We start from the raw sequence: 288,358 nt of genomic DNA, 5'->3' as shown, positions 1-288,358 counted from the left end.
ACTTTCAAAAATTTTTACTCATGTAAATAACACTTTATCTTACGTGTAACTATTTGCATGATGAAGGATTGATAAAGGAGTGTAAATCCTAGGCTACCCTGTGGCAAAGCATGCATCCCTCTTTCTCCATAGTGAAAGCAATTTAACAAATCACCTTGGATGGAGTTAAAATAAAACATGTCTAAACCATGGTTTAGATACCATATCCAAAACTACCAGTCCCCAGCTGTGCTTCTGCTTGCCTTAAAACTTCACTGTGTTAACTTTCCTCATTCTGCACATTGCTTGCTGAGGATGGTTTGTCACCTGACAGGAAATGTCCTCTCTTTTTCACATGGGACAGCAGATGGTGGACCAATGAGGCCCTGGACCAAGAATAGAACCAGAATACATTTGTCACAAACCCACAAATACATGTAGGTCTCTCACTAAATGTGGAACAACTCCTTTAACATTGCTGGAAAAAAAATACCATAGTGGCTACAGCACTTGCCAAAGGGCTTATTCTCACCTAAGTCTGAGTGGGTTTGAGCTCACACTTCTCCAAAATGTTGCCTGTGGTTCCTGAGAGGTCTGAATAGTCTGCCTGCTTCATAATTGTAGGTGCTCTGCTACTGAGGAAGGCCTTTCAGGATTCATGGTGTCAGACAGAATAAGAAAGGTCATGAGAGCCTGTGTCTGTAATGTAATTATGAGGCAACTTGCTTTTGCAATTTGCATTAAGTAATTACTGAATAAAAATGAAAGTAAATTAGGGGAATGCTCCTGAGATCCATGAGATACCTGCTTTGAAGCCCGTCTGGTGCAGAAGGGAGTGTTCTGACAGTGGTATGAAGGATAGGCAGAGGCAATCAGGCCTTCTCTGTGTGCTCTTACAGAAAAAAATATTAGTACAGTTCAGTTACATTTTCCAGGTGAGGAGCTGTAATACTTTTGTGGTTTAAATTCCACTGTGTTATTTAAATCAGTGTGTAATTTAAAAATTAGATGTTGCAAGTTTAGCAAGAACTTGGAAGTTCTTTGCAAATGGTGCTATGTTTATATCAAATATTAACACACAGCTCTGTATCTTAAGCATAAATGATCTTATTATGGAAAATTATTATTATGGTACAAAACCTCATTGCCACTGAACATATGTGTATATATGAATTATATAAACGTGTATGTGTATGATATATATACATATATATATATGTTATTACATCACTGTGAAACAATGGTTTAGAGGAGTGGTAAATCAGGCCACTAGAAAACTAAACATTTATTCAGATTGTTCACTCTTGCTGTACTCCAGATTTTAATATTAATCCTCATTAACACATGCAAAAATATTTGACTTTAACAGCCATATTCTAAATTAGCTGTAAATGTATAATACCATGGAGCAAATGCAATATAGTTAGCACTAGAGTGTGGGCCTTCATGGTTCTTAGTTGCAGAAGTCCCAGCGATTAAGCTTGAGAGTTCATCAAAAAAAGAGAAGTCAGAAACTAGGAGGGCTTATCTTCCTTCATTTCCTCCAGTTCTCCAATTCTCCTCTCTTGTGCTTGATATTTTTATGCTACTATCTCCTCCCATTGCAGGCACTGGGAAAGCCTTCCTTCACTCCCATACATTGTATCTTGTTCTCTTTGTCTTGCCAGTCATTCTTGTCTATGTGGAAGGACGACCTGCCCATTTACAGTCCCATGTGCTTATCTTGCTCTTTGTCTGGCAGCTTTAGTTATCTGGATGCCTTTTATATGCAAATAAACCTATCTTTTTTCTGCCTCTTTGGTGATTTTGTGATTCACACACTTAAGAAAAATTGTGTCTGACTATGCCATCTCAGTGTTATAAATGCATGCTGCTGTTAATTATAGTATTTAATAGCTTAATAATTATAGTAAAGCTTATGCTAATTATACCCTGATTAGTCCATTTATAATTTATTGGTGTCATAGGCCTCTGCATTGGCTAAAATCTCCTTATTTGTCTTGAATTAATTATTTCCCCTATTTATTTTTTTCCCGTTGACTGCAAAAAACTGTGGCATAAATCTTTCATAATGGAGTGAACTTGTGGAAGGAGACTTCTTTTTTCTGGCTATCTGCAGAGATGACTCAGCCCCTTTCACCCAGTGAGCTGTCCATGACAAAGTTGCTTTGCTTTAGACCAGAGTCAAAAGAGAAAAGTGTCATTTCCCATCAGCTAAGTGATTGTATCACTGTCTGTATGGAAGGAAGTATTAAGTTTCCACCAGAAACAGCATACATACATGTATTATTAATGATTCTAATGCTGAAATGGCTTACTGATTTCTTTAATCAAATAGTAAAGAGAAAATACAATTATGTAGTACAAGCTTGAATGACAAATTAATCAGACATCTTTAAAGTTCTTATTTTGGATCTGGAATGTTGTCTGCTCTGTTTTATGAGCATTTTGCCAAGTACTTAAGGTGCTCAAAATGTACAAACTGAGAAGCATGTGTGTTTTCCTGGCAAATGTCCTCTGGATCTACTTCAGCTATGTATATCTTAGCTGTTATTCCAAAGTAACACTACTTTCATAGTTCTCAAAGTACATTTTTGCTACCAGGGAAGAGGAAATTCAGTCAGTTATTTCTGGGTCCAGATGTATTTCCTACTTACGTATTTGGGTTGTTAAATCACAATGAAATTTACCTTAAGCAAAGTCTCTGTAAAAACTGAAAAGTAAATCAAATTTTGCTTGAGTTTTATATATGGTTACTTAGTGGGAATCAGGAAAGAAATCAATTTCATAAATATTACCTTCAAGTGTAGCTTTCAGATAGCCTCCTGTGGTCAGGGCACACAGACTGCGTAAAGAACAAACCATTGTGGAGCAGAAGATCATATGCAATTTTTGATAACATCAAGGCATTTATTTATACATTACCTAGCTCACTTAAATTGTACCATGTGAAAGAATGACTCAGAAGAGGCACTTTTAATCACCAGCCCTGTGTGCCATTTTTAACCAAAGCATACCAAGTGAATGTCAGCAAATTCAATCTGGGAATCACCAACTATTCACTTCTTCCCTAAGCCATCTGCTGTGTTACAATGGGAAAAAGAGTGTCTGCTTCAGAGTGGAGAATTAGCCACCATGGAGGTTGTTGTGGCTACAGTTTTAAGTTCTCAATGGTTAAAACCTAGCTTGGACACCTACCCATTGCTGCCTGCTGAGTGAAACATCAGGTGTCTACTTTGTTCTTCTCTCCCTCTGCTCCTCATTACATTCAATGTTGAGGTTGAAAGAGAGACACTGTTGACTGCAGATCTTTTCATATGCCTTACTACAGTCAGCTTCATCTTCATTTTAGAAGTGCTCCTTTTCTTGGCTTGTCTGTCTGTATCCAGGGACAAACAGAAGTTAATAGCACATTAAACTTAAACTAGCATTAATCCAAATAAAATAAGTGTTCTCGGTATACTGTGACAAAATATCTCAAATCAAGGTTTGAAATCCATCATGTACTTTGTGTAGTCAGTCATTAAACAGCTATCTCAGATATATATATACATATATTTTAATTTATTTTTTCTGTGTATTTGGCTGTCTGTGCAGGAAAAAAAAAAAAAAAGATAGCATCAATAGGAAACAGAGAAAGAATACACTAGCCATTTTATTCAGTTATAAAAATATATCATTTAGCAGGGGCCACCAACTTGCATAGGCTAACACTGAAAAATCAGACACATTAGGAGGTTAATACTATTAAAATAAACATTTGGATGCAAAATATCCTTTACATCTGTAAAACAAGATTTGGACAAAATAACTCATTAGACTGAAGCAAAAAGTTTCTTGAAATTAATATTTCAGGTAAATGAGTTTCATACAAATCCATGAGATCATATTGGACTCAACAGGTACCTTATTGCATTACAGGTCTCATGTTGGGTTGGCAGAAAAATATAGGAGTTTGTTTCATGGACAACATACATCATTAACTTTTTCCAGTAAAACAGAGCCTTGACCAGCTACTTCAAGAAAGAAAGAAAGAAAAAAGTAATCAAAGAGAAACGCCCATAAGATTCCCAAATAACAGGACTTCCATAGAATCTGAAGGTTTGGGAAAATATATGGAAATTCTATGTGCACTTACATATTCTCAACTATTTTGAGCCAAAGTATTTACCTAGTTTTGGCAATATAAAACAAAGAAGTAACAACAATAAAAACTAGCAGTACACCCTTCCTTGCCCTCAATCAAACCACATCCGTACTATCCAGTTTAAATTCTTATCAGTTCTGCATAAAAGCAATGATAACAGAAATGGTGTTATACTTCCAGTAATACATGCGCAGGCGCACCAATATCTGTGATTGCTGTATCTTTTATAACTAAACCTAGGATATGAGTTTTCCACAGCTCAGCCAGTTACACACAATGAGGGATTTCTTGAATTGAGGTAGATACAAAACGCAAATACCACAGAACCTCCATGTGGCAGTAAAAACATTTTTGTCATTTGTGTTGGTGGTGAGAATCTAATGAGCAGCAGATCTGGAAACTCACAGAAACCTAGCAATTATGGAAAGAATTTGAAGAATATGGCATTTTAGAAAGGATCAGAAATTCAAACAAAGAGATAAATGTTTGTCCATTTCTTAAAGCCTAGGTAATTTTGGAGTGCTCCTGGAACAAAACATTATAACACAGGTAATTCTGAAGTGCTCTTGGAATTAAACATTATTTATAAATAATTTTATGTTCTGTGTAGCTAGTGACAGGGAGAAAAGACAGTTATGTTCTACCAGGGATGAGAAAGGGTCATCTTGCCCCCTTAGAGCATTGTAAAATATGAAGAATAGAAAGAAATCAGTTGCCCAGTGAGACTGTCCTCATTAACTGCAGCTATGTGAACTACAGAGACTACCTTCAACAGAGCTCAGGGAGCCTATGTCTCTCTTATCATGGATAAAAAACAGCATTAAAAAATGTAAGACTTGGCAAAAATTCTGGATCTTTTTTTTTAGATGGGTTGTGCTGTATCCTACTGTCAGTACTGTGTAGTAAAATACAAGATCAAGATAAGAGAAGAGTACTGTAAAGAAAACTTAGATGTCTTATCCTTTCTTCATTTTGAGATCCCCTTTTGGGATATTTCAGTGGAAAAAAAAGCAATATGGACCCAGTATGTTCTCTCTGCTAGCCTGCTTATTTGTGCAGTCATTTCAATGAGACTGTTATGCTTCAGATGCTTCAGAGACTTGCTGTAGTTATATAACAAAGAAAATAAATCACGTTAAAGTTTACTCTTTAGCCTCCTGTTTTGTTTGTTTATGTTTTCCTTCTCAACTGTAATGTATAGTGCTTAGCAAAAATAATTTTGCCTAGAGTGAAAACCGATGGAACAGGACAACAAACCTTTTGTGTACTTCTTGTAAAACTGGCACAATGCCTGGCTTTGCTTTCTGCACTACATTTGTCACTGCAAAGGTATCTTTTGCTACTGAGGTGAAACAAAACTAGATTTCCATATCACCTTTTGCAGTCTCATTGAAATATGCCTTCTTATTCAATGCCTTCTTAAAAATAAATAAATAAATCAATAAATAAACATTAATGTAAAGAAAACTACCTTAGTCTACTCATCAAAAATATACCAATGGCAGGGAAATCATTTTTTCATTATTTACATAACACCAAAAAAGATTTGCATCTTCCATTACCTATTATACTCTACTAATGAATAGATGACTAAATTGAATATCTAATTTAAAAATTGAAGTAAAAAAACAAACAAACAAACAAAACAAAACAAAAACACAAAGGAAGCCTTTACTCAGGGATTCTACAAGTGTTAACCTTCTGTGGTTATTTAGAATACATGCAGTACAAGTAATCTTACTTGAAGAAGCTGGGCACCTCAGAAACATTAATTTTGTTTACCAGAAAAGCTGTAGAGTTTCAAATATACATATTTGAATATGTACATTCAAATGTACATATTTCTCTCAGGTTCTGCTGCATATAAGTTGGGAACTTGCAGGCCTCTGTAATGTAGGCCATTGTATGTAGGCCATTTATTTTCTATTTCTTTAGTCATCAACAAAGTGTAATAAATACATTCACATCACAAAAGATATTAAAAATATTTGGCTTTAACCTAAATAGAAAATAAACTTATTTTTAAATTTAAGAAAAATCTATTGGGGCTGAAGTATTATTAAAATAACAGAAGAAGGAATCTTTTCTTTCCTTCTTTCTCTCTTTCTCTCTTTCTCTCTTTCTCTCTTTCTCTCTTCTTTTTCTTTCTTTCTTTCTTTCTTTCTTTCTTTCTTTCTTTCTTTCTTTCTTTCTTTCTTTCTTTCTTTCTTTCTTTCTTTCTTTCTTTCTTTCTTTCTTTCTTTCTTTCTCTCAATACACAACATGTTTCAGATTTTATTCCACACCATTAACCATGTTTTTAGCTGAACTTATGGTAAAGTAAAGGTCCTGTCTCATGGTTTGGGTTTATATTCAAAACAAAAGCTCTAATGGCTCAAATTGTGAATAAAATAAGAGACTGCTACTAACAAATTGATTCATTAAGAGAATTTTCTTAAGTCAAAGTAAGATTGTGTTCTTACTTTGCCAGGTCTCTGGCAAACATGAGTTAAACCACTCACTGGATCCAGTACATCAGGTGCCTGGGAAGAGGGAGCAAAGCTCAGGCTCTCCCCCTGTGTGAGTGCTTTAATAGGAAAGGTATGTAGCATTCATGAGCAAATCTTCTCACCTCTTGCTGGCCAGGTGAATGAGATTCTTTGCTGCAGTATAGCAAAGCTTTAGCAGAAGTGGAGAAATTCCCTGATGCAAGTTGCTGGCTGAAAAACAGTTTCACCAGCAAAAGAGAGGAAGAAAGCATGCAGCTGAAAAGAAATGAAGGAGTAGGGAGGGGGGATGAGAGTGAGACCACTTTTAGTTCAGCACTGCCATACGTTGATTCAAAGTTGTCACAGAACTGTTGTATAGCATGTCAAAACTTTTAAATTCTAAAGATTTTAAAAATTTTAAAGAGCTTGAATTTTTGTCTTCTGTTCAGCTAAGGTTTTGACACGCCTACCTAAGTAAGCTTTTCATCATACACTTTCCTAAATAACACATATTTGCAAGTCTTATGAGGAGTGGCTGAGGGAGCTGGGGTTGTTTAGTCTGGAGAAGAGGAGGCTCAGGGGAGACCTTATTGCTCTCTACAACTACCTGAAAGGAAGGTGTGGGGAGCAGATTACTAGAGGGAATGGCCTCAGGTTGGACATTAGGTTGGACATAGTGCTTAGGGACATGTTTTAGTGGGTGATATTGGTGGTAATGAGATGGTTGGACCAGATGATCTTGGAGGACTTTTCCAATGCATTTGAAACTGATGGAGCATCCTAAATCAAGAAAACTTCTTAAAATTTCATTCTTTACCCATTATCAAGTATGTTGAATTCTGTGATGTTTAGTATATACAATAACCTCCACATTGCATACATTGAATTCACCTTCAGGGCATCTTTGAAGTCAGATTTTGGGCTACCATTAAGTTAGTATAAACAACTAAATCATTCAGTGGGCTCAGCATTTCCCCAAGAGAATGCAAAGATCAGTGATGATGTACAGCAACCTAATATTTACCCTCACATCTTATTGGTTAGATATTTATTCTGACAAAAATGTAAACATAAGTTCCACTGATGTCTAGATGAATAAGTTTTCTATGTCTCAGTAAAGCTTTTGTTTTCATTCAAGATAATAACCAAGTATATTTAAATCTGACATCTGTTTCTGGAGTTTATGGGCTGTAGACTTTGTAAGAACAATTTGAAACAAGTTGCATAACACACCTTTAGTACACTTTAATACTTTCCTCACAGCTAGTGAGGAAAATATTCATGATTCACCAAAAGTAGAAAACAAACCGGCACTTAATGATGACAGCAAGAGGTTTAATCTTTCCATTTTGTGTTTCTTTATCACCTGCTGTTTGTTTAAGCACAAAATTATATAAATGACTTATACAGCACTAACATGAATAAGTGACATAAGTAATTTGAAAGAAAAAAATGCATTGATAATCTGAGTTTTAGCATTTTAATACTAGATTATTTAAAATATATAGTTAAACCTACTTTTCACCAGTGGGTTTCACATGATATTTCAACAAACATTCCTATTCTGATGTTAAAATCAAATCTAAGTAGTATCTCTAGTCTGAAAAGAGTGCATTCTTTATCAATAAAATATAATCTTTACAAAGACTTGTATCTTATATGCAACATACAATTTTAAGAATATAGGCTATTTGATAACAGAACAATTCCTTTCAAACAATGTTTTCTCACTCTTAGTCACCAAGGACCTGTGTTTATTATTTGGAAAATACTTAGCTGTCTTTCATTTTTGAGCACCTCTGACTATACCATGATCTTTAAAAATTACAATTTAAACAGGGAATGTGAAATACATCTACAAATTTGAAGGAGCAGATGGAATGAAGATTGTGTTGCACCAAACAGTTAACTAAATTTGCTGTATGGTCAAAGTGACGTATTTCAGACCCAGTTCTGATTTTCAGCCCACTTTTGTGTTGTGACATAAGCTGTATTTTTGAATGAGAACATTCCTTTGTTTTGAGTAGTGGGTACTTTTATGAACAAAGAAGAATGAAACCCTCAAACCATCAAACCCTGAAATTACTCTTTCTAAGCTACAGCCGTGTATTTAGTTCCTCTAGATTGACACTAACCGTGTCTCTTCTCATAGAAGCAGCCTAATGGGAACCTCATAACTGCTTCAGAACTCAAACGTTATTGACTGAGAAATTCCTTTCCAAGCAAGCTTGCTTGCTTACTTTGTAGACAGTTTGTTCTTTGAGAATCTAAGTATGTAGGGAACCTTAGGGAAGGGGTAATGGTGACAGAGAAGGGAGAAAAATGTACTTCTTAATAACCAGAGGATCAAAAAAGCAACAGAATTAGTGCAGCTGTCTGTCATATTTTATGTCCCATGGACCAAAAAAGGTACTGGAATATTGGATTGCATTGATGGATCTGAAGTATAGTGATGTCCATTCTTAACAGAGAAAGACTGGAGTCTAAGAGGAATCAGCAGCAAGGGCCATACACATAGATACATGTCCCAACGAGGTACAAAGGCAGACTGTAAAAAGCTTTTAGTTGCACTTTTCAGTGTTTTTAGGAACTCAGAACAAAAAGAGATAAGCTGTGTAATTCCGGTGTCATTTTGTGAGAGCGGGAACTTCTACAGCATCCTTTGATAGACTGCAAAATCACCTGAATTGTATGCACACTCTCCTAAGCAGAAACCTGACATGGAGACCTTTCAAACTCTATTACAATTGTTCGAAACTAAGCCTTCCAGCATGCTATTACGGTATGTTTAAAATAAGTCCTTTGGTTCAGAAATATCCCTAATATCCTCCCCATTCAGAGGAGTTTAATAGAGCTTGCTGAGGCTTAAAAAAACTCTAAAAGTAAAGGTGCCTTCAAAGATATTCAGTTTTTCTGTCTGCCCACATGCATTGTCCAATAAATAATACAAAGGGTCACACATAATCGATATAACTTGGAAGTGACTCTTACGCAACTGTTGTCAAAGCTGGTTGCATTTTATTTTGGAATTCAGTAACATAATATTGTCTCTAAAATTAAATTTCTTACAGTGCGTACATAAAATAGTGATTTAAATTTAATATGAATTTCTCCATGACTATCGGATGTATTTTAAATAGACCCTTAAGGAATATATGGTTTGTTGTCAGAACATTTTATTTTCCTGAATGGTAAGAAAATGATAGAGACATGTCAAACCTTATGCAGAGCACTGTAATTAAATAATTTCAGAAAAAGTTCAATGAAAAGAGGAAAGAAGAGAAAAACTTTATTGTGATATAAATTCCATAATTTTTAAACATGGATTTGTTCTTGTAAGAAAGAATTCTGAAAATGGTATTTTTTTTCACTTGTTTTAACTTATAATACTGTAACTGTATAATAACTGAAAAATTATTTAAGTTAATATGTTCAATAATTTATATTTACTTAATATTTAATTTAAGTTAATATATATAACATACATTAACACGTAGTACATGGTTAAGTTAGTAGGTAACTATTCTGAATAATTTAGAAAACTAAGACTTAAGTTTTGAAAGTGGCATAATAAGCTACTTGGGATGAAAATGTTAAATTTCAATACATTCCCAAAAGGCTTTTACCCTTTTTATTGCACTTTCTGGCCATATCAGTTCATAAAGAACATGTGAAATGGTTGATCGACTTCAATCTGTAACATCCAGTGTCAATTTTTTTACTCAAAGTAAAGTTTTCATTTCCTATCCATACAGATTTCATCCAATTCTTATGTGCTTCTAGTTACCTCTGGCTTTATTTATTTATCTATTTTTTTTTCTCTGTCCAACTAGTATGTCTAATAACTACTGTTTTGTCTGATAACATATAATAAGGTAGTTCTGTGTTTTGTTGTTGTTGTTGTGGTGGTGTTTTTTTTTTTTTTTTTTCAGTAAGATCATGAGCTAATAAGATCATGAGCTAATACTTTGCTCTACAAATTTGGTTGTATTCAACTGTAATGACAAAAATATGCAGCTGCAGGGGAAGAGAGAGACACGTTTTAACACGTTATATATAACATTCTTCTGATTGCTGTAGTTAAAATAAACTCTTCTGTATAGTAAAAGTTACATAATTTAAATGCCCAGATGATTCTGTATTGTAACAACAACCATCTGAGGTCTGTGATATTATGGAAATCTAAGCAATTAATGTTTTTAAGGGAGCACTGGATTTAAAATCATCTTCATTAATATCCCAGAGCTTCTACTGAAAACTGTTTCATTCCAACAGACTTTCAGGTTTTGCAAGTATGATAAATATTTCTGCCACTGGAAAGAATTCTCATAACCATTCATTGCAATAAATTTGAAATGCAAAAATTCAGTTATACAGGAAGGCGGGATGAAGAGTTTCACCATTCCAGTAAATACTCTCAGATCATGGATTTTGAATATTGAAGTGGAATATATATCAGTTTGGGTAATGGAGCACATTATGTTTTTTTCAAGTAGAACTGGCTATTCACTTGCAGTGGTTCCTGCTTCTTGCAGCCAAAATACATTGACAAATGTATCAATGGTAGTAGTGCATAAAGTCATCTACTACAACATCAACTGCTAAAAGGAGAAAAATGAAGGCTGTCCAGACAATGCATGTAGTGTTTCAAACAGCTTTATTGGATTTCAAAGATTTGAAAAATACTAAGGAAAATTCATTCAACAGAGGATCTCGTGGCTGTCCTTCAGATAAAGTCACATTCATTCATGAGAAGTGAGCTTGAGTAAAAGCAAATAAGGCCTGTAGAAAATCATGTGTATCTGGCACTTAAGAAACTTTACTTTCCTGCTTCAAAGTTTAAAATAATGATGATGATGACAATGATGATGATGATGATGATGATGATGATGATGATGATAATAAAAATTATGAGGAACTTTCATTCGCCTTTTACAGAGGTGTATATACTAGGATTCCTCTCAATTTTGTCCATTTAGCTTTTCTGTGGTCTGGAGGAAATACAGAGTGTAGAGGAATTTGTCTCAATTATTGTCACTTAAGTGTTAAGGTATTTCTAATTTCATAGCAATTTTACTATTATTTATGTTAGATGAGTTTCCCAGAGTCTACAGTTATCCTTCCCTCCAAAATGTCCACTATGTCACTAAAATTGGAAATTGCAATCCTCTTAATTTTAGCTGCAGGTATTATGAGATAAGACGGCAACTTGCCAACTGTTGTCAGACTAAGTCTCTATTCTTGCAGAAACTTCAAAGAAGGTATTTGCTACTGGCAAAATATGGGGTTTGTTTCATAACAGATATTCATGGCCTTACACCAAGTACAGTGAAGTGCTGTATAAGGTAATTCTGTTGCTGTGTTTTACTGATAACCCAGCTGCCATGGTTTCTGGATGAGCATCAGAACTCTTCAAAATTCTGTATTGTTTCGTCATTGTTTTGGTTTGACAGCTGGGATAGTGTCTACACCAGGTTGAAAGAGTCCGCTTTCCAAAATTCCAGTTATATTCTACAGTCTTATCTGAAAGAAAGCTGCTTCTCCGCTGTATGGATATGAAACAGCTCAGTTGGGAATGCTTAGGGAATGTGGGGGACTCAAGGGAGTCATGGTTCCTTAAAGAGGGTACTTCTCACACATTTATGCAGACATTAAGCATGCAGAAGGCTGAACATCATCAAAACAGGTAGTGCCAAATCGGCTTGAAGCCACTGCCAGAGCTTCTTGCCAGCATTAGCATTTACAGTGTATCTCTGTACGCTGGCATATTTAACAAGGTTGGAAAACAACTACAATATTTCCTTACTCTAAGCAAATATGAAACACTTTGGATTAGAAGGCATGATAGCTTCAAATAGTTTTTTTTTATTTTTATTTTTTATTTTTATTTTATTTTTTTTCCTTTTTAAAGTCATTCCAGTACTATCACTCTTATATTATATATAATATAAGCAGCCCCCCAAAACATGCTCTGCTCTCAACTTTTGCAAGGGTCATTGTTTTATCTTACCTGTCTCACTAGATACTTGCTGAGTGTTTGATTTCATGGAGACCTTGTATTGTAGAATCATAGAATATCCCAAGTTGGAAGTGACCCACAAGGAACATCGAGTCCCACTCCCGGCTCTACACAGCACCCCCCAAAAGTCATACCATATTTCTGAGAGTTTTGTCCAAATGCTTCCTGAACTCTGACAGGCTTGGTGCCATGACCACTTCCCTAGGGAGCTTGTTCCAGTGCCTGATCACCCTCTTGGTGAAGAGCCTTTTCCTAATATATAATGTGAACCTTCCCTGATGAAGTTTCATGCCATTACCTCAGGTCGTTTTGCTGGTCACCTCGTAGATCACCTAGTTAAAACCACCTCCAGCCACACATCACTGTGTTGTTCTGTTACTTTTGTCATTGAAGAGTTGTAGTGACCTTTCTTTTCCAGGAGAAAGATTACCCCCCATATGCTGTCTCCACAGACTACTATGATTCATTCATTCTTTGAAATTGACCGCCAGATATCAGTGATTATGCCTACCTTTATGTGTAAAGCTCAATGAATGATGTTCTGCATTAAATACAATTTTGTTTAGACAATCCATTTAGCCAGTCATACTTTCTCATTTTACTATTTTATAAAAATCCTAATAATGTTTTAACTGTATCTTGTAGTATGGGAAATCCATTTACCACAGACTACAGCACCAATTAACTCATTTGGCATTTGTGTACTTTCGAGGAGGGTTACAAATATGGTGAAGTATCTAGAGGGGGACACAGATGAGGAATGGCTGAAGTCCCTTGGTTTGTTCAGCCCTGAGCAGAGCAGGCTGAGGGGAAGCCTCATAGCGGCCTGCAGCTCCCTCACGAGGGGAGAGGAGGGGCAAGCGCTGAGCTCTGCTGTTTGGTGACCAGCAATAGGACCTAAGTGAATGGCATGGAGCTGGGACAGGGGAGGGTCAGGCTGTGTATTAGGGAAAGGTCCTTCACTGAGAGGGTGGTCAGGCACTGGAACAGACTCCCCAGGCACCAATCCCGCTGGAGTTCAAGAAGCATTTGAACAAAACTATCAGACATATGGTTTGATTTTTGGGTGGTGCCGTGTGGAGACAGGAGTTGGACTCAGTGACCTTTGTGTGTCCCTTCCAACTTGGAATATTCTATGATTCTAAGTTTTACTGAAATAGTAATATATACTTTTTGAGAAATCCCAGTGGTTCTCTGAAATATCTGTACCTTTGTTGCTGAAAAATGTAGCATAACTTATTAAAACCATGTGCTGTGTAGTATGCCCTCTTTTCCTGTTGATAATTCTGTTTCACTTCTTTGATCTTCCTGTATCTCTTCTGTGATTTTACAACAATATTGGTTAGCTGGTTAAGCATTTTCCAATGTCAGCTGGGCCATTGGAAAGTGTACTGAGGAATGGTACCTGAGTTACTGAGTATGTTATTACCTGATGACCCATATTGTGTGCACCACATGATAGGAAAGGAAATCACACAACCTCCCACTTTCCTAGCACATTAAAAATATAATAATATAATCATGTATGAGAGGATACACTGGTTTCTACACTACTATCCACAGAATATAAACGACAAACAGCCTGCATACTCCAACATTCCTTTGCTACCTGAGCCATGCAATGCTTTCTTCCAAAATTTCTTGTAACTTAGTGAGCCCAAGGCTTTAGACAGCTATAAAAACTCAAGTCTTGCATGCTGGGAAACAACCTTCCCGGTATTTAGTCCTGCAGTGCATTTTATTACTCCTTACAGCTGCTACTCAAGAAAAAAATGATGTTGTAATCCCAGTCCTAGGAGCACAGAAGGATAACCTGGGGACTGGAATAAATGAATTTCTGGTCTGATTGTGCTGGAAGAAGAGTTGTTGCCTGGAGAATTTCCCAGTAGGAACACATGGAGAAACATGGTTGAGTAACTTCTGACAGACACATAGGATAGTGCCATTTAAAGGAAATTAAAGCTAGTAGAATGAAGGTCAAAGATAACAACCAATGGCCAGGAAAAGTTTGTCTGATGTAGGGATACTGTAATGAGCTGACCCAAAACTTGATCTGAAAAAATGTCAGTTTACAACACATGGTCCACAATGGTACTGTGAGGAATATTATGACAGTCTGCACTTTGGGTTAACATTGAAACCAGGTGTCTAAGAAAATAAATTGAACAAGACACCACATTCCAGGGTTGGTGTGTTGATTTTTCTTACCTTCCTTCCCTGGCTATTTGACAGCACTTATCACAGCAACGTAGTGCATCACAACTCTTTCATTACTTGGAACAAACTTGGCCCCAAAAAAGTCTGTTATTGCATCTGAAGAAAACAGACAGACAAAAAAAAAAATCCTTAGAAGAAATCTGTGTTTAACCATGTATGCAGAAACCCAGAATTTTACTGTCACTGGTATCTCGTGGACTTCATGGTGCTACACCCAAAATAGGCCAGGTGGAATACAAGATGCTGACAGGGGGAGTGACATGCCAGAATGGCAGGTCACACCTATCCTCCACAGTACAGAGAGCAATGCAATAGCCAAAATTAATTGCTCTGGTGTAAAAAGCTCTATTTCAATATAGAGATTCATTTCAGCCACAAGCCACACAATAGTCCTGGTACTGAGCAGGGAGTACCAACTGCCAACCTTGTTAGTATTCCTGTTGGCTGGTAAACATCTGACCTTCAGTCATAATCAGTCATAAAAGCAGCTAGATGTTAATATCCCAGTCTTGTCTTGTGCTCTTTCAGAGTAGACTCATAGTTCACACAGCAAGAACAGAATCAATGAAATAAGAAGCAATGGACAAAATGATTTCCCCATGTTACCCACTGTAAGATAGTTTCCAGAATATCCATTTTCCATAGCAACTCCTGGTGCAAAGACATAGCAAGGTATATGACCGCACAGAGGTTGAACAACATAACGAGAATTCCATTTGATTGTAACATCATTGACTTGAGTGGAAATGTACACCATTTACCAGTGACCAGGTCAGCCCACTGGCTTGCTTTAAAACAAAAAAAGAGAACTGAAGTGTAAACACATCTCACAGCATAAAGAGTCTATTCCTCAACCTAATTTCCAATGGCTTTTAACAACATCAGAAGATGTTGTAAGCAACTTTGTCCCCAAGCCAAAGCTCAGGAACCACTAGTCTATATTTTCAGTTCTAAATTTCCGTAAGTTTGGTCATTTCTTGAAATACTCCCCATAGAACACATTTCACACATTTAGCACGGTATATTTCTCTTTCACACTCAATCTAAAAATAAATGAATAAACAAATAAATCATCTAGGACAAGACCCATTTCTCAAATATATTCCCAGCTAGAATACCAAGAAGTACTTTGCTGTTGGTTATATTGGAGTATATAGCTATTATATCTACCACTGAAAATCCAGAAAACTTCATAAGTATTCAGGGTGGGGTGGAAAGAGATAACGTGTTTTCAAGGGAATTTTCAGTCAAGACAAACTATTTCTCATTCTAACATTGCATTGTGAAAGGAATATTTTCTGTTAATCACTGCTGCATCACAGACTGAAATCATGTTTCTCTCCAGGTCTCCATACCTGCTTTTGTTGTGTTAACCTCTCTACATCTCTGACTTTTCATGGGTCTAAATATATATCTGGAATGGAAGCAGGGAGTCCCTGAGGAGTGAGAATATTATAGAATGGGAAAGGTTTAGAGGCATACAGCTGTTCCCTGTGACTTACTGACAAGCCTTAAAAAGGTAAAACAGCTTTAAAGATTATAAACTTTACCATCCACTGTCGCACTGATGGATTTTTCAGGATTGTAATTGATAGGAGAAAATAACCTTGTATTTTTGAAACAGCATAAATCATGTTTTAGTGTTAAAAAAAAGTTGTCCTCAAGTAAATAGTCAGTCTTCCAGTTAATTTCTGAATCTTTATTTCCCTCTAGTACATCCAGAATATTACTGTTTAGTAATGGAATAGCATAAGGAAGATCCTAACTGCTAATTGCTATGATCTCTGGAATCAGGAGGAAAAAAAGCAAAAAAATGAAAAGCTCAGTATCAAACATCTACCTCATTTACTTATAATTGCATGAACAGATGTTTACTCCAAGAATTGTTTACTCAACATAAGATGAAGTTTACCCTGTAACTTGTACTAATTATCACTGTAGGGAAATGAAATTTTCTGGTAATGTACAAAACATTAAAAACAGTGTTTGGATCTGTTTCCTTGCATACCACTTAAATACATAGATATATTAGAAAGTAAAGCAGCAAAGAAATAAATTTAATTTCATCCATTTTGATGGCTATAGTTCATGCATCGCCTCTGCTCAAGCAGCATCATAGCAGAGTGTCATAACTGCTTCTAGAGAACTCAAACATGGAAATTCTGCTTTCTGCCAGATAGGTTAGCAGAACACTGAAATTACTAATACTGATTTTTATTGTCTGAGACGAGACACAACTTACAAAGTCAATCAAACTTGCTTGGGCTTGCCCTAGACTAAGAGTATTTTTAAGAATTCTAAAAACAGTTGCAAATTATGCTAGATGGAACTTTTAAATACCTGTTCAAAGCTTTTAAAGTCTTCAGTTATTGCTGTCATATTTTGTTGATAATAAGCAATTAAAAATCTAAAAGTTAAAGGATAATAAACAGAACACAAAAACTACCTTCCATATAAATATTGCAGGTGCCATTCAGAATTGCACTCATTCAATCCAAATTTCAGGGTTTGTATTAGATGACATGCTCATATGGATGGCACAGACCTGAAACAAAAAGGATTACAAGGTGCCATTGAGCCATGCAGCAAGATGCATTAGAAATGACACTCCTAATGTAGAAAGCCTTGGACAGGTTTCAGGTAACAAAAGGAGTCTCTATATTCTGACTTGATTATCTGCATCTATTACTTCCTAGAATTGCTATTGAATGCCAAGAAAAATATTGGAATTAAAGGAATGTAATCAAGAAAACAGTCACAGAATCAAAGGATCACGGATTGGCCAAGGCAGGAGAGACCTTAGGAGATATGTGGTCAAACCTCCATGCCACCCAGAGCAGGAAACTTTTCAATAACTCCAAGGAGGGAGACTCCAAAGCCTCTCTAGATAAGCTGTGCCTTTTTTTCAGTCACCCTTACGTAAAAGTGTTTCCTGATATTCAGGCTTAACTTCCTGTGTTTCAGTTTGCACCCATTGGCTCTTGTCCTGTCACTGTGCACCAATGAAAAGAACCTTATTCCCTCTTCTTTACACCCTATACATTGATAAGATCTCCCCTGAGCCTTCTCTTGTCCAGGCTGAACAGTCCCATCTCTCTCAGCCTTTCCTCATGAGAGAGGTTCTCCAGTCTCTTCATCATCTTTATGTCTCTTTACTGAACTCTTTCCAGCAGCATTATAAACTTCTTGTGACAGGGAGCCTAGAACAAGATACAACTCTCCAGGTATGGCCTCAGCAATGATGAGTAGAGGGAAAGGATCACTTCCCTTGACCTGATGGCAGCCCAGGATACCATCAACCCTCTTTGCTGCAAGTGATCATTGCTGGCTCAGGGTAAACTTAGTGTCTGTCAGAAACCCCAGGTCCTTTTCTGCCAAGCCACTTTCCAGCTGCAAGGCCCATAGCATGTAGTTGTTTCTCTCCAGGTGCAGGACTGCCCTTTGCCTTGTTGAACTTCACAAGGTTCCTGCAAACCCATCTCTCCAGTCTGTTAAGGCCCCTCTGAATGTCAACACTGGTATAGTGTTGACTGGTATATCAGCCATTCCTGCAGACTTGCTGAGGGTACAGTCTGTCCTTCATCCAGATTATTAATAAAGATATTAAACAGGATCAGGCCCCTAGGATACACCACTAATTAATGGTCTCCAACTAAACTTCATGCCACTGATCACCACCCACTCGACCTGGCCAAGCAGCCAGTTCTCACCCTACCTCTGCTGATCCAGCCCATATTTCATCAGCTTCTCTATGAGGATCTTATGGGAGACTGTTGAAAGCCTTACTGTCTAGATAGATGATATCCACTGCTCATCTACCAAGTCAGTAATGTCATCATAGAAGGTTATCAAGTTAGTCATGCATTGCTTTCCCTTGATGAATAAATTCTCACTCCTCCTAATGACTTTGTAGTCCTTCGTGTGCTTGAAAAATAGTTTCTGGGATTAGCTGCTCCATCACATTGCCAGAGATCGAGGTGAAGCTGACTGGCCTCTACTTCCCTGGGTCCTCCTTCTTACCCTTCCTGAAAACAGGAGTGACATTTGCTTTCCTCCAGTCCTCAGGCTCTTCTCTCAGTAGCAATGATCATTCAAGATTACCAGTAGTGGCCTCTCAAAGACTTCAGACAGCTCCCTTAACATTTGTGAGTGCATTAGAACAGGGCTTATGTATTTATATATGCCAGGTTTGCTTATGTAGTCCCTTATCTGATCCTCTTCCACCAAAGTTTCATTTTCTTACCTTCAGCCGTTTCCTCAGTTCCTAAGGGAAACTCCTATCTTTTTCTTATTACAAAACAACAACAACAACAAAACAAACACACAAAAAGACTTCCATACTTTTTGAACTCAGAGCTGTTATTATGTAGCTAAAGTTTTATGCATTTCAGCTAGAGATTTTCGTCGAGTTCTAAATCCACAGCAAGGAAATTTTGTGTGAAACAATGATTTGAAAGTTTTATTCAAAAATTTGCATTTTTTTTTTCACGCAATACCTGAACAACCTATTAGTTGTTTGTAGAAGTGACCCAAATTTATGGTAACTCAGGATGCAAATGCCAATAAAAATGCTACAGTCATTATGGTAAAACAGACTGAAATAATTTCTTATTTTAATAAATAAGAAGTGACTGCATGAATCAGATTATTTTGTATGTTTGTGTATATGATTCCTTCTGAATTTATATTTATGTTAGGAAAAGGCATTCTGTACTGGGTTGGCAATGTACATATAAGTCAGGAAAAGTAAAAAAGCAACATGTGAGTTACTTTTTAGATGCCATTTGCTGAAGGGTCTGCAAAGTGAGACAGCACTTATAGAAGGGTCTGACAATGAAGAACAAAGTGGAAATAGCAGTGGATGATTACTGACTTGGTTTGCAAAATATGTCTGCAACTGCTTCTTACTATCCAAGAGAAGAATAGCAGTGCAAAGCTGTACTGTCTTGCTTCATCACTGTTATGTCAGTACATCACTGAGCTCTGAGACAAACTGTGCTGCTGCCAGACATCTTCACTGGAAAATAATATGTTTTGTGGGGAGCTTCAGTGTCTATTAGCTCACATGGAGCACAGTGATGTACAAGGTCACTGTCTGGTGCACTAATATTCTCATAGCTCAGGGCTCCTTTTCCATAATCCTTCTCTACCCATCCTGTAATTTAATATTAAAAAAATAAAAAAAAAATAATCCCACAGCCCATCAGACTCCATTTTTTTTTCTTACTGTCATTTTGCCATCAAAACCCTATGGATTCTACATATATCAATCAAATGTTTATCTCAGTCATTACAGAGATGCTCCATGGTGATAATAATAGTAGAGGTAAAGAAATAGGTTAGCCTGAGATTTTAAATTATCTTCTCTTCTCCTATGCTTTTAATCCCTCCTTTAGATAAATTTTTGCTCACACTGTGTCCTTCTGGAAGCTTGCCTGTATTTAACTTGGGAATGTAACTTGCCCTTTCTCACCAGACCTGAGTTTGAGGAAATCTTTGACATCTTTTATGGCCTAGGCATTATTATGAAGCTCATATTTTATTTATTTATTCATTTATTTAATTATTTATTTAGTTTTTCCCCAGAAGATCTTTGGGAGTAGATACAGAAAGGAAAAAAAAACAAACAACAAAAACAACAAAAACAACAACAATAAGGTTCTTAATAGCTCCAGGTTTGTCTTAGGTTAGAACTGAAAGAAGCAAACCTGAAAAAGGAAGTTGAACAAACTCTATAAGTAACTCAGTAGCTGTTGCTCCCCTGTTTGAAGGATAACCAATATATTAACAAAGGAGAAGCTGTGCAGTATGACTGATTATGAAAAGAGTATATGAAAACAAATATTAATGTTAGTTGCACAACGTTACTTCCATACATCTAAATTAATTTTGTATTTTTTTTAGGCTCTCAGCAGTGGCTGTCCTTTAGTAAGGTATATATGCGGATCTCTGTACTGCAAAGTTCCCTTAATATTATTTATTTTTAAAGTAGGCAATGTCAATGTCTTTTTTTTTTTTTTTTTAGAAAACATGTTTCATATTATTTGTAAGAATTAAAAACATTTAAAAGTTTGAAATAAGATCTTCCAAGGAAAATATAAATGAATTTTAAAAAATGAACAGCTACTAGAATCATCAAATATTGGAGAACACTGGGCACAAAAATGAAAGTGTACAATAACATTCTAATTTTCTATCTAGTGAATAAACATCAGATTTCATCGAGCATGACCATAGATATATGAGAAACTTCCCAAAAGACTGGAATTTTTTAACATCCTTTTTTCAGCAAGAAATATCCAGCTGATTTTACACTTTTAAAAGTTAACATTATATATGACACATGGAAGATCACATGGAAGAAAACCAGACCGCATGGAAGAAAAGAATCATAGAATGGTATAGGTTGGAAGGTATCTAGTTCCAAACCCCCTGCCATGGGCAGGGATGCCACCTACTTTATCGGGTTGCCCAGGGCTTTGTCCATTCTGGCCTTGAACACCTCCAGGGATGGGGTATCCACAACTTCTCTGGGCAACCTGTTCCAGTGCCTCACTACTCACGGTAGATAATTGCTTCATAATATCTAATCTAAAATTAGATATTAGAAAGTAAGTAACTTTAAATTGTGAGTTTTCCTGAAATTTCATGTGGAACTCTTGAAATGTCAAGAAAAATAGTGAAACCCCAGCACAGAATTTTGTTCAAATAGTCCTTAGTTTTGGAATATATGACCTCCTGACGTCCCTTACATCATGCATTATTCTGTGTTTTCAGACTTTACCTTCAAGAAGATGCTGATTGATAAAAGCATGGTTGCCTCTGATACGGTCAGAGACCCTATACACTAAGGAGTAATCACATGTCTATAATTTCCCTGAATCAACAAATGACTTTAGCTTTTAATTTAATACTATCTGAATTCTATATCAGTTCAGAGAAGTCCCTGAATGTTTGATTTTTTTTTTCTTTTCTTTCTAAGGAGGATTGGTGCTCGCAGTGACATACATGTAGTTCATAGCCCCATCTTAGTTAAAATAATTTTTGTGACAGTATCAGAAAACTGTAGAAATTCCACAGATGTTCTTCAGTAGAACACCTGAGTTTGAATGTGGTACAGGAATCTCAAAACAACTCTGTCCTAAATGAGAGCCACATAAGTTATAGCAGTGAAAAGGAGCAAACTATTAATTTTTTATTACCTTTCCAAGGAAAAGTTGGAGAAAATCAAGCCTGATCACAGACAAAAATGTCTTTATTTGCTGTATGACAAACATTGCAATCTGTGTGTTGGAAAAACAATAGCTCTGGATAAAAGTATTCAGTTTGCAGGATGTTCAAAATATTTCAGAGAAAAATGCATTTAAGTAAACTTAGAACATTATGAAAACAGTTCTTATTCTTGCCTGTGATGGTTTTACTCAGGTGGGTGGCCGAGCTCTACCACAATCGCTCTCTCACTCCCCCTCCTCAAAGAGGAACGGGGAGAAAATACGATGAAAAGGGCTCAAGGGTTGAGATAAGGACAGGGAGATTGTACAGTAATTATTGCGACAGGCAAAACAGACTTAGCATAGGGAGATAGTAAGATTTATTGCTTATTACTAACAAGTTAGAGAAGTGAGAAACAATGGAAAGAAACCAAAAGCACCTTCCCCCCATCCACCCTCTTTCACCTCCTCCCCCTGAGCGGTGCAGAGGAATGGGGGAACAGGGGTTATGGTCAGTCTATAGCGTTTTTTCTCCGCTGCTTTTTCTTGGTCACTTTCATCCCCTGTGTTGTGGGGTCGCTCCCATGGGATGCAGATCCGACGTGGGTTTCCCACATGCAGAAGCTCTTCAAGAACTGTTCCAGATATGGGTCCGTACCATGGGGTCCATCTCTCAGGAGCAAACTGCTCCAACCTGGGCCCCCCACGGGCAGCAGCTCCTGCCAGGTCACCTGCTCCTGTGTGGTCTCCTCTCCATGGGCTACAGCTCTGGCCTGGAATCTGCTCTGGTGGGGGTCCTCCACAGGCCGCAGCCTCCGTCAGTGCAGGTCCACCTGCTCCACGATGGTCTCTTCCACGGGCTGCAGGGGGACATCCTGCTTCACCATGGTCCTCACCACAGGCTGCAGGGGACTTCTGCTCTGGCTCTTGTAGCACCTCTCCCCCTCATTCTTCACTGACCTTGGTGCCTGCAAGGTTGTCTCACTCTCCCAGCTGCTGTTTGGTGCAGCGTTTTTTTTTTTTTTTTTTTTTTTTTTTTATTTCCCCGCTGTCTTAAATATACTCTCACAGAGGCGCAAACAACATCATATATTGGCTTGGCTCTGGTGAGCAGTGGGGCCCTTACCAAACATGGGGCAGCTTCTAGACCCTTCTCACAGAAGCCACCCCTATAACCCCCTGCTACCAAAACCTTGCCACATAAACCCACTACATTTCCTCTTGTCTTAGCATATCTTCTATTTACTTACCAGAGTTGTTGTTTTTTTATTGTTTTTAAATACTATTATTATTATTATTTTATTTTACAGGAAACTAAAAGTAACAAAGGTGGCATATATGTAAAACAAGAAATCATATCCTGTATTTTTCAAGTTACTCTTTCCTGGGGTATAGTCTGTGAAATATGCTAATTTAATATGGGAGACAGTACTAAATACTATGCAAGATCAACTCTGCACTGAGCTGTTCCTGATCTTCCTGAAGCCAGCCACTTAAGACTCTCAGAAATAAAACAAAAAAATTACAATATGAAAAACTATGATTGAACACCAGTACTGGAGTCCAAGTTTGCATTCAGTTAGAATGTGTCTTTAACTCAGTGTTGCATAACATAAAGAAGTTGTTGAATTTCCATCAAACAGCTCTTGATACAGTCATTTACTATGGTAATTTACCAGCCCTAGCCCTTCTGGAAAGCTTATGTAGCTGATGGTGGTATTTGATCTAAAAAAATACTGTTGTACAAAAACTGATCTTTAAAAAAGGTCTTTGGTGAGAGCCAGAAAGGTCTTCAAATGCAGTAATGCTTTCTAGTTTTTCTTCTCATACATTATTCTGTGTGAGAAGGAAATCTAAGTATATTAATTGGCTTATTACTTGAAATAAGCAGAGACTTTATATAGAAATATAGGCTGCTGAAATCTTTATATCATTGATATTTATAATTACTGGAAGGATTTAGTTTATATTCTGACTTGGGGTTGGTCCTTGAGTATTTAGACAGCATTTCAGCACTTTTGGTCTGAAAGAATAAATGAAACTTCGGAGGGAGGAAGTTATAAGTTCTAGTGAAGCCTTCTGCATTAATATGCATTTTCAGATTTTTTACCAAGTTCTAAAAAAAATTAGTGCTACTTGTCATCAAAAAATAATAACAAGAGTTGGTTACATTTTTGAAGAACATATATAGAATAAAATTGTGGTTTAAGAGAAATCTATAGAAATTTCGTCATGACTTCAGCAGAAGCTAGGACTCAGGAGTTTTTAAATTTAAATAATTCTAAAGATTAATTGCATTTTACCATGCCAACACAAGAACATAATGTGATCAATAATGAGAAGAAAGGCTGTAAAAGCAACCTGGTCTAGTGGAAGGTGTGGGAAGGCTGGAACAAGAAGATCTTTAAGGTCCCTTCCAAAACAAGACATTCTGTGAATAACCTATAGAGAGCAATAAACTGTGGTATTATTGTTTAATTGATGTAATTGCTCAATAAAACATGAGATTAGAACACATCATAAAGATGGGAGGCAATATTTTAAGGTAACGATCACTGTTGCCAAAAAGCTAAAAAATTTTGGGTTGACAAATTAGCAAAGAAGACAGAGAAAGCAAAAAGGGGAGAACTTTTAAAGCAATATGAAATATTTTTTAGTCTAATGTCTTAAAAAAATAGAAAATTTCTACATTGGGTTAAAAACAAAACAAAACAAAACAAACAACATAGCTTTAAAGTTTTAAGAGAACTGTCCATCTTAAACATATGTTATGTTGCCTGATCCAAAGCAAAGAATGTAAGGAATGTTTTTAAACAATTTTGACCTTAGGTACTTTGAAAATAAATAATCGTATGGTGTGGGGGTTCCCAGGATCTTCAGGCAGATATAACCTGAAGAAAGCTGTGTTCAGGATCCAAATGGAGTGGATCATGAAGTCATGAAGTCATCAGCTGAAGTCATGACTGTAGAGTGGATCCAACTCAGGAGCAAGTTTATCTCAAAGGATTACAGCCAATGGAAAGGACCAGGCTGGAGAAGACAAAAAGTGTGAGGGGGAAAGAGCAGCAAAGATGAGCTGTTAGACTGGCCCCAACCCTCATTCCCAATCCCCTTGCAACACTCGGGGGGATGAGGTAGAGGAGTTGGGGATGAAGGGATGAAGTTGAGCAAGGATGAAGGAACAGGAAGGGGTGGGGGAATGTGTTGCTTTATTATTATCATCGTTATTATTTTTATTGTTATTATTATTTTTATTGTTATTATTGTTATCATCATCATCATTGTTATTATTATAAAACAACAATAATAATTATTAATAATCAATCGTAATTAACAATTTTCATCCCCAAATCTATTCTAATTTGCAATAAATTAAATATTTTTTCCCCAAGTCAAATCTGCTTCGCTTATGATTATAATTGGTGATCTCCCTGTCCTTATTGCCATCCATAATATTTTTCACCTTATTTCTCCCCCTGTTCTGTTGAGGAGGAGATGTGAAGGAATGTCTGGGTTGATTGGGCAGCCAGCCAAGGTTAACCTACCACAATAATGAAGCAGTCAACTTAGTATAATTTTTCTTTGATAACCTGACACAGTCTAGTGATTCTGTCTATCTAGTGATTCCATCTAGTGATGGGCTGAAACCAACCATATGAATTTCAACAAGGCCAGGTGCCGAGTCCTGCACCTGGGGCACAACAACCCTAAGCAGAGCTAGAGGCTGGGAGATGAGTGGTTGGAAAACTGTCTGGCAGAGAAGGACCAGGGGGTATTGGTTGATAGTCGGCTGAATATGAGCCAGCAGTGTGCTCAGGTGGCCAAGAAGGCCAATGGCATCCTGGCTTGTATAAGAAGCAGTATGGCCAACAGGGCTAGGGAGGTGATCGTCCCCCTGTACTCGGCTCTGGTGAGGCTGCACCTCGAGTACTTTGTTCAGTTTTGGGCCCTTCACCACAAGAAGGACATGGAGGTGCCCGAGCGAGTCCACAGAAGAGCAACAGAGCTGGTGAGGGGCCTGGAGAACAAGTCTTATGGGGAGCGGCTGAGGGAGCTGAGCTTGTTCAGCCTGGAGAAGAGGAGGCTCAGCAGCAACCTTATCGCTCTCTATAGGTACATTAAAGGAGGCTGTAGCGAGGTGGGGATTGGTCTGTTCTCCCATGTGCCTTGTGACAGAATGAGGGGGAATGGGCTAAAATTGCACCAGGGGAGGTTTAGGTTGGATACTAGGGAAAACTTCTTTACTGATAGGGTTGTTAGGCATTGGAAGTGGTGGAGTCACCATCCCTGGAGGTCTTTAAAAGATGTTTAGATGTAGAGCTTAGTGATATGGTTTAGTGGAGGACTTGTTAGTGTTATGTTAGAGGTTGGACTCGATGATCTTGAGGTCTCTTCCAACCTAGATTATTCTGTAATTTGTGATTCTGCGATTAAGTGAGATAACAGTATTTTCAACACAGAGTTAAAGTTATCTTAGAGGAAACCCAAATACAATTACCATCAGAATATGAATGTCAATTAATAGAATTAAAATGCAGAACTTAAACACATATGGAAATTAATTAAATGCTCTCCTGGTACCAACTGGGTACCTCACTACAGTTTTAATATCTAAAGTAAAAACATTCAAATACTGACATACTGATCTACTTAACTGTGATCTATGCAGGGAAAGGATTTGAGTTAACAGCTCCCATCCTTACAAGACTGCCACTGTTCAAACTCTGCACTCTGAAATTTGCTGAATACCAGCTCTGCAGACTCCAGAAATTCTCCTTCAAAGAAAACCTAAGGGCTTTCTTTAAATCCCAAGAAAGCCCCAGGAGATTGCTACATTTCTTTCCTAGGTAGAACCAAAGAATTGCAAGAATAATCTGTTCATACTGCAGAATCTCTTTATACAGCAGAAAAAGCTCCAGATTTATTTGGAATAATAAATATTAATAGTCCTGTATTCTAAGTTATTTAATAAGCTTATTACTTTATCATGTTGTTACAAGAGATGTTGTGCTGTATGCCTCTGTTCAGCTGAGTAGCATTCAGTGGAGGACTCAAAAAAATGTATCGCTCCTCTTTTTCCCGCCTCTCCTAATCTCAGAGATATAACCACAAAATGCGTTTTGTCCTTTGGCAGAATTACTTTGAAGAAAATAAGGGTTTCCACATATTCACAAACCTTTCACATCCAGGACAATTCTGGATCAAAACATTTCTCTGACACATATTTTACATTAGTATTTTAGCAAGGAAATGTTTTCCATTCCCTTTGTCAATTTCCAAAGCCATATACGCTTTTTATGTTTCCTGGTATGCCCTTTGTCTGAATTCCATAGCAAAATTACCATATTAATAATTTATATAGAATAACTTAGTAACTACAAAAATTGATAGGTTTTTAAAAACATGGAGGGAAGATTAAATAAGCAAGAAAGATGAATACAAAAGATCTTATGAAATACATTAACCTGAAGTTGAAATATTTCAAATTTGGCATAGAATAATTTAGACCCCATAGGAATGGCACATACTTTGGTGATTCATGCTACAAGAAGATAATACCATTATAGTAATTTGTCTCATGGTGAGAATCTATGTTTTCAAGCTGCTAATAGTACACTTCAGTAGTCTTAGAGAATAACTACTGACAAGTGGATTTCTAAAGACAAGCTACCAAATTAACTGGAGAATTGGAACTGTCTGAGTATGTGAAAAAAATCTGGTCACTTACTATATCTTTATATTATGTCCAGTTATTTAAGGAGTAAAATACACATAAAGGAACATAGTGATATTTTACAGCAGATAATTAATCTCAGGGGCTTTTATCTGTGTCAGACCAATAATACCAACTGTAAGCTCAGCAGTCTAATTTTAAAATATTTTTCCTCATTGTTGTTTTAGGAAATAGCTCTCAGAGTTGATTCTGTTTTCCAAAATAAATTCTATAATATCTTTCTAGCTTTAAAGATGCTCTTGTTATCAAAATATATTTGTTCATACCTAGCAAAAAACTGACAGTAACACACATAACTGAAGACGTATATAATTTAGTAAAATCAGTTTAGAAATACTTCTAGAGCTTTAGTGAATCATAGTCTGAAAAGTCCAAACTGTTGAATTGGTTGGAGAAGAAAAAGTCTTGTGTTAGCAGTAGTGTGATAAACAAAACAAAACAAAACAAACAAACAAACAAAAAACCACAACTGTATACCCTGCCCTTGGGACATGGTGATGTGAAAGATAAAATTAAGCTTCTGAATTTTTCATCAAAATTCATCCAAATTCAAGTACTTATGTTATGTTGGTTAAAAAAAAAAAAAAAAAAAAAAAAAAAGTAACTTACAGTACACAATGTCTTTGAATCTGAAGGAATGTTGAAACACCATTCCACTTGTCATTCACCTTGGTTAATCACCTTCAAAATGTCAATGAAGGGAGTTAAAATGCATTTTGGGTATCTGCATTCTGAATAGGTTGCTACTCATATAATCTCAGGTGATGTAGCACTGTCATGTGACATGAAAATGAGATTTTACCAAGAAGAAAACAAACCCATTGAGCAAGTCACCTTTTTGGCATTTCAGTTCTAACTGTCAACCATAATGAGTAATGACATTACAGATATCTTCATATATATACTTAGAGAATAAGGAGGAAAAGTTTAGACTTGAACATTGAAGCAGACTTTTTTATTGTTTAGTTTGTTGTTGTTGTTTTTATTTATGGAAAATGAGCACTCTTTTTTAATTAAATTTTATTTTATTTTATTTAACCAGAACTGAAAGTATTGCATAAAGACCTTGTGTTAGTTGTATCTCAGCTAAAGTTAGAACCACTGAAATTTTCAGAGAAAAAGCTAAAGTGTCCAAAAGGAATCAAATCTGGGTAGATTCTGATTTTCTCCTCACTCTGCAATAATTCCTGACTACACATTTAATCTTCTTGTTTTCTGAAGCCTAACATGCTACAGGAAGAAATGTTCTTTTCCTTCCTGGAAACAGGGCATCTGATTCCTGAATGGATCACAATCACCTCAGAAACACCAGTACTTTGAATTAATCACATCCAAAAGCTGGCTGGAGTCAACAGTAATTTCAGTGGAGTAAAATGATATTCAACAAAATTTGTACATGGGCTTCTGAAGACAACAATTGAAAACTGTTGTTGATAAAATATAGCCTTCAGTTCATCAAATTGCATTCTTTGTCACTCTCTTAAACAGAACATTTGGGGCATAGTGCCCATGACAGTGTTTAAATGGGATGATCCCTCTAGTTTTGGGGATAATATTTATACTAGGAATGCTTTCAGTAAATTTAGACATTCATTCTTAAGCAGTTTGGTTTGCTTGAGACAAGGCTCTTGTTAAATGCTTGGTAAATTATTTCAGTCTGCATAAGGAATTCATGGTGTTTCCAGTACAGCAATTCACAGCTCTGATTTCAAATGGAGTAGATACTTCAGGACAACTTTTGTCAACAAAACGCTCTCCTGCTTGTACTGCTGAGCGGAGTACCACATTTTAAAAATTTCATGTTTCAATGTCTTTAAAGGTTAACTATTTCCTGCTAGTTTCCTGCTATTTCCATTACTAGTTTTCACTGGAATGACAATAGGCTATTTTTTTTTTTTTTTCACAGACATTCAATGTCCATCCAAACAAACACTCCAAACACAATCATTATCCTTTCACGCTTTTACTTATTCCAGGAAATGATAGTGTAATTGTATTTGGCATTTAAATTAGCAACTTAAATAAGTAGGTCACAAAAAATTTTACTTAAGGAAACAAACACATAACATTTTATTTTTCCTCTTGCTCATAAAACCTCAAACTGGAAATAACAATAAAATATCTTAATAGAGGGGAAATGTTAACATAAATCCTAAAAAAAAAAACAACAACAACAAAAACAAACAAACAAACAAACAAAACACTAAGAAACAAGTAACGCCGAACATGTAAGTTTACCAGACTAATGTTTGCTACATGTTGTGAACATGGCCAGAAAAATCAATTATAGCCGCTTGTGTCAGCATGATTATTGATCACTGAATCATAATCCTGGCAAAAAAATTACTTCACCCAAACCTGGCTTGTCAAAACTAAAAACAAACAAACAAACAAATTTTAAAAATTAAATAATTATGGTGTTTGATTTTTTCCATTTGGCTCCAAAATAAATGAAACACAACCTTTCATAAACCACTTTCATTCATTTTCATGTCACTGAAACCTGAGTAACTGCTCCGACAATTAGCACTGAATGAACTTACAACAGAAATTACTTGTTCAAAAGCTAGAAAATGACTGCTAAATTTCACTCTTTAATGTTTACAGCAATCACTTGTAACTCCTGTTCACCACCTTAAGTCCCAAATCAGTGCACATGTAAGCAGAGGTTAATAGTTATCTCATAGGAGCTAAACTTGATGGATTTATTTTTGGTTGATATGATTGAGTCGGAAAATCTTGTTGATTAAATCCTGAAATAACACAAAATAATTCTGAGTCTTATTTGAGGTGACTTCTCTGTCTTTTAAACTATTTCTAATTGTTTTAAAGAACTTCATTTTGAACACATGTTGGTGGGCTCAAGAAACTGAAAATTGTCAGTAAAAGCTTAAAATTTTTGCAAAGCCTTGATAGTTTCTTAACATAAATTAAGGAACTTGCAGTTCCTAATTTAAGCTGACCAGAAGCTTTGGAACTGACAAGTATTTAGATGTTACATTGGTAACATTGATGCTATGTGTAAAAGCCACTTGTAGGCCTCTTAGAAAGTATTTATGAGCACTGAGCATTACTTTATAACCACTCTTACTGTCAACAGCAGAAACTTCTAGAGAAGGGCTCCACAGGATGGTCAGAAGCGTCAGCTAAAAGATAGTAAAGGGATGAAGAAAACAACAACATGGATGAGTATTACACCTCTATGACCATCTACCAAAACCAAACCACCAAACCACCAATTTTACATTCAGGGGCTAGAAGATCATCATTTGTTCCTATGTACAGTGTGTGTTTGTGTGGGTGGGTGGGGGAAGGGGGGGTAGAGGGATGTGGGAGGAGAATAAAGGAAATCTCAGAAAAGTTTCACAGTTACAAGTGCAGTAGGTTTCACCTATGTAAAAACGAAACAGAAGGGTGAGTAGAAGGTGTGGGCATGATGTGTTTGAGCAACAGGTTTAGTCTGTGCATGGTACTCAGATGTCTGGCATTGAAATGTCAAACTACTGCATAGCTAGCTCAATTCATATTTTTATTTTTTATTTTTTTTTTAATCTTTTTTTATTTTTTTTTCCCCATCTGCAAAGCAAAATACTTCCTTCTTTACAAGATAATCCATTTGTTTCACACACATTCATAGCCTTTCTCAAAGATTCATAATCAAGAAGCAAATCATAAATTAAGTAAAGCAAAACATCAACTTACTGGCATACAAAATTGGAAAACAGGTAACTTATGTTCTGCTTTATCCTTAAGGAACAGAAGTCACGGTGATTTACATACTTAATTTTTTTTTGACCAATACACATTAAAGAGCTTTCTATTCTACTGATTCTCACCTGCTGCAGTCATATTCTCTGTGCAAAGTGATGAAGTGATGCTAATGGTGAAAAATATGTCTGAAATGGTAAAAATAGAGATGGTAGATCATATTAATGGCTCAGTAAAATTGCCTGCATCCTAAAAAAATTGTCTGCATCCTTGTAGTTTGTGTTCTCCCTGGCAATGGTCTTGCACTCCTGGATGGGTTAAAATTCCATTAACTGCCTTAATTTCTTGCAGATCACCTAGCCTTTCTCTGATTTTCTTATGAAGGGCAGAGATTTAACTGCTGTAATATGGTTTTCATGGATTCTAAATTGTGGAGTCCAAATAAGAAACTGTCGTGGTTTAACCCGGCTGGCAGCTAAACACCACGCAGCCGTTCGCTCACTCTCCCCCCTCCCTCTCTGGGACGGGGGAGAGAAATGGAAAGTGAAGCCCGTGAGTTGAGATAAAGACAGTTTAATAAGACAGGAAAATAATAATAATAATAATAATACAATGATGATAATAGTACTACTAATAATAATATGTACAAACAAGTGATGCACAATGCAATTGCTCACCACCCGCTGACCGATGCCCAGCTTAACCCCGAGCAGTCCGGCCCCCTCCCTCCGGCTAGCCACCCCTATATATTGTTTAGCATGACGTCAGATGGTATGGAATACCCCTTTGGCTAGTTCGGGTCACCTGTCCTGGCTCTGTCCCCTCCCAGCTCTTACTGCACCCCCAGCCTGCCTGTTGGCAGGACAGAGCAAAAGTCTGAGGTGTCCTTGGCTTGGTATAAGCACTGCTCTGCAACAATTAAAACATCGGGGTGTTATCAGCACTCTTCTCATCCTAAGCCAAAACACAGCATTCCACCAGCTACTAGGAAGAAAATTAATTCTGTTCTAACTGAAACCAGGACATCTATCCACCCCTTATTCCATACCATTTGTGTCATGCTCAGGTTACACTCTTTTCCATACATTCTAATTAGTCACCTATAGTAGTCATGGTAGTGGTAACATACAGTATTATATAGCAATTAACATGGTACAATTCAGTTCATGGGCTATTCTCACCCAGTATTAAATCTCCTTGAGGTACACACCGGACCTCTCCGTTCTTTTGCATCACCCACCAAGTGTATCCAGGTCCCTGAGCGAAAACAATTCCACGAATGGGTTTGCCTTTTCCTGAGGCAGGAGTAGCCCAGACTGTTTTACCCAGCATATTTTTTACATGCACTACAGGAACTTTATCCCCATCTACAGTACGTAACAGGTTTGATTGGGCAGGTCCAGCTCGGTTGGCAGATCCCCTAGTATTGACTAGCCAGGTGGCCTTTGCCAAATGCGTATCCCAGTTTTTGAATGTCCCAGCTCCCATTGCTTTCAATGTAGTCTTTAACAGTCCGTTGTATCGTTCAACTTTCCCGGAGGCTGGTGCATGATAGGGGATGTGATACACCCACTCAATACCATGTTCTTTGGCCCAAGTGTCTATAAGGTTGTTTCGGAAATGAGTTCCATTGTCTGACTCTATTCTTTCTGGGGTACCATGTCGCCATAGGACTTGCTTTTCAAGGCCCAGGATAGTGTTCCGGGCGGTGGCATGAGGCACAGGATATGTTTCCAGCCATCCGGTGGTTGCTTCCACCATTGTAAGTACGTGGCGCTTGCCATTGCGAGTTTGAGGGAGTGTGATGTAATCAATCTGCCAGGCCTCTCCATATTTATATTTCAGCCATCGTCCTCCATACCAAAGAGGCTTTGACCGTTTGGCTTGCTTGATTGCAGCACATGTTTCACAGTCATGAATAACCTGTGCTATAGCGTCCATGGTCAGGTCCACCCCTCGATCACGAGCCCATCTGTATGTTGCATCTCTGCCTTGATGGCCTGAGGTGTCATGGGCCCATCGGGCTATAAATAATTCACCTTTATGCTGCCAATCCAGATCCACCTGAGCTACTTCAATCTTAGCAGCCTGATCCACCTGCTGGTTGTTCTGATGTTCTTCAGTAGCCCGATTCTTGGGCACATGAGCATCTACGTGACGTACTTTCACAGTCAGGTTCTCTACCCGAGCAGCAATATCTTGCCACAATGCAGCAGCCCAAATGGATTTGCCCCTACGCTGCCAGTTGTTTTGCTTCCATTGCTGTAACCATCCCCACAGGGCATTTGCTACCATCCATGAATCGGTGTAGAGATAGAGAACTGGCCATTTTTCTCGTTCAGCAATGTCTAAAGCCAGCTGAATGGCCTTCACTTCTGCAAACTGGCTCGATTCACCTTCTCCCTCAGCAGCTTCTGCAACTCGTCGTGTAGGACTCCATACAGCAGCCTTCCATCTTCGATGCTTCCCCACAATACGACAGGACCCATCAGTGAACAGGGCATATTTCTTTTCATTCTCTGGTAACTGGTTGTACAGTGGGGCTTCTTCAGCACGACCCACCTCCTCCTCGGGTGATATCCCAAAGTATTTGCCTTCTGGCCAGTCCATAATCACTTCCAATATTCCTGGGCGACTGGGGTTTCCTATTCGAGCCCGCTGAGTAATCAGTGCAACCCACTTGCTCCACGTAGCATCAGTTGCATGATGCGTAGAAGAGACCCTTCCCTTGAACATCCAGCCTAGTACCGGCAATCGGGGTGCTAGGAGGAGCTGCGCTTCAGTACCGACCACCTCTGAAGCAGATCGAACTCCTTCATATGCTGCCAATATCTCCTTTTCAGTTGGAGTATAGCGGGCCTCAGATCCTCTGTATCCCCGACTCCAAAACCCCAGGGGCCGACCTCGAGTTTCCCCAGGTTCTTTCTGCCAGAGGCTCCAGGTGGGGCCGTTCTCCCCGGCTGCAGTGTAGAGCACATTCTTTACATCTGGTCCTGTTCGAACTGGCCCAAGGGCTACTGCATGGACTATTTCCTGCTTAATTTGTTCAAAGGCTTGTCGTTGTTCAGGGCCCCATTCAAACTCATTCTTCTTACGGGTTACTTGGTAGAGCGGGTTTACAATCAGACTGTAATTTGGGATGTGCATTCTCCAAAACCCCACAACACCTAGGAAAGTCTGTGTTTCTTTTTTGTTAGTTGGTGGAGACATAGCTGTTATTTTGTTGATCACATCCATTGGGATTTGACGACGTCCATCTTGCCACTTTATTCCTAAAAACTGGATCTCTCGTGCAGGTCCTTTGACTTTATTTTGTTTTATGGCAAAACCGGCTTTCAGAAGGATTTGGACTATTTCCTTCCCTTTCTTGAAAACTTCCTCTGCTGTGTCACCCCACACAATAATGTCATCGATGTACTGCAGGTGTTCAGGAGCTTCCCCCTGCTCCAGTGCAGACTGGATCAGTCCATGGCAAATGGTAGGGCTGTGTTTCCACCCCTGGGGCAGTCGATTCCAAGTATATTGGACTCCCCTCCAAGTGAAAGCAAACTGTGGCCTGCACTCTGCTGCTAGAGGGATGGAGAAAAATGCATTAGCGATATCAATTGTGGCGTACCACTTGGCTGCCTTCGATTCAAGTTCGTACTGAAGTTCCAGCATGTCCGGCACTGCAGCACTCAGTGGTGGCGTCACTTCGTTCAGGCCACGATAGTCCACTGTTAGTCTCCACTCGCCATTAGACTTTCGCACTGGCCATATGGGACTATTGAAAGGTGAATGAGTCTTGCTGATCACTCCTTGGCTCTCCAATTGACGAATTAGCTTATGGATGGGAATCAGGGAGTCCCGGTTAGTGCGATATTGCCGCCGGTGCACAGTTGTGGTAGCGATTGGCACTTGCTGTTCTTCGACCCTCAGCAACCCCACAACAGAGGGGTCCTCTGAGAGACCAGGCAAGGTAGATAATTGTTTAATGCCCTCTGTCTCTAAAGCAGCTATACCAAAAGCCCACCGGAACCCTTTTGGGTCCTTGCAATATCCTCTTCTGAGATAGTCTATGCCAAGGATACATGGAGCATCCGGGCCAGTCACAATACGGTGCTTTTCCCACTCATTCCCAGTCAGACTCACTTCAGCCTCCAATACAGTCAACTGCTGAGATCCCCCTGTCACTCCACAAATATAGATGGGCTCTGGTCCTTTATAGCTCGATGGCATTATAGTGCATTGTGCACCAGTGTCTACTAAAGCCTTATACTTCTGTGCGTCTGATGTGCCAGGCCATCGAATCCACACAGTCCAATAAACTCGATTATCCCTTTCCTCCCCCTGGCTGGAGGCAGGGCCTCCCTAATCCTGGTCGGAATCTTCTTCGTTTCTGTGTTTGAAGGACTGTCTGCTGGAAGTTGGAGCAGCAAACTTTTCAGAGAATCCCTTCTTCCTGATTGTTTTCTTTTGCAACTCACGTACCCGTGCCTCTAGGGTCGCGGTAGATTTTCCATCCCATTTTCTCATGTCCTCTCCATGGTCTCGTAAGTAAAACCACAGGGTAGCACGGGGTGAGTACCCACCATATCGTCTTCCTTGTGTGGATGAACGACTACCCCTGATAGCTGAGACACTGCTCTGTACAGGTACGGAGGAGAATAATCTCTCTTCAAGTTGGTGAACCTTTTCAGAAAGTTTCTCCACAGTGTTCTCTTTTGGTCGGTGGACACTGGTTGGTTCAGGTGGGGATGAAGATAGATTCTCTTTAAGTTGGTGGAACTCTTCAGAAAGTTTCTCCACAGCTGAGACGCAGGCCTGTAAGGAAGAGGGGAGACTTTCTTCGTACTGCCGGAGTTGTTTAGCCGCTTCACCCACTGTGGGTTCCTCATCCTCTTTCCAGGCCATTATTGCCAATGAGCTGGCATATGATGATGGTGCACTCCGTACAAACTTCCGCCACATGGGTCGCGTACACCTGACTTCATCTGGATCTTTGGATGTTTGTCTGAGGTCTGGATCCTCATAAATCACTTCCCGTACGGCTAATTCCCTCAGATACTGGATTCCCTTCTCCATAGTGGTCCACTTGCCTGGTAGACATAAAAGTTCTTCCTTGAAGGGATACCTTTCCCTCACAGCTGAGAGGAGACGCCTCCAGAGGCTGTGAGATTGTGCTCCATCTGCAATTGCTTTTGTCAATGCCTGCATCTCTAGCAAGGGATCCCAGTCGCTTGGCTTCCCTGCCATCTAATTCCACACAATTGGCTCCAGTGTCCCAGCATCGGAGCAGCCAGGTGACAAGCTGCTCACCTATACAGCGACCGAAATCTTTTCGCACATCTCGTAACTCACGCTCGTTTAGGCTTCGGGTAGTTACTGTTGATTTTTCGGCATCCTCATCTTCCTCCTCCTGAACCCTTGATGGCCCAGCGTCGTCGTCGTCTCCGTCGTCTCTATACCTAGATTTGGCAGAAGACTCTCTGCGTTCTAAACGACCTGAATCTCTATACCATTTTTTCACCTTCTCTACAGGGGCAGCTTGCACTGCTACTGCTCGTTTCTCTGACCTTGTTACAGGGTCTGCCACAGAGGTTGGAATACCCTCTGCAGGGTCAACTTGCACTGCTACAGCTCGTTTCTCTGACCCAGCTGCAGGAGCTGAAGCAGCTGCAGGAACCGGAGCTGGAGCAGCTGCAGGAGCTGGAACTGGTGCGGCTGCAGGAGTTTGAACTGGAGCAGCTGCAGGAAGCGGAGCTGGAGCAGCTGCAGGAGCTGGAACTGGAGCGGCTGCAGGAACTGGAACTGGAGCGGCTGCAGGAACCGGAGCTGGAGCGGCTGCAGGAGCTGGAACTGGAGCAGCTGCAGAGTCCACCGTAGGGGTCACAGTGGCCGTTGGATCTGTCACGGGACTTGAAGTGGCCGCAGGGTCTGTCACTAAGTTGATAGCAGTATCCATAGCAGCTCGATAGGCATAAGCCAGGCCCCAGCATGTTACAATGATTTGTGTTACTTTGGAACTTCCCGAATCGCGACACCTTTTATTCAAGCATTCTGCCAGTTTTTGAGGATTTTGCACTTGTTCAGGGGTGAATTTCCAAAACACTGGGGGTGCCAACTGGTCTAGATGCCTGCCCATATCCTCCCATACTCCCTGCCACCCACAACTATACTGCCTCCGGGCAGATCTCCGGATGAGCTTCCTAAGTAGTTGTTTAACTTTAAGCAGAACCTGAAGTGCATTCAGGAGGCAGAACAACAGGACTATGCTGGTCTGAGTATCCCAAGGATATTCAATATCTTGGAGAGCTATTGTAATAAACTCGGAGGATAAGAGGGTGGTGAAGGAGGAAGGGAGAGTGATCAAGGAGGGTACAGGGGTGGTGAAGGAGAAAGGGAGAGTGATCAAGTAAGAAAAATTATCTTCCCCTTTCCCCTCCACAGATTGACTCCCTAATGAAAAAAGGCAACAGATACAATTGCTAATAATTTCCAAAATACAGTTTCCAAAGTATAGAATCGAAGATGTTACTGAGTACAAATACCAGGTTAGAGTCATGGCCAGATATTTTATCATCTCATAAGCCACTGATACAACACACAGTACCATAATGGTCTGAAACCAGGGCCCGGAGAGGATAAACAACATGACAGAGAGCACATACGGAAAATAACGTGCTATAATACTCAATTTGGAAAACAGACGCAGCACAGTTGAGATTAAAGCAATCAGCATTATGACAAGTGACTATTAAGCAGGTCTAATACTTATACCAATTTTAGTTTAACACACTCTGGTCAGATCTGCCGTTATCTCAACCTTTCGAGCCCCACGTTGGGCGCCAAAAAGACTGTCGTGGTTTAACCCGGCTGGCAGCTAAACACCACGCAGCCGTTCGCTCACTCTCCCCCCTCCCTCTCTGGGACGGGGGAGAGAAATGGAAAGTGAAGCCCGTGAGTTGAGATAAAGACAGTTTAATAAGACAGGAAAATAATAATAATAATAATAATACAATGATGATAATAGTACTACTAATAATAATATGTACAAACAAGTGATGCACAATGCAATTGCTCACCACCCGCTGACCGATGCCCAGCTTAACCCCGAGCAGTCCGGCCCCCTCCCTCCGGCTAGCCACCCCTATATATTGTTTAGCATGACGTCAGATGGTATGGAATACCCCTTTGGCTAGTTCGGGTCACCTGTCCTGGCTCTGTCCCCTCCCAGCTCTTACTGCACCCCCAGCCTGCCTGTTGGCAGGACAGAGCAAAAGTCTGAGGTGTCCTTGGCTTGGTATAAGCACTGCTCTGCAACAATTAAAACATCGGGGTGTTATCAGCACTCTTCTCATCCTAAGCCAAAACACAGCATTCCACCAGCTACTAGGAAGAAAATTAATTCTGTTCTAACTGAAACCAGGACAGAAACGAAGTTTAAGTAACTAACACTGTCAAGTTTAGCTAGGTTTGTGTTGCAGGGATCCTGATCCTGAAGTTCTGTTCAGTCTAACAGTTTCTGCAGCCACTTTCTGAAATGCTATATTCTTAACAAAATAAATAAAAATAATCTCATCAGGTTTTCTCTATTAGTTATTTCTTTTAATTGCTCGATCTGAATGGAAAATTTGAAAAGGTTCGTCTACATGCCCTAAAGTGTTTGGACACAAATACCATTATCAGAGTGTGCAACATAAAAGCCCAGATTATGACTTTAAAAATGTATATGTATTTGCTATTCAAGACAATAAATGTCTCCCATCCTTTCTGCATATAAAATCACTTCAGAAATTTTTCTGATAATAAATGTTTGATGAGACCATGAAGACACTTTCATTTCAATCCAAAGTGCCACAGGTAAAACTGATTTACAAGAAATAAACCTGATTTTAAGTGGGTAGCAACAAAAGTACATGATAATGAGTTGCGTTTTTCTAACTACATTATTATTTCTAAAACAATGACAGTTAAAAATGTATACTCTTCAGGACTGTGATATTTAAACATACACAGGGGATGTATATGTATATATGTACATATATATTATGTCATACTTGACATACATAGCATATATGTAAGATATACACTACATATATATTATATATCACGTATACCTATCATATTGAACACATATTCTACATAATACACATTACATGTACAAAATAATTACTACCCATAAATATTTTTTTGATTCAGATTTTTTTTTTTCAATCCAGAGTTAGAATTTCTTGATAAAGTGAAAAAATAAGTAACTTGTAAAAAGATATTTTATTTTCATATTCTGTTTTCCCCAATTATTCGACATGAGATTTGTGTATACCTTATTTTCCTTTCTAATATCTATGTACAGTCATATAAAGTTATTTTTGACTATAACTTGAGCTTTTAGCCAGTAGCTAATTTGGCAAGCAGAATAAAAGAAGTTTTAATAAATTTAAATGTTATCTGAAAGTTAATATTGCAATTGATGTCCTCATTGCTTTGATAACTGATAGCTCATTTTCTCATTAGTTTTTCTAATTGACCATTTATAATAGCTATTGTAAAAGAATTTTGATAAAAATACAGTTTAATTTTTTAATACAAATACAAGAGAAATTCAAAATACTATTTCATGCCAATAAATACAGTCAATTTTTTTCTTTAAATGAAATTAATTTGGCATTATTTTCTCTTCACATATGCAGAGTACCTGAGATATTGTTTAAAGGGACATAGGAAACTCCATGTCATTCAGACTTTCAGCATAGGATAATTTAAAAAATACTATTAAAAAAATAATGAACAAAAGCCCCCCGTCAGTGAGAGTGAATACCAAGTTTTGGACTCTCCAGTGAGTGCTAGATTAGGTGGGACAAGGCCGCTGAACACCCTTGGGAACCTCATCGTTGTTGTGCTCTGAGTGCTGAGTGGGACCAGATGATGTTCCTGCCACCCCAGACTTATCAATAACATTATTTTGTGACTCTAAGGTGAAGCAGTTGGACTCATTGCTGAGCTTGAGACTGAGCAAAGCATAGTGAGTACATAAAATCTTCATGGCTAATCACATAAGCTAGTCAGGATGATGAGAGGCAAGTCTGCATAAAGGAATCATCTTCATCAGCATTACTCTGACAAAATTAAAGCAGCTGGTCTTCAGCATAAAGATGTACTCAAAAGAAGTGACTTTGCTATTTAGTGATAACACAATGAACTCTTGCTTTCATATTAGGAATTGATGTGTCAGGCTTTCATATCACTATTTTTCTCAACATGAAGTCATCACAAATTCACTCTATATATTAGGAATAAATAGTGAATATTCAATGCAGCACAAAATTTCAAGGGAAGGAGTGTAATCTAAATCAGTTCATATGCTTGTGAACTTTGGTTTTGCAATGTGAACAGCTGAGGTAAAGGTGGATGATGGAATGGATTCACTCTTCTACATTTCCAGATATTAATTAAGAAAAGCAAGCCTTTTTTATGCCTGTTCTCAAAAGCATCCAGTGAAAAGTCATCAGTATCAGCCACATACAGACTAAGTATCCCACCCTGTTTAACAGCTTTTGTGCTGGAGAGAAAAGGAAGCAAGGGGAGAACTTTTTACAGTAGAGTAGTGTTCATCTACTTGGTCCAAGACTGTTACCAAAAACATACACAGGAAGAACACTAATCTAGAAAATAGGATTTTTTAGTGTTGTAGTTTCAGATGTAAGCAAGATTTTGGGATTGACATGTCCCGTGGCAGGTGTTTGCCCCAATACCCCTTTATAAGAAAAAGTTGTTTTGGTGTCTCTGCTCTCTGCTCTCTCTCTCTCTCTCCCCTAATGTGAAATTGATGTGTATTCCATCAAGCCCAGCGTATAGTTCCAGTGTTAATATTTTTATTGAGAAGGCAGGTGGGGCTGGATCCAAACTCCAAAAGGCATTCTGAATGAAAAGTGGTATCAACAGTAAATTTTATTCTTCCTTTTAGGCTAGGAATTCATGGTTTGTTCCAGGCTCCTGGACTCTGTATAGTGTGTACCCTAAGATAAAGACACAAATTCAGGAAACAACATGACACTGGGAAGAGTGCTTTTGAAAGGGTAAGCTAGGTATGAAAAAGGCATGTTCTGTGCCAGAAGACTGAATGGAAGATAGAAAGAAGCAAGTAGTGGTACTCTATCCAAGCAAGGAGAGAAAAGTAGAGAGAAAATGAGGTTGTTTGTTTGTTTACTTGTTCTTTCGTTATTTGCTTTTATTTATTTTATTTTATTTTATTTTATTTTATTTTATTTTATTTTATTTCATTTCATTTCATTTCATTTCATTTCATTTCATTTCATTCATTTATTTATTTATTTTGTCCAGACAACTTAGATACTACAGTGATTGAGAGGACTACATAGAGCTTTGTGTATGGTATTGTGATGCATGGGCAGATGTGAGAGCGGTTGTGCTTAGCCTTGCCAGAGACACAATCCTGCAGAGAAAGCTGCAGCATCTATGCACAGTTCATACAGTCTTGAAGGGTGAGATGTTTTTCCAGTGCACTGGCATGTGGCAAGACCTGCAGGATTCCTGATCTTGCAGCCAGCTGGCCCAGTACAGTTATGACTCTGCAAGGGTTCAGTGTAAAAGTAAAGGGAGTTGCCAGTCATTAGAGCATAAGTGCCATCTCCAGCAGTATTGAGTTTCACTTGGTGACTTTCTTCGGGGAAGTGGAAAGAGTGTGCCATGAAACCTCAGTAGAACAAGCTAGTTATATACAGTGAAGCACTCATCAATTTCTTCTTCATCCTCATGTCTATATATGATGGACATTTCCAATAGAATGAGAAAATTTCCACACAGCGGAAAAAATAACTTGGACTCATTACAGAGCCTGAGGCAATCCCAGAAACACATCTCAGATGGTGAGAACACTTCTCAGTGGGAAAAGCAGTAGAAACAACAGCAGCTTATTATACCAACAAGAGCTAAACAAGATTTGCAGCCAAAAAATGACAGGCCAGAAAGTATTTCTTTTGTTCTCTAAGATCATGTTAAACATATTTCATGGACTTAGGTTCATCTAATTCTTTAAGTTCTCTCTATATTGATTCAAACAATAAGTGTAAAGCAGGGATTGGATGGATTAATCTTTTATTTCAAGAATGGTGAGCTTCAGTCCTTCGAGTCCTTTGGTTTCATTATAAATAAATGTCAGTTTGATGCTCTCATCACTATCCCTTCCATGCCTTTTCACTTCTTAAGGACAAATTTATTTGCATTTTAAAATTAAGACTACTGTAATGGTGAACTGAAATGTAAATGAGTGCCACAGAGGTACATCTGTCATCATACCTACCTCTTGCAGTATGAGGCTTCTGCCAGCTCACTTTGTGCATCAGTTGGAATAACAAATACATAGCAGCTGAATTCAACTTGAAATTTTTAATGTCTGCATGGATTCTTACAATGTGGCTGACAGGTCAGTAATGATTTTTTTAAGTATAGACCATTGCTTGTCTTGATCATAACAAGCCTTCATGACTATGTAGAAATGAATATCCAGGTCCCAAAGGGAACAGAAGATTTCATTTATCTAGCAGACAGTGTAGGTAGTTAACTTTACACTGGCAGCAATGAAAAAATTGTAAAAATCAGAGGAATCAGTATCTATCCCTATAGTTGAACCAGTTTTATAGTGATAGGATTTGATTCTCTTGGGAATATCCAGAGAAAACAATTTCAAACTATATGGCTAGAAAAAGAAAAAAATAATAACCTTAGAGTAGTATTAATTATGTGGAAATAGCATTTGCAATTTTTTTTTTTTTTTTTTCCTTCCTGTACATTTTAGAAGGCTTATTAGCATTTTCAGTGCTATACATTCTGGCTTGAATAAACTGTTTTCTCTATACTGAAAAATTGACAACTTTTTTCTCTAATTGTCCAACTGGCTCTTCTCAATGTTTTCAGTAAATACCATGCTGTAGTGCTGTTTTCATGTAGCAAGATTATGATGAAGTAAGTATTGGAAAGCTTTATAAAATATTTTCATTAACTTACAGCCAAAAAAGAATTTTCCTTTCTATTATAGTAAAGAAATGGTGTAAGTGTGCTATTGTAGCAGGGTTTTATTTTCAATTTTGTATGATATCTGTAAATAGTCCAGTCTATTTATTTTTAGACTGCAGTAATATACAATTTCTTAGAGATAAGCTGAAAAACTAGAAAACTAGGCAGAAAAAAACAGTTATTACCTGTTAAGGTGAGAACAAATGGTACAGCTAATTTTCAGGATTATAAATTCTTCATATTTTTATTAGTATTTGTATCAGAAAAAATATATTAATATTGAATTAAATTAAGGTGTTTGAGATCTTAAAGATATACTAAGAGTGTTCTGCTTCATACATTAAAAGTATACAATTAGACTCCAACCACATTTCAGAGCAAAACAAAGACAAGACAGTCAGGGAAAAATCAAATTGTCAGGTAAATGAGCTCTCATCTAGGAAGTAGGGAATAGATTTGCTCTAGATTTCCTCTAACACATGAACCATAATTAGCAGATATTCATAAAAAAGCAACAAATAAATTTGTAATGCTGACCTCCCTAAAGTAAACAAATTTTTGTCATTGACCATTGTACATGCTATTTCTTCTCTAAGAATTAATCACAGAAATTATTGTGGAGCCTCATTTAAAGATCGATTAAGGAAAAAAATAAACAGGAGTATAATTTGCTTTTAACGATTTCAAAAAAAAAAATCTAGAAAAGTTTATTAAACAAAACAATTATCGCATATCACTTGCCTTTCAAATTTAGGCTGCCTTTTAAAAATTTCACCTTTGTTAGTTAAAATTTTCTCACGTCTCCTCCTAAGCTGCCTGTCATCAAGGTATTTGCCACTTAATTCAGTTTTCAAGAATCTCACAGATACAAAACATTTATTTATTTATTTGTTTGTTTGTTTATTTATTTATTTTTATTTTAGACCTGGATCTCATTTCCACATTTCATTGCATTTCTCCAGCATGTGGAGAGGAGGGAAGTGACATTTTCATGTAGCTTAAAGGAAAACTGCTCTCATTTCAGGAAGTCCAGCTTTCCAAAAGTTCACACATTTGAATAGATGTTCAAAAATATTTGGTGGAACATTCCAAACATTTCTGTTGCTAAATAACTGAGAAAGCATAAAGTTAATTTTCATTTAATTCACTGGTAATTCTTTTTGCCCTCTTCTCAAACAGTTCATGACTATCTGTCGACATTTTTATGAAAGGCTGCACTATGCAAAAGTTACTGCTTTGAAAACTAGACTGCTTTACCAGCCATGGTCAGCATTTTCAGAAATTAATGTCTCCAGAAAGTAACCTAAATTGATACTTTGTCTGAAACTTTTTTCAAAAAATACCTTATCCCTACAATTGCATACAGTGACAACCTCCATGCAAAGCAAAAACAGTGGCATGATTTTTAAAGTTATAAGATCCATTTAGATATCGGGAACTTTCTTTTTTGTTTTTGTTTTATGTTGAATTGCTGCCTGAAAATAGCAACATTTTATACATATATACAGAGACACACATATGTATATAACCACATTATCAAGTTTACAGTTTGATAATTGCTATAATGGTATAAGTCCTATTTGCATACTTAAACCTCAGCTGTGAGCTATGAGAAACAGACACTACCTTTCCGATTACCTGATTTCTCGTTGTAAGAAATAATACTTAAAGAGAACTTTGATATATATATATATTTCACCCATGCTTTGGACATCTCCATTCATCACAAGTATTAGCATATCCATGTGATATGTATATATAGAATTAATGAATTAATTTCAAGCAATGGTGCCTTATAGACATGAATAGGAAATGTTTAAGTAGGTCAGACAAAAATTATTCCATTTTGACAGACAAACTACCTGGCAGAAGCATGCTGATACTGAGGTAATCCCAAGGGGCCAGTCTGCAGATGAGTCAGTCAATACTGTTGAAAGACACAACACTATTGATGGATCATAAATGCACAGTGGCTCAAAGATAGCCATTAATATTTTATATATAGCATTTTGAATTAAGATATAATCTAATGACATTTAAGATGTATGGGAAAGATATAATGGTAGGCTGTGAAGCTGTGACCAACAGATTTCTGTTGAGTGGCATAGGCTCACTGTTTTCTTTTCACTCAGAAATGAGTGACCAGTATCAGACAAAATCCAATTGTGTGGAAGTATTTATATTGCATCCTTTATTTTAGGGAACTTTAAATGGACTTTTACCTATTGTGTGCCTTTGCACTTCTCAGAAACTATTAATGGTATTGTATTTCAGTCAGTAGCCTCTCTGCTGAGGTTTCAGAACATGCCTCAACTATTTTTCAAAAGTGAGATTATGTGTAATGAAGCATTCCTACAGTATTTGACTGAACTTGAACACTGAGCTTCATGAAAGAGCTGAAAATGTATCTGACAGAGCTTCCTTACCTGATACCTACATCAACAGTATGTTTGGCTTCTTGAAGCTCTCTATCCTTGACATTTTGCAACATGCTGAACAGCAAGAAAGAGACAATAGAATGCTGACCTCCCACTACTCCTGTTCTGGTGGTGTGCATGTGAAAGTCTACTATACTGCATTTAAACCAGGCACATTCAGTCTATTTGATAATACAAGTCTAAATTTCTAAAGATCACCACTGCATGGATTATGATATTCATTTTAAAACTGAGTGAATTCATCTATGTGTCTCTTTGAAAAGTGGCTTATACTAGTCAATGAACAGTGTGCCCTGGCAATTCTTCAAAATCGAAATCTTAACACTATTTGTCACATATGGATCATTGCCAATTTACTATTAAATTGATTATGTAATGGAAAACTGTTGGCAATAGAGGAAACCTTGCAAGTACATCTCAAACCTCACATGGCTTGTCTTTCAGTATATAGATTGAAACAGCAGCTACTCAGTGCAAAATGACAGTATATGAAAAATAATCCTGACTTCAGTGTAAGATGATGGATACTTAACAATATTGAAAATGTAATAATTTGTTCAGTAACTTGTCCTTCGGCTGCTGCTTAGTGATAAGGTATGTACCTTCTGGATTTTAATATGCAATAAATTTGAGATTTAGAGTGAGCATAGCATAGTTTTCCAGAAATGCTGATCTGTTTCTCCCCTTTAATTTAGCATATGGTTTGGCATTGGTGAAAGGGAATAAAAAAATGGAGCATCAAGTACTGGTAAACTGACACATCTTACACAGCTAGAACAAGTTTTCAAAGAATAATGTTTACCATAGCATAAAAAATAAAGCTGGTGTAGTACATCAATATATAGAGAAAAAAAAAAAAAAAAAAAGGAAATGAAAGAAAGTGAAAAGCATTCTTAGATTTGTTCAGTCAAAACCAGCATGAAGTACATCAGTTGTAAGTAAAAGAGAATCATTCAAAATCAGTGTAGCTAAAAGGACCATGGGTGACCAGATCTAGTGGGTGCAGGGGGGTTGAAACTAGTTGATCGTTAAGGTCACTTCCAACCCAAGCCATTCTATGATGATAATACAGATTAAACACCCTCTTAAAATAGATTTTTGCCTCCCTCCCTCTGATCTGAGAGATTTTTCAGAAATACTTTCTTTTGATGGTCAGATGTCCTGTAATATCTGGGCTAAATTTAATTATAACCAGTCTATTCACATTTGTGCTTTTGCCAACCATGATATTTAGCTCTATCAGCTCCTCTAATAGCTTCTCTTATGATGTATTAAAAGAGAGTAATCTTTTCAACATTTCAAAATTTGAAAATATTCAGAGAGTAACCCTTTTCAACATTTATGTTGCTCATAAAATCCAGCTGTGCTCTTCTACCAGAATCCTCTTCAAGGATTCTGCATTCCCCTGAAGCTCCTTGTTGCCCTTCTGTTGCCCGGTTTGGGACTACATTCCTATGTGCCATATCCATTTTGGTTATTTTTTCTTGAATGTTATTGACTAGAACTTTACAGTTTTCCAGATGAGTTCTGACTGGAGCCTTATAAAATGGCACTAATACATCTCTACTTTTCTTGGAAATGTTTTGCCTGAGGCATCCTAGGATTGGATTTGCCTTTTTCACAGATGCATCACGTTATTTTAGGAATTTCATTTCACTGAAAGGAACAATTAAATTAAAATAACTTTGAAATAAGCTCATTTTCACACTGTTGCTATGTGGACTCAGCAAACAGAGTACATTTCTTGCAGACATCTTTCCTTTGTTATGTATCAGATTCCATCTTTTTGTCATAAAAATAGACTTTTAAGTTTAACAGTTTTATTTTGACCAATAGATTTAACATGGTGATCCTCCATACGTGAAATTCAAATGTAGTTTAAAGGAAAACATTTAGGAAGCACAGAATAAATTTTATGTAGCCAATTCAGAGTCTCTCTCAAACCATTATACAGGATACACCACTTCTCAAGAAAGTACAGTTTTCAGAAACATATTGCAAATTACTTTAGGTAGATAAAAACATATTAAAAACTAAGTGATTTTTCAATTTATCAACATTATTATAAGAAATAATAATGGAAGGTGAATACAGCTTATGTGTAAGCACATAAATAAGCAAATATCAAATACACATTTGTAAGTTATATTAAAAATGTGGACATGTTATCATTTTATATTAATATTTAATATAATAGATATATATAATATAGATGTATAAATACATCTATATTATAAATACATCTATATTAACATTTCAAAGCACATACTTACCTATCAAAATTGAGGAAAACTCCACTAACTGTGAAAGAGAAACTGTACTGAAATTACTCTTTAACATAAAACTGAAGGAAAAAACAAAACAAACAAAAGTACTCTTAAAAAACGTTGGTGAAGTATTAGTGAAACCAATGTGCAAATCCAAAGAAATGTTAGTCAGATTTCCTTTACCTAAATGCTTGTTAGTCTCTTCAAAGAACTCCAGTAGATTTATGACATCTCATATTTATCCATATGTCACTTAATTCCAGTCTTTACTCATCCATAGTTCCCCTGGAGCTACATGTATTTCTATAAATAAATAAATAAATAAAATGGTGTCGTTTTAACCACTTTCCAGTTCTTTGACACTGAGTCAGTTTTCTACACACCACAGTTTGCAGTTTGTCTATTTTACACTCGAATTCCCTCAGAAGTCTGGGGCAGAAGCCATCTGGTCCCGGTGATTTGTTATTGCTCATATCATCTTGATCCATAACCTTTTCTGCCAATAATTTAATTTCAGACAAAGCCTCTGACATATGTTGAAAAGAAAGATCCCTGCTTCTACAATTCAAACTGTCCCACAGTTAACATGGATGCAAAATAAATAAATAAATAAAAATTTAAAAAATGCAACAACAAAAACAACCAACCAACCAACCACAACCCTCCCCCATGTTATAACCTTTATCTACTTAAAACATTATTTCTTTACTTTACTTTTTTTCTTTACTTTTTGCAGTTTATCTGCAAAGCTTCCTGTTTCTGTTCTATATGAAATAAATACATGTATGTGGTATCAGTTTTTTCACCTTTCCAAGTTGTTCTTCAGACATTTTTTGTGATCCACTGATCCACCTTACTGTCTTTTTATACTGTGCCTGCTGAAGTTTATGATTTCTTGGACACAAATTCTTTTTTTTTTTCAAGGACCCCTTCTTAATTTATTAGTTTCCATTGCATTGCTATTTAGCTATTTGCATTTGCCATTTCTCAAGTCTTTATTGACAGGTGGGATGCTTTTGCTTTAAAATTCTACTTGTTTCCATGGTGCTTTCAAACATTTTTTTCCTTTTACCGTCCTCTTCTGCTAGCCTTTTTACTTTCTTGTGGCTCCCCTTTTGAAAACTGTGCATGGATATGGTGAATTTCTTTTTGTTGCTCCTTGAGAGAGGTTGAATTTGAGCAATTTGCAGTCACTGTTTCAGAATGTCTCTTTACGATTTTGGAGCAAGTCCCACGTGATGGTGTAGACCAAATTGGAAGTCACTTCCTTCATGAAAGAGTCATGATGGGTAACTAAAACAAGCCTTAGTGTCACGCTTCAGTGTTACCTTTCTCCAAACTGTAAAAAACAAATATTCATTTCTCACTGCCTCTTTTACTTCCTGAGCATGTTAACATCACTGTTACCATAGTAGAAAGAAATGATATATTCCTTGCCTATAGATTTTTGGATATGTCTGAGGCAGCTAAAGATAGTACTGAAATTTGGGAAACAGGAGTCTTCAGTCTATTCAGTTCAGTTGGTTTCTTTTCTATTCTTCATGTTGTTTCTTAATAACACATTTTCACATGCAGACTTTTACTAAAGAAAGTATAGTCCAAATTCACATCTCTCCTTATACAGTAAATACAAGCTCTTCCTTTCTCCTTATGCAGTCATATGCCTCTGCATCAGTATCCAATGCTTTCCCTGTACACACCCTTCCACATATGGTTCCTATTCCTCTGCCTCATAGTCTAATTTTCTTTTCAGATTTATTGCAGGAGTTGTGCAACTATAAATTCAACATAAAAGAGTAGTTAGATGATATGGTTGTAATTTGCTGTTATTCAAACCAGCCAGCATACATATACATGATTAAATAAGTGTGAAGCCCTTGTGCTGAAATGAGTTGGAACACTTTAAAATTCTGAGTCAATGAGTTAATATTAGATGCAATATTATAGTGATAGGTCCTACTGCACATTTGCCTTCCATTTTTAATGTTATTCTTCCATGTTCACACACTCATATAATCTCTTTATTAGTGAAAAGCTAAGTAACTATTCATATACACTCCTGTATAAATGAAAGATATAGTATGTAAAACAATTTATTACACATATATTCCTCCCACATTTTTCTAAAACAAATACACAGTACAAATTAAAGCATTCTGAATCTTTTCCTTTCCTCATTTGCTTATTTTTACTCCATACTCAACAGATTTCACAAACCCTATTTTCAAATAGCTACTTTCAGACTGATAGTATTGTACACAATATAAAGCTATGCAAATACTAAGGAAATACTCAACTATCAGCAAAAATTATACACTTCACTTCAGCCCCAAACCATTTGCTAGAGTAAATGACAGCTGTTGCCCATCTTTCCTGCTAGGACTTCCACTTACAAACCTCAGTTATGGTCATACATGTTATTTTTCATTCTATAAGAAATGGAATTAAACTTCTGGATCATCAAATCCACTCTCAATTATACAACGGTGTAGAAGTATCATTCATGGGAACACATGCAAAGGTAGCTGTATACGACAGCTTCTTATATTAAAACACATTTAAGAATTACAACAGTAGGTAAAAATCCCCCCCCCCAAAATAATAATAATAATAAAAAAAAATCAGATGGGTCTGACAGTTCTAAGAATAGGAAGTAAATTAACAGCAAATTTAGGAACAAGGGGTTAAGTTGGAGGACAATATTAGTAAGTACTATTAGACAATGCTAGAAAGCATACTAGCTACACTGATGAAAAAATCCTTTCTGCTCATCTTCTGCCTCATAAAAGGGCACCTACATCATAAAATCACAGCATCAAGATTGTCGGGAATACAGTTTCCCACAGTACAGCAAAGGTTGAAGATTACCTTAGCAAATACCCCCACCCCAGAACTACTCTCTTTTAAAGGAGATACATTTGCTGTGTCCAGTCTTAACCACCAAGAGCCAGTAAAAATCAGAGGTGGTATCATGTGTGTTTGTATAACTGGCTGGAGAAGATTATGGTTATGAAGATGTGTGCTACTGATATAAAACTGTAGTCCCCATCAGCAAAGGAAGATGGTGAAGGATTTTATTGCTTGTTGGAGTAAATTTTGATGGCTAAATGCCAAATTTGAGTAGAACCTCTTGATGACCCTGAGAAGAAGCCAAGAAACAGTCTGTAAAACCAGCATGCTTCAGCAATGAATGCTTTGCTGTGGGGTGCACAGCCCACTGCACCAAGCACTGATGAAATGAAAATCCCTGTGAGTCAGTAAAGAGACATTCTAAACACAACATTGGTTTAATATGAATAAAGAGTTTTATTATTGTTATTATTATTAAAAGACCCTCACTTTTGACTTATTATATTGTTGTGGTTTTACCCAGCTGGGCAGCTGAGTTCCAGCACAACTGCTCTCACCCCCCTTCCTCAAAGGGAAAAAATATAATGGAAAAGGGCTCAAGGGCTGTGATAAAGACAGGGAGATCACTCAATCACTCAATAATTAGTGTCACGGACAAAACAGACTCAGCACAGGGAGATTAATATAATTTATTAATTATCACTAACAACGTAGGGCAGTGAGAAACTAAAACAACAACAACTAAATCCACCTCCCCCCATCCACTCTCTTCCACATCCTCTCCCAGGTGGTGCAGGGGAACAGTGAATGGGGGCTGTGGTCAGTCCCTAACGCTTCATCTCTGCCTGCCACTGCTTCAAGGGCAGTCTCTGCTCCTGCTCCACGTGGGGTTCCTCCCACGGGATGCCGTCCTTCCCCAGCTGATCCCACACAGGCTGCCCACAGCCAGCAAGCAGCTCTTCAAAAACTGCTCCCACACGGCTCCGTCCCACGGGGTCCATCCATCCATCCCCCAGGAGCAAACTGCTCCAGCATGGGTCCCCCACGGCTGGGCAGCAGCTCCCACCAGACCCCCTGCTCCTGCGGGGGCTTCTCTCCACGGGCTGCAGCTCCGGCCCGGGGCCTGCTCCTGCGGGGGCTCTCCATGGGCCGCAGCCTCCTCCAGGCCACATCCACCTGCTCCACCGGGGCCTCCTCCACCCACGGGGGGGCTGCAGCGTCGAGATCTGCTCCATGGGGGACCCATGGGCTGCAGGGGGACAGCCTGCTCCACCAGGGGCCTCTCCCTGCACAGCCCGCAGGGGAACTGCTGCTGCCTGCCTGGAGCGACCCTGCCCTCCTGCTGCACTCACCTGGGGGGGGTTGCAGGGCTGCTTCTCCTCTCTTTCTCCCTGTGAAGCAGCTTTTCTTTGTTATTTTTTTTCTCCTTTCTTAAATATGCTCTCACAGAGGAACAAACGACCTAGTTTCTTGGCTTGGCTCTGGCCAGCAGTGGAGCCCTTATCTAACATGGGGCAGCTTCTAGATTCTTTTCACAGAAGCCACCCCTATAGCCCCCTGCTACCAAAACCTTGCCACGTAAACCCACCAGAGCAAGTCTTTTGGTGAAGAAATTTTTCGTAATAACCAACTGAAACCTCCCCTGGTACAACTTAAGGGTTTTTGTTCTTGTCTTGTCACTTGGGGCTTGGGAGAAGAGAATGATCCCCACCTCTCTGGAGCCTCCTTTAAGCTTACTGTAGAGCACAGGAAGGTCTCCCCTGAGCCTCCTTTTCTCCAGGCTGAACGACCCCAGCTCCCTCAGCCACTCCTCACCAGACTTGTTCTCTAAACCCTTAACAAGCTTCAGAGCCCTTCTCCGGACACGCTCCATCACCTCGAGGTCTTCGCTGAACACAGTGCTCGAGGTGCGGCCTCACCAGAGCCGAGCACAGAGGGACAACCGCTTCCCTAGTCCTGATGGCCACTCTATGTCTGATACAAGCCAGGTGTATAGATATTTATATACATATATATGCAGCACTAGTACATGTTCCTTGGAAAACCGGTCAAACTCTCTTCAAACCCCGTACATTGATGGTTTCCTCTAACTTGCACTGACGCTTCAGCTGGATCCTCTAAATCCCATTTTACTGCTTCTGCTTCCTAAGCAGGTGACAGAAACTCCTAACCAGAGAGCAGAGGAGTTGTAGTTCTGTAGACAGGAAATATTCGGAAGTTTTGAAAATGCTTCCCTTGCTCAGCTGCCATCCCTATGTTAATCAATCACCCGATCTTTTGCCTTCCAGCAAAAGTCTTGATGCAGTTCTTAAGGAAAGTTATTTCTGAAAATCCTCAGCCACCTCTGTGCACGCCAAACCTTTCATGGCACTGTGCAATGCGTGGATGACAGCGATAAATCAGGTTGTGGAATGAATGGCAACGCGTGGGGAGGGAATTTTCAGGTGGCTTTGCGCTGTTTCGCAGGTCCCTGAATTAGAGGTAATGAGGAAACAAGCGGTAGAAACAAAACCTTGAGCAAGGCTGAGATCAAGAATTGGCTACAGTGTTAAAGAGGACCTTTGGGCAGTGGGCAATTGCTGGCTGGCTCCAGGCGCATGTCTAAGGGTCTCTGACCAACTGTGATTTGGGCGCGTGGACAGCACGTGGGGCTACGGGGAGAGGACATGTAGTAGTGAAAAAGGGCAATAAACACCTCCTGTTCAAGAGCCATCAGGAGTCTGTGTCTTGCGTCCCTTCAGCAACACAAATATTTGGCTCCAGATCCAAAATGTCATGTATTTGGCAATTTTATTTATGGTAGCACTCCCCACCCCTCCCATCCCCTCTTTTCCCTTCCCTCCACTCCCCTCCCCTATGCTCCCTGTCCCTACACTCTGTTACACTCCCCTCCCCTATACTACCCTACACACCCCTACACTCCCCTCCCCTATACTACCCTACACTCCCCTTCGCTACACTACCCTACATTACCCTATGCTCCCCTCCCCTATGCTCCCGTACGCTCCCCTCCCCTATCCTACCCTACACTCCCCTAAATTCTGCTCCCCTACACTACCCTATACTCTCCTACGCTCCCCTCCCCTCTACTACGCTACACTACGCTATGCTACACTACCCTACACTACCCTATCCTACCCTCCCCTACCCTCCCCTACACTATCTCCCCCTCCCCTCCCCTCCCCTCCCCTCCCTCCAATCCCCTCCCCTCCCCTCCCCTCCCCTCCCCTCCCCTCCCCTCCCCTCCCCTCCCCTCCCCTCCCCTCCCCTCCCCTCCCCTCCCCTCCCCTCCCCTCCCCTCCCCTCCCTCCAATCCCCTCCCCTCCCCTCCAATCCCCTCCCCTCCCTCCAATCCCCTCCCCTCCCCTCCAATCCCCTCCCCTCCCTCCAATCCCCTCCCCTCTCTCCAATCCCCTCCCCTCCCTCCAATCCCCTCCCCTCCCTCCAATCCCCTCCAATCCCCTCCCTTCCTTTTATTCCCTCCCCTTCCCTCCCCTCTTGTCTTCTTCTCTCCTCTCTTCTTTCTTTTAGGTAACTTCAGATTGCTTCAGCCGTTCTCGTAGCTCATATCCCTGGCTGATTCACGGGAACCCATCAGCAGCAACCAGAAGTGCTCCAGCTGCTGTGTCACTAGGCGAGCAACAGTCTCCAACTGGGAATTGCTGACTTCGTTCTGTGGCTCAGACAGGTGCCTTTCAGTTCCACCGTGGCCTGGACGTGTCCTCTTTGCTGTGTCCCCACCTACAGCGCAGTTCTGCTTAGAAGCAGCAGCAGCGTTTTGAAGTAGTCCCACTCCTTCCCTTTTCAATGGTTTAGCTTGGCTAGCCGGGTGGTGTCTGTCAATAGAAGACAACAAAGAGATTTGGGTTAGAAAGAGCTAACTGAGTAGTTCCTTTCCACAAGGGCAAGGAATATTTAGCCGTTCCTAATGGAGGCTGCAGTGTCAGAGATAATGACAGGTCCTTCAGAGAGCTTTGAAATATCCCTTGGGGATGCTGAGTCCAGAGGACCAGAGCAAACCTGTCTAAAGTACACCGTGGAATCACTCGGAATTACTTCCTAGCAGAAGCATGTGTCCAATACGGCTTCAGCTGGTTTCAGTGTTCTTCTTCACCTAATACCTAAATTCAGATAAGAGGTCTCAATGCAGACGGAAAGATTGAGAAATAGAGAAATCCCTGATGTGCTTTGAGAACTTCTAAGGACTGAGAACTAAATAAATCCAATGTTGTAACATTAAGGATTGGTTAGAAAAGTAAACGTTAAAAGCAAGTAAAGGAGAAGAACAAGTAAGCTTTCTTAAAGTATCTACTGTATTTAAAGGATCTTTAAACAAGTAAATAAGTAATGAAATATATACGCAGAGAGAGAGATAGATAGATATACAGAAACCTAAGAAACTGCTGCGCAGGTTAGCTTCTTGCTCTCTTTTCTAAAAGTCCTAGTGAATACAGCATCTGTGTGCGTTACAAGCATTACCCTCAGTCCACCAGAGGTACACACGAGAGGACAGCCTGCAGGTTGCGGAGGCAAAGGAACTGCTCTGGCTGGATGTGAAGAGCCAAGACAGAAGTTGCTGTCAGGGAAAAGATACACAGAGGGGATGAAAAAGACGGAGTGTGCTTCCGACCTTCACAACTTCTAAGCAAGTGGAGATGAGGTTGTGGAAGAACCAAGTAAGCTGTTGATCTAGAAGCAGCCTGAAGATTGTCCTTAACCAGAGCCTTGCATTCTTCATTTTTATAGCATTGCTTGCCTTCAAGTGCACGATCATGATTTTACTAACTTTCTACCACTACAGAAATGCACCGGATTCTTTCACAAAACTTACGGGTGGTAATTGGAAATACTGGTCAGCATTCTCTATTTCCTTCATCATCTCAATTCTCTTTTGGCCTGTGAAGCTTTTCAGATCAGAGGAGAAGATCCGCTGTAATACGGAGTTTTGGATACTGCAAAGGAAACGAAGAATTGTACTGACAACTCTTTTCAACCTCACCTGCAACCATCACAGAAGAGAATACCGAAAGAGCACCGCTTTATCATGGGAAGCATAAATTCGAGCATAGGTGTCCTATAGCTGAAGCGAGGTTAAGCAGGTTCCAAACAAGGTGAAGGAGCACACCCATGAGCATTTCCATTAAGCTGTGTTTTCAAACAAACGGTTTAAAGACTTAGATTTTCTTACAAGTGAAGAATGAAAAAATGAAAAGAAAGAAAATTACCAGGACTTACAGTTTTCCTCTAGCTTGCTTTGCTTCTTTCAGCATCTGAGTCTTGAGTGACAATCAGGGAGCAGCATTGTGCAGAAATGCCAAAGCCTCCCCAGCTTGTTGTACCTTCATCAACAAGGGCTTTGATACTGCTGCCTCCTCAGCAACATCAGCAATTTCCTAGGAAAGCTGGTGTCCACCAGGTCAAATAGGACTGGGAAATCCCTCTTGCCACAACTTCACACTCACACCAGAGTTGGCAGGACAGGCCGATGGACAGAGAAGTGTCTGTAAGAGTGTTAGAAAACAGACTTTAGATTTCCGTCAACCCAGGAAAAATTACTTGCTCATCCCTTCAAACTGAACTCTAAGTAGGAGGAGGTGATCCCAAGCTGCATTCCTGACATCTATGCTGCAAAGTCATGAAATGTTACTGTACCAGCCTGTTACGAACAGAAACAGGAGTTTGAGGTTATGCTGTTGGAGTAGAATTAAGCTCAAAGAGTTAGTCCTTTGGTATGTTTTTTGTCTGCAAGTGTTTTCACTGTTTCCCAGACAATGTCTCCAGCAAGCGAGCTGCTTGCTTCATTTGTTCTGTTCCGTTCTGTTTTGTTTTGTTTTCTCAGCAAGGGTTCTTAGAGAAATGAGATTAAAGTGATCATATTGTATGTCCATCCATCCCTCCCTCCCTTTTGCTTGTCCAGCGCTTTTACCTTGTCCACCAGCTTGAATGAACTCGGTCATAGGCGCAGTTGTGTCCAAGCCATTCTGTTCCTAGACATGTTGTGAAACCAGACAGCTAAGTAGTGGGGAGAGGACGTGCTGCTGTCTGCAGTGTGACCTCAGCGCTTACCAAACAGTAGGGAATACACAGAGAAGGGCGTTAGGAAAACCTCAAGCTCCAGATACATTTATGTGGAAACCATATTTCCCAAGATAACGCTGGACACAACTGCATAATCAAAATGTATTCATTTCTTGGTTCACCCAACTGCTAGGTTTTAGTTTTAAAAAGTTTCTGTCTTGGCTTAAAGCACTCTTCCAATCTCTATTTCCAGTTACTATGATTTCCTGAAATAGCTAATCCCATTTTTTTCTTTGTACAATCTCCCGGTCTCTTTGTTTTCCTCTCCCCAAGAAACTTAGCACTGCTCTCTTCATACTTGACAACTAGATATGGAGCTGTATCAGAAGGAAGTTTCCTTCACACCTTCCGCTTCTTATGGTATCTGGACTCTTACCTTTACTCTTACTCGCCCTTCCTACATTAGCACAAAGAAAGCTGTTTTGGAGATCTGATGTCTTGTTTTCCAGAAGCTACCCTGAATCACCTTTACGAGAGCTGTCCCATGCTGCGAGCACAGGTCTTGCAGTCTGGCCAGATATTTGCCTTCTAAGTCGATAATCAAATCTGTCAAGTTAAGAACACGTAACTAATGGAAAGGAAATCCTTTTATTTTGATCTGAATTAACTTTTTTTTTTTTTTTTTTTTTTCCTAGACCAAGAATGAATCGTGGGAAACCAGCAAAACTCTGGTGAAAAATGAAATGGAAAATGTTAATGTCAGGCAGCTTGCCCACTGCGATTGCTACCCTGAAAGCAGATGGAGTGCATCTTCATACACCACAGCCTGAGACACTAGTCATCAGGCCAGCCCCTGTGATGAAGTCCATTGCTGTCCTGAATTTTAACGTGACAGGGGTACTCTTAAGCCTCTTGTTTATGCTTTAGTACTTGCGGTCTATGGGAGGACCACAGCACACTCTTCTCTGTCTACCCTTATTTGTTGATCATCTGTAGGAAGAAGAGAACGTGCAGAGGCCCTCACCCGTACATTGGGTCTGTTCTCGCTCTGTGCAGCTCCATCATTGAGCAAAGTACCAAACCTGATGCTTCTGTAAGGACTTGACACAAACTACAGAATACTAAAATGAAGCATTCACAACAAAACTGCATTGTTTTCCTCAGGCAAGCATCAAAACACTTACAGAAGGGCATGGGCTGTCTCTGTGCACCTCAAGGGGAGATCCACAAATCCTCACATGGTTTCATCACATCCAGCACCCTTCTCTTCCCTCCCAGCTAAACGTGCACAGAGGCAGCTGCTCCCAAAGTGCTGTGGTGACATAATTCAGTTCTGTTTCTGAAGTCATCACCACAGGCGCCTCACAATGACGGCACAACACTCTCTGTTGCTAATGCGTATGTCTCAGAAACAGCTAGAGAAGTACCACTATGCCCAAACTGACTTTAATTAGAGTAGTTCAAACATTATTCCCTGCTCCCCTACATCTGTGGAAGGTGTGTGATCAATCTTTTCCTTGAGAAGGGATTACAGACAAAAAGAGCTTGATTCTGATACGTTGCCCGTACTTGTAGAGCAGTTCGCCTTTTATTTCCATGTAAGAAAAAAGAAGGTGAAATCAACAATTCTCTTCCTCCGAGCTGGGAATATGAAATAACCCCAATTATCCAGGAAGCCTTAATAAGGAAACTATGCACTTCCTTGTTAAACATCTTGTTTCTTCGGAACACTTTTCCAGTCCTTTGCAACTGCGGTGGTCTGAATCGGGTGGGCAGCCGAGTTCCACCACGGCCACTCTCTCACTCCCCCTCCTCAAAGGGAAAGGGGGAGAAAATATGATGCAAAGGGCTCAAGGGCTGAGATAAGGATGGGGAGATCGCTCAACAATTATCGTGATGGGCAAAGCAGACTCAGCATAGGGAGATAGTAAGAGTTATTGCCTACTACCAACAAACTAGACACGTGAGAAACAAAGGAAAGAAACCCAAAACGTCTTCTCCCCATCTGCCCTCTTCCACCTCCTCCTCCTGAGCAGCGCAGGGAAACAGGGGACTGAGGGCTGCGGTCAGTCCCTGAAGCTTTGTCTCTGCTGCTCCTTCTCGGTCCCTCCCTGCCCCTGCTCCCCGTGGGGTCCCTCCCACGGGATGCCGTCCTTCCCCAGCTGATCCCACACGGGCTGCCCACAGGCAGCAGCTCCTCAAGCACTGCTCCCACACGGCTCCGTCCCACGGGGTCCATCCATCCATCCCCCAGGAGCAAACTGCTCCAGCACGGGTCCCCCACGGCTGGGCAGCAGCTCCCACCAGACCCCCTGCTCCTGCATGGGCTCCTCTCCACGGGCTGCAGCTCCAGCTTGGGACCTGCTCTTGTTGGGGCTCTCCATGGGCTGCAGCCTCCTCCAGGCCACATCCACCTGCTCCACCGGGGGCTCCTCCACCCACGGGGGGGCTGCAGCGTGGAGATCTGCTCCATGAGGGACCCATGGGCTGCAGGGGGACAGCCACCGGGGGTCTCTCCCTTCACAGCCCGCAGGGGAACTGCTGCTGCCTCCTGCCATCCTGCTGCACTCACCTGGGGGGCTGCAGGGCTGCTTCTCACTGCCTCCTGCCATCCTGCTGCACTCACCTGGGGGGCTGCAGGGCTGCTTCTCACTTCTCACTCTCCCAGCTACTGTGTCTCAGCCGTTTTTTCCCTGCTCTCACAGAGGCTCTCTTGTTCAGCTCTAGCCATCAGTGGGTCCCTTTGGAGCCAGTTGAAAATGGCCTTTATCTAACATGGGGCAGCTTCTGGACTCTTCTCCACGAGGTTACCCCTACAGCTGCCCCACTATCAAAACTGAAAACAAAAACAAAAACAAAAACAAAAACAAAAACAAAAACAAAAACAAACAACAACAACAAAACAACAACAACAACAACAAAAAAACACAAAAAAAAACACAATACATATATATTTCTGAATTTGCTGATTATTTTTGATGTGTTAAATTAATGCTATCACTTACATTTTACCTTAGTTTGCACATAACTTAGAGTTAATATTCAGTCTTACTGACTAATATCAAACCATTTGACATTCAGTGATATGGTAAGTAAACCTAGGGCATTTGAGCACCATTACAAGTGCTTCACTCCTCAACACACTCTTCCATGTATCTGAAGAAACTCTATGTTATATTTGCTATATTTCACTCTACAGAGAACTGATATCATAGGAATCAGAGGAAGTATTTTCTAGCCTGGTATGTGGGAAGGTAACAAGCAGTAGAGTTGATGGGACCCCAAACATTTTCTCAAGAGACAGTAAAAAATACGTGATAGATTTTAATTTTTCTAGGGTCCTAGGTCATCGCCTCACTTTCCAATTTTATATCACATTTCTAATCCTTCAGAATCAACAGGAAAAAATACAAAAATCAAGTTATGCATCAAGGGAGATAAATAAAGCCTGTCTGGTCTCAAAAGAGAAGTCATTGGCTGTAGTTGTAGCATTTATTAATTTCTAATTAATTTTATAACTTCTGTGCTTTTTTTTTTTTTTTCTTTTTTTTTTTGTGACAGAAATCCTCAATAAGCTTTCTTGTCTGAATCCTTAAAGTCCTGTGAGTTTGAGTTTTCTCAGAATAACTGAAATCATAAGAAGTAGTGCAACATTAACATAAAATAGAAAAATGAAACATTGCCTTTTGGTTTTGCTTTTATTTTTATTTGTGAGGTTTTTATTTTTTAATTATTTATTTTAACAAGAAGGAAGTGTTACTCTGTCTTCTGACTGATGGCTAATTATTAGCGTGTTCTGGATATGTCTCCAGGATGGCCACTTTGACTGCCTCTCCTAGTGGGACAAGCCACAAGTTCACTTATTTTTCACCCTTTCAGTGAAAGGATTAAGTTCCTGCTGAACTTCCTGAATTGCTGAAATTGCTGAAATTCCTGCTGAATTTTATACAATTTCTATATTTTTATTTTAAAAAATGGCTCCTCAAATTTCTGTTATGAAAGCATTTTATTACTTGGCTTTCTGAATTCACTTGCCCTTTATTAATGCTTTTCAAGCATACCAAAGTTCTTTTTCAGTATTTCAATCATATGGTTGCTATTAAATTTCAAATAAATTTCCAGATCTGCCTTCAGCTCATGCATCTATGGTTTTTAGCTTTGAATAGCAAAAGGCAGAAGTTAAGCAGGAATAAAAACTGCTGTAACAGAGCTAGCCTACACCCAACCTCTTTTACAATCTCAATTATTGTGGTGGCCATCAGTTAAGAGTGAACAATATATAGAAAACAGTTCATTATTTTACTACAAGACAAATTTTATTTCTCTGACTTAGTGATCACTTCATATAATATGACTGTTTAAATGTAGATTGAGAATAGTGATACAATCAGCATCGAATATTAAAAACTAAGTTCTGTCTGATTGTTGTATTCTTGTGTCTTAATAGGCAACTGCTATTTGTTTTAAACACCACTCTCTTGGAACAGAACATCACCCAAAGGATGTATCACCTAGAAAAACTATGCACTGTTTTCTCATGTGTAATGAAAGTTATCTTCTGTTCATATGAATAAACCTTGAAAATGGAATCTGCATGTTTGGTGGAACTGTGATCAAACCATTAATAATTATTAGGAAGGCGTAAGGCAACTCCTTATGTTAAATTCCAGCCCCAGTTTACTGCCTCTCAGGGTAGAGGCAACTGAACAGAGCTATTTAGCAAGAAGAATGAACTCTGTCTTTTAGCAGCCTAATATTGCTCTCACAAACTAAGAGGGGTCTGTAATGAGCCCAGCAGCTCTCCTGCTCTCTCCACTCACACTCCATGGAGATGCTTCTCCTGCTCTCCCTGCACTGCACAGAGGGATAGGGACACTGTTGAACTTCTCTTCTGCTCCCACCAGAAGTGAGTCAAGAACAGTAGGAAAGGAACAAAGTCAGGAGACTCCAGAGGGGGGCCACAAAAATGATTAAGGGACTAGAGCACCTCTCCTATGAGGACAAGCTGAGGCAGTTTGAGTTGTTCAGTCTGGAGAAAAGGCTCTGGGGAGATCTTATAGGCCTTCCAGTACCTAAAGGGGGCCTACAGGAAAGCTGGGGAGGGACACTTTGTCTGGGAGTGTAGTGATAGGACAAGGGGAAATGGCTTTAAATGAAAAGAGGGTAGATTTAGATTAGACATAAGGAGGAAATTCTTTAGGCACTGGAACAGGTTGCCCAGAGAAGCTATGGATGCCCCATCCCTGGAAGTGTTTAAAGCCAAGGTGGAAACTGGCTTTAATTACAAGGTGGAAACTTTCAGCAAACTGGTCTATTGGAAGGTGTCTCTGCCCATGGAAGGGGGGTTGGAACTACATGATCTTTAAGATCCCTTCCAACCCAAAGCATTCTATGATTCTATGACTTCTTTTTAAAGGGAATGTTCATTAGCAGTTATGATTTACCTGATATATGAGAGAAAGACAGGTTTTGTAAATAGAAAAAAAAATGTAAAAAAGAAGTAGATATGAAATATAAACCAAAAAAAAAAAAGCAAAATATTTTGGTTAAAAAGGTGAACTTGACATATTAAATATCAAAAAAAGCAGTAAAATATACAAATGTGCTGAAAAGTGCCCTTTGTTCTTCAGGAGAAAATTTCAGTACTTTAGTCAAAAAGTTAACATCACCTAAGGCACCCAGTTATAACATACTGGTCTCTAAGGAAATCCCAAGTGTTCTGTATGATAGTATCTTTCATGCAGACAGTCATTTGCATTAAACATTTTTCCTCATTTGAAAGAGATAAAGCATCATTGTTAGAGGAACTGATGATACATTTCAAGTCTTTTTCTCCTGTGGTTTCAGCTACCTTTAACATGGAAAGAAATACCTTTCAAACTATCAGCACAATATCACCACCTCTCAACAGCAACGGTTTGATATAGTAACAACACATAGAAACTTCAATATTGCTATGATATAGGCCAGCAAATTTTAAGTGGAATTTAGGAGGGCCTAAGAGCACTGTGGTATTTACCTAATGAGTTTCTCCATAACAGGAGAGACCCATATTATTTCTTAATCAGAACCCAAACAGCAAAACTGTCTTGCCACAGCTATAACTGAGGAAGGTGCCATCTCAACAAAAGATATATATGTGTGTGTTCATTTAACCTCTTTGATAAAATGCCCATTAAAATAAATAAATATTTTGCTTGTGCATTAATTATGCTAGTAGACTATACTAATTTGCACCTGAATCAGAACTCCAGCTAATTGCAACCAAGACACACAAGGAAAATTTCCTAGATGCTCTTTTTCCAGTGGATAATCAGGTGAAATGATATCAAGAGAATGAAGAAAAAGAGCACAGCCTAAATACCTTCTCTGTGCTCTTGTGAGCTCTTGTGTCACTACAGGTGCACAATAGCCATCAAGTATTTACCAGATCCTCACATCACTAAAGAAACTACTAGCTTGGAAACTAACACTTGCTACTAGTTCAACTTAACAGCAGCCTGCACTCAGAGGGAAGTATTTTGGTTCTTTAGGGGCAAGGGGCTATTTGGAAAATAATGGGAATGCAATGTAGCCAGGTCAGAGCAGAAGTGGTTCATTCCTGCAGCTGCAGAAGGTAACAGAGCAGTGGAATGACAGGAACTCTGCTCAGATGGGGCAGTTACAGGTTCATGCACCTTTATTTACGGTATGCAACCCCTTCTTCACCAAAAGTGGGTCAGGTAGGCAGGCATATAGACAACAGTATTGATTGAAATCTTTCAGATAAGGCTCTAGGCAGTAAATACTTATTTATTTATTTATTTTCTTTTAAATCCACTTCTTTGTTAGTTAAATCTTGCTGTGACTTGCAAGATTGTAAATATTTTTTAACTAGTGAGGCCTGCAAAGGTCTGTAAGACATTAACTGTTTTACGTCCACAGCGTATGTGCTAGAAATTACAACCAGAGCCACAAATCAAAAAAGTGTATTCAGTGGAAAGAACTAGGCTAATTTACTTAAACTTAAAGTTACTGGATTTTGGTATAGTTCCACTTAATTGATTAAATGCCAATCATTTAGACAGGGAAATAATCAGTGATGGTTCTATGATTTCATTCCATTGTATAATTAATTAATGTGTTAGGGCATCAACATTCTTTGATATTTAACTAGTTACAATTTTATGTCAAAATCCCAAATGAATTCATAACTAACACTCATGCACACATACTATTGTTCTCTCTCTAAATGTAAGCGCAAGATTTATATACTGTTGACACTCTGAAAGAACAGAAATTCAGAAAAAAGAGGACACTACTATAGAATACAAAAGGATGTTCTTTTGTCTTTCTTTTATATTTCTAGAATTAGGAAAACAAAAACCAAAAAAAACCCAACGGATAAGTAATATGGAAATAAATGAAAGAAAATAGCCTTCAGCTGCATTCCAGGGCCAGACAGCATTTGTCCATGCCCAGGAGCACAGAGAATTAGTGGAAATAAACAACCTTAGTTCACCTTCATTATCCAAAATAAATAAATAAATAATATAAAATAAGATAAAATAAAATACCAAAATACCAGTGCTTGCAAAGTTCATGCCTTTTGCATACATTATTAAAAAAAAAAAAAAAAGTTATTTTTAAATTGATCCCTGCTCCCTCATGGGGAGGCTGTTCTGTTATCAAGTAAAAGAAGACGGGGGAAGAGAATGAGAGAAAGTGGTGAAATCAAGAATAATTTATATTTATATACATACTTATATACTTTAAAATGTCCTGGGATCTCAAAGCAAACTGGTTTTACAGAGAAATAAAGTATGTAATCTAAATGCAGGGGAAAAACATATGATGAAGCATGGTTTAGTGTTATCCAAAGACTGTAGTACAGAAGGTGTACCAAATATCAGAATACTTCTTCCCATTCATCTTGTTTCACATCCCTGCAGGTTTTGTTTCATAGTTTTCATGTGGATTTGGGGGGGGGGGGGGGGGGGGGTATTGGGGGTAGGCAGGGAAATTCAGTTCTGCACTTGGAGGCCAAGAAATAGACATATTTTTTCCCAACTTTCCAAAAAATAGTACATACAATAGCGCCATAAAGTTTAGTTTTAAGTAAGTACTTGACAAGCAGAATATATATATATATATATATGTATGTATGTATGTATGTATATATATATATTAGTGTGCTTGGCGAGCATTTGGGAGCAATTTGACAAAAGAATTTGCTAACCCAATGCAAAACTGTAGATAAATGCTAGCTGAGCTTATGTCATATTAATAAATTGTGCATGAGAGCTCAGAGCTATATCTTAGTATGAGACATCAATGACCCCAAAATTAAGCAGAATGAGTTTTTCTGTCCAACCTGCCTCCAACTGCAGACTGTAGCTAAATAAGCTTAGAAAAAAATGTTTGCTACACATCATGTGAGAAAGGCTGAGCCAGTGCTGTGTGGTCTTAGCAACTGAATCAGAGTTCTTCCACAGGCAGAGATACTGTCAGTAAATTCTCAGAACATGGACATGTTCTTCCTAGAACATGGACATGGGTTGTAAATTGCAGCACAACCTTTGTTCTTAAAAAGAAAATGAAGGGAAAAATAAAAGGACTGTGACAGTGTGGTAAGGGAAAGCCCCTGGCAGGGGCCCAGCGCTCTCCCTTTTACCTAATCTCTGCTCACAACTTTCCCCATTCTTCCTGCTTGGGCCTGTTTGCCTGTAGAGCTAGGAAGAAGAATTGCTTTAAGTGCCATTTCACATCAGAAATCAAGCCTTCTGTATGCCCTTCTCCACACATGTAATTTACGCCTCTCAAAGGCGTAAATGCTAGCTGGAGTACTGTGTCTGCATGTGCACAAAGGGTATATCGGAAGCCCTTTGGGGAATATATTTTCTACAGCAAGAGGCACTCTTATGGGCACAAATTGGTTAAGCATGTTAATAACACAACTTGGAATATACTGTGAAACAAAAGATATCTCTGTGAACTGACTGGAAAAAAACAGTCGAGCGGTGCAGACCTGTAATCATAGCAGCTCACGCTATACACGGCTGATCACTGCCATAGCAACAGACTGTGTTTAGTTACATCACTGCAATCAAGGGGGGATAAGCTACAAGGGCGAACAGATACCAAACAGTTTCTGTAAAGAAGAAATTTGTTTGAATATATACATTGAGCAATTCACAACATTAAACAAACCAAAGGGCAGAGGAAGCAGGAAAAAGAGCTCAAAACATACGTACAGAAATTTCAAGTGACACAATGAGCTTCATTGTTAGCCTCCAATTTTTCCATATAAAGTGCATTTGTGTTGAACATCTTTAGTTTTCTCTGATATTTCTCAGAGACGCAATATGGGACAATCTGCAAAACAAGCTATCCAAGATAGATGAAGAAAGAGTAAGGCCTTTTATGATTTTGCTCCAGGATTATACTTTTTACTTATTTGTTTAACACTAGAAATGCCTACAGCATTACCAAAGGGAAGGAAAAAAAAAAAAAGTTACTCTTTTAGAGTGGGAGACAAATCTTATGTGTAGAGAACAAGAAAAAAAAACAACTGTGCAGAAGCTGAGATGAAATACTGATAAAAAGACTGAGAGTCAGCTGGCATGACAGCTCACTACAATTCAAGTGATGCACCCAATGCTCTTAGCTTCATTGAAGTCTAAGTCTTTTAATTGATTTCCAATGGTTTTGTGCCTTCCTAAAAAAGTGAGTATTTGACCTCCAACTTATGCATGAAACTAAACTTTATAACTGATCCAAGACTCAGATCTTTTTGCTGTGCTGCAGGTCTAAAATATGTGAGTAAGCCTAGAAACCTAATTTAAGGAGTTTCTTATTTTCAAGTTCATTTCACAGATCAACTTCTTCACTGCAGATTGTGTTGTGGTAGATTTTTTTCCATTTACTGATTATTTTTTTATATTTTTTTTACTTCACTGTTTGCTGTCATAGTCTTATATGTTCTCACACAAATTTTATAAAAGGAGAGATCAATTTTCAATAAAAAGAAGAGACAAAAAAAAAGAAAACCACATCACAAGTCTACATATAAAAAATATATAACACTGTATGATGCTGACTATGCAAGAATAACTTTCAGACACAGGTATTCCTCCAGAGAATGTAGTAGTGGTATTCAGACATAAAGGTGATACCAAACAGTTTCCCTTATAAAGATTTTTGGATTAGGTCATGTAGTAGTTTCCTTATCAGGATTGCTTCTACACCTTCTCCAATAATTCAAAAGCTGGGTGCAGTTAAGCCATAGCAAAAATTAATTAAATAAAAAGGAATGTAAAAGAAAATGTGATGAAGAGAATTAAAAATGTGCTTGGGTATGAATAAGCCCAAACAATGTCAGTAGCTATGAGCACAGAAAAGTTTCAAAATGTATCAGGGTACTTACTAAAGGAAAAAGGTAAACACCTTACAACAAGCACTCAGGTACAAGAAGAGTGCTAACTGTATGTAGAAAAATCAGACAATATAGGATTTTCCAAAGTGTAAGAAAAGAATACAGAAATAATGATCAGTTTTAAATTAACTTAAGGTTTCATAGGGAAGCAGGATTGGCATTACAGAGGATTTGAATCAGACTGATAATGTGTATTGTCATTACATATTACCATGTAATGATAATATTCTTCTTTTCATAGCTAGTTGAAGTGATTATTTTTCCTTGAAGTAATACAGTGATTAAATAACAAGTACTAATCCAAGGTATTACTGCCTCATATTTGTAAAATAAATTAAGCTAGCATTTTATACAAAGTTATTCATTCTTCTCTTTGAAAGAAAAGAAAAAAAAATCTGCTTATGCTTAAAATACTTACTATATCATAAATTTGCTCATCACTGAGTCAAGTTTGAAAAGGTTTACTTATTACTTATAAATATTCACAAACTGTATAATAGAGAGATAGAGAGAACATATATTTTAATAATATGATTTAATAATACAATTTAAAACTGATATTGGGCTCTCACTTCAGAGCACTAAAAATTAACTAATTAAATACAATTTAGTTCATGAATTTTTGTGTGAAACTGACAAAGCCTTTTTAATTCAATTGACATGTGCAAATCCTTTCCTCCACCCATTCCAACTTCAGTTCCAGAGACCAGGTCTTTATATACAGAAGAAGCTATAAAGTTGAAAATATAAAAATACGTTGCAGATGATATTCCAAAGTCATCTTAAAAACTGTCATCACAACAGACACCTAAGGAACCTTATTTACTTCATTTTAAGAGAGAAAAACAAACCAAACCAACCAATCAACCACATGTGCCATTTCATTGTCAAGTCTGCTCAAGAATAATTATTTTCCTTCAGTTTGTTCTGAATATTCCAGTAGGAAGTGTTTTTTTACTGCTCCTTTATAGCACTGTGTTGACTCTACACATACATCACCTAGATATATTTATTTAAAAGAATCACTGAAAAGTAAACCAAATTTGCTTTTTAATATATACCTAGTTATGTACAAATACCTCCACAAAAGTGAAAATCATAGGTTTTGGTATTTGCCAGCTGCTCACCTGGAATAAGTTGTTGGTATTACAGAAGAGAGGGAATGAAACAGTTACTGTTTTACTGATATATTGGTAGATTCTAGAAAAGTGTAAAAGTCTTGAAAAGTGCTATGCAAATAGTAATCTTGCATCAAGTAGTCCTACAGACTACAGTGTCACAGTTCACATGCTTAACACTTAGTCAGAAGGAATCTATTTCAATTCAAAAGAGCTTGTAGGGGCAGCTCCTGAGCTTTCAGTCTGTATCTCCATAGTGCTCACAATGATGCCTACAGTTTGCTGAACTTCACTGAAGCAGATGTAAACAAAGCTGGTTAGTAGCTTGGAGTAGAGAACCATTAATTTTACAGTAGTTTTTATATGCTTTGACTTCTAAAGAAAATAAAATTAGATTGAAAAATGCATCAAGGTTATGCATTTGGACCCCATATGAATCCCATATGAATGAGTCTCTTAAAGTGTCATGAAATTCCATTTTATTTGCTCTACTTTTCCAAAACTTTGTGTTACCATAAAGAGAAAAGCTGGATTTAAGGAGCTAAAAATTCCTTTTCTTAGAAAAAAAATACAATGAAATTACCTGTAAAGAACTGCAGTTCTTATTTTTACCAGTATTTTAATGTATCTTGAGTTCCAAATAAATAAATCAAGATGTTGCATAATATTTCTTTCTTTCTTTCTTTCTTTCTTTCTTTCTTTCTTTCTTTCTTTCTTTCTTTCTTTCTTTCTTTCTTTCTTTCTTTCTTTCTTTCTTTCTTTCTTTCTTTCTTTCTTTCTTTCTTTCTTTCTTTCTTTCTTTCTTTCTTTCTTTCTTTCTTTCCTCTCTAATGATTTAAAAGATATTCTGAGCTACTTGGTCAGTGCCCCTAAATTGTGAATGTAATTATTTTCTAAAATTGAAAAATAGGAAGAACAGAAAAAATTCAGCAATGTAACTCAAGTATTCATTTTTTTCCTTTAAGATTCCTTACGCAACAGTTTTCCCAAAAAGACAACAAGTAGTCTCCATAAAGCCAGTTGATTCTCTTTGTTTAGCATGAAAATATTATTTACTATAATGTATACATAGCTGCATTCCAACAGCTCTTATGTTGAGCAGTTCTGGTGGGTTGACTTGGCTTGCTGCCAGATCTCCACACAGCCACTTTCTCACTCCCCCTCCTTAATGGATCAGGGATTGAAAATAAGATGGAAAAACTTATGGACAGTGACACCACTCACCAGTAACTGTCATCGGCAAAACAAACATGGCTTAGGGAAGATTAACTTACTTTATTACCACTGAATAACAAAATAACAATAGCAGTGAAAACTAAAAGCAAACTAAAACCACCATACCCCCACCCACATGCATCTACCTCCTTCCCCGAAGCCCTTCAGTGGAATAGGGAACGAGGGCTGCAATCAGTCCATAACGCTTCATCATCTGCCTCTCCTTCATCCTCACTCTCTCCCCCTGGTCCCTCCTATGGGATGCCATCCTTCCCAAACTGATCCTGCATGGGCTTCCCACAGGCTGCAGCTCTTCAGAGAACTGCTCCGACATGGTTCTGTACCACAGGGTCCATCTGTGAGGAGCAAGCTGTACCAACATCCTCTTGCGTGGACTCCTCTTACAGAATCATAGAATCATGAAGGTTGGAAAAGACCTCAAAGATCATCTGGTCCATCCATCACCCTACTACCAACATCACGCACTAAACCATGTCCCTGAGTACCATGTTCAACCTTTCCTTAAACATTCCTAGGGACAAAGACTCCACCACTTCCCTGGACAACCTGTTCCAATGCCTGACTACTCTTTCTGAGAAGCAATGTCTCCTAATGTACAGCCTACATCTCCCCTGGTGCAACTTGAGGCCATTCCCTCTGGTCCTATCACTAGTTACCTGTGAGAAGAGGCCGACCCCCAGCTCCCCACACCTTCCTTTCAGGTGGTTGTAGAGAGCAATAAGGTCTTCCCTGAACTTCCTCTTCTCCAGACTAAACAACCCCAGTTCCCTCAGCCACTCCCCATAGGACCTTCAGGGCCTTCACCAGCTTTGCAGCCCTTCTGTGGCTACACTGTCCAGAGCCTCGATGACCTTCTTGTAGTGAGGGGTCCAAAGCTGAACACAGCATTCGAGGTGCAGGCTCACCAGAGCAGAGTACAGGGGGACGATCACCTCCCTGGTCCTGCTGGCTATGCTATTCCTGATACAAGCCAGGATGCTGTTGGCCTTCTTGGCCACCTGTGTACGCTGCTGGCTCATGTTCAGGTGAGCATCGATTAACACACCCAGATCCTTTTCCTCTGCACAGCTTTCCAGCCACTCTGCCCTAAGCCTTGGTGTCATTTGCAAACTTACTGCGGGTGCATTCAATTCCCTCATCCAAATCATCAATAAAGAATTAAAGAGGACGGGCCCCAACAATGAACAGGCTGTAGCTCCGGCCTGGGGCCTGCTCCTGCGGGGGCTCTCCATGGGCCACAGCCTCCTCCAGCCCACATCCACCTGCTCCACCGGGGGCTCCTCCACCCACGGGGAGGCGGTAGCGTGGAGATCTGCTCCGTGTGGGACCCATGGGCTGCAGGGGGACAGCCTGCTCCACCGGGGGCCTCTCCCTGCACAGCCCGCAGGGAAACTGCTGCTGCCTGCCTGCAGCACCTCCTGCCCTCCTGCTGCACTCACCTGGGGGGCTGTAGGATTGTTTCTTGCACATTTGCTTACTCACCTCTCTCAATGGCTCTTGTACTGGATTTTTTTCTGTTCCTTGCCTATGCTCTCACAGAGGCACAATCACATTGCTTGTTAGCTTAGCTCTGGCCAGCAGAGGGTCCCATTTTGGAGCTGGCTGGAACTGGCTCTTATTTAACATGGAGCAATTTCTGGACTCTTTTCTGAGAGGTTACCCCTGCAGCCACCTGGCTACCAAAATTTTGCCACATAAACCCAATAGAGCAGTTTCATTCTCTTGCGTAAGTATGGTATATTAGCAGTGACAAAAAAAAAAAAAAAAAAAAAAAAAAAAGCAACTGGATGCTTCAGTTGTAAAATGCTACGATCTTGTATCATATTTTACATTTTCCATCTTTCCTGAGAATCTGTAGTAGAATCTTTTAGGATCCAAACTGAGATACAGAATCCAAACTTATGCTCATATTTTAATATGAAAATATGTGAGGCTTAGCACATTTGGGTAACACAAACAATGAGAAAGCTCCTAAAAGATTTGAGGCTTTTCCAGAAAGGGAAAAGATGAAGCACCTTTTATTTATTTATTTATTTATTTAATCTGTTTTAAGATTCATCTGGTTAAACAAATAGTAAGAGTGTTTCTATGCAAAAAGAATTTTTATAAACAAAATATTTTGTAAGCTGGCACTTGATGGTGTTTTCAGCTGAAATGTTTTCATGAGATTTTTCATAAATGTTTCATAGGGTACAGGGGAGATCTAAGGTATCAAAACACTCAGAAGGATTAAGTTCTTTCTGAAAATGTCAAAGCTTTACTTCTCTAATGCAGTTACTTGGAGGGGTGACAACATTGTTGATTTTTCATGTGAAAAGGTTAAATTTCATTGATAATGGACTGAGATCACAAGCATTAACTTGTGGTCACCACCCACAAAAGAGACTAAGAACTGGTCCTATCTGGGTTTGCCTAAATAACACTTAGTCTGAAGATCTGTAACTTGTTATCAATATAGTGCATTTTTAATCTGTGAACAGGAAACTACACTTCAAAGAAGAAAAGCTGCTTGTAAGGAGCTCTTTGGGGGAAATATACAGTAGTTTGGCCATAAGAGGAGATCTTAGAAGTGGTTTTTGAAAGTAGACTGATTGCTTTTGAAGAATACGCACAAGTCTAGCATCTGTTGCCTCTGACAGGGCTTCCCTAGTGGTATAGATGTTTTTATTTTTTAGATTAATTTAGAAAAGTTTAAACACTTTAAAGAGAAAAGTCTGAATCTAATGTAAACTGGAATTCTCACTACTTCAAGTCACAAGAAAAAAACAAAAAACTCCAGCACCACCACCACCACCAAAAAACAACCCACTCTCCCCCCCCCACCAAAAAAAAAAAAACCTGCAAAAAATAAATGTATTGTTCTTTTTGTTCTTATGCTAAAACAGTTCTAATTCTGAAAAGGGATGCAAAACCTGGCGTGTATGCCAGTTATGAATGGGAGTGATATTTGCACTTGCAAGCTGCTGTGTGTAGTAGAATACAGAAAGCACACAGCATGCTTCAGAATGACAATATTGAAGCAGAGTAAGCTGAGACTTCAGTAATGGCATGTAATTCACTTGCTTTTACTGATAACTCCTTCTTGCCAACCCATACTGTGTTTTTATATTTTACATACACGCAGGCAACAGATTGTCTCTTATGGTATGTCTGTACAGTGTCCAATAAAATAGGATTCTGACAGGCATCTCTGGATACAATCCCTATGCAAATTATAAAGAATCATGGCCCCTAATCTGAAGAAAAGTGCTTGTTTGAAAAATACAGTAAAAACTTTTCTATATGGGAATTTCCATATTGGAAGTGTTAGGCAAGAGACATACAACAGCTGTACTAAGTCTTTCTGTATGGCATAAGGTTTTGCTGGTTCTGTACATGTAAGGTGATGCCACAAAAACAGGTTGTCTTGTGAATACAGAGCTGCAGAGAGCACTTCCAGGATGATCACAGTTTCATAAGATACATTCAGAATTGTACCTCTGACTGCAAGTACCCTGGAGAGTTTTGGTTCCTGGGTAGGTCCATATCAAAGTGAGTCCCCTCTTCCCTTGCCCTCCTTAGAATGAAACAGAGGAGAGGAGGACCACATTTAAGCAAGATTTGTAATTGAATGGATGAATAACCACAACCCTGATACCCACTGTAGTGCTTACTCACAGACAAAGTTAAACACAGTCTGCAGGGTTAGGTACATCTAATAAAAAATTGCAAAGGTTCTGTACAATAACAGATAGGAACTATGCCTTTAGTGCTAAAAGGCTTACATTTTAAAGAGAAAAAAGCTAACTAATAGAAATTAGTTCTGTATGTAAGATGTATTGTGTTTGAACCTTCTCTGTATCTCATACTGGCTCATGACTAATTTATTATGTTGGAAGCATATTATAATTATATTAAAATGTGCTTGGCATATGGGATCATTAGTGTGCCAAATGAAGTGTCCACATTCACATCTGCAGGTGTAAGCTACCTTCATTTTTGTTGCAGAGTAAGAATAGGCAAGCTTAACAATATCTAGAAGATTAATGTTTCAATAGGCAAAGAATGGCCTTACAGGATTATGAAATCTTTCAAAAGCTGATTTAGAATCAGAAGAAATAACTGTCTAATCAGAATCAGTAGTGTTTAGTTGTTGACTCCAGAATGCTGTGTTTGATGAAATATCAGAAAGCTGAATCAATTTTTACCTTTGTCTGTGTATTAATGGCTTCCTTGATGATTTTTAACTTAATATTCCCTCATCTGTCTGTCTAAACATGAATTCTTTGAAATGCACATTGATTTCTTTGTAAAAACAAATAGATGTATGAGCTGTTAATCCATCTTTAAGAGCCATATGTTCCATGGAACTCAATACAAAACAAGCATAAAAATACCTACCCTTTTCCAGAAGTGTGAGTTGTTTTATGTGCAGTGATAACAACTTACTTTTGAAGGAGTGTTTCACTAGAAGCCATAACTATGTCTATATATAGCTGTTAGTAACATACTACACAGAGATGTACTTAGTGCATAGATACTTAGTATAGCTATGTAAGTGTCAGATAACTCTGTTTAAATAAGTTTAGTATTCCCATTTCCCACCAAATAGGTTCACTTTGCTTTACACGAATCTTTATGAAATCATGAGATTTTTGTATTCTCTATTTCTGTCTAGAAACCCCAGAAGATCACAGCAGGTAGTTGAAGTGAAAGAGCTAGGAATGGACCCCAAAATTCCCATTTGGCTGTCATGTATTGTAGTAATAAACAGGCATAAACACAATCAAATCTTTCAACAGTTCAGTATTTAGGTTTTTGTGAGAATATATATTTAAGCATTCTTTACATTATCTTAGTGTATGTACGTCTGACTCTATTTACTTAGCTTACAAGGAGATGTCCTTTTATTGCATGGGTAGAATAGTCCTTTGCTTTGATTAGAGAACATATATACAATATTCCAAAGCATTATGTTATAGCAAGAAAATAGCTTGGGACAAAATATCTGGTTTTATTGGTCTCAAGTGTGGAAGGTTGGGGAAAAAAATCATACACGAATACATAATGAAAGCAGCAAGAACAGTTGCATGAGAATTTACTTAAGTGCTAACAATGTTATTGGCCATAAGATAGTCTGTTAGCTTTTTCTAGTTTGGGAAAGATAGTTTATTATTTTTACTATTATTGTATTTGAAACTGGAATTTTAATGAATTTTAATGTAATGGTTATGTGAAAACTAAAGTCAAGGCATGAAATTTATTTAGGAACCTGAAGACAAAGAATACTTTTTTTTTTTTTTTTTTTTTTTTTTAAAGCTAAATGTGATTTTTAGAAACCTAATAGTTAGGCACCGGGATTTGAAACATGTCAATGGAAAAAAATAAATTAGATAGAATGTAGTTTTCTGAACAGTTGACATTTAAGTATCGTTCAGCACTCTCACTTAGTTTAAACAAAGGAAGTAGGAAAGCATTGACAAAATTGGTGGCAAATGTGCAGATCCTCTTAGGAGATTGCACCTTCTCTTGCAATTGGGCATGTTCAGACAAAAGACAAAAAAAAACTTCCTTGAGTGCAGGGTGGGACATGCCAAGGATGAGTGCTCAGCAAGCTGTGTGTCTGAAACACAAGTGAGACTGGTGAGAGAAGAAAGCAGAAGACACACAGACAGATCACAGATGTGATTATAAAAAAAATAAGAAAAGAATACAAAAAATTGCAGATGTTCTCAACTAAGAGCAATCCTGAAAGAAAATAATTGGTCTGTTATGAACTTGGAATTTATTCCTGTTCCTACTCATTCTATTTTCAGAACTTTTGCTGTTGTTGTTATTTCTGTTCTTTGTTATTACGTTCAAATACAGTACAAATTTTTTACAGCTTTTGGTCTAAAGATAAGAGTCTACTCAGATCCATCTAAAACATTGGCCAAATCAGGGTCTTTTCACAAGGAGACAGCAGTGAAGTCTCCTTCATGAAGCAGAGCCAAGTTCAATTAATCTGTCTGGGTGGCTGCAAATAAACAAAATCAAACAAGTGACCTCTTCCCTTTCTGCCTTCCAAAACAAATGTCAAAACGCAAAATCAGTATTCCCACTAAAATCTGTTTTGGCATCTAGTAAGCATGACAAATGATATCCTATGACCTATAAATGTAAATTGCCAGACATTCTTGGAGATGTAACAGTCTTCTCACTCCTTCTAATTACTTAGCATGACTATACCTGCAAAATTAAAAATGAATTATTTAATTGACAGCCTTTAACAGCTGAAGCACTCATTGTGATCCATTAATCTAGTCTCTACCTGCAGCCTGCATGAAACAGAATTTCGTCTGCTAATTTCATTACCAAACCCTTAACTTCTGATCTAGTTCCTGCAAATATTTCAGAGAAATACTTTGACTGAAAACAATGAAACAACTACTATGTTGCTTGGTCTTTTGTTTCCATGTTTAATCTCTCTCACTGTTACACTTTGCAGTTTAGAATTAGGTAAGGCAAGAATTAGTGTCCTAGCAGGAGGAAAATTCACATAGCTTTGTTCACCTTTCATTACAAACAAATATACCACTCCACCATGTGCAGTCTATAGCTTTCATAAGTTCATACAGAAAATATCACAATCATAGCACAGTGACATTAGCTGGAGACCATCCTAATTATTAGTCACCTCATCGATGGGAAGTTTTGCAGAGAAACACCCACAAGTAATTGCTGTCTATATGCTGATGGGGGCCCTAGTAATGCTTATGTTCAAAGATGAAGAGATTTAAATACTAATAAATTTATACTGAAAGGAGATAAAATTATGGGCAAATAATGGGAAGTTATTATGTAATTCTTGATTCTTGTTCTTGATTGTTTGGACTCTCCCAAGAGCTTACAACAACTCTTTCTCTTAAACAACCAACTTTATGAGCCTCTTCCTTTACAGAGCAAAATGGAGACTGGTAAGGACAGAGAATCTGGTTTTGCAGAAAGCTTTGCCCAATGTTTCCTTTCATCACAGTGCTCATGTGTGAGAGAGAAGAAAGGACAGAATTGATTAGAAGAACTTTTCCAGTATAATGTCTTGATCTCAGAAGAGCAAGTTCACCTTTCTTTAGATGAATTTGTGGGAGGAAGAAAAGCATTTGTTGGAGAGACAGGTGGCAGAAGGGAGAATCCAATTCTGGTTAGAAAAGACTGACCTTCCTTCACAGCATTCCTGTTCTTTCACTAAGTTGGAAACTCTTCAGCCTGGAGACCACGACTGGTGTGGAACTCCTGGATCATACTGTCACATTTCAGAGTTAACAGGCCTTCTTGATGCTGTGTTATTGTCTTGCCACAGCTGAAAAGAAGAATAATAAAAAATGGCAGTTTCATTGCCAATATACAAGCAAACTAGCAGCCTTGGCTGTTGCTTCACCTTCCTAAATATGTCTTTTTTTCCTCACATCTTTCTCCAAATGTGAAATTGTCATTTTTGATTTTTTTTTTAACCATCTCTTTTTTCCTTTCCTCCCTCACCCATTTCTAATAACAAACAAAAAAAAACAAACAAACAAAAACTCAAACACATAGAAAATAATTACTTCAATCCTTGCTAAGTGCAGCTCACTCCTGAGCTGTAGAAAAACACTTGCTACCTCATGGCCATTCTTGTATTCTCATAGCAACACCTATTGCTGGCCAGGCAACAGCTGTTACAAGGCTCACTGTTGCATTTAGTCAGCTGAATTGCAGGAGGCCTTGAAAATATACAACCTTCACAGGAGCATGGTCCAGATCTTTTCATAGTAACAACTGCACAATAATGTTGTAACTATAACAAAATATTAATTTAGTAATATTAGTAGTTAATTAACTTTATTAATTGTACAGACTCAGATCCTCAAAGTAGGGAACACAGACATTTGGTGCTTGCCCATTACACAAAAAATACACAGCCTTCAAACTTCTTCATTGACACATGATGAGCAAGAAACTTGATTTTTTTTTTTTTTTTTGTGTGTGTATGTTGGTAGACAATGCTGTACTTGAACAAAAGCAGAATGCATCTCTTCAGAATTAACGGTGTTTTAATTCCTTTGCCAGAATGCAGACCTCTCATTTATTTGGAAACTAAATTCTGAAAGATATCCTGCCCTTTCTTTACAAAGACTTTAATGGGAGTTAAAATTCAGTGGGAGTTATAATTCACCCATGGGAGAGAAGGGAATCTGCAAGCCAAGGTACACAAACCTTCTCCTAATCATGAGTACAATATTTCTGTAGCTCTTTTTTATGTCATACAAATACAGGATTAGGGATGAAACAAGAACAAACTGCTAAAATGGTGCAGGAAATACATTTACTATCACTGGCACAGACTCTTTTTATGTGTAAATCAGGTTAGTGCTAAACAGTCAAAGAAGCTGTATCAATTTGCAACAAATGTACATCTCACTTTATTCTAGGTTAGGAGCAAGGTCATTAATATCTTTTCAGGTTTATATCTGAAATCAGACAGATATGTAAAAAAGCTTATTATCTGTGAAAACCCTGGTGACATCTTTCTGTATATGCTGTACTATTAATGCACAATTCCAACAGGTTATCTGTGCATTGAGATGAGTGATAATCAAAGATAGATGTCAGTAAGGGACAACTCACCGTTTCCAAGCACAAAAGACAGAATATAAAATCAAAATGTTCTTTTGTTTCCTCAAAATGTACAATTCTTGTATGATCACAAATCTTGCCCAACCATTAAATAACCAAAGCAAATCAAACTTTTACTTCTGCATTTCTGAAAGCAAGAGCAGGAAAACCGATAGGTTCCTTTTGATCTTGAGTGTCATAAGAGATAAAGAACTTGTGCATCTTCAGTTAGCACAGTTTGATTCTTTGAACTGTTGTATTTAAATGTATCTGCCAACCTGACCTAGACTGCTCACCTCTTTTCCAAAGAAGTCAGTGCTGAAAAATCCTGATCTGAAAAAGTCTGTATTTAGTATCCATTATAATGGTATTTCAAAGATCTTCCACAGCAATTATGCAACTAGCTACCCTTAAACATTGGTGGATGGAAAGCTTGAAAAAAACATAACCCTGAAGTAATCAGATAACAGCAGAAACAAAATACAGTCTGAAGGTATTGTCATATTCATGAATATGAATAAATCACTCCAGTACAACCCAGTGAAGAGAAGATAATGGAACTCTCATAGCTGAAAGCTTGGCAAGAAATAAACAGTTTCACTAATTTATGTCCTTCAGACACCTCCTCTGTATTTCAATATACTAGATTTTCTTGAAATACATAATTAAAGTACACAAAAGTCACATTCAACTAGTTGTAGACTAGCTATTAATTAGTAAAATGTTCAATATACTCAATCTTTTGTGCAGGTTGTCTGTGGTTCCTTGGCAGGTCTAAACTGCTCTTTAAACAGATAACTACAATATGTAAACAGTGGGTGCCATACCATTCAGGTTTTAGATAATACTCTTGGTCTGTGCAGTTGGAATACTGTGATCATCAACTCTGTAACATCACCTAAACAATGTTTTCAGGACTTCTCTTCAGCCATATAACACAATAGAAAGTATTTGATGGTAATCTGGACATTTCATGCCTCACTTCTCCTGCAACTCCTTCTCCTTCACTTATAGCTCACTTTCAATGTTTACGAACAGAATTTACTCTCTTTTCCATATCTATCTACTGTTTTTGGTCTTTTCTATGTATTAATGATGCATTTCTTTGTTCCAGTGAGCTCTCGTTCTGCTTTTCAGGGCAATCTGTTAAACTCTGGAAGTCCCTGTTTTTCCATATCTCTCTCCTCCTGCTTTCCTGCTTGTCCTCTCTGCCTCCCCCTGCCCACTTTCCCGCTTTTTTTTTTTTTTTTTTTTTAATGGAAACCATTCTTTCTGTTTTCACTTAATCTATTAGTCTATCCTTTTATTCTAAGGATAAAAATTTGTCTTAAAGTTTAGTTACATTAGTTAATTTGTTTTCTTTAACATTGTTTTAGTCTGACCAACAAAATTTGGAGCACATAGACTATTACAAAAGCTCAGATTACTGCTAAAACAAAAAAAAAAAAAAACAAACAAAAAGAACCATGTAGAAGTCACCAGGACAATTGTGTGCATGCAATTCTAAGTAACATTTTTTGGGGGGCATCAAAATTAAAAAGAGAACGAATAGAAATATAGCATTTTTATTTCCTGATGACAGAACAAATATGTGGTAAATCTTTCCTTTGAATCTAACTTCTCAATTGAGAAGAAATGTAGACTAATATGCCTGAATTTCAAAAATCAGCAAATTTCTCTCCTCATGCAAGACAGCAATCTTGTTTTAGTGAAGGAAACTAACCAACTGTAATTTCCAATTCAAGTTTCAGCAAGTTGCATCAAAATTCTCAATGCACTCTGTTTAGAGCACATTTCTAAGTATGCACCATATATGGCTCATATCTCTATTGCCAAAAAGCAGATGGGTAGTAAATGGAAGCACAAAGCATCTGTGCTATGTGCAGCTTATTCAGCGCTAAATAAAGTTTTCATTTTATCATAATGTTAGAGAATAAATATGAAAAAATAACCTGTATGGTACTGTTATCATTACTAGCTTGTGTCTTATAACTGTTAATAAAAAGACAAAGCTCAAACCAACATGTCTAATGTAATTAACATTTGAATGCTTATGACAATTATATGGTTGAGACAGAAAAGATGTCATTTTTAGTGAAACAGTACTGAGGCAAATATTTTTACGTTGAGTATGCTGATGTCAGTGAAGTAAACGCACTGCCTCTTAACATGAGAGAAAAAGATAGTAATTCATGATGCATGTATAAAAGAGTAAATTTTAGAAAATGTTTTTGTTTTGGACATGTGCACTATTTTTTAGGTTGTGAGAAAGTAATTTAATAGAGGAGAGAACAGAGGTAACTTTATATTTCTATGTTAAATCATATTAGGAGTTATTTACAATAAAATAAATCGCAGAGTACCATGCCAAGAGATTTGCAACCTGCCTATTAGACACAATAAAAACCATAATTTGTCCTACAAGTTAGAAAATAAATCTGGTAACAAGGGAAATTTCAGACTGAATAGTAGTCACCTGCTTTTGTCATCAAATTCCTTTTCTGAATAAATAAATATTAAACACATTAAAAAAGTAATAAAAAAAGATTATTACTTATGTTAGTTCCCTGCCTGAATCATTCAGAAATCATCTGAATAACAGAAGTAATAACATCTGATTTAAGGTAAGATATCTTCATGTCTTTCACTTGACTTAAAAAGATAGAGATCTTATTTGGGTTGGGGTAGAGAAGATGCCATCCTCTCCTAAATTTCCTGGAGAACATAAAAGTGAAAGTATCAAAATTCTGTAAATAAAGGGAGATTAGGTGTGTATAAAATGATTAAATTGGACAGAGAAATGATGCAACCTTTAAATGTTAACAGATGTTTAGGGAATCTAGTATGTTTCCAGACAGAAAAGTGCCTGGTAGTTAATGATTAGTGGTTTTAATACTGCAGCAGGGCAATACATAGGATTTTGTTGTTATTGACTCATGATCATAGAATAAAAACTAAGTTTCTGGTTATGGTAATTAAAATTATCTTTATACTGTAATTAAGCATGCAGATAAGAGCAGGTACTTTTCCTGATGGATTAGATGAAACATTCAAGCACTAAACACTGCAAGTAGCAATTATTTTACCTCTTCCATAGTCTCAAATGTTAAATGTTAAATTTTGGCATCAAGGGGAAACAAAGCATCAAATAAACAAACCAGCTTTAGGTAGAACTGTAATCTGCAGTGTCATAATAGCAAAGAACAGATGGACATAATTTTCAGGGCTGCAGCAGGAGAAAGATGGAGATGGAAAGAAGATACAGATTGAGGATGTAAATTGAGGTTACTGGAACTAATATTCTGAGTCTGGATAATTCAGATGAAAGTGACTTCAAATATTTCTGTATCAGCACCGTTAACTGGACAGATATTGATTAGGTCAAGCAACACAATGTTGCAAACTTACTAGAAGGAAGTTCCACTTAGATGGTCAACAAAGCCATCTGAAACAGGACATGACATAAAGGTGAAAGTTTGAGCTAATTTACAATGAAGACATCAATGTCCTAGATGGTTATGGAGAAATAAAAATACATTAAACAAATCTGGCTTGACAACCAATTGTGTGGGAGCTGAATGCATCATTCTAACTTATGTGGAGCTTCAGAAAATTGTGAAGATTGAGTAAAATCCATTCCTGTGTGCTGAGGACTATATGTTGCTTAAGCCAGATCTTAAGTGCTTAAGCTTCTTCAGAACTGTTGCCTTGCCTCACAAGAAGAGCTCAAGTGAAATTCCATGAGACTGGACCTCAAAGCACAACCCAATGTACAAAGTGCTTGGCAGCAGTAAATGACATTGTATTTGGTGCCATTTAGGGCACGTAGCATCATCTAAAGAAACTTTTTCTGATGACATTTCAAGTACATTTCTCCAGTGCCGTGCAGTATCAAAAAGCAGATTCTCACTTATTTACACAGTGTAGGGCTGCATAGAGAAAGGAGCTCAGGCCCCATAGTAGTGTTCTTAAATCAATTCAATCCAAGCTGATGAAGCCATACTGCTTCCAACGCCAGAGATAGCTGATTGATGTTTGCTTGTTCTCTGATCTGCACAATATAAACATACTTTTGTCTGACTAGAAGGTTATATGTCAGGGAGGAAGAGAGTTTGAGGAGCTATATATTCAACTTGGTACTCATCTCTTTATATGGATCTGGTCCAGTGAATGGATTTTTGCCTGACAAAAACACTGTCCCATAGCGCTCACAGTTTCCAAATAAATAAATAAATACATACATAAAAATAATCACTCAATATTTTGTGTACTGTTTCCACTTCTTCAGGTGATAGAAAATGCAAAGGCTGATTGCTACCCTTGTTTTGACAGTGCTCTCACTGCAATGATAAAAATGTTTTCTTTTCTGCAATATAGTATTTCATCAGTCAGACACAAAGAGAACAAGACCCAGTATCCTTCTCATACTGCTTCTCTCACATCCACCTGTCTAAGCTATTTTCCACTGCTGTCATAATTACAGAGAAAGGCTTGTTCAAAAGAAACCAACCAACCAACCAACTTAAAAAAAATAAAAATAAATAAAAATCACACCATTACTGCATGAATGTGACTGAGTTAAAGCAGTGTATATACCTGCTTCTGGGATTCTGACAAAATTAGGGAAATAGTAATTTACCCAGAAAATCAAATAATTAATTACTTTAGAAGAAGTAATGACCTAACTTGAAATTGTAAGAGTTCTCATTTCTATGTGACCTGATCTGGAAGCTAAATACATAGAAGTTAATGTGTTTAAATACCCTGAACAAAACTCTGAAGTTAATGTCCTGTTTACACAACATATTTTACATGTATTTATTCACACTTTGGTTCATAACATATCTCAAGGGGTTCAAGGTAAAATAAAATCCTTGGAACAATCAGAAATAGCAAACATACAGTTAATTAATATAGCTAGTTTTAGTGTAACCAAAATCTTTTATATATATGATTAGTTGTCTTATTCCTGTGCTCCTTAACATATTCTTAATCTCAATGGGATTATTTCAAAGATCATTTTTTAAAGGTCATTCTGTAAAGGTAAACATACATGCATAATTTTACAAGCTCTAAAAATGAAAGAGTTAACCTACCTCTGTTATCTAGAGGTAGCTCTAGATAACTTAATCTTATGCTTACTAATAAGCATAAGCTTACTATATCTAACTAATGCTTACTAAGCTCAACATAAATCCATAATGATTAAATGCCTTCACATTTTTTAAGTATATAAAATGTAAGAAATTTAGAATTATGTAGAAAACAGTTCACAATCTGTATAATATCATACCGATATATATACATATATTTGAGTATCTATCAAATTAATTATAAAGTTTATTTCATAAATTAGCCAACCAACTTGTCTTAACTGAGCCAGAGAACACTTAACACACCTAGAACCAAGTATGGCAACAATTATTTACAATGACAGTTTACTGTGTAAAGGCTTAAGACTTCTAAATCTATTAAAACAAATAGAACTGTCCTGCTGACTCTGCATTTTGTAAATAAACAACAGTCTTTCTACAGATTGATCTTGAAGAAATTTTGAATAATGTACCTTAGTTTTATAAATGTAATATTTGCCTTCTAAACTTGAAATGAGTATTTTTGTTTTGTAACAATTTCATTTCTTGCTATGTCCAGTGAATTATTGCTTAATTTGAATACAAAGAGAACATTTGCTGAATTAAAACTTACAAAACTCTTCTAAATGCTTCAGACATTTTCCTGATCAAAAAAAAACAACAACCAACAAACCAACCAAAAAACCCAATGTTGAAAAAAAACTTTCCAAAAATATAAAGTGGTGTTTGTTTGTTGGTTGGTTTGTTTGTTTTTTAAATCTTTACTTTTTCAGATATTTTTACTTATTTTTTATTTTATTTTTTTTTTTTTTTACTGATAGCTGGGGTGACAAAAAGAATCTCTGTGTCAGTCAGGCTAATACAAACAAGTTTTAGTACATCTAATATGGAAACAAAACAATGTCTAGTGACAAAAGCAATAGTACAGTGAAAAAAAAATAATATGAAAAATGTTAACAATTCTTAAACTAGGTATAGACTCTACTAAATACTAGGACATCCTCACAGTCTTCAAGAATGTCTTTAAGTGACAGTCCATACAGTCCTCCAAGTTAATTCAAATCTTCTGAATAGGATATCAATTCAATATGATCAGTTACATGCTCAAGTTTATACATATTGTTGGGAAGATTTTATTTTGTAAACAGTGATGCAACAATTCAATAGATGTGATTGATTGTCAGAGTTGTCACTATTTTCAAAGCCATAACTACCAAAATAATAACATTTTGAGAAAAGAAAAGAAAAGAAAAACATTTCTGAAATAGGTCAGAGGTTGGACTCGATGATCTTGAGGTCTCTTCCAACCTAGAAATTCTGTGATTCTGTGAAATTTCACAGCAGTGATTTTTTAAACTATTATATCTTTTTTTAATGAAATGTATGCAGAAAAATGATGGAAGTATCCAAATAATAATCAACATGTTATGATGGAAGCACAAGGTACTGCAAGCAGATTGTTTTACACTTTGCGGAATCAAGAAGTACAGCTTTAAACTAAAAAAATGGTAGGTTTAGATTAGATATAAGGAAGAAATTCTTTACTATGTGGGTGGTGAGGCACTGGAACAGGTTCCTCAGAGAAGTGGTGGATGCCCCCTCCATGGAAGAGTTCAAGGACAAGTTGGGTGGGGCTTTGTGCAACCTGGCCTGGTGGGAGGTGTCTCTGCCCATGGCAGGGGGTTGGAATGAGGTGATCTTTAAGGCACCTTCCAACCCAAACCATTCTATGCTTCTATGAATTGGAGCTTGGGCCAGGCTCTTCACAGAAAGCATATTTAATGATTCTCCACTAAAGAAACAAAACTGAGAAGAGTGGATTGGGCTCATTTATGCCTTTCGTTAAGGTAGGCATGGGGGAGTACAGGGGGATAAGATGTTTTGTTAGTATCATGAGACATAACAGTGTAATTTTTTTACTACATGTTAAAAACAAAATTATACTGTGTCAGTCACATGAGCATTGCAGAGAATACATGTCAGAAAGTACAGCCAGTTTAGAGAAAATTTACGAGACAGCAATAACCAACAGCAAAGCTATACTTTTATGAATGTGGTTGAACGATTCTGCTTTAAATAGGCCTTTAAGTAAGGCTGATTAGCGTAAATAAACAAAAATGATTGTGTTCAATCTATACAACTAATTCATGACATAACAGAACATATGAGAGAGCACAGGAGCATATCTACAGCAGCCCTGAACATTGCTAAAACTGACAGAATGGTGTGCTGGAAGCTGAGTTTCCTCAACTGTATCATCCTGTGATAAGGATGTATACAATAGCAGCACTTATTTTATGACAGCTTTGTGACTGTACTTTTTTTTTTTTTTTTTTGGATGCAAAAGGAAATATGAGGCTGTGGAATGTTCTGATATGTTCTGGTCTTTTGATGGGTGTAATCAAGCTGACTACTACAGGTTCAGGGTTCAGTTTCCTGCTAAAAATGGTTCTGTGCAAACTGCAAATCATCTGTGCTGCATGACGGAAAAAAAAGCTAGAGTGGATAATGACATCTTTATCTTCATTTGGTAACTGTTTTCCACATCTAACCAACATCACCTTGACTTGTCAGGCATTAGTTTTGCTTCCTTGCCTCCTATCTAAACCTCAGATGCACAGTAAAATGAGGGTGGCTATTTTGGTGGATTGCTAAAACAGAGATTGTTGAAGGACTATATTACTAGCCTTTCAGAAACTTTTAAGCCCACGTTTGGTTCTAAGCTCATATGTAAATATTCGTAATGGAATGGAATAATGCTGAACCCCAAGGAAGAGCAGATGAGAAAGAATTCCAATGCTATCAAATTTACAACATTTGTCCACTGGCAACTCTGCAGAGTAACACATGAGGAGTGCTAGAAGACTGTTCTGTTTCCATATCTCCAGATCGTCCAGATTGGGGCTGCAATCTTTGTACTCAGATTACCTATCAGTAGTCAGCAAGGCAAAATTACTTCAGGAGGTTTACCCAGATTTAACTCACAATTAACCAGACTTAACTTAAAATGTTAGACTTCAGAAAACATATTTAGGTATTCTTCCTTAGTTACCCAACTGTTTTGAAAGACAGGGATAAGGTTATTGCTCAGCTCCTCCATCCCCAGAAAAGGTTGATGGAGGAAACATTCTGATCTGACTGTGGCCATACTCTGACTGAGAGCCCACAAATCAAGGGGAGCATTTGGCTTCGCTAATTCATGTATGATAACGAAAGGCCTGAGAGCTGATTGAGAGTATTTTTCATTAAAGGACACAATGATGGTAGAGTTTTCACAAAAGTGTTTGTGTCATTAAACACTTTTGTCTCTTTTCGATCTTTTGTTAACAGAGGGGTCTGGGTCTCTTACAAGATTTGGTCACTCAAAACACATTAGCTTTAATCCAGTAGAGTAGTGACTAGAAGACGGGATTATACAGTATTAAAATATTTTCACAGTTTTCAGAATTTTGCAATTTTTGAAAAAAAAAAAAAAAAAGATTTTGAAGATTTTCCAGCTTACTTGAATTTGACATGTAAAAAAAAAAAAAAAAAAAAAGCAGCATCTGATAAATATCAAGGTCCTCACTATAGCCTACATTTTTGCAGTGTAAGGAATGTCAGGTGATATGTCCTGCACCATTTTAATACTGTCCCTTAGAAAACCCTCAGTTCTCCCAGGAAGAACATACATTTTATACATAGTAAGACAAAAGAGGTACAAACCCAAACAGTTAGTGAATGGTAACATTTGCCATGATAATTCCTATGATATATTCTTCAATGGACAAGCATTTGTTGGCATTTGTTTTAAATTCAGATCACAACATGGCACTGAAGAGTTTACCAAGGTTTTATAAGTGCATTGAGACAGTTTTTATCAGAAGAGTATGGAGACAGAAGAGTAAAAAGACAGTTGACTAATAAAAAAAAATAAATAAAGATGCTTCAGAATATACAAGAAAAAAAAACAACCACATATTCCTTGGGAATTTTGCTGAGGCACAAGTGGGAAATAGCTTGCTAGTAATTAATATGACTTTTTTATTAAAAATATATATACAAATGAAAGATATGGATGCAGATAAAGAGATGGATAGTATTTGTGGGTAAAATTAAAAACAAACAAACTAACAAGAACCAACAAAGTCCTGCATCTAAGGAAAAAAAAAAGAAAAACCTAAAGACAACTTCATATATGTCTCAAATTGAAGGCTGGAAGAAAAAGAGCAACAGCTATCCTCTGAAATTGCTGCCAAAAGTACTATTTTTATTCCCTTTTGAGAAATAAGATTATACAAGATTATCAGATTCATAATCCCAAATCAAACTTTTAAAGAGAGTATATATGACTATGGTCATTATGTCCAGACACAAATACATTATCTGTTCCCTGTGTTTCCATTTTAGTCAGAGGAGTAATGGTACCTGTATGGAAATAAACTGGATTGTGTTTCATACATACAGTCTGATGTCAAAATCAGCTGTGGTCAACAGAGGTCTTTCATTCAACCTAAACAAGCTGTATTTTTACAAAAACGGTCTTTTAGAAGAGAATCAAAGTCACTGCTCTTGTACTTAAAAAGACACAAAAAGTGTCAGTGGAGTAAATCTATTGATTACTCACTGTTTTTCTAGTTTCTGTCAGCCAGGAATAACAATAATAGCTTTTTGCACAAAAGCAAGGATAAGTATCAATTGACTTGATAATGCTTTGAAAGAAAACTATGAAGGAAAGACATAATTTTAGTACATTTCCCAGTAAAATACTACTTCCCCTAAAAAAAAAAAAATAAAACAAAACAAAACAAAAACTAAGACCAATAGTGATCCCTTTCACTAGGCTTTCAGTACTTGATTCCACAAATATTCTTTTCTTTTTCAGTGTGGCTGATGGCAGCGCTATTTTACATGGTAAAAATTATTATTCTTTCCTGGAGCCAAGTTCTATATTGTTCAGAATGCAGTCAAGGTTGATATTACAGACTGAAAAAGTAGTAAGAAATTTCTTAGGGTCAATAAACTGAAAGTTATGAAGAAATACAATGTGTAGGGTAGATTTTACACAAGAATGGATTTGAAAGAAATGATCAGATGCATAATTTTTAAGAGAAAAAAAAAAAAAGTGTTCTGAACCAGATCAAAAAAATCAAGGTCAGTGAAAATTTGCAGTGAAATCATGCCCACGAAGAATGAGATTTCTGATAGAAAGTTTTCTTTCCTTAAAATGTATCTAAAATTCAGTCTTGATTCTTCTTTTCAACAATCAGTTTTGTTGAGACTATTTTCATCTGTTCTTGTCTTCTGCACTGCCATTGTCCTTTTCCAATTTCAAGAAATTACTTTTTATATAAAATGAAAATTATCCTGGTCAAGCAGAAATTATATGGACTAATATTGTTAAATGTGTCAAACAAACTTTCTGCATTCCTTTCCACAGCATGTTCTACCTAGCTTTTCTTGCACACTACTAGGATACTGACATTTCAGCAATGCAGAAGCTTTACTGCCAATTTGACTTATTTTTTGAAGGACTACCTTTGCTTTTGATGACATACTGTTCCAGTGTTTATGGCAAGCTTTTTGTAAACTCATAAATAAATGGACAGCCAATTTGGCTGCCAATTCTTAAGATACATTTATTCTACAAAAAGACTCCAAAGAGGCACACAACTGGTGTTTCATGATTGCTCATTCTTAGAGTATTCATGAATGTCTTTGTTACTTTATGTTATCTACTTTTATTTTAAATGATGTATGGTTTAAAGAATTATTATTTTTTATTTTTTATTTTTTATGCTAAAGCATAGCTGAAAAGAAAAAAAAAAAAAAAAGAAGGTGATGATGACTCCTATAGGAAAAAAAAAAAAAAAAGTACTAAATAATTTCCTTGATTCCAAAAATTAATATAAAAATAGAGTTTATTTATTTCATAAATGTAAGGTTGATATTTTCAGATCTAGGGACATTGCATGTTGGAAAATTCTGAAATAATAATATTGAAAAAAAAATTATATGTTGAGCAACACAAGGTTTCACTTGTATATGGGTACTTTTGCTGTCCTTGCCACAGGTCAAACTGAAAAGGAACTCTAGTCCAATCATATAGCGAACGTGCAAGTGCTTTGAGATAAAAGGTGCTATATGAATTCAAAAACATTATGAAGGCTTAATGCCACAGTACTTTTTAAAAGCTAAATGCTGTTACCTCCTGTCACTTGGCACAAGTCATTCGAATTAACACAGCTTTTAGCTTTTCATATAGCTTCTAGTGTGCTGTTGAAAAATCTCCTGAGAGCTGACTGCTTGCTGAATCACAGTGTAAATGAGGTTTTGTAGTTCATTCCCTTACCCTAAAGCAGGGTCAAATATGCCTACAAAATTCCTGACATATACTGATATATAACCTCTTCCCAAAGGTCTCAGATGATGGAGAATTCAGTCTCTCCAGACATGACTATTTTCTATTCCATTCTATTTCCTATTCTATACCTTATTATGTCAAGTGAACTGTGCTTGCAGCAGCATAGAGATATTATTGTGCTCCTGATGAAGTCTGTTAAGTAGCCACAAGTATTAAGTGGACTACTTGTATACTACTATATTTCTTTCTCCAGCTTGCTGTTATTAAGAGTAACTGGAACTTTTCAGCAAATAAATTAAATAATTTGGTATCCCGTTTTCTAAATTATGGACCATTTTCAACCCCCTATGTAAATAGCAACATAAGATTTTCAAACTCTGAAGACCTCTCTGTGATTCATGTTTGCCAAAGGTGAGGAATGCCTTCTTATTGCTTGTTGGATTAAGTGACAGCATTTATTGGTTTACAGAGTATCCACACTCTTGAGGAATATCAACCTCTTCTCAAATTACCTTATGTCACAATTGTCATTCCTCAGTGAAGAATATATCTGGACTTTATCATGCTTTACTTTTGCATTAAGAACATACATGGTAGAAGCAGGCCAGGTGGTGGAGCTTAGGGCTAGCTCCTGATGAGCTCAGACATAGTGACAACAAGCACCTCTTGTGTTCATGGCTGTTGACTTCTTCCACTTAGTCCACAGTAGCCTATTATCTGGGACTGCTGCCTGGAAGCCAACTTCCCCTTGCTTTCATATGCAACAGAGAAGCAGCATGCACAACTGGCTCCTGCTCTGTGTTGAGCAAGCCCAGAGGTGTCAGGGAGCCCAGGGGAGCTTTCCAGTGGCTTTTAGTCCCTAAATATTTATGATATCATTGGGATCTTGTCCCTAGCTCCATTCATATCCAGAATGGACATTCAGTAATATCAAGCTTTTAGAAAATGGTAGGGTAGGCCATGAGACAGGGAGAAAAGAGATCACACATACTTGTTGATTAGTTTGTGGGTGTTTGAAGACCCTAGAAAAATTCTCAAGCTTTGGGTGGTATGTTAAGAACTTATTATTATGGTTTTTCTATTCTTATTTAGAAGACTGCTGTCATATTATGATACCATCTGTTACAGGAAGGGTTAATTCTAGAAAATCTTGTCTTCTAGTTATTTTTAAACATCAATAAATATTTTATGTACCATATAGGTTAGTCAGTAGCACTTTTAAAACCACTTCGAAATTAATGGACATTTAAGCTATTCAGTTCCTTTTTTTTTTTTTTTTTTTTTTTTTTGTAGTTTAAATCAATCTTTTCTATTGGTAAGGGATAAAAACACTAAATTAAGAGATATGGATTGGATAGTTTACATTATCTTTAATCTATAAGGCTAAAAAAAAATTAATATCCCCAAACTGAGATCTTACTTCTGTCAGAGAAACTAAACCTCAAAGAGGAAAAATAATTATATAAATAGTTATTATATAATCATAATTATACATTTATATAATTATATAAACATTTATATATTTAAATAATTACATAAATATATTATATATTATATATTATATATAACATATAATGATATATTTATATAATTACTTATATAAATTTATATATTTTATATATTTTAGATTTTTTATATATTTTATAAGTAATTATATAAGTATATAATTATAATAATTATTACATATTGCTACTAATTATGCTATTACTGCTGCAAGTAAAATTTTAGCATTGCTAAATGCAATATTAGCCAGAGAGAAATCAAATATTTAACAGGCAAGAAATCAGTGACATAAAGAATCATATATACTAATAATATTTTTAAGTCTGAAACTCTAATTTTGAACAAATCAAAAATCCCAGTTTTCTGATCATGTGTTCTTCTGAAATTAATATTCTTTGCTTTTAGGAAAGCAATAAGTTGAATGGATGGTTCAGAGTAAAAACTGAAAAAAATAAGGTAGATGTCACATGAATTGCCTTGTAACACCTTCATTAAAATGTTATTTAAAGTTGGTCTAGAACTTTACTTTTATTTTATCTATTAGTTACAGAAAATATTTTTCACTACTTTTTACATAACAGTCATGTTACTAAAAGACAGATCCTGAGGTTTTCATGTACTTCTTGAAGTAGATTGACTAATAGATTTACATAAAAATTGCCAGACTCATCTTGCTTTCTATGAATGGTAATTTACCATTAAAGATATCACCAGTATGGCTAAAAGTACATCAAACATTCACAAAGGGTGGTTTTTACCCCTGTACAGAAAGTCAGTGCTAGAACTAATGTGCTACCAAAAGCTTGTTTAATTCCAAGGCTTTGACAAGAGTTTCTGGATGACTATTGTAGAATAATCAACTCAGTCTAGTATTTCCTTAATAAAAATGAGGTTCCTCTCTCTCATTTCCCAGCCACATATTTTACAAATGCTATTTTGTCTATCTCGTTTCCTAGTATTCATCCCATGTATCCTAGCAGTCAGAAATTGATGCTCACTTCTGAGTTTTGAAACTGGTGTTTTCATTTCCAGGACACAAATAATTTGTTGCATTGTTTTTACTATCCTAAGCTGGCCTAAATATGTGTGCATAAGCATAGGTACATTAGACACATGCAAATATTTAGAAGTACATTAATCTTGAAAAACTTAAAGACAAGTTCAGTCAGGAGAATATAATTTCTCAACAATTCAGTTGCCATAGAACTGACTTATGCCTAAATATCTTTTTTCCTGTAACAATTGTTCTCTACCTTTGACCTTAGATATCCAATCACTGTATGGCTGTCCAGGCATAATTGAAATGCATTTAAAATACCTTAATGAAATGCACTTTATTTCTTTTATTCCTGCAATTCAGCACTTGCTTTGCCTTGCATGAGCCTCTCCTTACTCCCGCCCCCAAAGTCATGTCACTGTGTCAGTTTTGAGACAAAGAAAGTGAGAAGCATATCTAAATATGTGGATGTCAAGGGAGCGATTTACCTAGCAACAGTAACTATGTGAAAGTTTTCCAGAAATGTCTCCCTGTGCATGTGATAGTACCTTAATGGCTTGGATTCCAGAGGATTGACGAAATGGCTGGGAGGATTCTAGCTGAGCAAAGCACCAAACGACATGCAGTGCACATACATTCTGGGAAATATAATGCCATCAGTTCACCAGGGAATTTATGCACATCTTTTCCATTAATACTGTAAGGATTTTTAGTCATAAATCCATAGTTAGAAAAACATTATTTTTCCCTGTGCTACATTAGTTATAAAAAATATGTGAACTGAGGAAACATGTTAGGATAAATGTTTCAGAGTTGTAATAGCCGTCATTTTTTAAAAGCAAAACACCATATACAAAATTATCTGAAGTGTTACAACAATAACCCTGAGACCAAGGAGAGGAAAAAAGCTAAGATGACACTGTGATATATAGCTATCTACTGCTGTATCAGTAACGGACGCTGCTAACAGATGACCCAGGGGATCAAGCCCCAGTGTACAAAATTAATAGTTTTATCTTAGGCAACTGCATTTGATACAGCCAACTGAAAGGAAACTGCATTCACATAAATTCTGCATAGTTACAGGTTGAATAATAGGTTAAAATAATGTAAATCCATAATAATCCAATTGAGGACTTAATAAAATCAATGTACATCCATGCTATTTGAATTCAACAAATAATCTAAAACAAATTCTCCAGATGAGATTGTGGTTCTACCACACCATTTCTGTTCCAGACCATTTCACCTTTTCCCACATTTTGCCCTCTACTCCTGTAAACCTACTGTGTTTCAGAAACGTATTGTAACCTGAATCACCAGAATTTTAAGATAGATAGCCTACAGTGAGCCCCCAATAAAGACTAGAAACCTCAGAAAAGCCTGATTTTATTACAGAATAAGAATTAACTTTTTATACATAGAAAGTTCAAATTAGATCAGACTGAATAGAAATAAAGAAAGGTTTATATCTAACCCTGTCCATGATATCTTTGCTCCTAAGTGTGGTTTCAGTCAGTCTATAAATTTTTGATGTAGCAAACTCACCATGTTCCAGCTTGGTCATTAAGACTTTTCTCCTTCTGTCATCTCTGAGGACTAGAAGGCTACTTGCTGTTTCTCTGAGAAGGATCCTTCTCTTCATTCCCTGATTCATGCTTTGGACCATATGCATTTTTCTCCCAGTGAACAAACTCAACTGCTACTCAATGACGGTGCAACCTCCTTTTCCTTGAGGAGGTTCCCTCTGACCCAGTTCTCCAGAAACTCACAGCTGAGAACATGGAGTTCATCACATCTATGATCATAGCAATATCCTCCTTGGTTCTTTGTCTGAGATACCATTTATTCTCCCAAGATTTCTTTTGTCTTTTCCTCTGTTACAGCTCTGAGGTCTTCTTAGAATCATAGAATATCCCAAGTTGGAAGGGACCCATAAGGATCATCAAATCTGACTCCTTTTTCAATGTAGTTTACCAAATCCATTCCTATATTTCTGCCTTTCCTACATGGTATTTCTTCAACTTGGAGTATTTTTTCAGAATTTCACTCCTCCTTTTCTCTAACAATGATTCTGACTATTCATCTTTCCCTTTTCCAACTCTTCTTGTCAGAAAAGGTATTGCCAATGTACTTCCCCTACATCAGGCAGTTTCTTCTCTCAGACCATCTGTTCTGGAGTGATCCCTTCTTTCTCCTGAAGCTCATCTTCCCATATCAGTAGTAACTTTCTCTTTCTTTTGAGACTCTTCCATTGGTCCTCAAAGGGACAGAGTATGATATCATTAAGTTGGTGGTATCAGGGTGGAGAGATATGACTCCGCTCACAACTAATGATTTTACAAGTGGTGGAAGAATATTGCTTTCTTTCAGCTTTGAAATGTATTCACTACAGATTAACAGAACCTCAGGCAGAGATCTATATCATCTGGTAGGAAGCACTACCAACCAGAATAATCCCCAGCACTGAGAGAAAACCATTTTACGTAAATTGGACAGAATTCATACACTCAGTAAAACTCTGCTGACAGGTCCAGTGACTTTGCTGTTCTGTTCCATTCTTGCTGAAAAGAGGTTTGTAATTACAAGTCTTAAAAGACTTCAGGCTTTTCCTTTCCAGAAAACTGGGGACTTTTTAAAATTCTGCTTTAACAAACTGTAGCTAAGGTGCTGTGATTTCCATTATTTGGACATTGACTTCTCTTCTTACTATATACCCACCTAAACATTTTGCTGATTTAGTTTCAAAATACAGGTGACTGGTTCTAGCCACTCACTAGCTACCATAAGCTGTTTCACTGGTAAGCAGCAGTAAGTAGGCAGAAATTATATCCATGATACACGTTAAGAAACCTGTGGTTGAATAATCTCAACATATTCTAACTTCAGCACTCCAAAATGGTATTCTTTCATTTTCTTGCTATCAAAATCTTTTTTAGTATATTAGTATATTTAGTATATTTAATATATTAGGCCCATGTAATCTCTAAAACATGCAGACCACATGCACCCTCTCTGTCTGCCTGAATGGTTCATCTAATCTGAACAACTGAAGAGGCTAGGTACTAATCTGACATAAATGTCCAGCTTGTATCTGAATAATACCTTCTCCTCCTCTATGTTTCACTCTGTGTTAGTTAAATTCTGGCTTTCCTCTATGTCTAAACCAATAAAATTACAGATAATCTTCGTTGTTATTCCTTTAACAGACAAATGCATCTGTCGACTGAAGCATATACTACGTCAATGATGTCCCATCATGTTCTAGGAAAAAAAAAAATCTATAAAAATATCAAAAATTTGCAACATTTAGAGTTAGCAAGAACTATTTTTTCTTCTAGCAAAGGAATCACTTTTTAGTAAATACTGATCTTTTGGGAAAGCTTGCGTAGATAATATCAATTGTTTTTACAGTGATACAGGCAGATGGAGAGGCAGCCACTGTTCCTGTTAGCTCAGCCCTTCCATTGTTATGACAAGATTCTTGCCAGAATAGAGAATTATCTACTCTGGTTGAGGAAGATTCTCATTTCAAGTTGCTACCAGCGCAGAAAATAGCCGCTGCTGACACACCTCTCCACTAAACTGTGTTCATGGGCACATCCTGAAAAAATGTTTTCACAAAGTCTCAGATCTTGAAAAGGAAATCTAAAGGCAAAATGTTGTGTCTAGCACTTTCATTAACACTACTCATGTCAGGCAGGACCAGCTAATGTTCTTTAACGCTTTTCAACAAGCAAGGTAAAATCTTGTTTTAGAGGAAAATAACCACAATAACAAAAAAATAGTATTACCAATTCTGGATTCAAAATTAGGCAAAGTAATACTTAATTGAACTGCGTGTGCTACTAATTTTCAAGTGTGCATGAAATTCTGGAAATTTGTTTTCAGAAAGTTCAATGAAATCAATTAAATCAGGCAGAAGTAATGCTAGGTATGCATTCAGAAACAAAATTTACAACTGGATGCAAATTTATTCCAAAATTTTCTAGTATTACATTTGGAAATAAAATCATTCAATATGGTACATGATTTTTTCAAAACCTAATAGGAAAAGCATTTGCACAATACTGTTCCCGAACTACAATTTAGAGACTACAAAAAGGGGTGTTCTGTATTCTCCATGGATTTCCTTATAATAGTATGATTGTTATTTATAAAAATTAATTGCAAAATTGTTAGTTTAAAAAAAGAAAAGAAAAGAAAAGAAAAGAAAAGAAAAGAAAAGAAAAGAAAAGAAAAGAAAAGAAAAGGAGAAAAAAGAAAAGAAAAGAAAAAAGAAAAGAAAAGAAAAGAAAAGAAAAGAAAAGAAAAGAAAAGAAAAGAAAAGAAAAGAAAAGAAAAGAAAAGAAAAGAAAAGAAAAGAAAAGAAAAGAAAAGGAGAAAAAAGAAAAGAAAAGAAAAGAAAAGAAAAGAAAAGAAAAGAAAAGAAAAGAAAAGAAAAGAAAAGAAAAGAAAAGAAAAGAAAAGAAAAGGAGAAAAAAGAAAAGAAAAGGAGAAAAAAGAAAAGAAAAGGAGAAAAAAGAAAAGAAAAGAAAAGAAAAGAAAAGAAAAGAAAAGAAAAGAAAAGAAAAGAAAAGAAAAGAAAAGAAAAGAAAAGAAAAGAAAAGAAAAGAAAAGAAAAGAAAAGAAAAGAAAAGAAAAACAACTCTGGCACTGTAATTCATCAAAAATGTAGTAATTGCTGAACTTTTGGAAATAAGCCTGCCTGTGACAACCAAAAATTGTGGTAAGGGAATTTGGCTCATAGCAGGTTATGGTGTTGTAAACTAAAATAACAACATATTTCTTTTATATGACTATCAGTTCTTTTTATTAACATGATGCAGCTGGTATGATTGATATGAACTGGTATAAGAATGACATTTACTGCTATGCAGATTGAAAGCATTTTACCTCATTCTTACATGGACTGAGAAACCTAATGATGAGAATTTATCTACAGTGGTGTATGCATTCCTCTGTGGGACTCCCATAGTCCTATTTATATTAAAGTTTTCATATAATCAGTCTTATTACATAACATTCTTTTTAACATTTAAATACTTTGAATAATTTTTACAGGTATTATTCTGGAAATTTATCTAACAAAAACAATTGTCTGTGGATATAACTTCATGACATTGACAATTACTTAATTGGAGCAATTCTTTTTCCTACTTGACGTGCCATTTAAATGATTCTGTTGAATTTAACTGTCAATAACTGGGGAGTGGGAAGGGTGCCCTCTGTACCTCCATTTTCACATTTCTGAATGAGAAATAATAATGTTAAAACCTGCATGAAATATATTGCACAGTATGTGAAACTGGCTGATACATTTTTCTGTCTTCCCTAATGGATTATGAAGTAGTTGACTTTTTGCCAGAATATTCCCTCATTACTTGTTCAACTCAAAAAACCCTCACCATCCACTCAGTATCTCTGTCTGAGTTGTCAATAAAGAAATCATCAACTAAACTGAATATATGGCTTTGAAGTTAGAGTTGTATAAAACATGGAGAACACTAACTAGCTATAAAGCCCTAATATATATGGTGAAATTAAAGGGAAAGGCACAGTTGCCATGATAGTACTGGACTTGCATCCGTAATGTTTCAGCCATTAGATGACAGTTTCAGTGTAAAGGATTAATAAATCAGACAGAAGTGCAGCATGAGGGCAACCCTTGAAGTTGGCACAGCCACCAATTGAAGGATCAGTATTAGAACATGACATGGATAAATGAAGTTGAAGAAACAAAATAATCATTTTATCAGCTCATTGCTATCATTGCCAGTGAGTACCACTGTAAAAGGTTGTTCCATGTAAGCAGCTCAGGTACTGCATCTGCTCTGGTTTTTAATAAGAAAAGTGTTTATCTCCAAAAATACTCACATTTCATATGATTTATTGTAGCATTCAGGCAAGTGGTGCACCTAAAATACACAGAAACAAAAATCAGTTCCAGATTATAAAGTAAAAACCTCACCTCACTGAGAAAACTACAAAAAGTGTGTGTTTGGCAGCAAAGCAAGAAAGAAATGTTTCCTGCTTGCATACCTCAGGAAGAAAAAAAAGAAAAAAAAAAGTCCTGGTTGTTCAAAGATTGATTCTTCTAAAGTGTCGTCTTCTTCCACAAAAGCCTGAGAGACAAAGAAAAAGCAAGATAGGATGTTTTGGATCTATTTTGCATCTTCAGGAGGTGCTCAGTGCTTAGAAGGATTATGGTTGGTGTGTCCCAAAGAGAAAAATTCAGTATATATATGATATTATATTACAAATATTTCAGCTGTATTCTTGTGTATGTTGATATTCTGGCAATTATCACCTGCAACAATTAGTCAAAACCTGTAAAATAATTTGATAATTTGAAACAAACAAAAAATAGAATCTTACTCATACTTTCTGTTTAAATAATCACTATACTGTTGCAGTTGAAGAATATTTGAAATATTTAAGCCCCCTTGATTTCTTATTTTATGACCATTTATCACATAAGTTATAAATTTCAGGTGCTTTGCATTCACATGGAGCCTTTTAAATTATGCCATTATGACACTATGCCTTTGCAGTGAGTTCATCAATATACTAAGAACATTCTTTGTCACATTCTGCAGAAAGCTTACAGATGTTTACAGCTGCTTCTATGTCTTCAGGGCAGCGCTGGACAATATAAAAACTTAACCTTGGAATGGCATTGTTCTTCATGCAGTTTAAATGTTGAAGATTGTGATAAAGAAACTTAATATCTGTAACGTTTTAGTGGTTGAACTGCACTGTGATAAAAACTTTCTAGAGAATATATAAAAGTAATAACATATTGCCACTTTGATCAAGGTATGTCACAGGTAGCTGTGTTCACACAGGAGCTAGGAAACATGAACACTGGCTGTGTAGCTCATGCTTTATTCACTACTTCAAAGAACAGGCAGAATTTCAATGTCATTACTATTATAATCTATAAATACAGTTTTGATGTGGTCAGATTTCTATCACTAGGGAAAGGGGTAATACCTGTTAATTTTACGTTGTAGGTATTGGCAATATGAGAAGCTTCAAGACACCTGGGGGCTGTGATACATTCAGGTACCTGAAGACAACACAGACGTGTTGATGTTCTGTCTTTAATGAAGAACTTTGATGTGTTGGCCTTCTGCTGATCTAGTGGAATTAATGGGAAGCAGTCTGAGATCAGTTTTCTATATACAAATTCATATACTTGGTTATTACGAGAAAGAAAAGTATTGTCTGCTCATGTGGATTACAGGATGAAAGTGTGAAGTTGTTTTTAATTACCACACTGTATTTTGCTGACAGTCTGGATTGCTCTTGTATATTTTACTACACTTGAATTTCATTCTTGTTTAATGTGCCCCTCATTCCAAATCAATCACTACAGAGTTGTCTTTCTGGGCATTTTTGGAAAGCAGGTTTCTGGCTGTATGATCCCCCAAAAAGACAACATAGCAGAAAATCTTCTGTGTACATTAGAAAATCTGGTCCTCTCAATATCATGGATATACCTTATATCACAGTGGCACTGGCAACTCTGCAGAAAGCTTTTTTTTTTTTTTTTTGTTCTTCATCTGTTCTGGTCCATCTGGTCAATTCCTCTTTCTTCCACCTCCAGTCATGTAAAACAAATCTTTATAGATAATATGGCAACTATACTGAAGTAAAAAATTCTCTTGAACTCCTCCTGTTTCTTTCAATTTCAGTCACTAAGCAAACAAGGAAGCACAAGCAAGCCTCCATACAACCACAATATTAACTGGTGGATTTTAGTGCAGCACAATAGTTTGAAAGTTCTCTTCTTTTATAATGAATAATAAAATAAAATAAAAACAATTTAACATATTGAAGTTCAGTAGAAGTACCTCTTGCATGCTGTAACTCTGAAAATAATGCTTTTAAAAATCAAGAGCAGGATAGAGTTTCAAATGTTCTGTAATTTCACTTTTCCTTAGATCTAAGGATAGTTTTAAACTTCTGTGTTCCAAAGCATTCAAACCAAAACACACTGAGATATCGATATCAGGGCTCCATCACCATATCAACAAACTGTACAATGCAAAGATAGAGTTGCTATGGATCCACTGTCATTTTATTTCTGGATATGCAAAAAAAACTATTTTGCTAGCAAAAAAGAAGGGGACAGCTCCTGTAATGACTACCTTGAGAACTCCCTCTGCTCCAGATTTTATACCAACTTGGTAGATATTATTTAGGAAAATAAGTGAGTAAATGAAAATAGATTCCCTACAATGCATTTTTTTGTGTTAACACACATGATGAGTATGTATTTATTTTCAGAGGTAATAGTGAGTAGTCTCTATATATGCTACAACTTTTAGAGGTACAGTAAGGAAGCAACAGGAGCTAGTTGCTCTAGAAGGTAAGGCAAGCCAGGAGTGACAGCAGGACAGGAGGGGCAGTGTCCTCAAAGATAAGGACATAGTCCCATGATTCCCAAGAAAAAAGGAATATGTCCAGTGATAAAATTCATCTGATGGTCCCAATCACAAGGTTGGTTTATAACCACAGCACATTTCTAAGCTCAAGCTGGAAATGTCAAGTCCATAGGTCAGGATCAGCAAGACATATAGCTGACCACAGACAGAGCTGAAACATAGTTCTAGCAAAGACAAGGCTAAACATTTTGGCTTAAAAACACCTGTCATGCAAAGAAAAGCAAATTGCCAAAAAGATTCTCACAGCCCTTTCTCTCTGAGCTGTTTCACAGCACTCTTTCCCTGAGTCCCACAGTTACACCAGATCAGATCTGGCATTGAGCACAGGCAGCTAAACCCCAGTGGAGAAGTGGGGAATAACATAGGTCTCTGACAGATAATTAAGTATGTTAAATTTGTAACTGTGCTATACCTGGTGTGAACAGTTACTATTGGCTTTCATAAACTGAATAAATTAATAACAACTCCACTGCATTTATCTGAAGACCTCAAAGCAATTTAGAACAATTAATGAATTAAGCTTCTTACCAACTCTTTGATGTAGAGAATTAGTTTTATCTCCAGCATACAGATGCAGAATTTGGACACAGCAAAAGAAATTGTAAACTCAATAGCAGTTTGACCTCAATGAGTGAGGCCAGGATTTCATCCATACAAGTCAATTGAGTTTCCTAGGATCACAAAAGGGTCTTGAAGTTCCTCTCTGTTGTATTGATAGAGTTCTCATGACAGTTGTAGGCTTGCATTACTTTTTTTTTTTTTTTTTTTTTTTTTTTAAAGCAAAACATTTGTAGCAAAAACAAGGATAAAAATTGCAACCCCTTTACCAAAGGCTTATGATTTAATTCTAAAATTGTCCTTGATTACTTTGTAACACAATATACTTTTCACCTTCTTTCACTTGATTGCTTTGAACCTTCAGAGTGTAGTATGTACTGAGTGCATCTAAAAACGATTCCACAATTTCTGCAGTTTTGACCAAATACAGACTACTCATAATTTCATAATGCTTAGCTGTGTTCCTTTTTTTGCTGTTAGTAAAAAACAAACAAAAAACATTAATTTCTTTCTATGAGCTGCAACTATTTACAAAACCTTTATATTTTATTCCATAAGCTTATGTTCAATTTTATAAGTTCTCCCAGTGTTACTTAGTGCTCTCCCTCCTCTCCTTATTTTGAAATACAGTTGTTTCAGATACAAAGTGAAAGCAAATTTGAAATCTCCCGAAAGAACAGATCATGCACTGCTTCTATTCTGAGTGAAAATATGTAAGAATACAGAACTTATTTTATACAACTTACATATACAAATGATACAATTTATACAACTCTCTCTCTTTTTTTTTTTTTTTAAATTTTATTTCATTATCTGTTTTCTCTATGTGTTGCCATAAATTCATTTATATATACGTATATCCACATGTAAGCAAACACACATACATGCCCAGGGATGCTGATTTTATGTATAGGACTTAGATTTGTCTTCACTTCTATTCTTTAAAAAACATCAAAGTGTTCACCAAAATGAAGACCCAGAATTTTCATTTAACCCAGTCAAAATTCCAATTTTAGGGAGGGAAATCTAAATATAAATCTAATAAAAAATATATATATATTACATATATATATATATATAGTTGCTCAAACTGTTTTTCATTTTAGCTCTTGTTTAGTTACGTCCTGAAGCATTTTTTCCTAAAGCTTTAAAGTTTTTGATGTTTTTCCCTACGTTTCTTTTTTTTTCTCAGCAGTTTTACTCTTGATTGTATTTCCTGTTTACTCAGTTCTTCCCAGTTTCCCTAGAATCTGCCTCATTTACTTTAATTTCTTTCACTCTGAATGTCAAATGCACACAAAAAGTTTTAAACAAGAAATTCCATAGAATTCCAACATTTTCTAGATGGTCTGGAAAAGACCAAAGAATAAAGAATAAAAATATTTCAGTATCCTTCCTTCTTACTAGCTTTCTTTCACAGTGCTGTAACCATAAATTGGTTCAATGGAACATGATATCAAGGTTTATGAACACAGACACTGTAGTCCCAAAATTATTGAGATACCCAGTCACAGTGATTTACTGTAAATTCTCTCTGTCTTGATGGGTGTGAATACTCACAGTGATCAGAAACTAGTCCTGCTCTAAAGTAATTTAAGAAAGAATCAAACTGTCGTGTTTCTCTAGGGTCTGGCTTTTATTTGTTTATTTATTTATTCTTTTCTGGAAAAAAAATGAAAAAAAAAATTGGAAATATTTTTTTTCATGCACCTGCAGAGCATGAAAATGAAAATATAAATATAGGCATACCTAGTAAAGGACGTTAACAAAACTTGTGTTGAACAGGAGGAGACACAATGGAGTGTATGTACTAGCATGTATAAAAAGGAGGTAAACATTGACATTAAGGAATGAAATTAATAATAAACTAGATTTTTATCTGGTTGGAGACGGTAATGTTATGGATTAAAATTATGCAGTTTAATATGAATTTTAATATGAAAAATGCAATGAAAATTAATTTTCATTCATATGAAATTTATTGTACTATGTTATTGCTGATTTTGTTTGATCATGTGACAGTAATTCAGCATCTCTCCATAGTGTACACCTCCAACCTCCTCACCAAAATAAAAAGGAAAGAATCAGATCTCATTATCATTACTGGATTGGAGAAAGTTATAAAGGGAAAAAGATAACAGAAGGCCAACTGTCTATGCTGCAAATTAGAATCACCTTGCAACAAGGTCAGGACACAGCAGCACTTTAATCAAATTTGTATTTGTAATATTGACAAATCTGAATTATAATGAAATACTATTTGTTCCCTGCTGTTGAATGTTTCTGTTGTAATGACTATTGTGATTTTAGCCAACTGAGTTTATAATTCACTTTCTTGGCTGAGACTAAAAAGTTAAAATTAAAAGAAATAAATGAGAGGTGGAAAAGAAAAGGTGCAGTGCAAGCAAAAATGAAAAAAAGCAAAACTTTTAAATCTTTCTATTTACCTCTAGTAGAATCTGTCAGTTTAGTACCACCTTGCTATCCAGAAGTACTTAAAACCATGCAAACTGAAAAGTGGCATATTTCCATTAATATTCATTAATATTAACATCATTAATATTTGCATATTTTAGTTATGTAGTCACTGCAGTCTTACTTGGGTCATTGCAAAATTTGCGTATCATGTCAATTTCTTTGACTCTTGGATATTAATAAGATTATTTGATCTGTGGGCATGTTTTTAATAGTCTGTTAGTCATCACTAAGATACTTCAGCAGTAATTCTGGAAAAGAAAAAGTCAGGGACTTCATTCACTGTCTTTTAAATAAGGTTGCATTATATAAATGAAAACTTATAATAGGGTCGCTGAGCACAAAAGAATGAAATCTTTCCTGAACCTCCCAAAAGATGCGCTCCTACGCACACAGGTATAATCTTATGATTGACTTCCACTAGAGTTTTTTTCTCAATTTCATGCACTTTCTCCAAAATTCTCTTTGCTTTTTGCTACTTTAGCAATTGTTACCTGAATCATAAAAATCAGTAAAATGAAACAATTTTATAAGATTATAGTGTCAGTTTCTGCACATTCAGAGCTTCAGCAACCTCCAGAAACTGAGAGATTATTCCCTACAGGGGAGCATTAATGGGAGAGGCATTAATGGGAGAGGTTGAACTATGAGAAAGTGACATGTTCCAGTCTCCATTGGCTTATTAGGGAACCAGAAACATTGATTTTTCACATCATGCTACCACCATATGTCAAGCAAGAATGTTCTATTTCTTTCATTACCTCCAAAATACCTTCCTAAAATGAAAATTAATGTCTTTTCAAATCAAAGTTGTGTAATTGTCAAATATCCTGATATTATGTGGTATCCTGATATTAGTATCAACTTACCATGCACAGGTCCAAATTTCTTTAGCAAATAGAGGTGAAATAAAGCAGAAACCTAATGCTCCAACATTTACATTAAAAATATTACTAGTATGTTTGAAATCTATTACTACTTTAGCAATAGACTAAATTTACTTTTATACAACTTGAGTACTTTCAGATTGTGAAATTTGTCATATGACATTTACAACACAGGTAAAGACGGATTACATCTAATATATAGGTGTTCCTATATCAAATATTAAAATTTCCCATCAGTGAGTAGCATGCAAGATTAAAAATTACAACAAAGAACTAAATTTCTACGAATGAAATGACATGACAACATCTTTCTGTGTTTATAGGACCTGAGGTTCAAAGAATACCAATAATTATAAACCTTTTAATACCCTTTTAGGCCTTTGTTACAAATAAAACTTACCACGATGTGTTCAAGCATTACAACAGTTTATATCCAGAAGATTTTCTTGTTAAAGAAGAATTGCGTATCTTGGTTAGGAAACCATTAGTTTAAGAAAACATTATCCTTCTTGGTTCAAGAATCACAATTTATTGTTTGTTTATTTATTTTTAACTTTGTTTTATATTCTGACAAAGTACTCAAATTATTTTATATTGCAAAGTGAAAAATGTTTTGGTGTTTATGTTTTATCTTCCCTCTTCTCCTTCATTTATGTTTTCTTTTTATATTTTCCCTTTGTGGGAACAGAAGGAAAGGGGGGGAAAGATCTGGAAAACAAGGGAAAACTCAGAACTGTAAAATAACATTTCTTTTGTGCCTGCTTTGTCTTCTATATTTTAAGTGAAAAAGGAAAAGAAAGGAGGACTCAGACAACAACAACAACAGCAAATCCAAAAGCAAACATCAAGGGCAAAAAAAGCAAACAGAGAAAGCATTCTTAATCACCAAACTATGAGTTACCTGACCATTACTGATTATTTCTTCTGAAGTTCCACCTCAACAAACCATTATAAAAATTCAAAAAAGAAAATAAGTGTTTGCTATATGGTAATGATAAAGGACCAAGGAAGAATTGATTGTAAAAACAAACAAACAATGAGATTAAAAAAAAAAAAAAAAACTTTCAGATGATCATGATAATAACTAATTTTTTTGTGTTCCTTTTCCCTTCCTTTTGTCTGTGAAGGAGCAGGATGCTCATTCATGATACCTTGCAGGTTTGAATTCAAAGAAAGAAAGAACTATGCTGCCCTGAAGTCCAGGGAGGTGCATACTCGACACAGCAGCAGAGGCTGGATTCCCCACAGATTTGCTATACGAATATATAGGGAAAATTTTGTTTCTATCAGCTTTGATTTTACCCTATGAACGTGATCTAAACTCTTGGCTGTATGAAGTCAGCAAAGCAGAAAAGAACAACAGGAGCAGTGACTACTCAACTCCTCAGAGGAAATATGGCAAAAGCAGCTGAATTTTGTGTAGCAGTCAACATTTGGAACACTTTATTACAATCTGGACTCAAGAGTAAGATTAATCTTTTTATAGACTTTTTGCTCTTTAACCTGAACAAACATGGAAAAAACATAAATGAGTAATACTGAGTGACAACTATACACAAAGGAGATACAGAGCAGGCTGACGTTATATTTTCTCCCTGGGTCATCACCCTGAAATTCTCTTGTGATCTGTAAAACAACATTTAAACTGTGAACTTGCACTTTACAACCAATAACATGATTTTATTTTTTAATGACAAATGAATTATTGTGAAATGAAAACAAGGCATGTTTCAGTCACAGGACAGTTGCTTGTGTATGAAGTTTAAAGGCTCAATATAAAGAATGATTCTTAATCCATTATTGTTTTGGAAAAAAAAAATCAGAGTGATTTCTGGATATATGATGCTAGCACTGCTGTCTTCCATCTTGCATGCCATTGCATGTCTAGCCAGGAAGATTTAGGTGAGGACAGGCCTGGCACAAAACCATGTCACTGCTCTGTTATTATTTTTTAGAGTATGTATCTTATGTATGTTTTCTTTCCTGCCTCCATAGGGCAATTTGCATGACGATCAAGCAGTAACCAGTTCTAAATCTCAGACTTATACTTGTACCTAATATTGATAAGATGTTTAAGTGACTCTCATATTCATAGTCTAGTTCAAAATACTGTGTGTATGATTCATGCGGTTGTATTTTACACTGCTGTTTAAACAGCATACTATGTGGGCAAAAGTCAGTGAAAAGTTACATAAAAGAATGCACGAACTGAATTCCATCTGAAATTTGTTCTAGCCACCCTAAATGACCAGCTGGGCACATAACACTGGGCAGTGACTGATTCAGAGTACTTGGTTCAAATAATTTCCATTGTGCTGAAGCTGTGAATTGGTCATTATCTTCTCTTAGCAGCCTCACACATTTGCTTAAAATCTTCACTTTAACATACTTTAAAATGATTCAGATTCATTCATTTATTGTTGTTATTATTAATTATTATTATTATTATTATTTTATTATTATTATTATTTTTATTTCCTACTTTGTTTCCACATTTCCTCTTCTATGTTTTATTTTTCCTTTTTCTGGTTTCAAAATCAGGCACTCTTGCAACAGCATGGATTCCATTTGAAATAAGTGAATGCATTTTCAGCTGTGGCCTCAGCCCAAGAAAGGTCCCTCGCATTCCAGTCTTAACTTCCATATAATAGGGAAGAAAGTTCCTCCTGCCTTACATGGCACGTAATCTTAGTGTATCCTTAAATGTAAAATGTTTTTCTAATATTTTGTGGTTTAGGTGGTTTGTGAATTGCAAAAATAAATGATAAGAATACAAGCTAAATTTGACAATAGCACTCTGGATGAAAATGAAGGCATTTGTAGGTTTCTTTTCTGACAGCATCAGGAGCAAAATCCCATCTACCTCCAACATAACATCACAGCTATTGTATAAATAAGATAGGAGATATTTTAATTTGTTTTCTTTTTAAAGGGGGGAAGCAGAGTTATCATTGGATGTAACAGCTTTAATATATCTAACATTAGCATGCTAAAAAAAATTATTTAGCTTCAACAATGGGTTAAAATGTCTTTTACTGGTTAACATGATGAGTGTGCAACATGCATCACTTAAGTATTTTATTATATTGTCTACATTCTTTGAAATCATCATGATGTTGGTGAGCTGTTGTTACAGAAACAGGTATAGAAGTGCTTTTGGATTGTTTATTGCTTTTAAGATCCTTTTGCAAACCTTCAGATGCTTCTGTAGCCAACTCATATGAACTTCTAGCACTCTTAGTTTGCTTTAACTGCTAGAAAAGCTTCTAAACTGTAATCTTTTTTTTCTTTTTTTTTTTTTTTTTTTTTTTTTTCAAAATCCACAGTATACAGGCTGATTTTATTGTGTTTTCCTCCAAGTTGTAACCTGATTTCAAGCCCTTTTTACTCAAGGAAAAACATTACTAGTACCAACATGATAGAGAGGTAGAAAGCTGCCAGTTATGTAGCTCAGTTATTTTTCTGTACTTCTGTACTCACACATTCAAAACCCACAATTGGCTAATTATCACCAGACATCAGTTAGCCTCAGCCAACAGAGAGTGCAACATTGGTCCCTTTTTCATTTTTACTTTGCAGATATTTATATTTTATTTTATTTTATTTTATTTTATTTTATTTTATTTTATTTTATATTTTAATTTTAATTTTATTTATTTATTTATTTATTTATTTTATTTTATTCTACAGACTTTTATTAATTCCACTCTTGTAATAGAACTCAGGGTAGCACATATTCACGGTCCTTGTCTTGTAATGTCTGAACTCATATGATTCTTTTGTTACTGTGTTGATAAGAGATGTACACTTATTATGGCAGAACTTCAGAGCCTTCCAAATCTTAACAGCCAGAATACTCCCACTCTTGCCTCCATACTCGAACAGAACATGCTTAAAACACTGCAGTTAAGTCTTACTCTTGTGGGAGTTAATTGAACAATAAAGTCACAGTTCTGTTGTCCTATTAGACATATAGTTGTCTTTCACAACAAGACAGACACCAAGGCCATGAAAAAGCTTGAGACTGATAAATGAAACTGGGGAAAGCATGCTGTCATTCTCCATGGCTGAGAAATAATATGCCTCTAGATTTAAAGTGATGCTATCAGCGTAATGTATCTTTGTCAGATAAATAAAAAATGTCTCTCAGTTTTCTCTATTCTTCATCTTATGGATGACAGTCTATCATCATGAGATATGGAGGAAAGTAGTTTATAATTAAATGGCAGGAGTCTGGACAGTGTTCATTTGCTGAACATTCCTTTGTGATGTTTCTTATCAAAGCAAATGGGTTTTAGAGTTGGCAACAGTAAGATAAAATGACAAAAAATACTGTCTTGGAGTGATATAACTACACGCTAACTCTACGCCCTTAACAAAAGTACCACAGACCTTCAAAGCAAATGTCTTTGAACAGGGAGTACTCTGTAAGAAAACAAGATTGTATATTTTTATTTATTTATTTTTTTTTTAAGAGCACAATTCTATAAAAATTTCTGTGTCTCACTATACAGTGAAATATGTAATATAAAAATACCACATAGTGTTTTTTCTTTTAGATGAATAAAGCTCAAATCAGTCTTTGCTTTAGCTCTCGTCCTCCAATAAATATGGACTGGGTGACAGAACCAAAGTTTTTAGCGGGTGAAGCCCAAGGAATCCAGGACTGCTTTTCAGTTCCTGAATCCAAATGAGTATTTCCTAATAGTCACAGAAGTTTATAATGTTTGTCAGTGATTAGCAATAACACTGTAATTTGGTTTAGTATACTGCAACATCTCAAGCACAGTCACCTGTTTATTACTTTACTGAGAACTTTTGACCTACTTGTTAGGCAAGAGGTCATTACCTTACAGGAATTAATTGCCATATTAATTAGAAGATAGGAACTAACATATCTGTTGTAGTGAAATTTATACATTGCAATATCTTCTATGATGCTGTTTTTAGTTTGTTTGTTTGTTTGTTTTTAAGATTTCTGATGAACATAGTGGTGATAGCACAATGTTTTAGTTGTTGCAGAGCAGTGCTTACACTGAACCAAGGACTTGTCAGATTCTCATGCTGCCCTGCCAGCGAGGAGGCTGGGGCTGCACCAGGAGCTGGCAGAAAACATAGCAGGACAACTGGCCTAGGCTGGCCAAAGAAACTATATGGTGTCATGCTCAGCAATAAAAGCTGGAGTAAAGAAGGAGGAAGGAGAGGAACACTGAGAGTGATGGTATTTGTCTTCCCAATAAACCATTACATGTGATGAGCCCTGTTTTCCTGGAAGTGGCTGAACACCCATCTGCTTATGGGAAGCAGCAAATGAATTCCTTGTTTTGCTTTTGTTTTGCCTAGAAAACTCTCTTCATCTCAACCCCTGAGTTTTCACACTTTTACCTTCTTAATTCTCTCCCCCACCCTACCTGGAGAGAGTGAGCAAGTGGCTGTGTGGTACTGAGTTGCCTGCTGGGTTAAACAACAACAATACCTTAAAACACAGGGTGGCAAGGAAGGTTACTTTAGGAAAAAAAATAAATCAACTTTTTGAAATTTTTTTTTTTCAACTTTTCAACTGTTCATAGGAAGAATTGCTTCAGGTAGAAAAGTCCTGAAAGGGGTAACGTCTTCAAATGCCTTCTACTTTTCAGGTGGGCATACACAGCAGGTGGAAGACATAACATCTTTTTGCATGATGGAAGAAGTAATGATACTTTTTGTTTAATATTTGATGATAAGCTGACTTCTCACTTCAACTTCAGTCCCTTGCTGTGGTTTTGTTACCTTAATAATACCTGTTTCCTCAGCTAAATGCTGAGGTGCTTCTTTATTTACTTCATAGAAACATAGAATCATGCAGGTTCGAAAAACCCTCTAAGATCATCTAGTCCAACCTTTAACCTAGTACGAGAAAGTCCATCACTAAACCATGCTACTAAGTTTTACATCTACACACTTCTTGAAGACCTTCAAGGATGGTGACTCAACAACTTCCCTGGGCAGCTTATTCCAATGCTGTACAACCCTTTCAGTAAGGAAATTTCTCCAAATATCTAACCTAAACCTCCCCTGGTGCAACTTGAGGCCATTTCTGCTTTCTTTATAAGTTGGTGTGTGGGAGGAGAGCCTGATCCCCACCTCACTATAACCTCCTTAGGTTGTGAAGTACAGTAAGGTCTCCCCTGAACCTCCTTTTCTCCAAGCTAAACAACCTCAGCTCCCTCAGCTGCTCCTCATAAGACTTGTTCTCTAAAAAAGCTAATCTTTCACATTGTTCTACAAAACCAATTGGTTGACATTGCTGCTTGCCTTTCTACACCAAACTAAGGTATCTGATAACTGTACTTTAACTTTTGCCATTAGTTTAAGAAAGTTTTCTTGAGTTGAGTCATTGCGGCTACTTAGAGAGGTACTAGAATTTCTGGTAATTCCAGATCTCAATCCTTGTTGTGTTCAGGACTGTTTTTTTGGGGGAAACCTGCCTGAACTTACACTTCCCTAACAGTTGTAGACTGTTTAAGTACTTGGAATAGTTATTTCATCCATAAAAAAACACATCTCAGTTGTAATCATCTTATTTGAAATTGAATTCTTGTTCTGATTCTGGGAATACCCAAGTGTCACAAAAATATTACATGTTTTTATTCGTATACTATATTCATACTTACGATGAGAATTAAGAATGCCAGTGTTCACAAGCAAAGTCTCAAATCTGTTTGTGAAAGTTGTGACTGTTACTTATAGAAGTTAAATTCTTCTAAGATCAGGTCCAGTTTAATCTGAACTCAGTCATAGAGGTCATGAGCCCTTTGAAATCTGAAGTTTCAAAAGGCAGCTTTGATCATTCTTTGCCTGCATTTTTTTTTCAACACTGCAAGATATTGCTAGTCTGTCCACTGAGAGGAACAATTGAGATGATTTTGTTTCAGTTAAGGTTATGATTTCTCTCCCCTTCTGCCTCTCCTCCTTCTCAATTTCTGTAATACATGTGTTTTATGGAAGTTTCCATAACAAAAACTACAGCATTTTGCTTGTTTGTTCCATGCAGCACCTGGTGTTTTTTTCTAATTCTATATGTTTACAATTGCAGAATGTAGACCTCAATGTAATTCAGCATTAGAAATGTGTTTCTGTTAGTCATGTAGGTTTGTACCATATGCCTCCAACTCTGTTAGCCCTTCCACTGAGGTTGTGCCAATTCACTGACAGTCAGATAGACTGACACAGAGTCAGACAGACAGCATATATCTCTTTTTGTAGGAAGTGTTTCCAAAAAAACCACATTACTTTCAATTCTAGATACTGAATAAAGCATCACATGGAAAGGTGATGACCTAAACAACAGAACCTCAGTGTAAGCCATGGCAGGATCATGGCAGATGAATCAGGATCATGCAGGATCATGTGGGCATTTATTTAGAGGCCAACATCAATCTTCCCTCCACTCAAGATTATCTCTGACAATAGAATTTTTTAAGGATCCTCTGTAGAAGCTGACATGTAAGTACTTCTTGTTTTCTACAAGACCCTCCGAAAATTTCAGTGGTTCATGAGTGGCTTCTAACATTAAGTTCAAATCTGTAACTGTTAATCTGTATGTACTGCCACAGTTGATCTGTAAGAACTGTCGTTTGACCTGATTAATCTCTAATAAAGGCAGTCAAAACTATTTTAATAGCTGCATGGAACAACATGGTAATGTCACTAAAGCAGTGAGGAAGCTTGATCTTGGGGTTATGGCTGGAGTATATAAATTTTCAGTGCTTAACAGGTGATTTAAACCTTTCTTGCTTAGCACAAGCCAAGAATCCCGTCTTTCACACACATTTCACCACTATATAAGAAGGATATAAAGCTATTAGAGAGTGTACAAAGGAGATCAACAAAGGTGATCAACAAAGGTCTAGAAGGCAAGATGTATGAAGAACAGCTGACAAAACTTGGTTTGTTCAGCTCGGAGAAAAGAAAGTTGAGGGGCGACATCATGATCTACAGCCTCCTCATGACAGGCAGCAGAGGGGCAGATGCTGATCTCTTCTCTCTGGTGACCAGCAATAAGACCCGAGGGAATGACATGTAACTGTATCAGGGTAGGTTCAGATGCTGGGTATTAGAAAAACATTCTTCACAGAGAGGATGGTTGGACACTGGAACGGGCTCCCCAGTCTGTTCATGGCATGTTCATGGAAGTCATCATGGCATCAAGCCTGCTGGAGTTCAAGAAGTGTTTGGACAATGTTCTCAGAAATATGGTTTGATTTTTGGATGGTCCTGTGTGGATTCAGGAGTTAGACTTGATAATCCTCGTGGGTCCCTTCCAACTTGAGATATACTATGATTCTATGATTATACTCTCAGAGAGGTCCTTATGTGAAAGTATTATCACCAAGGCAGCAGAAACTTTCTACTTTAATTTTCATCAGTCTATTCCAGGAGTATAAGTTCCACAAGGCTTTCAGATGTGCCATTTATTCTTACTAACACTGGGGAAAAAAATGGCTCTTTGGGAAATTCAACTCCCTCTTCTTTTTGCTTTTTTTCATGGTGGATCCTTCCCTTATTTTTTGTTTGTTTGGGTTTGTATTATTTTCTTAGGCTGGGAGAGTGTTGGTGAGGGAGGGTGTAAAGAAAGAGAGTGTAAAAGAAGAGAGGTGGAGACCAAGAACATTTCCTGGCAACTAGTCAGTGTCACAATAAAAATCTCAACCAATTTTTTTTTTATTTTTTTTTTCATTTTCAAGCAAGCTGTAAACAGACACAATTCATCACATTTAAGAACAAAACCAATAATTTAACTTTGTTCTGTTGCTTTTCTCCATCAACTTCTATGTGATTGATCCTCCTAGGATCATTCCCACCAAAAAAAAATAATTAAGCCTCTGTTCTACTTCCATCTATAAGGCAGTTTAAATAAGCTGAGAATTATGGCTTGATACCCAGCATAGGTGCATAGTTTTCTTGGAAAGTCAAACAAATGCTTAAAGTCAAGCAAACCATTCCTTTCAATTATTGGAAAGGGCCAATATACCCCTTTATTGTATGACCGGTAATCTGGACATTTTGTGATTTCTGTCAAATCACTTCATCAGTTTTTACTTTCCCTATGTTGACTAATGCTCATGTACTTACTAATAATTTATACTGACTGCTGATATTCTGTCAATATGACAGTGCTTTCAGAGAGCATGAAAAAACCTGCTGAGGCCTTACTGGCCTTCAATCTAAAGAAGATGGATTAGGCCTGAAAATCCCTTTGTTCTCTACTATCCTTCTTTTTCTCTATTTACAGAGCTTTTTAATGTAGCTTCCAGGAAGTCATGAGCACAGGCATGGCCAGCCATTGTCTGTATTGTATTCCTTCTTATTGCCACTTGGTTTTTGAGCTCTCTTCAGCCTACAGTGATACTTTCCAATCTTTTGTCTTTCATTAATCCTTTATGTGTGTTTTACTCATCCTGCAATGCTTTCTAATTTTCTTCTGGGTTTCTTGTCTCACTTAGCAGGGCTTTTCAACTGTGCATTACGGTTACGCTTGGCAGCTTATACCTCATTTATAAGTACTGCTTCCATCAATAACTAAAGGAACTTTAGCCTTCATTCCAAGATTAAGGCAAGCAATTACAATTTGTTAATATGTTAAAAGATAACTATTAGAAATATCAATCAAAAACATATGATTGTAATTATTCCAACACTAAAACTCACAAAACAGTGGAGTTTCACTGTGTCTCTGTTTTATGTTCATAACTATAAGGCACAGACTATTCTCTCCTTGAAATGACACAGGTGAATTCCTTTAAACTGTGCTCATTTCAAGTTCCCCATCCATAGGCTTCTGAATGCTTTCAAAGAGAATGACTTCTGAAGGTAATAGAGGTTCCACAGGCTGAACAATAGCTCAAATCTGTTTTGACATGAATGAAGGGATTATGGTCTCAGAAAACTTTCCCTTCTCATTTGCCAACTTGACCCTCCCCAGCTGCAGGTTTCTATTTGACCTCTGATGACAAGGCTCACTGGATTGAGACAGGCATTGCCTGCCCTGGTTTAGCATCTGCACAGTGATATCAATAACCATAATGTGGAGGAAGGCATAAAATCCACATTTGTTATTGGCACCGTCTTTTTTCATTTAACAGGAATTAGCTCCAACTATCAATCCTTAAAGGAAGGAAGGTTCATTTCCCTCCAGAAACAGTCCACAGATTTCATTTTCTAATTTCAATTAAGTTCATCATTTCACACAAAGCACCAGTTGTTATAAGGCTGTCACCATCCAAACAGTATCTAAAAGGTTGGCTTATCTTTATATAACACAGAGCTTAACAGAGAAGGTCACAGGTTACAGATGGAGTAGGTAAAGGTTTTTATGATGTGGTAGGAATTCCTGCAAATAAGACAGCAGACATGAGCAGGTCTTCTTTGGAAATTACTACAGTACTCCAACATTCTTTGGTGCTACATTATGTTGGCTCTATCTGTGCCTCCTTAATGTCTCATTGTCACTAATTTTCCACTAACATAAAATAACAAGACAATACATTAATGTAGACTGTTCCCTCCACACATACACAGACAAAAAAAAGGCACTAGCATATTTCATTTTAACATAGTCAAACATTCTGTTCAGTTGCAATCTTCACTGACTAGCAGACATGGTTACTGCAAATTACAGTTTCCTTTTTTGCCCAGCTCTTAAAAATATCAGTCATATTAATTAGTACAGGAAATATTATACAAAATAATGAAAACTAAGCAAGCAAGCCTCAAACTCAATAATCAGGAGAATTGCTTAAGTGCATTTAGGTGCATTTAATGAGATGCAGCCTGAATAGGAGCCCTTCAGATTCTTGTTTTTCCAGGAAGAATCATTATATGATCCACTTTAGTGATAAAGTTACACTGAGTGTTTGTTTTGGGAGGAATAGAAGAAGGACTAACCAGAGTCTGCTGTCTTTTGATCCTGCATTGAAGATCCTTGTTTCTGCTGTAAGGCTACTTTTGTGATATTCACTATATATTGCTTAGTTGTGTCATTTCTTACAGTGTGTCCTCTGTGTCATGTCTCTCAGAAAAGTTGTCTCAGCACTGTATCTTATCTTATTTGTGCAACATGCAGCAACACGTATCTCATGGGAGAGCAGTAATGAGCCACCATCCCTTTTGAATGGAAACATGACTGCTGAGAAATGAGCTCTTCAGTCAGAAACGTTTTCCTTCACTGAACCTTTCTGGGCATCCATTATCCTCCTAGACTTAAAATTCCTATGCAGTTACTAGAGCTAGCTAGAAATTTTCAAATTGAAACTGTGGATGAAATTCTAGTTTCCATTTCAAAAAGGGATAAAATGCAAAACTTTGTCTTCTCCTGTGAAGTGGAAAATCCACTGTTCATCACCTCTGATTGCTAGACTGCTTCTCCAAATATCCCTAGAGGAACTGTGAGTGGGTGATGAATGTCTAATGCTTTTTTCTCATTTTTCCAGACAAAAAGAATAAAAAATTATTTTCTGTCAGGAATTTTAGATCACTGGATTTGCATGAAACTGTCAGTCTTTGGAAGAAAACTGTGTATTTTATAAACATAAAATTATATATTATATATATGTGTGTATGTATTTATAATATATAATATATATGTATATATAATATATATATACATATATTTATATAATTATATATTATATATTATGTGTGTATTTTATAAACATAAAATACACATATAATACACATAAAATAAACATAAAACTGAAGTCAGTTGCTGTTAATGTTTAAACAAAGTATTCTGAGGAAATAAGCAGCCCTAGTCCTGTATTATTTATACTATAAAATGAGTTATACTTTTTTCCCAACAAAAAAAATAAAAAAAATAAAAAAAAATGTTATTGTGTTACCTTTTTGACTACTTTCCCACTGGATCCCAATGTCTTTCCATATATGTAAGTCAGAATTTAGTCTTCACTGACAATCAATTTATGAGAATGCTTGAGAAAACATGTCTTGAGTTGTCACAGTATGTGTTTGCAGGAAAAGCAAGAAGGTGAAAGAAAGCAAGCAGTATGTATTTACACTAGGGAGTAAACACATTCATGAAGATATTCTGGCTCTGATACCACTGGCATAGAACAGACCCTTCTAAGCTATGTTAATTTCTTGTTTCTTGAAACAAGACAACCTTGATCAAACTGAAAATTAGCTGACACAGAACATATTCCACAGGCTTTTGTGATTGTTCAGCATAATTGAACTGATTATATGAACTGATTGTTCGGTTCATAACTGTCTATCACAACATGCTTGCCATTTTCTCCCATTATCTGCAGTCATCGTACCTTCTGCTCCTTAAGAAACAACCCACCTCCACCCTGCTAGGTCTGCTGCCCCAGTGAGCTTTCTGTATTTCAGAACACAGTTCACAATTGCTGCCAGTGTGCCTTGAGACCCTGCATCTCCTGAAAGTTTTTTTTTCTTTCTTTTGCTGTTTATGTTCAAGCTAGCTGAATTTTAGTATCTTTTTTTTTTTTTTTTTTTTAGCTTATATAGGAATCATATCCTTTCTTGGTGTGTGGCTCAGACAACTGCTGCTCTCTGGTGGCTCTTTAATACACTGGATGGACATATGGAGTTGTCTTGCCTCTTAAGACACTGCTGTTGGAGGACAGAGGAGAATAAGGATGTGGATAGCAGCAAACAGGAATGTTCCCCAGAATATGGAGCAAACTAGGTATGCTGTCAATATGCTCAAAGGCCAGACTGCCACTCAGATGAACTTAGACAGGATAAAGGAATGAACCAACAAGAACATTGTGAAATTTAAGATACAGATGCAGTCCTACAATTTAAGAGACAGATGCAGTCCTACACTAGAAACAGACATACTTCCTACATTGCTACATAGTGATATATATCTATACTGATAGACTGACTAGGGATCAGGTCTGATGAAAAGGCCCTCAGTGTCCTGGTGGATGATAGGATAAATGCAAGTCAGCAAAGAGAGGTTTGGCAGCAAATAAATCTAACAGCATCTTGTGGGCTGTATTGTTGGAAAGTATTGTCTCTGGCAAGTGATCGTTCCCATTTACTTATCTCTTACAAGACAATGTCTTAAGTGTTCCACCTAATTTTGGGTTTTCCAGTACAAGAAAAATGTGGGCAAACTTGTGTGAATCCATTAGAGAGCCCTCAGGATGGTCAGAGGGCTGGAGCTCTGTGAGAAGAAGCTGTTCAACCTCCTACAGAATAGTAGGTTTTTTGTTTTGTTTGTTTGTTTGTTTGTTGTTTTTGTTTTTGTTTTGTCTTGTTTTGTTTTTTAATCTTCTTGGTAACTGAGAAGAAAAAGCCAGGCTCCTTACTGAGGGGTATGGCTGGAGGACAAGAGGCAGTGGTATTTAACTAGGGGAGGGCAGAGGAGACAGGAGGAGCTGTTGCAAATGGGGAACCATATCTTGGGGGGTGCATGTGAACTTGTGGGTGCTACCTCACCAGCTGCAGGAAGCAGCATGGGGCTCCACAAGACTAGAACATTCACAGGAGGTGTGTGCAAACTTGGGAACCTACATCCCCAGACAGGACGAGGGTACTTGTAACCCACACATGCTGCTACAGAGGGATTGTGTGCGAAACACTGCATGTATGTGTGTGATTAGAATTTCTTGGGATTAGCTACTGAGAGGTCTTTAGAAATTTGCATGAAATTTCTAAATTCAAAATTAGAAATTTGAATGTGTTTATTAACATTTTGTAAATGTCTAGTGTTCTGCTTTATCTGTTATATTAATGATATTCATCCTGTATGTATAGTTCTCTGATTGCTGGTTTATTACATGTCATTAACAAGCTAATATACCTTTTAAAGCCTGATCTGGGTTTAAACATTATGAAATTATTATTATTATTATTATTATTATTATTATTATTATTATTATTATTATTATTATTATGTGACACATTCTAACCTGAATGATTCTGTGGTTTTATCTTGTGATAATGTTTTAATTATCAAAATGTATTTGGGAATTGTTTAGGAAGCCAGTAGTTAACACAGACTGAATTCATGTCCACAGGCATTCCTGTGCATGCTTGAGTTCACTGGTACAGGGGTAGCTACTTTCTTCTACCATGCACCCATCATTACGCCCACCTAACATCAAATTTTCAAGGGGACTAGATTTTCCAGAGCTGAGTTCTGCATACATTTAGAAGTTCAATACTTGATGTATTATTTTATTTATTTATTTATTTATTTATTTATTTATTTTAAACAACTCCTGTGCAAGCATTAAATATGGGGAAAAGTTTGACCTCTTAAACATTTCTGAAAATTTAGTCTAGTTTGCTTAGACAATGGGACAGTGTAACTGTCTAGCAGTTTTGGAATTGTAGCCTCACAATTTCTGATCTGTCCTAAAAAAATGAAAAATAATAATAAAAATAATAAAATGAGGCTAATAAATGATTCTTTAAAGAACTTTGGTGTTGTGTTTCTCACTCCTGATTTCAAAACACAATTGAATCTAAAATACACAGTCAAATTGACATTAGGCTTTCACCCTCTTATAAGCATGTGCATGCCAATTTTCTGCTTGTAAGAGCAGATATGGAAGTGAGTAGCTGAATATGTCCAGTCTTGCATAAGGGCTGCTGTGTTCATTTGCATTTACATGGGAAAATGAGAAGCATTGAGTTACAATCTGAACCAATAAAGCTCAAACTCCTGATCGCACTGTTATTCAAACACCATTCCACTTCTCAACTTTATAGAGTGCTGTATTTTAGAATTGTCAACAAGACTAAGAACCATAGACAACACAGGAAAAATTTTACTTTTCTGGCAGTATTGAATGTTACTGGTGCCAAATGATTAATGGAGAAACGAGGAGATAAAGCGATGGAGTCAATGGGGAAAAGAGATGAACGCTTGGGTCAGGACAAAGGCAGAAAGGTAAAATGAAAGGAGAATTTGGAAAGGCACTGTTATAGAGGAAACTCATCTTTACACAGACAGGCCCTACCCTAACTCTTATAACTAGTTTCCCTAGTTTCCATCTTTGTGAATTCTTCTTCTCTTTGACCTTCTGTTTTCTTAAAGCTTTGTATAAGTAAATGGTCAGTGTTAAAGCTAATCCTCAAAGAATAGACGTAAAAGTCCTCAAATGAATGATCCAATGAAAAAGAAAAGATTGTCTGTGCCAGAAATGTGAATATCATTTTAGTGTCAGTGGTATATTAATTAACACAACAGTAAATTAACTCATTAATTAACATAACAGTAAAAAAGACAATCTGACAGATCTAGTACTTAAGAAAGCATGTGCATTAAAAGAAAAAAAAATCTGTCTTTCACTATGGAGACTATAGGGACTATGGAGATCAAAGACAAATATGAAAAGACAAATTACAGGATAGTAAGGAATTAATTCCCTCTTTTAACCACTGAGACTGCTGGACAGTCTCTGTACAGTCTCATCCTTGCTGGAGAGCAAAGAACGTGAGGAAGACAAAGTAGGAAGAAAGTAATAAAAAAAAAATCAGGCTTCAAAAAATGAGAGGCTAAATAAACTGAAAAATCTGTGGCTGTATCAGTTCACAAGCATAGAAGTCTAATTACTCGTTATCTTGCCTTTTTCTGTCTGAAAAACAGAAAGGATCACCAGCACCAGCTATTCAAAAAAATTGTAATTGTTTTCCTGTCTCTATATATGTAGTTTGAGATAACATTTATTATTATTAGATGCTTCTTGATCTAGCAGATATTTTTCTAATAAGTTTCACTGGGCATGTCTTGCTGTGTCACATACATACTTGTGGGACATAGTTACCCGGTTATATTTCTGATTTATTTATTTATTTATTTTTAGAATGACAGGTTGCTTGCCTACAATGGTAGATCAGTGATATGTTTTCTATCTTTTTATCAGCTTGCCTGAATTGCTCTTCATGGAATTAAAACCTTCAGAGAAACAGCTCATATGGTGACTGGACCATAAAAACTCATTCTGCTGCTGGGACTAAAAAATATTTTCTTTTCATACAAATAAAACATAAATAAATAAATAAATAATCAATCAATCAATCAATCAAACAAACAAACAAAAACACAGAATGGAAGAACATTTAACCCAATAAAATATAATTTCTATTTCGAGACTGTTTTTGCAAAGATGACTTCTGAGAGAGAAAAAATCTAGACTATTTCCTTATTAATTCTACTTATTATCTTAGTCACTTGAGCACTATTAGCAGCTATTTCACTACATCAGGCAAAAACAGAGTGATCTTTCAGAATGTTTGTATATCACTAAATCTGATTCTTTTCCAAGAAAAAACAAACAAACAAACAAAACAACAAACCCAAAACAACCAACCAATGAAAAACCATATACAAGTAATTTTCTGAACTCTTTCCACAGTGGTAGTCTCCAGACAGTAATTTAGAGCTTAATATTATTGTTGTTTTTCAGTTTCATGTTGTTGAAGAAGGTTTTTGTTTGTTTGTTTTGTTTTGTTTTCTGGGAAATGGTCAATTTGTATTTTAATGTTTATGTCACAACAGGTGACAAAGCAATACTCTTAGTGACTGTTCTAAAACCCTAGACTGCCGAATGTATTTTGTATTTGCAGGAATTTATACATAAGTGATCTAATCATGCGAAAAAAATGTGAATCCGTCTCTGTGAGGCTCACTGATTTATACACCATTAAAGACAGAGGAAAGGCTCTTGCTGCTAAGTGATGTGTAGGAACATCACTCATTTCGATCACTGAGATGCCACCTTTAAAGATCAATCTGTTGTCCTCTCACTTTTGTTAAAATTACTGGCATCGGGGGGAAAAAAATATTCTGCATTCCTGTTATATATTTTATTATAGCTTTTAGCATTGACAACACCAAAGTTTGGATATAAAGGGAAGTTAACTGAGACTTTTAGGCAACTTATAGACTCCTTTTTCATTCCTTACTGACTTTTGCTACCATAAGAATAGAGAGAGGAATTACCTTATTTAAGGGCAGGCTCTTTGAAGAAATGCATGTAGCAAAAGTAAATATCAGAGCACATGACATTTTATTTCATAATATTACGCATAAAATACTTTGGTTTTGACTGCAGGCAGTGATACATTAACAGTGTCATGCTAAAGTAATTGTGTCTGCTCCCAGTAAAAGGCAGGTATTTAAAGTTTTAAAATTGCATATGAAATTGAAGGAAGGGTTGAACATAACTAGTGTCATATCCTTACAGTTTTTAAAGTGTCCATCCAGACATCCAGATCTAGATCTAAGGTTTATGATTTTGCCCATCTCCCTGGCATACATCTCCAGATTACAGTTATGTATGGAATACATGGAAGAAAAATCCACGTTGCTTGCCTTTTTTTTTTTTTTTTTTTAAGTGGAAAGATAAACTTTAGAAGATAAACTTTAAAGTACCTGGAGAGAGTTTAAACTGGGCGTTATTATACTCTTTGCCAATAATATGATCAATCTTCTGTTCTTTTATCTCTTATCAATCTTGCCCTAATAAGGAATTTTTATTTAAAAAAAAAAAAAAATGCACATATTTGCTTCCATTCCTTCCCAACATTTGAAAGAAAGAAAGAAAAAAGTTTGGACTGATTGTCATTTTTTCACATTAAAGTATGGATTATTTCATGAAGATTACTCTGTGCGCTCTACTGTCCATAAAGATTTCACATGTATCTATGTTTTTCTTTCTGTCTACATTCAATAACAGCAAACAGAGTCTATGAGGACAATTCAAATAATAAAAGAGGAGTAGTGTGGATATAAAATGACTTCTAGCCACCTATGTGGCAGTCCACAGGTGCAAAATTTCAGTCTGAATTCCAACTACACGGATCTTTAGAGATTCAAAAATAAAAGAAAGATATTTGTTAATACCTACTTCTTTCTTTTCTTGACAACCACTCTCACTGACAGAAGACAGCTCCTTCTTAAGGTAAATCAACTAGCAGTGGCTAACAGTGTGTGATTCATGTGACCCATGGTCTTTCACTGATTCTGAGGGAGGCTCTGTCTATGTGAACAGAGTTTTTGTTTAGAAAGTGTATGGCACAAATTCTTTATCACTCATTTAGTCCATTGCTGTTGGCACACATAATTCTTATATTAATGATGCAGTACCCTTTCCCTTACTATATTTACACTAGTCTTCTGTCAGATCTTACTAATGATCTTTTAAGAATGGAAGCCATCAAACGTACTGAAAGTATATGAAAAATAATGAAATTAATGAAGAAATTAAGAGCTTCCAATTGCACAAGTATAAGAGGAAGCTAAGACTACCTGTTTTATCCAAAGTATCAAAGATAAACAATACAAATATCAGTCACTTAAAAGATAGTTGTCAAACACACAAATAACTTTTTAAAGCTTGGAAACAGCAGGTTAGTCAAAGATATTTCAGAAATTGAAGGACAAGCCCTGTGAATTATTTGCTGAACTTAATTTCTGGGCAGCGGTGAATCAGCTTGGCTGCTACTGGGTTGCATTGTCAAGTTTATTACTTAAGCCAATCTTAAGTCAAAATTCCTCCTTTCCCTGAGGAAAAACGGATGGTAAATTTCTGATAGCTTACAGTAGCAGCAAATCAGAAGAATCCTTACATTCATTTATTCAGTGGTACTGACCAAGAAAATGGAAAGTTAGGCCGTAACTACGCCCAGCACCAGCACCTTGCCAGAGATCCGATCTAAGGCAAGAGTAGCTAGCAGAAAGATTTATTCATGCATATTTGAGCAACAGAAAGATAATAGGGGTTTCTCGGTTTCCTGACTGGGTGTCAAATCAAATTCAAGTCTAATCCTTACCATCTGGTCTTTCTTCACAATGTGTCACAGACAATGAGGAATAGCCCCCACCATGAGCTTTCAATAAGATAAGCTTTATTTTAATAATCACTAAATACATGTTTCCATTCTACAAACTTGAGTTTTAAGGCACTATGTGGAAACTGAGTTGCAAATACAGTATTTTATTTAAAAGATAATCTGGCTTTTTATTTTGGACATGAATTGTCCAGTTGGTCTATTCTGATTTCTAACAAGATGGATCCCAAAGGGATATAAATGAAGAAAATATTTCTTAAAACTAAATAAAAAAATAATCCTTTTTAGAAAACATGTGCTACTACTTGTTGATATTTTGCCATGTACATTGTAAATGTTACCTTGAGAAAACCAGATGAAAACTACAAACATTCCAAGAGACTCCATTGTAAATATAAAAAACAACAATAGACTAACAAAAAAAATATTATCATGGTGGTAAACATACTTCACAGAAGTAAGAGGATAGTTGTCAACATCCCTGGAGTGGAAAGGTCACTTTACAATTACAGTAGCTGCACTTATCTTTCTTTTGTCTGAAGCTGTCAGCAGAATATAAATGCCTATATCCACCCTAATCACAACATAAGTTTTACCATGTGATCACATGCTTGCCAAAACCAACAATTTAAATCTTGTCTAGGTAGTGACACTGAAGAAAAATGACCTGGTTCAACTTTTAAATGACTTAAGCAGTGACAAACCCTTACAGAGAAACAGTTATTCAGGACCAAAATGTCTGTAATTTCATTTAATTTGTTCATTTAATTCCAGTCTGAAATAAACTGAAACATTCCCCTTTCTTTCTGAATGAAGCTATGCAAATGTATGCATTTAGCTAGTCTGCTTTGAAGCTAAATTTTGAATAAATTTGGTTTTAGTGTGCCTCTAAAAACAAACTCTTAGCTACTTTAAGTACACACAGTACAGAAATTGATAAGATACAGCTACTCACATGTCGCTCAGTGGCAGATCTTTAGTCAAATATATCAGGAATATTAGTTTCTAATATTAACTTCATTTCCAAAATCAAAGCAGATCTAGCTGGCCTCACAAAAGCAAATTTACACTATTTCATACCATATCACAAGGTTTTGTAAAAGATACTTTGAGCCTTCAATTTTTGGAACACTGCAGGCCAAGACCCATTATTACCAATGGTATTTATGAAGCTCCCATGCCCCTGGACAAATTACAAATGACTTTTTAATTTTCTTCATGGCTTACAAAGAGTCTTTTTTATTATTTTCCCTATATTGCTTCCTCTATCTTTCTCTGGACTCTGAAGTGTAGGGAAGACTTCTGCCAGAAACAAAATGTGACTTCTTAAAATTAAATGATGAAAATTTCTCTTCAAAAGCAAAAGGGTTGCCCAGTAGATTTCCATGTGGTCATAGCTACACTGCCAGTATTTTCCGGATTTTTCTGTTGCATTATCCCAGAGAAATTCTTTCTTAGCTTTCCCATGATTGTGAAAATTATGTGCTATAATTAGAAGAACACAAGACAAAATAAGTAAAGATTATCCTTCCCTGAAGTGAAGAATCATAGAATCATAGAATGAATCATAGAATGGCTTAGGTTGGAAGGGACCTTAAAGATCACTTAGTTCCAACCCCCCTGCCATAGGCAGGGATGCCATATACTAGATCAGGTTTACCAGGGCCCCATCCAGCCTGGCCTTGAACACCTCCAGGTGTTCAAGGGCATCCACAACCTCTCTGGGCAACCTGTTCCAGTGTCTCATCACCATGCGAGTGAAGAATTTCTTCCTAATATCTAATCTAAATCTTCCCTCTTTCAGTTTAAAACTATTCCCCCTTGTCCTATCATTATTTACATGAATAAACCCATCTGTTTTATAAGAACCCTTCAAGTATTGAAAGGCTGCAATGATATCTCTATGGAGCCTTCTCTTCTCCAGGCTGAACAACCCCAGCTCTCTCAGCCTTTCTTCACAGGAGAGCTGCTCCAGCCCTCTGATCACCTTTGTGGCCCTCCTCTAGACCCGTTCTAACAGGTCCACATCTTTCTTGTGCTGGTGGCCCCAGACCTGGATGCAGTACTCCAAGTGGAGTACAAGGGCAGAGTAGTCCCTCCACCTGCTGGCTACACCTCTCTTGAAACAGCCCAGGACATAGTTTGCCTTCTGGGCTGCAAGCACACACTGCTGGCTCATGTCGACCTTCTCATCCACCAGAACTCCCAGATTCCTCTTCACAGGGCTGCTCTCAATGAGTTCTTCTCCCAGCCCGTACTCATGCCTGGGATTGCTCTGACCCAGGTGCAGCACCCTGCACTTGGACTTGTTGAATCTCATTCAGTTCACGTGGGCCCACTTCTTAACCTTATCCAGGTCCCTTTGGATGGCATCCCTTCCTTCTGGTGCACCACTCAGCTTGGTGTCATCTGCAAACTTGCTGAGGGTGCACTCACTCAATCCCATCATCTATATTATTGATGAAGATATTGAAAAGCACTGGTCCCAAGGCAGATCCCTGAGGGACACCACTTGTCACCAGTCTCCACCTGAACACAGAACCCTTGACCACTGCTCTCTGGGTGCGTCCATCAAGCCAATTACTTGTTCACCGAATGGTCCACCCTTCAAATTTAGAAATCAGGATGTCATGTGGAACCATGTCAAAAGCCTTACAGAAGTCTAGGTAGATGACATCGGTCAGTCTTCCCTTGTCCACTGAAGAAGTCACTTCATCATTGAAGGCCACCAGATTGGTCAGGCATGATTTGTCCTTGGTGAAGCCATGCTAGCTGTCTTGGATCACCTCCTGGTCTTGCATGTGCCTTAATATTTCTCATGGCTGTTTCTCAGCAGCAACTCTTCATAATCTATCTTCTTAACATAGAAGGCAACACCTCTACCCTTCCTTTCCTGCCTCTCTCTCCTGTAAAACTTGTAGCCCCACATTTCAGTGTTCCAGTTGTATGATTTGTCCCAACACGTCTCTATGACAGCAATTAGATCATGGTTTTCTAATTGCACCATGGCTTCCAACTACTCCTGCTTATTCCCCATGCTCTGTGCATTGGTGTAGAGACACTTAACCTGGGCTATGGGCCACATTACCTTTTTAGAGAAGTCATTCCCAGTTCCTATGGAACGATTCACAGGTGTCTCCCTGCTATTTTCTAGAGTATTGGCATTCACTGGTTCTTTTGTGTCTCTTACAGGTACATCCCCTTTCCCCACTGAGCCCTATTAATGAGTCCAGCCAGCTTGCTGCCCAGGATGCTCTTGCCCCACTTCATTAGGTGTGCCCCATTTGTGTCAGCATGTCTGGTATCTCAGAAAAATGCCCAAGATTGTAGAACCCGAAACCCTGAGCTGGGCACCATCTATGCAAACAATCATCCACCTGATTTGTACGTTACCTCCTCCTTGGGTCCCAGTCTCCAACTGGGAGCATTGATACTACTTGCACTCCTGATCCCTTCAACATCTACCAACGGACATAAAGTCCCTTTTAATGTTTCATAGTTTCCTTGTTGTGATCTCATTTGTTCCTGCATGAAAGAGTAGGAATGGGTGGTAGTAGTGTGTTTTAACAAAGCTTGGTTGCCTCTCTGTGATGTCATGAATATGTGCCCCAGGCAGGCAGCACATTTTTTTTTTTTTTTTTTTTTTTTGTGGCACTGGTTCTTATACATGTGGTTTGCTGGTCCACCTTTATATGGTTGCCCTTTCCTGGGGCTTAACCATTACAATTTTTGTTACTATTTTCCTCTCCTTTTTTGAGCCCCAGAGCATCATATCTACTGCAGAGGGACACTTCAGGGACAAGGGGAAGATTCCTTCTCCTGCTCTGAGCAGAGACGAGGGTCCAGCTTCCCTTGTCTTGCGAGTCCATCAACTGCACCAATTCAGGGTCAGAGGCTCCTTTACCAGTCCCTTGTGAGGACTTAAGGCAGGGCTGTTCGGCCTGTGCCAGCGCTTGATATCATGCATCAACCTCTCGCTTGGATTCCCAGATGCTTCACAGCCTGTTGAGCTCCTCTTGCAAGACAGCAACTTGCTCAAAAAGCTCATCCAGCTGGGCACGCTTGCACCCACAACACCCATTTCTGCCTTTGAGCCCTAGGGGGACTTCCGGATTCTTCAGTTCCCTGCAATGGGGGTCTGGGAAGCACTTTAAGTCCTCAGGAGCTCTGTCTGTGTGTAGACATTTGCCATGGAGGGTTGTGGACCCTCCGTCTGGGTTTTGGTTTCAGCCTGGCATGTGTGTTGGGAAGACATCATTTTTACTTCATTATCAGCCTGCTCCTCGTCACTACAGGAACAGAGTAGTGACCTCTTACCCTTCTACACTCCCTACCTGTGTGCACTGCCACACACACTGCATCACCATGCCCTGGCTGACACTCCACACCCTGTTTGCCTGCGATCCGGCCCACTCACACTCCCTGGGGGCTGCCTTTGTGCATGAGGGGAGAACGGCGGCTGCTCCTGGATCCGCCCAAGCCTCATCATCTGCTCTTGCGAGGGCTGCCAGCCGCCTCAAGGTGCCTCGATGCAGGAAATGCCTCACACATCATGATCACATGCTCCGCTGTAGAATGTGTCTGCCCCAGAGCCTATTGCCTCAGAGATTCACCTGATTAGATCTACACTTTCATGGCCTCTTTTAATTACTGATATCATAAGGAAACTTTTAGTGATCTACATCTCTCCCTTAACATTCTGAGAACACTACTATTGTGATTTACATTTTTTTTCCCTAGACTAATATTTACATACCTGTAATAAACTTACTGTTGAAGAATTCATAACATTTCACCCATTTTACAAAGTATTTAAATTAGACACTTTATAATAGCTAACAAAGTAAGCTTATTTGCTCTGTTGGGACCCAGAAAACAATAACAGCTTCATTTAGGTTTTCATTTTAAATTCAGGTAAAGACTTGATTTCTTAATGTAAATGGTTAGAGAAAAATCCAGATCTGTCATGAAAAATACAGTTTTCTATTCAGAAAGTCCTATGCAGTATTCAAATTGCTGGTTTAAGTCTACTTTTTCAGTGGTCATGAAAAGTACCCAATAGATGGTAAAATTCTATTATATGGGAAAGAAGTTACATATCCTCCTTCTTGGCTTATTTTGTTTTTCTTTACATTTGCTGTGGGATTCAAGAACATATTTGATTCTAATTATTTGTCAAAATAATAGAGTGAAAGATGCAGAATTCATAGGCAGGACTACCAGAAAGGTGTTGACAATACTCCTGTGTGAAAGAGTAGGATTCTGTATATTATTTATTTATTGTTCACTTACTTCAAATAAAACTTATTTTCCATTTAGGTAAATATTGGTTTTGCTCTTAAATTTTAGTCAAAACTTTGAGTCCTATACTTTACTTCAGTTAGAAACAAAAATTATTATTGAAGTCAAGTATCTCAGATGTGATCACAATTATTTATAAACAATGGACAGTGCCATCTGAACAACAGGGAAATCAAGAGAGGGTTTTGTTTTTTTTTTTTTTTCTCATGTTTTTCCTTTTTATGGTTAATCATATGCTCATAATGAGAACTATTAATGACTTTCTGATTTGTGTCCTCTTGAGTCCTTCCTTTCTGCTGCTTCTCCATTTGCATAAAATTAAACTAGGAATGTAAGAGGCAACTAATGAGGAAAAAAAAAATCCAACATTATCTAAGACATGCTTATACTTTGAACCATATGTTTTTATTTTATGTGAATGTTTTTAATGTGTCAGCTTTCTGGTCCTACAAAGAAATCTTACTATTTCTTACATTGACTCCAAATTTTTTTGTTTCCTGACGTTTATTTAACACATTTTCCTACAGTGGACAAGGCAAAAATGCTTTAAAAAAAATCTTAGACCTGATATTTTCATTTCTTCAAAGTTCATAAAACTGTTTCTTTTTCAATCCTAATTGACTTCTTTTGGCATGAGGAAGGAGCTCTTCACTGACCTGTTTCCACTGGAGGGAGCAGAGAGGCTTGTAGATATGGTCAAACTCCTAATGTGGTCAAGCTTACAGAAGAGGCAGATGGGGGTGGGTAGGAACGAGACACAATCCATTCAGTTTGACTGCAACTGAAATTTTCAGGGAATCATCTGATTCAAATGCATCAGAATGAGTAGCAGAGTTGAAGAAAATAGTCTTCTCCAAAACTAAACACAGATTTTAGGAAGTGGCTGGAAATTAAATGGGCCTATTTAAGGTCCTCAGAAAATCTCTTGCTAGAGAGAAACCAACTGATGCTGAGGGAAATATAATTCCCTCCGTTATTTTTTTCTGTACACTTGCTGGCTGCCGACAACTGATAAATCTGATTCCATGCACAAAATGGAGGGAAACTGAAGCAGGCATGGAAATGTATCTAAGGATCTCAGCAGGGAGAGGTATGGCCTTTTTCCAGATGCACTTTACCACAAGCTGTATCTAATTTGCTATTCACAGTCATCCTTGAAGTAGGTTTTGAATGTTAGCTTTTGTTCCTTTCCACTGAGTGTGTATAGCTCAGATTACTATTTCTCCCTTCAACACACAGTATAGTCAGTCATATTTCCAGATTAAACTTTAAGATTTAATTACTGGTGATATGAAGAGAAATAATATTTATTTATTTTTAAGATGGATAATTAAATGTTTATAAGCATATTTTATTATAAAATTATCTCTTCCCTCTCCTTTATTAAAGAATTGGTAAGGAAAAAACAACAACAACAAAGATGTTTCAAACAGAAAAATGAAGAATCTTCTGGTGCACTTAGATTTTCTGCTCATGGGGAGAAGTTCTGCAATGTAGGCTATCTAATTTAAGCAATACTCTAAATAAAAAGAACTATAAGCAGTGCATCTGAAAATCTATGCTTCTGTAGAAAACCATAACTGAGGTAAGCTGATGTCTGTTCTTTAGAAGACAGAAAAAGAGAAGCAAGACATTATGATATATGTTTAGAGTTGTTACTTAAAAATCTAGCATAATGCTAATGAAGATGCTGCAATATATTGCCTATCATCCTTTATATCAGAGGCAGGATGCAGTATCATTTCTATCAATCAAAAAAAGTTTATTTGAAGAGTTGTTTCTCGCTTTGTTTTAGCTGAAAGATTTTATAAGGCAACAAATAAATGCTGAACAAAGAATGTGTTGTGCTTGAGAAAAGGTCTTAGAGAAAAAAAAAAAAAAAAGAAAAAAAAAGTAAAAAATTACCAATAAGGTTAATAAATATACATACAGAAAAAATAAAATTGATTGTACTAAAGCAAAGAACATATTGAAGTTTGGAAGTCCTTCATTATCTGGTGTGCTGGCAGATGTGCCAAATGTTTCCAATATTCCTAAAAATACATTAAAGTTGTAATAAAAACTGTGCTGATATTATTATTAGCACCTTAATATATAACAATGAACATACCAATGTACCAATCATGTACTCTCAATCATAATGTGAAGCTAGCTTCTCACATGTGAAGCTAGACAGATAGATGAAACAGTAAAAAAAAAAAAAAAAAAAAAAGAATCTTTCCCATTTTAAGCACATTAACCCATCATGAAGAGTTGCAAAGACAACTTTGCAAAGACAACTTGTTGGTTAAAAAACAATTATTGTGTAGTTCTTTTGTAATGGGTAGAATAACCTTTACAGCCTCCTATGATTCATTAACGAATATGTCAAGAACCTCTAAATAACACTTGAAACTAGCTTTTTCATGTCCTAATTAAACTAATCGTGAAAGTCTTATCTCTTGAAGCATATGCTGTTGTCCTGAATGTTTTAAGTAATATTTCATTTCTTGCATTTGTTTTCACTTTAAATATGAAGGTGAATTAAACAAGTAATAGTCTTCTGTTTGAGCTCAAAATTACCTGATTAAATTTATTTAATATAATTAATTTGCTTGATCTACACCCTAGGATAAGGCCCTTCTAACTTTTATAGAGCATAGATTTTTTTATTGTAATGCGTGCATACAGTCCCATATACAGAAGTTTAGAAGCTCTAGTTCTAGTTGCAAAGTGAAAATAATTTGTCTTTTATTTATTTATTTATTTATTTATTTATTTATTTATTTATTTATTTATTTATTTTAAAAATGAAGCTGCAACATGTTATTGTCAAAATTTCAAAATCTGTTTTCACCTGAAGAGAGGTTTATATGACTTGTAGTTTTTTAAACAAAAGTCCTTGGAGGTCCTTCTCCACCGGCTGAAAGGTGGTGAAACTGCTTCAGCCACTGTAGTAATCAAAATTCACTTTATAAGTTTCTTTCACAGCACGGAGACATATTCATCAAATCTCATGGAGCATCAACAAGAGTTTCCATTGCCTTCAGGTTCTGTTCCTGGTTTCGATTGTATGAAGTAGTCAGGAAATGCCAAAAATAAGGCATAATGGGGAAAATACTGCTCTTTCACATTGCTTTGTTTCACACTCTTGGCATGTGGCAACAATATCTTCCACCAGAGGGTACCTTTGGAACCAAATGAACTGCTCTTCCAGCAGCTTCAATCAACCACTACTTACCTAATTTGTTTTCGGTTACAAAATTATCTTCTGTCTAGAATAAGCTTGACTCCGCTTTGTTGTTTGCATGACATAGATCTCAAAGGATTACCATACTCTTGACTAGATTCTTTTGTTGCTTTTGTTACTTTTAAGGCAAATATTGGATATATTACCCATCCTCCATGACATTTTTATAGAAAAATCTCAAATAGTCATTTTAGGATGACTTTCTCTGTTATTTTGTATTTCAGAACTCAGAGATGTAATATTAGTAACTGTTCTTTATGTGACTAATCATCATAAGCCATACAAATATTGTTATTAGTGTGCAGGATTCCTCCTACCATTCCTCCATTTTCTTCCACTTTCCATTCTTTATTCTATCAGTTTCTTCCTCATTTAGGGTTCATGAATTTCAAAATTCCAATATTAAGATGTTTAGTTTATATATATAAAAGGGGAAAGAAAACTAGGGAAGAAAAGCATTTTGTATTATTTTCCATCTCCTTAGAAACACAATATTACCTGGGTTACCTATTTATGTTTTGACTGTCTTGAAAATTCTAACCTGAACACCTTGACTGTAATCAAAAGCCCATTTGAGGGAATGCAAAACATCATACTGGTATCAGGACTTTGGATCGAGTCCTGGGTAGATTGCAATCTTGTAGTGTTTGTTTGTTTGTGTTTGTCTGTTTTTTGTTTGTTTGTTTGTTTGTTTTTCCCCAGTAACAAGGCAGTTGTGTAACTTAGTTAATAAAAACTATTAATTTGAGGCACTGCATGCTCCGCTAAAGTTTCATGACTTAAAAATCCTTAACCTGCCCCATCTAACTTTAGTCACTTCACAGTCACCAAAAGAAAGTAAGGAGCTACTTTAAATCTCATTACTTCCCCACAATGGCCACAGTCTGCTCCATGGCAATCAAAAAATTTTTGTTGTGCTGTATCCCTTCTACAAATAATCATGTAGGGATGACTTTTTCTTCACCCTGCAAACAGGTCTAATGCCTTCTTCATGCCTTCTCGATAGAAGTAGAATCACAATTCCTTTGTCTAAAACCACTCTTCATGTAATCATAACAATAGCGGGAATATTTTCTTTAACATTTCCTAGAGAAACTAATAACTTTTTTAGTTTTGAATTTCTCTTCATGTCTGTTGTTTGTTAACTATTGAATTTATCATGGAAAGCCAATAAAATATTAGAAAGTTTTCAAAATATTTAGTTTGATTTCAGATGGACATCTGTCATTAAAATAAAGCTGTAGTAATAATAGACATAAGGAAGAGGTCAACAGATTAAAAAATTAAAAGGCACACAAGAAACATGAAAAATTACATGAAAAATTAGAAGTCACAGGTCTTCATAAAGGAAAGAATAAACATTATTAAGACACTTTTGAAAACTGAAAAATCATTGCATGTTATGAAATAATCTGTCCTGAGTATGCAACTAAACTATCACTATTCAACAACCTGTAAGAAATGGGAAAGAAGGCAGTACTTGTTTGCCAAAATCTGAAACTTTTGCTAATTTTTGAAGCATTCATAAATTCAAATTGGAAAAACTCCAAGACCAACTTTTTCAAATTGGAAAAAGTCCAGTAAGACCAAAGAATCACACACCTATGTGATTGGTTATGTGTTGCTCATTTTTGAAGTACCCATGTTTTTGTAAGCATTCTAGAATTTATTTTCACAATACTTTAAAAGTAAAAATAAAAATAAAAATACTTCATATTCACATGCAGAAAATAAAGCCTAGACCTCCCAAGCTGAAGGAGATGAGTTTTGGAAATCTGTCTTTACTGTCCATTGGGAAAGATGACACTTGGATTTTTTTATCACTTGTTAGCTAGACCATTCAACTCTGTTTACCCCAGAAGAACAAATGTCTGAACTGACACTAATTAATGACTTGAAACTTGCAGTGCAGAAAAGATAGGTTTAAAGATGTTACACTCAGATCTCCAGTAAATTGTGTGGGATATAAAGCATTTTTTGCACTTGCTCAGGGAACAATCTGATAGGTCACCAGTGCAAACAGTTGATTCACAACAAAGTGAATTTCTATTTCTCCCTTCCACTCTTTCCCACTTAGTTGAGCAAAGGAAGCCAGCTGATGTAATCTTTTTGGATTTGAACAAAGCTTTTATACTGTTTCTCACAGTATCTTTCTGGACAAAATGTTCAGCATACAGATAGACAAATACTTAATGTGATAGGTAAACAGTTGGATAAGGGGTTGGGCTCAAAAGGTTATAGTAAATGGGGTAACATCCAGCCAGTGGCCTGGGTTTCTAGTGGGGTTTCACAGGGCTCCATTTTAGAGCCAATCTTCTTTAATATTTTTATAAATGCTCTGGATGCAGGAATTGACTACGTAAGTTTGCTGGCGATATTAAATTAAGAGGAGTTGTTGACTCCCTAAAGAGCAGAGAGGCCTTGCAAAGAATCTTGACAAATTAGAGGGCTTGGCAATCACTAACTACTTGAAGTTGAAAAAGGGTATGTGCTAGATTTTGCATCTGAGATGGGGCAACCCTGGATATATATGTACAGACCAAGGGGTGAGAGCAGCCCTGTGGAAAGGGATCTGGGGGTTCTGGTTGATGGCAAGTTGAACATGAGTCAGCAGTGTGCCCTGGCAGCCAAAAGGGCCAACCATATCCTGGGGTGCATCAGGTACAGCATTGCTAGCTGGTCAGGGGAAGTTGTTATCCTGCTCTATTCTATGCTGGTTTGGCTTAACCTTGAGTATTATGTGCAGTTTTGGGTGCCACAGTATAAGAAGGACATAAAACTATCATCCAAAAACAAACAAACAAACAAACAAAAACAAAACAACAACAACAAAAAAACAACCAACCAACAAAGAAACTAATAAAAGGAAAAATATATATTGTAACCTACCTGCATAACTACAAGCAAAAGGGCAATTAAGAAAGCACATCCTTATTTACCTAAATATAGAAGCAGCCAAAGTGTCCCACATCCCAAAGAGCCTAAGCAATTTTTTTTTAAAGACAAAAAAATACCAAAAAAAAAAAATACAACTCTGAAAAATGTTCCTCTACACTAATTAGATCCTCTAAATTTTTCCATTATGTATAAGAAAGAGTACAATTTACAATTCTATTTATATTCTACAAGAACAGACTGCAAAATAAATTTCATAAGCATGGAGAATTTTTCCTTTTTTTATATATGTATGTAGTAAAAGCGCAATAAAGTTAAAGCTGAAGTACACTTGGCTTAAACCCCATTGCAACTTACGGTCTTTGTTCACCATTGCAGCAAGACCTGCACAAGCTTGTGTGGCAACAGTACAAAAAATGATACACCAAATTTGTTTTATACTTTCCATTATTATTTATATTCTGATTTTCAATGATTTAAGTGAACCCTATTATTTGCATTTTTAATAAGTATTTTTTAGGGATATCTTTTAACTCTGATTGTGTTATTTAGGTTTTCATTGCCTGTAATTCATTAACATCATGCTTCTTTCTCTGAAATCATACTAATTGGATTTTTTTTTCCCATTTTTAATACTGCTATCAATGATGTGAAAAGCAACACAAGTGAATGTGTGAATCCTTCAATCTATATATAGAATGATAGATACATACTTTGCCACCTCAGAGACAGGAAATGTGATGCATTCCCTGTGGTCATTAGCCTTCTTGTGACAGCTGTTAAACAGTGGTGAGCGCTTGGAGCAGCAGAAAAGCTTTGGATGCTTCTGAAACCCTGGTTATCCCACAGTAGGTAACCATTCATCCTTTGCTGATGATAGTGACCTCCTGCCTTTTAAAGACGAAGCCTGTTGTTTTTTTGGGTGGAAATGTTTAAGCTTCTCTTTAGCACTGAGCCATTGTCTCATGCTGTTTCTCATGCTGCCTGGCTGATCTTGAGCCTGGGATAATTGGTAGAGAGGTCACACATTTGTAGAAGAAAATAAAGCTTCTATCTTTATGGTCCTAGATAAGCATTATTTGATAGCAAAGGAGTTACTAAGCTGATGTATTACATACTGTACCTAAACAGATATTACCATTACTGTATCATTTTAATATAGCAGCCAGTACAGCAGAGGAGGCAAAGAATGAGCTATAAAACATTTAAAGAACTTTTGCTTGATGAAAGCAGGAGTATATCTGGCAATGACTATATTTCATCTCTAGACACCTTGATCTATCAAGAAATAACAAGTTATAGGACAAGAATTCAACAGAAACCAAACCAAGTGAAGCAAACCTAATTAGCAGTAATAGGATATTAAATCTAAGCTATATTACTGAATTCTTGTATCCATCTACAGGTGATAACCAGTGATTACTTCAGTCACAGCACGCAATTTCTAACTTATTGAACCTCTCTAAAACTGCAGCACAATAAAGTACATATAGTATTGTTAATTAGGGATTAAAATTATCACCTGACAAATGCAGTAGAGTATCTTTTTAAAACAAACAAACAAACAAAAAAAACATACAGATAAAATCTCAGTTTTGTGTTTCTTGTTTTCTTAAATGGCAGAGGTCAGAAGGACTATTGCCAGTGATTTATCCATGAAGAATTCTGATACCTTCAGATGACAAAACTACAAGCCTGTATTAAAATGTGTTGCAAATGATGATTAAAACACACTTTTTTAAAGGACAGTAGTGATTTTTTAGCTGCATTATTCTCTTAACCAAAACCCACTATAAGCTGAATGAATAACAGCTAAAAATAGAGTTAGAAAGACTTGAGGCATGACTTGAAATCCAAATGAGTAATGGTTTTCTGTATTTGTCCACTTTCTAAAAGTTAAAATATTGTAACAAGTTGTTGACTTTGTTATTGAAAAAGAAGACAAGTGGGCACATTGTTCAGCGCTGTGGTATGCTGAAATCCTATGACATCTGAAAAAAAAATGCACAGAATGAGACACAAATAAGCAAACCTAATCCCCAAGCACAAGAAATTAGACAACACGTACCAGACAACAGGCATATTTGAAAAACTCTTTTTGTACAATAATGGATCCAATAACATGGTGAAATTAATTTTACAGATTTTTTCATATGTTTATATATTTAATAAAATCATAGAATAGATTAGGTTGGAAGGGACCATACAGATCCTGCTACAGGCAGGGACACCTCCCACCAGATTAGGTTGCGCAAAGCTCCATCCAACCTGGCGTTGAACACCTCCAGGGATGGGGCATTCACCACTTATCTGGGCAACCTGTTCCAGTGCCTCACCACCCTCTGAGTGAGGAATTTCTTCCTAGTATCTAATATAAATCTACCCTCTTTTAGTTTAAAGCTGCTACCAATTGTCCTATTATCATATTACTACACACCTTGGCAAAGATTTCTTCACCAGTTTTCTGGTAGGCCCCCTTCAGGTCTTCCTATAGCCTTCTCTTCTTCAGGCTGAACAACCCCAGCTCCCTCAGCCTGTCTTCATAGGAGAGGTATTCCACCTCTTTTATTATCCTCCTGGTCCTCCTCTGAACTTGCTCCAACAAATCTATGTCTTTCTTGTTCTGGGGACCCCAGAGCTGAACACAGTACTCCAGGTGGGGTCTCACAAGAGAGGACTGTAGGGGAAGAATCACATTCCTCAACATGTCAGCCAAGCTTCTTTTAATGCAGCCCATGATAGGGTTGGCTTTCTGGGCTGCAAGCACATGTTGCCAGCTCATATTGAGCATCAAACACCACCACCAAGCCCTTCTCCTCAGGGCTGCTCTCAGTTTAAACATAAAGAAAACAGAAACATACGGAAAAGCAAAATGATCTAAAAAATAGAGTTTGATCTTGATGGAAACAATGTATTTTGTTATGGCTCAGTAGAAAGATGTAGACCAAGTGAGTGTTTTTGGCACAAAACATGTCTTTATTTTCAGTTTATTTTCATACTAGGATAAACTTGTTCAAATTTAGGACAGACAAGCACTTGAACTGGTTGTTTAGAGACGTTGTGTAGTCTCCTGGAGGTTTTTAATATCTGGCTGAACAACTTGGCCTGACCTCACAGCTGACCCTGCTTTGAGTAAGAGGTCAGACTGGATGACCTCCTGAGATTACTTCCAAGCTTGAATGACCCTATGGTTATATGAATTATGGTATGTGTTTGTAATCTTTTCTGTGATAAGCTTTGCTATCTGTGGCAGCTGATAATTGTCATTACTTACTGCCTAATGAAGTTGTAACAGAAATGTCTCTCTCCTTCTCACATCCAGATCGTGTCTGCTTATTCATAGGAGACAAGGTAGTAAACACAATTTTTAATTATCATGATGAAGGACATGGAAGAGGGCATCACCTGTTGCATGTACAAGTCTAGCTCTTCTTAGTCTTACCTTTTGAAGGTGCAAGCCTCAAGAAATCCATACTCAGTGCAGCTTTTTATTTGAACTTTGACACCTCATATTTTAAAGGAACTTTACTTATTCTCCTGTTCCAGTTCACACTGTGTCAACATTTTGAGTATTATCATAGCAGCTATTCAAAAAGAACAGGATCATCTCCAACATCAAATTTGTATTTGTTTGTTTGTTTTGGAGGGAGGGGCAAAGAACACAAAATTAAAGATTGTCTTTTGTCATGTGTATAGGCACCACATCTCAAAGAACCACAGTACTGTGAAGTAGGGAATCTTCATCTTATCCAAATAATGTTCTACTTTATGTGGCTCTGAGACACTGATCTGGATCACAGGAAGCTATGCACATATGAGTGGAAGAGCTGCAAATCAGGTCTACTAAGGTGTAATAGGCTGGTAATTCTATGGTGACATGAAAAGCTTTAAACCTCCATGAGTTAGCTTAAGGTAATCTTTGATGTTAAGCATTCAGACTTTTCCCTGAGAAAAGCCTTTTTAATTGCTATTTGGCATTTTGCAAAGTTTTATTTTATTTTATTTTATTTTTTTCCTTGTTGTCTGATGCTGGTTGTTGTAGGAAACAAGGCATCAGTTAGTTCAGCCCAGATAGCTTTTCTGCATTTCTACAAATGCATGAACACCACCAAGATTTTCCATGAATAGGAAAATATTTATAAACATATATAAACATAATTTGAGATTATTATTTCTTCAGAAGTACTACAAAAGAATATTCCAGCATCTTAATTTGTTAGTTGGAATACTTCCATAAGTAACCATTTCTAAAGAAAAGAAAGAAAATTATTTTGAACTTCAAATTCATATGTCCAGAAAAACTGCAAAATACATTGAAACAGAAATGCTACAATAAACTTTAAAATCTGTAAATCTGTCTAAAGTGTTTCTTATAGAAGTATGCTCAGATAATTTTTGTGCAACGCTGAAGGAAGTACTTGAACTAACTTCTTTGAAAGTTTTGCTTCAATGTTATAACACATCAAAACAGATTGCTCTGGGTCTGGCTGAGATGGATTTATTTAGTTAGTTAGTTAGTTAATTAGTTAGTTATTCACAACTGATCATATGGTTCTGTGTTTTGGATTTGTGACCTAAACAGAGTCGGTAATGATGATATTTTAGCTTTTGCTGAGCAGTGCTTGCACAGCATTAAGGACTTTTCTGTTTCTCACACTGTTTTGCAAAGGAGTAGAATGGAGTTCACAACAATTTAGGAAGGGGACACTGCCAGGACAACAGACCCCAACTGTCCAAAGGGATATCCCATACCAAAGAATACTGTACTCATCAGTAAAAGCTGGGAGAAACTGGGGGGAAGGAGAGGGGGAGGAAATTGGGGGATGTTAAGAGTGATGGCATTTGTCTTCCCAAATAACCCTAAGTGTCTGAACTCCTGATGCCTCCTGATGAGAAGGAGTGAATGAATTCCTAATTTTACTTGACCTGTGCACACAACTTTTGCTTTACCTACTAAACTGTCTTCATCTCAGCCCATAAATTTTCTCCCTTCTACCTTTTTGATTCTCTCCCCCAATCCACTGTGGGGGAGTGAGTGTGAGGCTGTGTGGTACCTAACTGCTTACTGGTGCACAATGATAAAAGTTTTACATGGTCATCATGTTCTTACACTTCAAAGTAGTGTCAAAGTCCTGACATGGATTTATAACCTCAGCTATCTCATTGACATCTGTAGACTAAACATATTCCTCTTGCTCCACTTCCCTCTCCCCCCAAAACAAAAACAAAACAAAACAAACAAACAAACAAAAAACAACAACAAACAAACAAACAAACAAAAGATTGAATTTGGAAGAAATGAAATAAAAGCTAAATTTCATGCTGTGTCCCATAAATCCACTATGAATTCCGGGTAAAATAAAGCATTATTATGATACTAGTATTGGAAGATTTGGCAGTAAACTCACACAATGTATGAATTATCTATGCATAATATATTCCCAGGAGTTCCAACTTTGTTAAACAATTTTTGTGGTAAAAACAAACAAACAAACAAACAAAATCTTCCCAATAAGTATCAGTTTAACAAAATTGCAATATATTTTCATATAAAATTCATCATTGTAACTAAGAAAGCACTATCTCTTCCATAATCTTTCAGAGAAGATTAAATTGTAGAAGGAACAATAATTAATACAATTCTGCAATTGTAGAAAGAGCAATCATTAATAGAATCCTACTGGCCTAAAGAACACTTCTTCACCAGAGGAATAGTTTCTGTGTAGTTAATCTAAGAGGACATATTTTTATAAAACAAGAAACTTGTTTTGGTACATGGGACAGCAGAGACAATTTTTAAAAAGCAATTGAGTTAGAAAAATACCCTAGAAATACATTAATTAACAGCAGACATTAATACATTAATTAACAGCAGAAATTGTGTTTATTCATGTCTTCTTGTATGTGTGTGAAATGACACTGGAGAAATGATGATCAGGATCAAAGCATAACTACTGCCTTATATTGTATTTTGAATATAACATGGAATATTTACAATAGTTTTTTTAAGGGTAATATCTACAGGTACTTCAAAATTCAACTGTATCATCCTTCATTGTGTAGGTTTAGATGAGTCTATTGTAAATCAGATGGTCAGCTATATCAACCGCAAATTCTATGGTAGAAAGTCTCTACAGTATTTCTAATGCCCAATGGTTTCAGAACTTCAGAACTTAAACAAACAAACAAACAAACAAACAAAAAGACCTTCCCTGGAAATATATTACATGTGTAAATATAATATGTTGTCACTCACTATTTAGGAAAAGCAACCTGAGAGATTAATATAATATGTAAAATAAGGTGTGCGTGTACATGTGTTTGTGTATTATGAACAGATATTTTTGGCTTTGTTCAGACAATGAGAAATTATTTTCCCTTCAAAGTACATTATATATTTTAATAATTTTCATAAGTCTGAACAATTTTGTCCATATTCCAAAACCTCCTGCTGCTGCTCAAGATAAAGGTGAGCTTCCAGCTTTCCTTTTTTCTTTATTTAAATTAAAAACAAAACAAAGCCAACATCCTCTGGGATGGAGGACAGAAAATGAATCCCTCCTTTCTAGTCAGCTGCCTTCTGTTATAATTTGGCATTCTAACTCAAACGAATTGGAATTGTTTGTTTTCCATAACCCAAGAAAATGTATTTTTACATGCATTTCACATTGTGTGGTATAGAGTTCTGTGTTCTCCTTGATAATTACAAAGAACCTATATTCCAATACTTTTAAATGTTGCATTGCATTTTCTCCTATCAATGAAACTCCTGTCATGATTTGCAAGTCTTTAGTATATGTATACATGTATATATATATATACATGTATATATATATGTATTTGGAGAAAGCTTGCAGTCTTGGATGTTCTTATAACCTTGAAACCTGAATAATTTTAGAAATCGTTTACTGACTTGCAGGAAGAAGTCTCTGAACACTATATTATATTATATTATATTATATTATATTATATTATATTATATTATATTATATTATATTATATCATTCTAATTATATTATATTAATTATATCATATCATGTCATATCATATCATATGAAAAAAAAGGCTCTGTCAAAACCTTCTTGGTTTTTTTCCTGTAGTAACATTCAAATTCTTATTATATTGCAGCCAACATACTGAGATAAAATGAATACTAATTGCATGTAAATTTTGTATATCAGTAAAAGAGGATCTGCTAAAAAACACTTAATATCAATGTCAAATTATAGAATGTAACCTAAAATGGTAGATCATGAGATACAGTCTCATGATCAACATTAGCAACAAGACTGTTGAATTTTCTGTCTCATATTCTCTCTGAGCAACTGAGGCATGGATCATGCCAACAGATTCCATGTTGCAACAAGCTTAAAGGAACTTATATTTATTTTAAGGTGCTTAAAAAAAAAAAAAAAAAAAAAAAAGTAAGCAAAACCCATAATGTCATAATGTTCTGGTATGCTGATGATTCTGTTTCTTAAGAATTTAGAAAAGTAGAATATACCATGAATGTGAAATGGTGAACCACAAGCTGATGTTTGATACATTTAAAAAAAAATAATTATATATATGTGTATGTATTTATATAAAAAATGAGCCTCAAAATTTTGGTTGAAACTTAACCTGAAAAAAGATGAGTGGCTCTAATTTCTGGTAGAAATGGGGGTCTCACTGCTTTAAATTTGAGTAGATGTCAATCTCTGTCAGAAAAAATATTGTTCCAGGTGAAAATAAAACTATTACTAATAAAACAAAACCAAATCGAAAAACCCCAAACAACAACAACAAAAGTCCCAGGATGCACTCAGTTTAGTTTTGATGGATATAATAGCAAGAAATTTTAAATGAAGACCATCACAATAATGATATAAAAAGTCAAAAAACAAAGAATTTATGTCACCAGCCTTGATCATTGGGTTATTTTTCTGAAAGAGTTTCCTCTAATCTCACTTAAACATTAAGCTAGTAACTGCTAGACTGAAGAAATAAAATATATATAAAGTTTTTTTCCACTGTCAAAGGAAGAATAGTAACTGTTTTATTTCTCAAGACAAACTATCTTTTTCTCTTTAAAAGGGCAAAAACTGAAATAATCAGTTTCATTTGTATGTAAGTGACTCCTGACATAATGTACAGTCCAGCCATGTATTCACTCCTGTGACACTGAAATTACACAGAAGAAAAATTAAATCTAATGAAAAATTTTCATTTTTCTTTAAAGTCACCTCTTCATGTCTTGTGAGTGGTGGTCATCCAACTGCTGTGACTCTGTGGGATGTTTCTTTGAGCATTAGCTCAGTTTTGGACCTAACAAACCTCCTAGTCAGTATTTTTGTCTGGGTAACTAGTTGTGCCTTCCTGGTTTAATCTTGTTCAGCTCAAGAAAGAACAGTTTTTATGCTTACTCATGTCCTGCAGTAAAGCAGATATTTTTCTACTAATATTACCAATAAATAAAAAATCACTGCCTATTGAACTTTATGTTCAAATGGAGTGGTTATACCTTCCATCACACGGAGTCATCTCTAAGAAACAGCATGTGTACTACTCTTTTTCATCACAAACTCAAAAGAGTTTGTTGACTCTTGAATTAGGGTGCAGTGAAAGAAAGAAAAGCTAGTTCTGTGAACAGAGTTATAGAAGTTTGAAAAGCAGTCACATGAAGATACTTTCAGCTTTGGAGTATAAAGGATTGGTAATTGTTTTACCTTTTAGAGGTCTGTGTGCAGTTCCATGCAACACAGTTATTTACACATTTTGCTTTTTCTAAGAGAAAATTGCACACAGAAAAAAAATTACTGATTTTTGCATTTATGCACACTGTTGAAATTAGTTCTGATAAAACATACTTTGTTAGAAAAAGAAAATATTCAAATGCTATTATCTTAGATGCTTTTCGTGTGAAACAAGAAAATACACCTTTACTAAGTCTCTTTTATTTTTCCTTTCACTGAAAATTTCACAGTAGAGTAGGACATCAGAATTCTCTGTCTTTTAGTAATTCTTTTTATAAGGCTTTACTAAATCATTCTATGGGAGTTTAGAATCTACAGATGCCTTATATTACTCCTATTTTTATTTATTTATTTATTTATTTATTTTCTGGGAAGCTTCAGCTGGAATAGTGTCTGAATGTATTTACCTTGTTAGAGACTTTCTGTTGTTGAACTACATTCTCTGAAGTAACTACATTCTTTGGTTATAAGATAGCCTTCCTTGAAAGCTAATAAATCAGGAACTGATCATAATGGGCTTGGCTTGACAGTTGTTGCCTTCTGAAAATTCTCTTCAATACATTTTAATTACTTATTTAAGTTAGCATTTATATGATTTACTGCAAAACTAAGTTAGTGGTGGCTTGCATCCAGTGAAGGAAAGTATTGTGCAGACTGTTCTGTCCTTCATTATTTATTGAGAACTGACCTTGGCAAGGAGCCTTGGATAGGCCTGTTAACTTGAATGAGAACTGCTGCCAGGCAACTCATCCTCCCTGTCCAAGATGAGTGAGATGCTAAAATATCATGAGTACTCCCAGATTGCTGTAAGCAGGCTAGAACTAAATATGGATAATGGATAATTATAGGTAACATTTGGGACCAAAGAAATAAAAGCTAAAGATTGGAATAATGGGACAACAAGGGAAAACAAACAAACAAACAAAACATAAACAAACAAATTCTTGCACTTCTAGGGACTACATTTGGTCCACCAGCAACCAAACCCAATAACTCATTTATGTTTTTCAGTAAATCATGAATGCAAATTTGACCAAATTCAAACTCATCAAACTATGAATTATTATAAAATTATAGAATCATGAGTTGGAAGGGACCCACAAGTATCATCTAGTCCAATAACTCCAACTCATGGATCCCCAAAAGAACACACACACACACACACACGCACATGAATCTAATAACTGCAGGTGTCATAGTTATAGCTGAAGAGATGCATTTTTGCAGTCTTTAGGTGCAACTTACTTGCATAAAAGCAAACAATAATTTTAAATTACGTTAATAATGGTGTCATTGATGTAAAATTGAAAAGTAATGTTTGCAATTTACACAAACCTAGTTGGATTTGCAGAGAGTCAAAAGGAATAGCTTAATTGAAAACATAATTTGCAAGTCACGGTTGATATAAACAAATAATAGACCAAGTACCCAATGTATCTTGCATACATTGATTAGTATGAATGAATGTATTAATACGCTAGCAATCTATGTAATCAATTTGAGAATGCTTAGCATGCTGCAGCTAAACAATAACCAAATTGTAGCTCATGAATTGCTCTATGCAAGTAGCTTACTCATCAAGACCCAAAATCAACTTAAAAACCCCTCTGTCTTTTCTAAGAAATTAAGAACTACAGGAAAACAAACAAACAAACAAACAAACAAAACAAACAAACAACAACAACAACAAAAAAAAAAAACAAAGCAAACAAAAACAAACAAACAAACAAACAAACAGGGATTATCCATTTTACTGTGAGCATCTCCTGAAGAGGTAGCATACATATATGTATAATACAGACCATGTGTAGTCCTCAGAGAATATTTTAGCCCTTGAGAGCAGAGAAGTTGAACTGGTGAGGTTCACTCACAGTAAGTTTAAGAACATCTTTCAGCAGATTCTTCTCAATGCAAATTGCTACTGTTCTCCCTTGCTGAGAACAGCAAGAGGGCATATCATACAGCAGAATCAGGTTCAAGATTTCAGTCCCATCTTCTGGGAAGAGGACACTGAAGGTCAATAATTACTGTGTCATACAACAGTGTTCCTGTCTTCATTGCAAAATGGTCATTTATCTTTTTGCACTGAGGACATTTCTTTGAACAGAAACCCAAGCTAGGAGAAAGAGTCAGACTTCAGTGGTAGAAGATGCTATTTCAACAGAATTGACAGCTTCTTATCCAAGGAATATTGTATGGTGATTTGTGTGTCAAGCACCAAAGTGTCTGATCTCAAAAGGAATCTGGTTCCACATCACCACATTACAGATTTCTGGAGAGAAGCCAGCAATTGCAAGAACTTGGATTCATCAGAAACCAGGGACACTGGATTAAAACGCATCTGTAAAGAAGTCATGGATTTTATCTCAGTGATAAGGGAACCAGGATTCTTGTGCCTGAAATAAATAACAAAATTATAATTATTTTTCTAAGCTGGAGAATGGGGAAGTCTTGTGAAAGCTGAATATTGCAGTTTGGAATGATGCTTCTGTTATAGAAAAAGACATGCACACTCATTTTATAAGCAAAGAAAACAGGAACAGAGTACTTTTTATACAGGAAGTCAAGACAAGAATCAAAACAGCAATACATTATGTGTTTCAAGCAGCTTCTGTATGAAAGTTGGAAGTTTAAGAAACTATAAGGATGATCTCTTTAGTCTAGCACAAAATAAGGACATTGGTATAAACACAGACAATACTTTTCTAATCAGTGGGAGAATGAAATTGAGTATGTAGATATGTAGAACTAGTACTGAAGTTCAGTGTATATGACAAACTGAAACTACTTACTTCAGTGGCTAACAGAATCTGAATGGATTGAAATTCCAGGTTTCACATAAGATGAATAAATTTTTGGATCTATATCCCTGATAACATGGGGTGCAAACAAATCATAAACACTGATTATGATCTGCTTACAGAGATCAGAGGCAGGAAATACAAGTCATGGGAGACTTGACTCCATGTAGACTAGGCAAGGTGTATTTTAACATATCAGAATGGCTCCTCAACTGTAACAGTAATTGTAATATATGTAAATGTATTCTATCTGAAAGAAAGGCTCACTGCATAAAAATGATAAAATTGTCAAAGATCTACAAGTGCCCATTAAGACTCCAGTGTCTGCAAATGGAGAGGCATAAGAAAGGATGAAATGAACATGAAAAAGTTAAGTAATAAGGTTAAGTGAAGTTACTGAAAACAAGAAAGCATTCTCCAAAAACGAGATTGTTTCCAAATGAAGAACATAGCAGGGCTCAAGTCTTGCAGAAGGGGCATAATAAACAAACACATGAAGTTTAAAAGTTTGAGAAATGTCTAAACAAAAAGAATAAAAAATAACAGATTCCCCTCCAACCACAACAAAGATCAAAAAAGTTACCAGACAGTCTGCAGAATAAAAGGATAATCAATATACAATAAAAGCATTGCAGAGAAGCTAAATTCATTCATAGTAATGAATGCTCAGTGTGAAAAAAGTTGTGGAGATTATAATATCAGTATCTATACAGATGATCTATTTGAACTTGAAATGAGTGATTAGAAGAAGGCATGGAGTAAAAAGATGAAAATGTTGCCAATACTGGCGGTATTCACCCAAGAGTTTGAAGGAAAATATTGGGTGAAATAGTCAAATTGCTAATGAAGAATGTAGCTTCTTCCATACCACTGTCTTGAAATATGGCAAAAGTAATGGAAACTATTTCCAGGAAGATATTGGCAACTACATACTTGCAAGCCAGCACTGGCCGTATAATTAGAAGTTATAAAATAAAAAATAGCGGACACCTAGATAAATAGAACTTACTGGACGAAAAGGAGGGTAAGCATGGCTTTGCCAAAAAAAGAAGTCCTTCTCCACAAAGCTACTGGTCTACTCTGATGGAGACAGAAAGTTCATGAGAAAGGGTGATCTGGCTAATATAGTCTTGGATTTCTAATCCAAAAAGGCTCTTCTCTAAGGCTCTTGAGAGCCAAAGGCTCTTAAGAGAATTTGGTAACTACAGATTAAGTCAGAAGATCTTGCATGGTGTCGTGGTTTAACCTGGCTGGCAGCTAAGCACCAAACAGCCTTTTGCTACCCTCCCCCTTCCTCTCTGGGATGGGGGAGAGAATCAGGAAAATGAAGCCTGTGGGTTGAGATAGAGACAGTTTATTAGGACATAATAATAATGATAATAATAATAATAGTAATAGTAATAATAACGTGTACGAAACAAGTGATTTGAAATGCAATTACTCACCACCCGCTGACCAATGTCCAGCCTATCCCCAAGCAGACGGTGCCCCCACCCCAGCTAGCCACTCCTATATATTGTTTGGCATGAAGTCTGATGGTATGGAATACCCCGTGGACCAGTTTGGGTCAGCTGTCCTGGGTCTGTCCCCTCCCAGCTCCTGCTGCACCCCTAGCCTGCCCACTGGCTAGTGAGAAGCTGAAAAGTCCTTGGCTTAGTGTAAGCACTGCTCTGCAACAATTAAAACAACAGTGTGTTATCAACATTCTTCTCATCCTAAATCCAAAACATAGCACCTTACTAGGAGGAAAATTAACTCTATCCTAGCTGAAACCAGGACACATGAATAAAAAATTGACTACATGGTAAGATGTTAAGTAATTATAAAGAATCAATACTCTGTAGACAGAAGTCATCACTGGAGTCCTAAAAGGAAATTTCTTGGAATCCTGAGTTTTTCAGAAAACAGATCAAGCAATCCTTGCATGCTTATAACTGAGTAAGTGGAATGAGTTCAATAGGTGAACTCCGCAGCTGCAGAGTTTACTCCATAAACTCCATAAACTCCATAAAATAAACTAATATTTTTCTTCAGTTGGTCTTATATTGAATGAGAGTTGCACTCAAACCAGTCAGGCTGCATGTACTTCCAACCAATCATTCTGTTCTCTAGTAGGTTGATGTTGTCTTGCATTCCTCTTGTCATCAAACTGTGAAACTGTGAATACACCTTTATGATAGCATATGCAATTTTTTTTAATGTGGTTTGGATAACAGCTTTTTTTTTTTTTTTTTCTTGAAACTCTTATTTATTGGAATAAAAATGTAGTTTATAGTCATTCAAATATTTCTGATCACGGGAATCTGTAATAATGGTCATGCAATTAATGACCATTAATTAGGTCAAATGAATAACAGGAATATAGCTTCCAACTTAATTTAAATTGCTGTATAGTCACCAAGTACTATACAGATCGTGTGAAATCAAAATTCATAACAAACAAATAAACAAAGGGGTTTCATAATTACAACCAGTTACCTGAACTACCTAATGATATATATATATTTTTTTTGTGTGTGTGTGAAATATTTATATCAGGAATAGAAAGGAATATATCTTTGTAGTTACAGATATACTGGCAAATTAGAGATTTATGATTAACTGATGAGATTCTATGTTAAGTGCCAATGAAATTACATGAAAGAGATCATGTGAATTTTCTTACAATACTACACTTCTTTCTGTATCCAACAAAACAAGCAATGTCAAAAATTGACATTCTCTTTTGTTTTAGAAAAAAATACACCAGGCAGACACTGATAAGATTATTATTGGCTGGTACCTCAACTTTTTATAAACTTCCTTTCAGTAGATGTATTTTACTCCTTTCTGTTTTAAAATGGGATTTATATGTACCTGCTTCTACCTGTAGTTACAAGTAGTTTCTACTCATGCAATTTTTATTCTAAGGACTATATAAAATGCTTGGAAGCTTGTTTTCTTGTTTTCCTTCAAAACTTCATTTTCCAGAATGAGATGGTTTCTATACTGTTAAGTAAGCAACGTATTAAGAGAAATACTTCCAAAATTCCAGTATCTCCTGTATATAGGAGTGGCTACGTTAAAATCCGTTCATGACTTTACTGTAGGTTACGCAGTTTTACCTAACTAGTTTGTACTGACTAAACAAGAAAAACTCTGCCTTGTTATATATTAGATACATGTAATTCACTTTGGATTAAGTAGTTACTATTAAAGAAGGCAGTTCATACTGTAAGAAATTATAAATCACTTTACTAACATAATGGATTAACTTTAAAATAAGCAATTTCTTATTTTATTTATTTATTTATTTATTTATTTATTTATTTATTTATTTACTGTGTGTGTCTAAACTTACCTGGTATATTTTGAAGTCTATTTGGTCACTTTCTGTAAAAGGTGAGTGCTTTTATTTACATACTACAAACAAAATACAGCAAGATCTCTTTTAATACCCGCTGCTTTCTTTTGCTTGTGCCATGTATCACTGTCATGACTATTAATCCTGATGTATCTTTTAAATTTGAACTTAAAACACTACTCCATAAAGATATGTCAGGAATGGCTTGATTTCTTCACATTCTACTACAAGTATTCTGAAGCAACTCCATTTTCAAACCAGAACTGATGTTCTCAAAACAGTTTGAAAATCTACTCAAGACAGCATTCATTACCTCACTGATGTTCCATACGTACATCAAAGAGAAAAGCAAATCCTGATTATATGTGTTGATATATACACAATTTATAGACTTTATACATATTTGGCAATTTGAATTATTTTTGCCACATTCTGACACTGGCAATTATTTCAGGCTTTAATTTTGTTATTAAGAAATGGGGACTTGTTGTTTTAGTGTGACTATTCATAAAATCATACGCATTAAAGAATGTGTTTGGGCATACTGTCTTGATGACTGAATATGTAAATACATTTTTATACCCAGATTTTGGTCTTACTTTATTTTAAGGGTTATAATTTATCAGTTACATACTGAAGCTTTATTCTTCTGTATAAACTTAATGGCAGAAGAGACAAATACAGTCTGAAAAGTTTTGTTCTTAAACTGTTTAAAGGTTTTTTTTTTTTTTTTTTAAGTCACAGTGCTATTTAACATATGGAAAAGCGATTAGTAGAGCAAAGCTCATCTGCTTGTTAAATTAATGGCACAGTGAGGAAAAAGTGTTTCCCATTTTAGTGTTGTCTGATACTACCAATACCAAACAAACAAACAAACAACAACAACAACAACAACAAAACATATTTTAGTAAAAGTTAAATTCTGAGCAAAATGTTAATAAGGGAAGTCAACCATGGGACTTTAAAATTTTTTCCTTAAAATGAATAACTCTCAAATTCTATTGTGTCCAACATCCCCATCCAATTTGTGAAAATCACAATCTGAAGCATGCCACTTGAGAACTAAGTTTAATGACTAGTATTCTTTAGTTGCATAAAATGAGAAGAAAAAAGTAAACAAACTAACAATCACCCTTTTGAGAACCTTTAAAAAAAGAAATGCACAGCACAAAAAAGGCTGAGTAAGAAGATGATCTGCATAATATTTTTTGATCACAATTTTTCAGTCTGAAAGTGAGTAAAAACACACAGATTAAATTTGGGTCATACACACACATATACACACAAAGAGCACTGCTAAGTTTTTCAGAGGGAGTGTTGAACACCTTTAAGAAATTTACCAGTTATTTTACATTCATATATTTTTAATTATTGCTTTATGAGCTTTGTTCATAAACATAAATGCTACTTTGATAGAAAGAAAGCATCTTTAAAGTAGTATGGGGATTTACTGCACTTGTTAACTAAATTCAATAAACAAATAAATTCTACAAGAAATAATACTAAATTTCTACAAGAAATCACTACCAAATAGTACTGACAATGCTTAGAAATAAGACATTATTAGTTCATAAAAGTACATTCTACTTCTTATTTAGTCTTCAAGGTTATCTAAACTGTGATAAGCTGGGATTCATTACATAGATGTTTGTCTCATCTGTTCTGAAAAATCCTCTGAATACTGTTTGATGTGGTGTTTTTGTTCTTCATAGTTTTCTGAAATATCTTGGTATGTGTGCATATACAAGGACATTGTAATATTATAATATTTTATTACAATATTGTAATATTGTAATAAACTACTATCGAGTTCTTTTAAACAATTTTTCACATATTGACAGACAACCTTCATCAGTTGCAGATAGCATTTGCTAAATCTCTAATCCCTCTTCTTTAGATTCTTTCATAATCATTATTCTTTAAGGAATTCAGTTTAAAAGAAGATAAAAGGCTGGTAAATTCTGTTCTTTCTGTCACATTCACACAAGAAAAAGTTATCTGACAATTTAACAACATTTCATAATGTCATAATAAGTAATAATGACATCTCCCTCCTTTCTTTTGGTGTCTTTTTTTTTTTTTTTTCCCCCCAATATATTTCATTGTATTACAATCTATTTAATTCTCTCTAGACTCTGTTATACTCTAATATAGAATACTGTATTCTGTATTTCTATTTCTTTTTATTATATGCTTCATGCCCAAAAAGCATTGTTCTCAGTGTTCATGGTTTGAAGTTAAATTTAACTAACAGATGACAGATTATAAATATCCCATTAAAACAACAAAACAACAACAACAACAAAACACAAACAAACAAACAAAAGACATTCTGCAATAGTTAAGGATACATTATGCTGTATATGAAGAAAAATATACAATGGCTACTATTTGCTATTTTCCAAGCCTAAGTTTGAAAGTTTTGTTTCAAATATCTGTACAAGAGGATGAAGACATAATCATCCTACGTTTCTGAAGTTCATTTACAAATATTCATTTAACATGTTTTATTTAATTGTCCTTAAAAACTTAAGGATAATTAAATTAAGGATTAATAAATTATCCTTAATTTTTTAAGGATAATTAAATAAAGCTATTGAGGTATCAACATATTCCTTTTAATAAAGTTTCCCAAATATTTTCTTAAAGTATTTTAATCTCTCTAATTATATATATTATATATTATCTATTTATATATATATAACAATTATAACATACAATAATAATCATTATAATGTAATGTTAATATTATAATAGTAATATAATAATAAAAATATAATACACAATATAATTATATATTATACAATACACAATACACAATACACAATACACAATACATAATATATAATATATAATATATAATATATAATATATAATAAATTATATGTTATATATTATATTATATAGTTGAATGAATCTTCCAAACCAGTCTTGGTTAATTTTATTTATTTCTCCAAAGTAAAATTTTATGAGGCAATTCCAGTGTTATTACTCCCAATAATAACAAAAAAGTAATGTGGGTTAACTTTAGATATTCATACTTTAGTGCTTCCAGAATACCATATAAATAATTTTTATTTTAAAGCTGTAAATAACAGGTCAGTACCCATCTTCATTTATTCTGAGCTTTTGTTGAACAACAAACTGCATGATGTTTTAATATGCACTTTAAAATGGACAGAAACATGGTATTTTACAGTGCTGTTCTTGCAAATCATTTCTGTCTAGTTGGGTGACAGTGTAAAAATTAGCCCACCACCTTCCAATCAGTAGTGAACCTTACTGCATTTATTTTTCTTCACAAGAAGAGACACAGTATCCAATATTGATATAAAGGGGACATTAAATAACAATTAAATTATTTCCAGACAGTAATCTTTGCTATAAACCCCAGCTCTGTAGCAAACAGAAACTTCTGGCTAGGCATACTTGTATTGTAATAATGCATAATTTGGCATACTCTGGTGGCATTGAAATGACATATGTTCAGCTACCCAAAAATATTTTATTGTCTTTAACTTTTTTTTTTTTTCCTGAATAAGTTTTTGCTGTTTTTAGCCCATTTTTTGATCGATTTTTTCTGACAAGCTTAAAAGTTTGGTTATTGTCATATGAGTGTATGACAATATGAGGCTTTTATGTGTTCTGTAAAGAGGTAAAGGATTCTAACCACTCTTAGAATCAAGGCAATTTCATTTTGCTAAAGATTTGGGGATTGAGAAGGCAAATCTTAAATTTCTGGTGTATACTTTCTACAGTATACACTCTAGCATACACCCGGTGTACACAACTCCAAGTCCTATTATATATCCTCTTTTCAAAAAATCTGCATTCTCTCTCTCTCTCTCTCTCTCTCTTTTTTTTTTTAATATATATATTTTTTTCATAAAGTCACAGAAACAATAGTGGTGGCTTGAAGGGAATGTTGGAGGTCATCTAATCCATTCTCCACTTCAAAAAGGGACTACATCTACATTGCATCAGGTCACACATGACTTTGGCTTACTGTATCTCAAAAATAAAGGATAGAGATTCCACAACATTTCTGCATAACGTGTTCTGGTATACCCTTCTGGTGAGTAAGATTTCTGATAAGGTAAGTTCTATTAATTTTCTCCTCTGATGCAGGTCTATGATGACTTCTCTAAACACTCTCATAAAAGAAAATCTTTAATTTCCCTACCAATAAGTAAATTGAATCCTTCTAGAAATCTCTTTTACCACAGGTTACTTCTGGCAATGACATTCCTGGTTATTACAGTATGACAAGTAATAAACTTATCACAAGATCTTATGACCTTCTAAATATCACCTTTCATACCTACACGTAAAAAACACATTTCTGCATGTGTTCTTCCTCTAGATTAGGCATGTGTTAATAGATAATTTAATACATTTAATATACTTTACTGTATTTACTTTGCACAGTGATGAAGGAAGGAGTTTCCAATGATACTTGAGTTCTTTTTAATCATTCAGGAAAAAGTCATCTCCAGAAATTTCTTGGTCTTCTAGGTTCGCAGCTGTAGGTTTTTTTCTTTTCTTATGTCAATTATGAATAATTTTTAATGAATGCAAATTTAAAAAATAAGCTCAATTTCACAAAAACTGTTTTTAAAAAATGTGCTATAGTTAAAATATATTATTTTTCAGCAGCAGTCATAAAACTGCTGAAGTGAAAGTGTGTAAGAAAACTTTATTATAAAACATTTTTATTCATAAATTGTACACATTAATCTCAAGAATCATCATAGTCTGCATCTGGAATGTGAACAACAGAAACAACTGCACAGTCAATACTCTTCCATGTGCATTGAATTAACAGTATGAATACGACCACTTTGGAGACAAGCTGGAGATTTAGAAACGAAACATAAAAAATATTAAGGGTCATACACTCCTACAGTGCAATAGGCTTTTAAACTTTTCTAGAAATTTTCTCATGCAAATGAGCAAAATAAGATCCCTTAATTTGTTTGGAGAACATTCTGTACCCGCAAAAATTTGAAACAATACTTGCTTAAGAAACAGAGTTAGTTTATTTTTATTTATTTATTTATTTATTTTTCTTAATTTGGTGACTGCTGATATTATTGTAGATATTTGCTCTCTTTTCTTTTAAAAAGTAACCTGAGGTCTGGAATTCTGTCAAACACTAAATTACTAAAAATATATGTCTTTACCTTACTGTAATAACGTCTAAAGTTTCTATTCACAAGACATTTATGACAGTGAAAATGCAAAAATAATCTTCCTTGTAAGGAAATTTTCCTGAAGAATATGTAGGACAATGAAGATGTCACCTTCTGGAAGAGAAAAAATGTCATACCTTCCTCAAGCCCTTTAGTCAAAATTAACAGATTTTGTCTATTGTGTCTGGACTGCTAAAACAACATAGTCTTTCTCAAGCTGCCACTATCATAAAAGGTCTTTATTAAAAAAAAAAAAAAAAAAAAAAGGAAGTGGGGGGAAGGACGTGTGTTTTAGTTTTTATCTTTATTTCTCACTATTCAAATCTATTTTAGTTTGTAATAAATTAAATGTTTACACCTCAAATCTGTTTTGCCTGTGAAGACAATCAGTATGTGATCTCTTTGTGTTTTTCCTAACCCACAAGCTTTTCCATCTTTTTTTTCTCCCTCTATCATGTTAAGGAGGGGGAGTGAGAGAGCAGCTGTGTGGGGGTCTGGCAGCAGCTCTAGGTCAACATGCAAAGAATTTCCACATAAATATCTACAAACTTCACCACTATCCATCTTCTTAAAAAAACGTTAGTTCATATGTTGTTTTGGTGTGGATTTTTTCTTTATATTATTTTTATAAAACCCATTATAATCATTAGTTTAATAACATGTGAAAGGATCAGTCATGTTGGTTACTAGAGTTTTATGTAATATTGTGTGACTTTTTTGTATGTAAAGTGTACAGCTTAAAAAGCCTTTAGGACAGAGATAATTTTGTGGACAGAGATAATATTATAATTTACATTATAAAGTATGTATCACAGTAAAGTACTGATTCATGAGTAGGATTCTCTAAGATACTTACAAAGATTAATATTTTAGGCTAAATGCAGCACCATTTGCTTTACTTCCTCATATTTTGCATCTCTTCTTAAGATTTTAACCATTTTAATACAAATTTAAGATAATACTTTTTATTTCATTTGAATGTTCTGAAAATTTTCCATCTCAAAATTGCCTGAATATTAGTCAGTTATCAGTAAGGACTATTTCCCTACAATGTAAAATAAAAGATATCAACAGGAGGATGGAGTAGATGATCACTCAAGGTCCCTAACAACCTAAATAATTTTATTATTATGACTAAGGAGTCAAATTCTTCAAATCTTTGGTGACAGCAAATTGACATTTTATGCTGTTATGATCAAACTACTAAAACCAGGAAAGAAATCCAGAAAAAATCAGCAATCTGATTGTAATTTGAAATAAAAAAATGTTTTTTCTTCTCTATCTCTCTGTTGTTGTTTGTTTTTTTTTGTTTGTTTGTTTGTTTTTGACAATTCAAATTTAAGAAATCATTCCTAAATCTGACATTGTGTTATGTTTTATGGATATATTTGCTTTCCATCAAGAAAAACAGCAGAAATAAAATGATTTGTCACACACTATTGTAATGATACAAACAGGGTAGTTATTCATTGGTTATCCATTTTCCAAATATTTCCAAGATACCTACACACATCTTTTGAAAGGCTGATTGTTTTTTTTTTTTTTTTCCTTTTGCTTTTTTTTTTTTTCCTAATTCTTTAACTTAAATTTCAGCAGTAACCTTGGGAGATATTGTCTATAATATTTTACTTTCATGTTAATTTAGATGTAAATTACAAATAGCTTTGTTGTGTTCATTACTTCTCACTAAGAAAAATGTTCATTAAGTAGCAAATTTTAAAACGAAGTGATTGTGTATATGAAGACAGAAGTTATTTTCGTGCAATCTGGCAAGAGAAGAAATTCCACATGATTTATGGTGGCACTGTAGGAGTCAAATTCTCTTGTGTACAAGTTTATTTAACTGCTTTTGAATGCTGTGCAGACCTGCACATAATACCATGTATTATGGAAACTGTCTGAAATGGCAAATATATCTGAGATGAGAAAAAAAAAAAAAAAAAAAAGTACTTCTAATCTTCCCTGGTTTTGATGAATCAGACGCAGTTTATTGCAACCACCATTCACTTGTTTTTTGATTATTAGGAAAATGTATGAATTTTCAGTTTAAAGAAAGTGAACTGACAACTGCAGAAAAATGATGTTTGTAGTAAGCCTTATTGACATTAGAGTGAACAGTACAAAGATGACAAATTTTGGGGAAACATCAAACTAGCCAAAGAGCTTGCAAGCTTACTAACAGAGCCAGTTGGCTTGTACCCTTTCTTGTAGAAGCTCTACTAATGGAAAGAAAAAAGGAATATCTTGTCTCCTCATACCTTTAGATATGTTATCTCCTCATATCTTTAGAAATGTTAGGTATTGTCTTGTGGGTGTTTGTTCCCAACTCATATTAAGAACATGACAGTAAAGAAATTTCAGTAAATAAATTTCTCCTTATATCCAACGTAAACATCCCCTGGCACAACTTGAGACCATTTCCCCTCATTTTGTCACTTGGTGCTTGAGAGAAGAGCTTGACCCCCACCTTGCTCTCAAATGACAGTCATCCGCTGGACAGATGATATGGAAGGACAACTAGTATCAGATGACTAGTCTGTAGCCAGGACCCATACTATTTAAAGCATCATCAAGGATGCATTCAAAGGAAGGGATTGTAGAATATCAAATCCTTATGTTTTATGTTTTAAAGAAAAATAGTTTCTTTAAACCTGATGGAAGGGGAGAATTGCATAATTGCTAGGCTACATATTAAGAAAGCATTCTGGGCATTTGGATTTTTTTTTTTTTTTTTTTTTTCACGGTATTGCCTTAGAAAAACATTTAATTCAGCAACTGAAATTGCTTCCAATTTCATTATTATTTTTTTAACTAGAAAGTTTCCTATTGTCTTTGAAGAGATGACATTATACTAAAATATAAGATCTTCTATTAAATAAAACCAATAGAATGATGACAGCTAACATAACTTAAAAATCTGAGCCTATAGCTTATCATAACTTCTTTTCTTTATATTCCACACACAGTCCCACAAAGACAAACAAACACACAGACACACATGCACATATTTTTAAAACAATGCAGAAATTATAATTGCATACTATGTTTGCCTGCAGGGAGAATTGCTCTGGCTTTTATCATTGAGGGTATGTAAAATCCAACATTAAATAATTTCAGATTAATGGGAATTTTTCTTTTATGGTAGAAATAATTTTGCCCGGTATCTCTTAGAAGCCAAATAAGACAATTTCAGACTCTTGGGAGCAGATATAAGAGTTTTACAGAAGAAGCCTTTTTACTGACTGTCATTTCATTCCCAGTAGGTGTTTCATTTTCTCATAAAGACTTCATCATTATTCTTCCTTTTTGTTCACAGTAAACATCTTTCCCTTCAGCTGTAACAAAAAGGATCTAAACTCAAAGAGGTTACTTTTACATAAAACATATGACGTATTTTTCCCCTCTAGGAATTGTGATTACTCTGAATGATGAGCTAACATTGACGAATGAACAGGAAGAAATAGCTGTATGTTTTTTTCGTGAAAAGGAAAAAAAAAAATAGCTGAAAGATAAATATATGGATAAGAAAAACAATTAATTTACATCTTCTGTGACAGTTAACACTCCACAGATTATACATGTAGTACCACCTGACAAAATGAAATCTAAAGTGAAAGCAGAATAGTTATGGATTTATGCTTTGTGAATTCAAAAGAATATAAAGTGTTTCATAGACATATTGATGGAATTATGAAAGAATTGGAGACAGGAGTGAAAAAAACCACCCATGAACTCTACCATATATATGTAGGAAGAAGCTTACAGGAAGAAGGGCAGAACATGTATCTCACAAGTGGAGACAGTGAAGGAAGATAAAATGGATAAAACGAAGATTGATATGTTAAGAAATATATTTTTATTATTCTAAATGATATTTTTAGTCATAAAATGAAACAGCTTGCAAGACCAGTCTTTAATTTTGAAAAAAAAAAAAAAATCAAATTTCTGCAACATATTGTTAACTTTGATAAGAAAATGTTTCATTTTGAAGTGAAAGATTTTTTTTTTCTTTAGAGCATGACAATAAACAAAGGTGAGAACAGAGACTACAAAATGTCTGCAGCATTACCAATTTTCTCTTTGTCCATTTCTAAAGCTTTTGCTAACCAAAAAATAATTTGAAACTTTTAGGGAAGGTGACAAAGATGGAAAAGACTTTAGGAATCTTTAGGAATTTTATCTGTCAGAATTGTTAACTACAGATGGACTCAATTTCATGTAATAATTGAAGTGAAAGATGATAATATTTTGTTCCTGGAACTCTAATGGGAGCTGCAGAAGATTTCTCCAAGGAATATTTTCCATCACTTTGCCAAAGAAACAACCAGCAAACATAAGTATGGGCCAAAGAATAAGTAATAATGGCTTTCATCAAATAATTTTCAAGAGAAATTTTCAATAACCAGAAGATTTTTTTAATAAACATGAATTTCAAAAGCTCTGCTGTCTTCAGAGCTCTGCAGTTTTTTCAAGACCAGGCTATCCATGTAGTGAGAGATACTTTGCATACTATACTGTTGTATATACAACTGTTTCTGATTGAGTTTTCACAGTTGTTTTTTTTTTTATACTTAGTCAACTCAAGAAAAGACATATGGGAGAAATTGTCACTGATGTTTTGGTTAAAAGGAAAAAAAAAATATTGGTATGCTTTAATTGTCACTTTGTTTTTGTTTTTGTTTTTGAATTTTACGAATCTCATTTTGCAATCCATTAAAGACTCCATCCCAGACAGTAATCCCACATATATATGGACCAAGTCATAGCAGATAATCTATACCAAATCTTTCTATGGATATTCATATAACTGATTATATGACTTATTACTTCTTTTCTTTACTTACTAAAATCTTGAGAGAGGTAGCCCCACCACTGCTGATATTGTAGGGGTGATTGGGGATTACAAGACAGAGATTTTGTGAGTGCATAACAAGGAAAATTCCTGAGTGTGGTCAGTTAAGGACCACAAAGTAAAGGTAAGAACTACTTAGAAAGAAGGACAGAATAATAATAAAAAAGTACTTTTTTAAACTATTTAGAGCAGGTAATTTAACTATTAAGGGCAGATAAGAAGTTACAGTAAAAAGACCAAAGATCTTATTTAAAGGCATAGTTTTTGTGTATAACTCCTGTTTTTAAAGGTCAATAATAAATGATGATGCACAGTTCAAATCACAAGTCTCATGCTATGGACCTGATTAAGAAAAGCATTTCTTTTTACAACACATTTTACTAAAATCTTCTTAATCATCATGTGACTGAAACTAATTTTGGTACTGTAAGTGAATGAGGGCCAAAACAGGAGAAAAAAAAAAAAAAAAAAAAAAGGCGTCTGGAGATGAGGAGCACAAAGAATGAAGAATGTGAAATTTACCATATAAATAAGCACAGTAAATACTTTTTTTCTTTTTTAAAATGATATAGATAGTTTAATAGAACAACTGTTGACTTCAATAAAAGAAAAACAGAATTGAACTGGAGAAACTGTTCTGTATTTAATTATCACCCTTTTCAAGACAAGCAACTTTACATCCAATATTAATAATTAGTCAGAAAATCGGAAGACCACAGAATTAGTGGAAAGTCAGAAGACTACAGAAGTCATAAAACAATTTTCCAAGGTTTTCAATAGCTAGAGAACTAAAAGCATACATCAAAATAAAAATAAACTACAATAGATAGAACAGCAAATTTACTTTAGAATAGGCTTTTCCTTTTCTTTGAGAATAAAATATGGCTGTGGGAAAATAAATATATTTTAAGAAAATACTTAATCATTCAAATGAAAAAATTTAAGTTTGGTTCTAATTTTTGAGAAATCATTTTCTCAAAAATTCTTTTTTTTTTTTTCCACAAATTGCTAATGTGCAAAGATTCATTTTTTCTTTCTGATTCATCAGAAGACACAAAATGTATTTACATCTTCTTTATCTGTGAGTATTTTGAAATCTGAACCTCATGTTAAGTATTCAGTCCCTTCTAATAGGCAAATGTAAATATCTATTGAACATTTGATCAACCTGAGTAAGCACAAATGATCACTCATCTGCAGTGTATATTATTGATTTCACATGTCCTCTTAACTTTTTCTTTTGCTACAGTTTCTCTGTTTTTGCAATATTAAGCTATTGTCACTAGAAATGAAAACTATATATATATATATATACACACACACTGAAGGAAAGAGATACATAAGATTCCATATATTTAATTTCTGTGACTTCTAGTGAACATCTTTTTTTTTTTTTCCTCAAATTCACTATTAATTGCAATCACATCTTATTTTCACGGTGTATTAAATGTTCCCTTCTTTCTGCTTTTCTGCTTTCTGCCCTAGCATTCTATCTTAATTGCTGTGAAATAGTTGTTTAGGCAGTGTTTTTTGGTCGCATTGCAGACTTCAGATTTTGAAAATATCCCTGAACTAAATTGTGATTTAAAAATATCACAAAGGTTTTGTGAACAAACATTTTGAAAATAAATATTTAACATAAAGAAAAAGGTAATTTTAGCCTTCAAAATACAACATTTTTTAAGGAGAAGTTAGAGAGGTTGGGAGTGGAGAGGGGAGAAAGACCCAAAGCAACCAGGAAAAAGCACAACTCTTTCCTAAAACCTGTTTCTGTCATAACATGAGCTTTGGATTTCAACCTATTTCTGGAAAGTGTTCTAATCAATTTTACATTTAAAACAGCAAAAAGAGAAAAATAAGAACTTTAGAAGTGTTATTTTTTTGAAAACATCTTGGAGAAAAAAAAAAAAAAATTAAAAATTGCATGAAGTGACCTTCATACTAGTTTAGGTTTGCTTGCATTATGATTGCATTGCTTTTCCAGTAATATATCTTTGTGTTCTCTGTTTTTCTTTCTAGATTGAAGAGGGGAAAAAAAATGCTAAAGAGTAGGAAGGAATGTATTTTTCTTTTTTTTTTTGCTTGTTTGTTTGTTGGCAAATATTCTCTAGGAAAAATGCATGGACTGGGCAAGATGCAACCTGTTGGAGAAAGGTGCATGCGTGGATGCAAGGTTTGTGTGAAATTGTGAAGCAGAACCACAAGGATGACAGAGGCTGCTAGGGATTCTGGGCTATGATGTGTTTGATAGATGCAAGATTAATTCTCATTGCTTGTTGAAATTTCCTAAAACACATGCTGTCTTTATTTCCAAGGCAAGCATCTCTTCTTGACCTATGTAAAATATCTAAATTATATTGCACACAGGGATCAGACATTGGAGAGTTTGGTATTAATCAAATCTATTGCACAATAACTATTCATTTTCTACTGCCTTCTCAGGAAAAATGGAAGAGAGAAACTACTGTTTCTATGAAAGTTTCTGAAAGACATGACAAGTTAAAATAGGCTAAGCTTCAAAATGTTTGTACATTGTACATTTGTCATTAGCAACGATTTAAGCTGTTATCACTAATAATACTTTGTTAAATTATTTTAATTTGATTGAGTCTAGATGTTAATCAACTCAGAAAACACTGTGATTTGAAATAGGCATGTACTTGAGATGTTCATTGTACATACTGAAATTAAAATAAATAAATTCTATTTTATTGGCTCATGCCCAATAAAACATTTTGATGTTTACTAGGTATGGAGGATATCACAGCTCAGTTTTCTGCAAACTGATAGTCTACATTATAAATCAAGAATGCTAGCTTCCAAAATTTTATTCTCTTCAGTAAAAAATGGATGGATGCACACAGAATTGTGCATCTGTCAGGCAGCAAGTGTTACTAAATTTTTAAAGGAAAATTATGACTAAAACAAAAAGTATTTCCTCCTTCACCCAATCCATGTTTATTTCATGCCTGACCAAAGAAAAGACTAACAACCTCTGTTCATCTTCTATCTTATTTTATTTACAAATTCTTTTAGCACTTAAAATCAGAAGAAAATGAAAGAAAAAGCATATTGGTTAAAATTACCAAATCTAATTAAAAATTAATAAAGTTATCCCTCTCTTCACTTAAAATAAATAAATAAAATAATTTCAAGAAAATATGATCAGTGATTCTAAACTGGGGAATACAGAATTCTGGGGTTATCAGTGTCATGGTGCATGGCTTCACTGTGTGTTGAGTAAGAATAACATATCAAATTTTGCCTTGCTACCTTTGCTACCAGGCAGTTAAATGAAGGTCTTTTTTTTTTTTTTTTTAATTATTAAAATAATTTCTTACAAATCCATCACAATGCACAGTCACCCTTCTCCCTTAAGAAACAAGTACAAAAGAACTTTCAAAAAGCACTGTTATAAATATGACTTATTAGTGGGGACGAAGAGTCCATTTCTTCAGGTTTATCTTTTAGAATCTTGCTACCTAAATATAGTTACAAGAAGGATTTAAAGATAAGTGATAAGGATGGTGAAATTTTAAGTTTTACCCCATGTACAAGACATTAATCAAACGAGCCTCTAATTGCTGAAAAATGACATCTATACTCATTCACTCATTCAACTTTTTTTTTTTTTTTTTTTTTTAAGAAACTTCAGAATATACTTAGGAAACTTCTAATTAAGAAAGATACTCAAATTAATAATCATATATCTCTACTTGTTTTAATCCTTATATATTCCTATATATATATATTCCTCTAGTAACAGAATAGTTTTAGGAGCTGGCAAAAACAACTTCTCCTGACTTCATTATCACTGTACTGATAAATGACTAATAGTCTAGCCTATTATTTTATACACACAAATATAAAAATATTTAAAATGTAACTACACTGTACAGACAGGTTATATCATCGAATATAGATGAGTATAGATCTTATCACTAGATAAGATAAAAGCTAGAATCACTCCACAAGGAGAACATTAAAACTGCAGATATCTATTGATTTAAGACTGTTCTATATACATTGAGGAAAATAAATTTTACTAAAATGTTAATTACTTTAAAAAAAATTGTTTACTATGTAGGATAATGAACAGTCTATTTAACAAGATCTTTACACATGAATACAGTTTAGACAAATTCCTGTTCCCTATACAAATGATACCATTTGTATACAATAACCCATAAAACATATTTCTGAGAAAAAGTATAAGAAAGTGAAACCAATTATTTTCCAATAACACAGAGTATGTGCTGAACTTACATTACATTTCAAACTACAAGCATTCTGTTTAAAAAGGAAATATTTACAGTTGTTAAGCAACAATGTCTTTGTTTATAACATTGTTTTTGAAATGAAAACACTAGAAGGGGAATACAGAACAAAGATACATACAAGAATATAATTTATTTCTCAGTCTACGTGATAAAATAACTTTTGCTTACAGAACGTAAATTAATAAATACTCTTGACAACAAGTTGATCTATGGTTCAGTGGACTTTTTCTTTAGGCATTACTGTTATTTTGACTTTGCTTTCTAAACATGTGCCTGTAAAAGTATATAGCTATGTGAGAAATAGGAAAGTACAGAACATGCTTATTACAGAACAGAATTTCTGAATAATATTTAAAATAAAAGAATATGCTCTATCTGAATTTAGCATGACGATGGAGGTGATTCTTGTGCTCTACTCAACTCTTATGAGACTGCAGTACTGCATTCAGCTCTGGCGTTCCCAGTAAAAGAAAAACACGGAGCTGTTGGAACGGGTCCAGAAGGCCAAAAAACTGATTGGAGGGCTGGAAGACCTCATCCATGAAGAGAGGCTGAGATGTTTTTCTTGAGGCTGATGTTTTTCTTGTAAGTGTTGTTCAGCATGGAGAAGAGAAGGCTCTGGGAAGACCTTATTGCAGCCTTTCAATACTTAAGGACGTGGAAATACTATAAGGAAGATGGGAAGAGCCTTTTTAGGGCTGTAGTGATAGGACACTACTGGTAATGATAGGATACTACTGTCACCTGTAGTGATAGGACAAGGGCCAATAGATGTAAGAGTGTAGATTTAGATTGGATATATGGAAGAAAATTTTCACGATGAGGATGGGTTGCCCATAGGAATGGTGACATGGGCTAACTTCTAATGAGTCTGACTATGGTCATTAGGTTGGCATTTTGTACTACTCATAGGACACACTGCTGTGGTAAGGCCTCAGTCTCTTAGGAAAATGCACTTCAGCATCATTGTATAATCCAAAGTGACTTTTTTTTTTTTTTTCCCAATTATTAAATTAATAAACTGAATGTGTGGCAAAATTGGTCTTATGAACTGGTCTTATGAAGACTTTTTGTGTCTGTAAGAAGAATTTTCATTGCTTTATTTTGCCTCCATTTTATTTTATTTTATTTTATTTTATTTTATTTTATTTTATTTTATTTTATTTTATTTTATTTTATTTTATATTTTATACAGTTAGCTTTCATGTCAGCAGATTTAAATATAAGCATAAAAACAAATACACACAAATGTGTAGTGGAAATGCTGGTACTTTGTTCTTTCTCGCTTCCCAGATGGTCTGGTGCAATCCTTCAAGTTAAACTTCCAAAATCCCAGTATTTTAGGGGTAATATATTTCAGATATATTTGATGTAAATAAGCCAATGCCATGATTAGTTTTTTTGTTTTTGTTTTTGTTTTTCTGAAACAACAACAACAAATATTTTCCATGCCCTTTTTAACCCTCTATATCACTTCTTGAAGAAAACAGGAATGCAAAGAATAATTAAAGCTGATATTCCAGTTATCTAAAGGGATCCACAACAAATGTTTTTAGTAGATTTGTTCTGTATGATAGTGAAATGAGTGAAAGCAAATTTTTGATCTGACTACTGACCTTTCAGATTTATGATTTTTGAAGTCACATTTTGTGACTTTGAAAAGTAATTTTTAATCTGAAGCAGGAAAAGACCATGCAAGAGAATGAAAAGATGTCTGCATGCTTATTATTCACTTAGATGTATATAAATGGATATCTCAGGCTGCGCTGGCTTAAATGAGTTCTGATTTTGAAAAGCACTTAAACTGCAATTTTGGTTTAATTTCTGCTTAATTTATAATCCTGAAGAAGGAAACAGATTCTAGTATGCTCTAGTACTATTATAAAAGACTACAGTAAACTAGGTCAGATCTTGTAAACCACTACCATAAGACAGTAGCTTGTCTGTTATCATACATTACATACGTTAAAGCATGTCTTGAAACTTGCTAAAGTACAACAACATGGGTGAGGACAAAAGAGATTCCAGAACACTAGGTATTTTCACTCTCTCTCTATATATAAGTGTGTATATATATATATATATGTATATGTATATTATCACTGTCTCACTAACAGGTGTTGTATCAGTATAACTAACATATGTAGACAGCTAGCTTTCAAATGAATAAATTGTCTACATTTAAATTAATAATTGTTCTGAATTCAGTATAATACTGAAAACTCATCATAGAGTTACTGGATAAGTATGTCTACAGTTTCAATTGAAATCGATCGTTCTTACAATTTCAGCAATAATTTTCATGCATTTCACAATTTTAAAACATATCATTTAAATCAGTTGAGACATTAAAGGAAATCAAAACTGTGGAAACTATTTTTAAATCTTGAATAAAATAAAATAAAAAGTTAAAAACAGTATAAAGGTTACTATTTTCCTGTAACCTTTAGCATAGTGGTGACATGGAGCCATCTTGAAACACACAGAGAAAATTACGATCTTCCAAAATGAGGAAGTTATTATCCTGTGTTCATACATTTAAACATACACTGTACTAGGATTTTGTACTAAGATACTGTACTAGAAATTACAAGAATTAATGCTAATTATACAATATATCTTCTTTTTAATTCTAATAATGAATGGAATAGGAATGCAATCGCTTTATACTTTCTTACTTTAAAGTATTTGGTATCTGTTCAGAGCTTTCCCTGTAACACCAAACAGTCAATTCATGCTCTCTACTTCACCCATGACTTTCTAGTCCCCTTAATCACTGAATGTGTAGATCATTCTCAATTAAGTGGAATAATCGTGTGCCCAAAGACGAGCTGGCGGGGAAGAAGACCAGCCTGGCTCAACAGAGAATTGTGGCTTGATCTTAGGAGAAAAAAGAGGGTTTATAAGCTTTGGAAAAGTGGGCAGGCCACTAGGGAGGACTTTAAGGATGTAGCGAGGCTGTGCAGGGACAAAATTAGGAAGGCCAAAGCTCATCTGGAGCTCAATCTGGATACTGCCGTTAAAGATAACAAAAAACGTTTCTATAAATACATCAACACAAAAAGGAGGACTAAGGAGAATCTCCATCCCTTACTGGATGCGGGGGGAAACTTAGTTACAAAAGATGAGGAAAAGGCGGAGGTGCTCAATGCCTTCTTTGCCTCAGTCTTTAGCAGCAATACCGGTTGTTCTCTGGATACTCAGTACCCTGAGCTGGTGGAAGGGGGTGGGGAGCAGGATGTGGCCCTCACTATCCATGAAGAACTGGTTGGTGACCTGCTATGGCACTTGGATGTGCACAAGTCGATGGGGCCAGATGGGATCCACCCAAGGGTACTGAGAGAACTGGCAGAGGAACTAGCCAAGCCACTGTCCATCATTTATCAGCAGTCCTGGCTATTGGGGGAGGTCCCAGTTGACTGGCGGCTAGCAAATGTGACGCCCATCTACAAGAAGGGCCGGAGGGCAGACCCGGGAAACTACAGGCCTGTCAGTTTGACCTCAGTGCCAGGGAAGCTCATGGAGCAGATCCTCCTGAGAGTCATCACGCAGCACTTGCAGGGCAAGCAGGCGATCAGGCCTAGTCAGCATGGGTTTATGAAAGGCAGATCCTGCTTGACGAACCTGATCTCCTTCTATGACAAAGTGACGCGCTGGGTGGACGAGGGAAAGGCTGTGGATGTGGTCTACCTTGACTTCAGCAAGGCTTTTGACACCGTCTCCCACAGCATTCTCCTCAAGAAACTGACTGCTCTTGGCTTGGACTGGCGCACGCTTCATTGGGTTAGAAACTGGCTGAATAGCCGGGCCCAAAGGGTCGTGGTGAATGGAGCCAAGTCCAGTTGGAGGCCAGTCACTAGTGGCGTCCCCCAGGGCTCGGTGCTGGGGCCGGTCCTCTTTAATATCTTCATCGATGATCTGGACGAGGGCATCGAGTGCACCCTCAGTAAGTTTGCAGATGACACCAAGTTAGGTGCGTGTGTCGATCTGCTTGAGGGTAGGAAAGCTCTGCAGGAGGATCTGGATAGGCTGCACCAATGGGCTGAGGTCAACTGCATGAAGTTCAACAAGGCCAAGTGCCGGGTCCTGCACCTGGGGCGCAATAACCCCAAGCAGAGCTACAGGCTGGGAGAGGAATGGTTGGAAAGCTGCCAGGCAGAGAAGGACCTGGGAGTGATGGTGGATAGTCGGCTGAATATGAGCCAGCAGTGTGCTCAGCTGGCCAAGAAGGCCAACGGCATCCTGGTTTGTATCAGAAACAGTGTGACCAGCAGGGCTAGGGAGGTGATCGTCCCCCTGTACTCAGCTCTGGTGAGGCCGCACCTCGAGTACTGTGTTCAGTTTTGGGCCCCTCGCTACAAGAAGGACATCGAGGTGCTTGAGCGGGTGCAGAGAAGGGCGACGAAGCTGGTGAGGGGCCTGGAGAACAAGTCCTACGAGGAGCGGCTGAGGGAGCTGGGCTTGTTCAGCCTGGAGAAGAGGAGGCTCAGAGGCGACCTTATCGCTCTTTATAGGTACCTCAAGGGAGGCTGTAGCGAGGTGGGGGTTGGTCTGTTCTCCCACGTGCCTGGGGACAGGACGAGGGGGAATGGGCTTAAGTTGCACCAGGGGAGTTTTAGGTTGGATGTTAGGAAGAACTTCTTTACTGAAAGGGTTGTGAGGCATTGGAACAGGCTGCCCAGGGAAGTGGTGGAGTCACCATCCCTGGAAGTCTTCAAAAGAGGTTTAGATGTAGAGCTTAGGGATATGGTTTAGTGGGGACTGCTAGCATTAGGTCAGAGGTTGGACTCAATGATCTTGAGGTCTCTTCCAACCTAGTAATTCTGTGATTCTGTGATTCTGTAATCTTATTTACATGCATCCCTTTAGTCCTAGCTGTTTATTTGCTCTGAGCCTTCTCCAGTTCTTATATTCTTATATTAATTTTTGAGATGAAGGAATCAGTTGAGAAAACTGAACATGGCACCCAGAAATGCAGGTAGACCGTGGGTTTATACAATAACATAACATTACTTGTAGTATTCTTCTCTGCTTTTTTCCTATTAACTTTTAGAATTTGATTTTCTTTTATAACCATAATTTAATTTTGATCAACAGACCACAAGTTCCAGTACTTAGCTGGCTTTTCAAGAAACCATCTGTCACAGCCTGACCACTACAGTAATAGCCATTAAGTTAGAACCCATTGTTTTATATGTGAAATTAGGACTCATTTTGTATTTATATGCAGTAAATTTCACCTCTCATTTTAGTGCTCATTCTTATAAAGTCTTATTGTAGTACTTGACAGTCTGCCTTTTTTTACTGTCTTGAAGAACTTGGTATTTCCAACAAACAAACAAACAAAAATTTATAATCTCACTATTCCATCCTTTTTTCTTCCTTTTTTTCTTTTCTTTTTTTTTTTTCAATGAGTTTTCTTGTTTAATAGCACAGGTGTCTACACCTGTGTCTTGAGGGATTTCCTTCATTATAGGAACCGACCTTTGCTTCCTTTTAATTCTTAGACTTAATCACCTAACCATTTTTTTTTCTTTTCTATTCTATTTTTCATTCTTTCCCATGCCATAGCTATCAAGGGTCCTTGAAAACCTTTGGTGAGAATCACTGCTAAAAAAAACATATGGTAAATTCAAGTAGGCTATATTAAAGAGATTGTTCTTATTCATATGCCTGTTTACTTCTCCAAAGTAATTCCTTATGAATTAAGTTTGAAAAAAAGATGTAATGTTTAGGGAGACTATGCAGAGTATCACTCTTATATTAACTTATGATTTATACTGAGTTATAAAGTATTTTCAAAAGTATATTTTTCCTGTAGCTGCTGAAAGGTAAGTTATGGCCTGATAAAAAGTAAAGAAACTTTACTTCACTTTGATTTTTAAGTGGCTAAATTTGTTGTTGATGTTTGTCTGTTTCTAAAGGTTTCAGACCTTCTTGAGTTTACCAGACTATGATTAAATAGATAGTAAGAAGAGCTATGGAATTAAAAAAATAAATAAATAAATAAAAAGAGGAACCTGTGAAATGAACCATGTACCCAAGACACCCAACATTTTTGTGAGGACGGAATGTGTAGTCTTATAAAAATATTCTTATACTTCTGTGTATTTTTGATTTTACATCCTGAACATTCACCTCAAATCTTCAAAAGTGCTATCCATATAGTAAAGAGTACAAAGAAAGGTGCTATCTATGTAATAAAGAATACAAAGAGCAAGAACATATCCTATCATTAGTAACAGATTAAATGATTTCATAAACAGAGTTTTAGGTATATTGTGCTTTGCAAATGGATATGAGGACACTAAACTTTCAGTAGATGTTCCATAGTTAAATTCATTCCTGTTTCTTTTTGAATATGTAGTGGTGCATTAAAAATTACACTAACTTATCAGTAAAAGATAATTGTAGTTTTAGACAGTCAAAGCCATACATATTAAGTATACCAGATTTGTACTGAAGTATTTTATACTACAACAAATATAAAGAAAGGAAAGAGGAAATATGGAAATCTATGAAAATATGTGATTCTTCATTAATGCTAATCATATATATATGTATATATATTTATTTTTTTCCCCCACAATGTTAGTAAATTCAGTGTCTTGTAATATATGGCATTGGGTGCATTGGTTTAATGTTAGCAGGGAAGTTAACAGCAGGGAGAAGGGAGAATATTTTTTATCCATGTTTTGATCCAGAAATTGATATCATTTTTCTTGAGGTTTCAACTATAAACAGTCAGCTTATATGTGCAGTTTGAAGGCAAGAATTTTTGTTACATAATATTTTGAGAAAACAAGAGACGGTTGGGAGCATGAGGTAAAGGAGCTTAAAATAAAGGAGTGTTTATGGCGAATGAAATATTTTGAAAGGGATCTTAGCAGGCTGATGAAAGAAAATCTAAAATTTCAAAGGAGCTTTCAAATTTCTTTACTTTTACATGAAAAGATTCACTGACCATTCTGTGCTTTATCCAGCACCAAAGCTAAGTCAACCCTATGAAGCAACAGTAACTTCAGTATCACTGTTCTTCAGGGCATGCAGTCCACTTCAGCTATTTTTTTAAGCATTACAATTGTCTAAACATATGTGAAAATAGTCTGATTTTTTTTCCTGTTTGATCTGGTTAAAGCAAATAAGCAGGTGGACCACTCGTCATACTATGTATTTATTTTTTTTCCCCAAGGATTTTTTCAAATTACCTCAAAGAGAAACTTTAGCGTCAAGCAGTTGCTCATAAGCTGTATGTTAGTTTATGATTATTCTCTGCGTTACACCAGAAGTCCAGCGAAAAAATTCGGTTATATTCCTTTTCATCATGTACGTCACTTAGAAAAATGTCTTACTGTTAAATTCACTAGAACCACTTTAGCCATCATATAGAATTATATTAACAGTACTTTCTATTGATACATTTTGAGCCTTTTTAACCAATATCGTTTTTGTTGCCCACCATAATTTATCCCTCATTACCAGGATGAATATAACATAGAGCAAACAAATTTTTCTACTTTATAATTTTTGTTGGCAGCATTTAACATTTACATACATGGACTATTAGCACAAGGGATACAAAGTAATTATATACTAATGCTTTGCAAAGTGGAAAGACAATATCCTCAACATCACTGTGCACTGCATTTCAAATGGCACATTTCAGGCGATTTATGCTAATTTCCATCATTTACAGAACATAATGATACAAATCAGTTAGAATTCAGCACAACAGCCTCTAAGTGCTCAGAACTATGGAGAACACGTTAATGGTCTCATTAACTGTAAGTTGAGAATTGAATTTCCATTTCTAGACAAAACTGTTATCACTTCACTCATGATCCACAATACTTTTCTTGTCTCATAGGTTACAGCAGCCACTGGCCAGCCCAGTTTCTTTCCCTCAGTGACCTCACCGAGATTACCCAAAGCAATAAAGAAAGATTGATTATACTGATCTTACCTGAAGTGACCTTATTGTCTGCCTTCTGGTATATCTTGACAAAGAACAGGGATACCCAACTTCACTTCATATGCTTAGGAGTCTTAGGCTTATACAGAGTTCATAGTTTAAGCCTTTGAAATATTGAAAGGAGATGGCAATAACACTCTGAATGTTTGCCTTTGAATTTGACATTACAGTGAGAAGGATAATAAACAGTGTGTTCATAAGAATAAGTATAGCGAAAGCAAGCAGAGAGCTATCATTTCTAAAGTACATAAATGCTGGGAGGTATTAGGAGAAAAAGGTCAACTGACTGTCCAAAGCTCATCAAAATGGCTAGTTACATCAAACAGTACAGCTAAGATATATCCTGAACGAACAGCAAAAGAGTTTTCCTTTTTTTCTCTGTCTTCTACTCAAAATTTTTTATTAGTAATTTTGACTATAAAATTGAAAAGCACAGTGGTGAGGTGAATAGACCCAAATTTCTTCCGGGTTATACTTAAATATATTAGTGTCCTCTAGTCACACTGAGAGGGTACTATGTGGTTGCTGATCCATAACTGAAGATATATCTCAATTACATAAATCCCTAAACTTTTATTTGCTACTGGAAGTAATTAACATAATGACTTACACTTAATATGCAGTAACTACAAAACTATTTTTCAAAACTCTGTCTTCTGAGTAGTTAATAACCTAAGACTACAGCTATTTACATATCATATGCTATAAATTCACAAGCACAACTTAACCTACAAATCAGTGGTTTCTCTAACACATTGTAAGATAGTGATCAGAACTGGAGTGAAGGTACAGATTAGAAGAGTAACAAACTAAAACTAAAATCTTCCACATTCTTAATCAAGTGAATTCTTAACTGATATCTTTATATGATGAAAGAAAACACCAAAGGTACTCAAAAAGGATAAAAACAATACATTTTAGTAAATGTCAAGTACTACTGCATTGTTGAAATTGAAGATATTGCAATGTAACAGAACTGAAATATCCTACAGCAATTATATAACAGATCATTTTCCCTAAGCAACAGTCAATAAGCTACCAAGGTGCAGTGCCAAAAGAGCTTGAAATGTTCCCTTGATCTGTGTCAAATGGAACAAGTTGATTTATTATGACCTGAAGCAGTAGTCAATAGGAGGCTCCTTAGGGGGGGGAAAAAAATCCATGACTTTCTAGGCCAGTAAAAAAAACACATCCAGCAGCAACAAAAGCAAAACCCAATATGATAGGTGGATTTCCATGAGCTTGTTGTGGCAGTGAGGAATCAGCATCAGTTGCAGTAGAACCAACTGCAAAGATTTAGTTTTTTTTGCTGCTTTCTGAATTGTCTGATCTGTTGAAAAGTATGGGACATGTGTGGGACTGAAAACTGGGACTTTGGGAGAGGGCCCCACTTTTGAAGCAATGAAGGAGAGAAAAGAAAGAATTTGGAGGAGGCATGATGGCTGATGTGAAAAGAGAGCTATAGAAAGTGCTAAAAAAAAAATAAAAAAAAGTGTTTAAAGCTTAAAATTTTCCCCTTTCAGCTCCAAAAGAAAAAAATCAAAAATGTCCTCTCCCTTGCAGGAATTGTGTGATAAAACTGTGTTGAAAACAGACCTAAGCAAATGTTAAATTTTAGGCAAGAAAGGCCACACCATCTGTTACTATGTACAAACAACATTATTAGATTATAAATAATGCATTGGCACAGAAAGTATGGCTGCCTTCAGTTTATTAGGTTATGAAGCCTATAGAAAGACTCTGTAAATAGAAGAAAAATCTTTTTTAAAACTTAAAATACAATCAGAAAATAACCGTTTTGAGATGTGAACAATAAGAAGACAGGACTGTGCTACAGACCTGTAAGTCATAAGCAAAAAAGTAATGAAATATTTAGTTATGATTTAAAGACTTGTACAGACAGCAAAACCATGAAGCAGGTGACTTCAGTCTTCAGTGCATCAGTCAGTGCCCCTTGAGATACCTACAGTGAGTCAGACTGAACACAAATGATGAATGTAGTAAATAATTGTCCCTTAAAACAGTCTGTCACAGATTCTCCTAAGAACAGTTCATCTTTGGATGTGACTTCACACAACAGAGAAAGAAGATTAATATTAATTGATGAAGCAGGTTTGCAGGATTAAAACATGATTAAATGTGAATAAATCTGGCAATATAAAAGTTAAAATAAATCATGTACCAACTAAAAGAGTATATAATTTGATATAATTTGATACCTGATAAATGAAAAGACGGTGCATTTTGTGTCCCCAGGATAAAATAAATAATAATAGTAATAATAAGAAGAAGAAAATAATAATAGTAGAGTAGTAGCAATCCTGTGTTTCTAGACTAAATGCTTTCCAATCATGAGTTTGTTTAGTAACAGGAAACATTATTACTGTGGTGTGCTACTTGTTTGTGTACATTTGAATGAATGGCAAAAAATATGACAAATACGGTAAAGCTAAGAACTGTGCCACTTAGGTAACACAGAGAAAAGTTTTCCATAAGTGCTATGCCTCTTGTGAATGTGTTATATACTTAAATTACATGACAAACTCCTTTTTATCTAATACTGTATAAAGTATTTTTCAAAGAGAGCTAGCCCTCCTTAAGGAATATGTCTATAATTCCAGATACCAGTTAGTTTATTTTACCCTGCTGCCCAACTTCAGGATGATTGTGCACCTTCTCTAAGGGTAAGGATGTATAATGCATTTGTAGTGCAACTGAGCAAACAGCAGTTCAGTCTCAAAGTCTGCTGCTTTCTGCAAAGCACAGCTGTTAATGCAAAACTTGTCCTTTCCTAACTCTCAGGGGTGATGGACTGCCATTCTGAGTGTGATCAAGGGGAATTACCAATGAAATTACTGTGGCATATTCAAGTATTCCTGAACCCATGAACATTCATCTGGTGTTTAGCATGTCATTTTTGAAATCATTTTGTACCAACTGTTGAAAACATCTCGTACCATGTGTGACTGGCCCTATTACTACAAGCTGCATTTTGAGACTGTGAAATATCTGTATCACTTGAGATCATAGAAAAAATTTATCTGAGAATAAACTCCTAGACTGGGAAATTTGCAGAGGTACAGCTTAAGCAAGCCAATTTGGACTTGATATGAATAAAAGCCATGATATGGAGAAAGTGAACAAGATTCCACTTTTACAATAAATTTGTAATTACCAACTCAATATGATAGGGTAATTTAACAACAGGCACAAGAAGTTACTTGGAAGATATAATGAGCTTCAGAACAATTTGTGCTTCCTGCTTGTTTTTTACATAAACCCAATCACTTTATTAGGAGAAAATCAGATCATTATTTTAGCATTGTGCATATCCATGGCTGTCCCATCTTGAAGACCAAGAGAAATCCTTGTATTCCTTCCTCAGAAATCACATGGATGAAGTCAAAGGATGATCAAATGTGTGGGATAAGTTCCATATCAAATACGTCTTCTCTATCCAGGGTTTTTGTTGTGTTTTTATTTTTGTTTGCTTTTTTTGTTTTGCTTTTGTTTTATTTTATTTTGTTTTCTTTTGTTTTTGAGAGTGGAAAGAAGGAGAGGAAAGAGATTTTTAAAATCATGAGCAGGATGAAAAGGTAATTAGGAAAAGTGTTCACTCATCTTAAGTACAGGTAATGGCAACATCAGTTCAAGATAGGAGGTGACAGGTTCAAAACAACCAGACTGAGATGAGTTCCCTGGCACATTGTAATTAAGCTGAGGAATATTTTGCTGCAAGATGTTTTGAGTTAATTGTTCATGGAACAAGACTGCTCTGTAAAAAAAAAAAAAAAAAAAAAAAAAAGCACTAATATTTATACAAGTAAAGACAAAGATAAAATTTTTGATACATGGAATCTCCAAGACTTTAATCTTCGCAGCCTGTAAAATCTTCGAAGCCTGTAAAATCCTGAGGATACATCTATATATGTTTAAAATGTTTCATCATCTTTTTTAAGCGTCTGGTTTTGGCCACAGAAAAATGGACCAGGCATATTTTCAGCTTTCATACAATATGTCTGCCCTTTCTACCTCCTCTGTGGGCTATGAATTTCTCCTTACTTTTCATCAGGAAGAAAAACAGTTAAAAAAAAATTAAAAAAAGCTTTCCTATTGCACCATGTTGTTGAATCTGCTGCTGTTTCTTTCAGCTGATACTTGGAAATGTAGGTGTGTCATTTCCAAGACCAATGAGAAATGGATAACATCACTCTTAAGAATTTACAAGATTTATTTTTTAATCTGGATTGCAATGCAATTCAATTATCTTTATATTACATATATATATTACACAGCTTACCTGTATTCAGGATTCTTGAAGAGTTTATTTTTATACTTGAGAATTTCCATATCGTTGATTTATTGTGTTCAGTAGCCTGTATAAATTTCATTTGAATACATTTCTTCTGAAAGTTTGAACTCTTATCTTGTGCCTTCAGTGTGTTTACTGAATTTTGAATGAATTTTATATAGAGATGTAGATACCACATGTCAAGATTACCAAATCTATTTTTTAACACTGTTTCTCACAGAGCAAGAAACCTTTTGCATAAAATCACATAACAATGAATATTTTAGATTCCTATATTCTTTAAATATAAAAAAAATATATAAAAATATAAACAGGTTTATATTTTATAACAGCATTAAAGGTAACCTGAAGGCTCTTATACTTACTACAAATTTCTAAATAATTATGCCTTTCTGTCAATTTCAATTAGGGATTGTTTTTTTTATCATTAACAGAGGTTATACCATCATTCTGAAACAAGTGAGGGACATTTATGGCATGAGACATTCATTTTTTTAAGAAAATAAAATAAAGATTGTTAAGAAGAGTTTGTCCCAGCAGATGTTAGCTGCCATCAGTGGAAGTCCCAGTGTGGTATACACTGTAGTAAATTTGGAATTCTGATAACTTAGAGACATTCAGAAATCAAACACAAGAATACGTATCCAAATACTCAAAGATGTGAATATTTCCAAAGTTGAATTTTTCATCTGCTTCTAAATTATTTGCTTTCTTTCTTGTCTTTGCAATTTTCAGTACATTTTGCAGCAAGTGTAATATCATGGCCCATTTTTCAGTTAGAGAATACTTGCTGTTTTAGTTTGCTGTTAACTATTTGTTGTGTCACTGATTACATGAATTTAACAAAAATTCGTGCTTTACAAGAATTCTCACACTCTAGTGGCAAACAAATATATGTAAACAAATGTATTTTTTTAATATATTGTGTAGATAATAATCTAAAAAAATCTAAAGCTGGTGAAAATGACATGAATTTTTAAGTAATCTCTTCCTTCTCCTCAAAACTAATACTCTTGTAAATAAAAAGAGATTTAGATGAGCATTTATAAACTCAGATATTAAAAAAGTTATAGATATCAGTAGAAGACATTACCTTCTTTTTTTGCTGAACTATTTATAAATGCATTTTACATTTTTTTTCCTCAATATTTGACCTACTTTTTTTTTTTTTTTTTTTTTTCTGTTTTAAAACATAGCTGTTGCAATGCATATTTATCAATAATTTTTGGTTGATAAAGAAAAACTTTTACTAAGACTAATCTCATACATCTGAATCTTGCCTCATGAAAACAAAATGCAAAACAGCACATTTCTGGGGAAATTATATATATTATATATATAATTTATATATAATATAAATAAATATATATTTATAATATATATTTATAAATAATATATATAATTATATTTATATATAATATATATATTATATATAAATAAATATATATATTTATAGTTATCCTTATAACTATACGTATATAGCTATCCTTGTGTTTTCCCATATGCATCAGTTCAATTGTTCCTTCCAGTCAGTGCATTTAAGCTAGTCTTTTTTTTTTTTTTTTTTTTCCCTGTAAGCCCAACAGCTGACAAAATAAATAAATAAATAAATAAATAAATAAATAAATAAATAAATAAATAAAAAGTGAAGGGAAAAAAAATAAAGAAGGAAATAAAAAAAAAAAAGATTTTATTTTGGACAAGTCAATATCACGATCTATGAAAAATGACAACATGTTTTACTATGAGCTGAACACTTTCACGTTGATATTTAATGCAATTGTACAATTAGTCAACACTGTGGTTTATAATTCCTGTTGTACCATAAATTTATAATTTATGGTAGAGTTAAAATAATAGTACAGTAACAGTATTTTTCTTATGGAGGAAAAAGTTTGCTTGGTTTTCTATTTAAAATATCAAGAATATTAATCACTCTTATTTATATAACCAACTGTGTGCATGTACAAACTCCTGCATTATCCCAAAAAACATGTGACATGAAAGAGAGTGACACTGCCAGGGAAATTGCAGTTACAGATCTAGAGATTTGTGGGCTGATTATTTTGTGTGCACTAAAAAGAGAAAACCACTAGGCATGAGTCAGCAGTCTTTTATTAAAACACATGCAATCAGACAGACACAACATAAGCTTTTTTTTATAAGCTTTTGTTTTCAGAAGAAAACTAGGCAAAATTCAAAATAAAATCAATAATAAATTTTGAATAAATCCAAAATTCAAAAAAAAAAAAATAAATGGCAGCAAAATGGGTGGATAGATAAGACTTGGGTGGAGCTCTGGTGGAAACAGAGCTCCAGATCAACAGCATCTTTTATGAGGTTTTTACTATAGAAGAGATCTGTAAAAAGATCCTGACAAGAGCCATGTATGAAACTCTGCAAACATCTATCCTATTCCCTATCCAGATGGAACCAAGACTCATGATATGTAAAGAACAAAGAAGGAGTAGGAGGGCAGAACATAAACACACTATCGTTAAAAAAAAAAATAAAAATAAAAATCTATCCTGGTACTTAAAGGAAATACAAAGATGAGTGAAGAAGATCCTTGTCTTCTTAGAGCAGCTCAGAACAACTTTTTAATTCAGCTTTGGACTGCTAAAAACATCCTCCTTTGTTCTTCATATGTCTTATATGTCTTATGCCTCCCACATACTGAGTGGCCATATCCCCAGAAAGTAAATATATGTTAGGTTAGAAGTTAGAACCAAGAACAAATCACATGCTTGCACAACTTGCTGCAAATGCTTTTTGGAGCTGGTAACATTAACTACCTGTCTGCAGTGTTGAATCCTCACAACCCCAAACAGAAATCAGTCATCATCCTAAGGAAACAGAGAATTTTCCCTTTATAACTGTCACTTCTGAGTTGGTTACAGATTGACAGCACAAAGCAGATTAACCTCCTGCTGTTTTGCTTGTTTGTTTTGTTTTTAGGTAAATCATAAAGAGCAGCTTATTCATTTTTCATCTTGTTCACATAGAACAGAGAAAATAATTGTTCCAGATACAGAAAAATCTCCAGTATGTATATCTCTTTGCACCTTGTATATGTTCTCACAAACGTAAAGGATAGTCTACGCTTCTTGAGTGTATCATTGGCTACTTTAAAGACAATCTCAGGTGATAGATGCAGCACAATCACAGACCTATACCTCCTTGTTCCAGCTGTATGAAACACTCTTTGAAGCCCAATGTCTATTGACTCAATTCATTTTGTCCTGTGGTTAGCACTATGATGAGAGATATCCTTATGATGAGACAAAGTGGAAAGCCTTCAGCTTCCCTGTGTTTGAAGAAAGACTGGTGCCTTCATTTGCATCACAACAAACTTGAAAGATTAACTTTCTTCAGGTCTGTAAATACAGCAATTTCTCTAATGGTCCAAGAGGCATAACAAAGTACTATACCCCAGGTTATGGAAACTGAAAAGTAGGTATGCTAATGGACTACCAGAATGGGCTATTTCCTCCCACTCACTTCAGAAATGTTCCGAAGACCTTTTCTTGTATCCAGACTCCTAGTTCATGCAAAGTTTTGGAAAAGTAATCTTGCAACACAAGGATGGGTGCAGTTCTGACAGGAATATTGGTATATTACTTGAGTTCTTTTCTGGTGACAGGGCAAAGAAGAAAGAGTCCTAGAGTTATGGACAACACTCCTTCAGTCTTAGTAAATCTGCACTGCTGGAGTATGATGCACACTAAGCAGTGCTATTATTTATGCCATTTCTATTAGACCAGCACAGGTATGCCAAATTCTTCTACACCACCATTATTTTCTGGGCAGACACATTCCATATATGCATATAGTAAACAGGTTATATTTTCCCTACTGAGTGGGAAAAAAAAAATCTTATGAATGTAGCTCTGATTTTCCAATACTTTGATAAAATGCTGTTATTAATCTCTTCCTCCTCATTCCTGTAGAAAATGATGGACAAAGGAGGAGAGGAAGAAAAGTTCATTTTTGAAATCAAATGTCTGGTGCTAAAAGAAAGCTCGTGTTCTCTTTAAATGTATAAACTAAGTTTCTGTATGCACTTCCTTCTTGATAAAACAAGGCATATTTATTGTAAATCCATAATAAGTCCATCATAAATATTTCCATTTTTAATATCAATTTCACCATTACTGGCATGAATTGTGCTCATTATAGTTATAATCTTAATAGTTTTATCAGATCATCAGTGATGCTGCCTGGCATTCTAAAGCAATCTGTACCATTTGTCCTTTGCCAAGGAAACAGATGAATTACAGCAGCAGCATAGCACTGAGAGACTTTGTAATTATAGCCTGCTCTATAGATGTAAATGCAAGCCACTAAGTGTAGATTCAAGCTGGCACTAAATCCATTGTGCAAGATTAATATATCTGTCTTTCAGTGCTTATAGGAAGTTTGTACTCCTCTGTCTTTGTTAGAATTAAAAACTGACAAGTAGGCAGCAGTAACATAGCTCACTCTCTCTCTCTCTTTTCTCCCCTCTTTATCCTGGGCGAGCACTCTGGATATACTGGCTTCATGCAGCTGCCCATCACCACTGTTGTGGCAGCATCCTGGAGAAATCTGTATTTAGTTACCAAAACCAATTAAACAACAACAACAACAAAGTTGATTAAACTGTTAATTGTGACTGAATTATTTTGTGACCTCAGCAAAATATCAATACTCCAAAACAATTGGTCAAATTAAGAACTTTAAAGCACACAGGACAAGACTTTAAATTGATTTCTAAATTCCGAGAACAATATACTTTATAATCTCTGGAGTTGTCTGCACTGAACTGCACAACTACAATAAAAACCTAATTAATTACTATGTCACTATGGTGTTACACCTGTTTAACTACAGGGTTCTCAGTGAATTATTGTGATAAATCAGGACCTCAAAAGGCACAAGTGCAAGATACCACAAATGTCTATCTGTTGGACCAAATCACACCCTCTGAAGAACAAGAACAAATGCTGACTACAGAAAGTTATTTAAAATCTTTCAATATTATACTGAGTTGACTGCTGTTAAACTGTACAGCAAAGCAAAGGTCTCTCAAAGACTTTTATCTGGGATTGGAAAAACATAACAGAAACTCAGATGAAGCTGTAAGTACTGAGATGAAATTACAAGGCTTGAGGACCCTTCTCTAGCTAACTAGCTAGAGAACTAACTAGCACCAAAACGTCATGGGAGTGAATCACAACAACAACAACAACAACAACAACAACAAATATTATTAATAATAATCACAATATAGTTACATTATTATTTATTAACAATAAATAATATTTATCATTCTTCATTAATAATTACTAATAGTTCATTATTATTATTGTTGCTGTTGTTATTTAAATGGAATAAAAACACTATGCATCTTCATTTTGACTCTTGAAAATATTAAATAAATTACAAAATAAGTGAAAAGAATTTAGAAATTCTTTTCAAATTAAAAACTACCTTTTATAGATATACAGTGGACACTCGCTAACATAGGAAACATAAATTTCTGGAAGATAGGGAATGAATAAAAGCATAGGAGTCTTCAAAGCAAATTCAAGGTATTATGAGAAATTGTTGTTAACAGAGCACCAGTCAGGTATTCATAGGATTTCTGTAGTAAACCTTCCTGCTTCATTATTATGCAGCAAAACATGTCCACCCTATTGTTCTTTACATTAATGTTATTTCTACATTAAAGTCTCTAAAAAAGTAAAAGGAGGCCTTGAAATTAAAGTTAAACTTAAAATCTGGATATTTTAAAATATCTGCTTCTGCATGAAGACAACAAAAAAGTCATGAGCTGTGACTTCTTAAGTATATATCATTTTTCTCAGCAGTGTGGTCTAGCAAAATTTCTAGGGCAAAGAACCATTGTTAAATTGAATATTTAGCAGAATTTTTCTGTAACAGAAACACAGGACTAACAGAACTAACAGGATTTATGTTGTCTGTTTAGAGCATCAGACATTCACAGAAAACCTAAAACAGCCCTTTCTACCACCAACAGAGTTCAAAATTCAAGATTCACACGTCCTGTGAAAAATAACTGTAAAGGAAAAGTTCATGAGATCAGAAGTGTTTCAGTCAACATATATTCTACTAAGGTCCAGTCATTCTTCGAGTTTCTTCAGACTTACCTAATCTGCACCTTGTATTTTAGTATAAGAAAGTGTGGTGAGAAAAAAAAAAAAAAAAAAAAAAAAGTCAACTCAGAAGTCTACACATTTATTTAGCTAAAGCTAGCTAAAGCACTACGTTCCCAATAGTGACATCACAAATACAGCCTTTGAGCAACCAAAGGTCAGTCTGACTATTGGTAGGAAAAGAATTGTAGGGCTGGAGATTCATGGCAAGAGTGTCTACCGGTCTGGAAAAGAGAAGGTTACAACATTTTGTCTTCTACCTCCTTATATACTGCTCAGTCTTCAAACAAACAAGAATATCCTCAGGCTTTGCCTGGCTCTTTAGGGATTGACCATGATCCTTCATGGACCAAATGAAGACTGTTAGTGTATCATTCTGAAGGATCAGAAAATGCTATGGTTGGTCAAGTTCCTAAATTCACACTTCCAAAATACAAATTCCAACTGTACAAAGGAAAACATTTGCATTCTAATTTTTTACATCTGTGATAATACAAATGACCAAATCACATCTGATTATTCTTATGGGAACTTCTACTAAGTATTTAGATGTAATTTTGCAAGTTTATATACAATCAGATGCTGCATACAGACTGCATCCAGTCTCTGACTCAGAAAAAGAACATCTTCTTCCATTACTTAGTAGATTGCTTTTAGTAATAAAAATGAAGATATGTTTTAAATAATATATATATATATAAATAAACAATATTAACTAAAACCAAACAAACAAAAAAACACACATCAAGTCCAAGCAGAAAAAACAAACAAACAAACAAACAAACAAAAAAAAAACACAATTTGATAGAAAAAAATAATTTGAAAGTATGTTTTACCTAAAATAAAAAATAAAAAAATGAAAAAAATATCCAGGCCCTTTGGAAGGAAAATCAATATTAGGAAACCTCCAAAAACAAATGTATCTATATCTTGAATCTACATACATGTAACAAATAAAATAGTTTCAAGAAGATTTAGTATTAATTATCTGGTTCTTATGAGATATCAAGACTGTTCTGGAAGTGAATAGGTTTTCAGAGCATTCATTCTTTCTTGTCATATATTTGGAATTTTTGGTTTACCACATTAACTCAAATCATTTAAAACAGATAAGAATTTATCAGCGTTGCATGTTGCACTTTATTCCTTTGCTCTGTTAAACACCCTTTTGTTGCACAGTGAAGGTAGCTACAAGAGTGCTTTTGAGTGAAAGAGAATACATAAACTTGCTAAAGTAAATTTCAAATAGTAGCAAAAGATTATTTTTTTTTCAGGATGTAATACCAAGTGCTCATCCTTTTCTGTGAGTAGTCCATTTCAACAGTTATTCTGGACTTGGCTTACAAGCATTTTAGAATCTTATGCAGATGTGGTTTAATACTCCCAGTATTTAGGATCAAAACAAACAAACAAACAAGAAAAAAAACAACCCCTGCTCCATCCCCCATCCCCCCCCCTTCAAATTTCTGAACTAGATTATTTAAAACCTGTAGATAGTCCATTTCCCAAAGACTCCCAAAGTTATGTAAGTGTGGATCACTTTTGTTAGGGTAATTTTTATTGTACACAGAGGCTCATATAATTAGGAAATATATAAATTAAGTGCAGAAGAACTGAGAATTCCCTAGAGAGAAAGAAAAGTTTTAAGAAAGAAAAGAAAAATGTTCGGAAGCTTTTGTTTTTTCCCCTTGGACTAGGTTCCTTTTCTGAGATAACTTTTCATAGAATCATAGAATCAAATAATTTGTTAAGATGGAAAACACCTTCAAGAATGTCAACACTAAAAAAAGATCACCACTAAATCTTGTCCCTAAGTGAATCCACAAATCTCTAAAACACTTCCAGGGATGGTGACTACCACTTACCTGTGCAGCCTGTTCCAATGCCCAACCACTATTTCTGTGAAGTTACTCTTCCTGACAACTAAAATAAACCTGCCCTCCTCCTTTCCAATTATAGTAGAGAGCAATGAGGTCTCCCACAACCTCTTTTTCTCCAGATTAAGCACCCCAGTTCCTTCAGCTGTTCCCTACTCCTACTGGCCACACTATTTCTGATGCAGGCCAGGATGCCGTTGATCTTTCTGTCTGTCCTTGTTTCAGCTGGAATAATTTCCTTCCTACTAGCTGGTATGGTGATGTGTATTGGATTTAGGATGAGAACAAGGCTGATAACAAGTTGGTGTTTTGGTTGTTGCAGAGCAGTGCTTACTCAGCACCAAGGACTTTTCAACTTCTTGTGCTGCCCTGCCAGTGAGGAGGCGTGGGTTGCAAAAGGAGCTGGGAGGGGACAGAACCAGAACAGCTGACCCAGACTGGCCGAAGGGGTGTCCCATAACATATGGGGCAGGCAGCTGCTGCTCATGGTCTGGCTAGGAACAAGTCAGTGGGTGGTGAGCAGTTACATTGTTCATCACTCACTCTGTATAATCTTTTTGCATTATTTGTGGTTTTTATTATTTTTATTTATTTATTTATCTATTATTATTATTTTGTGCCATATTAAACTGTCTTTATCTCAACCCACAGTTTTTACCTTTCTTTTTTTCTGATTCTCTCGCCCAACTTACTGTGGGGGAGGGAGAGTGAGCAAACGGCTGTTTAGTGCTTAGTTGCCTGCCAGGTTAAACCACAATAATGGCCACCTGGGCACACTACTGGCTCATGTTCAACTGGCTGTCAAGCAGCACCCCCAAGCCCTTTTCTGCTGGGCAAATTTCCAGCCACTCTTCCCCAAGCCCATATCATTGCATTGGGTTTTTGTTACCCATGTATAGCACCTGGTATTTAGCGTTGCTGAATGCCATACAGTGGGACATGGCCAACAATCTAACCTATCCAGATCCTTCTGTAAAAGCCTTCCTACCGTCAAACAGATCAATACTCCAGTCCACCTTAGTGTTTTCTGAAATCTTAGGGTGCACTCAGTCCCCTCATCAAGATAACTAATAAAAATGTTAAATAAAACTGGCCCCAATACTGGTCCCTGAGGAACATGACTTGTGACTGACCATCAATTATATTTAACTGCAGATTTAACTTTGTTTCTTCATTTGGGGACATCTGCACCAATGTTTAAGTAAGGAAAAAAAAAAAAAAGAAGGAGGGAATGAATTTTTATTTGTTTTACTATCACTCTCAGAATACTTGCAAGTGAAAGAAAATAATCTGATACTTTAAATGAGAAATTTTCCTCATGAGGAAGCTGTTCTGTTACGATTCAACAGTTTACTATAGTGCAATGGAAGGATGATTTTTTTAAGAAAAAAAAAAGAGAGAGAAAAAGAGAAAAAAAAAAAAAAAGACAGAGAAAATGTAAAAAGAAAATAGAAAAAGGCAAAAAGAAAAAAGAAAGAAAAAAAAGAAAGAAAAAGAAGAAAAAGAAAAAGAAAAAGAAAAAGAAAAAGAAAAAGAAAAAGAAAAAGAAAAAGAAAAAGAAAAAGAAAAAGAAAAAGAAAAAGAAAAAGGAAAGAAAAAATTGGAGAAAGAAAAAAACTGAGAAAGAAAAAGAAGAAAAAAAAAAAAAGATGTTTATTGGCATATTCCTGGTCTCATAAATCTGTCCTCTGGAATTTCTTTCTGAAAGGGATAGCAAACATAAGAAGGAAGGAATAAGGCAACATTTGCACCTGCATCTAAAAAGCTGATAGCGTTTTCTTAATTGTACATGTCTGAATTTTACATCACACACAATGTATTCCCATTGCTAATAGATTCTGTAATTTCCTTCCCTTTGTGAAGGAGTTTTACTCCACATAGAGCTATTTCCTTCTTGTTGGTGGTGTTTTCAGTTTTTTTTCCTCCTTTTGTTTTTTTTTTTTTCCTCTTTTGTTGTTGATTTTTTTCTCTCATTTGTCTCAGTTCATACTTCATATTCAAAATGTCTTTAAATTTACTGAAATTGCGATAGAAATTTACTGAATTTTGAGTAACCATAAATAAAGCCCTCTTTTTCCAAATGTTTGCAAATTACAGGAATATTTGCAGGCCTAAATACTTATTTTTCAAATTGTGAATCCATGTATAAAAGACTATTTAAGTGAAAAGAAGGTTTTTAATTGTTTGTTTGTTTGTTTTTTACAGCAGTCTGTTAAAAAGAAAGATCAAACAACATCTTAAAAGAAAGATCAAACAGTATCTGCAGTTACTTAAAATGTACTATACCTTAACCTTAAATGGAATAGTTACTTCTGTTAGATACGTGTGTATTATGTTGATGGATTCATGTCACCTGAAACTGTGTAGGGCCTTTTGTTTGGCTGAGAGTCATTTAATGGTTTTATCAGAAACAGAATAACTTCAAGTGATTTTGGTTCATTAGTCATATTGTTGATGTACAAGATTATACAATTGTATAATCTATAAACAATCTATATATATAATTGTATACAATTATACAGCTGTTGAAAAATATGCTCACTTTTGCTTTTAAAACTGCCACAGTTTTCCTTGACTTTACAACTAAAAAATTGCATTGGTAGGCATACCATATGTTAGATATGTATTTTTTCCTATCATGAAAATACAACAATCTTAGGCATAAGGCGACATACATTGTCAATCTCCGGAGACTGATAACTAGCAATAAGTTATGGCTACTAGAGAAGCAGCAACTTTATGACTCCAGTATCTATTTACATAAACAAATGCAAAGATTCAAATAATTCGGATTCATCAACAAGAAAATTAAAATCCTATTAAATTATATCATATAAATCAAAATCTAGATTATTCACTACTGTTGAAAACTGCAAGCCTTAGGAAATTTAGGCAGTCTTCATGCAAATGGTTGGAATACAGTAGACGACTGTCTATGGTTGGAATAGAGTAAACATGAATAAAAAAAAAATACTCATTATAAAAAATATTTACATAGAAATAAGTACTGAGGGTCATATAAAAATCTTCATATACTCAGTTTATCTCTTGGTAATTTAAACAACTTTATGTTCTGCCAGGTCAAATGACATTCATGTAAATGTTCCTTCCCAATCCTATGAAAACCCATCATCTAAATCCCTCCTTCTCCACATGAAATTTTTATTGTAATGGTGCATTTTTTTAAAATAAATTATTTCAAGAGTTTTACCTTCATTATTTTGTTTATGCACCTAAAATTATCTTATTATAGTCAAGTGTTTCTAACATATTTTATTTCTTTCTAAACCAAAAAAACATTGACTGTAAGATTTAGTTCTAGGAAAAAAAAAAAAAAAAAACAAAGGAAAAAAAAAAAAAGGAAAAAAAATAATAAAACCAAAAGCACTTAAGCAAAGAAACTCCTGCTTATTTCCTCAATGGGTTGATAAACTTAAATATGATGATCTTATTGGCTGTTTTGATAAATTGAACCTTGTTTACCCTAAATGTTAGTCCCTCCATCTGTATTTAATTTATAACTTTGCTGAAAGATGGGTAGACAACAAGGCATACATATTTTATGATATATCTGATATCATATCTACTGATCCATTCATTTGAAACAGAGTATTTTTTGTAGAATCTTAACTATTAGATAACTACCCTTAACTATTAGATAAGGACATTTAAACTACAGTATTGACAAACTGGTTGTAGGAAAAAAAGATAACACTCATATTTAATTGATTTCAAGATATTGTTTCAGCTTGTTTGTTTTCCAACAAGACTAACAAATTCTAATAACCTCTCAGAAATCTTTCTGTAGCCTAAATATTTGCAGTATGTATTATAAGACACATACGTATCTATATGTATTGTGGGTAAAGAAGTATTATGTGCTGTGGACAAACTTGACATACAACATAATAATACAACTATGGCATAACTAATGGATGAGTTCTTTTTGTATGGAGAAGCTACAGGAATTTTTTTCTGTAGAAATTTCTGTAGAAATTTTTTGCTAAGGCAATAGGCTTATGTATTACAAAGTGTTAGCTTCGATCTCCCTCCTTTTCAAGAGTACAGCTGAAATGTTATTACATTTCTAATCTTTTTATACATGATGCTTATAGATGGCCATGCCTAAATCAATACAGTCTATATGAATTTTGTAAAGACAATTCATATGATGTACCGGAGGATGTGAAACTGTCATTATGCAGTGATGGCAAATAGGAGAAACTGAAGGCAGCAGAGCTTTAGAATTATTGTTACACTGAAAGACAATGATCTTTTTGTCATGACAGATACCTATTTTGGAAGAATTATGAAACATTCATACTGCAGACTTTTACATTTTGTAAATTTGTACATAATAGCATTACATATTTTGCAAACTGTAATGAATTAGAACATAATAACTAATCTTTGCTAAACACAAAGAAGTTACCAGGAAACAACTGGTAATTTAACAAGATCTGTATTGAGCGAAAAACAAACTGTAATATGAAGTGATCGTTCAGGGACATTCAGCAGTTTGGTGTCAGCTCTGTTGGTACTCAAGGGAAGAAAAGTGAGTGAACAGCTGCATGAGAAACTATATTATTTTGTTCTGCATCTAGTGCAGAACTTCAAAGTTTAAGGGCTTTCCAAACATGATTGACTGCTAACTGAATTCAGCATCTTTATTACAGTCCTGGTTTGTGTACACTTCACAGTTGTCATCCAAGCTCTCAGTTCATATTCTTCACTCTCGTTCTCTGTAATGACAGGGAAAATAAGTAGTCTGTTCACTAATAAGAGTTCATTAAAAAGCTGGGGCTAGGTATACCCAAAATATTCTCTCTGCTCTCCTTCCATTTTGATCACTGAAGTGTTTTCAAACACTCTAAATGATTTACTCCTTATCCATTGCTTCTTTGGGCTTTCACGGTTTTGTGCTCCAGTAATTTTCCTGCTGCTTCAATCCTACTTCAGTAGTGTTTGCCATATTCCTTCAGCAAGATCCCAAAATTTAATTTACATTTTCCTTCTCTTCATTCCACCCATGCAAAATTTTATTTGCTTTTGATGTTTTAGGTCAGCTTCCAGTGAAATCCCTGCCCCACCCCCCACACCTCTGCCCTTCATATATCCAGCATCTTCTCCTCATAAATTTACAGTTGTTTCTGGCTATACGCAGATATAACTATTTGCTACAGCTTTAGTTCTTTGCTTTTTCAGGTAATTTAACAATGAACCTCACATTTTTGCATATGTTAATGCACTGTTTGGTCTTAGTTGACGTCCTTCCTCAATGCATTCGGCACCTATCATTTTCTATTTATTCCTACTTGATAATACTTTGGGATCTCACACAGACTTCCACATAGGCTGTTCAGGCTGTTGTTAAACACCCATGTCACTTGCTATGAATCACTGTAAGTATATAGTTCATGGACTTTCAGTCTCTTCAAAGACTCCCAGGAACATTGTGGTACACTTGTTGGTTATGCTGCTTCCTTGGTCATTTCTCAAGTCCAGTGTCTTTTCTTCTGATACTTTATATGTTTTGCATATTCATATATTTGTATATATAATGTACCTTTGTGAGGAGAATGAATTTGCTCTCTTTCATATTCATCCACAGAATGGTTTCTGTTTTTCATCTACCATATATAGCTGCCTCCTTCTCTTTAGGTATTATATCCTTTCCTTCTCAGAAATAAATAAGTTATATATTAGCTACAATTTGAAAAAGGATCTGATGACTAAGAGTAACTACAACATGGAATCTTTTTGGTTCAGTAGTTGTCACTTTTCCTGACAGTTGCCCTACCTATCTCCTTAGTCAGGTTGCATGTTATGTCTAATTTTGAACTCAAAATAAAATAAAATTAAAAAAAAAAAAAAAACTTTTTAAAATCAAGAATATCAACTGCTATTGTCCTATATACATATAATAACAGACATTTGAAACCATACCAAGGAAGACATTTTTTTTTCTTTCATTGAGGTTCTAACTTTCCCATAGTTGAAGTAGGTTGGCACTGGTTCATCTGGAACTGTTCATCTGAGTCAGTTCAAGGCAATGACTGAGATAAAAGAGCTGTGCAGTCTGTCAGATGAATTCTCTCTAAAGAAGATAAACAGCAGTACACATTATAGTAATAGCTATTATTAGAAGCCAATGTTAAGGTGATAATGTAATTAGTAGTGTTGGGAAATGTGAAACTTTACACGCTGCATATTGATGTTTCTTCTCAGAAAATCCGTGATGCTTACTGTTTCTGTCAGATGAGGTAATATGATTGTATATTTCATCTGACAGAAGCAGCATCTCTGCATAAGCAGTTCTACAAAACAACCAAACTGTGAAAAAGAGGCAGCCAAATATTTTTAAGTGCTCATAAAGCAAATGCATTCTGTCAAGGAGATGTAAGACTCACTGTAAAGGCACCCTAAACTCACTTGAGACAAGCCCAAGATACAAACACAGAGAAACAGAAAATACACAGAAAGGGGGTCAAACTAGATCAGTTTCCAAAACAACTGAGCTTCAGACTTTGCTATGAGAACACAGAAATTATCAAATGCTTCTCCTGCTAAATAACTATACAAATGCAAGCAACACTGTTTTCCATGAGATTATTGTTTTTTGTTGTTGGTGGTGGTGGTGTTTTTTTTTCAGTTCAGCATTTATGCACTATATTGTACTAATCTGTTTACCATGGGAAAAATAATAAATAAATAAAAAATTAACTTTGTCTTAACCACCTTCCACTGTGTAGGCTATGAGCTGCTAGGGCACAGCTACGAACATCCAGCTGTTTTTAGATTTGTGGAAGACTTAGGCACAGTCAGGCTACATGTAGCAGAAATAAAAGCCTTGCTTCAGCGCAGCAAACATTATTTTTTGACTTGGTGTTTATGCATAAAGAAACTATTTTCCAGCCAGCTTCCCACTGACTGTGAAGGCTGGGTCTTAAGAGGGCACTGATGGCCATGAATGTATACTAGTAAAATAATGGTGAGATTATATATATTCCCTTATAGTGCACATAAAATTGCTGGACACAAATCCATTGACCCCTTAGGAGCAGTGTGTCAGCAATGAGAGTTTAGGTTTTAGAAGTCCAACATTTGTTTGTTGCTATGAATCCAGTTAAGCTCTTTATTTGAGAACCTAAATACTACTCACTGGTATTCCAAGTGAGAAAGATTGCAGAAAAGGCAACAGTGTTCTTATCTTTACCCAGAGAGACAGAGGGAAGAAATAGGATTCCCGAGGAGCTGGAATAACTATATTGTTGTAGAGTCTTCTGAGTATTCAAGTAAGGCTCTGACACCTGTATAGGAGAGAAAGAACTTGAGAAAGAGAATCTCAGCATATAGTAACTTTACGTTAAATAAAACTAAAAAATGCTAATAGGTTTGTCAGTGTGAGAGAGCTCTGAAATTGTAGCTAGTAAGGTTAAAGAGTAACAACAGACTTATGAAGTTTTTTTTTGTTTGTTTGTTTGTTTTATATATATATTAAATATATGCTTAATAGACACTACATTAGTCCTTTGACTAATTTGTGACCTGAAATAATGATTTAGGCCATCAAGTATTTAACTTTGACAGTACCTGATATAAGACATCAAGCAGCAACCAGTACTGGAGATGCAAGACTGCAGAAGAGATTACAGCACAAGACAAACTAAGGAAACTAAGGAAAAGCTACATGTCTCTGTCAAGCTACAAAAGGAAAAAGAAATACGTCCATGTCTAGAAAACAAGCAATTTATATCTACTCTCAAGAGACTGACCAGCAGGAAATTGGAAACTAATAATAGAAGCGGAAGAATGAGGGATTGACTCCCTAGAGCAAGTATCTGTTAAGGGAAGTTGAGAGGCTTTTGGTAGGCATTCCTTCCTTCTGCTGCAGACACCATTCAGAGCCCCACCAAGAAAGTAGAGTCACAGGCAGTTAAATTCTTCTGTATCTATTAGCTAAATATTTGCAATCCACCTGTGCTAAGGTGGTATACAGAGGGCAGATCAACAGAAATATAAATAGACAGTTGAACATTTTATTGGAAGAGTTTCTCCAAACAAGGTAAACAGCAGCACTATCTATGGAGTAATAAATTCTTGGCAGTTCACCATTTTCTAAATTCATTTTTCTTTATTATTACTGTTACTATTACTATTACTATTACTATTACTATTACTATTACTATTACTATTACTATTACTATTACTATTAATTTTGTGTTGTTGAGTACCACAAACTGCTTTGTTGCTTTTCTCTCTTAATGTAGAATATAGTACTGGGCATGTCAGATATTGCTTTTATGGATCTGGTAATCTCAGGCAGAATCAAGAATAAGTGAGCTTGATGTATGTGTTTAAAACAAGATCAGTTTAATTTTCTAATTTGCTTACTCAATAGCATGTATAAAAAACCTATTTTTATTCTGATTAGTTAGAGATAAAACAGTAGATATTATGAATTCTGATATGGGTGAATAATCCAAGTTATTTCAAGTGATATAAAGTTATAAGAAAAAATAATAAATAAATAAATAAATCCAACCAATGATTTCTTGAAAGGAGAAACACAAAGGATATTTTGCTTTTCCTTTTCTGTTTTAAGGTAGATATACATATACCACTATCATGCTTAGTCAGCATCTTCTAACTGGAGTGATTTCCAAAACCAGCAATAGAATAAATCCTATTGTTAATTTGTATAGTTTCTCTGGAGGGTGGACAGTGAAGAAAGATGTGTTTATGTTTACTTTTAAGTTGTGTTTTTGCATATTTGTGGTTTATTATAAAATCAAAGCTTGCAGTTAATATGCTTAGTTACAATACTGGACATTGTTATGCTCTGAACAACTTTAAAAATAGTAACTGGTACCCCTAGATGAAAGAACCAAGAAAACCTCTAACAGTTTTAAAGCAGATGTTACCATATCGGTTTGTGACACACCTAGGCAAATCCTCTAGGTAGAATTTTTATTTTTATTTTTTTTTCACTGTTCTATAAATGTCTGATAATGTTGGATGGCCTGAAGGGAAGAGATGTGCTTAATGCACATATAAAGAATGCTTGCAGCTCTTAAAAGACAGCATGCTTAGATCAGAGATTTAGCATCTGTTAGCTTAATAGTCATTTAGAAGGATGTTAGGTATCCATATTACCGGCTAAGCTTTGCTATAGCAACAGACTAAATGTGAGCATAACAGCAAAGTTCGACTTTTCTGAAAATTTCCTTTGCTTGTGTCCTTTTCTCTTTTCAGTGTTTTATACTGATGTCTAAAGCTCGTAAACTTTGTTCACAGTATAATGAAATCATTATCAAGTGATATTTGCATTGTTTTAATCACCAATACAAACACAACCTGCTATGTTAGAACATTTTTTTTTTCTTTGGTTTTATTACAAGATTGTTCCACCCTTTGTCATTTACAGATTGTCCCAAGGTACTGCAGTGAGCTTCAGACAAAGCACCTAAGCAGAGGTCATCTGCCAGTGCACTTCCTTCCCAGCCATGACTGCAATTAACAGCAGCATTGAGTGAGGGTGGGAGACATTACTTCCTGTGCTCAAGAGGATGCTCTTCACAGCACATCAACACACTGTCTTATGAACCATATGCCTCACTGCTCTGTGACAACTGGTATTCTCAAACCCTGACAGATGCTTGCTAGCATATCCTGAGCACTGGAATTGTGTCTTCTTATTGGAAATACTGAAAATGTTGCAGATTTTTCATTGCTCCCATGCTGACAAAGTCAGAAGTTTCTGCGTAGCCTCTTTTTTTTCTATAGCTCTGCTAAAAACCTTGAATTAGACTAGAGAGAGGGACTTAGTAACCTTGGTATGCTGTCTTCATGATTTAGTTGTGTCTGAAATGTGATTGAACTAGTTTAAGGAGCTGACACTCAGACCTACTGTAGAGCAGTTCCTATTAAGATTAAAAATATCTTAAAGGCTTGTCTCACAGCTTTAGTAGCACTTCCAGTGTTTACTGCAGACTGCAGTGTTACTGCAACTGCAGATTCTTTGCTGTTCTCAGACACACTCCAAAACAGTGAGATGGGAATTCATGCATAGCTCCCACAGCATTCTCTGCTAGCAGGAAGACAGCTATTAGAAATCACTCTTTCACACCAGAAATCTGAGACAGAAATAGTTTTTAAAAAATGCACATGTATATTAATGGAAGTAATTATTTGAAAGCAGAGTAAGAATTTAAGAATGATCATGACTGATCATTCAAAGGTGATGTTTTTTGTATTCAGTTCTGATGTATTCCTCTTCATCATTCTGTCCAGCAGACTTCAGTATCTGCCATATCCCATTGACACAACTCTCCTGTTTAAATACCCTGTTTTAGGGTGCAATGTTTTGTTTCTTTTGAACCTTTTGTTTGCAATTTTAGTTTGGTACTTTTACTGCAAACTTTTTAGTTTGCAATTTTAATTTGGTACTTTCTGTGTACTGGATCAGAAGACATATTAGGTAATCTTACTAAATTATTTTACTTCATGCACTAACTTAAAAATCAATGTGTGGTAAGAAGAGCAGTTTCCAAAATCCCGTGTCCAGTGAAATACTTTTTCTCAAGGATATTGAAGATTTTATTTATTTATTTATTTATTTATTTATTTATTATCTCACAGTATACAGAATGGACAAAAATTGTTTGACCTCAAAATTTCAAAGTTGACATTACCCTGAACATTGCACCACATAATACATTACTACATCTATTTTCCTATGATGGAAAACAATCTACATTTTCTCTTAGAAGTAACAATCAGATAAATTAATATTGCCTATAGTAAAGCAAGAAATTAACACACTAATAGAAGTATTTCAGTTACATAAAATGTAACAGATCTATTTATTAATGAAATGATGGTGAATTCTAGCAGGTAGATTTTAACGGCAAATAAAATGTAGGATACACTGACAAAAGTTTCAACCTATGTAGTAATTCCTCCCTCCCTCCCCCTGCTATAAACAAACAAACAAACAAACAAAAACACAGAACCTTAATTTAAATATTTGGATATAAAGATTAAAGGGCAGATGTAAGCTTAAAAGCAACAGATTTGGTGATTGCTTAGGGCAATGTGTTGTCTATTAGCTCAACACTTTTCAGGAGTGCAGGACATAACTGAAAACCTAAGTTAACAGTGAGAACAAGGTAGGTTATACAGAAGCTGACATGCTCAGTTTATTACCCTAAAATATGTTGAGAAATATTGTTAGATATTGTAACCTTGTATTTGTGTTTTACCCGATTTCAGCATGAACATCTCTTGAGTTTCCTCCCAAACATGTAATGTCTTAGAGTAACAGCTTTTAGAGCAAGATACCTGGATCTCTTGCTAGGAGTCTGTGCTAGAAGGACCTCCTGTCCAGTCCAACAGAATTATCATTCTGAGATAGGAGAAAATATCTGATCCCCTCTAATGTCCCACAACAGCCTCAGAGGACACTCCTTTGCAAGGAGGAAGGAGATTGTTTGATGACATTAGATGAGAGCTTAGAGGACAATAGCAGAAACTGAGTAGGACTGCACAGAGTTCTCAGTCATCTATTAAAGCAATGTTGCCTGAAAATATAGTTAATTAATAACACGTTTCTGAGTACAACAACAACAAAAAATCCTGTAAATAAGTCATACAAAAGACAACATGTAGCTTTAACAAAATTTAATTTTTAGCTGATAGTCATATTTTCATCCCCCTTAGAAACAGGATAGAAGACCAGGACAGCTGTATAATTTAAAAGTTCATATCGTTATGCCCAGTGCACTGCAAAACCTTCTTTCTCTCTCTTTTTTATTTCAGCGAATTTCATTATTACAATCTAGTAACATTTTCTTTTGCTATGACAGCACCATTTACTTCTTGCTTTTTTGAGAGACCCTAGCATTAACTGAACTGAAAAATCCCTGAATCTCTAAGCGAGCACTATCTCATCTGTATTACCTTTTTGATCTTTTTCTTGTTGTTTTAACTAAATATGATGCAGTGGGAGACACAGTGCAATTAGAAAAAAAAACAAACAAACAAACAAACAAACAAAGAAAGAAAACAAACAAATAGTTTCAAAGCCTACAGATGATTTCTCCGTATCACTTTCTTTCACTCCTTTTGGGCTTTCTGTATTAAATGTTTTAATTTGTCATGAGACTTCATAAATACACCTTCAAGATCACAATTACAAAGAAATACAACACCTTATGTGTATGGTAATCATTTTAAATACTTTCATTTTAAAAGTGCTTCAGTGACTTAGACTGTTGAGTTAAAGGTTAAATTAATTTATCTGATAACAGATAACATAATACACCCTCAGCCTAGTTCCGTTCTATGAACTACCACAGCTACACTTAAAGATTTTGGTCAAGTTCAATGAGAACTGTCATAGCTAGATTTAATAAGTAGTGCAACAGGTACACAGGTTCTTTAGATTTCTGGTGATAAATTCTCTGTCTACAAACACATACAAATACCGAAAGTATGAGTAACTCAGCCTGGCTAAAAGAGCATTAAAAAATATAAAGTGATATTATATATCACTATATATATCTCAATATATAGAGATTTCTAAGTTTCCCAGGGAGGCATTTAATATAACCAAGTGTTCAAATCTTAACCAAAGGTGTCCCAATGAGCTGGAGGAAGAGAGGTCCAGCCTGTCAACTGATCCCAGTAGTCAGTAAGTATCCTTCCCAATGGTATTTTCCTTAACATCCTCTCTCTCTTAAGCCAAATTATATTATTTTCTATCTTTTAGGTGAGGCTTGAGTGACTGTAGTCATGCATATCTTGGTTATGAGTGGTGCAAATTTGTCTTGCTTTTGTTTAAAGGTATAGGTTCACAGAAATTCACAGCTCATGCTCATGAGGGGTGGTCACACTTTGGACATGGGTAGCTTTTGGGATGGAGATATTTTACTATTATAATGATATTATAATGAGAAAAGTTCACTAAAGTACAGCATTTTGTCAAAAACATGACAGGCCATTGGCTCAGGGTAGTAAATGTTCAGCTTATCAGTTTTGATGTATACAAGTACAATCTTATCACAGAGCCTAGCCACAGTGTCTCCACTCCTCTCCACAATCCATACATTTCCTCTTAGAGTCAGTACACCAGGCTTCCCCCATGTGATTAACATCTAAGGTTGGAGACCTAGGGAACTAGGCCTCTATGCAGTGCAGCTACGCTCCAGTCTGGAAGTTCCTGCAATGCTGTACCTTTTTTTAAAATGTGAATATCAGTTTAATTTCCAAGTCACCTCAGGCAATTATTTCACACAGACATCCAATTTACAAGCTAAAATTCTACAAAAAGCAACCACTTTACTCCTTTAAGTACATCTTGGAAACCATAGGCCTACCACTATATTCAGATATACTATGATGAGCCTAGTTCTCTTTTACAGTAAAATTATTTCATTCTTTTCAGAGAATTCCAAGTTTCAGATAAAAAGGTCTTTGCAGTAATATATCTTTCTTATGGAATTAGTATGTGATCTGAACAGTCCAAAACATGAATAAAATTAAGACAAGCCACAGGTTTATTTTTTTTTTAAACCAAATTTGAATAATTAAAAAGCCTCCATGGGAACCCCAAGAGACTCAACACAAATTTCCACGTTGTAGTTTTTGACTGACCAATTTGGCCAGAATAGTCCTGCATAACTGAGCCCTCATCAGTAAGGACAGTCTACATTAATGGAAAATGCATTCATATTATAAATGCATATTATAAATGCATGTTATAAATTAAGTCATATTAGCAAATCCTTTTAAATCAAAATAGCAACATGTGAGGCATTAACAGCTTAATGGCTGATGGAGCTCAATGATCCATGGAAGAAAAAACTATACGTACAAATTCAGAAAAAGATGACTTTATATGAGGTGATGTTAAACTGAACAATAAATAGCATGATGCCAACTTTAAATTTCATAAGATGACACAAGCATTTAAAAGAGATCTGTAGAGTATATTTCATATAATCATAGAATGGTTTGGGTTGGAAGGGACCTTAAAGATCATCTGATTCCAATCCCCTGTCATTGTCAGGGACACCTCCCTGTATATCAGGTTGCTCAAAGTCCCATCCAATCTGGCCTTGACTTCAAGGGATGGGGTATCTACAGCTTCTCTGGGCAACCTCTCTCACCACATTTATAGTAAATAATTTCTTCCTAATATCTAATCTAAACCTACCTTCTTTTAGTTTAAAGACATTACTCCTTGTCCTATCACTATGATCCCTGATAGAGTTCCTCCCCAGCTTCTCTGTAGTCCCCCTTTATGTACTGAAAGGCTGCTATAAGTTCTCCCCAGAGTCTTCTCCAGGGAGAAGACCCCAACTGTCTCAGGCTGTCTTTGTAGGAGAGGTGCCCCAGCCCCTTGATCATCTTTGTGATCCTTCTCTGGACTTGTTCTAACACTTCTTTACTCTTCTTGTGCTGGTGGCCCCAGAGCTGAACAGTACTCCAGGTGGGGTCTCACAAGAACAAGTCAGTGCAAGCTTCACCAGTCTGTTATGACTTCTCAGATATGATGGATAGGGGCTTATCAACTACCTCCATCAGTTCCCTCAGGACCCACAGATGTATCTCATCAGCTCTCATGGACTCATGCACCTTCAGGATCCTTAGATGATCTCAAACCTAATCTTCTAAACTAGAAAATTCATCATTCTTCTAATTCCTGTTGTTGCCTTCTGGGACCTGAGACATGTGGCTGGAGATCTTGTTGGTGAAAACGGAGGAAAAATAGTCATTAACTACGCCAGCCTTCTCCTGGGTGACCAGGTCTCGTATTTCCTTCTGGAGAGGGCCCATAATTTTCTAGTCATCCTTTCATTACTGAAGTACCTATAGAACCATTTCTTATTGCCTTTGATGTCCCTGGCCAAACACAATTCTAAAAGGTCTCTGGTTTTCCTAACATGACCCCTTGATGCTTCGACAATGTCTCTCATTATGTCAAATTGGTATGATACTGTGATGGTCAGTGTACAGAAAAAGTGAACTGAAAGTGTCAAACTGCTTGAAACTGTGACTTTTAATTTTGTCTGGAACAAATCTACAGGTCTTATATGAACACAGCAGAATTCCAAGTGCATTCAAACCTTTGGAAGGCTACTGTAGGCTGGTACCATGTAATTATAAAGAGTTTGAATAGAAGGACTAAATATATATATATATATATATATATATATATATGTAATATGACAAGATATACAATGGAATTTATTATTTAATTGTATATAATTGTACATAAAATTGTACAGTTTATTATATAATATATATTATATAATTAAAGCTTATAAATAATAAATAAATATTATATTATATTATATTATATTATATTATATTATATTATATTATATTATATTATATTATATTATATAAAAGATATTATATTGATATATATATATATGATATGTATATTTTTATATATTGTATTTGATATGTAAAATTGCATATAATTATAATATATATTTTTATTAACTATACATATATCACACACACATACATATAAAGAAATAAACCCCAAAGCAGAGAGGCTGCATAGCCTCCTGCTTTTTGGGAAGCTGTTATGACAAAACATACTGGATTGAACAATATTGATACTGAAACAATTTTTTGGATGTTCTATAAACTATCACCTTTGATATTGTAAATCAAAAGTGAATCAAACAATGAATTTATTTTAATTTGAATTGGCATCTATATGAATATCTCTTTCTATACTTTATTTGAAAATACTTTTTAATAGTATGAAAAAGTGAAAAAAGTACTTTCTAGCAAGGGTGAAAACCGCAGAATCATCTTTTTTTGTACTTTGAAAAGAGTAGTAGATTAACACACTAAGCTACCTTTGAAATATTTCTCTTGGTAATGCAGAATTAACACCTGTTGGTTTTGACAGAAATTGTACATAAAAAATCAAAATCCACTTTCAGTTACTTGTGTCCTTCAGGACTGCATTTAATTGACCTTAGGACAGAGAGTAGGGATATCTTTCTCATCTCATATACCAGCTGTGGTGCTTGTTCTAGCAATGACATGTTTCAACCTTCAGGAGAGAAAAAATAGTAAAACAGCATTGTTAAATGCTCTTGGTAATATTGTGAACAGGATTGTCACTGAGTGCCTCATGTGACACTGGGATTCTGGCACTGAAGTATAATTTACCATGAAATAAATTACTTTAACTTCTACCCAGGATATCAGAAAGATCTACAGTAGTTGCCCTTGAGCAAAAGGGCAAAAAGGGAAAAGGGCATTTGATCTTAATAAGGCCTTGCTAATTCTCATTAATGAGTACGATATCCTTTGTGAATTATAACAGGAATAATGAGAAGAAAGAAAAATGTATTGATAAAAAGCAATTAGAATAAATCCCAGAGAAGACCAACTCATGAGAATATGAAGGTTGGTTTAAGCTTGAGTTGTTAGAGCAACCATATACACATTTGAATCACTGCATTTTTTTTTCAGCTTCTAGATTTACAAATAGCCATGGGATAGTTAATAAGGTCATGCTCTGTTCTTTTATTTTTTTATTTTTTTTTTAATCTTATTTGAAATGTCAATAGCTATACCAGTACTTCAATTTATTTATTTATTTCAGTTTTTACAAAAAAAAAAAAAAAAAACAACAACAACAACAACAACAACAACAACAAAGTTACAAAGCCATTTGGAATTACTTCTGAAAGAAGTAAATAACACACACATAGAGCAAGTACTTTTTAGCTACATTCTGCTCACTGGAGCTTTTGAAAAAAAGAAGAAAAAAAAAAAGGAATCATAGAATCACAGAATTATAGAATGGTTGGGTGTTTGAAGAGACCTTATAGAGCATCCAGTTCCAACCCCCATGCCATGGCCAGGGACACTTTCCACTAGATCGGGTTGCTCAGTGTCCCATCCATCCTTGAGCATTTCCAGGGATGGGGCATCCACAGCTTCTGTGGGTAACCTATTCCAGTGTCTCATCACCCTCATCATGAATCTTTTTTTCCTTATATCCAGTCTAAATCTACCTTCTTACTGTTTACATTCATTGTCCCTTGTCCTATCACTACAGGTCCTAGTAAAAAGTCTTTTCCCATCTTTCTTATAAGTCCAGTTTCAGTACAGAAAGGCTGTAGTAATCTCTCTCCAGATCCTTCTCTAGGCTGAAAAAAAACATGTCTCTAAGCCTTTCTTTACAGATGAGGTGTTCCATCTTTTTTGTGGCCCTCTTCTGGACCTGCTCCAACAGCTTTTGGAGCAAGTCTTTCTTGTGTTGAGGACCCCAGATCTGAATGCAGTGGGGTATCACAAGACTAGAATGGAGGTGGAGAATCACTTCCTTTGATCTGCTGGCCACACTTCTTTTGAAGCAGACCAGGATATGATTGTCTTTCTAGGCTGTCCAAATTTTCATTCACCTAGGTCATTCTCCTCATGGCTGTTCTCTGTCCATTCTTACCAAAGTCTATACTGGTACCAGTGATTGCCCCTACTCCTGTGCAGCACCTTGCACTTGTCTTTGTTGAACTTCATGAGGTTCATGTGCAGCCACTTCTAAAGCCTGTCCAGATCCCTCTGGATGCCATCCTTTCTGTCTATAATATCAACTGCACCACTGAGTTTGGCGTGGTCTGCTAACTTGCTGGACAGTCTCAATATGGACCCCACAGGAACACTGCTCATCACTGATCTCCATTTAGACTTTTTGAGCCATTGACTGCAACTTTCTAGATCCTGCCAATTCCACTTGAGTAGTCCATCCATCAAATCCACGTGTCTCCAATTTCAAGGATATCTGATGATAAAGTGAGAGACGGTCAACTCTGCAAGAATCAGGAATAGCTAGAACTGTAGTGTGAATATGTCTGCCAAAATCTTTTGTAACAAATTAAAGTACTATTCATTTCTTTTATTCTATTGAGTAAAATTGGGCTACTGTTGTGGCTTAACCTTAATATTCAGCTAAGCCCCAGACAGGTACTCACTCACTCTCCTGTGATGGGTTAGGGGAAAGGATCAGAAATGTAAAAATGAGAAAAAAGAATCTTGAGATAAAGACAGTATAAGTAAAGCAAAGTTGCACATGAAAGCAAAGCAAAATAAGGAATTCATTCACTCTTCCTCATTGGGCAGGCAGATGTTCAGCCATTCCTAGAAAGCTGTGCCTCAGTATGTGTAATGGTTATTTGAGAATTACACAAAAGAATGTATGACAAACACTGTAATTCCAAATGTCCCCCTTCCTCCTTCTTTAGCCCAACTTTTATTGTTCAGCATGACATCATATGGTATGGAAATCCCTTTGGTCAGTTGGTGTCGTCTGTACTAGTTCTGTTCCCTCTCAGCTTCTTGTACACTCAGCCTACTGTCTGGCAGGGCAGTATAAGAAGAAAAGTCCTTGATTCTGTGTAAGCTTTGTTGAATAATAATTTAAACATCCATGTGTTAGCAACACTGTTTAGGTGAAAAATTCAAAGCACAGCACCACATGAGCTGCTATGAAGAAAATTAACTCTATCCCCACCAAAAGTAAAACAGTCATTTGCCAAATAGAGAAAATATTAGAAGTTGCTCACTCAAAATTGGAATGAAATAGTGTCAGTATGCAACAAAATTGTAAACGTTTACATAATATATATATACTGTATATAAAATATATAAAAATTAAATAAATTTTAAATATATACAATTTATATAAATGTATTTATATAAATAAGGTGTTTAAATAATGCAAAATCATCTTGGGTTTGACATTTCAGTAAGTCCATAAAGATGCAGGCTGCTAATAATGGACTTTAAATTTTTTAGCCATTAAGGAACTTATGATTTTTCATGTCTTCGTTATTCTTTCAGACTGTGCCAGTTGGTCTTCCAGTTTTCCTACAAAAAACAAACAATCAAAGTAACATAAAACAGTATTATTATTACTGAAAAATTATATATTTTTTTTATAAGTTTTCATTTGAAATCAAAGCTAAAATATGGCTGGTGAAGCTCTGGAACAGGTTGCCCGGAAGAGTTATGCATATTTCATCTTTGTTCAAGGCCAGGTTTGATGGGGTTTTGAGCAACCTAGTGGAATTCTAGTGGAATTTGTCTCTGTCCATAGAAAGGTGTTGGAACTAGATGATCTTTAAGGTCCCTTCCAACCCAAACCATTCTATGATTCAATATTTTTGAATCGGCCTCAACTAAGAAATAATTTACATTACTCTTATTTCTGATGAAGCCAAATAAATGTTCTTTGAGTAGCCACAAATGTCAGCTATTCACATTTCAATAAAAGGTAGAGCTACAAAGTAGAGGATGTCACTCACGACGTACTTTTTGTAAATGTCCATGTCTGCATACCTTTCTCAGGAGGTTATGAAATCATGATGAAATTTAATGAAAGTGGAAAAAGATCATGTATTTTATGCCAGTGTGGCAGACTTGAGTTATACACAGATGACCTAGTTGTCAGGGATCTATTTATAAAGAAATGCTACAACAACATGTTTAAGTCGTTCCAGTCTAGCAACTTAAAAGATACGATAATATTTTGAATGATCATGCTACATAAGTGTATGATTATAAAGCATAGAAAATAATATCTAACAAGGTTAGTTCCAGATCACAGAAATCTATTTAATGGTAACAAAGGGTTAAATCTTTTAGCATGCTAAGAGTTATATTTGTAAAGTACTGCTCAACAGTTTCAAGGAAGATTTGGAGCTACTGTAAATGACAATGAAGACAAAAAATAAAAGCCTTTTTGTATGAGGCCATGAAAATAAACAAATCACATCTCATTTGACTTTAAGGGTATCCAGTTTAGGAACTCCTAGGTAGTAGAATTCAACAGTACCCTTTTGGTATAAATTATCTGAAATCTATTAAATGAATGATTAAATACTCCATTTTTTTTTATTGTATTTGTGACTCAAATACTTTAGATAAGACAAATTTCAAGTCAGATTTAACTGGATAAAGCCTGTTGTTTTGTTTTGTTTTGTTTTGTTTTTTGTTTTAGATTATGTTAATAATGAATTGTGCCTATGGTGAAAAAAAAAAAAAGAAGCTTCAGAAAAATGCTTGATGAAAGACTGCACATTCCAAATCTTAGAGTATTTCTGTAGTAGCTTTATTAGAGAGAACAATATTAATCAGCTCAGGGTAGATTTATATACTATTTATTTGTAGCACAGCACACACCCATAACATTCTGGTTGATATTTTAAAAAGAGATTTCCAAACTTAATCACATTTCAAATTGGATAATGCTGCCATTTAGCTTATCAAAATGCTGGGTTAAAAACCGCTTACTAATGTTTACTTCATATGTATAACAGTACCAAAAAATTCACCACCAAAAGTTAGAGAAAAAAAAAATGCTGTGTTTATTAGTAGTAGTATTGTAGGCAGATTATTCCAAAATGATCCAGTCAAATCTGTTGTTCCATCTACTCTATCAGAATGATAGAATGATGCATCTGCTCTTTGAAAGGGAGAGCCAATTTTTTTAAAAGGAGGAAGTCTGAATAATTTGAAGGGAAGGGACTCAGGTAGTGTATAGAGCAGTATTGCATGTGAGTACAAAGAATGACAAAGCTGGAAGAAGGTGGGATGGGAAACTGTATGTCATGCAGGCACTATCATAAATCTGTCAATCTCACCCTCCCTCAGCAAGTTCCTACACTGTGGGCACCTAATTTAAACCTCCTGGTAAGTAATAACAAAAAGAAATTGTATGCAAGTGTACCAAGTTCTTCATCTTATTTCTCTCTGATGTGTTAATCACAAGTCTAGTAAGCTCTTGATTTACTGCTGATTCTTCCCTAAACCAGCATAGCTTAATGGTTTTACTGTCAGGTAATTCAGTTTTCAGAAGGCAGCTTGTTCTAATACTTCTCATGTCCCCCTTGAAGCTAAGTCCCCTGAAAAATTTGTCCTGCAATACTGGGTTTGACATTCAGTGTTGTTAGCTCCCAACTCCTTGCCAAGACACTTCCTGCTAAGTTATACCCATTGACAGTCTGCCCAAAGTCTTTGCTACAGTCCTGAGTCTAACTAAAATCCTTCCAGTTCCATGCTTAATCGCTAGCTGCAGAACACTGCCTGTTTACTTACAAGAGCCTTTCTCCATACTGCAGTGCTTTTAACTATGGTCTGAAACATTTCTTCTGATCTCAGACAAACATGTTCAATTTCTAACATATATCAGACTCAAATTACAGAAGGTTTTCTATATCAAAGCTGGAAACTTGGTTATCACTGAGAATCTGTCTGGAAGCCAACAACACATCAGTTTCCTGCTCTGAAGAGAATCACCTATAATAGTAGCAGTATCCGTGAATAGCGACATCCAGGTGTTAGATCACACAAACACAGAGTTTTGAAAGGCTTCTTGAGGCCTATGTAAGTAAACATGGTTTATTGAAGAGAGTTTTGTTCAAAATTTACAGTCACGAGGAGATTTGCCTTGTTTCATTTCATGTAAAATCTCAAGTAAATTCTCTAGGTTGGCTGAGTCAGTTCAGACACCATGAAAAATTTGTTAGCCATGAATTTTGTTTTTTGCCATGCATTCAACTACACCCTATTAAATCTAGAATACAAAGAAAAGTTTTTTGCTGTGGTACCTGGTAAAACACCTCCTTTTTTTTCATTTAATTTCCCCACAGCCAAGTGACATTCAGGTTTCAATACTGATGTTCACACATAAGTTGCTACCTGAAGATGTTTTCTGATGGCTCTGGGGGAAAAGTGAAGGAGTTTTAATACCTATCAATTCCCAGATATTCTCCAAATATAATAGTTAAATTGGTTAAATTCAGTGAAAGAGCTTGTTCCATGGCCCAAACATGGGCTAAAAGAAACCCTGAGCCTTTATCTTCATGTAATAATTTTCTTCTTCTTTTCACATTTCAGATGTGTTATTTGACTGTGCAGATAATCTGACTATATAGTTTCGTTGACAGTGAGAAAGATACTCATAGCAGCCACTAGGTAGTAGAATATTCCCTGTAAAAAAACAGCTAAAACCAACATTAATAGATAATCCCACACATTTTTTCAATAGGCTGCCAATAACTATGACTCTTAGATTTCAGTACTATTTGAATAGCTAACTTTAGCTGTCAATTAGAATACTGGTACAGCAATACTGATCTCTACTGTGATACTTATAATTAATTCAATGTATGTATATAAGTATAGATATACACATTCATATATATATTAAGTTGCAATACATTGTGTTACAGAGATCACATTATTTTTCTGTAAGGTAACTGTTGCGGTCATTGCCAAATGGTGTTGAATTGCCAAGATTTGTAATACATTTATATATGTAAATATATAGAAGAAATTAAAAATAAGCCTTCCTTCTAAGATGCCCTGTGGCTTGCTATGACCAGTTTCCTGTGAACTGCTGAAAGAAATAAAACGCATATGATCAAAAAAATTGAATATGTGTTGACAGATTAAAGGGGAAGATCATAATTTCCAGGTTCTAAAGATTATAATTTTATCAGTGTGAAATATATATAAGACATTAATAAGACAATAGAATGAATAATCAGAATGCTTATATTACATAATAGTATCCAGAACCTCTATTATGATCCTTCAAACTAAAAAATTATAGCAGAACATCTACTCAGAAGTCATATACAGATTGACCGTTGGCACCATGCAGTGTGTTGTGCTCTTAGCTTTTGTCAAGCATATACTTGATACTATATTTTTTGTACTAAGAATCTCATGCTAACCTTTCCTTAGAGCAGTAATAATCCAATTCATTAGAACAGAGAAGCTTAAATCATAGCAAAAACTCAAAGTTCTACCTGCAGACTCAAGCTGAAGAAACCTTTTGTTCACAAAATTGGTGATTTATAGCAGTGCTCTTCCTGTTTGCCACTATCCAAACTTTGATGAGCTCTTAATGGACTAACAGATACCATCCAGTAACAATGTTGGAAACTGCAGACATAAACTTCTATTTTCTTCTGAAATGTTGTAGTAGCAAATTCTCAGATACTGTAAATACTTGAACATTCATGCTGCATAGATTTATAACAGAAATAGTGATGTTTGTATGTATGTACAATGAATGAAAGGTACATGTGTAAGCAATCAGAAAGAACAACAGAAAAAGGTTTAAAAAGGTGGCTTGTATTGAGAAGGGAAGGGCACCCTTCCCAGGAGCCCTGAGGAAAGGTAGCACTGAGGAATGTGTTGCTTATAGCAAGATGAAAAGGTCTACACTTTCATTAGGCACAGATATCTTCCCAGATGAGGACCTCTGTACTTGCACAAGAGAGATGGGATTTTTTTAAAAAAAAAAAAAAAAAAAAACACATGCCCGGTGACAGGGGGGAGAACGGGCTAAAGTTGCGCCAGGGGAGTTTTAGGTTGGATGTTAGGAAGAACTTCTTTACCGAAAGGTTAGGCATTGTTAGGCATTGGAACGGGCTGCCCAGGGAAGTGGTGGAGTCACCATCCCTGGAGGTCTTTAAAAGACATTTAGATGTTGAACTTAGTGATGTGGTTTAGTGAAGGACTTGTTAGTGTTAGGTCAGAGGTTGGACTCGATGATCTTGAGGTCTCTTCCAACCTAGACAATTCTGTGATTCTGTTGTGCTATACATGTGTTTTGGTATAGGATAAATTGATCCAGAAGAGACTACAACTAGTTCCCACCTGGCATAAGTGAAAACATCACTGGCATGTCTTGATATGAAGGAACATATTTCAGTGTAAAGATTCTATTGAAGAAAAGACCACAATAGCAGTTAACTTCATAATGAATTTTCACACTGTCATGTTCTGACTAGAGATCTGTGTGATGTTGCATCATCCCAGATTTCCATCATTAGAGATGCAATATTTTATAACTTGCTGTCAACTTTGCTAGAATATTAATGTCTGTCTTTCATGTTGGAATCCAAAAGGAACCGTCACTTTCTGGTGCAAAGCAATAAATGCAAATGTTCATCCTATGCTAAAAAAGGGCATAAGGCCTCCTTATCCTTTATTCTATAACTAGCACTGTTGCCCCTGTGTGAATGAGTTAAGAACAACAAATTCCTCACAGGATATTTATATATATATATTTTGCAACTTTTTGGATTCACACAAAAACTGATATATGAATTCCATGAGTGTATTTCTTATTTCTCTATTTTATTGACACCGAGGGCTTCTCTAGATATGCATGTAGTTCTAGCATTTCATGGAATTATCCACTGCTAATGTTATGGCAGGTATTTTTTCAAATCTTTTCTTAATACATAGTTAATTATTCTTAGCATGGTGTAACACTTTCAAAGAGGAAAAAAAAAACAACAAAAAGAAACCCACCCTCCAAATAATTTCAAATGTTTGTTTGTTTGTTTGTTTGTTTTCATTATACAGGGTAAACAGTTCATATGACATACAGATATTTTTTTAATAAACTAACTATAAATGGTAGAATCTTGTTAATAATGCTATGTAAGAATAACAGATTGAATGAATTATACAGGGACTTAAATTATGGGTAACCATATAAGGTTCAGAAATAAACACACATACACTCAAAAAAACAGACATTTGTCCACTTGAATGGAATGCTGCCCCATTAATAGCTTTCAGACAATCAAAGATCTGGTAGAGATGGCTGAGTCTGGGACTTGTCACTCTTTTTTTTCTTTAGTTTTGTCTTCAAAGATCCCCTTTATCTGTTTCTGTTGGTTCAAACATTGTGGCAGTAAACAACCAGAAGTACATGAATGCTAGGATAGATCACAAGGATATAATTCCTGCTCTGATTATGTTATTTTATTTCCACTGATATTGTGAGGTCTCTGTAGGTCATATTTAATGCTCATTGCTTTGTTGCTTGCCCTTATGAGATTTGTATCTGATTTGGGGCTATACAGTTCTATTTCAATTCACAATCCTAATTTCAAATTGGTCCTGAAAGATCACGTAGAACGAGAGAATTTCTGTACCATTCTGTTCTTTGATCTCTATTATCCCCACTGATACAGATGGTATTAAATGTGTATAAATGTATATAAATACACTGCCATTTTTGATTTTTTTTAGCCTAATAGTTAAGCTGTATCACTATTAAAAGAATCAGCAGCCGTTATTGAGCATTTTAGCAAACAAAGCAAAATAAGAAGGTTTGGGTTCATAATGTTACTAGTGGCACTGATAGTAGAAGTAGTGAATAGTTTATAGATTCAGACAATCCAATAAAACTCATGAGACTAACACTTAATTACCTTATCGTAAAGCAAATATTTTCTCTTCTTTCAAGGTCTGCCTTGAAAATGTTTTAAGTTAACACGTAAAAAAATACTGACATGGAACTTATTAGATATCCACAGAGAAAACAGATTGATCGTGACATAAGGGGCATCTTTTCAGCAAAATTTGTTATGTTTTGTTTATGTTTTTTTGTTTTTTTTTTTTTTTTTAATCTTTGTTGTTTTTGTTGTTGTTGACCAAAGTTTTCGCGCATGAACTGCAAAAAATAGAGGTTTGTAAAAAATATGAGTACATATAAGAAGACCTTTAAAGGCTTTAAGGTTTTAAGCATTCTGAAGTCTTGGGGACACAATTATATGAAATTATGTGTAAAATTCACCTGTTTCTTTTACTCATCTATGGTGAAATCCAAATCCCATTCTAACAAAGCACAGCATACACACATGATTCTCTGATGTTCTATGGATTTATGAAGTGTTTAGATAACTTTACTTTGTGGCTTTATGGTGGAATTTAAAATGAAGTAGACACAAGAAGTAGACATGAAGTAGACAAATGAAGTAGACACCATACCACTCAGTAACATACAAGATTTATTTCATCAGTGGGATGGGTAGAGTGGGTGAATAGCAGTTTAACACACACACCCATGTGCACACCCCCCCCTCCCCCCCCCCCATGATGTACAGAGTCACACATGCACATGAGTCTAGGTCTTTGGTTCAGCTGTGATCAGCACCACAGACATAGTGGAAGAGGACACTTGCTGCTGCTGGCTGAAGTGCTCGAGTCCTGGTGGTTGGCCTGGACACTACACATAGCACTACTCTCTTGGGCTCAGCCTTCTGCACAACACTGGATGTTTGTGGATGTATACTCTCCGAGAGGCTATTGTATTCATTGTTCTTTGCTTTCTAACTTGGATGGTAACATGAGCCTTACTGGTTATATTATCAAAGGCCAACCTCTCTGAATTTTACTATATCTAGATCCACTAAACATAGTTTCCCAGGTCACTCGTTACAAGGATGCAAAGATTTGTTGCTTTCTTCCCCATTTGTACCTAAGCCATTACAGCAGAGCAGATGTAATCCAGAGGTACAGGGAACCCCCAACCCCTTAACAATTAGCTGTGATTTACTTGCCTTCTCAGCACATGCCAACATCATCTAATGAGACAGAGCTATTTAGTGTAATCAAGGTCTCATTTTATCTGAGATATACTTGTAAGACAGCTTCATCATGTGATACTTTAAATAGTAGGTCAATTTTTGATATTCACACACAAGAATTTTTCATTATTGATAAGACTATATATTTTTGTAATAGTTTCATATGTTTTCAAATAAAATTTTATGACTTAATTTGAGAAATTTTAAGCTATGTATACCGTGCATTATCTGTAATTGCTTAGATGATTAAATACTTAATTACCCTGCATGGCATCAAGAGTTTCAGAAGTTTAATGGAATTACAACAAAATATATGTACAGTCACAGTTCGGACAAACGATGGCACCTCTTGGTACCCCAGGGGCTAGATAGGGGGTAGATGTAGGAGATGGTCCTGAGAAGGGCTCCCGCAGCACTTGAATGTCAGCAGAGCTTTTATTGACTGCTGGGAGACTTGGCACCACCTGGCCGTGCCTCCCTTGCCCATCTGCAGGATGTCTGGGTGCTTTGCCCCCTCTCAGATGCTGTCAGCATGGGGGGCTGCGCCACTTGCAGGGAGCCCGGTTGGTGGCAGGGGGTAGTGGAGGCCCTGCCCCTTCAGAAACACTGCTGCCACCATCTTGTGGCACAGGGAGCCCAGGCACAGGATGAGGAGGGGGCTGGAGGGCAGGTCCTGTGCCCAAGGGGCAGCCTGTCTCTCTGGCAGGCAAAATGGCCAGGGAGAGCCATCCCCAGGAGAGGGGCCCTCTGCCCCCTGACCCTCCTCCTCCTGTCTCGTGAGGGCGTCTTTCAGGCCACCGACACCTCTCCCAACACAGCCACGTCTGGCCATGCCTTGGCCACCGTCACAGAGGCTTCCTGATGTCACAGTGGCATCTGCCCCCCGGATTGTTCCGGGCCCTATAAAAGGCCCCTGCGCAGGGCCCGCCACTCGCTGAGATTCCAGGCCCTCTTACAGCCATCATGGATGGGAGGAAGAGGACCTGGAATGGAGGCTGCCCATGCTTGCATGGGTCCAGAGAGGATGCATTCCTCAAAGCGAAAAGAAATCGGCCACAGCTTGTGATGAGGAGGTGGAGGACCGGTGCCATAGGAGCAGTGCGCTGTGCTGCGACTCGTGATGCGGAGCCCATGGAGGTGGATCTGCCTCCGGATGAAGACCTGATGGAGGTAGATCCACCTCCAGATGAACCAATGGAGGTGGATGCTCCATCACAGCTGAGCTGGCACAATAACAACGTGCCTGGGCTCCCTGCCATCAAGTCCCACCGGCGGCATCACAGGAGCACCAGACCTGCTCCATATTCATGGCCTGGCCTCCGCCCCTCAAAATAGCTGAAAGGCCATCTGCAGCCATCCTGCTGGCTTGCCTGCAGGGTGGCCTTTTTCCCGTCCCCCATCCTCCATCCCCTACCCCCACCTCATCCAGAGGTGTCATCTCTTCTGCACGGAGTCCCAAGGAGTGGACAAGAGGGGACTTGGCTTCCTCTGGGATGCTGCACCAGGGTGGCAGAAGGAACCCCTCAGAGAGCCACTGTGGACCTTGTGACCTGGAGCCCGGCGATGTCACTGTCTGAGGACAAGAAGGCTGCCCCATGGCTGCTTGAAGAGGAAGCTGCACCGTCCGTGGCAAAGCACAAAGAAGAGCAGCAGATCAACCAAAGCTGTTAGGGAGACAGTTGCTCCTCTGATGAAGCAGAAGACTTCAGGTCTGCCGGGAAGAAGTGCTGGAGTGCAGCGTTACTGTTCATGCAGAGAAGAATAAATAAGAGCTTCATTAGGAGCTCTTCCAAGACCAGGCAACAAAGAGCAATAAAATAATAATAATAAATAAATAAAATAAAAATAATAATAAAAAAAAAAAACAAACACTTTCTTATCTGGGGACAAGTTAGTAACTGTGTCTTTACCCTGATGATACCCATCATGGAAGAGGACCTGAAGCAGGAGTTTAGGAAGCATTTGGACTGTGCTGTTAGTCATATGTTCTGAATTTTTGTGTAGACTTGTCATGGAGTTGGACTCCATGATCCTTATGGGCCACTTCCAACTTGGGATATTCTATGATTCTGTGATTATACGTGACATTCTTGTAATGGAAACAAATTAACATTATTGCCCTCTGCTTTATATTTGAACAACAGAAAATTTTCTGTACTTTCCTCTCCTTCTCTTTTCAGATTCTTAACATAAAAAGGTCAAGCTTCAGTGAAAAATTAATATTACTAGAAGAGACTCCTTTAGAAAAGCAGAGCTGTTTTTATGGTCTACATTATCCTATTGAAAAACAAATGTCTGAGCAATTTTATAGAACCAAAAGATAACTTGTCCATGAAAATTATAGAACAGTAAACTAAGCACCTGAGTAGATAGTTATGTTGGATGTACTACACCTCATTACTTTAATATGGGGAGTTCATATTTCTCCAGGGAAAGATAAATAAATAAATAAAATAAAATAAAATAAAATAAAATAAAATAAAATAAAATAAAATAAAATAAAATAAAATAAAATAAATATATATATTTAGTAGCATGGATTAATAAGAATAATCACTTCCAGAAGGGCTTGATTGAAAATCCCCAAGATTACTAGCTGAGAATCAAGAATATTTGTTTTGACCATTTCGCTCTGAATTAATTGTCTACTTTTCAATGTTACTTTGATATTTCAGGGGTAAATTGGGAACCACTTACCAGCTGCTCTCCTGTTTTTATTGCATACTATTGTAATAAAGAATTGTTTGGTTTTGAGTAGCACCTATAGCTTTTCAAGGGCATGTGTCTTTTATTACGTGGTATTTGAGACTTGCATAAATTTTGCATGGTAACAAATTTAAAAGATTTAATTAAGTACTCCTATTGCATGTTCTTACTGAAAATTCTAGCAGTTCCTTTTAAATTTTTAAAGGTATTTTCTATGCACATTCTGGAGTTGCATTTGTACTTTAAATACTGTGCTGTTGCCATGACAACCACAATATTAATGTCCAGCCAGTGCATCAAGATGGCTGAGTACTGACTACATTTCATTTTGTAAAACACTGTCTCCAAGAGTTTATAGAAGACTCACCTAATCTGCTAAAATTTAACACTGAAATTTTACAATTTGCTGTATATTGTACATCACATTGCACTAAGGCTCAATACCGAGATGCTGTAAGTAAATTAACATGGACTGAAAATGATGAGAATCAGCCACTGAGTTAAAACCTATCAGAGGGAAAGGCAAAGTGTCTGCATGTAACCCACCTGCCTGCCACTACTAAAGAGAATTTTAAGAGGCTCCTATATCTCCTGGCACATTCCTAGCCTACCTTAACACTTTCCAGTTTGCAGGAGCTGAGACTGCTTCTGTAGCCTTTGCTTGCTTTGTGATCCAGTGCTGAGGTTGTGCATTGTTCACTGAGTGAGATTATTCACATTAAAATATACTGATAGTTGTGATCTCTCCCATATACTCGACAGGTAACCTTTAGACACAGTTTGTTGCTTGACAGTGCTCCCTGTACTTGATGCAATTCCTTTGTCTGCACAGTGTCATCTACAGTTTTGAGATATTGACAAGCCACACTGGTTAGTGGATGGATAGAAGATACTGAACATCACCAAGGTCTGCTACTTTTAAAAACAGAAAGAATCAAAGGTGGTTTTTTTGTTTGTTTGTTTGTTTTTGTTTGTTTGTTTGTTTGTTTTCTCCAGAAATCTCAAACAGAAAATTGCTCCACAGTACATCTAATAGCTCACTTTCTCCATTCAATCAAAAATAATGCTCTTTTATTGTTTTAAGTGGAGCATATATAATAACTGTACCTGGAGATTCTTCCCAGGACTGAGAATTAAACATTTCTCCCAGTGAAATTTCTCCTTTGATTAGGCACCTCTGTTTCATATGAATAGTCAACTTTACTCTTAGCATGTTCAATTAAACAACCTCATTCTACCTCACTGGCTTAGGCAGTAGGTCTCCAATATTTCTCAATTCTGAATAACGACATTTCAGTGACATCTCAGATAGAACAGACAAACCTACAAGTCAACAGCCAAAGTTAGTTCCTTCTTCAGTAAAACTAATCAATAATTCTTTCCCTATTATTATTGAAAAAGGGTGTCACATTAATAACATTTTCAAATATTTGATATCTACAATTTATTTCCAGGAATAAACAGCATTAGAAAAAATATATTTTAATCCTTCATAAGACCTAATATAATGATACATTTCTTACATTTTTTCTATAAAAACTAATACGTTCCAGTTTTGAGTTCCAAAGTTTGCCTCATATTATCCTTTAACCGCTTAATTTATCACCTGACATATGCCGCATGTAGATAAAGAAGATAAAGCATCTGTTCAAAGTTGAGCAGAATAACATTTTGATTAGAAATTCTAATCAAAACTTGCATAGTAATTGATGAGAGGGAAAGGCCCATACCTCACCTCAAACATGAGACTGTGCTTTGACATAAGTAAATAAAGTGCTTACTCAGAAAGTGTTCAGGCACAGTGTCTGTAAAGGATCTCTGAAGAGTTTGTTTCTATCATCTGGAAAGCAGGTGCTTCTGAGTTCTGCTTCCAAAACAGACCACGATGGGAACTGACTCATGCACTACTGTTTCTTCCTCATGGTTGTCCATTGCCTAAAGAATGCTTCATCAGCAATTGGTATGCCTGTAACTTTTGTGGGCAATATTGCTACAGTGTATGACTTTGCTAATTACCTAATACATTAAACTGACTGTTCATTATTCTAGTACTGTCTCAGAACTGTCCTCCTTCTTCCATTCTTCAACATTTTGACATTTGTAATGTTTAGACAATTAGAATTTTTCCCTTGCACAAGCAAGAGGATCATTTTGCAAAGCTAGATTTTGCTTTTGGAAGTTTTTTGGAAGTTTTGCTAGTAAGTGTGAACTTGTCTTTTCAGGTATTCCACATCTATATGATAAGAATGACAGGAAGGTTACTGTGACTCTTCCCAGACAACATGCAAGAGTTTGGGAGCAGAAAATTCATACCAGGCAGAATTATAACAGGTGGTACAAAGATCATGGTGTAGATGATCTACCCATGGTTGGTCTGTGTCCATTATGTCAGCAAGGCCAAGTAGGCCTAGTGTGAAGACTTCACACAGGATTTTGAAAATGGGCATACCGGTAAACTCACAGAAAACACATAGTCACTCTTATCTCCTCTTTGTAGCCATAGGCCTCTGCAGAATTCCTGCAGCATCTGAAGGAACTTCCAGTCCCTGACACTACAATATACTGTCAAGTACACTGTCAAGGAATATTCACAGTTACTGTGGTTGGTACTGCCTGAAACTTGCAGCCATTCAAAAAACAACTATAATGCCTGTGTATAGATCTGGACCTGCACTTCTGTAGCATATCATTGGAGTGTTTGGCCAATATATTTTGAAATAGAAAATCCTGAGGGATGGGATAGGTACCAACATGTTTAGTGCTGTGCAAAACTTCTTTCACCTGGAGCACCTTATACAGGTTGCATGAGAATGCAAGCAAACTATTTTAAAAGCAGAATTCGCAGAAGGATTGGATTTTTTAGCTCCCATATATCTTGTTTGACCTCACTGTCCCTATCTAGTTCAGGGCTTTTCCATCAAAATATTAATGAGCATTGCAGCAACATTCCATCAGTCATACCCCAGGGCAAGTTTTGAAAATAGGTCTGGTTTCCTTCCCATGTTTCACATGGCCCCAACATATTATACTGCTGTACCTCTGTTGTTTTCACTTAAAAAAAAAAAAAAATCCAGAAGAAACAGATAAACCAAGCAACCCAAAAATTTAAAACATGCACTCCCTCTAGCCCTTATTATATAATATGGACCATTTGCTTCTAACGATGCCTCTTTCTCCATTGCCACACCATCTGCTTGTAACACAGACCATCTGGTAAGTAGTGATGAAGTGCAACTTTCATTCTGCTAAATCAGAGTCAACTCCCAGCTGTTCTAGCCCTTTTCTTGAGTTGGCCTCCACACTCTTCTCACGCACAGACTTTCTGGATGAGCCCTGTGCACCTACCACCCACACCCAGCTGAATGGTTTCTTGGTCCCACTGTTTTGAGCTGTCTGTACTGTACACTAGGAGCTTGCAGATGCTGAGTCAGACTTTACTTGCACCTCTATCTTAGCTGTCTTAATCTTTGCTATTTCTCTGCAATATCTATCTATATGACACAGACAGACATTTTCATAAAACGTTTTCTTTCCTGTTACGGTGTTACAAGGGCTCTAGGAAACTCCCTTCTCTCCCCACTTTATTACTTGAAAACATGCCACTGCAACCCAACACATGCTATCACGACACCTAAGTCTCTTCATCCATTTATAAGACTGCTACTATATATTTCATTTTATTCACCAGGTAAAGGAAACCTTAACAACAATTAGAAAGGGGAAAAGGCAAAACGGTTCCAATTAATAAAAATACTAAAGCTTGTTTGTCTGAGGTAAGAAAGCTTGAGGGCTATATTACCTGGAATTTTCCATGCCTACATTTCAGGGAATGTCATGGACTAGAGGAAGAGGCAGGAGGGGAATCAGGAAGCTAGAAGAGTTTGTTCATGCTAGAACAGCATGAGAGATGCCCAGAATGAACTGCTTATCCCTTTCTCTTACTGCTTATCTTATCTGTTTGTCTGCTCTGCTCTAGGTGAAGGAGAATGGCATCCCACCTTCACATATGGGGTAATCTCAACATAGGTAAGGAAGGGAGATCCACAGAGAACTGCATCCCATCCAGTCATGGCCAGTCTCCTCATAGACTACTACTGCATTGTGCTATCCTTGAACCCCAGGTTGCTTTTCCCTGCTGTGAGACCAAGAATGGAAATGCATACTATGATATTTTAAGTGCCCATCCAGTGTGAAAATAGGGCAGCACAACAGGACAAAGGAGTTACAAAGCCTACCTGCACACTGTTGGAGGACAGCAACAGATACCAGAGAAATTTTAACTGCTGAACTGTAGCTGGGAATTGTTTGGGAAAATCAGTGGTTAGCATGGGCCAAGCCCAGGTAGGATTTCTAACAACTTATTTGCAATTCATTCTACATATAAGAAATGTTCCCATGGAAATTTAATTTACTGGTATAGCTGCAGCCCTTAAGTACATGAATAGACAGTGGTGATTAAACTAGGACTTTGTTTCTTTTCCCATCTGTGTTAGTTTTATGCTGGTAAATCACCGCCTTTGTGTCTTTGTGAAATGGGTATGGAAATTATGTGCTGCATCAAAGATTTACCTAGAAGGACAATCCATGGAAAAACAAGCAAGCAAACAAACAAACAAACAAACCACAACCCTAATGGAACTAATACCACTGTATTTATAGATCCGTCTTATGGTACCTGTTTTAAGATAAGAATCAACTGGGAGAATTAGAGCAATGTAACTACAGCAGTAAAAACTGTGCCAGGTAGACAAAGACTAGAGTATTCATTTTTCAATAGAAATGTATGCAGGTTGCAATATTCTCATGACCTAAGATTCTGGAGAAATTGCACCTATGATTATGAATATAAAAATATTTTAGTTGCACAGGACTAAACTATAGTTGCATGATTTTAGTTGCATAGCACTAAACTGACTATTGTATTTAGATTTTGGATTGGAAAAAATAATGCATGCTTCGTTTAAATCGGATCTTTGTTTTTGCTATCTGAAAGGTTCAAACTACAATTTCTTAGAGTTGTTTGGACCAGGTAAGGGGGATAGGGAAAGGAAAATTAGCATTAGGAAAACAACTGAAGTAACAGGTTTAAAGAATCTTTTTCTAGTGGAAAAATGTGTGCATAATGATATTTAGATTACTTCAGTACCAGTAGTTTGTAGCATAAAAAGAAAACAAAATTGGTTGAGGATAAAGAGATGAATCTTTAGTGGTCATGAAAGCTCCTTTGTGAAGTCTCATATCTTGCCAATATTTATTTGGGTTCCCATATGCAGCATTTGTACATGCTTGCAAATAAAATGAAATTCAACCAAATGTTCATTTACAAACAAATAAAAGAGGTCATGAATAAGAATGAAAGAAATGATATGGTAGGATGTATTTATAACTATAGTTACCAGACAGCTTTAGCTGCTATATAGTTAATAATTAAGTGGATGTTTACTCCTATCATCTGTAATCAGACAGCAGGCAATGGAGAGAAATATAGATAATAAAGGTTCTCATTCTGCTACCCCGACTGATACTGACTGCAAAGGAAGAAGGGAAGTAGTCAGAGAACTCTAATACATATCATCTGTAAGAACAGGATAAATGGAATTTTGAAGAAAAACAAAACAAAACAACAGCAACAAAAGATTTGAATAAAAATAATTGTTCCAGTGGTATTTTGTGAAAGATTTATGTTACTCTACATTTGTTAATAATAGAACAAAGACAGAATTCCTTATTTGCAGGTGGACATCATTTTCCATATTACTCATAGAAAAAAAGGAGGCCATTTAGGTATTGAACAGAACTCACATGCACAAATTGCACACATCTGATCACAAGGAGCAACTCAAATGCCATCTGCAGGTAATGAAGTACAAGGCACGAGGCTTTCTTGCACTAAGATCAAGATGTTTAAGAACTGTACAAATATTTCACAATAAACTTTCGACAACAGAAAAAGCACTGGAATTCTGTTTGATGAAAAAGGATTGTCAGGAATAAGAAGAAAGATGCTAGTGCTGATTGAATAAGCCCAGCCGCTGCCTTCTAGATTAGTCATTTCTACAACTCTCTCAACATGTTGTTTGTCAGATTACCAAGTTGCAGTTCCAGTGAAATAAACTGTTTTCCTATGCAGGGAGGTACGTATCTGGAAATAAACATAAAATCTGTGCACCATGGAATTTAAATTAAACCTTATGACCAATTATTCTGTTGCCAAACTATTTTTGATTATTTTGTACAATAAATTAAGACCCCTAAATAGAACCCCTGTGGGTGGCACTTAAAAGAACTTAAAGAATAAAGCTATTGTCAGGCATATTCAACATGGGTTCATTAAGGAAAAGACCTGCTTCAGTAATTTGATCTCCTATGATAAAGTCACACATTTGGTGGTTGAAGGAAAGATGGTAGATGTAATCCTTTCGGATTTTAGTAAGGTTTTTGATGATGTTTTTGATGAAGAGGGCAAACTGCATTTTGGGGGGCATTAAACACAGCATAGATGGTCAAAAGAGATCCCAACCACCTCAGGGTCCCAGAGAAAGGTTTCTAACAAAAAAAAAAAAAAAAAAAAAAAAAGTTTAGAGAAAGGTTCCTAACAAAAGAAATTTTGATTTGCTATTGAAAATCAGGAAATGTCCCGATCCTCCGTATGTAGAAAATATCTACATCTGCTACACACAGTGTTAAAGTTTTACAAGCAATTTCTCTGTGATTGCGCTTATACAAAAGTGAGCCTCCTGACTCATGTTCTCAGCATGCACACTGTGATGCTGTTTGTCATTTCACGATGCTTATAGCTCCACACACTTTCTGACAACAGACCTCAGAATCAGACGGTATCAGTCATGTACCTTCCAGGCTTAGATGCATGATGCTACAGTAAAGTATGAGGTAGAAAATTTGATAAACTAGATATGACCATGCAAACCCATCCACATTATACATGCAGTTATTCTTCAGAGAGGCGTAACACAAACACATGCTTTCTTCCTTGCCAGTTTCTAAGGCTTGCCTGAAATGTCCTTTGCAAGTGCTCTCCTTCCCTCAGTTACCTCATATTAAAGAACTCTTAGGCAAAAGACATAATTCTGTAATTAAATAATGTTTATAGGCTCTTTTCTAAAAGATTTTTAAACATATCCAGTAGATGACTAATTTATGAAATTCTAAATCATTTATACAGCTTATATTATTATCCTTGCAATATTTTTGTTTGAAACTTTTCAGGTTTTGTTAGAAACTTTTTCAAGTTTTGGAAAGAATCAACTCTTTAGTGGTTATAAAATGAGTTTGAAAATATCATGAAGCTGACTGAATTTGTCAGACCATAATAGTTACTGGGAATTAAAATAATTATTTCAGAACAAAAGAGTCTTCTGTCAGAAATTTTACATAGTTGTAGTTGGCATGCAAGAGTCATCCCATGACAGAAAGACAATCATTTTTATCATCTAGAAAGTCCTAAGAGCTTGCCCATTTTGGTAGTGCTACCCTAGATGTAGTCTGTCTTAATAAAACATTTTCATTGTTTTTTACACTGATTCACAGTAAACTGTAGTTGCTTTTAGTCAAGGTAACTTTGAAATCCTAGAACTGTTAAGTGATTCTGATTTTTCTATTCTGATTCCCACATTTGCCTGGGAAAATATGTTGCAAATAGATCTTACCTGGTTCCTAGGTATAGGTATCCCCCTGGGCTTTGAGTTAGTAAAAAGTTTTTTTTTTTTTTTTTTTTTTTAAGTTAAGAAATTAAATCAAATAATGTGAGAATAAACATTACTACAGGGAAATAAATGGTAGAAAAGTGTTTTTATTGTCAGTGCCTATTTGCAATGCTAGATTATTTCAGTAAACCTTTTTGATGGGTATTAAAATATAGCCTTATTCAAAATTAATTTTGAAATACACTTCTTAAGGGTAGTTCCACATTTTTTCAATGTGGAAGGGTGTTGCTGATGTTAATGTGGTGCTTCAGGTATCTGTGATGGACAGGTACTCAAATCTTACTGAAAATCTCCTGCAAGCCCTTTTGAAAAATCTCAGGTCAGAATCTCAGGTCAGGAAGGTTACTCTGGAAATTATGTTCACCTCTCCATTTTAAACTGGGAAGATTTCCAACAATTCTTAAGAGTTCTTTATTAAGCTTACCTAGGGGACTCTGAAGGTCACCCTTTTGGAGAGAATCTTCAAGTAGGTAGTTAAATCATGCAAACCATTAAGGTTCAACAGAATGGCCTAGATTTGGCCATTTCCATCTTGTTTTTATTTCCTAGGGGGGAAAAAAAAAAAAAAAAAAAAAAAAAAAAAAAAAAAAAAAAAAACATTTAATCATATCAGGAAATAAAGGCAGATGTGTATGGGATCAAAATACAGGCTGATCTGTTGTGTAAGTGAGAACAGAAAAGCAGCCAGAAAGGGAGCCAGAGGACATCCACTGCACCAGAACATTTCTGTTTTCATAGTCACAGGTGGAAGAATAGGCTTCTACATAGTAAAAGCACCACTGAGAGCAGCAGCAGGCTAAGAGTGCTGAATGCTGAACCTGCTGGGCAGAGGGCATTCAAAAGAGACAGAAAATGCAGAGGCAAGGGAAACATGGGTAATGGAGATCAGGAAAAAAAATGTTAAGGGAAATTCTAAACACATAACACCTTTCAGGGTGGTATAAATAGTGAAGTTACTTATTTGGAATGAGAATTTAAAGGATCTTCTAGTGCTGAAAGAGAAACTAAGTTGTTGAACATATAAATATTTAAATTCTACATTGGATATTGAAAGATTTGAAAGTTTTCTGCTCAGTCTTTGTACATTATTGCACAAATAACATGTAAATAGCTTTGTGTTCCTGCAGAGACAAGGTTTCCGTACATTGTCAGATTAATAAAAAGGCATCTATTTCTGAAGAAAACTTATTTGTAAACTTCACATTTCAGAATCTCCTCTGGCTGAGTTTCACTGATGACACATAGTAATTTCCCATCTAGCAAGTGTTCATACCATGGAAACAGTGGTCTTTCCTTTGTTAATGATTCCTCAGATGAATTTCTTGCAAATACTTTTGCTGTACCACCTATCATTTAAATATGCAGGTTTAATTTGTACTATTAATAGGAAATCAGTAAAATTAAAAGGTAAAACAATGCTCCTGCAAACTTTAACACCTGTGTGTAATAGATAGACACCTTGTATTTTATTTGCATCAGCTTTTAGCTATAAAATTATAATTACTTGGGTATGACATACCAGAATATGGCAGTGATAACATGCTGTGAGAAGTGACATTAGAGTGATGGATATTAAGTGATATGTCCCAGCCAGATACCACTTGAAAGGCACAACAGCTTCTCTTTTCTCAGAAAGCAATATATTTTTCAAAACTTAGTAAGCTCAGTTTTGTTATAGGAGTAACGCTCATAGTTGCAATATATCTCAGGGATAAGAACAATTTCAAAAAATCTGAGTTCAGCTGAAAGAGATCTTATTCACTACCTTAAATCAAATGTTGTTGCTTTGTTCCATTGCTGTTAAATCTAATTCCTATCCTTAATCATTACTAAGATGGGAAACACCTTCCTGTCAAGTTTGCAATGTCCCAGATTTTATCTCAGATCACTGATATATCCTTCAAAATAAACCAGCATTGTAGATTCCTCTTCTTTTTCACAAAGTTCAATTATAGAAATCCTTCAGAGTATACATGTATGCCATATATATATAAATGTGTATGTGTATAAATATATATATCCACACATGTATATACTTTAACAGTAACAGTCCTTTAGGATTGTATTTCAGTATCATTTGTGGAAGATTAGAAAAAATGAAAATAAAAATAAAAATCACATGGCCATCAAGAAGCTGCAAGAAGTAAACACGCCTTTCAAAATGAAGCCATTATTGAAAGGTAAGGGATTCTGGTTTGTTAGTGAATTGTATACAGGAAGTGGATAGGCACACATCTGAACTGCATAAAAACACAAAACCTGTGACATTTTAGACAGCAGATGGACACATTAAGCAAACAGTATTTTTTTTTAAGAACAGCATATGGGAGCATTTTTACCTAAGAAAGCTGCTTGAAGAAGGTAAATATACACTAGATTTCAGACATTTTTAAAGTAAAAACTTGATTAAAGGTGTTTTTTTTTTGTTTGTTTGTTTTTGTTTTTTGATATAGTCTTTTCTGTCCTTGCTTTAAAATGAAACCTGTTTTGGCACTTCTACAGACATACTTTATTGGTGACAAAAATGCAAAATTTACCTGCTTTTATTATGTAAGTAAATGTAGTAGCTTGCTGTCTGTGATCAAATGTAAACTGAATTGTCTGAGTATTACTTAAAAAAAGAAAAACAAGTGTGAAATTAACATTAAAGCAATCATAATTTCATACTTCAATGGGACTTGCAAAGGATATTGAGAAGTCCAGCTGAGTTAAAGCAACACTACAATACAATCCTATAGTACTTTTCACAAAGAACCCCTGGGTGCTCTTCAACTTAGCACCATTCAAAACACCTTTAAGTAAAATTTTTCTCAGTAGATCTATTTTTAAATAATTTTCTGAAAGCTGGTAAGAAAGAGCCTTTTGTATATAAAAATTGTACTCCTTCTGCAGAACACTGATATTCAATAACAATTCTAACTTCAAAGATGCCCGTGGTAATAATTAATGTTTCCTTTAACAAAAGCTAATTAATAAAATGATGGTAGACTAGATTAAGCAGTGGTAAGAAAATGGCATAATTTCATGAAGAATCAATGAAAACTGAAACAAACAAACAAAAATCCCATTCCAAGAAAGACATAGAATAAGAAGTTAGTGCATCACTGTCAGGCTTGATCTCTAAACACATTTTAATGGAGGAAAAGAAAACAATGAACTGCAATAAGAAACACCTGGATTGATATATTGATATAACTACTTAAAAACCCTCAAGTTACTTGTTTTCTGTTTTGTTTTGTTTTGTTTTCCACCATGGGTCTGTGATCCAAAATAGCACACGAACCATTTTTATTTGAAAAGCTGTAGCTGCTTCTCAAACCTGTAAGCAGTGGTCAGAATCATTGAGGAGATGTTCAGTCAGGAGACTGGTTCTTTCTTTCATCCCATTCATGCTCATCTTTTGTTACTCTTAGATCTTTGTACCTTTTTGCCACCTTCATCATATTTCTACATTGTCATTAAGGTTACCTTGGATACAGGGTAAGCCCTGTTCTACTTCAATTAGTACCATGATATTATCATTTCTCTTGAGTGCAGTCTCATCCAGAGAAAAAAAAAAAAAAAAATGTTTATAAATACCTGTGTTTTCACCACAGTTTTCAGTTTGTTTCTACCTACAATCGCTGCTTTAGACTACTAAAAATAGACTACTAGTAGTCTAAAGCAGAGATTGTAAGTAGAAAAAGAATGAAACAAACTGCATTGATAACATAGAATATGAATAACCTAACACATTTATTCTTTTTAAAGAAGACCAGAGGAAACACAGCAAGTTATATTCTGTTAATGTTCCTATAGGTAATTGATAGAAAACATTATCAGAAAATTAAAGTACCGGAAAAAGGTGTAAGGAATAACAGTTCCCAACTGCATTTCTTAGCTTCCAACCTGGAAGCAATACAGAAAAACAGTTTGATTCTAGTTTCTCAGAAGTGTCCTTTTGTGCCTGGATAAACATTACAAGGTGACAATTTAAAAAACAAACAAACAAACAAAGCTCAATATTTTGGAAAATTAAATGTTATATCTGTGAGGCTGTCTATGAGAACATAAGGAAACAAAGGGTGTGGTCCCATTTTGATTCCATTTCAAAGATCTGAAAAAAAAAAAAAAAAGAAAAAAAAAAGACATTTTTTTGCAAGCTTGGAAACAAATAAAAAAGAAATAAAAGTTCAAAAGATGTGCACAACAGCTTTGGAGAACTCTATACATTGATGGCAAACACTGCGGTCCAACTGCACTTTAATAAAATAATGAGTTGCACTCTTTTGTAATAAATGCTCAAATGCTGCAGAAGTAAAAAGAGTAAAAGAATACCATGTCCTTTCTAAATACCTCTAAAGCAATACCTGTTTGTGGAACCAGTAATATATTTAAGGAAAATCATTATCAGAAAAAAGCATGGGAAATTTTGCCTTATTCCAAAAAGCATTGAAATTATCAGTAGCATTAACAATAGCAAAAATATAAAAAACAAAGTTTCAGTTATAAAATGATGAAAGTAGGTGAAAGTCGTCTTAGGTTCTTGCAGAACGTTTTCTAACACAAAGGTTTAATTTACAACCTATTTGTAAATTTAACGTGGCAATATGACACTATGTAAAAGCAGGTAAGCAATGAAACTTTGAATAGGACACCAGATGAACCACTCAGAAATGTTTGGAGAAAACCTTTTATCTTAATGCTGAAGGAACAGACAGTAAGTTGAATCCAGCTTTCCATCTTGTATGGAAACATACATAAAGTTTACATACATAGACATATAGGAGAGGTACCTTCAGATGCCCTTATGAAAATAGTTTTTCTCAGCTGCAGTTTTTGTAACACTTTGCAAAAGCTGAATACTCATTTGTATAACAGTGATCACTAATCACTACTCCTTTTGCTGAAGAGGGAAAGATTTTCTGGTTGCAAGATGCTGTTCAGTCTCAGCCTCCTAGTTCATCTGTGCTTCAAGCAATGGATAACTGAAGCTATGACTGCTTTTGGAAAAGTTGTGATAGTCACCTTAGTATGAAACAAGAACAGTTTGAAAGAGATTTCTTGTTCATTTTTGGTGGAATACAAGACATTTGTGGAATACAAGAATTAGATACTTATGAAAAAATCTATCTAACCAGGGTGCAAGAGTAATTGCTATTTGTCATATCACTTACTGTTAATTGTCAGTATTAGAAATGTTATAACGTAAAAGACATAGGAAATAAAATTCCATCCCTGAAGATTTTACAGCCTTGAAGCAAGCCACCCTGTTGCAAATAAGTAATAAATTAATTTTAAATATATTAAGACTATATATGCATTTTAGGATAGAAGGTCCCCATATTCTTGATGGTTTTTGTTGTTTGTTATTTGCTTTCTTTTGTTTTGTTTTTATTTGCTGTATTTCTGCCTTGAGGCAGAATAGAGATAGAATATGCAATACTCTGAAAGATAGAGTCTTTTTTCAACAATTTAACAATCTTTTTTTTTTTTTTCTCCTGCATTTCCTCAGCATGCTTCAACATGAGGCTAAATATGACAGACTGTTCTGCATGGGACTAAACAATATGGATGCTAATCTTATTTTCATTTTGTGTGACAAAGCTGACAGCATGGTGTAGAAATAAGATGATACACAAGTATAAACACATAAAAATTCAGCAGCTAGAAGATGCAAATTATGCCATATCAGCCAGTTTCTACTGAGATATGAGAGCATCTTTATCTATCCACTTCCTATTTTCTCACTGCTTTCTACTGATGAGCCACAGTTAAAACTTACTTTGGAAAAAGGGGAAAGATTACTTTTAGAGAGTTTGATTATATTCAAGCTCAGTCACGTTAAGCATGAACATAGTCATACTCAGCTTTTTTTTTTTTTTTTTTTTTTTTTTTTTTTTTTTTAAGGAAAACAGGAAAAAGTTTTGCCTAGAACCATTATTAAATTCCATTCTATCTATTCCTTTCTATATCCAACCACATATAGAAATAAAAATAACTATGAAACTGGAGTAATAAAGGTAAATATAAAACTGTAGAATCCACAGGAAAGGACATTATTACTACTGTTTTGGTGCATGAGTTTCAAATTTTATTATCTACCAAATGACTTTAGAGGAAGTAAAGACTGCAGATATCACCACTACATAAAAATAAATAAAATAAAATAAAATAAATAATTGACTGCCAGTCCATGACATTATTCTATTTTCTTGAAAGTAGAAAAAAATGTTAAAAGTCAATATACTTAGGTAAAATTAGGTGTGTGATATACTGCAAGAGTGGATAGAAAATAATTTTTATTTTCACATGAAGTACATATTATACTATACTGTAGAAACAATACTGAGACTACCTGTCTTCTTGCTCAAAAAACAACAATAACAACTTTAACAAAGCAAAACAAATTAATAAATGGCTTTAAAACATACGATATTTACTGCTCTGTGTGTAGCTGTTTGCAACCTCTTGCTGTTTGAAGAAACACATAGAAAACTGGATTGCAGGGATGATGCATCATCCTTACATTATATTTCTATCCAACAACATGGTACTGATTTCACTCACTAACAGAGAGTAGAGAGTTGATTAGAGCATGAGAAGACAATCTTTTTCATATTTTCTATGACCTTAAACATGAGAAAATGAGGAAACAGGTAGCTTTTCTCAGCAACTACCACTGATAGTCAAAAAAGTCTTCATTTTGACAATTTTCTTTAAACATTAGGTTATTTTATACGATCAAGATCAAAATGCTGAATTGAAAGATGTCTAAGGAACTCTGTTAACATGTACAAGAGGTCTGATGGATTTGCACCTTTTAAATTAGAACAGGGACTTCCATGCATTAAAAGCTACTTTGGGATAACATATTTTACAGGTTGACTATACTTCACATGTTTATATCACTTTTCTGTCCTTATTTGTGTAGAAACTACCTACCTACCTTTGTGTCAGACAGACCCTGAACAAGGGTGAACAGTATAGCATTTCTAAATAGAGAGGGAAAAAAAAAAAAAAAAAAAAAAAAAAAAAAAAACCATACTTGCTATGAAATGATTGATTTATGCTAATGGAATCTTTAAGCTGAAAAATTATGTGACTGTTTTGGGTTTACATGGAAAGTTTGTTGGGGTTGGGTTTACATGGCAAGGTTTTTGGGGTTGGGGGGCTGCAGGGGTGGTCTCTGTGAGAAGAGTCCATAAGCTGACCCATGTTAGATAAGGGCCAGTTTCAGCCAGCTCCAAAAGGTACCTGCTACTGGCCACAGTTGAGCCAAGGGGTGATGCTGGTTGGGCTGCTGGGAGAGCAGATTGAAGAAAGGGAAAATAAATAAATAAATAAAAATGCAGTGCTACAGCAGCTGGAAGAGAGGATTGAGAACCAGCCCTGCCAGCCCCAAGGTCAGTGCAAGAGGGCCGTGGGTGCCAGAGCAGTGGAGCAGGCTGTCCCCCTGCAGCCCATGGAGCAGATCTCCACGCTGCAGCAACCCCGTGGGTGGAGGAGCCCCCGGTGGAGCAGGTGGACATGGCCTGGAGGAGGCTGCGGCCCATGGAGAGCCCCCACAAGAGCAGGCCCCAGGCTGGAGATGCAGCCCGTGGAGAGGAGGCCACGCAGGAGCAGGGGGCCTGGGGGGAGCTGCAGCCCGTGTGGGACCTGTGCTGGAGCAGTTTGCTCCTGAAGGATGGACCTCATGGTATGGAGCCATGTAGGAGCAGTTTTTGAAGAGCTGCTTCCTGTGGGAAGTCCACACAGGATCAGTTCGGGAAGGATGGGAAGGACCCCATGTGGATCAGGGGCAGAGAGTGACCCTGAAGGAGCGGCTACAATGAAGTGTATGGACAGATCAGAATCCCCATTCCTCATCCCTCTGCTTTTAGTTTGCTTTTCATTTCTCACTGCTCTAGCTTGTTAGTAATAGCTAATAAATTGTATGAATCCCCCTATACTGAGTCTGTTTTGCCCAAGACAATAATTGTTGAGTGATCACCCTGTCCTTATCACAACCCTTGAACCTTTTCAATCATATTTTTTCCCCCTTCCCTTTGAGGAGGGGGAGTGAGAGAGTGGTTGTGGTGGAGTTCAGCTGCCCAGCTGGGTAAAACCACTACAATGACTAAAATTTCTGATATACAAAACAAACAAACAAACAAATAAATAAATAAATTGTAATGTCGAAGTGGCTCAGAGATGAGCTTGACAAAATGTGATTTGTTCTAAAATGATGTTATTATCATAGGGTTTGGAGCCACGCAATTTTTAAATTATATTTTATTTTTTATAAATATTTAAAAGAACAAACAAAAAACCTACCATGAGCAATGCGCTCATAGTAAAATTATCAAGAAGCCTTGACATACTAATCAAAACCTCTTGAATCTACATAAAATTTAGGAACTGATTAGAAGAGAGAGGGAGACATTTATTTTTCAGAACTTGATATATCTATTTCCACTTATCCAAGTTATAATAAAATTTACACAAATTTGCCATGTATAGTATATGTATATTTCTCTTGAGTATCACAATGAAAAAATAAGACTGCATTTTTCACATCAGGATCTGTGGTCAGTTCCATAACATTACAGGACAGCTATAAAATTTCTTCTAAAAATAAGCATATTTTTGACTTTGCTGTTGCTCATATAATTATGTTCATGTAATTGCCAATAATGTATCCTTGAGATAATGTACTGTGAACAATCTCTTACAAAACTGATTTCAAATTGAAGTATTTCATTCAGGTTACATTTATGTTACTATTTCTTAGGATTAAAAATAAGCTCGTGGAATGGACATTTTGATATTGGACAACTGCAAAACAAAAATGCACAACTTCAGGATGCCTGTTATGGAAGACGTTAGACTGAAGACAAGTTATTCTTAATTTCACCTTCAAACAGATTGAATTTCAGGGTTTAAAACAGAATTTAAACTTTAAAAAAACAAACAAAAAAACTAACTAACAAACAAAACATATACAGTACTAGAGCTTGAATTTAATTTTAAAACAGTGTGTTTCATAATTTACACTTCTTATCATGGATTTTTCATAAATGGTAAAAAAAAAATAAAATCTGCATTTATGTCATGTCAGCATAAGCTTTAATATTTGATCAACCTCAGAACAAGACCACAGTAACTGACACAGTTACTTTACAGTAACTTAAAGAAATGGTAATGAATTCCATGACCTTCAGCATAGTGTATCACAATTTCTAAAAATGACTTCTACTTGTGTGACCTCAATTACAAAGAACCTTACTATCATGAATCAAACTAAATTCATTGTCTGAATTTATAACTTCAGTTTTGTTGTCCCAGTCATCTACACAAGCAGCCTTGTCCATTTTAGATGGTTACTGTTTATGTCAGTATAAGGAAAATCATTTATTTCATATATTAAATCATATAAGTCCTTCTTACAATCATTGTGGTTACCTGCATTTTAATGTTAATCCCAAACTTTGATTGATTTCTGTGAATACTTTGTGTACACTTAGGTGGTTCTACCAGAAAAAAAAAAAAAAAAAAACAACAACAACAACTTTTTTTCATAAATTTACTTAGTCCATCTTAAAGCATAGAAACAGATAGCTATACAGCTGAATACATATTTCAGACATTAACCGTCATTACATGACTGAACTGTAGTCTACATATTTCACTAGACACATAGTTTATGCAAATTTGTTTTTATTTCTTAACTGTTACAGCTTTGTTGGGGTTAATCCAGGATGACAAGAGAGATGAGCTGACAGGAAATAAATGTAAGTCATCAGAAATTGATGTCTTTGGTTACTAAATTTCCATTAAGTCCCTTCTTCACTTCTTACATATATTATGGTTTGATATGACAACTTCTTGCCAGAATATTACTTAATGACCAATCCTAGCTCATAGAAAGCCAACCTTTCCAACATTCTTCAGTGAAGAAGCTTTACAATTTCTTTGTAAAATCGTGAATCCAGATGAGATGAAGCAATCCAGATGAGATTTCTGATGGTCACATTTGTGACTAAATATTGATCTTAATCTAAACATCCCTTCAAAAACATCTTTATTTAGTCAGCATTTAGAAGTGTGTTTTTAATCTTGCTTGTTTGTTTTTTAATTTCTTGACCCTTCTTGTGACAGCACAATAGTGCTCTGCCCTACTGCTGGTCAAAAGCAATACTTTTTCTTTCAGAACAAGAAAACAATGTAGAGGAAATACCTGCAATAACTGCCTTATTTTTAAAATGGTAATATGAACAGTTTAAACTTCTGCCTTTGTCCCAAATGTGTCTTTTTCAAAGCAAACATGAACATTTGCATGCTGTAACATCTATCATACACGTATGTTACAACCCGTCACAGTTATTCCATCATAAAAGATTTACTCTACTCCTTTGACAGAGGCACAGAGGAGAGGAAAAAAAAAAACTACAGCCTGATACTGAATGATAGTTGGAACAGTGCCTAAGTTTCTGTTCCTCTGTAACAATCTCTGACTAAAAGCAACTGCTACCAAGAGAAAGAATTTAGATTTCTGATATAGATTTTGGAATCAGGACGTTACCAAGTCCATATACCTTCTTTGCACCAAATATAGGAATGCTCAGCCTGAAGTTCTCTATACACTGAAGATCCCAAAATTGTTACTGCCAGAGACTGTGTCTACAGTATGACATTGGACATTATAAAACCTGAGAAATTTAAGAGACAGAAAAAAAAAAAACTTTAAACAAATACATGAAACTCACAAAACTCTTCATGTCATACTGCACAGTAATTTGTGAGCCCTCCTGTTAACCTGTTTTCTCATGTATATGTGGTTCAACAGGACTCAGAAAACAAAAACAAACAACAAAACAAACAAACAAACAAACAAGAAAGGTCTGTGATGAGCTACATGGTAGAAAATACTTGAGGAAATGGCACTGACACTGCCTCCTTAATGTCTGCTTTGGCATCCTTTGGGGATGACAGAAGTGATTTTTATTGTGCTGTATGTTCAGGAATAAAGTAACTCTCAGAAGATAACAGGTGACGCTCTTCTCTGGAGAAGTTCATGCTTGAGAATAAGAATTCAATAAGAAAGTTGACAAATAGGTTTTTCTCGATTATCTGAAAAAGTTGCATTTGTGCAGAAAACATTAGAGTGGGAGCTTTAAGTAAACTAGATGAGAGATTATAAATTTATCTGTGAAGGTCTTTTAAATTTTCTATACTTCTGTTTCAAAATGATTGTGAGGTTGCTACAGAATTATATGTTCTCAAAAGAAGGAATTTGATTTGCTAAAACTAAGCACATTAAACATCCCGATGTTCAGTCTAAGGAAAGAATCTGTATTCTTAGTATCCTTGAATCTAATGTCATGATTATTAAGAGAAAGGGAGGATTCAGAAATTATCCAGATGACAAATGCACCAGGAATTACTTTAACTATTGCTAATATACTTGTTTTCTCTATTAAATGGTTATAACAACAGGTCAAAAATATTTTAGAATCATGTTCACCAGCATTTCATTAACATTTGAGTAACTCTAGCAGGAGCTGTAAACAAAACATGTTTAAGTCTGCACAGGAAAACTTGAATTGGTGAATCAATATTCTCATCTTCCTATAACTTTCTGTTATAAAAGAAACAAACAAATCTTTTCTAAGAAAAAAAAAAAAAGCAATACATCTAGTTGGTTTTGGACTCAGTCATCAACAATGGAACACATTGCAGGTATATGCAGGGTTTTTTTTTGAATTTTAGTCATAGTATCCACATGCAGAAGTTTATAATAATGAAATATCTACTATATTGACATCCAAGAATTAGAAAAAGAATGCAGTCTATAGAGTGAAAATACATTTATTTAGAAAATATCAGTGTCTTATATCTTTATTTTGGATACTTACAGCTTACTTAAATCATTTTAAGATGAGATGCAGACTCACTTACATTAAATCAATAAAGACTTCAGAGACTTTCATCTCCTCCTGTGCAAGATAGTGAGCCTCCAAACGTCTTTCTGTAAGGAATGAAGTTTCTAGATACCGGTTGAATGGGAACAGAAGGGGTACTGATAAAGGGATGGTCTTTGGAGCAACAATGGCTATTTCAAACAGAATACTGAGAAGTTTTATTCTGTTACAGATCATCTCTGACAAAAGGACAAAGTGCGAACTTCCTGGAAATACTTTATTTTACTAAACTGCAAAGCATACTTATTGAGAGCTTCTCAGGGGGCACTTCCAGTCCCTGTGACTACTGCAATTTGTTGTTACAGAAATTCCAGAGATGGGAATCTCAGAACTTTCCAGTGATGGCAAACTCAATGTAGAAAGGCCTGTGGAGGACACCAGGTGGCAAAAAGATTTTCACTTTTTAGCAGACAGATGCAGTCCATTCTCAAGAATCAGGCTCAGCAACAGAGGGACATGGTATTTTACATGGATGCAACACACATTGCTTACGCTTCTTGGGATCAGAAATCTTGACCCTGGCACTTCTCTGTCAGGTGAATGCCCACTGAAAAGACATCTCAGCCCCTGTGGAGACTGGTTGTGGAGAGCAAAGGACTGAGATTTTACTTCATATTTTGTCACTGTGCTGCACAGAAAGGGCAAGCTTAGCACAAGGCTAGAACATATTCAAAAGCTCTTCATCACTTCAATCATCCCAGATCTACAACAGTTTATAATTTGTCCATTTGGTTCTCATTTTCTGTCTACTGAAAACTTTCTTAATGCTTCCGTGTTATTTTCTGAATTCAAGAGTTTAGAAGAAGGAAATGCTCTTTCTTTAAAAGAGACATGAGAAATATGCAAGTCCATATGTTTGATGATAATGTGGCAGACAGAAATGATGCATGAAAACCAGAATCAAGAAACTCCCTCCAAACTCTATGCCGTAAAAAAAAAGAGTGAACAACAGGAAAGTCATGCAGAGCTTCTGCCATTCATTCTACGTGTCTGGAATATTACATAAAGTCTCTGTGAAAAAAAAAAATATATAAAAAAAATCTGCCATAAGGCAATTTGCTGTGCAGTGTCATTGAAAGGACTCAGATATCCAAACAGGAAGTATCATGAAGTTTATTGGCAATATTTCAGTAAGAGCACACACTGGCAAAAAACACTTGAGTAATAGCATTGACAGCTGCCTTCCAAGGGAGAATTCTGCTAACAGAACAGCTGGTTTGGGAGAGGGAGGAAAATAACTTCAGGGACTGGAAGCCAAACATTTAGTTCTTTCTCTGAACCAAACTCTCAGAGTCACAGTAAGATGACATACTGGGAGACACCACAGAAAATGAAATAACTTGAGCAGCAACAGCAAAACTTTGGAAATTACTCTTGCTCAAGCATACTAAAAGAGCAACAAAGTACAGTGAAATATGGACACATTTTCTCTCCCTAGAACTGCAGCCCATACAAGCTGAAGCCAAAAGAGCTCTTTTCCAGACTTAATGAATTTACGATTCTATCTTGGTTGAAAAAGAAGTGGGGCACTAGCTGGTAACAACAAAGCCTATGACATGGCCAGTCAAACAACTAGAAAATCTTATTGTGCATTTTAGATTTGTGGTGTATTGCCTGCTATTTCAAAAGGAAGATACTGTGGCTCTCTTGAGATTATGGAGAAGAAAGTACACCAAAAGAGGATAAATTTCCATCACGATCTGATACATGCTCTGGAATGCATACTTGAATTCTGAAGCTTGCAGGAGCCATGGCGTAAATAAATAAAATAAAATAAAATAAAATAAAATAAAATAAAATAAAATAAAATAAAATAAAATAAAATAAAATAAAATAAAATAAAACAAAATAAAATAAAATAAAATAAAATAAAACAAAACAAAAGATACATGATACATGAATCATGTATCACGTTTATCTGAGAAAATAATAAAACAATGCTGCAGTTGCAGGATATTTGTTTTCTGTGACAACTGTTCATGGGCAAAACTTCTCTTGGACCTACCAGAAAGTTATAAAAAAGACTACACGATGGATATTGTCTTTTAAAAGGACGAGTAGTCACATTAGTTTAAAGTCAGGCATCTCTTTACTACTGCTTCAAAGAGAACACACAAAAAATTACACAATTTTTTTCAGGCAAGTGAAAACAGAATATTTTCATTCAGAGCTTTTCTAGATACTATCTTCTCTTTATATGTCTATGTATATATATCTGTACATGTCATGAGGTTAGAATATCAAACTTGTTATTTTAAAACACAAGGAAAAACTATGACAGAAGGATTCACTATCACTGTGGATATCATAGTAGTCAACAGCAGCTTTTTCTTCTGTTCTGTGATTTGAGAATTAATTCCCAGTTTCCTGGTTTGACCTGTGCTAGATGCACGTCATTTGGACTGGAAAAAGAATTTGAGATTCAACAGTGATCAGGGTAAAGGAGATTAGCAGTGATCTGGGTAAAGGATAGAGGAAATAAAATAGTCAAAAGATGGGACAAAAAAAGGAGATAAGAATATGCTTACAAGTAAACTTAAAAAGCAAGTCCAATTTTATTAGTCTTCTTGTCTTATTAAAATAATAAATGCTTCTCTTAAGTGAATACTTCACTGATTTTTTTTTTTTTTTTTTTACGTTTGTTAACCCAAATGCTAACATTCTATGGATAGAACCACTTTATGTCACTCATTTCCCTAGGGGTAGATTTCATTATGCTTATTCATAGCAGCTAGTGAGTTACTCTGCGTGAAGATTATATTAATCTAATGAGACCATTCACAAAGCAAGCAAAAACCAAAATGAGTGAATGTGGCAGATTTTGACCTCTAAGAAGCATGGAGACCATTTAACACAGTGTTTCAAAATTTGGCTCTGCTTCTAATTGCAACCCTACTTACCCCATAGCATCTTTCAATAACAATCTACTTTCTACTCACGTGAATAGAACAAGTTTGAGCCACTTTAAGAAGTTCTTAAAACAGATGACCTCAAACAAATATAATAGATGAACATTGAAAAAAGAAGTACAAAAATGAGGGTGAAAACACAGTACAGATCTCACAGGAACGTAGACTAAATTTTCTGTTCTGACAGCGATTTCCACAGTAAATAAACTTTCAGAATAATATTAACAAAACAGTCATCCATTCTGGATAGCATTTAATTAGTCCAAACTTAAATGAGCGTTTTCAATGCACATATGGAGATTTTGACTTATGCAATAATTTCTATTGTCCCCATGTGCATAGAGTCACAGAATCATCTAGGTTGTAAGAGGCCTCCGAGATCACCTAGTCCAACCTCTGACCTAACACTAACAAGTCCTCCACTAAACCATATCGCTACGCTCTAAATCTAAATGTCTTCTAAGACCTCCAGGGATGGTGACTCAACCACTTCCCTGGGCAGCCTATTCCAATGCCTAACAACCCTTTCAGTAAAGAAGTTCTTCCTAATATTCAGCCTAAAACACCCCTGGTTCAACTTCAGCCCATTCCCCCTCATCCTGTCACCAGGCATGTGGGAGAATAGACCAACCCCCAGTCTCCTTTAAGGTACCTGTAGAGAGCAATAAGGTTGCCCCTGAGCCTCCTCTTCTCCAGGCTGAACAAGCTCAGCTCCCCCAGCCTCTCCTCATAAGACTTGTTCTCCAGACCCCTCACCAGCTTCGTCGCCCTTCTATGGACTCGCTCGAGCACCTCCATGTCCTTCTTGTATTGAGGGGCCCAAAACTGAACACAGTACTCACGGTGCGGCCTCACCAGAACCGAGTACAGGGGGACGATCACCTCCCTAGCCCTGCTGGCCACACTGCTTCTTATACAAGCCAGGATGCTATTGGCCTTCTTGGCCACCTGAGCACACTGCTGGCTCATATTCAGCCCACTATCAACCAATACTCCCAGGTCCTTCTCTGCCAGGCAGCTTTCTAACGACTCATCTCCCAGCCTGTAGCGCTGCTTGGGGTTGTTGTGTCCCAGGTGCAGGACCTGGCACTTGGTCTTGTTGAACTTCATATGGTTGGCCTCAGCCCATCGGTCCAGCCTATCCAGATCCTCCTGCAGAGCCTTCCTACCCTCAAGCAGATCAACACATGCACCTAACTTGGTGTCGTGAAGCTCCCTCATTCATACCAGCCCAGAAATTTACACTAGCATCAGATTTTCCTGCATATGCAAAGGGCAGTGGCAATCTTGGCCTTGCTTGTACAGTAGCTTCCACTGCTACTTTTTATAGTTTTATACATTTAACTCCCACCAGCTGAGGCATTGTGAGCATCAAAACATTTTTGCTGTTGCTTTCCATCTCTTCCCTTTTACCAGTAGAGAAAATGGGGCTGCTATATGTTTTATTCATTTTTGCTTCACTCTTTATTTATGCAGTTCTTTCTTCTCGATAGGGAGTAACTCCTGTAGTAGCTAGGACTGTGACTGGAGGCTGTGTATTCTGGGATTTTATTTTATATTTGATGTTGTTTTACTTTCTTTCTACTGTTATTCTGCTTTTTTTTCATGTCCAGTATCATCTCTTTCCAGATTCATAACCGTGCCCATGCCATGAGATATCTAGCTTTTTAAGCTTACAATATTTTGCTCTTCACTGATTCACCTTTCTCTTCTTAGCACCATGATTTCTTATTTACAGGTATTAATGCACTAAAATCTGTTTTGCTTTCTTACCTGCACAAGTTGACAGTAAAATTGAAGGACTATACATTTTCACCTATGATCTTTTTCATAAGTACTAAGCTATTCTTCTGCAACACCTTTGAGTATTACACATCAAAGTCAAATATTTAGCTATATTTCCATTCATACTGGAATTATATTGGAATGAGTGAAGCGATCCACACTGTACCCAAGTCACACAGCAAATACAGCATGGTGTTTTTTTTCATTCTTTTCTCTCTCTCTCTTTTTTTTTTTCCTATTTTTTATGGGAAGTTGAGTCAGCCTAATAGCTCATAGATGTCAAAATGAATAAGTCTTGTTCTCACTTCTTTCTCCTCCTCCTCACCTTGAACCTTATTCTGCACTAATTTGACCCTTCTGTAAGCTTCTTTAATAGCATCTAAAAAGAAAATGGTCCTAATTTTCCCCCTATATAACAATATATTAAAGCAGTTATGAAACTGTCTAATAAATGAAGAAGCTGGCACAGAATATAGCAAGAATTGATATTGATAGGCTATTGATAGGGAAAGACTATCTGAAACAGCTTCTTTAGCATCAGTGAACTATGAGATTATGTGTATGTAGTTTATCAAACTGTATCCTTAGACCGATGCTCTTTTTCATCAAGGGTGTGTCAAGATAGTGTTTTCATATAGAACATACTGAATCAGTTTTATAAATGGCCCATTACCTCACTGGATGTATGACAGGGCTGACCCACCCACACAACTTTGAAACACACAGAAAACTTCTCTGGACCAAGAAAAAAAGATGGCATTCCATAAATTTCATATATATCTGCTTTTATATTCCATAAAGTTCATATATATCTGCAACCTCTGCACCAACAAAAGTCACTGTCCTACCAAGTAGCATTAATACAGCATGGAAACAAAACCTGAACTATTCAGATAGTTACAGTCAGATTGGCCACCTAAGTGGATCCCAGATATGGTAAATTCTGTCCTTTCCTACATGCTACTTGGTATGTTGTTTACCCATGCTTCTAAAGTAAAGTTTCATTATCATTGTATTATAATATTTTGATAAAAGTCTAAAACTATATATCAGAAACATTTTTCAGATCTAATCTTTCTATTCAGTTTATTAGCTAAACTATTTTCTAGTATTTGATTCAAAAGCATTAGTTGCTTTGTTTTATAATAAGGTATGAAGGCATAAAAAGTCTTATTTATGTGTAGCATCTAATGGCTATTTTACTCAGGTGCAGCATTTTCTTTTCTCCCTCAGCCTTTCAAAATGTATGAAGACAAAGCTGCTGCTGACTGTCTCCATAGAGACACCATGACAGTACCATGAGAAAACATTTCTACTTCAGTACTTAATGGATTTGCCTCCTGAGCAAAACCACTCAATAAAGGAAATGCCAGGAATAGAAAAGCCATTCATTACAGAGTGCAACTCATTGTGATCTGCATTGGCTTGGTGTGCAATAAATGATTTAGCACAATGTTTAGAAGTGTTAGAGAAATAGATTTATTTTTTTTTTCAGATTTGTTTACTTTGCTAAATTCAAAGATTATTTAAGTTCAGTTTCTGGTTTAAATGACACAAAAGAACAGTCTATTTCTATCAATCTAGGAAAATTACTATTTCACTTGGCCCTGGAAATAAACTTGGTTAAAAAAATCCACCACCACCACTGCCAACAACAACAAGATAGCTTTTTATTTGGGGAAGTATTCTGTGTAGTTTCAATGATATCAGAAGGGTTTTTAATTCAGGAAGTAGAACTGGAAATAGAGCAATGACCGCTTGCAACATTACTATTTTTAAACTGGAGTTTGCATGTGAAGTCATCCATTTACAAGCTATATGTCAGAGGTGTAATTTGTAAAAGTTCACATAGTCATAGTAGTCTTCACTACTTTAAATACACAGATGTTTAAAAGAAGTTCATCACATTGAGATGTCTTCCCTATTAAATATTTCTAACTCTACCCCAAAAAATACAGTGTGGTGTTATACAGTGCATATTAATATAAAGCAGAGTTGTATAGTACATGTAATGCTAGTCAATTTAACATGGGAACATAAAAAAAAGAAGACAACAAATCAAAATATACACCACCACCACCCAAGATAATTTAGTCAATTTAGAACAGATTCTGTGAGACTACAGGTCATCTGGAACTTTGGATTTTAAATTGGGTTTTAACACGTTCAATGAATGCTAAGTCTTATGAGATATCAATTTTTTTATTATTATTTTTTTTTTTCAAGGGGTTTCCAGCAAAAAAAGACATTCCAGACTGGTATTTCTATAGTTATATTGTCAAGCAACAATGCCACCAGAGTGCTTTCCTGGTTTTTGACTAAATACACAGTGATTTTGACATAGCATAACTACCATTTGACTCTACCTACCCTTTAACATTAACATTACCACTGAAGTTACATATCACTCTGTTCACTCCCACTCTTCCTGGATATGAAAAGGCTTTCATGAGTCTTTTGATTAAACAAAGAAACAAACAAATTAAACCATACATCATCTCCAATTCAGAAGTGCTGAGATTACTTCCTTACATCAAATTTGCATGAAGTTCTGCTCCTTTTTATGATAACAGAAAATATACCAGGTTTGGTATATTTTCAGACAGAGAAGAAAAAACCTCTCCCTACTTTTCCAATTGTTTTAGAATAAAGATGGATTACAGCATCTACAGTAATAATGGTAATGATAATGATGATAATGATAGTGATAATGATAATGATAATAATAATAATAATAATAATAATAATAATAATAATAATAGAGCACTGAGCAACAAGATTTCCAGTAGTAGTAAGCTATTTGTTAAGCCATCTAAAAACAAAGCATGCTCTTATTTGTCATCCTATTATGGTAACGCTGGTAGACTTGATGGATAATATAAACCAAATTCAGCAGGACTGCATCTCTAATGAAATTCCTATCCAATATTTTTGTGCCTATGTCTTCATGTGCCAGTAATCTTAACACTTAGTTATCTGTTTGTACTGGCCACAAACATTTTTAGATAAAGCCTAATAGGGTCATATCTAGAAAAAAAATACTAGCAGTTATCTTGAGTCATATTAAATATTTTCAAATAGAAAATTCTAACATGAATATAGCAAATTTAAAATCAAATTAAAACCAACCTATCTTGAGGTTCTTTTTTATGATTCTTTTCAAGTTAGCCAAAAAGTTAGAACTGCAAAAAGGGAGAAATAATATTTTATTATACAGAGAGGAAAAGAAAATTAATTAATTAATTTCCAATTTCAGTTAAAATTGAATCAATATAATATTTAATTATAATCCATATAATATGTACATATATATATAACCATGTTTATAATTTTATTAAAAGTATATTTATTTTTATGTGATGTAAGATTTCCCTATTCCTACATATTGGACAAAAACAAGATTTTTTTGAACCTTAAAGCTGAGAAATACTGAAACCAATTATTATTTGGCATTTTCTAATAGACTTCTTGCATATTCGAATATTCTGGATGCAGTTTTAGCTTTCAAACTAAAAAAATAAATCAAATGAAAGAGAGAAAGAGAGATTCTACTATTAAAAATTTAAGGCTGTCTATAAGCTATCTGGCTGTAGTGATCTTTATTTAGTATCACTGAAGCAGCTGCTTATTCAGCAATTTTAGTGAAAGTGGGGATATTTATTTATTTATTTATTTATTTATTTTTTAATTCTAATGGCACAGAAAATGTCTGGAGGCAAAAAAGTGTCCAAAGTTGATTGATCAAAACACAAGGGCTAAAACTAGAGCTAGAAAGCAGAACTATTTCCAGGTTCAGGATATAAGATACTGAAGTCTATTCTTAAGTTTTATTTTTAATTTTAAGATAACTTCACATTTTCAGTTTCTAGGTGATGTTGTGGTCCACAGTTGCTGACATCTATGATGGAACTAAACTTTTCAGCTTTTTTTCCCTGTATTTTTCATATCCAAAATATTACCTTTCACAACTTTTCACATACTGAAAAGATTATGTTAAATTATGCAGTGGATAAAGGAAAAATAAAGAAAAATAAAGGAAGTGGAATGGGAGAATGTGGTGCAAATTTTGAAATATCACATTATTCCCTGCTCAGGAAAAAATAACAAGACAAAGATGCAAAATTTAAATTTTATATATATATATATATATATATATATATTATTATTTTTTTTTAATTTAAAAGTTTACTCAAAGAGGGGGGAAAAAGTCTATTTAAAAAGGTTATTTTGAGAAACACCTTTTCCCAACATTATAAAATGTTACTGGGCAAGAATGTAACTTCTTTTCATCAACTCTGTTAAGCAGGAAAAGAAAGATAGTTTATATCAGTAGTCAAAATGCATGAGGACACTCATTTTTATATATAAAAATGCATGTATAAACTTTTTTATGTCTAAGCAAATAGAAATATATTAATCTAATTATAAATATAAACATAAAGTTATAGTTAAATTTGTTATATTCTTTATACTTTCTTATAGACATATTTCTAGTTGTATCTATTGTAATACTGTATACTACTGTATAGTAATGTATCTATTACTATCTATATGTATATATGTATCTATTATATACTCAGTTATTGTATATGCATGCATATGTATGTGTGCATGCTTGTGTGTGTATATGTGAATGCATATATGACCTTAACAGCTTGAGGCTTTCTGTGAGACTGAAAGAAATTAACACATCTTCATTTTTCTGGATGAAGGAGTTACAGAAAAAAACAGAACAGTTTCCACTGAAGCTCTAGATCTGAGAGGACAACAGACCTCCAGAAATACTAAAGTTGATGCCCATTTCACCCCTGCAGCTCCCACAGATCTGTAGTGTGATGACAGGGCTGAAAACAGGTCTAATGCTAAGCAGAGAATCTGAATATTTTGAGTTTGGGCAGATAACCCACTGCAGTATATAAAGATATAGAATTATAGAATCAGGTAGTACAATGCAAGGCACAATGAGTACAATGAGACAAACTTGACTCATGCAAGTAAATAGACTTACCAACCTCTTTTATATTGTTTGGTAGGGCTACTTCAGAAGTGTCTATTCCATCAAATGAAACACTGAAATACTACAGAGCAAAAAGTATCCACATTTTTTATTAACTTCTAATCAAAGTGAGCCTATAGAGAGTTAAGTGCATTTCTGAAACACCCTATCAAGACAATGCTGACCCCATAGTTATGGTTTAGTAACAGTGCTCTGTTTTGGTGACATATGGGAGAACTGAAGAAGCAAGTTAACAGACAACTATTATTATTATATTTTTTAATGCATTAACATGAAAATGTTTCCAGAGAGGGTAGATAGAACAATTTTGTTATAAAGGAATAATTAAAGATTAATTATACGTTTACCATAACAACATTGTTTCCATCTCTCATTATGTTAAGTTTTTCCTCATCTTGTCAAAAATACTTTATACGATTGTCATTGCAAGGAAACACAAGTTTTAATGAAGATATGAAAATCTTGCCTAAAAGAAAGAAAAGACAACCAGAAAAAAATCTTGAAAGCATCTCCAGAGGGTGAGAGATGCTGCCTATAAATACAGCTGCCTTATGTCCCTTCACAGAAAAAACATAGCAAACTGTTAATTCATCTGCAGTTCAGGAAAATTAGTTGGATGGAAGGAGACTATACTGAAAGAGACAGATGAAGAATTTAGTAGTCATGAAATGAGGAAGGTGACTGTCACTATCATAAAGATTACATCATTGTTTTGACTTCATGGCAAGATCCTCAAGATATAGAATTGTCTAGAGAGGATATTTCTCTATCTTATTGCTCTACCAGATGGGATTATAAAGTTACAGACATGAGTAGGATAACAGTTACAAAAGGATTCAATAATAATCTGGTGGAGATATGTTTAGGAATAAAATCAAGTGCCATAAAATACTAAATAATTGTGACAATAACAATTGACAAAACAAGCGATGCACATTGCAATTAATTGATCGCCACCCACTGATTGATGCCCATCTGGACCCCAAGCAGTGGCACCCTGCCCCCAACCAGCCCTCCCAGCTTTATTGTTCAGCATGACACCATACATTATAGGACATCCCTTTGGCCAGTCTGGGAACCTGTCCTGTTTCTGTCCCTTCCCAGCTTCTTGTGCATCCACAGCTTCCTCACTCATAGGGCTGTTTTAGAAGCTGAAAAGTCCTTGACTAAAACACTGGTGTTTTATCAGTATTATTCTCACTCTAAATCCAAAACACAGCACCATACCAGCTACTAGGAGGAAAATTAACTCCATCCCTGATGAAACCAAGACAGGTTATAAAATCTCTCTAATAAGAAGATTAGTTACTATCCAGATGGCAAATGAATAAATGAAGTCTCCTTTGCAAGTGTCCTGGCAACAGCATTTTCAGGTGAATAAGTTCCCCCAAACAGCCATTCTTCTGAATTTTAATAACCAACTGTCCCATGGTCCTTTGGGACCATGCCAGCACATGCACCATCTATCACTATTAGATTCACTCATCTTAAATTGTGTATAAAATATGTCTTAACTTGTGCAAAAGATGCATCTTCCTGCATCTGCAGGAAAAATCTCTGCTAGATACTTATAGATGTCTTCCCTATACACTACTTGGTCAATTCTCCTGCAGGTGTCTCCAGGGATGGTCAGATTGTCAATCTTGGATGTTGATCAACAGATTGAAGCAAACAAAACTGGAGCATAGCAGGAGATGCCTGAGGTAACCTCTGCGGTTGTTTGAAATTTCAACCTGTATAACTCCTGCAACTGTTAGCAAATGCTTTTCTATGAAACCAGTTAGAATTTCGGTCAGTCCCCTTGCTCGAAGACAGTCCATTTTTTCATCTATCTGAAGAATAGCTGAATTACACACAATACAGGGGACTGAAGACTACGTGTTCTGGGTGCAACACAACAATTATAACTATACGAGAAATTAATTTTTATCTTTCTATCACACTTACAAACTTAAATTCTGTAACTCTTGTCACAGGCTCCTGAAGCTTTTGTTGTTTCCATCGTCCTTTCAAGCAGCTTTTAAGCTTCCTAGTCTAGGTTAGATAACAACAGCTAAACCACAAAACAGTAGATGAAAAACTATCAGAAAAATTCCTCCAAGGCAGTAAAGTCTTCTTGCATGCAGGTGCCTAAAATGGAATTCAGACGTTCATGTTACATATTATGAAAGGTCACTTCAGTATACAACTGCTGAAACAGAGATGCGGTAACAGCAGAATGTTTTCAACGATGTATGTAAGCTCAACTGGATAGCTGAGAAAAATTACAAGGTCCTGCACACATCCTGCTTGAGATGTTCTACACATTAATGTGGCATGAGAAGCTCTATGAGCAATGAAAAGGAAATGTCTGGTTCTGATTCCTCAGAAGTATGTATACCCATGTCAGTAACGTGTACATGAAACAACGTGCGAACATATGATGAAATTGGTAGCAAGTAAATAAAAGTTTTAACTCATTAAAACAATAGACAGACATTAAGAATGGTGTACTTTCTTTTTGGAAGGACTGAATCAAAATTTCATAACCTTTTCACAGTATGGATTTGAGAATTTGAGAAGAGATGTTTAGCTTTTGAGTTCTGGCAGGATCACTCTGACCCCTATCCAGGTCTCTTGAATATCTGCTGAACTAGATTAATTTTCTCCTCCCAACCCTTCGTTCTTGTCTGCAACAATATCACCTCAATTTCCTTTGATGGGGTGTGGAAGCTAGGGGTGATTTCCCAAATACAAAGTTTTCATCTCCTTTATAATGAACTATTACTCTATTTTGATTTTATTTTTGTTGCTGTCCAAAATCAATGTTTCATCATTCTATGACATTGTTCCTATGGATCATAATCCTTTAACCATTCTTACTCTGTGACCAACTGTTTGTTTCTTCTACAACTTGTTTCTGTAAGCAATACTGAAAATATTGTTGTATTATCAGCATTGTTTTAGTCACAGATTCAAAACACAGTATCATACAGTCTCCAATGATGAAAATTAACTCCATTCTAGCCAGACAGAGTAGAGATATAAAGGACTTTTCACCACAAATCTTAAGTCTTAATTTCTAATATATGAATATTTGAAAAGATAACTCAGAAATGAAAATATTTTTGATTTTGTTGTTGTTGTTTTGTTTTTGGTAGGGCTTTTTTTGTTGTTGTTGTTGTTCTTAGTTTCTTTTCATGTGGAAATTATTCTGAAAGTTTAGTACAATCACATCACCAACTATTTATTAATTTATTAATCATAGAAACCATATTGGTTATCATTAAGAAATTAATCAGTAAAGGATTCCAACGTTTGATCTCCTACTGCATTGGAATATTAAATTGAGATTTAAGTCCTTCTAGGAAGACATCACGAGTAACTAGATATCATGAGTGAGGTGTGATTATTAAACAACACAGTCTAAAGAATGTTATATAGGTGGTATAAATAGAGAATTCTCATGTCCTTAATAAATAAATAAATAAATAAGTAAACAATAATAATAATAAAATTCCCTCTTCAACATCTCACTACTTCTTAAAGTCACTGCTCCAAAACCAAACAGCTTTTCTGAAGCACGCAGTACAGCTATCTAAATTATTTTACAGTACTTTCTCATTTTCCAGTTTTTATCCCAGTCTTTGATGATGGTATATACAGGTGTTTTAAGGCTGTATATAATTTTCTTTCTGAACTTACCTGTTGAGGAGAAAAATATATCAGTCCTTATCTTTTTCATGAAAAAGCCTACAGGGATTATACAGCTTCCAAAAGCTCTTGAAATCAACAACAAGTATGTCAAACAACTCCACAATATTAGTCAATTTCCCTTCCACTTTTCTTACTTGTCAGAACAAAAGAAAAGTTGGGACCTTGAAATTAGTACCTTTACAAGTATCTACAAATTCTATGTTAAATTTGGATTAAATCCTTGAAATTGTTTTCATATAATCAGGTAAGACATATTGGCATTTTTAGTCTACAGCATCACAAATTCCAGAACTTTCATCCAGACAGCTATGCGCTGTTATCTACAAAGATTGTTAAGAGATTGAAAAATCTATTATATGAAGAAGGGCTGGACTAGTGTGTCCAGTTCTGGTTTCCCCAGAACAAGAGGAACATGGAGGTGGAAAGAGTCCAAAGAAGAGCCATGAAGACTTTCCTGGGCAGCCCATTCCAATGCCTTTCAGCTTCTTTCAGCAAAGTTCTTCCTAATATCCAACCTAGAGAAGCAGTATAGTCTCCATCCCCTGAGATACTCAAAACCCAGCTGGACACAGACCTAAGCAACCTGCTCTGGGTGACTCTATTTGAGCAGTAGTGCAGGACAAAATTACCTTCAGTAATTTACCTTCCAACTTGTGATTTTATGATTTTGTGATTTTATGGTTTTCACTTTGTTTCCTTCATTGCTTTCCCTTACATCCTACAATACCTGAATTTAGTCCAATGTTTGATTTTCTTCAGGCTGCAGCTAAGTCTCCCAGAACAAAACTTATACTTTGTTACAGGGAACTCTTTGGTTTGCGTACGCATATACATAAGACACACATTGACATGAATTTATATTTTATTTTGGTTCAGTCTTCATAATAAATTGAACTATATCTTTCAGTTAGCTTTGAAAAGGAGGTAGCCTAGAACTACCAGAGCCTGAAAGGATAAAAAAATACAGTTCAGCTCCTTGTGTTCCTTAGTGTTTCTTTCTTTCTTTTTTTTTTTTTTTTTTTCCCTCACCCTCTCTGGATCCTTCCTGTAGCTGACAAGTGATAGCCTTTGAAGCAAGTGTCACTGTTGATCTGAGTACTTGCCACCTTTCAGATAAATGAATTCTCTAGCAGCCCAAGTGCACAAAGCCTGCAATTGCTTCTGCCCAGTTCCTGTTCACTTGCCAAAGGCATGGCAAGTGCAATCACCGCTTAATAGGAGAAATATAGCTTACGTTAAACTGTCAAGAAGGCATTGTTTTAAAATGAACAATTCCAACACTTTTTTTCACATGTACTGCTTAAAGATATTATGGTATATAAATACCTATTTCTGTCACACAGCAGTGACAGAAATATTCATTATATTCATTTATATATACTTTATATTCATCCTGTCTTTTTCTATAGAATCTGAAGACATGAATAACTGAAAAAACTATGACAATGAGCCTACCAGATTTAACCAAATATTTCATTTTCAGGAACACCAGGCGGAACACCTTTTAAACCTGTTCTGATCAACGAAATTAGGTTGCACATATTAGATTTTGCAGGGTGGTGGGCTTTGTTTATTTGTTTTTGTGTCTTTGATTTTTTTTCTTTTTAGTGGTGACTTTAGGATTATTTTCTAAAGTCTGATACTGAGTAATTCAAACAGATACTGAGCACTAAGATCAATAACTAAATAACAGTGTGTATGCCAAATAAGTATTAGATACCATACATGCATTATTCTTGATGATAATGAGAACTAAGTTTAATTTGTCAGTCCATTTGGCAGATCATTTATTCCCATCTCCTTTTGTGTCAATTTTTCTTCCTATCTAAGTCACATGATGCCTTTCTGAGACCTCCAGATTTTTTAATCAACAGGTTGAGATGTTCATACAATTTTCCCTGAGCAAGCAGTGGAATTGTCAATTAGTGGTGGCAGGTATTTTGAAAACATTCACATTGGGTAACATTTGTTTTTGCTGTATATTTCCTACTAGCATCTTAGGAAATAAATCACGTTCTGCTTCTATAGCATAGAATTATTCAGTACAATTTTTTGTAAAACATATACCACAAATAAATGCAGAGCTCTCCATAATGCTTCAGAAAAGCACAGACTAAGCATATTAAGTGAGAAAGTATCATCTTCTGACATTATTTCACTACTTCATCCCAACTGCAATGATAATACTACCATTAAGTCTCTGGACCTGAGTAACCCTTTTCTTTCAGAGCACCCAATTTGTGAAGAAATGTAGTTTGTTTTTCATTCATTGAGGTTCAAAATATGTGGATTGTGCTCAAGAACCTGTAGGAAGGCAAGTCATTATATTACATTGATTACAGTTATTGTTCTTCCATCTCTATGCTGACACCTGTCCAAACCAAAGATCTGGGAAACAATAATTGGTCTGAGCATAAAGCTGAAAGTCAGAAGTTTTATTGAATGTGGTGAAGGAAGACCAAGCAGACCAATTGTACACTCTTTGCCTAAAAATTCAAGATGTTTCTTTTTCAATTCAACATTAATAACAGTAGTTGAAGCATGACCTAATCTCAGCACTATCATGTACAAACTAATGACAGAAATTTAAGTGTTAATTTCATTATAGTAGAATTAAGTGTAAAAAATGCTTGACATGACACATTTTTTCCAGTTTCAGTATTTCCCTACTCCAGCAAGTTGTAATGCAGTTCTCTTTAAAATTAAAATAATTTTAATCTGCAGTAACAACTTCAGTTCTTTTGCTATTAAATGTTCTCTTGACGTATTAGAAATTGAGTACTCAAATATGAAACTGTTTAAATTTAATCATACTGAGTTACCAATACTCTGTACTACAGAGCTATATGCACAGTGAATAATTCTGAAGCATAGTTATTGTGCAGAAATGCCCAGATTGTCAGGGCAGTCTTCCTTAAGCAAAAACATATTTTTTTTAAACAAAATTAAAATATGTCTGGACAAGCTAGGGAAAGACATACACAACTCAAACCTGAAATTTAATGTCCAAATATTTCCTGAGCAGTTCTGCTCTAGTTGACTCAGCTCTGAGTTGAGGGGATTGGACTAGATGGTCTCCAGAACTCCCTTACCACCCAAGCTATTCTGTGACTCTGTGAAAAAATGAGTGTCAGATGTAATGACTAATTCTGACAGTATATCTAATTCTCTAAGACTAATGTAAGTTAAATTTCTACAATTGCAGTACTTGAGTAATTGAGTACCTGAATGTTATATACTAACTTGTATGTCACTGTACCTTATAAAAATAACCATCTGTATTCCTTATGTAGCCTATCAAGAAAAAAAAAATAATGCCAAAATGAAGCAAGTAATGTCCATAACACCACCACATCCCCAACACTGTATTAGCTTATTAGCTGTATAAGAGAATTTTTGATCTGCATACCGAAGGCCTGGTGGATTCAAAGGAACTTCTCAAGGAAAGGAAACAATCTGGGCAGCCAAGTGGAAAAACAGTGCTTTTTAGGCACAGCTGAAGGATTCATGCCAGTTCAATATATCAATAAGAGAAATCTACTTAACAAAACCTTTTTTTTTTTTTTTTGGTGACAAAAAGGCTAAAGAAAAAAAAAAGTAAAGGAAAGAAGTACATCTGGAAACTTTATTGAAAATGGATTTAAATTCTTCTCCCTAATATAGTACTAAGGATAAATGTTAGTGGTAGGAAAGGGAAATTATACTCTGCTGAATTTGTTCCTGTTATGATTAAAAAATGCCAAATGATTTCCTTTCTCTTGAATAAAAAATAGAGACTATATTGTTAATGGGAACTTCTTTAAGTATTTAAGTTAATTATTATCAAATATTTGCCTGAGGCATTTCAAAATTATTGACAGCAAAAGAGAAATTTGTTAGTTAAACTTTGCATTGCCAGACTTGGAAATATTTTGGGTGTAACACATGACCTAGAACATATAATCAGTTTGAGAAGTATTCAGATGTTCTTATATGTTTCTCATATTAAATTAAATTCCCTTTAAACAAGAGCAAATAATTCTGTGTTTCTTGGGCACCTTTTCCTGAAGCTTACAAAAAAATCCTTATATAACTTGTATGTAAGTTCTGCCAGAAATCGTATGCAATTCATTCCTACATATATACCAGGGCTTCCCCAGAACAAAACCAGGAAGCTGCCTGTTATTCTTATGCCTTTTCTAGACATGCTAGTTTTACAGTGTTCTGCCAAGTGACATTCTGACTTCTGTCAAATCAGAAGCACTTCAAGTCAATCTCAAGTATGAAAATTTGTTCTCTAAATCCATACAAATAGACTCATTACTTATTGCAAAAAAAAAGTTTGTGTCACATTTTTGTTAGCTATTTATACTCAATGAAATGAATGTTTAGTATACTACTATGAATATTAGAATAAATTTAAAATATGCATCTTCACATTCATGGAAATATACAGAATTGGCTTCATCCAGCAGCATAGGAGTACACTAGGAGTACATAAGAGTAGACACGATGCTGTCTATACCTGCAGCAATTCATCAGAAGTTTCTAGTAAGTAAGGTACATTCCATCTGTCGTGCTGATTCTGACTAAATTATTCTGGGCTATTTTACAATGTATCTGTAAGCTACAGAAAATGAAGAATACCAATAATTTCTTAGTCATTAGGATCATAAAAAAAGACTAAGAGCTAGATAATCTACAGATAGATAGCTAATGTAAGATTTAGGATTAACTAAGGTCCTCAATTTCAAAGCTCCTTTCTAAAAAAACCCTAAGTGCTGTCTAAACCTAGAAACACTCGGACACTTGCACATTAGAGTATAGTTCCTCTGAGCTGTGATGCTCAGATTGGTGCAAAAGCAAAGATGGAAGATTCCTGAGGATGGATATGGAGAAGTTCCTGTTCTTTTGCATAGAATAGTAGCTTGCTCAACACAGCAATGATAGAGTAGCCTGTGTAAAATGGGAAGACATCACCAAGAAACAGAGAAAAAAATTGTAGAAGTACCTAAGTTTCTGCCTAAAAACATGCCTATAAAACAAATTGTTCCTATTTGTATTTGGAATAACAAAAATGTTACAGAGAGGACCCTGATGAGGATGAGAAGCAACACTGGGAGTGTCAGGGCTGCACGGCTTCTACCAAACCTCTCCAGGGCCATACAGACACATCCCTGTGAGTAACCATATGAGTAATCAAGAAATGACAGCAGTATTGGGAGAGAAACAGGAAAAAACTGTCCATGGAAGAGGTAATGTATGTGTGTGTATTGGATATGTTTAGACATGAAACCTAAACACACCTTGACCTATCATAATTAAGAGGATAGTTGTAGCTACGCTATAAGCAATCCTTGCATTATTATTTTATTTGTTTATTTATTGGTAGATTTAGAATTAAAAGTTATATGTTATGAAATCTGTGCCCAGACTTTGTATTTTCCAAACAGTGAAAAAGGGGCTCCCTCATCTCTCTAGCTTGTTCTTTCAATACATATGAAATTGTTCTTTGCAGTAACCTTGAGAGTACTTCAGAGGCTATTGTCAGGTCTTCTGAGGCCATGTGGCAACTTGGGCTGAGCAGTAAAATGAATGAATACATATTTTTGTCATTGTTTATGATGAAGAAGCTATACTGTTCTTACTCTTTTATTTATTATTTCATTTTTATTTTATTTTATTGGTACTCTTTAATGTCTACTGTATTCAAAGCCTGTGCAAAGTATGTACACAGACATGTCTAAGACTAATACAGGATTTTCTGTTGAGGTCCCACAACAACAACCAAAACCCAATGCAACTGCCTATCAAAGCATTAAGTTCCCTGCTAATCACAGTATCCAGCGTTTATACCATCAAGACTGTAACAATTCAGTGGTTGAAATACTTTATAAGCTAAGGAAATCAAATGGTTCCGGTACCTTCAGTTAAGACAGTTTTATGATCTGCTCTCTGTTCTGGCTATCTTCTATGTACTTTAAAATCAGAGAGATGTGTAAAAATTCCTAGAAATAGAAAACAAAGTCAAGACCTCTCTCTCATATGAGTATCCTAACAAAGTCATGCTCCAGTCCTCATCAGTGAGCTTTAAATGTTTTATAAATCATGGATTGAGCAACAGCCCCTTGAAAGAGATATAAGCTATACTTTAAAATTCGTCAAAGCATAGATACCTCTATCATTTAATTTCTCTCAGTAGTTTGACAGATGCACTTTTTGGGAGAGCAGATATCTGAAACCATTCTTTATAACTAAAACAGATGGAAAATTTTCAGTAAGCCATAATTACATTTCCCAGTGGCTAGCTGTAGGCACCTTTCTCTGTACTCTAGTGTTTGTTTAAGATCCTTTTCTGAAATGAAGAATAACTCACAAGTTAGTTTAAGTAACAAGAAAAGCATCTACTACTCTCAGCTAATCTCTAAATTACCTTTCTTTCCCCATGAACCTGTTGTTTTTCAGCAGCAATCGGTTAGCCACATGTCACTGGTTTACCAGCCACCTTCTGGCTGGTAAATTTATCATCTAGCTTAATTGTCACTACTCCCTGTCTCTGCTAAGGTAATCTAAAAATCCTCTACAGTTTCTTTTAATAACCAGGACTCTAAAGGGAAATTTGAAGCAGCTAACAGAGGTTAGCTATCCATTCAGCCTCTGAAAGAGGAAACCTAAAGACAGGCTGGATTGACAGCTCAAGATAATGTTTTCTGCTTCAGTTCCCTGACTTGCATTTGCCTGTCCAAGCATTGTGCTCCCAGTGAACTTAGGCAGTCAAGGCACACAGGCTATAGTTCTGGTCTTTAGACTGTGAAAGACACTCAAGTTCAGCAAAGCATGTTCAAATGTTCCACTAACCATACCTATTTGTATACATATATCTTCTATAAATTCTTACATGGTCATTTTACGAACCAGAGGAAAAAAGAAAAAGTACTTCCAGAAACCATCATCAGTCCAAACAGTTTAGAGAATACCACAATGAAGAAATATATCTAAAGACGTTTTGCAAATTTAATATGGCTTAGTCAACATGCAAAAGAAGATAGTGAACTTAATATATATAGGTTACATTTCCATTTCCATTACTGTCCTGGACAAAACATCCTTGACTTGGGGAATTTCACTTTATTTGATTTATTGCCAGTTAACATAATCTTTTAACTACTGAATTGGGTACTGAGGAAAAATAGACATACAACTTACAGTCACCTAAGATAACAGTTTTCCTCTCCCCTCTACAGCCTCAACTTCAGTTCAATACCTTTCTTTCCCCTAGAAAGTCTCCATTCCCACAGTTTTCAGCAGTCAGCTCTGCCTTAGTCTGCCAGGCTGCAGGGGTATTATGGCTCCACAGTCCCTCAGACCTCTTGTAGTACTACATCTTCCAAGAGCACATCTTCAGCTCTATTCCCAGCAATGTCTCCTTCCATGTGTCTCCTGCACTTCCTCCTTTCGTTTCTGAGGAAAAAACAAACAAACAAACAAACAAAACTTTTAACATCTCCTTGCATATTTCCTGTGAAGGTTCCTACATCCTGCAGCTACTGACCTTTCTCACTGATGTCTGCGAAGTGGTGCCACATGGTCCTTAGACTGGTTGAAGTTTTGGTCTGCAGTTGGCTGTTTCTGTCTGTTTCCAACTCATCTGGACCTGGCTGTGACTATTAGTTCTTGACCTTTTCCCATAGAAGACACCCTGCACCTCCTGCTACTTAGCCAGTTATGCCCAAAAGTTGGCTGCCTAGGAAGCAACAGGTAAAAGACTATCATGTTTTTAAATAAATATGGACAAGTATTGATCTACTCTGGAATTACCAGGAAATTAAATATTCCCCAGTTACAGGTGCAGGTCTCTTCTGGAATGCCAGTTTTTCTGACATCATTGAAAAGGTTTTTTATTAATGAACTCTAAATTAAATCATTTTTTCTTCCTAGATTTTTCTATTAACCTCTGAAGAAGGTTAAATAAGAAGCAGGGGGCCAGAATATTTTGTATCATAGCATCCTTGTATCTTTCAGCTGCCTTCTGAACATATTTCAAGCTAAACCTTCTCAAAGGCTTTTCCACAGGTATATTTACCACCAGGCCCTAAATAGTTGATATTATGCATGATTTTTATTAAACATGAAAGACTTTCAAATTAATTAGACAGTTGATTAGTTGGTAAGCCTGTTTGTCATTGCTATCACCCCCAACATTTTTCACTGCATAACTGATAAGTTAAATACCTGATTATACTGAAAGTTAATTGGTTTTTAATAGAGCATCTGCAGGGGAAAAAAAAATAATAATAATAAAAAAAAAAAGTTGTAAGCACCAAGGTATGTGCCAATCAAAACATAATGGTTTTTAACTGGAGAAGATTAACACATACTACTTCATAAGGTTTGAACTTGCCTTCCTTCTCCCTGAAAGTTACTTGAAAAGATAAAATTCTTACCCGAATGGGTACAGTTTGGATAAGATTCATTACTTCTTCCTGCCAGTCCTACTTACACAATTGCTTTCATACTGTTTCTTTAAATTCAGTGGGATTTTACATCAGGGTAAAGTGATCAAAACTAATATAAGGCAATTCATTGTGCACAAACTGTTTACCTTGGAAGAGTTTTTGAGCAGTACCTAGCAATACCAAGAAGAAAACAGGAAACAGAAAATTAGCTGTTTATCTTTGAAGAGAAGAACAAATATCAAGGCTAAAGATGCATTTCTAGTCCTAAAATGAAGCAAACAAGGCTTTTTTTTTTTTTTTTTTTTTTTTTTCAGGTGGGAATAAAAGAGGTAGAATAGCCTTATTCTTTAAGAATCAGAGGTATCGGTTCTGAGCAGGATATTTTTCAGTAATTTTTGAAATTATTACAGGTCTTAGCAACTGACAGAATTCTGTTTATTTAAAATATTCTTAACCATGATATTTGTAACTCTTATAAGGTTGTAGCTTTGTGATATAATTCTTATAAGAATTCATTTCAATAAATACAGACTTTAAAAAACACATTTTTTATGTTAGGTAGCAACATACTGGAACATGGAATATAGTTACATAATAAGGACATTAGGGTTAAAGAATTTCATATTTATTATACAATTCTTAACATTAAATATCCTGTAGAAGTACGGATTTCCTTCACTGCATATCTGGATCCATACTCCCACGCACATTCACTCTACCTCTATCCACGCTAGAAGAGTTTAATATTTCTGCACCTTTATGTATAAATTCTCTTCTACCTTCTACTCTTGCATTTCCAGCTTTTACATTTTATTATTATTTTTTTTAATCAAGTTTCTGTCTTGATCCCCGCTTTGTTCTTTTATATTGTCTTTTAATTTTTGGAACCCAAATTTTTCCATTTCCTTAAGTACTGCTGTTCTTAGATTTTAAAATGTCATGTTGTTTTATCTTGATTAGTGTTCAGAAAACCAAAATGTTAACTAAATGCATTACAACATCAATATTGCTCTCCTATCTAATACCAGCCATAGATATTCAGTCTTGGCATTTTTGATGTTATCTTGTTAAAACTCTTGGTAGAAGAAATCTGTTATTTTCCTGAAATTGTTCCCCTGACATCAAATAACACCAATTTTTCAAAGCCAAGCAAGCCTTTAATTATTTTTATATGCCTGCTTTATTTTCAAATACATAATGTAGTTAGTTATCTAAATGATCCATTCTTCTTCTCAAAAGAAAAAAAAAAAAAATAGCCTTAAGAATACCCAGGTCATTTCAGTGAAGCATGTTCTCATAGTTAGGTAGGACTCTCTACTAAAGAAGTTACATCATCTTAATGGAACAGGTAAACAGGTATAACAGGGATTAGGCACACATTAAAGATTTATTCTAGTGTTTTCATTACAGTTAAAAGAATAGAAATCTACTTACGGTGCTTTTTATCACTTTCATAGAATCTCCTGAGGTCTACTAATACCAGTGATATTCTTGTCAGTCCAAATTGTCTTAATTGCAAAGTTAAGGTTCTGGCATTCTGAAAAAGTTGATGTTTCTATGAGAATACTTCAATGTGTGTAGTTAAGAACCTGATAGCATAACAGGTGCTCATTCTGGAGAAAGAAAAAAAAAAAAAAAAAAAAAGAAAAAAGACAGCTGTCTGTTTCTTATAAGCCTTTGCTTCTCCAAGTACTGGTAGACCTAATAGGTATTATCACAGTGATAGCGTTTGTAGTGGCCTTCAAGAGTACAAGAACAAGATGATTGATAAGGTTTGAGAAGTACAGATGGTACCAGAGACATCAAGGGTAAAAACATCAGCCATAAAATAATAATAATAATAATAATAATAAATAAAAAGTTATTATTAAAGAAAAGCAACCTTGAGAACTTTTAAGAGCTGGGATGAGCTGGGATGAACTGTTTTAGGGCAATAGGAAATGAGCAAAAAACATATCCCACATGCATAAACATCCTTATACAGTGAAAACACAAAAGACATGATCAGAAACAGGAATAGTGCTTCCATAAGGACAATGGTGTCCATCCCCAGCAGAACTCTTTAATCTGCATTAAAATATTTTTTCTTTCTTGTTCTAAACATAGATGGTGGACATGCTGGTACTAAGCCCAGCACCAGAACAAAAAGTATCAACAGAACTGGAAGTAAATTCTGCTTATCATTTGAGATTCAAACCTGCTTTAGAAGAATTAGAGCCACAACAGATTAGAATACATAAGAACATCACAACTCCTACAATAAAAAGACCAAAGACAGAACACAGAGAGAAAGAGTTCTGCAGCATTCTGTCCCCCAGTTGAACCTGATCAATACCACTACTTAAGCATCAGCAAATCTTTCTTCTCCTTTTGAAAGAGAAAGCAGCACTTGTAGTTTTACCATTCATCACATTTTCCTTGTGCAACCCAGCAATTACTTACTACTATAAAACTTGTATTAGCATATTAGAACATTAAAATGCAGAGCGCATTTTTGTTTACTGTGTGTATATGTATGAATGTGTATGTGTAATATATGTGCTTCCTGCTCTAGACTTGTCACACAAAGTGGCAGATACTGTAACAGCAAATCAGAATAAGCTCAGATGTAACCTAGCTACTTAATAGAATGAACAGTTGATGCAGAAAGCTGCACATTCTCTGGTGAATAACCTAAAAATTCTCTGGTTGCATTAGAGTTGGCATTTATGTAATTATTCATTCTATCCCATAGTCTTTCATGAAAGGACATAGTGCCTAGTTCTTAGATACATGCACTATATATCTTAAAAGACACGATACAACAGGAGCCAAAAGCAGACAGTGTTAGTCAGTTCATAGTTCTCAAGAACTAAAACAGGATTTTTTTCCAGCAGCATCTGAAATCTATGTGTCTTCTGGAATTTACACAACTTCAGGCTGCAGGAAGGCATTTCTAGAGACTTGATTATACTTAAGAGTTGGTACCTATTAAAGAATTGAAATATACTCTTGTTTTTCTTTTTTATCGTATCTAGAGAATAGTAGTTTTGCTGATTCTTTGTTTAGCTTCCAAATAGTTCAAAAATTCACTGTGGAACAGTGAACAGAAGACTAAGGCAGTCTACGCAATAAAAGAAATAGGTACCTATATTTAGGAGTGTTTCTTCACTAAATAAGAGAGGGACAAAAGCATGACATGGGTTTTCTGATCTCATTTGCAGACTCAGGGACATGAATTCTATCTCCAGTTCTGTGCTAAGCAGCCTATTTCTCCTTATGGTTAAAAGCTTATTTCTCCTTTATGGTCTAATCATAATGACCCTGTCTTGCAGGGGACAGAGAAGCACTTCATACCTCACCATGATACACATATGGCGAAGTACCAACACAGCTCGTGGGTTCAAATTTATGTGTGCAAAATGCTGCTTTATGGTGAAAGAGATTAAACACTGGAATAAGTTGCCCAGAGATGTTGTGGAAACTCCATCTTTGGTGATATTCAAAGCTCAACTGGATATAGCCCTGAGCTACATGCTTTAGTTAACCCAACTTCAGCAAGAATATTGGTCTAGATGACCTCTGGACATCCCTACATACCTTACCTGTTCTGTGATTCTGTGTAAGATTAAAGGGCCTATTTTTTTTCATTTTAATGTGAATTCAAATACCCTAGCCAATTCAGAGAAAACATTGTATCTAGAAGAACTAGAAATATCTACATAATGTCAATGAAACCTCACCTACAAGAGGACTCGTGATTTTTTTTCCAATTTTAAAAACTGCTATCTGATCAATATAGAGATATGAACCTCACTAAATAAACCTTGTAAAAGATTTGTTATGATATTACTGCACAGTGTCCTCATGAAGACCTTAGCCTTCTCAGAAGAGAAAGCTACAGCTGTTGAATCAGTAATTCTAAAAGAAACTTATTCATTGACTCCAGTCCAGTGAGCAAGAATGAAACAATACATCTAACAAATCAGTGTTTGGCTGTCATTCTAAGAAGACAAAGGCAGTAAGCTGACAACTTCAGAAACAGCAGAGTAAACCTTTGAGAACCTCTTGGCTTAAAACCAAGCATAACCAATCAAACAGCTGTGCAAATATACTCACAAGTCCCATTTTACTTGACAGCTCCTAGCAATCAAGAAACGTGGCAAAAAGAACCATCAGAATGAAGATTTGCTCACTGATATCAAACCAGCTTTTGAGAATGACTGTCAGCTACCTTATGTCATAAGGTTGGAAAGGAAGATGAGATAATGATAAACTCTTTTCTGCTTAGACAATAATCAATAATTGCTAAAAATGAAAGCATATATCTGTAGAATGTTTTTGCTTGTGTTTTTTCCCTTGTTTTGTTTGTTTGTTCCTCCCTCCTAATAAATAAATAAATAAATAAAATTTTATCAGCATCAGCCTCCCTCAATACAAGAAACACTTCTCTGTTTTTACATTTTGAGCCATGATGATTCTTTCCCCTTTAAAATTATAATTGTCCTCTCACTTCCAAATTTTAGAAACAGGTACGAACATTTTATTTTACTTTTTTCTCTCTTTCTGCAAAGGGAAATTTAATCTCCTAATTGGAACAAGAGGACTGGCTACAGAAAGAAACGCAAGTGCCCGACAGCAAGGCTCCAAATAAGGTTCCAAATCTTCCTACCAGTAGGTGGAGCAAAAATGTCATTAATGTAGAGGCAAAGTCTGAACTATATCTGCAGTCACCAATAGAGTGTATTCCTTTTCCATTCTGTTTTCTATTTGCTCAGTCCAAGGAAGATAGCCTAATGCCTCTTGTTTTTATCCAGCCTTAAGAGTAAAGGGGGTATTCTGTCTGATATGGCTTTCAGAGGCACAACACAGGAAAAAATAAATGCTCTGCCATTTTCTGCTCTCCTACTTGCTTGTCTTCTCTGAGCATGTTGGGAGAAGGACTGGGAATGCATCACAGCACATCTTTGCATGTATATTCATGGACTTCAGTTTAGCTGGTGGTTGCTTTCCTTGTAGTCCTGAACTTGGTCCAATTGATTATCTCTTCGTCCTTTAGATTTGTCATGCATGCTGTTTCATTTCCCAGAACAATGTTGTTTCATGCCACACCACAGATAATACACACTCACTGAACATAAACTTATTTTTCTATGCTGATTTTATTTATTCAGGGATGTGCTTATGCTCATGACAAAAGCATGCTACAAAATCATATATCTTTCAAATGCACAGCCTCAAACCTGAAGCACCTCAACTGTTTTTATTCAGACTGTATTCAAGAGTACCTTAGACAGACTACCTTATACTTTAAAAGATCTTGAAAGCATCTTTCAACTTCGTTATGCTTCTGTAAGCTATGGATTAATGGGAATCAGCATGGGACTTGCTACACAGAGAGGAATACCTACAGGAATTAACATTTAAACCAAAAACTTTACAATGAAAAGCTTTGTCATCTCCTGACAGAATCATGCCCGCTGTTTCTATGATTCACAACAAAACATGGCTTTATATTAAATCACAGCTGAGCACCAGGATGCAGATATTCAAGATGGCCTTTCAAAAGGACATTGCAACTTATCATCAGAGAAAAATGTAGCTAGAATTTTATTATTGGTCATTAGGAAATTCCAGCAGCACCCAGATATCTCCAAACTCAACATGACCAACTTTAATTCTCTTACATTAGGATCTTCAGCAAATAACTTTATTGTAGTAATTTGTGTCAATTTGGGGGTCAGTTTGAAAAGTGTTAATTGGGGCAAATTCACTGAATTTATTAGTGATTTAGTTTCTTCATCAGTTAATGTTAATTTCGTCTAACTTGAAAGACATCAATTCATTTTTGTTCCATTTGTCTGTGTCTATTAACAAAAACAGACCTCTTCACAAGGCAGTATTTAGAGACTTTCTAACTGAAAGAAATAACACTGAGAGAAATTCTTTTAGAATTTTAATTACACAGTGAAAGTTAATTTTTAGTGTTTCTAAAATACAGGGCACCCAAGACTAAAAATCTCAGATCTGTTGAATTACTACCCCAGAAAAGCTCAGGTGATTTAGCACAACTTAGACAACCTTCTGATTTTCATTTTATTATTATTTTCACATGGAATCAGTACCGAAGCTAGTTAAAGTTTACTTAACATAAACCAGTTAAAGAATGTTTAATAAATTACTTTTGTTAATACTATATAAAAAAAAAAAAATGTCAGCACCAGCAGATTCACCTAGGAAGGGTATACAAGGTATCTGTTTGGCACCATTTGCTTAAGCACTTCCTATGTGTTAATCATATGGATAAAATTTAACTGTGATTTGGGATAAAGGTTGACAATTGCACTTCAAGAGTTTACAATTTAGTATAGGAAGAAAAGACAGTCAGATCAAGGTTTCTTGTTTCCCTCCCCCTCTTCCCCCCACTCCCCCCTTCAGTCTTGGCTATGTGAAATTATGCACAGGAAAAAAAAATAATCCCAAATTAGTGTTTTAATGATACCAGAAAAGATCATTAAGAATTTTACAAGCTCTTTCTGTCAAGCCACATGTTTAAGATTCCATACTTATATGTTCAAAATTCAAAACTTGGTTCTGTAAAGCTTTGTGATCATTTCCTCAGCTATAAAAGAAGATAGTAAAGGACCCTCATGTACAGTGAGTTGAAATAAATTGTTAATGTAAGCATTTTAAATGAGGATTCCATGATTTTAATAGCAAGTTCACTCCTTATTCTGCCCCCTCCCCCCCAGTTCCCCATCTTGGAAATATATACCCTGCTAGTCTTTGCTCCCACTATCCCACTATCTGAAAATAGCTCCTGACCTGTATTTTCATTCACCTGTACTTGACAGAGCAGTGACATTTCACTTTCTCAGTTTGTAAGCAAGTAGAAAAACTTAAGGGGGTTCTCATATACATCCCATATTTAATGTAAAATAGATTAACATAGGAAAAAGGAAAATATGAAATACTGATAAAATGTCAGAATAGAAATACAAAAGACATTATTTGAAATGGCTCTCTCAATATTTCTTTGAAACCTGACTTACAGTGAGTATCTGTAAGTATGTGAAGTAAGTATCTGGAAGGATTCTTTTTATAAGAATTCATCTTATATTGTCCATAATTTTCAAAAGTGAACATGGCCAAAAGTTCTCTTCAAATTTAGCCTTAAAAAACAAACAAACAAACAAACAAAAAGCCTTACTGAATACAATCCTAACAAAATAACATAACAAAAGAAGTAGTTAATATATTTTACTCTAGCTAACACAGTTAGTATATTCCATTAATTTTAAAATGTAAAGGGACTTAGTTATGAAGTTAGAGAATACAGCACCCCTCAGGATACCTTCTTTGGATAAATTCTTAATCTCATTTGTCCTTTTCGTATTTGTTAAGAAATACCAGAATAATACAAATAAACCTTGAGAGTTCAACATCTCGTAGCAGAGGTTGCTGTCCAGCAGCAGTGGAAGGGAGATATCAGCAGGGAATGTTTTTGCTCATCCCTCCCTCCCGCCCATTGCTGCATGCTCAGAGAAGTTTATCAGATGAAATCCAAGATGAGGCAAAGACAGCAGATGAGTATAGCAATATTACTGCTGAGTGCTGGGAAGTTCTCCACCATAAACCTATTCACACATCTCTGGGTAGCAGTGGGATGACTGGAGTTTGCCTCATATTCCAGGACACTCTCAGACAGGAGGTTGCTTCATTCTTTGTCTGCAGATGTGAATCTTCTTGATGAATGAAGGGGACTTCTGTGACATGGAAAGCTCATATTTGGTATTGTGTGTGTGGTATCACATATCCCCCTTTTCTTTTGTTTGTAGCCCCATCTGTCAACATCCTACCAAAGCCAAAGAATTCTGTTTGCAGTCTCCTCCTAGCCCTGCCCTGTCCAACCATTCACAGCACTGTGGTAAGAAGCTGAGGCAGTGGAAGGATTATTCCCATTTTTTTAACTTGGTATATATCCTAGTTTCAGCTAGGATAGTGTTAGTGTTCTTCCACTGGTATGGTGCTGTGTTTTGGATTTAGGATGAGAATAATGCTAAAACCAATGTTTTAGTTGTTGCTGAGCAGCGCTTAAACAAAGTTAAGGATTTTTCAACTTCTCTTACAGTCCTGTCAGCAAGGAAGCTGTGGTTGTACCAAAAGCTGGGATGGGACAGAACCAGGACAGCTGACCCAAACTGGCCAAAGGGATATCCCTTTGGTGTCATGAATATGAATACAACTGAAAGGATTGGCTAGGGAGGGACCTCCCTAGCCGATCCCCCACAGCTTGGGGTGTGGCTGGGCATCAATAAACAGGTGGTGAGCAATTGCATTGCACATAAATTGCTTTGTATATTATTATTATCCCTCCATTTTTTGTCTTATTGAACTGTCTTTATGTCAACCCATGAGCTTTTACCTTTTTTTTTTTCCTGATTCTCTTCCCCATCCAACTCTGGGGGGACAGGGGGAGGGAAGGGCAAGGGCAAGGGCAAGGGCAAGGGCAAGGGCAAGGGCAAGGGCAAGGGCAAGGGCAAGGGCAAGGGCAAGGGCAAGGGGAGTGAGCAAACATCTTTGTGGTGCTTAGCTGCCTACTGGGCCAAACCACACTATACTTTTTTTAAATAAACCATCAAACTTCAAACAAAGAAATAAGCAAACAAAAAATGTCTTCCTTGAATACTTCTAAACAGGAAGGCATGATGACAGGAATGTTCCAGTCACTGTTTTCCACTTCCTTAGACTTCAACCTTTTAACCTTTTCTACAACAGAAATGCTTTCATTTAACTAGCATAGAACATTAATAATGTTCAGCTAATACTGTCTGAATAAATAAGGAAGCAGAAACACTGAATTTGCCATTACCAAGGACAGCACTCTATTATGTGTGATGGGATTTATTACTGAAAAATTACTTCAGTGTATTCTATGTAATTCCTTCCCTTCAGGAATTTATTTTAAAAATAATGCTTTCTTTCTGAATTACAGTCACTTTTGCCATCCAGTGGAACTTCTGCTTTCCTTTCTTTTAATGAAGTTTGAATCACACAAGCGTCAGTAAAAATTAAGCTAAGAGAGCCTTAAACAAATGCAATTACAGTCAACATACAAAGGATGAACTCCTGACAGCAATATGCATTAGAGTTAACTTCCAAAAGCAAACACTTTTCTGTAGTGCATACTCATAGTGCTTAGTTTCAAACCCTTTAAAAATATCTGGCTATCTAGTGGGTGGCATCCCTGCCCATGGCAGGGGAATTGAAACTAGATGACCTTTAAGGTCCCTTCCAATCTGAGCCATTCTGTGTTTCTATGATAAGTTTATAGTTCCTTTACATGTTAATGCCTTGTTTCACAAACAGCAGTTTGAAGAGAACCAAGAATAATTGTTAGGTAATTTTACAGGAAAACAAAACAAAACAAAACAAAACCTTTCTCCTGCACATAGGCCTTTAACATTCTACTTATATTGGCACAGTGGTTTTCTAATGGTTCATGAAACTGTTTAGGTGTAAGTGATTAACATTTGTGACACATAGCCTCCAGACAGTTACTGCATCAAAATATTTGACTTTGTGTTAAAAAATTTTATTTTAAACCAATAAACCCCTAAAATATCCATGTTTGCAATTTTTCAGAACTTTCAGCAGTCAGTACTGAATGGGACCTCCTTCCATCTCCTCCAATGAAAGCATAGCAATGCTGGTCTATGGAAATTAACAATGCACTTAACAAAACCTTTCAAGTTAATGCTCTTTTTTCTTCATTTAGAATTGAAACACTAATCAAGTTACCACTAGTCAGCTGGCAATTATTAAATCACTATGTTATAATAACATGCTTGCATGCTCTTCTGTAAACTGGAAATTTTGATGGCATTCAGAGCAGGCAGAGCATGTGTCCTTAGATATCTCTGCTACAGAGGAAAGAAAATAAATAAAATCCATCTACTGTACCTATTTAAGAAATTTGTTCTCAGTGTATTAACTGCAATCACCTTTGGAAATGTCAGTTTAAATGGTCATGCTTACACGATCATAAAATCTAATCTTATTTAGGCTTAAAGTGAACACTAAAAATCTAGCATTTCAAATTTTTTTTTATATGACTTAATTATTCTCATCTCTAACTCTGAAACTAAAGGACATTTAGTTCTAAGTATTGGGTCAAACATATATGCTTAATATACGCTATCCACTGATGGAATTGTGAGGAAGAGACACACTGTTGGGAAAAAAAAAAAATCCAAGTTATTTATTTAAAATACACATTGAGGATTTTACCATATTTTTCCTTACAGTTCTGGGTAGGCCAGCTGTCAACAGGTGGAAAGCTGGTAGATAAGATAATGATGGTTCTGAACACTTGAACCCAGGCAAAACAAATGAATACTGAGTCCTTAAATCAACCCCCATTTTTATTTATTTATTTATTTATTTTTTTCTTCCCTGCGTATGCATTCATATACTCAAGAACTGTGTGTAATCCAATTTCAGAAGGAAAACTAATCTTTTCAAGTTTTATGCTTGGGTATTTGTCACCATCACACAATGAAGTGAAATGGACTGGAATATTATAGTGTTTCATCCGAATACTATTCATACATGAAGGACTTTTTTCCTCTCTCTTACTCAGGAAGGTTGAAGGGAAACCTTCCCTAGGGAACCTACTACTCTGTTACTCACTGCTTAACATTTCTTTCATTTGTTTAAGCAAATTATAGAAGTGCAAACTGTCTTATTAATGAAAGAAAAAAAAATACCCAAAAGTTATTTCTCTCTCCATCATGCAGAGAAGAATGTCACTTCTAGATTAGATTTATTGCTTTTCAGAAAAACACATAGCAATAACAACAAAGACATGATGAGAAAGCAGCGTGACAGTTAGAAATTATTCGGACAGCAATGCCAAAGCTGGTTACTGAAGGCTTACCTGTGGAAATTTTTTATATTAGTTGCATGCAAATTTATACAGACACTAAAAGAAAATAGGTCTTACTGAAAATATGTGACAAGGTAAGAAATACAAGTCAGAAAAAGTCCTTGTGAAATCACATGCAGCAATATGGAACAACACTCACCTCCATCCTTGACAGTTAATCTAGATGAATAGTGTTCCCTTTCTCTACAGGAAGTGGAGCTGGTAATTCAAACAGGAGCATAGATTTAATGTTAAGCTATTAGAGACTCCATTAAGACAGGCCAGTTCATATTGTCTTATTTAAACCAGTTATGAACTAACTGGTTAAGAAAGGCAAGAATGTCTAAATTGATAGAGCATATTATCCAATTTCAAGAAATAAACAGGTTAGGAACACTTGATGGTTCCCAAGGGAGCCATCCTTACACTCAGCATAGAACTCCAAGAAACAACTGCTCATCAAGAGGCAGGGAAATAGAGATATTCCTCAAACACTGAGGGGCAACTTGGGAAGCCTTAGCAGAATCACTATCGTAGCTCCAGGCTGACAGACAATTTTTCCCTACAGTCCCCCCAAACAATGTGTATCGTCTAGCTTTACCAACTGTATTACCCTTCTATGCTATAAGGAAGAAGGACTGGTTTTAATATTCCTATAGGAAAGCTTGGAGCTTTCCAAACACTAGAGACTATTTATTTATTTATTTATTTATGTAGGCATGGACATGAGTAGATAGGAGACTTTATGAGAAGGAGAGAGAAATTAAGCCTGATGTGTGAATGATAACAAATAACAAAAAGATTCCTCAAGTGGCAGATAGTACTCAAGATACAGGTTCTTCAAAGACTTTTTCAGCGGCAAAACTTAGGAAGTGGTCCAATGCAATTCCACAACTAGTCATCATTCTGTGAGCTCTGGGATTACCAAGGTCTGGTTTTCTATATACACATGCTCTAGTTTGACCATGACCTAGCTTTTCCAGTACTACTTTGCTTCTTCTAGTTGCATACCTGCAAATTTTAGTTTTAAACTTCTACTTCCAGATAAATTAAACATTTGGAAATGGCTATTCTTTTATCTGACTTGGCAGAAGTGGTCTAAGAGCTCTGACACTCAGACACATGAGGAAACTTGTTTCTTTAGGGAACAAGCAGAGAGTTAAGGAGAAGCATAAAGATACTCAGTGTTGTATAGAAGGTAATTTAACAGTTCATTATAGAAAAAGTGCTCTTGATAATAACTTACTCTGCATATTTTAATATTTATGCTTGGTATTTGATATGATCAGAAAATTTGACACCTGAGGATTAGTGACTGACTCTGCCCTTTTCTGGATTATTTTTCTTCTGTTGAATCTGCCAGACTCTTGGAAGTGCCGGGGTGGTTCAGAGAATAATATACTAATTTAATCAAATAAAATCATACAACTGTGGCTGCATTTGTTACCATTAAAGAAGCTGAAAATTATAGGAGCAGGTACAAGTTATTGCTACAGTAAGAATTGCAACACCCACCTGTTTGTTAGGAGTGGTATCACCTTGTTGGCAAATGATCAGGAAGGACAGATGCAAACTTCACTGAGAATCCGTTCCTGCTGAGATCTAGCATTTTTTACATTAACAAGAAAACAGAATCATGAACACTGGGAATTAAGGCATTAGACACCACCTGTACATCCAAAGGATTACTTAATTTTTATTCACAGTTAAGGGTCTTACAGGAAAAAAAAAAAAAAAAAAAAAAAAAAAAAAGTATTAACACAATAAAAATGCTCAGTTTCTTCTTCATATAAGCTAAATTAACATGAATAAAATCTCTGTAAATACAAAGAGCTGGAAACATCAGGCAATAAGAATGAAAAGTCTAGTATCCAACCTGTAATAAGATTAATTCGATATCATTTCCCCATTTCTTACTCTCTGTCACGAGAGAATGAATATTGAGCCATTTTCTTAAAAGGTCAAGTTTCATAGATACTGAAATACTCCAGTAATATTTTTAAATATCTAGAAGATCTTTATAGTGATATACAGGCTTTACAATACATCTGAGAATAAAATTTTATGAACTTGTGGCTGATCAGCTCTTACTTCAGTCCTTAGGAACTAACAGAAAAAATACTAATGCGTTTCTATGAAGGGATGGCAAACTTTTTAAAGCATGCACTACTTTGTTGCAGAAAGTAAGGGATAGTACCCTTCTCTACAATATTGTCAACTACGCTACTTTGCAATGGGAGATGCTCTGCCTCCACCATTGTAACAGCAGCAACCTAGCTGAATGAATCGGCTCTCAAGCAGAAAAGATATAGAAAATGTTTTGGATTTCAATTTCATTGAAAGGTTAACTGCTGCTGCTTCTATTTCAAGTTCAGCATTGTATGATAGACAGATTGCTATTTCAATGTGTGAACTCAGGTTTTCATCATGTAAATACTTCAGCAAAATGCTAAACTGAAAGAAACAGTTTCCATTAACCAAAGTATTCAATTAGAGACATACCCTTTTCCAAGTCAACAAGATAAAGTCTAGCATCATTATTCCTGCTACATATAGGGTACTGAGGGAACTGGCAGGGTACTGAGGGAACTGGCAGAGGAGCTGGCCAAGCCGCTTTCCATCATTTATCAACAGTCCTGGCTATCAGGGGAGGTTCCAATCGACTGGCGGCTAGCAAACGTGACGCCCATCTACAAGAAGGGCCGGAGGGCAGACCCGGGAAACTACAGGCCTGTCAGTTTGACCTCAGTGCCAGGAAAGCTCATGGAGCAGATCCTCCTGAGAGTCATCATGCAGCAATTGCAGGGGAAGCAGGCGATCAGGCCCAGTCAGCATGGCTTTATGAAAGGCAGGTCATGCCTGACGAACCTGATCTCCTTCTATGACAGAGTGACGCGCTGGGTGGATGAGGGAAAGGCTGTGGATGTGGTCTACCTTGACTTCAGCAAGGCTTTTGACACCGTCTCCCACAGCATTCTCCTCAAGAAACTGTCTGCTCTTGGCTTGGACTGGCGCACGCTTCGCTGGGTTAGAAACTGGCTGGATAGCCGGGCCCAAAGAGTCGTGGTGAATGGAGCCAAGTCCAGTTGGAGGCCAGTCACTAGTGGCGTCCCCCAGGGCTCGGTGCTGGGGCCGGTCCTCTTTAATATCTTCATCGATGATCTGGACGAGGGCATCGAGTGCACCCTCAGTAAGTTCGCAGATGACACCAAGTTAGGTGCGTGTGTCGATCTGCTCGAGGGTAGGAAAGCCCTGCAGGAGGATCTGGATAGGCTGCACCGATGGGCTGAGGTCAACTGCATGAAGTTCAACAAGGCCAAGTGCCGGGTCCTGCACCTGGGGCGCAATAACCCCAAGCAGAGCTACAGACTGGGAGAGGAATGGTTGGAGAGCTGCCAGGCAGAGAAGGACCTGGGAGTGATGGTGGATAGTCAGCTGAATATGAGCCAGCAGTGTGCTCAGGTGGCCAAGAAGGCCAACGGCATCCTGGCTTGTATCAGGAACAGCGTGACCAGCAGGGCGAGGGAGGTGATCGTCCCCCTGTACTCAGCTCTGGTGAGGCCGCACCTCGAGTACTGTGTTCAGTTTTGGGCCCCTCGCTACAAGAAGGACATCGAGGTGCTTGAGCGGGTGCAGAGAAGGGCGACGAAGCTGGTGAGGGGCCTGGAGAACAAGTCCTACGAGGAGCGGCTGAGGGAGCTGGGCTTGTTCAGCCTGGAGAAGAGGAGGCTCAGGGGTGACCTTATCGCTCTCTATAGGTACCTCAAGGGAGGCTGTAGCGAGGTGGGGGTTGGCCTGTTCTCCCACGTGCCTGGTGACAGGACGAGGGGGAATGGGCTTAAGTTGAGCCAGGGGAGTTTTAGGTTAGATGTTAGGAAGAATTTCTTCACTGAAAGGGTTGTTAGACATTGGAACAGGCTGCCCAGGGAAGTGGTGGAGTCACCATCCCTGGAAGTCTTCAAAAGACGTTTAGATGTAGAGCTTAGGGATATGGTTTAGTGGAGGGCTGTTAGCGTTAGGTTGGAGGTTGGACTCGATGACCTTGAGGTCTCTTCCAACCTAGAAATTCTGTGATTCTGTGATTCTGTGATTTGTCTTCAGGTTTCCTCATGTGGCTATTGTAACTATGGCAGAATATGTTTACAAGACAAGACATCACCTGCTCCCCTGGAACTACCTTCTTTTGTCAGCCTAGCACCTTACAGACTGTTGTGTTTTCCTTCTGCTGGTGCTACAGTTATGCTTGCTATGCTTTAATATCAAGTATTTTATATGTATTTTGTCCACATACTTAAATGGACCTACTTTCCCCAGGACGATTAACAGTGATTGTTTATATGCTTAGCACATAGCATATCAGTGTACCCCATGTTAGTAAGAAGAAAGGGAAAAAAAAATGCAATCCTCCTGTTTTGACAACAGATTCTGGAAGAGTAATGTTTCTTTTAGAATAGTGGAAAAAAATATCTAAGTTGCTATAAGATTTTTCAGGATCATGACAAATATCTAAAAAAAAAAAAAATCATTTTTATTGTAAAAATTTTGTTTACTTTCCTTTAAACTCCAGGTGTTGTGTTGTTTTTTTTCTTTTGTTGTTGTTGGTGGTGGTGGTTGTTTGTTTGTTTTTGTTTTAATTTAACTTTCCCCAGTAATTCTAAACTACAGAGTATGGACAGAGAACCTTTCTGCTACCTTGTCACATCAGCATTACTAACTCTATTTTCCTTTCCATCTTAACCTGTACCATCTCACAACACAGCATAATCTACATAAGAGGCAGACATGCCTAAGAGACATTTTTCCCCTGGCAAATGACATTATCATAAAGGAAATGACATTTTAAATATATACTTTTAGCATTGTCATGATCCTCATTATATTTTGTTTGTTTGTTTAATTGTTTTGTTTGTTTGTTTAAATACGTACATCAGAAATATGCTGAGGTCTGTTAATGTGCCACTCAAGATTTCAGGCAAGGAACGTAACATTTTAATGGAATAGATATATGTAGCTATGTATGTGCATGTGTTTGTCAGAGAGAACAATAAAGTGAACTACAACTGATTTAAGAACTGTGTGCTAACTTATTTACTTCAGTCTGATTTACAAGAGCTAGTTACTGTAGAAAATATTTTACAGGAGTTGGATCCATTGAAGCACTGGCTGTTCATCAAAATACAGAATCAAGAGAGACAAACATTTGCCCTTGATGCAGATTACATTTCATATATTTCTCTGTTAGAAAGTAGTCATCTAAGTCCAGAAATTGGAACAAGCATCATAGGAGAAGTCACAAAGTTGAAGCAAATAGTAGGATAAAGATTACAATATAGGGACATTCAGAAACTAACACACACACACAAATCAGTAACAAGCTACAATTGTTAAATTCAATAAATAAATTTAATAAATAAAAGACAAGTACAGAAAGGGTTTAAAAACAGGTTTTCTTATGTATAGCACTAAACAACTTGTATAGAGCTATTAGAACTGTGAAATAAATTACTTATGTAACAACTAGCATTTGAACATTGGAAAAGCACTACACACGTTAAAAATTGCTACATTTTCTTAATCATGTTCCTAAGTTAGTGTACTTTAATAAAGGATTATCCAAACATTTCCAGGAAAATAGGTGATGCCTAGAAATGATCACGCAAAGTTAATAAGAATATATTTTTCCTCAGGGTACAGAGAGTGAACAGATCCACATTTACATAACTGCCAGAAATCCAATAGAAGTCATGACATACATTGAGATTAAACATCTGCACAGGGAGGAAAGCAAACATCTGGAAAATGACTACATGTATTATCTCTTCATCCATTTTCTGGAAACTAAAGATTGCCATTACGTGACAATGACACGTAGTCTTCTATTGAAAGCAAAATATGCACTTTGTATTTACTTGGCAGTTTATGTACCAATAATAATAATAATAATATAGGTGAAATGGTTGAAAAAAAGTAGAAAAGCAGAACCCAGAAATTTTGTCACAGTCATGGAACAACAAGTCCAAGAATAATAGCTCAGTGCCCACATTTTGACATGTTAATGCTCCTTGAGACCCAAGAATAGAGAATCAGACAGGGTATCAAGGTACTAGGTGAAAAAGCAAACAAACAAACAAAAAACTATTTATTTATTGTATTTTATTGAAATTATTAAATTTTATTTAAAATGGCAAATGGTCTTTATTTTAAATTCTATTCCATTTATCATTTAAAGACTTGATTCTACTATTCAGGCTTAAAGCTCTCATCCAGCACAGAGGTATAAAGTCAACAACATCAAAAGTTGCATCTGGTATCCAAATCAACATTAGGAGAAGCAGAAGAAGATACAATTTGTATTACTCTTCCTATTCAGTGAGTTTTCAAAGCATCTGTCTGGTTTAGACTTCACCTTTTTCCAAAGTTTTACCAGTGACAGGACCCGCGGAAACGGGGTTAAGCTGAGCCAGGGGAAATTCAGGCTTGACATCAGGAGGGGGTTCTTCACAGAGAGGGTGGTTGCACACTGGAACAGGCTCCCCAGGGAAGTGGTCACTGCACCGAGCCTGTCTGAATTTAAGAAGAGATTGGACTGTGCACTTAGTCACATGGTCTGAACTTTTGGGTAGACCTGTGTGGTGTCAAGAGTTGGACTTGATGATCCTTAAGGGTCCCTTCCAACTCAGGATATTCTATGATTCTATGATTCTATGAAAGTTACAGTTTGATTTTCTGTATAAAATATACCACACCTTTGATTGGACCACTTTGACAGGAAATTAAGATTAGCTATTACTATAGATTCCTATATAATTTAGAAAATAAATAAATAAAAAAAGAAAAAAGGTTTGTGAAGGGACATCTTCTCTGACATTTTAAAGACAACCAACACCATTGATAATATTTAAGCTGGCCATCAAGCACACTATAAAGCCTATTTACTGCTAGTTAAATTTTAGTTTAGGTTCCAGAAGAGCCAAAATCATCACTTGGATGCAAATGAACGTTTGCGCTTAAAGATAGGTGTTACTTAAAGTAGCTTTGCACAAATTTTCATGAACAGATATATTGATAATATTATTTACAGTGTTAGCTATTTCTGACATTTTGCACTAATAATTAAAATTTAAAAATATGAAATTATGCTAAGCCTTTCAAATCTTAATATTACTTTTTGTTTCTCTAGTTATGTAATTTCAGTTGAAATGTGTTAAAATTTTTGATTACATCAGAATTAAATATGCTACAGTTTTGGAGGTTACATGCTGGAAATAAAAATTTCCAAATCCAATGAGTAACAAGTACTTGTCACTGGAAAACAAAGCAAAACAAATTAAAACAACAACAAAAAAAAACAGCTTTCTTGGTACTGAGGCTTTCCAGTTCAGAGAACACCATCCATTTCCTTTCAAGGACATATCATCTATCTTCCACTTATTCTCTGAGATGTAAAATTACAAATCATTCTGACTGCCAATTAACTTGCCATATGTACATTGTTTTCTTTTAAAATGCAAAGGAAGCTGTCTAGAATGGCAGGATTTCAGACACTGTTGAGACCCGGTTGAATCTAATAGGCTAAAGATATCTAAAAATATAAAAACTACACTATATTGAAATTTGTCATAAGAAAAGAGAATTTATGAACTGAGTATAATTTAACTCAGTCCAAAAAAAAAAAAAAAATATTGTTTGTGGTATGTCCATTTATTCACCTGTTAGGGAAAGGAGAATTTATATCACCTCTCTATAAAAACCATGCTATAAAGGGTTATAAAGGAGAATACAGTATTGCTAGGTTTTAAGATATATACTAGGAGACAATATAAATGTTGAAACACCTTGGAACATCTAAATCCCTTTTCTCACAGTATGCAATACTAAGTTTTACCCTGAAATGATTAGAGAATTAGCTGTGTTTTCATTTTTCTCTAATTTGTTATCTTTCACCTAAGGAGACAGCTACTTTGTTCTTTAGTAAAGTACTTTAAGAAAAAACTTCATACCTTAAACAGCTGAACAGTCCACATTAATACTCTGTAGTCCAAAGTGTCTACATTCTTGATTGCCTAGGCTGTTCCACCAGGCCTTTTGGAAGATTCCTTGCTCCATCCACACAGAACTTCAAGTTGACTACAGCTGTATCTTTGTCATTTTCAGTCCTTGAATTTAGTTTAACGCAAATGCTTAGGCACATCCTGGAAGATATCTTACTTAATATAACAATAAAGAATACACCAAGTTCTAATGAAGACTATGGGACAAATAAGCCACTGGGCCACAATTCAGAACTTACTCTTTCTCCCACTAAAAAGGGAAAACAGCTGCAGACAGCATTCAACTGCAAAATTACATAGCAAGACTAGACTCTTATAGTACAACAAAAATATTTAATGTTCAGTTTGGGATCTCATAGATTAAATTTATCAAGAGAAAGCAGTTATAGAAGTAGTAAACTCTCAAGTCTTACATACATCTGTACTTAAATGTAGAATTATAATGTTCATATGTTCTTAATACGTTCAGTGCTTTGCACTCCTTAGTCGAAAAAGCAAAAGAAAAAGAACCTACAGAATTGCTGTGACTTACAGCTTTGAGTTTTCACACATAATGGTCCTGCAACAGGTGAACATGAATTTATTTTAGCCAATGATATCCACTGATCAAGAGCAATGCTATGGATAGGTTCATACTTTTCTTGGCATATATGCAAATGTATCGGTTTCTTTACTTATCTTTAACTGTCTGTAACGGGTATTTTGGTTAGTACAGACATGTCCAACACTGTCTACACTGTGACTGCACAAAACTGCTTTCTTAGAGCTTTTTAGTTTGGGTTAAAAAAAAAAAAAAAAAAAAAAAAAAACAAGCGAATGAAGGCCATCTAGGGAAGACAATAATTTAAACAGGATCTTTCTTTACTCAGTAGGTAATGGATAATTATAGGACAAGGGAGAATGGTCCTAAACTAAATGAGGATAGATTTAGATTAGACATTAGGATGAAGTTCTTCACTGTAAGGGTAGTAAGGCACTGAAACAGGTTGCCTAGAGAAGTTATGGATGTCCCATCCCTGGAGGTGTTCAAAGCCAGGCTGGAGAGGGCCTTGGCCAACCTGATCTGGTGGGTGGTATCCCTGCCTATGGCAGAGGGGTTGGAGTTAGATGAAGGTCTATTCCAACCCAAGCCATTCTGTGATTCTATGACTTTAGGCAAGGGACTACTGAAATGCAGAAGTTCTGAGACTTTAGATTGCCAGATTAGAAAGACTTCTTAAAGTCTAATTGCAATTGTGTGGAACAATTTTGGTTAGTTTATTGTGTGCTGAACTACTGACTGAGATACTTCTGAATGTGCATTTTTACCATTTAAATGAATGTGAAGATCCAGATATATTAATTTCAGAATAATGTACTCCATTAGAATAAATGGATTTAAAAAGTCTGACAGGTGAACATATTTGGTTGATAAAGAGTTGGGGAAATCCTACATTAGTAATTAAGATCTAGTACTTCAGTTCTGTGATATTCTAGACAGAGGAATTGTCATATGACAGTTTTATAGGAACAAGGGCAGCATTTTATGACGCTCACCTCCCAACCCCCCCCCCCCCCACACACACACACTTTACCTGTAATTTCTATTACTGGAAGAGACAAACAAGATTTTAAATAGATGTGTTAACATTCCAATATAAAGGAAACATTAATTCTTTTCAATATTTATTGCCTTGTTCTTAAACTGAGATACTGAGATTTAAAAATTCTTGCTTTAACTGCTAATTGGAGCCATAAAGGTTGCAGTTTTATGATAACTGTCACTTCTGTGTCAGTTTTCAAAAATGCGTCTACTATTTCTTATTCTTCTGGGCTTATTGATTGGTTAAGCAACAAAGGCTAAAACAAGAGAAAATATTAACAGCTTGCAGCTTTAGTTTTAAATGACTTCCTGGTCTGCAGAATCAACAGAGGGATTATCTAATTTAAGTTATAGTAGAATCAGTGACCCTTTAAATCAGTAGTACAACACCACCTTTCACCAAATATAAGAGAAAATTGAAGCAAAGAAGCAGTTGTATATGGAATGTAAAGTAGCAGGAAGGAAAGACTGCCTGTTTCTGTATTTCATCTAAAGAAATGAAGACTTATGAAAATATTTAATGAGGATATATAGGTCTTGAGTTGTTTTTTTTTTTTTTCAGTATACAAAAGAAAGTAGATATCTGAAGACTGAAAGGTAGGAAAAAATCATCCATTTGCTATGTTTCAGGGAGAGTATTCCTGTTCCAGCATGCTGAATAAAACAAACAAATTCCATGACAGTTTCCTCATTTGACTATTTTAGACTATAATCCAGATTTTACCAGCATATCATTTTTAGTTCTTCAAGAAACATTTAAAACCTGGAGTGGTTTGTCTTAAGCTTGTTCTCTGGTGACCATTTTTGTAAGGTGGCTTACCTACTTACTGAAATAGAGTGAAGAATAAGAAATGGTTATCACACTGTGATAACCATTGGAAGGGACAAAAAGCTAAGGCATTACAATAGATCTGTTGTTCCATACAGCTTGGACACTGAGTGTCTTGAAGAAACTTTAGTTCATCAATAGAAATTAAGAAGTTTGAAACACAATTGAGCTACAGGATTTGGTTGATTCAAAGGACTCTAAGACAGCCAAATGCCAGCCTGAATATCCTGCTTAATGTTTCAAAGGAAGGTCAGAAGTCTTTTTGTAAGGCGCAGGGAGAAGATTTGGGTTTAGATGAGCCATTTATCAAACTGGATGAAGTAATTTCTACTACTGTGCAGCAGGCAGAAGAAAAAATAAAAACGAAACACAGTTAATGCTGGTTTATGCATGGTTAATGAAAGACAGAAAAGAAAGACAGAAATTATATATTCCTGATTTCCTGCATCTACTTGCAATGTATTCTACTGGACAGACTGACAAATGCATTTAAGTATATTTCTCTTCTAATCTTTGATTTGAAAGTACCAAAGGTACTTACAAAGGTACTCCCAGCTGCTGTCAAGATTTATTTTTTTTTCCTATAGAAACATGTAACAACATGACGTGTCATGCTAAGACAAATAGTCACGTTCTTAATAATGTTGGTCCTAGATGACAAAATAGTAAGAAGGAGGTTCATCATTTCCATTATTTCTATTACTCCCCATCTAAAAAAAAGGGGGTTGGAGGGAACATTTTGGAACATTTCTAGTGGTAGAATAAATAGCAGTCTAGGTAGCCCACTACTGATAAAAATGAAGTACTAGTGTAGCCCAGGAAATTGTGTTGCCATTCATAGAATCACAGAATGACTGAAGTTGGAAGGAATCTCTGGTTATCATCTGGTCCAACCCCCCTCAAGGTTGCTCAAGCAGGGCTAGATAGAGCATGTCCAGATAGCTTTAGAAGATCTCTAAGGGAGAATCCACAAGCAAAACCCAGACACCTGGTAGAAAGCTGGCAGTGCTGGGTGTCAGGAGGCATCTTGCCCTGCCTTGCCTTGATGGACCTGGTGGCCATGTTCCTGTTGCCCACCGTGCACTGGCTTCAGTCTGGGAGCACCTGGAGCAAGGAGCTGGCACCCCCATGTGGTCACTGTAGGATAGACAGCCCTGCTGGGGTAACAGAGAGGGCAGTGCACAGCTCCCAGACTTTACATGCTAAGCAGGAGGAAGGCGGCAGGCTCTGATAGGAAAACATATAAAAATGGCCACAGGCAAACCCTAAGAATGACAATTACAGTACCATGACAGTCCTTGTGAGAGTTCTGTCAGCAAAGAACGCACAGCACTTATGTTAAGTGCTAACCTTCCCTACCCCAGACTGTGTCAACAAGAACTCAGAAGATTTAGGTTTTACATTAAATAAGAATTATAATTAAATATACTTATAGGTAAATAGATTAGTCTTTCAAAGACCAAGACAAAGTTCTGGATTCAAGTCATCAAATTACAGTGCAGTATAAGATTTACTCTTCTTAGTGTAGCTATAAATTAGTGATATTCACAATAATTTGTTAGGTTAGATTTAAGACTCAGAGCAGTAGAATTTTAATGTTCCTATTCCATTGTAAACAAGAACAAACTAAAGTTTCTGTTTAACAAATAGAATATATTTTTTTTTCCTAAATTATAGAAAACAATATCTTTATTTTTCCCCCTTCCTGTAGTTGGTACTTCTCCACTGTAAATCTGTTCTGCTTGGTATCCACAATAAATTGATTAAGCTATTAGAACTAGTGCAAGTCAAAGACAAGCAATACTTCAGATTTGTTCTTTGCTCAGCTTAGCTAAAAGAAGAAGTCTAGGCATTATGAGCTATCATTGGCATGACTCAGAGTTTTCAGTGTTACTTATGTAAAATCTCACCTGAAGACTGAAGTTTACTGAACCAGAGTATAATTAAGCTAATATGTACTTTAGAGTAAGCTGTGAATCACATTTTCATAATTAGTTTTCTTCAGTTTCTGAGCACTATGTGTTTTCATAGAGCATGGGAAAGTTAATGACAATAGCATACACTACATGATAAATAAATGTACAGTAATTAAAGCACTTATTGTCTGTATATAGCAAAATTTTCATTTAATACAAAGGATTGTACAGAATTAAGCTCAAAAAAACAATGAAGACATAAGAAATAATTATGCACAGGTCATATTATGTGACCTTATATTTGTTACACTATAAATTAAAAGAAGTAGATAAGAATTAAATTCATTTTAAATTCATTTATTAGGACATCAATAAGATGTCTTAATAAAAGAACATCTTATTCATGCTGTATGTTGATAGTGGCCAATCTATGATTATATGAGGTACTGAACACTAAAAATGAATTGCAAACTTATTTTGTTCATTGATCTTTGAAACCTTGCAAGCAAATTAGCATTGCTCTGGGTTTGTAATCAACAAATGCATTTATGATTATCTTTGTATTCACATTTGTCTTTGGAAGCTTGTTGAGGGATTTTTGAAACTGCAAGGAGGCCATGACTTGCTGCAGCTGAGCAAACCAAGCTACCAGGACGACTATGGGAAGTTCCCATGATAGTGTTCCCACATCGCCTGATTGAGGAATTTAGAAAAATATTGTTACCAGCAGCTGGCTTCAAGGACGGGATCTACGTGACTGCTAATCACAAGGGGGTTGTTTTCTTGCAGGTGTGGTTGTTTTCTTGCAGTTGTTTGTCTGAGTGCCTTTGACCAATAATCTTGTGTGAGACACTATCCGCCCCTGTTAAGTTTGCTATAAAAGTCAGGCTATTCAGGTAATAAAGGGAGAGCATGATCTGACAATATTAGTGTCTGTTGTGTTTTTGGCTGTTCTTCCTGCAACAGAAGCTGACTCAACATTACTAAATAAAGATCTTAAGGAATGATATCTGGTTAAATTCCTGATAGGTACCATTTGCAAGAACTTTGCTTCATTTTACAGCACAATACTTCCACTGTTTGAAATCATTACTGAATTCCATGGCACCAGTAACAAATTTTGTAAAAAGATGTTTCTGAAGCCCTAGTCTTAAAGTTAAACTGTGAATAAGGACTCAACATCACGTTTAAACTGACTTTGGGAAAAAATAAATTAAAAAAAAAAATAAAATGTAACATTGGTAACATCTGAGAAATTCCTCCTCCCAGTGAGGTGAGCTCTAAACAGAGGACTATCAGATTACATTCTTCCTGTACTCAGCCAAGAACAGAGTCCCACAGAAAGAAGCTGAAGACCACTGCTCCTTTTGAGAGCTCCTCTTAAATATGTTGGATACCAGTAAGAGAACTTATCAACGATTCAGAAAGTAAAGGCAGACCAGCAAGTTTATCTCTTCAGGCTGACTCTTACCTGAAAAGGACCTATTGTGAAGATTTGTAGCATACCTGTGGTATCCTACCTTGAGTGCAGTTTTATGTCTTCGTCTCTTTTGCTATTTCCAGGTCAGATAAAAAAACACTGCCACTACTTTGAGGCTGTGCTCACATTCAGCCTGTCTCTGAAAAGACACCTTTCCAATAGAAGTGCTCTACAGCCATTCATAGTTCTATAAGACATAAAGACTATTTATGAAGTCTTTGCAGCAAGATAGAAAACAAATAAGCAGGGATTTTTAGAAGCATGCAGCATGACAAACATTTACTTGACTAGTTTAATTCACAGGTTTGTGAGAGGATTTGAAAACTGCTTCAAGTATTGTATTTTAGCTACCCTCATGTTTTCAGAAGTAGCCTTTGAATATTATTAGGAATTACTTCTACCCTCAGCTTTTCACCAGCCACACAATTCCTCTGTAGTGTCTGGACTAGCCAGTTATGTTGAACAGCACTTCATATGAGAGCTTTTAGATATGCATATGTTAGTATTATACAAGAACAGTGTCAGGACAGAAAACTAAATAAAAAAGTAAATCTTTTACCATGGTCTAAACTGAGACTTGAAATTTGGTGGAAGGGGATTGAAAACTCAAGAAAGTTTTCAGGCTGAAAAAAAAGGAGCCTTGGGTGATGAGGCAACACCTGTATCCTCTCTGGCTTTGCATTCCTAAGTAGCCAAAAGACTACTTCTTTGTTTGAGCTTGAGTGAAAATATGGAAGTTATCTACTGTCCTATGAGGTCCACAGCATTCTGTTATTCAATATCTCTAGTAGCTAAGACGTATTTCTTCAACACTAGATCTCTACCAAAGCTAATTGTGCAAAATCTCTCTCAAAGGAATAGATACATGAACATCTGCATTGCACACTGATGTTGTTTTATCAAATCTTTTCATTCTAAAGCAGAAGGAAGAATATTTCTAACAAAAGAGAATGTTTTCATAGAAACAAGAAAATTGTTTCTATGGCTATCAGAAACTTATTCTCACATGTTCCTTTTCTACAAAACATAGATATACTGAGAGAATATCTTTAAGAAAAAGACTCGGTCTTGGAACAATGAAAGGTCAAATACTTTCTAGCAGTACATATAAAAAAAGCCATTTATATACGATTTCTTTGAGAGCTACAAATTAGCATGTCATTTTGAAAACAAGTCATCCTAAACATTCTTATTCACAGGAATAAGATTAAAATAGGTTGAAATAAGAAAACTTGGTTCAGGACTGAAGGTCACTTGAGTGAGTTACACTTATTCCCAAAGTAACTGGCTTTTGTAGCTGGCCAGGCTGGCTAAGTAGTGTCTTTCTTTACTGGCTTTCCATAATATACACCACAGAAAATGGAAAACCAAATTATGCTAGAACACAAAAATATTGATACTTCATTGTTTATTATTTTGTTTCATTATCTGAGGACCTGCTTCAGCGTGCTGATACGAAAGTTTACTTTCACAAGATTATTGAATTAGAGTACAGAACAATCTTATTAAGCAAAATTAAGCTTCAAATCTATTGCCACTCTACTGAGTTTGGACAATATAAGGTAATTAAACACTTGGACTTATTCTGATCAGGTGCTAGATTTACAGATGATCCAAGATACTAGCACTTAGTTTCATTAATCAGAGAACATATACATACACCAAGACCACTGTTTCTGAGATTCACTGTATCCTGCATATTTTTAAGTGCCACAGCTTACAGTTGTACAGTGCAAAGCAAACCTGATGGGACCCTAGTCTTTCTTGTAACTTCAAAATATATCACTGTGATGACATTTCAGAAGCTGATATGCTCTAAGTATAACAATTGACTTCCAGCTCCTTTTGTTATTAGAGACTTTTGAGTCATACATGTGATGTTGTGAATCCATGGACCTCCAGCAGCAGAGCTAGCAGCTCTGAGGCTGCTATGTAATTCATATCCCTAAGGTGCTGTTAAAGCTAACATTGTACAAAGGCTACCTGCCACCCGAGCCTCAACTTCTAGAGGAAAAAGACCTCCATATAGCAACAGTTTTTGTTCTATGGACTACTACTTTCAGCTCTTTTTCTGAGCTTCCTCAGCTCAAGGAAAACAAGACAATACTGAGAATTTATGAACAGGTAAACATGTAAAAAGAAGGAGTCGTATTGCATATAACATTTCCCTGACTTTTTGAAACCAAGCTTGAAAGTATTTATTCTGTAAATGCATTGTTTTCCAAACAAAAAGATTCAAAATGATAGTCCTTTCATAAAGGACTATTTCTGTCTTAGTTTTTCACTGTATAAAGACATACATAACATTCCGAGGAACTAATAAAACAAATATGTTCATTTCAACTGCACGAGCTTTTTGCAGTATTGACACTTAAAAGACTGCAGAAATATTGGTCACTATTTTTTCTTCTATGCAAGCTGAGCTTTATGGTAACATATTAAGGTTTTTCACACAAGCAAGATTCCCATTTCCTATTAATTCCGTACCATACAAAACAAGATTTTAGCAAACGTAAATTTGTGAACTATCAATTAATTACTTAATAATTATTTAAATTGTAATTAATCGGGTTTATAAATCAATAATACAGTTATGTGCATATTCTAAGTCTTCACTTGTACAAGATAAAATTATCTGCTAAGGCCAAGCCTGCAGTTCAACAGAAAGATTCAATTATTGTCTGCTTTCAGCAGAAACTTGAAAGTTGCCTTAACAAAACATCTTAATTATGTCTGTGAACCTGGATTTCATGAAGATATTTTTATTGTTCTTAGTATTTAGGAAAACTCAGGTAGATTTCCTGTTTCAAATTTCACTGAAGTGAAAACTTAAAGCAGAACAAAAGTGAGATTTAAACAACCTTAAGCACAGTTCTCACAAAGGCTCTTCAGGACACTGAAGTGTAAGGACTTACATCACTAAGGTGCACTCCTATTTCACATAAATTTTAGAAGATAAACTTCTTGCTCAAGATCCTTTACCAGTTGTCTCATCAAAAGGAAAAACTCTCATAAGTTATTTGCTTTACAGTCAAACATTCATAACTTTGATTATACAGATTTTCGTTTAGCAATGGCCACATTTTCAAACAGCTGTATTGGTTTCAGTGACATAGAAGGATATTCAGCCATTTACATCCAAATATTCTTCAGTGGGATCTGGAGAGATTTTTCCATGAACATGCTCACAAGTTGTTGCTTTTCAGTTTCGCTTTGAAAACTGGCATGACACCTCAAAGGAATAATAACTGTCAAATTCTTCCCATTTCTCATTGCCCTTCTTATCTGAAGGAAAGGGAGACTCCTGCTTGCTAAGAGAGCATTACCCTTGTGAAGGAAGCCTTTGAAACTGAAAGAAACAAACAAAAAATTCTGCATGGGAAGCATTCTCCATACAATGTCTGCTCAGGGAAAGACAAGCAAAGAAACAAGTATTAATTTCTCTTATGTGAATGAGTAAAATTGTTTGTTCCTTGTGCTTTTATTTCTATGTGTTCCTTAATACAATTACCTAGAAGGAGAAGGAAAACAACTGATGTTTTGTTTTTATGCTGCTTTCTCTCTTGTAAGTTGCTTCCCAACTCATGTCCCTGGTGTTTCTCCATGGTTTTATCTTCCCATATACATTTCCCTATACATTTCTTCCTGAAGGAATAGGTAGTAGATGATACTTTAAAGGACACATGGGTCTGATCATGTCTTCTTCTAGACCAAATATAATTTCTAATACTGAGTGAAAGTGATTAATCCCTTCCTTTTTTTTTTTTTTCCCCACACAAACTTTCTGAAGAAGTATAAAAATATGCTATAGGTATCACTGAGGATAAAATTTGCCTAGATGAACAATTTTCTACACTTTATTAGAAGGCTTTAATTTACGTGGTGTCTCTGATTACACAAAGTTTCAATTTTCAGTTCAGCAGTGCTTTACACAATTAAAAACTGTGCCTGTCCAAGGTGTACACATTCAGTGTTCACCTGTTTTTCAAGGTGTTGGAATGGACTTGCTTGGTGTTTTTGGAGAAAAAGAAGCTTTAGGCTTTAAAGGAGATATGAATGTGCAGACAAGTTCAGTGATTGCCATAAATGCAGTTTTACTTATGGTAGTTAATTCAAGAGCAATAACCCCAAATCTTTCTACTGAGAGGAAATCACCCAAAACTATTTAGGTAAGTTTGTCCTTCCTATCTATGTCCTTTTTCCACTTTTCTTATTGTAAGCCCACACGAGTGATTAAGAGAAGGGCTCTCACAAAACATTATTAAGAGATCTTTCAGTAATGAAAGTTAACAGAGAAGACATTGCTCTGTCACTGTATGCAAATGCAGTTCATTGTCAAACCCTGCTTTAACAGCAGGAGTTTTGATACTGATTGTAAACAATAATTGAATTGGACACTTTGTCTTCTATTGAATTCTGTAGCATAGATACTTTGGAAATTTCAGTAATCCATATCGATTAAGTATAAAAGCATCCAGAAGTCTGCATGTACAAACTTTAATCTGGAGTACTGGTAAACATCTCCTACATCCCAAACTCTTCCATACTAAAAATTCTGAAAATTTGTGGAGGTTTTGCAATTCAGAAATGGAAGCTGGAGGTGAGATACTTTGCAATAATATAACACAGATGATATCTAGATGATATTTTCTACCAGGTGTTCTATAAAGCTTCCTTTCACCATCCTATTTCTCTTAATATGTATGTAAAAGGATTGACTGCCAAAAGCATAGATTTTCCAAAGTCTGATCATTTTCTTGGCAGAACTGTGCTGCCAGCATGTTTGCTGCTGTTGAAGCAGACATGTTCATAAAGCAAGAAAATTCACTCTATATTTTATTTTCTGCATATATTCTTCTCTATATTATCTTTTCTGCATAAAGCAAGAAAATACACTCTATATGCATAATCTGAAGTTATACAGAAGTACTAATGACTTGTTTTAAGTGATATCGGGAATCCAGAATCCAGTTAATTTCATGCCTGAATAATATTCCTGCTTTTTGACAGATTTCAGCTTCCTGAAAATATTCCTGTTTTTTGACAGATTTCAGCTTGCTGTGAGTAAAGTTGATTTATTTCTACCCTATGCATCAGCTACAATTGGACTTGAATGAATATGTTAAAATGTAACCCTACTTCTATACAAGACCACTAACCATGTTTATTTCCCTTTATTTTCAGTATTGTTGCCACAAAGATTCATTTAGCAGTGATTCTAAATCAGGTACAGATCCTTCTAAATATCATGCCACACATTGCTAAGATATTTCCCAATCCCTAACATACCTCTCTTATCAACTGGCAGTTTTATTCCGTAATTCTTCAAGTTAGAAAATATATATATATATATATATATTTTTTTTTTTTTTCAAGAAAACAGAGCAACCATACTAGTGGTTCCTTTCTCAGGTTTGGTGCGCCTTTCTTTTTTTTTTTTTTTTTTTAAATATAATTTGCCTGATATTAACCTTATATTTGTTCATGGTTTTCATACAGTTGTTAAACCTTAAATAGGATTTCTTCACCAGCATCTTCTGTTGTAAAAATATATGTTTTAGGAAAACTTGAGAGTGATAAAATTCACTCTGAAATGTTTTGTCTTTCATGCAGTTGAACTTAAATGAAGCTTCAGTTTAAAACATTAGCAAATTAATTAGCTTAGATTTAACTGGGACTTAAGAGTTACAGAGTGATCATTAATGTCCAAAGTTGTTGTGACAGCTTAAGAAATAAAAATAAGAAATAAATACTCGCACACAAATTTATTTTAAATTGTGTAAGGAAGTGCAGGCATGACCACCAGCTGCTTCAGCCGTGGACTATTCCTGTTTGGCCACTGGGACCCAGTCCAATGCCTGAGGACTTAAGATCTCCGCAAACACTGGGGAATGCAGCTACCACTTTCCTCTTTATAGGTTCAGCTGGTGACAAAGCTGAACACATATTCCAAACACATATACGCACACAGACACAGACATTGACACAATCACTCACAAAGGCAGCCCTAGTCAAGGGTTGCTTTCAACAACACAACGCACAGGACTCATGTAAAACACAGACAGCTGAGTCCCCTTTCTCATCTCTGTCTGGTAGAGATTATGGATCACTAATACAGGCAGATAAAGAGCTCTCCCCAGGTTCACAATCACACACACATTTGTGGATCCCTTGAATACTGGCATGGTCTCTTTGTCCTTATAGCATGACTGCACAGATCCTAGGCGCTCGTACCTCCTACATGGGTCTCCAGCTTGAAGTTAACTGCACTTGCAGCACTCACACATGCATCCCTCATACACATCACATTCACAATTTCCCCTGGGCGTACCAAAACAGACCCTTGGGCACCTGATACTGCAGCCCAGACCTGAAGCTCCCACTACTCACCAGCTAGTTCAGCTTGAAGTTTGCTGGTGAATACACACACACACTCCAGACACACCAGGTTGCAGAAGATACTGCCACTACCCCCTGCCCCCAGCAGTTGGCACCCCACACACAGGCTGTGACCTGTAGCCCCACTCCTACTGCTAGTGTGTAACCCCACACTCACCTCACTCACACCAGTTACCCCTCCACAATAGTTAGCTGGAGGACAGACCACTGCTGCCCCAGTAGCTGGAAGCAGACAACCCCGCTCAGACCAGTAGCTGCTACTGCTAGGACCCCACTTTTCTCCAGCAGTAGACACCACAGGCCAGGGGCACACACATCCCTGGTCTAATTCCCGTAGCTGACACCCAATCCACTCACACCAGCCCTCCTGTAGCTGGCACTCCTGGCACAAAGTCTTTAGGACTCCTTCTAGACCCAGCGAGCCATGCCCACCCCCAGTTGCTGATGCCAGGACCCCCACTTGCTTCAGTAGTTGGCATGACAATCTGTGGGCCTACATCGGACACCTGACTCCAGTAGCTGACAGCAATCTTCACTTGTGAACACACGTCTCTCCAGAAGCTGGCACTTAAGCCTAGCAGCACATATACACACCAGAGAGAGAGAAAGAAAATATGTAGAGGGAGAGTTAAGAAAAAAATTATGTGAAAATATAAGAAAATAGACTGTGGTGATGAAGTGCAAGGTATGGCCAAACAAGCATACTGTCCAGCCCCATTTTACATGTGAACACTTTTCTACCTAGTGTCTCTTTCTGTTCCTCCTGCTCCCTTTCCCCCCTGCACACCCCCCATGGGTTTGGGTTTGCAGAGCTCTGCAGCTTCTTGCACTCTCCCCGTATAGGCTCCCCTGGTTCACAGTCAACTTCAAAGTCCAGGTTGATCTTCCTGGAGGAGGCACCTGTAGCTTAGTACCTTTAGAAAGTCAGTCAAAATGAATCCAATTACTTATGTCTTCATACTTACAGTTCAAAACAACATATTCTGTGTTCAAAAACAAACCAAAAGCTTAGGACAGAAGAAATGTAAAATTATTGCTATGCATAAGACTCAGCACTTTCTCCAAAACAGAATGAAGCTCTCAGAAGCACACCAGAGAGAATTTTTTTTTTTTTGATAATAATAATAAAATAAAAAGATAAAATCCATAAAACCTGTTTCATTCTCCCTGCAGAGATACAGTATTTCCTTCATACACAGACAATAAAAGTACATCAGCTGTATATATATACATACACTTTAGTGAGTTAAAAACTCACTAAAAACAAGCCTTCTTCCTGTCTTATACTCCTCACACATTACAACTAAAATACGTCTCAGGTAAAAGTGTATTAGGACCAGAAGACCATGGAACAGATACATTTATCACAGAGACACATACGTACCAGAAGGGACACCTTAAAAAGACTGAAAAGTCTTAGAGTATCTTATAAAACATCAGACAAAACTCAAGTTAACATTTAGAAAGGAAGTTACTTTTTTTAGGAAGTTTGCTTTCTAATACTAATTCATTCAGACATATCTTATACATCATAAGTTAAACCAAGTGTTGGTTTAACCAACAACCATAGGTTAAACCAAACACCTCTCCTGCTAACCTGCCCAGATCCCTGAAGACTGCTTTATCCAAAGAAGTGAAAGGAGGTGAAAATATCCTAGAACAGCAAGTGATTTAATTTGATAACCATGCAACACAGGCCACATACCCTTAGCAATGTTTCTAAACAAGAAAAGTAAAAGGGAAAAAATATTTCTCTAGATAAATTTGAAATATCCTTAAAAAGTGTGAGGAGTCTGCTTTATTTTATCTATTAAAATAACTTTTCCTCTTGTGTTCTAACCTTGTAATCAACAAAAATAACAATCAGTTCTTATCAGTCTTGTTCCTCAGTATCATCTGTCAGAAGGATCTACAAGTTCTTTTGTAGATCCTTCAGTTCAGTTGAAAGAGGCGTTCAAAGATCATCTAGTCCAACTGCTTGACAACTTCAGGGCTCATCAAAAG

This window comes from Netta rufina (genome assembly GCF_964035555.1).
Source record: "Netta rufina genome assembly, chromosome: 2".
NCBI classification, from domain to species: domain Eukaryota; kingdom Metazoa; phylum Chordata; class Aves; order Anseriformes; family Anatidae; genus Netta; species Netta rufina.
Note: the sequence above shows the minus strand (reverse complement) of the source record.